General features: G+C 34.8%; 2 protein-coding genes across 11 annotated transcripts; one reads left to right on the top strand and one right to left on the bottom strand.

Moving 5' to 3' along the window:
* Positions 1–6,588: 6,588 nt before the first annotated feature.
* Positions 6,589–69,033, top strand: LOC136031688 (transcriptional repressor CTCF-like). 6 transcript variants are annotated; one of them, XM_065711371.1, is made up of 16 exons: positions 6,589–6,724; positions 17,373–17,528; positions 20,629–20,712; positions 23,485–23,543; positions 26,035–26,172; positions 28,031–28,149; positions 30,709–30,878; positions 32,999–33,135; positions 35,139–35,289; positions 37,700–37,800; positions 40,672–40,838; positions 47,143–47,323; positions 55,489–55,578; positions 57,522–57,723; positions 59,998–60,098; positions 68,846–69,033. In XM_065711371.1, exons 2-16 carry the CDS (start codon positions 17,405–17,407, stop codon positions 68,870–68,872), a joined length of 1,851 nt encoding a protein of 616 aa, XP_065567443.1. In that variant the 5' UTR covers positions 6,589–6,724; positions 17,373–17,404; the 3' UTR covers positions 68,873–69,033. The 6 variants fall into 6 exon arrangements, with proteins under 6 accessions (XP_065567443.1, XP_065567439.1, XP_065567442.1 ...); XM_065711367.1 differs by having other exon boundaries at positions 37,700–37,851; XM_065711370.1 differs by lacking the exon at positions 6,589–6,724 and adding an exon at positions 6,746–6,836 and having other exon boundaries at positions 37,700–37,851.
* Positions 55,269–195,282, bottom strand: LOC136031690 (uncharacterized). Of its 5 annotated transcripts, XM_065711374.1 has the most exons (6): positions 157,702–157,968; positions 84,888–84,975; positions 81,442–81,550; positions 65,588–65,788; positions 58,741–58,807; positions 55,269–56,114 (listed from the first exon to the last, which is right to left on the bottom strand). In XM_065711374.1, the coding sequence occupies exons 3-6, from the start codon at positions 81,473–81,475 to the stop codon at positions 56,054–56,056; spliced, it is 363 nt and encodes a 120-aa protein (XP_065567446.1). In that variant the 5' UTR covers positions 81,476–81,550; positions 84,888–84,975; positions 157,702–157,968; the 3' UTR covers positions 55,269–56,053. The 5 variants fall into 5 exon arrangements, 1 of the variants encoding a protein (XP_065567446.1); XR_010618560.1 differs by lacking the exons at positions 55,269–56,114; positions 58,741–58,807; positions 157,702–157,968 and adding an exon at positions 195,116–195,282 and having other exon boundaries at positions 64,808–65,788; XR_010618561.1 differs by lacking the exons at positions 55,269–56,114; positions 58,741–58,807; positions 81,442–81,550; positions 157,702–157,968 and adding an exon at positions 195,116–195,282 and having other exon boundaries at positions 64,808–65,788.
* Positions 195,283–249,329: the final 54,047 nt, after the last annotated feature.

The raw sequence follows: 249,329 nt of genomic DNA, 5'->3' as shown, positions 1-249,329 counted from the left end.
CTACTCCTAACACAAATACTACAATCACTAAAACTAGCACTTCTGTAGCGATTACTACCAAGGCTGAGGATATTAAAATAAACATCTCAGGAAACTTTTTGAGGAGAGTTGAACTAAATCAAAACACACTTTGTGCATATAGGTTGCTTATACGAGCGTATCAGCAATATTTTTGGAATGGCTTATCGCATCAAGAAAGGGGCCTTCAAGGGTATTATGGGTAGGATGTTTAGTTGACTAAAACGCAAACTATGCCTGTTACTACTGCTATTAACACTGCTGCTACTACTGTTACTAGTACACTATTGATACAAGTAATAATAGTGTTGCTAGTAATACTAGTACACTATTACTGCTATCATTGTTCCTACTGCTACTGCTATGATACTAGTACAATTAGGACTACGCGTATTTTATTTCATCCTGGTAAGGATCAAATAAAAAAATTTTTTAACTGAAAGTAAGTAGCAACATTAAAACTTAAAACGAATAAAAATTATTCTGTATATGAAAGGGACTGTTCCTTCCTCAGAGTTCTGCTCCTTACGCTAAAGTTTTTTATTTTTTTAAAAAGTAGAACTGTGACAGAGTCAAACTTTAGCGTAAAGAGCGGGGTGTTGAGGAGGGAACAGTCCCTTTCATATACAGAATAATTTTTGTTCGTTTTAAGTTTTAATGTCGTTCCTTACTTTCAGTTAAAAAAAACTGTTTTTATATAATTTTTGAACGTTTTTGAATTAATGCAGGTTTTGATTTTGTCTCACCGCAGATGAATAAATAAAACGAAAATTGCATATTGATTTTTTTTTGCTAAATGGCTTTTTCATAGTATTGATCGGACGATTTTGATAAAAAAAGGGGGGTGGGGGAGGAGGCCTAGTTGCCCTCCGATGTTTTGTTACTTAAAAATTCAGCTAGATTTTTTATTTTTTTGTATAAATGTTTTGTCAGTAATAAACATACGTATCTTACGAGTTAACTTACGTAACGAACTTCTTCGTTACGAAGTATATGAGGGGGCTCTCCCCCACGTCAATACCTCGCTCTTTAAGCTAAAGCTTGAATTGTATCCCAAATCTTTAAGAATGACCCCTGAATCGCAAAGGCCGTAGAATAAATAGTTGAAATTACTAAAAATACTTTTGCGTAAAGAGCAAGGTATTGTGGATGAGATGAACCCCCTTACATACGTAATAGCTTATGTTCGTTTTAAGTTTTAATACTGCTCATTACCTCCAGTTGAAAAAAATATTTATTTTCTGATTGTTTTTTTTAATAATACCAGAAAATCCCGAGTCCCCTTCATGGAAAAAATCCGTGATCTGTCTCGGCAAAAAATACTTATTCTACATTTTCGTAGATAGGAGCTTGTAACTTCAACGGTAAGGTTCTCTGATACGCTGAATCTTATGGTGTGATTTTCGTTAAGATGCTATGTCTGTTAGGGAGTGTTACCCCCTATTTCCTAAAATAAGTCCAATTTTCTCATGTTCGTCACTGTTTATGGGTAAGACTAAACTTGATGAAACTTGTATACTTAAAATCAGCATTAAAATGCGATTCTTTTGATGTGACTATTGGTATCTAAATTCCGATTTTTAAATTTCGGTTACTATTGAGCCGGGTCGCTTCTTACTACAGGTTGTTACCATGAACTGTTTGATTAGATTTACCACCAGAGATATTAGGAACCAGGTTTCGTATCCTACTAAGTTGTATCTTCGATATCACTCTTGCTCCAAATGTAATACACGAGTATAACATATCCCGCGCATTCTAATATAAGTTTTTTTCTACATTTATTACAGCCTCTGTATCTATTTCATACCCTCTCATATTACTGGGTGTGCTCCTTTTTGATTGCGTTATTTCTTTTTCGATCTCTTTTTCTCTCTCTGAACATCCCCTTTTTGAAAATAATTATTTTTATACCGGTTTTCTGTTTCTTCTCCCTATTCGTGTGCATTAATTGGAAATCTTGCCGTCTTTACGGAAGATGCAGGTCTTTGTTCAGAACTGGACATTTCACTCTCTGACAAATATTGGATTTCATTTAATACATTTCTTTTGATGTTCTTCAATTTTCAGAGAAATCGCTAAGAATTTCACACAAAAAAAAATTCTTAACAGACGTTTGTATTTTATTGGATATGTATTTATTTTATTGGATAATTTGGTTTGTATTACGTTTGTATTTTATTGGATAATTGGATATTTCGTCAGTTATTAGAAGGAAAAAAGGCCCTACATCAAATTTCGAAGGTAATTTGGCCCAAAAAAGAGCATAAAAGAGGAAATATTTGTAAAACAGTTCGTTGCAACTAACTGTTGTAAGGAGCGACCCGGCTCAATAGTAACCGAAAATTTAAAAACGGAGTTTCAATACCAATAGATTCATCAAAAGAATAAGATTTTAATGGTGACTTTGAATATGTAAGTTTCATCAAGTTTATACTTACCCATCAAAAGCTACGAGCCTGAGAAAATTTGCCTTATTTTCGAAAAAAAGGAAACATCCTCTAAAAGTCATATAATCTTAATGAAAGTCACACCATCAGATTCAGCGTATCATAGAACCCAACTGTGGAGGTTTCAAGCTCCTATGTGCAAAAAAGTGGAATTTTGTATATTTTGCCAGAAGAAAGATCACGGTTGTGTTTTTATTTGTTTTGTTGCTGTTTTTTCTTTCCCCAGGGGTGATCGTATCGACCCAGTGGTCCTAAAAAGTCTCGAGAGGGCTCATTCTAACGGAAATTAAAAGTTCTAGTGCCCCTTTTAAGTGACAAAAAAATTGAAGGGCAACTAGCCCCCTCCCACGCTCATATTTTCCCAAAGTCACCGGATCAAAATTTTGAGAGAGCCATTTTGTTCAGCATAGTCTAAAAATCTAATAGCCATGTCCTTGAGGACGCCTTAATCCCACACAGTCTCCAGGGGAAGGGCTTTATGAACTTTGCCCATTATTTACATATAAGTATTGGTTATTGAGAAATATGTCGACGTTTTCAGGGAGGATTTTTTCTGGTGGTGGGTGGGGCGGGAGCTACGTGGGAGGATCTTTCCATGGAGGAAGAGAATTTCTATGAAGGGAGCACTGGGTTTTCCATTATTATCTCAAAAAAACGATGAGAAATTAAAAATAAAGTTTTTCTAACTGCAAGTAAGGAGCGACATTAAAACATATAACGAATAAAAATTATTCCGTGTATGAAAGGGGTTGTCCCCTCGTCAACGCCTCGCTCTTTACACTAAAGTTTTTAATAGTTTTAAAAAGTGGAGTTGTGACAAAGAGTTATTTAAAGGATAACTAAATTTGCTTTGGGCGGGAATGTATTTTCTGGGGAGGGTATTTTCCGTTTGTGTTTATTTTCCGGGTGGTAAACACCTAGAACCGCAGTAACAAGGTTTTCTAATCTTTAGGTTTTCTAATGTTTACTGTATAATGTCTTATTATTCTAACATCTAAGGTTGATCTCCCAATAGATTCTAATATTTGTATCTCAATTGATCATCTTTATACTCTATCACTTCCTTGTTAAACTGAGTCGGATTGTACGTGGAAATGTTTTTATCTACCACAGTACTTTTATTCACCAGAAGAATTATTTGCCACACTATGAGTACTTGGGCCCTTATTATTTTTCAATTCTGTTAGTACTGTCACTAATTCTTCCTCGCAAAAAGAATCTTCCTTCACATGCAAAATGTCACAAACTTTTTCATTCTTTTCTATATCTTTCCTGAAGCTCTATCTTGACTTAGCGTATTCTCAAAATGTTCTAACTCTTTCCTTCTCATTAATTGTGGCCCTGTTCCTATCTTCAACTGGGACAGGTCCAGATTAACTATTCCGGTAAAATTATAGCAGTTCATATAACTGATTTACCAATAAAGTAAACATAACACTTGATGCCTTTTTTATGTTCTTTACGAATATAATAACTGCTTCTATCACAAATTCAAATTTAGACACTTTTTGAGCTCATAAAAATGACGAATTATCAATAAAAGTATGAGTTATCGCTCGTTTTTCTAAAAATAATACTAGTTTTCTCAGCGCCATCTTTTCCAGCGTTTTCGAAAAAATAATGCTATATCTTCAAAGTGCTAAAATTATTTATAATAAGGCTAGTTTAGGTTAGGCTAGGTTGAGTCAGGTTAAATTAGGTTAAAAAGTAATTAAATTTGAATTTACGGTAGAAGCGATTATTTTATTCGTAAAGAGCATAAAAAAAGGCATCGAGTGATATGTTCACTTTATTGGTAAGTCAGTTATATGAACTGCTATGAATTTTCCACTATTCCCTCTCAAATTATGAACATGTCATTGCAATATTTTACTTTTATCCCATCTGGCTGCATATTCTATATCTTCGGTAAATTCATCCACTAGATAGTAATCTTTCAGTGCTATTTGCGGCACGATTTTAATGACTCAGCTCCTCTGAGGTGACCAAAGACTATATGGAGTCTATGAATTTATTTCAGGTTTGGACTAAAACCAGAGAAAAATCGTTATTGCTTGTATGCATGTCATATGTGAATGAACCAGAATGGTTTGTATATTATTCAGCTTTCCTTTATTGGAGATTTAGCGTGACTAGAAGTCAAAATATGGTTATCTTCCTGTTCGTCTTAATAGATTTTCCAAGCTTGGTGATTGGAGCCAATGCTTCATATCTTAAGGATACTGACCCTCCCTACTGATACAAAAATTTAGGAGTTAGCTACTCCTAGGTCAAACATATCAATAAAATGCTAACATCTATGAGTGGTTGATGTCCTTCAGTGATTTTAATGTATTATTTATCTTGCAGAACAAGACAATTTACGAACGGAGAACTTGGTTTACAATGCCAATATCAGCAATAATTTGTCCTCATGTAATTCTACGAATACTCCCGCTTTATTTTATCAGATTGAAGTGTAGCCTATGGGTAAGGAAGCTACGGTTCCAAAACTTCATATTTTTTAATATTAAAAATCTGCCTGGGATTTTTCATCTGACTGTTTAATGGCAAATATCGTAGTTTATACAAGATATTGGCGCCGTAATAATTTGCAATTACGTTTTATAGATAAATCTGACCACATTTCACCTTGGAAAACAGTCACACATTTAATTTTCTTGAATATCCTGCCTGAAGAAATTCTTTACGGTTTGGTGGTTGTAACCCTTTGTTGTTCCTGTCATATCTAAGCTTTTCATTTCTAAAATCTAGATAAATAGGAGCTGAACCTGAATAATAGCAAGTATCTTTGCAAATCTAATAACCTCCATTGCCTTTGGCTTAACAAACAGCGTGGGTAGGTTTTACTTACGATTAGAAGTGCTTGCATTTGGTTGACAAGTAAATACCTAAGATGCCCACGATGCAAAAACAGAAAAAACTTGGGATTTTTGGCACAAAAATTTTTACTTGACTCCTTGGAAAAGTTTTTGGGAACGTCAAAAGAGTTCTTAGACACTTCAAAAAGTTTTCTTTTTTAAAAAAATTTGTAAAACCAAAGATAATATGCATCTATGAATTTTCTTATTACATAAATTCTTATTTCATCTCTCAGTCGAGAGGATAAATATAACATATTATAAAATTAAGTAGATAAGTAATACTAAAAAAAATATGGTGGTAACATTACAAACACCATAAAATAAAAATTTGCAAAACAACTTAGTTTTTAGTAAAACAAAAAGTAATATTTAAAACCAATATTGGATTTCTATGAAAGAAACCGTCATTTTCACTTAAAATTTGGAAAATCCCCCTCCACGAGTTTAGCAAGACTGGCTAAACTAGATAGTCTTTGGCTGGAAAGAATCTCTTCATAAAATAGAGACCCTTTTGACATTGGGAATGAATCAATTTTTGTTCAAAGGAGTAGAAGCAGAGAAAGTAAGTATAGTCAAAAAATTTCTATAAAATGACTTGTTAAATAGTCACTTCTTTGTTTGAATTGATAATGTAAAGCTCTTCTTTGTTGTAAGCTTTTAAGCTCTTCTTTGTTTTAAGCTTTATGCCTTTATGCTTCTATATTGCCTGATGGCCCATTTTTTATTGCCTGGTGATTTGGTGGATCATAATGCTAATATAATTTCATCTTTCAACGAAAATCTTTTTGTCCAGACCAAGAAATTCAGTAAAACTTAACAAAAGAAAGCGAGTCTTTTTATTAAAATTGCATCTCTTTCTTTATATTCTCTAAAATTAAACTTAGGTAAAAAAATGTTCCATAAAATTAATAAAAGAAAAAAAAAATCAAAGAAAAGCTTCTTGCAGGCCTCGTGTTAATTCCTGGGAAATTCTAATAAATTTGGGCCGTTGTTGACGGTACGCCATCTAAGAAAAAATCAAAATATCTACTTCGAAATCTAGATGTCAAAATAAAAATAACGCTAATACTTTTGTGTCAGGGGTGAAAAATTCCATCAATTAGAAGATAGAAAAACTATTTATTTTAAAACTTTCTGTATTTACAGAGATTTTGAAAATTTAATTTCAAGTTAGGAATTCATTATTAGGATCCATAATATAGAAGGATATTAAAAATGTGCAGTATCGTAAAGTAAAAAACTCTATCATCGCCAATGTTTAGGAAACTCGCTCAGACAATCGACGGCCATTTTAAAATCAATGATTTAAGACATTTTATTGTAATTAAGTTTAAGCTGAATATCCTGAAATTCTAGCCAATATTGAATAACTAAAGCTTAGGAACTGTACAGGTGAACAAACATTTATTTCTTGTGCAGATTAGGGCTTAATTCAGCCTCCTGGTGGGGTTTTATACCAGCGCCTCTGTGAATACATCATGCCCCCTGTGCACATTTTCTGAAAGTATGAAAGCTAGGAAATAATTTACCAATAGATGCCATTAGATCTATTAATTATTTTTTGAGAAATCATTAAATATAAAATGTAAATTTATTGCTTAGTCATATTATTTATTTATTTACAGAAGCAATTTCACTAGTTGGCTAGGCTAGCCTATAAATTCAGTCATGATTTTTCTCACATAAATTCAGTTAAGCCTACAACCTTTTATTTTCTTTTATACGAATTAGGCTAGTCCTGAGCTAAAATAGTTTGTCAGTTTATTTTTTGTGGGATTTGTTCAGCCTAGGCCTATATGCTATGTTGTAAAGCTGAGATAGCCCAGAAGGCCTAGATTAATGGTGCTATAAACTAAGTGTTGGGCCTAATATGAACTAGCCTGGATTAAGTAATCTTGGTAATATATTCCCTGTCTGAAGTATATGCTATAATCAGGAAAGAATTTATAGGCTAAAGATGAAAAAAGTGTGAATATATTCTTTTAATCTATAGGCTATATTTGATTGATAAGTAATTAAGAAGTCTAGTAAGTTAGTAAGTAAGAATGGTTTTAAGGATTTTTTTAACAGGTTAATAGCCTAAACAAGTAGCATAAGCAAAGTCCATAAATAACTGGTCAGTTGAAATAAATGTGGTGATTTACCTAGGCTATTCAACACTCTGGGCTAATCAAATATAATATGCAAGACTGACAATAAGATAAATATATACATATTAACATAATTTAGCTAGGAAGAACATGGATAAATCACTTAATACCATTTTTATGTTGTTTCCAAATTAAATTATCATGGAGCAACACAGATCCTTTGGACCTTATTGCTCCAAAGTGCAAAGTATGGTAAATTAAGGTAATTCCAGGGCAAATTCCTTTTTGAGCTCTTAGAAGGAAGCTTATTACATTGTCTGTAATTTTTAGACTCCAACTTTAAGTAAACAAAAATAGACAAAAACTAATAAGACATAAAAATTGGTTTTCAAACAAGGCCATCAACAACCTTTGATAGATCTAAGAGAATTTACTACTCTATAATGTTTCAGGCCCCATTAACAACAAAAAAAAAGAAAGGAAAAGGATGCATTTGTGTTACTTTACACAATTAAAATGTGTTTTTCCTTTTTGTTCACATAGGGACTGTAAGTTTCCTATTTAATGTTTTTTACAATTGCATTCTTTTTGTTTTGCTATTATATAATTTTTTAGGGGTTTCCAGCTTTTAAGGGTGCTGCCCCCCTTGATGTAGTGGTGTTTTTGTGGTTGGGTCCACTTGTTCTGGTTGGTGTTGGGAAGAAAGTTATTTTTTTGTAATTGATTTTTAATAGTTTGGTTTTTAATAAGTTTGTATTTATTAAGACTGTTTCTTTTTGCAAACAAGTTTGAAACAAGATTTTAGTTACTTTGTGTGGTCTTCTTTAGATTTTACTAATGATGCATACTGTCAAAAAATTTTTTGACTAAGTGTAGGTTTGTCAAGGAAATCTGTCAATTTTACCACAGAAGCCAACTAAGAGGCAAAAATCTTGATTTCATAATGACAAGGAGAGGAAATGTAAAATCCTAAGTTCTTCAGACTGTAAAAATGATATTTCTGGATTGTGCTGTCACAACAGGGCTGAAAAGCAAAATATGTACTTCTTTTTACTGTCAAAAATTTGTTTTCCAGGCTTGCTATGGCACTGAGGCAAAGAAATTGATATCATTGCTTTTTTTGGCTGTCTGTTTTGGATTTTTGGGTTCACTTTTTTTTTTAAAGTAGGGTGGTTTTTACAACATTTTAGGGGATCTATATAATTGAAAGTAAATGTATGCAAAGTGTAAAAATTATTAATTTTAGTTTTGGATTCTGGTGGACAAATGGTTCATCTGTTCATCCTACAAAATTAAAACAAAGGCTGTACTCTTTAAACTTTAATAAAGGTTTGTATAAGTATATACTTAAAGCTAAGTATATGAGGCAAAATACTCCCTCAAAAGTTGGAGTAATCATTTAAGAAGAATAGATTTTTGAAAAATTGTTTATAAAAGAAGGAAAATAATTATGTGGTTATTTATTTTATCTAGCTGATATAGATGGGTCTCAGAATTCTCAGTTTGAATCAGTGGAATGGCATTGATTTTTTTTCAAACATAAAAAAAATTGATAAAAGGGGGGAAATTCATACCACTTGTTAACTACAGAAACATAATGCAATTGCAATATTACTTCAGAATTTCTCACCTTCTCAATAGCAACCAAGCACAAAATGTAGTTAAGTTTTTGTATAGTGGTTGCATATATTTTTCCATAAAATTTCCTAACCTCTAACATATACACCACTGAGGATTTTTATACTTATCTTGATACATGCCATCCTATCATATTTCCATATATAGTTGCTTATAAATCAAAATTTTTACATGAAAATACTAAATCTGAGTCAAATTTCAAATTTTTATTTTTTAGCTCAATAGACATATTGAGATTTAAACATTTGAATTGAATATCTGAAATTTGCAAGATTAAAAAAAAAAAAAAATCAAAAATCTACCACTGCTTGAAACCCTGAGAATTTAAATCCCAATCTATACATGGATCTTTGTTAGAGTTCCTATTTTTCTGACAATTTTGGTCTATATTCAAATATTTTATGATGAATAGAAGAAGAAATACTAACAAACAGCTCTAAACTGACAGGACTGGCCATTATAAACATTCACTGAAAAATTGAGGTAGACATCAACTGTGTAACAAATAGATATGGAGGGAGTGGAAGTAGAGAAATAGACCTTTTCTTATAAGATTGTGAATTCTGTAATTTAAGAAATATATATTGAACTTTAAAAAGCAGAAAGATATGCTACATTGTTATGAAAAGTAAAATTTTGATTAGTACATTTTTGAGATTTTGTCAAAATTGACACTGTTTATTGTAACACTATTTTTAAAAAGAAACAGTGAATAGTTAATGCTTTATTGCCTATACTTAAAACCCTCATCTTAAATGTCTTTTATGCATTTCTATCTCTTTGTTCTGTTTTTCTTGTTACACCCCTAAAATAATTAGTATTTAATGTTCAATGTATCATTAATGAATATACAAGTTGTGTCTTTGTCCTCATTTCCCACCCTTCATTACTATCTTAGTTAATAAGCAATGCCACAAAGTTAGGTGACATGCTAAATGATTTACCTATACAAATTGTCACAAAGAGTGCATGACCCCAAGATGGTTCAAAACCATTTTTTTTTTTTTACAATAAGAAACTTAACTCACTTGCTATAGTGGTCAGAAGTGCAAAGGCAAAAAATTATGCAGAAAATATTAAATATCATATTCTTTTTATAGATGGTTAACAGCTTTTACTTTTTTTTATGGTGGGGTGGTTTTTATCACATATTTTTTTTTGTATCAATATTTTTTATACCATTTTAATTTCAACAGATTTATTAGAACTTCAACCCTCACTAGATTTTAGATTAAATATACAACCATTTCTACAACCTACCAACAATACATAATTGTTGAGGTTCCCTTTTTATTGTATGTATTTCTTTGTTTGTAAAGTTTATCTAAGCAACCTATTATGCACCCTTGATCCGCCCCTGGCTACTATGAGCAGTTCATACCCCTTTAAGGGCTCAAAATGGATTTGCCCCAGAAGCTATTACTACTACTAATAACTCACCGCAGCACCAAGCTGCCTGAGGCCAACACAGCTATGCATGCTTCTCCTCCAACCTAAATCTATTCAAGGCCTCCCTCTTTACACCCTCCCAGGAAGTTCCCATTTCCTTTAGATTTTTGTGTTTGTGACATCCTCCCACCCCAGACAAGGACAACCTGTTTTCCATGTAGCCCTATATGGTTGGCCAAAAAGGACAATCTTTGGCAATATGTCATCCTTCATCCACAGAAAGTGGCCTAGCCATCTCAACCTTTCTTTCATTATAGCCCTAGAAAGCAGGATTGAACCATAGTTTTCGTACAACCTACTGTGTGAAATACTGTCAGTCAGCTTTGAACCCTGAACAATCCATAGGCAATTTCTCTAGAAAACTTCTAGTAAATCTTCATCTTTTTGGAGTGCCCATCCTTCAGAGCCATATTTGACCTCTGTCATCACTATTGCTTCCAATATTCTAATCTTGGTTTGCAGACATATCTTCCTATTCTTCCAAACTTTTTTTTTAACTGTGAAAAAACACCCTGAGCATTAGCTATTCTACTTTTAACATCTTCACTGCTCCCACCATCTTTACTAATAATACTACCAAGGTAAGTGAAGCTGCCCACCTGATCAATCTTTTTGTTACCTAACGTCACCTTTTCATCTTCACTTATTCCTAGCCTTAGTGACTTAGTCTTCTTAACATTTATTTTGAAACCTATTCTAGCACTCTGAACTTGCAAAACCTCTAAAAATTTATTGATTTTGCTCACATTTTTATCTAATATGCTTAAATCATAAGCATAATCTAAGTCCAGGAGATTTTTTCCTCCCCATTTGATTATGTGGTCTCCAATTGCCTTTCCTGTGCTCCTTATGATGAAGCCCATCAAAATGATCCTTATAAAGGGGTATAGAACACAACCTTGCTTGACTCCTGATTTAATACAAAACCAGTTGCTAACCTCATTTCCTACCTTAACCACAGCAGTATTATTCTCGTACATAGCACAAATCACTTTAATGTATATGTCTGTTATACCATATAAGGATAAGACCTTTGCTAAAGCTCTTCTATCAACAGAATCAAACGCTTGCTTATAATCAATAAAACTGAGGAGCAAAGGTGTTTGACAACAAAGGGGCTTCTCAATTATTAACCTAATAGTGAAAACTTGATCAACACATCCTCTAACTTTTCTAAAACCAAACTGTTCTTCTCTTAAAATTTTGTCTACAGCATGTCTCAGTCTAAAAAGTATCATATTACTAAGTAATTTGCTACCTACAGAGACCAGACTAATGCCTCTATAATTACAACACTAACTCTTGTCACCTTTCTTTTACAGTGGTTTAATTAAGGTTTTCCTAAAATCATTAGGTACTTCACCTTTTTCAAAAATCATATTCATAACCTTCAGTAGCTTATTTCTAACCTCAGAGCAACCATATTTAAGAAACTCATTTATCACACTATTAGCACCTGGAGCCTTATTATTTTTTAATCCTTTTAGTACTGTCACTAATTCTTCCTTCACATCCAAGGCATCACAAACTTTTTTATTTTCATTTATATCTTTTCCTGCAACTGTATCTTGGTTTAGCATATTTTCAAAATGTTCCACCAATATCCCTTTTACTCTTTCCTTATCACTAATTGTGGTCCCATTGCTATCTTTAACTGCGACTAGTTCGGATTGACTACTCTCACTCAATTTACTAACATATCAGTATAATATTTTACTATTATGCCACCTAGCTGTATCTTGCAGATTTTTGGTGATTTTATGCATGACCTCTACTTCACATCTCCTTAGTTCATAATTTAATGCTTTCTTTACATTTCTTTTGTTTTCATATGATCTATCACTCAAATGATTCTTGTACAATCCTCTCCTCCTCTCTATTAAACAATACTTTTTCACAAATATTCCTAGCTGCAGCCCTAACTTTCTTTCCTAAGACACCATCAGCAATTTCACAAATTGTTTTTCTAAAATTATTCAAACTATCTTCCATATTGTCAGACTTTAAACCTTCAAGTTTAGTATTCATCTGTTCCTGGAAAGTTTCTCACAAATTCTCATCCTGGAACATACCAACATCATAACTTTCTGGGAGGTAGTTACCCTTCGGAAATTTCAACTTTAAATTAACCTTAGACACTACTAGATGATGATCGTTACTTTTAACATCAGTAACAGCACTTCTATATACCCTAGTATCTTGTATTGATCCTGCTGGTCTTTGGTTTACAATAACATAATCAATAAGATTTGCTGTCTTACCATCCCCAGAAGCAAATATTGAATTTTAAAAAAAGCATAAAAAGGCATCAAATGATTTATTTACTCCTGGCTAAATTGTGTGAAGATGTAAATATTTACTGTACCCTCTGTCCCCCAATATGCGTGGTTATACAATTAGCCTACTAACAATTTGCTACAGCACATAACTGCCTGAATTGAAGTTTGTTTTAGGGCAGAAATCAGGGGGTCAATATATACAAAATTCCACAAACACACTAGGATTCTCATTCCTTTTTTTTATGCTTTTCTCATATAGGGTGAAGGTATTGATGATTTGACAGTTTTTGTAAAAAAAAGGGTTTTAGTAAGTAGGGAAAAAATCTACGAATCTAACTGTTTGATTAGAAGTTTGGAGTTCTATAAGAATAGGGTACAAAACTTCGATTTTCTTAAATTGGAGCATTTTTACCTACAAATTTGACAGAACAAAAAGTTGCCTGTTTTTGATGTAAGTCATAACCCAATACAACATGTGTCAAAATACTTGTGGGCAGATCCTGGTGTATTTGAAATGCCTATTCTTTTTACTTTATTTCTTTATTTTTTCTTCAACTTTTTTAAATGTATAAAACACTATTTAGACAGTGGAAGCAAAAAACTGAAAAGTTGTTTTAAGTATAGGGACGAAATTGGATAATCATATGGAGTGTAATTGTGTGACCTAGGTCTCTATAATATAATATGTGATATAGGTCTCTCTAAAAACACTATCAACAATGGCCCATTTCCTCTCAGCTTTAGTGGTTCAGCAAAGATTTCTTTGTTGTTCACAGTGAAAGCATTGTCAACGTTTGGCCATTCAAACTTGATATGCAGTTAATAATCCACTTTAAAAAAAATTATTCTGACAAATCCTTTTTCTGTAAAGTCTAGAATTTTGAAATATGGATGTTCTACTTAGATTATTAGAAGTTGGTGACACCAAAGAGTTTATGTTTCATTTGCATTTTGGGTAGGATAGGATCTGAGAAAAGAGGAGTGAATTTTAAGAATTTCATTGTTATTATATTTGACTTAGTGGAATTTGCTTTCATATGTAAATTCTTAGCTTTGTCCAAAATATGAGTAGGATTTTGATGGGACCGTTTTTGATAGTTCTATGACATACTTAAAGTATCAGCAAGTCTTCTACATTTTAACTCTTTTGAGGGAATCTTACCAATTTCATTAATACATACTACATGCAAGAGTGGTTCTAACAAGGTTCCTTCAGGAATTCCACTCTAAGTAGGGAGGGTTTCAGGGAGAATATTTTGTATTTTAAAGCTTGGGATCTGCTTGAAAGAAAACATATACGATTCACTAAGAGATGCTCTACTTCAAATTTATTCAGTTGTAAATGGATTAGGGTGTAGTGATCAACCAAGTCAAGGCTTAAAAATGTGAACATGGTATGAGGCCAAGCAGCATTCCTCAGATGTGGAAAAAATCTACTATCAAATCAGTAAAGTGACAATTAAAAAAAAGCTTTTTAATGTTTTTTCATGTGAAATATTATTACAAATAACAGTCATCAAAATCTCTTGTTATTGAGAAGGTAAATTTGACCACTAAGTTTTTTTCAGAGGACCCTTAAATTTCGACACCAATTGTTTCTCATCTGTTTTACCTGTTCAATAAAGTTCTGACAGTCACTTGTGTTTTGACAGGGCCTATTGGTTTCTGCCAAAAACTTCCACAAGCTTACTACAAGATATTCTCAAAAGAAATGAATCTTATTATAGAAGCCAATATGTACATTTGAATTTGGCTGAAGGAACATTTTTAGTCGGTCTAGTATTCTACTACATCAGACAAGAATTTTTGACGCTTGAAACATAGTTTTATTAATATAATATTAGCTGCCCCTTTTAACTTAGTTTTGTCAAGAAAAAGCCAATGTGGCTACATTTTAGAGAAGATCAGGTGTATCTTGATTGATCCCAATCAAGGTACTGATCCCAACTTTGTTTTGCAACAAAAAAATAACCAAGTAATGACAGTTTGAACATAACTAAAAAGTAGTTGAAGCCCATTTGTGTTGAAAACAGAAAAACTGATTGAATTAAATATTCTTTTTTTTTATCTGGGTGTATTGACTATAGTGTCTATATTTTGCATTGTCAAAATATAACAAAGGCTTCAAAAAATGTTGTTCCAAGTCACAACTGAGTTGAGTTATCCTGTTTTGAAGGAAAATTTCGACAGTGGTTCCAAGATTGCACTGTCCAATCATTGGTGCCTTTACCCTATAATAATCAATTCACACACAAATAATATTGTGATGCATTGATATATTCCATGTTAGATAGATACATTGTGCATATTAGAAAGAAAAGGGGGTATCTGCAAGTAAATTGATTATTATATTTAGAAAGAGTGTAAAAAAAAATCAAGTTATGTGTTCATCTTGTCCCTGTGTCACTTATAGAATCTTGTTTAGATTAAATAAAAAAAAGATTTTTTTTCAACTGAGAGTAAGGAGCAACATTAAATTCCAAAATTAACAGAAAATTTTCTGTATATGAAAAAGTTGTCCCCTCCTCAATACCCTGCTCATCATGCTAAAGATTTTAGCACATTTGGAAAAGCTTCTTATTCTAATAAGACAGCCCTTGTGTTTTAGGAGTCATTCTTAAAAACTTGGGACAAACAGTCAAACTTTAAACTTCTTGGGGGAGGGATAGGAAACAAACATGTTGAAAGGAATTATTTACTGTTGAATAGAAAATTTGTCGGTATATCGTGTTTTTTTTCCTATGTGATTTTTGCCCTATAATAAACCTTAATTGACACCCATTTCAGACAGAGAAATGTTCTTAGTACACCTATGGTTAGCACTTCAGCACCTACTTCTCTTCCACCCAGTATACTCAAAGATCTAATCTTTAAACCCTCATATGCTTTTCTAGTTTTCTTTTATTTTTTTTCTCATGACCCCTTCCTATGCCATTTGGGACAGATGGGCCTTTTCATTTGACCGCAAGTAGATGGGCCAAAAGAATAATCTGTTATCATTCTTTTTATAAAACCCTCCATTCCTTCAAAACTTGTTATCCTTCATTGATAAAATGTTAGTATTTTTATGGGGGGGGGGGAGCTTGTTATATCTTGGAAAGTAGACTGTCTACCATTTTCACAACTTAAAAAAATGGCATGGGAATCTTAAAGCCTCGGATTGACCATGTTTTTGTTTGTGTGTATATGACCCAACAATATAAAATATTACTGTACTTACTATAATAATAAGACTATTACAAAAATATTTTTTGAGATATAAATTTTGGTAGCGGGCTCTTTAAAAAAAACAACTATGTTGTTTTATTTCTATTTTATTTTTTTATAGAAACATCATAAGCCGAGGAGGAACTTAAACTTGTAGATATATAATCTCTATGGCTGTATTTTATAGTATTATATACATAAGGATGGTGCTTCTTAACCTCTTTCCAAATCTGTCTAAGATTTTGGCTGCTATTCAGCTATAGATATACTGTAAAAAGCCTCATCTATTGGCTCTCAGCCAATATAAATGAATGCTTGGTGATTAAAAATGTGAATAGTTTGGGGCTGCTGTGCAGGAAACACGAAACATTCCAAAAAAAAAAACTTTCAGGATATCCTAAAAACCATACTCGCATCATTACTAAAAACATTTCTCTGTCCGAAATATTATGAGGTCAACAAGTCACTTATTTAGAAAAGTGACAAATGTCCTCTTATGTTTTTTTATAGCATCTTTCATAGTATGCCTACCAAGCTGCTAAGGACTTTAGGTCTGATGTTCCACTAATCCATAGTTTTCCTGGACTGACTCATGGAATTGTTTTCTGATAAACTTTTTTTTAAGGGAAACATGTGTTTTCAGGAATAAACTCCATTGGGATCATATAACATGAAAATTTATGACATGTGAATAATTCTACTTCCCTGGTGGAAGTCTCTTTTGAATCACATCCAGGGAGGAGACATTTTCCTCTCTGGAAAAATCTGTTGTTCACTCTGTACAAAAATTGTGAAATGGTTCCCAAATATATACAGCACTGTTTGGATCTTGAACCCCTGTCCTTTAGGGTTAGACATGTAACCTTCTTCGCATTGTTTTATAACTTTTTTAGTCTTGTAATCTCCCAAAATATGCCAAAAAAAGAAAATACAGTACATAACTACTGTCTTATAACGAGTTATTATTTGAATAATAGACATGTTGTTACCAATGAGCTTAAGCATCTCAATTATTATTTATTGGTATATCTTTGCCTATGTTTTTGGTCGTATTTTGTACGCACATGAATTTACACATAAATTTGGTTAAATCGGTTATTCAATAATTAATTGGTTATTTCTTGTATAAATATTAGTTTTTTCTTCTAATTAACCCTTGTCTAATGTCTATGATCTTGCAACCTTCCTGGGAACTGTGACTTCCCAAAAGAGAAACGATGCTTTTGACAATAGAATCATTCATAAAGGGAGAAAGGGGTATAAGGTACAAATAGTGCCTCTCTGATCCATATTTTAATAGGAAGGGCAATCCTTTGGACCAGTCTAATGCCTCTCTATTGTGAGCCCGTGGCTACGTTAATTAATTTTTGTTTTCAGGCTCTATTTAACTGCAAATCATATTATTCACCATGACAGATATAAAAGCAGAAATCCGAGAAGAGACGATACAAGACATTCAGAACTACTTAGAGAAATTTAATAAAGAAATGGTACAGCAAGAAAATGGCAATAATGAAAAAGTAGATCAAGAAGGTAACTTAATTATCCTTAAACTACTGTTTGGGAAAATTGCAGCAAGGCTTTTTCAAAATCCTACAGTAGTAACTACTCGGAAAGTTCAGAGAGAGAGAAAAAAAAAACAACAACTGCTCAGAACTCACTTCCAAATCTTTAACAATTTCAACAAATTTAGTATGTTCTGTTTATACCCCTAGACTTCGTAGTTATTCATTTACCCCCACCCCCTCTCCACAAACACACAGAGAAAAAATAGATCTTTACTATCTGAAAAAGTTTATAGTTACTAAAAAGCATTCGTTTAATTACACTCTTAAACAAAGAAATATCGCTAGTAAAACTATGTTTTCTTTTGTGTATTTTTAAGCTACGACCTAGTACAAATCTTTCATATTTTGATAGTTTAATAAATGTTGACACATTTACTGTGTCAACAGTACATGTGTCTGTGAAAGTACACATGTATTTTCAAAGAGTACTTGCATATCGACTTTCATTAATATGCAACTCAGTAAAACAAGAAATATCCATGCCCATAGGTGCATGCTGTTGTTACCCTTAGGGGTTGAAGTATGACCGATGAATTGATTTTAAACCATTATTTCTCAAGTTTGTTGGATATGTAGGAACAAAAAAGAGGAATAATGATAGGCCTAATTATTTTTTTTTTTGGGGGGGGGAGGTAATTCTAGGGTATTCAAGCTTAATGAGAATCTCTGGAGATGGGCATCACTGAGGTTCAGCAAAAATTCAGCAAAGTGTTACGGTGAGCAGCAAAAAACTGCTTTATATTTATGTACAACAGTATATACATGTCAATTGACTTATATGCAATTCAGCAAACATTCAATACACATAACCGTAGATGCATGCAGTTGTGATCCTAAAGGGTCAGCAAATGAATTTATTTTAATATAATTTAAATTATATTTAATATAATTTAATATAATATAATTTGACTTAAAATGAAATTTATTTCATTTTTGTTTCTTAATTTTCTGTTTTGCGTGTAGGAAAAAAGGAAAGAAACTGGCCTAATTTTAAAATATTGACACCCACACCCTAGAGCAATCAAACACCTCTATTTTAGCAGTAAAAGCTAAAAGTATTTGTAGCAGGGAAAAAACCATACCCTCATAGGCAAAAGACCTATGGTGATATCTGAACCAAAAAATGTAACAAACTGGACAAAAAGAGGTATAAATATATATTTATAGTTTAGAAAGTAAACTATTGCTGAGTTCGATTTCTGTAATCTTATGGGTAGCATTTTGCTACCCAACAGAATATTTAAAGTACAAAGGACAGTGAAAACAAAATGTGATTTTTTGAATTGGTTAAGTGGAAATACACACTACCATATGTTAGAAATGTGTAACTCTTAACACTAGGGCTAAGCATATTAACTAAGCTAAAGATTTAATAAGATATGATTAAAATCTTGAAAATTGTAAGAAACTATTGAGCCAAGTCTCAATTGATATAATACTGATCATAAGAACCCTACACCTTTGGAAGTTTATACACAAGTTAGAGATTGGAGTGCTCCATGTCTTAATCCATGTATGAGCCTATTTTTCTGGTTCTATGAACTATGGTTTTCTGGTTCTATGGTCCCCTTTTAACTATTTCTTAAGGGATATATTTAATAGACTATAATGTTTGTCATAGGCCACTATGTTAGTCAATAGAGGCTCTAGAATTTGGATCTTAAATTCCAAAGTTGCATGGGAGTGGTGAAAGTGGAAAACAAGAGCCAATGAAAATTAAATGTAATAATAATAAAATGTAATAATAATGCAATTATGTATATAATAATGTAATTATATAATCTGTATGTAATATATAATAATTATATATTAATATATATAATTATATAATTCATATATAATTATATAATAATTATATATAATATATATATATATATATATAAATAATAATTATATAATGTATATATAATATGTAATATTATATGTATATAATAATGTATGTAATGTAATAATAAGATTGCTGCCAGTCGCATTTACCACTTTGGATTTTTCCTAAATATTCAAATGTTTCAGTTGGGAAGTTGTTAGCAAACAGTAGCTTTACCTTACTTCTTCAGAGGGGGGAGGGTGTAGGGCGGAAGACCACGGGCATTGTTAAACCTATACCTTAAGACGTAAAATTGGTGGTTAGCCTTAAATACATTAATCCTTTTCAGTATAATATATTTTTTTTTTTGGGGGGGGGGTAGTTTATCCTAAATGCATGATTTTCGGCAGGTGGACTAAGATTTTGGGATTTAAGATCTATGAATAACTCTTCTTGAAAAGGATATTAGTTATGAATGCTATTGATACACTCATAAGAGTTTTAACTGATGCTAGTGTCCAAAAGAAATATTTTTAGCATAATCTCGAAATAGTGATTTTGTTCCTTTTTTAACCACCCTAAATTACCGTTTCAGGTAGAGCACTTTAAAATATTGGGGGAGGATAAAGAAAGCATAATTGTGTCACCAGGAGTGTCATTAGGGGGAGGGGCGCTAGCCCCCCAAGATTTGTTTTGCCTTTCCTCTTGAAAAAAAAAGAAATCCGGTATTTTTATTGAAACATGCCATTTTTAGATATTTTCGTTGAAAAATTGGAAGGAAAAGGTAAATTACCTCTCCCTCGGGATTTCGAAAACTACATTTACCCCCTTCTACATTTTGGGGATTGACTTCACCGTCTGTCACCAGTCAGCTTAACATCTTAAAATTCACTAGCCTAATTAACTGGTCTAAACTTTCTGAAGCTAGGCTACTTAGTGCAGGATTTGAGGAAAATTTCTGTTCTAATCCTGTAGTTTTGCAAGATTATTTATATAATTTATTCAAATTTTTCACATTTGTTGTGAAGTTGCAAGACGCTACACTGTCTGTGGTGGTAGTTATTTTTGATAGTTATCTTCCTATGTATCATTGCTGTAGATCTAGTCCTTGTGAGTTTCTCATTCTCTTTGGTGACAACAGATTGGTGATTGGCTAGATCCAATTTTGAGCTAGATTGCATGTTCACTGTTCACTTTAGTCGTTCACAAATTACGTTTCATTTGGTTTCATTTCTTTTAATTATTCACCGATCTCTAGATGAAGAAGAGGAAGAAGAAGTCAGTCAACTTTTTCGTACTGAAGGAGATGAAGAGAGGATTTTCTTTACTGATGAAAATGACGGTAAGCCCTTGTATGTTTGCTAGAAATTAGGATAATTTCAGGATTTTAGGAAGTGGTTTTCTTCGGGTCCAGGACACACAAGACAATTGTTTTGCACCTGTCCTGAATGATATAGTGAAGAAATCAACATGCAATATCAATTCATGTTAGCGTGTATGGCGGGGAACCATAACGTGCTCCTTGTACCAATTTTAGTTTGACTGGAACGACCGATTTCTATCGACTTGCTTTGTTCCGCTTAATTAAAAGAAAACCTTGATAGCTTTGATTTTGTTTAATTTAATAGTTTTTATTTTTATTTAATTTTATTACGAAACACATTTTGATGCAAGTTTTTTATTGATTATAACGCAGTTGATGCTTTTATATTTTAACCTAAAATTCTGGTTATTCGGTTATTCCCGGTTAAAAATCCGGGTTATTTGGGCGAAATTCGGTTGTAATGAAGTCTTCCAATCTCTGTTGGCCTTGCTTCATTCAACTCAATTTTGAAGAAAAAAAATAATCTCGATTGATGCGGTTTTTTTAACATAATACGAACAATTTTATTTAGCTTATATATTTTGCTGCACAATTTAATGTAAAAATCATTGTCGATTCTAAAGTATTTGAAATTTATTTTTGGTTGTACTGAATTCATCCAATGTGTGTAATATGTTGTTTTTTGAATATGATATATTATTTATTTGCTTATTTGAAAATCCGTCTACAACAAAGAAACATGGGAGGGGGTGTGAAGTAAAAAAAAAATATTTATACTAGCAAGACTATGAAAACAACATGTCAGTAAAGCCTAATGCGAGAAAAAATAATCGATTATAATCCAAACGAGAATGCTAGACCATGGATGAACTCTTGTTTTATTTTTGTTTTTCAACAAGTTCTGATAATAGTAATAATACAATAATAGTTTAATGTTAATTTTTATTATTTATTTATTTATGATACATATAATAATGCTAACCATAATGATTTATAATATAAAAACAATACAATAATTTTTTATATAGAGTTTACAATAAATAAATATATTATCATATGACGTTTACTGATAAGAATGATAATGATTTATTTATAACCTGCTAAAAAAAGTGGAGTAACAAAAAGAGGAATCAAACAAGGAAAATCAACGACGGAGAAGAAAATACAACGAATTGTTAAAGAGACCATGGGCCATCAGATACATTTTGGTACTGTATTGGGTAGTTTTCTACCAAGCTCCGTAGTTGTTAAATCGATGTCAGAAAGTTCGTGAACAGATATGAGGCTTTGATATCTGAACCATGGAGTAAGATATATGAGTAAAACGGAATGTTCTATGAGTGTCAGAAGTTTGGCACGATTCCTTTGTCTCGAACTAGGTTTTTATAGGATTATAAATAATTTCTGAGACCACACTGGCTAATCGTGACAAAACACAAAATCGCAAAGAAAAGAAGAACGAGGGCAATAAACAGCCAGTGAAAAATTGAAAATTATGCAAATATTTTGGTCAAGACCTCCGCTTGACCGCCCTCAGTGCAGAATAAATTGATAAAATATATAAAAAAACAAACCTTAAAACAAATACAAAACTAAAATATGATGACCTTTTCTCAGTAACTGTGTTACCCTTTCACCGTTACTGAGAAAGGGTCATCATATTTTAGTTTTGTGTTTTGTTTTAAGTTTTTTTTTTTTAATTTTATCAGTTTATTCTGCACTGAGGACGGTCAAGCGGAGGTCTTGTTCGAAATATTTGCATAATTTTAATTTTTTTTTCAATGGCTGTTTATTGTCATCGTTCTTCTTTTCTTTGCGATTTCGTGTTTTATAGGATTATAGTAGGATTTTTGTAATTTTTGTCTAATTGTTGTTTGTTTTACATTTGACCTTGGCCTTTGGGCTTTAAGCGTAAATGAAGTCTATTCTATATTAAGAAAAGGGAAAAACAGAAAGAAGCTGATCAGATTTCTGTGCCACGAAGAATAAAGTAAGCTCCTAAACCTGTAGAAACTGAATACAATTTAGCCTGAAATTTTCTATTGTTTCTGGATTTGTGATTCTATATTCATTAATTAGTCTTGGGTTTCGTGTCAGTGGTGGTATGTAGAGCAAATGCTTGGTGAAAGAAAAAGCTCTAACGGGTTTTTTACATGTTCATTTTTAGTGAATATCTTCCAGAAACGTATAGCTATAGAATATGAGGTAGCGTGACAGCATTTTGAAAACTGATGGAGTAAGCGCTTGTAAGAAAGCTCCTTACAAACAATTGAAGCATAGGAGGGAAATGTTTGGTGACAAATTTTGGTGGCCGCTAGATTTTCTCTTGATTATGAAAAATGTCTTGGAGTGGAGTATTTTAATTAAAAATGCCTTTTTTGGTGTTTCCGTTGAAAAATTTGCCCCCCCCCCTCTGCCTAAATTATGTGAATTTGTGAAATGGTTGGAACAAAGTTTCTCGTAAGCAAATGAAGCGTAGGAAGCAGATATTCAGCGGGAAATGTGAGGGATAAAGAGTGCGTTTGCGGTGGATAGGGTCTAAAAGAGCCCTGAGGAAGAGGCACAGTCGACCGTCGTAATAGCAGAGGTGCCAGGGGTATAGCATGTCATGGATAATGTGCATGCAAATTAAAACGATAACTTCTCATATTCCTGTATCAATTTTGAGGTCGAAACTGCGTCATTTCCCTGAAATAGACCGGAAAAGAATATGAAATATTAAATTTATATTTAAAATTCATATTGAATTTTTTTACTCTGTACTTTAACGCTTTGATTTTTTTCCTCTAGAAGCAGATGCTACTGGTGAAGCTCAAGAAGGAACAGAAATAAACCTGGGATCCAACAATGTAAGTTCATCTTGCTATTATATATTTTTTATTGCCCTCTTTTCTGCACATTAAATAAAAAAGAAAGTTGTTTTAACTCAAAATAAGTAGCAACATTAAAACGAGCAGAAATTATTACCTGTAAGAGGGGGGATTGCTCCTCATCAACATCTTGCTCTTCTCGCTTAAGTTTTTTGGCACTTTTAAAAAAGTTTCTTAATGTTCTAATTAAACGATGCTTGTGTTTCAGGAGTCGTTATTAAAGAACTGGGACAACATTCAAACTTTAGCGTAAAAAGCGAGGTGTTGAAGATGCCCCCCCCCCTAATACACCCAGTAATTTCGGTTCGTTTCAGGTTTTAATATTGCTCCTTATTTTGAATTGAAAAACCTGTTGTTTTTTTAATAACTGATCCCGTTTTAAACAATTACGGAAAATCTGGCTCCGCCTCTACGAACCCCTTCCCCCGTGGACAAATCGTCTAGACAATTCAAACCTTGGGAAAATTTACACCGGACAAATATCCTTAACATCTCCACACGTAAAATTGAGTCGGCAAAGAGGAAATAAGAAAAATAAAAAAAAATTCATATAGGAATTCTGAGAAGTTCCCCCAGTATAAAATTCCCGAGTTTTCCTGTATATGAATTCCTAAAATAAAGCGATAACAGCTACTTGTTTTAATTGTTTCACAATAACTATGATTCAAATGGTTTATCTAATAGAAAATGGAAGAATTCGAGTGTATCTTTAGTGTTAAGGTTAAGCAAAATATTTGAAATATAAGTATGTATTGGATGAAACACGCTTGTATAGCAACACAATGTGTTGCTACAACTGGGGCTCGATCTCTTGAGTCAACCTCTGGGCTCGATTTGAGATTAAACTATGAGACTTTGCTCGATCTTAGAATGAGAAAACCGAGCTGAGATTAAACCCACCTCGCCCCTACGGTACTTTTGAGACACTGATTATCTCTTTTTGCGTTTTTAAATTGATTGCAAAAATATAAAGTTTACCTATTGTCCGAGAAGAGAGTTTACACTTTCTTGTATTTGTTAGAAGACAATGTTGATGTCGACCTGGTATCTAGAAAGATAAATCGAACGGTTTATTGTCGACCTGAATCTAAATCGAACGAATAAATTTTCGATTTTGTATGACTGATGTCATGAATCAGACGAAGCCTAACTTTCCAATTACTGTTTAGAGTTGGTTTTCAGCTTTTCATTTTCCCTTTAACTACACTATTTTGTTTCAGTAAGCGTTGTGGCTTCAATTTGGATTTCGTTTTTGCTTTTCAGCATCTATTTATACTGTGTATGTGAAAAACAGATTCATATTTTATTTGAACCCAATTGCTCATTATAGCTATATAACCATACAACGTCTCTTTAAATTAAAGCTTTAATTAAAGATATTGTCGAGTGGAATTTAATTAAAGATGTTATAAAGTCTATTCTTTTTTTTGTCGAGCGAAATTATACGACTAAAAGAGAGAAACTTACGAACATTGATAAATTATTAAAAGATTTGGGATCTTCTCTGTCTCCTGTTAGAATTTTTGTCACCGATAATGATTTGTTGGTTTACATTGTTATCTTCTCTAGATTCTTTAGCTTCAAGACTGTATGTCTAGCAGGTTTCGGTGGCTTTATTTGCGGGGAGGATAGTGAGGCCTGGACTCCCTCTAGATTTCTAACCCCCTCCCCTAGATTTGATTTTTTTGGGGGAGGGGTTATTTTCATTGAAAAATATTTGTTTTATTGGAAAATCGAAAGAAGCGAAAAGCTGACCCCCTCCCCCCTAGATGTTGAAAATACATTCTTTTCCCCAGCTTTCGTGACCCGACGTTGCTTGCAGGTTTTGTTTACTCATCATTGGATGTCCTATGTGGTTTTCATCTCCAACTTTAACTAATCAAATAATTTAATAATTTAAGGATCTTTCCATAAATTCTAAGCTAATATCCAAGTGTCCCATTTGTATTGAGCTTGCCAATAATATGAATTGGAGTACATTCCAGGTTTGACTAAAAGTTGCTAAAAACTAATTTTTTTGTTTCAACTGACGTTGTCGTAGTAGATGGAACTAAAAAAAAAAAAAAAACTTTGGATTTACTTTTGTAGCAACCTTTATTAAAGATAGTTAACGGGCATCTTTAGTGAAGTAAATCAGCATCATTATAATAATCAGCATTACAGTCAGATTGAAACATGTTGAAAATATTATTTGAGTGAAAGAGAGGTGGACACAATTGAAACTTCTGATTTTTGACTCACTCTTAAACTTTACAGCTCAAATTTTGGTTACTACGGAACTGTTCCCGGTACGTGTCAACTTTAAGAAATTTTCGTAGTTAATATGAAGTTACTAGAGTTTACAACCTGGAACGCACCCTTGGCAAATGTAATGCTGGACTGATATAATTTATCAAATTTCATTTCCCCATCATTGAGACTATTTTTCTCACTGCTCATGTGTTATCAGTTTGAAATATATAATTTTTAGGTTGCTGAGACAGGTGAGATGAGCTATGTTCTAATAGTTCAGCCAAATGAGGGTGAAGATGGACAGGTAGTTCAGGAAGGGGAAATTGGTGTTTATGAATTTGAAGATCACGACGGAGAAGGAAACAAAGCTACAAACGTGAGTATTATCATCGTCTCTCATATTCTATAATTATTTCTATAAAAACTAATATTTTACAATAGTTGAAAAAATGTATTTTTTATTGTGAACAAGCTACTACTGCTAACACGATTGTATAACAGCCTTTTTTGCTTTTCGTTGAGCCCAAACCCATTGGGAGTGTTTCACTTTGTAGGCTATGTATTTTTATTATTAGAGTAAGTTTAAACTATTGAATGGGTTAGAAGAAGAATACTCTGCAACAATTAAAAATAATATTCATGCATTTCAAATCTTCAAATTATGTTCATCAACAATAATTTCTGTTTGAAATTGTAATGGCGCGTAAGCCATCACTCCCCCCTTCTCGTCCGAACAAAATCCTGGATACGGCCGTGGGAATATGTTACTATTTTATAATTTACATTATTTTATTTACATTATTATTTTAATTTACATTATTATTTTATAATTAATTACAAAGTACAACGGTGTAATATCACCTTCATTAGTACAACAATATTTGCATTTATTTGTATAATTTAAACTGTTGAATAGATCATTGGATAAAGAATATTGAACATCAATCCATGCCGAAAATTTTCTCGGATGATCCCGAAGGAAGTTTGGTTTGGGAGGGGAGTTACCAATATCTTTAAGATCCTACGAGTCCTAGAAACAACTGAAAGGAGGGGAATGATTAGTAGCCTTTTTTGCCTTTCGTTGTTGTAGAAGTCGTAGGGCATATCTTACAATGTTACTATTTTTTAGAAGAATGAAATTAAGGTTATGAAGCTTTTTCTGGACAGTTTTTTACTATTCAAATAAATAAATAAAAATCGGCGTAATGACAGTATCTAACTGAAATATGGCTCAATTATGGTGTATAATGAATAAATTATATCTGATAATCTTTTAGATAGAAATAATGTATCTTTTTATATCCTGATTTCTTCCTAATGTGAACGTAATTTCTTGTAATTTTATGTATTCTTTTTTAGAACTAAGTACGCTTCTGCATGCTATTTGAAGTCCCAAGTGCTAAAGAATATGTTTTTCTTTTTGCTTTTATCAGATGTAATAATCCAGGATACGGTAATTTTCTCGGATGATCCCGAAAGAAGTTTTTTTTTTTTTTGGGGGGGGGTACCAATATCTTTAAGATTAACCTACGAGTCCTAGAAACATCTGAATGGAGAGGAATGAGTAGTACCCTTTTTTGCCTTTCGTTGTAGTAGAAGCCGTAGGGCGTATCTTACAATGTTACTATTTTTTAGGAGAACGAAATTAATTCGGACGGTTAATTTGGAAAAATTGGAAAAAATGAGGTATTTTTAACATACGAACGGGTGGTCGGATCTTAAGGAAATTTGATATTTAGAAGGATATCGTGTCTTAGAGCCCTTATTTTAAATCCCAACCGGATCCGATGACATTGGGGGGAGTTTTGGGGGAAACCTAAAATCTTGGAAAACGCTTCGACGCAACGTAAAGCATGCTTCTGATCCCCTAATCCCGACTGCTTTGCTGAAAAGAGGAGTCAAACACCTTGTAATTTTATGTATTTTTTTTAGAACTAAGTACGCTTCTGCATGCTATTTGAAGTCCCAAGTGCTAAAGAATATGTGAAGAAAATTGAATAAGAAATAAACAATTAAATACCTTTTTTTTCTCCCCAGTATTTCGCTTGTGGAAAACTTTCGTATTTAAATTTTCCTTCGTGGCTTTTTTCCATCTATTATGTCTGACTGGCGTAGGCTTAGAGCTTATTTGCGTAATTTTTGTGAGTCAAATAAGTGAATCGAAGTCATTAATATTATTCGCTGTGAATTATCTAACGTGTAAGAAAAAATAAATCAGGCATAACTTTTTTCAGCAAGTGCAAGAAGTAGAAGAGGAGGGAAAAAAGTTTTTAGTTTCCCGAGTCCCTCCGAGAAGATCAAGTGGCTTAGACCTGCACACCTGCACTTATTGCTCGTATGCAACCCCTAAAAAGTAAGTAGCTCCTTATTTATTCTGTATAATTCTGAATGGCAGATAATATTGTCATGAATCTAATTTTTTTCCAATTCTGCAGTTACTGGGACTCAAACCCGCAACCTGTATATTTTTTGCAAATATATTACGCATACATAGGTGTTATATTGAAGAATATTATCAATATTTTAGTTTCCATTTGGTTGTTCAAAAATAGAAAAACGTGGAAGTATTGTCTCATCCTGTTGAATTTTTAAACTAAAATATTTTCTTATTTTATTTCACTTTATTATCATAGATTGACTTTCATATTCTTATGAGTGTATTAAACTATAACAAATAAGACAATGAGGCTCTATGAATAAAAAACGGATAATTAGGTTCAAAGTACTGTAAAATATAAAGGGTTCGTGGGATAACTATCTTCGTTTTTATCCTTTTTACCCATTTGAGAGAGGGGGGGGGGTCACGAAAAGCATGAGAAATTATGCTTAAAAGGTATGTTTATACCATAGGCTCTCATTAATTAGACGATAAGGAGAGAGAGAGGGGAGGGGAATAAAATATTATCCTCAAGAGGTATCATCAAAAGGCGTATACTATTAACCAAATTTTCATGTGAAGGTAATACAATAACGAACAGCTGCAATAAGATAAAAATTTTGGCAAACCTTTTGGCATAATTTGGCAAAATTTTAGCATACAATTGGCAAAGAACATCAGCATGTGGTAGAGGCGGCAAGGAGGAAGGGATAAGAGAAACATTGAGGAGCAAGACACTTTTTTACTGAGTACTTTTGTTATAAAGGGATGAAACTTCTCGGTTAACTTAATCAAGGTGCGAACTAGAGAATATGTTGGAACTTTAGAAATATCTTTAGAAACTGAGAAGGTGGATTTTACTGTCATTGTAAGGATCGGGGAAATTGACTTTATACAGTGATCAGTCAAGGTGGTTTTGAAAAGTACTGTGTCTTATATCATTCAGGGTTTGTACTATGGACGTATTGGAGTAGTGAATGGGCTTTTCGCTTCCGTCTAACCCCTGTTCAAGTGGTTTTTCGTTCTCTTTAGATTTATGCTAAATTGTTCATTTCATTGCCAGTTTGAGATTAGTTCTAATCAGTAAAATTCACTTTAGCTATTTCAGTTTCACAATGTTTTCAGTTACTTTCATATTGATTTTAACTAGTTCCATATCAATTTCAGTTAGTTTGACTTTGATTTCAGTGGGTTTCTTATCATTATCAATGGGTTTCAAGTTTATCGATTGATTTCAATTTCTCATCAGAATTAATTTCACGCCAAGGGTGATTCTGTTCCCTAAAAATTCACGTTCAATTTTCCATTTTTACGAATTTTGCTTCGATTCAGCATTGTGTTCCAACTTAACGCCCTTCCCAGGGGGTTTTTCATCCTGTTGGAAATTTTTCTAATCATTTTTATTATTACCAATGTGGTTGCTTCTATAACGGAAAAATTTATTGTAACAAAATCGGTCTCACATCAATTTCAGTTTCCTATCGATGATTACTTTTGAGTTTTCGTCACGATTAATTTAATACCAACATCGATTAATTTCAAATCACTTTCTTTGCATTGTCCACTAAATAATAACGTTAATAACGTTCAATAAATGACAACGTTCAGCATGTTTGCTGATTGTTCGGTTGGTCTCTTTTTTACTAGTACTGTGTTGCAAGATAACTCTGAAGAACTGCTGATCCTTTCTAAGGTATGTTAACATGAGGAGGGAGAGTTAATTACCGTTGGAACAAGGACATTTTCAGCCCAAAATTTTTAAAAAGAAACCCAAGTCTAAAGAAAGGCGTAATTGATAATTCAAAGGAAAGGAAATTGCCAAAATAGATTATTTAAATATAATGTATAGAAAAGATGGATAAGCAAATCAGTAAGTATAGATAATTTATTTGTCTATTCATAATCAATGCATTGTATTTTTTCTTCTTAATTTTAGCACTGTACTTGGTTCTTTGCCATCACTAGTGACAACACCTACTTAATTTTAAAATATTCCAGCCTAATCGTGAAACAGTTTGCATTTTGTTTATACCCTAATGAGAGTTGGGCAGACTAAATCAGGGGTTGTTGTGAGCTAAGTATGGGAGACAACCCTGCTTTTAGCTGCTGCAAGAGCCCTCAGCATTAGGTGTTTATGAATATTATATCCGAATAGACTGTCAGGAAAAAATTAACTCATCTATTATTTATTAAAAAAAAAAAATATTATAGCTTATTAAACTCTATCTGTATTATCTATATTGTTATTTTAGGTTTTACTGCTCATCTATAATTTATTATAGATAATTAATATTATAGTTTATTAAAATCTATCTGTATTAGCTGTATTGTTATTGTAGATTTTACAGCTCGTCTATAATTTATTTTAGATAATTTAATATTATAGCTTACTAAAATCTATCTGTATTGTCTATATTGTTATTCTAGATTATATAGCTTTTCTATAATTTATTATTGTTCCTGGGGGCTCTCGTACATTTCCTACGATTTTATCGCAGTTCGAATCTTCATTTTTAATGCATTTCATTTTTGCAGGTATCTACTCACAAGACATATTAAAAGTCATTCAGACGAGAGACCTCACAAATGCTCTGTATGCGAGAGGGGCTTTAAAACTCAGGCATCCCTTCAGAATCATGTCAACACTCATACAGGTACAAAACCTCATCGATGCAAGTACTGTGAGGCTGCTTTCACCACTTCAGGTAAAGATTTCTTTTCTTTACTTAAAGCTTTCTTTAAATCTTTCTTTTGGTAAAGCTTCTCTCATTTATCCAAATTATCTATCTATCTACTTAATTATCTTTTCTGATCATATTATCATATATACAATAATGGCAGCGTCTTGACTAAGCACTGTAGTAAGGGTACCATCTCAAATATGGAAATGTAACTTTTTCATTTTTTTGGTTGATTTTTTTGTTGTTGAAACTTTACAGATGTGGAGCATATGTTTCCAAATTTATTTTTCACTGCCACGATTAAAAATCTCCCCATTTCTATTTTCTCCATTTCTTGCAAAAATTCCGTTTTCCTATTTCTTATCCTGTTTCCTTTACATTCCTATTTTCTCTTTTTACTTAACAATGAGACAGATCCCGGTTCAGCTTGGTTACTACACAGCTGTTCCCGGTAGATGTCAACCTTAAAAAATTTTATTTCTTATCCTTGCCGTTTTCAATTCCGTTTTCCTATTTCGGTTTCCTTTACATTCCTATTTTCTCTTACCAATTCCTATTACTTAACAAGTCCTATTTACTTAACAATGAGGCAGATCTAAAACAGCTATGTAAGCAAAGCATGGATTCTATTACTTATCATTTAGTCAGGTTTTTAAGCAGAGAATTTTTAGCAGGTCTTAATCTCTCTGCCTCGGGAAGGGGGCGAGGGATACTTTAGGAGTTGCTTGGTTATATGTCAGTATTTTAGAACCAAGTAGGTGATTATAGTGTCGTGAGCAGCAGAACCGTCAACCATATACAGTCTTAATTTCTAGTTAATTCGCCATAATTCATGATTGCATTTTAAAAGATCCAGCCACATAATAAACAATACTATGTATGTTTTGTTTTTAGTTTATTGTTTTAAATCAGCTTAAAAATAAGCCTTAAAATTGCATAATAAAATGAGAAAATAGAACTGTATATAAAATGGAACAAGAAGTAGAAACAGGAAATTTTATAAGAAGTAGAAATGTTAGAAAATGTAAATGGGATAATCTTTTAACCGTGACAGTGAAAGATCAACTAAAAATCTGAATGTTTCGGCTTTGTGTCCAGAAACCTTTGCCAACAGAAAAAAGGAAGAGAAAGATTTGATCAATCGGCCAGAAACCTTAAGAAAGATACACAAACGATGAAACGCTATACTATAGAGAAAAATTTGCTTGGGCTGATTACCCTGGATTTTAAGAGTTGTACTTTGATTTACCTTGAACTATTCTCTTTCGCTATGCAGTCTAAAGGAAAGGAAATATTTTGGAAGTGTAATAACCTACGAGCTCACAGACTCTGTTTCGAGGAAAGGGTAGAAGTTCTGAGGTTACATTTCTCTATTCCAGAACCAAGTAAGGGAGTGCACTGCCATGGACAGTAGAAGTGTTAACCATATCTAGTCATTTTTTACTCTATTATTACTATTTTTCTACCGTTGAAACTGGTTATCGTAGTGAGTCTTGTAATGTCCGAATTTCTTATGCTTTAATTTGTTGCTAAAAGTGGAGGAGTAAATATTTTTTCATGAAGAGGAGTATAAATAGGAAAACTGTTTTTCAAGTTGTATTGGGGAGGAGGGGTATGGTCTTTCGACAAATATGGGGCAGAAGGGTTCTCGAATTATCAAGTTGCTCTGAGGGGGATGCACTCTTATACAAAAGGCGTGGCAAAGTGCGTTTAAAGTTGCAATATGCATTATCTTTAGTAACTTTAGTAATTTATTCATTTAGTAATTATTCTATTTGTTATTTTAATTTACTGTAATTTAATTTATTTTTCGTTTATGATTATAATTTAATTTTTAGTCATAATAAATTATTTCAATTTATCGATTTCAGTTATAATTGTTTTCAATTTATATGAGCTGGTAAGGCATATAAGATATCGTCATACATTGGAAAAGCCTCACCACTGTACAAAATGTGATTATTCATTGGTGGGATTGAGTAAGCTCAAGCGTCATATGCGATGTCTTACTAGAGATCATTCTATTTTTTATATTATATTTGTTATTTTAATTTACTGCAATTTAATTTATTTTTTATTTATAACTAAATTTTTAGTCATAATTAATTATTTTAATAGGTTATAATTGTTTTCAATTTATGTAGGTGAGCTGGTAAGGCATATAAGATATCGTCATACATTGGAAAAGCCTCACCACTGTACAGAATGTGATTATTCATCTGTGGAATTGAGTAAGCTGAAGCGTCATATGCGATGTCATACTGGAGAAAGACCGTATCAGGTATATTTTCTTTGAGTTTGTTCTATGTTAAACTTCCTTGCTTTCCTAGATTATTATTTCCTTCATTCATTGCTTTTCGTTTTGATGTGTTATGGGGAAATAGCAGAAGACTAGAAACTAATAATATTTTTCGGACGTTGGCACATCAGTTTTTTTCAAAATGGAAAAATTCAATTTTAGAAAGGGTTTCTCAATAATTTGTTTGGAGAAAAAAAAATTTTCATTTTGTCCTACCTTTGAAGAAAGAAAAAAAAAATCTGGAATCTGGATCGTTTGTTAAAATTTTTAGCAATGGCGCCATGTGATTTTTTTTTTTTGGGGGGGGGATTGGTTATTGTATATTCATTCTATCTGCCTTTTGTTTAAGCTCTTGCGTCATGTTACTTCGTTGATATATTTCAACGTAGTAATTAAAAAAAGGCATCCGTGAATATGTATATTTCAACTCGAGACATGCATCAGTAAAAAAAAAAGAAAAAAAAAAGATTTCCAGGTAAACCATGTTTCCAGTTTTTGTCGTTTCCCGTAACAGGCAGAATAATTTAGAATAATTTGAACAGTTCTACGTTTTTGCTATATTCTTCGTGAGTAAGCTGTTTTGCGCTAGAAAAAAATTCAATAAAAGCTCTTAAAAATTGTATCCAGTTTAATGTTTTGAAAATTACTGTTTCGTTTTGGGTGCTCAAATCCCAAGATTCTTATTCTTTACTTGAATAATTTCAATACTGGACAATTGGAACAGCGCTCATTGTTCATACTAGATGTTTAGGGTGAGACCAGAAGATATTCGGCTTGATAAGGCCTGCTTCGGCAGGCCTTATCAACCTAATTCTAATTCGAATTAGCTAACCTAATTCGCTAGGGGGCCCTATGTCCGTATCGCCTTAAGATAAAAGAGAAAGAACGAAGACTCGACCAACTTCTCTGGTTTGGAGAAACTTAAGTTTGAAGCTTGAAAGATAAACTTATAATAAAGGTCCACTAAAGCACGGTCAGTTGAAAAAGAAGAGGTCATGTTATATCCTTTTCATTTATTGTTTAAAAACGATTTCAACTATAAAACTGATCTATTAGTTGCTGAGACTATGTATCACCAAACCAAAATAGTGGAGCTGAAAATTATTAAGTCTGCACATTTATAATCCTTACTTGTAGGTGATATACGCGTATGCAAGATTTTGCAAGAACAGATCTCAAATATTTTCTTTCGAAGTTTTTAGAGGGACTTGCATTAGGCCAATCTTAATCGAAGCTATCCTTTTTTTCTTTTCTTTTTAACCTAAATAGAGTTTTATTTGCCTAGTTTTCTATTTTGTATTGCGACTTGGTTGTTTTCGTTAGGTTAGTTTTCATTCTCTCTTGTTTCTTGATTTCCTCCTATTCTTTTCCGGCTTCTCAGGGCAGTTTCTTTTCTCTCTTTCTTTCCTTTCTTTGTCACGTTTTTTAAAATTTGATGGTTTCTATATTTCTTCCTCCCATTACCTCATAAAATGATTAATAGTGTTTTAAAAGGCTGTAAACAAGGCCATATCCGGGATTTTTGTTTGGGGGAGGTTAAAAAAAACTTTACCCCCCACCCTCTGGATACGGTCTTGTCTGTAAAATATGTAAGCAGTAAAAGGAAAAAAAAAGGGGGCCAAATTGTGACTAAATATGAAGAATAAATCCAAAATTCGGGTATGTATATTTTCTGAATAATAAGGAAAATTTTCTTTTTCTCTAATATGGAGACCGAAAAATAAACACAATTTAATAGTAACCTATGTTTTAAAAGTAAAACTGAATATAAATTTCACTCGAAGCGACAAAATATTAATCTTAATTAGAGGGAGAGGTAACACACCCCTTGGCCTTACACAAAATGTAGATAAAATAAATTGTTACTGTGACTTACTTAATTTGGCAAAGAATCGTATTTGAATCGGGGCCATGAATCAGTATGGGGATTTTTTTTTTCGACATCGTCTAATTAGTTGTTGTAGATACGATTTGGTTTATTTCAGTGCCCTCATTGTACCTACGCTAGTCCTGATACATTCAAGTTGAAGAGGCATCTACGGATTCATACTGGAGAGAAGCCTTATGAGTGTGACATTTGTTTGGCTAGATTTACTCAGTCTAATAGTTTGAAATCGCATAAAAATATTCATTCTGGTAAGTGAACCATTTGTTTTTACATTTTTTCCTTAAAAATATAAAAATACTTAAAAATCATTTTCCTTAAAAAAAATGCTTAAAAGCTTAAAAATATTTGGAGGAGGGAGGCACAAGTTTCCTATTTCCTATGTTATACTTGTTGCTTTCATCTAGTTGGTTTAACTTACTTCCTTATTTATGCTTGCTTTCCATAGGGATTATTTCGGAGTGCAAAAATGATATCTTTCAAATTCTTGATAGACATCTTGACAAATATCAAAATCTTGTAATCTTTTATTTTCCCCATTACCCATATTTTTCATATGAATTGCTTCTTTTGTATTTTCTCCATTTACAGTATATTTTATAAAATAGAATATAAAAATAAAAATTATAATAAATAATAGTAAATAAATAATAACGAATAGTAATATATACAATTAATAATGAATAAATAAAATAACAAAATATTAAATAAAATAATATTGAATACCTTCGCTTATCATGCTTTTTTCAGGGTGTTTGAATTTAAAATCCTACTCAACCCGTCTCGTCGTAGTATATTTGACGTCATTATCGCACATTCATTCAAAAATATCTATCCGAAGACAAACTAAAAACGTTTATAATGGACCATATAGGGCAATCCTTTAAGGTGTTGAATCTTCTTACCATGACCGGAACTACTTTAATAAAAACAAGGCGGCATATCTAGTTGGCAACTTTAACACTAAATAGGCTTAAAACCAAATTAGATATAAGAGTAGAGGAAAAGTTAAGTGAAATTATTGGTAGATAATGCTGTTTTACGAATTTAATTTTTTTTCAAATGAGAAATTAACGTATGCAAATACCCTTGACGTAATTTACAATCCAAGCATGTATCCCGTGTCACTGGTGCCGGATGGGGCATCCAATATCGGGTATCGAGTACGCCTAAGTATAAATTAAAAACTTTTATGGAAATAAATTCAGTCACTGAACTCTCCAATTCCAATTCGTGCGTTTGTATCAATTATTGGACTTGACGTTTGCATATTTCTCATAGTGAAATCGTAATAAATAGCGAAATAACTTTGTATGATAATAAAGTTTTTAAAGTTCCCATTAGATCGTTAGTGGTCCCTCCTCTAAAATTGATACATAGAGTGAGTTGGGGAACTTACTTACCCGATTGTTATCTGTAGAAGATAAGAAGCTATCTGGCCACGTGCTAGTTGAAAGGCTTATGGACAACTAAGTGACTAACAACAATAATCACGTGTGTTTTAATTCAAACATAGCATATTTACGAATCCCTGAAGGTTTGACACATGTTTTTTCTTTCGTTTTTGAATGATTTAATCGTTTATTTACGTTTATCCTTCTGAAGTTAGTAGGTGTAACTTATCCGACACCGATACACTACATGGTTTGCACATTACACTAATGTTATTGGCACAATAAATGGGTGTGTTGCTATTAATTGAGTAGTAATTTAGAGCTTTTCATCTCTTTAGTGTTTCTACCACTGCTAGGCTACTAGGCCACTCTTTAGTGTTTTTACTGTTTCTAGGCTAATGCAGCTGCACATGCTTTTATCTTACCCTTGCTCAGCTTCACTTTTTACTCACCAGTTGCCAAACAGCTCTAAGTAGCAAATCCTCCTAACATTTGACGTCATTTTCGTCTTATAAAACGTTAAGGATATGTAATCAGGCTCGTTGAATATATAAAAAACACGCTAAAATCCACGTATGTCTTTTATTTTATATAGTTCCTGTGGGTAAGATGTCTTTAATGCCGCAAATAGGACTTGTTAGGATCTTCTAAGGACCATAGAATGATGGAATTTTCAATTGTTTACCACAAGTGCATTCAATTAAACTCTATTCGGTATCTAAATATCAGTGGTATATACGTAGCACTTCAAATATAAGGATACAAAAAAAAGACTAGGATGGGCCAATTTTACAAGAACCTACCTGCTTATGTTTGAGGCGAGGTACAGGCTATTCATCCTAACTCGGTGCCGATAATTGTCGACGTATAATTTGCTGAATCTTTTTAACAGGGACAGGTAACAAACATGGGGCCCAACCTGATAGAAGTTGGGTTCGAACCCGGGTTCTGCAATTCCAAGTAGAGATCTACCCACCTCACTACCGCAAGGTTTACGCAAGAAACGGGAAATAATTAGTAATACTTGATATTGTTATTACGAATAATAAAGAAGATGACTTGATAAAAACTGCAAAAAATGGTACAAAGTATTCCCTCGTGAAGACACACCTTCGTGAAGACACACCTTAAATGCATTTTTCGAGTTAATTTTAAATTTGAAGCATTCTAGCCAAAATGAAAAAGGAACGTCTATAGAAATATTGAATAAAGCCATTTGATATTTTGTTTTGTCCCGTTTATTGACAAATCTGTTTGTTTTGTTTAGGGAATAAGCCAGTTTACCAATGTCAACTTTGCCCAGCTACTTGTGGTAGGAAAACGGACCTTAGGATTCATATTCAGAAGCTTCACACTGCAGAAAAACCAGTTAAGTGTTCTCGTTGCTCCCGGACTTTCCCTGACCGCTATAGCTATAAGGTAAGATGCCTTTCTCTTGTTGTCTGAAGGTACCTTACCTAAATTATAGCTGTGATTTTTCTCACCTTTGCCCCTTTGAAATTTAAAGGCATGTCTGTAAATTTCTAAATCTGGTCGGGGAAAGTTTTTAATATATAATTTTTTTTTGTTAGTTTGTTACATCAGTCTTGCCACTTCTATTCCTGCTTTTCCTGCTTCTTTCCTTTTTTTTGTAGGGTTTTTAGTTAAGACTAAAAAATGTCTGGGACAGCCACAACTCCGCGTTCTTCTGTTCTCGGTTCTGTTTTTCGAAAACAAAAACAATGAAAGCACTTGCGAGATGAATTTGGATAATCCTTTCCTATTCTGTTTCGGAGAAAGAAAAAAAAAAAAAAAATAGACAACCAACTTAGCTCTCCTTACTTTTGCGTGGAAAAACATCTGCTAATACTTAACATCCTTAAACTGAGAGAGGTAGGGATGGGGGCTTGTGAATCCCCAAAATTGTGGCAGAATGGGCTTCTAGAGCTCCTGCAGCAAACTGTAAGGGAGAACAATATGGTTGATTGAGAGCAAAATGTGAAAGGGCTGTCTACAGCTGAATAATATGGTATAGTAAATACTGAACAATATAGCTTTAATGTGATAGGAAACTTATATTGGGTAGTTTTAGCTACCTATTTTGCACTTGTGTCAAAGATCCAGTGCAGTAGACGTTTATATACCACTAGGTTCGGAGTAACTTGTAAAAAATACTTTGTGCTGCGTAATAACGTGGTTTCAGTTTGGGTAAATGGAAAACAGTGCGGTTTCATATTGGTATATGGAACATAAAATTAACTGGGATTGTCTGTAGTTCATAATTTTTGGTTCTATTCTGGTCTCCTGTGCACAGATCTCAAGCCAACAGATTTAGAGACTACAGTTTTGAAGGTTTTTCTTTTTCTCGATTGATTATGGGGTATTTTTACTTCTTTTTCTCATCCACAGATATTTATATATATATATATATATATATATATATATATACATATATATATATATATATATATATATATATATATATATATATATATATATATATATATATATATATATATATACATATATATATATATATATATATATATATATATATATATATACATATATATATATATATATATATATATATATATATATATATATATATATACATATATATATATATATATATATATATATATATATATATATATATATATATATATATATATATATATATATATATATATATATATATATATATATATGTATATATATATATATATATATATAAGTAAATCTCTAGAATCATGGACTGCATTCAAGCCAAGCTGGGAGACGGGGGCTGTAATGACTCCCCTTGCCCTCATTCCTCGTTCATGTTTTTCTTTTTCCTCTATTGATTCTGGGGTATTTTTACTTCCTTTTCTCATTCACAAATATATATATATATATATATATATATATATATATATATATATATATATATATATATATATATATATATATATATATATATATATATATATATATATATATATATATATATATATATATATATATATATATATATATATATATATATATATATAATCTGTAGAATTATGGACTGCACCCAAGCCGGGAGACAGGGGTTGTAATGACTCCCCTTGTCCTCATTCACTAGATCTGTTTTATTGTTGTATTAATTACTCGAAAATTATGGCTGGTCTTCAGTGGAGGAGACATAAAACTGTCATTTGATTTACTGATTTCTCAAAATTTCCAATTCGGAAAAGAATGAAGCTAAACGCACGAGAAATAGAGATACGTCTTTTACGTCAAGCATGACAGGCCTAAATTCCAATAATAATTGGAAGACTTTCTTGGGCTTGCCACTTTCTCTGGTTGAAATAAGCTTTGTGCTATTTTAAAGCAACTATTTAACTATAGAAGAGGGTTTTCTGGCTAAGGGGATCTGAATTCTTAGTATATTACGTGGAGAATTTGTTTTGAAGTGTATGGAACTGTGACTAACTTCTAGTCTATGTATTTCAGAAGTGCTGCGGCGGCCTTCAAAGCGTTAAATTTAAAGGTTTTAAAAGAATGGTCTCGTAAAATAACTTCACAACAGCCTATTCAACAACTTCCCAATTTGAGGCTGCTTGTGCCAAAGTTTTTTTAGTTGAATATTATAATGTCGCATGTAAAATTCTGGGAAACTAAAAAAAATCAAAGAAAAAAGCCTGTTGAATTATTTCTATTTTCTAAAATTATTCTCTTCGTAGACTGTCAATTTACTTTCTCTTCAAATAATTTGTAATTATTTAAATTTAATTAAAACTAACATTATTAACTTCCCTTCGATTTTAACTTGAAATTAGAATTTCTGGAAATTATGTATTAACGCCTTCTAAACCCAAATTGTCCTTATACGGTTGTAATGAAGCGCTGAAAAATTTTCTTTCCGAAGAAAAAAAACAACAATATTACAGAAAATAGAAATCCTTCAAAATTGTAAAGAAGAAACGAAGCGTTTTTATTGACAACACAAAAAATATGCTTCGATTAGGGCTTATTGACTTTATTTTTTACTTTTCGGTATTAATGCTTATTTTAAAAAAATATCCTTGTAGATATCAAGAGGTTTGAGACTGAAATTTCCAAAAATTTGAAAAGCTGATTTGGTCAGAATGGCATGTGAAAGATTCAACTGCTTAAATAGCAATTTAGCCATTTCGTTAGGATTTCGTTTCGCGGTGTTTTATGCTGGTTTGACTTTCATTTGTTGAGGTTAGTTTTTTGTCGTATTTCTAATGTCGTTATATAATGTTTTAGTTGCATTCAAAGACACATGAAGGCGAAAAGTGCCACCGATGTGAGTTATGTCCATATGCTAGCTACTCTGCCCGCCATCTAGAAAATCACATGTTGACTCACAGTGACGAAAAACCTTTCCGCTGTGATCTGTGCAACCAATCGTTTAGACAGAAACAGCTCCTTAAGTAAGTGTTTGCACATTTTTTTTTGTCTTGAATCAAATAGGGCTATATTGAATTGGATTAAATTTATTTATAACCCGTTATAATACACACGAAAAACGGAGTATAATGTGAATAAAAGAAAAGAGAAAAAAGAAAATAACCTAACAAACTAAACAACACTTCACCTTACTTAAGAACAATTAAAACATACAAAAACAAAACATTCATTGAATCAAAATAGCGCTCCATGGATGCCGACCAATTCTACTATTATAAGCTTCTATGCTTTTCCTGATAGAAGCATTCGAGTCTATGATGCCGTACCTTTTAATGACCCAGGAATTGCTTGACCATGGTGGAAGGGTAAGCAGGTATTTGGCATACCGGAAATAGATTCGCCAAAGTTTCTTCGTCTCGGTTATCGTAAACGTACGCCAAAAACGCCAAAAAGGTGCAAGGTATAGGAAATTTGGGAGTGCAGAAGCATTGTAAAGTTTCGCCAGCAGTTTGCGGTTGAGTCGAAGTTTGTTTGCTACCAAGCATCCGTATGCAGTTGCTGTTTGACGTTGGAAATGAAGGATCAACAGCCTATTAGTTGCTTTAAGAGTGTCAGCGATAGGAAGCCCTAAATATTTCATTTGTGATTTTGGGGAAATCGGTGCGCCGTCGAGAATAATAGTAAATCCTGCTCGAGTTTCACCCCAGTTGAAGAGAACCACGTCCGATTTTTCTCCATTGAATGTAAGGTTAATTTTAGCATATTCCTTATTAAAACAGCAAAATTTCTTTCGAACGACTGAATCACTCATCTGCGACGACTGCAGATGAATATCATCTGCATAAGCGATAAGTGACACATCAATCCCTTTTAAAATACTCGAAGGAACTGCACTGGATTGGGCATTCAGGATACAGTTATTCAAGGCAACTGGAGAGGTAAGGGATCCCTGTCTGACGCCTTGACGGACTGGAATAACGAAACTTGTTACGGTCTCATCAGGTAGCCTGATTACAACAGCAAGATGGTTATACGTATCATACAAAGTACGAATGGCAGACGTGTCAACTCCACGTTTATATAGCTCAAGAAGAATTTGTGCGTGAATCAAGGAGTCGAAAGCATGGCTTACGTCATGACTCCCTAGGACGAGCGAATCACTAGACTTATCAAGTATTGATAAGTATTTCAGACTTATAAGTATTGACGATAGTGCAGTAAGCGCGTGGGTACACGCTAGGCCTTTTTGGAAGCCAAACTGATATGGCGGCATGTAGCATTTGTCTGTAAGTTCTGGCATTACGAGTGTTTCAAAATCTTGCAGAAAGTGGTAGCAACTGTAATAGGTCGATACGAAGAACACTAATTCAGCGATTTATTCTTTTTTGGAACAGGAGTAAGACGACCAGAAGAGAATGAGGCCGGAACTATTCTAGTTGTGAATACCATTTATATTAGATATGAGCTACGTCAAATACTTGCTTTTGCTTGTTTATGCGCTTCTATGTATGTCTTCTATTTATGTAATTTTATGTAAAATATAAAAAATTCTTTAAGTCAAAAAATAGTAAAAAAAAACGAAGTAGAAAGAGTATATTCAGGACTTTAGTGGAGGTGGGGTATATTTTTAGGGGGACGGTACAAAAACAAACTTTACAAAACGCATCAAAATTGTTTATATGTTTGTGGCTAATTTTTTACGAGTCGGCAAGAATCCGGGGGAGGGGGTCAAAAACAGCCCCCCCACCTGGATACAGACTTGTTAAATAGTATAATCTGATACACAATCTTGATTTGATAAGCATGTCAGTATTTTATGTAGAAAATGGTTTCACGAAATTTAAATTTCTTTTTGGGTCACAAGGGCTCTTTAACCACAGACTGTTCATTGTTTTTTACCTTAATTTTTAGCCCGTTTTAATAGGGTAATTTTTCCTTTTTATTATTAAATTTTAGTTGTAACTTTCTTGATTTAATCTAGTTGAAACAGTTATAGGTATGGGCATAGTATGATTACTTTTTCTTTTATTACTTTTTCTATGTATAATACTGCGTTCATAATTGTGAGAGAAGTTGATCTCTTTGTTTCAGATTCATAGATTGTTCATAATTCAATAAAATTTATCGTCAATAACAGCTGATGCTCGCCTTCAATGTGTCAAAACTTAAAGAAATGTTTACACTTGTTTGATTCTGAAGGCTCAACGCCTTTATTATTTTATTTAAAGAATTTTGAACGGCAGAAAGAATATCCAGAAAACTTGGCAAGCGATTAATTCTGCCCTCAAACCTTTGCCTTCGCCTTCTGGCATCCCTCCAAGTTTGACAGTTGACGGCTCAGTTGTTCAGAGCGAATTTAATGTTCAAGAAGTGTTTAACTCTTGTTTTGCTAAAGTTGGAAAAAGCCGCTTTTTCAGTAAGCTTCCTATTTCTGAACCTGATTTCTAATCGAATTTTGGCCCAATTAGCTGTAATTCGATAGCCATGGAGCCAGTTTCTGAGATTGAGATAAGTAGACTTGTTAATGGGAAAAACGTCCATTTTGTTGGGCTCCTTATTCACTTGCACTTGTTACGAGACCTAAGGTGAACGCCTTACCGGGCATCCAGGAGATTTCTTATGATTGACTGCCATATATCGTGATTTCGTGCCAGCTCTTCAGCGAACCGGAGCCAGAAGCTATTCCATCTTCTGCCAAACTTCTGAAATCCGCCAATAGGCTCGAGGTTGTTTTGGCAATGGCCGAAGAATTCTTCTATTAAAGGGCAGATCGCAGCTTGATGGTCTGGTCATTGAGTATCAACACAAGTAATGATACTGTATCGGTACAATGAATGAAGTCCGTTTGTATGCTAAACGTTATTTTACATGTGTCTATATAAAAATTGTGTGAACACAATTGATCAAAATAGTGAATTAGTCCGTTATAATCACATGTTCGGCAACATGCCCACTGGAGCTGCTCCAAGATCTAAAGAATTTTATTGACTTTTTGACTGGTGTTGTACTAGGAGCAAGTCTGGTGATGCAGGATCTGGGTTCTCTGAGAGCCTGGTAATCTTGTAGTATCAATTGTTGTGTGGTCTGTTATATATATATATAGTGTTTGATAATTTAAAAACTGTTATAAAGAAATCTTTCCTCTTATCTAGTAAAAGATTCTTAAAAATAGACAGTTATAATAAAAAAGCCATATGGACAAACTGCTTTAATACTACAGTTAACTTGAGATGTTACAGCTTGGATATGATTTTTGAGTTATTGGAATTTGTTTTATACAATACTTATATAAGATTTGGGGGTGATTTGTACAAGCAAATTATGGGAATTCCGATGGGGGGGGGGGGAATGCCAGCCCATTTATAGCTGACTTGTTTTTAAGTCAACTAGAATATAAATATATGATGGATAAGAATAATCCAATTAATTTAAAACATGCTTTGTCAAATAATAAAAGATATTTAGATGATATTTTGGTCTTAAATTGTAAGGATTTCATTGATATTTCTAAAAATATATATCCATCAGAGCTTATTCTTGAGCTTAGTCATGGCGCTGGTCATGAAGATCATTTCTTAGATTTAAATATTAATATTTGTGATAATAATAAATTAAGTTTTAAAATGTACAATAAAACGGATGATTTTGATTTTGAAGTGATTAGTTTCCCATTCCCTGAAAGTAATATACACTCAAATATCACATGTTCAGCGTTTTTCTCACAGTTACTTCGTTATGCAAGGATTTGTAGTAATTATATTGATTTTAAAAATAGATGTAAAATTTTAAGCCAAAAATTGATATCAAGAGGTTTTTCTGCAAATAAATTAACTTGGCAATTTAAAAAATTTAGTTTTCATTATAACGAACTTTTAAATAAATATCAAAAGAATTATCTAGAAATACTTAAAGAAATTTTTAACTAATTTCGGAGGTTCGAGAAATGTTGTCACAGCGCCATTAATTTTTATTTTGAATTGTTATTCTAATTGAGCGGATTTTTTAAAAAATTAGCCACATGGTAAAGATGAATTCTATAATTGTTTAGTTCATTCAGGTTTTTTGCAATGTGTTAATATTTGTGATTTGATAAAATTTATAATATTTAGTTTACCTATTGTTGCTAAAGGGAGGGATATATTAACAAGATAAGGTTGTTTTGGTTTTACTTGGTTGTTTTACATTTGCTGTTTTTTTTCATAGGCATGTATTTTGGGGGTGATACCTGACGCGGGGATGCCATGGATATTCTGTGGTAGCCACAACACTGGGCTGGGTAGAGAATTTAGAGTGGCGAAACCCTATATAGGCCAGTGTATTCTCCTGATGAGCCCTTATGTTGGGTGTTGCCTCTGAATTATTTGTCTATATTATTTTTTCTATTGTTCGGTAAATGACGACTTATACTTATTGACGACATGACTGCCTGTCCATGGATTATTCTTTATGGTTGATTGTGTGTGGCTATGCTGTTTGACCTATGTGATTGTATGGATGAGTAGGGTTAAGGCCTCATTCAAGTGCTGGTCTATATTAATCACTAATTTAGGAAAACAGTCTTCCTTTTCTCCTTCTGTCTTTTTTTTTTTTTTTTTTTTTTTTTTTTTTTTTTTTTTTTTTTTTTTTTTTTTTTTTTTTTTTTTTTTTTGTGTTTGTGCTGTAGCATTGGTGATTTCTCTTTTCATGATATATATATATATATATATATATATATATATATATATATATATATATATATATATATATATATATATAAAACAGGATCATAAGACTTATAAAAATAATTTTGGTCCGAATTGTATTTGCACTCTGAGATCTGGATACACACATGTTAACATATTCGGGCCCTATTTAATTATATATATTTAATTATATATATATATAGGCGCTATACCACCATACTTGTATGGCATAAGCGACAGCTGCAATATGCCACCAATGCAAAATATTAGTAACATAACCTCAATTTTAATTTTCCCTTGCACATTTTCCCTGGTTTTCTCAAAATTTGTTTGTACCTTTCTTAGTTCCGCACTAGGGTTTGCATCTACTTTATTGGTGCCATATTAGTTTATACCGTAAACCTAATTTTACGGCATGAATGTCAGCTGAAACATGACGTCAGTCTTAAATATTAGCTGTATGCTCGTCTTCTTCATTTTCAGGTAGTCTTGATATATATTTCTTGTTTTCCAAAACTGTATTGTTTCCTTTTCTAGCCCAGCACTAGTGTTTAGATTTATTTTAGGTGGTTTATAACCATAATTGTATGCGCAAGTGGAAGTTCTAATATGTCACCAGTGCAAAATATAATCTGTATAACCTCAATTTTTTTTCTTGGTAAATTTTTAGTTTGCACAAAATTTGTACATTTTTTAGTTTAATACTAAGATTTACAATTATCTATAGGTGCCACAATAATAATAATACTAATAATAATAATGATAATTTATTCCTCACGCCTCTTAATACAAAAATTTCACATAACTAACACCTTATTAAAAGAAAAATGTTATGGCAGGACGAAGAGCGGATCGACTACGGCAAGATTGCCATTTAAAGTCGTCCTATGTTGAAAGTCTCGAGATATGGTATGTTTATGTTTAGGCTATTGGAGAAGGCTTCCAGTGATTTCATCTTTTCGACTGGGAATGGCAATTTGTTCCAGGTCCTGATGACCCGGGGTATGAACGAATGATGGTAAGAATTAGATCTTGTAATCTTCATCTTCACAGGCTCCAATTGCAGACTGTGCGATCTTGTGTTGCTTTGGGTAGTTTTTTGAATAAGCTTGTCTTTTACGTTCCCAAAGTTCTCGTGAACTAACTGGAAGAGGGTTTCTAAGTCTAAGATCGTTCTTTTTGTCTCAAGTTTATGGAGTCATTCGGAAGGTGTCCGAATCTTTGAAGTCCTTTACAAAACGTTTCTGGACTCGTTCTATTCTGTCAATATCCTTTTTAAGATATGGAGACCACATGACAGTGAATATCAAGGTATCGTAGGGAGTGAGTGAGTAGCCAGTGAGTATTTGATGCTTTACGCACAACCAGGCCTATATGCTTTTCTGGTTTGAGATCCAAGCTCAGAATTACGTCGCAGGTAGTTAACATCAGGTCGATACCTTGTCAGGGCGTCCTAGTCGCTTTGGATTTGTGATGATGCACTAAAGTGTTTATGTTATGAACCTAATTCTACTCCATGAATGTCAGCTGAAATACGATACTAAATGTTAGTTTCATACTGTGTTTCTTCATAACTGTTTCTTAGTTTGCTCAAAATGAATTTTTGCCTTTTCTGGCCTAAGATTAGTGTTTACATCTTTTTTAGACGGCATATCAATTTGTACCATGATCCTAATTATACACCACCAGTGCCAGCCGCGAAAGACCACCAATGCCCAGTTTGCATGAAGTCATTCCGCCACAGAGGAAATCTATTGCGGCACATAGAGGGCCATCAGGGACAAAACGATACCCTATCCATTCAAGGTCAACCAAAGACTTTTAAGGTTTGTGCTGATTTATCTCCTCTTTATTACTATGTATGTCAATTATGGTTTGGTTCCAAATTTTTGGGGCCTAGAGTGCAGAAATCCATCCCGAAGAGCATTCGTCCGGCTCGGCACCTAGGGCTATTCAAAATTAAGCTCAAAAGTATTTGTTAGGTTGAGGCTCATAATTAGTTTATTATTATTCATTTTTTCTCATTATAATTATTATTATAAGGTGCTGAGAGACTGGACATCTTTTTCATATCTTTTTGTTTTGTTTTTGAGTTAATTAATAGTTAGAAAGTTTGTTGTGCATACTCGCCCAGCCTCGAGTACTCTTTGCACCCTTCTTGGGGCGTCTATTGGTAGTTTAGTCTAGTGTCTTTTCTGGTTGTAAATAAGAGTAAACTGAACTGAACCAAATATAATTTTTTGGTTTAGGATAATTTTAGATATAGAAAATGGAAAATCCTCAACTAACGAGACGGTGATTGTCTACAATATGAAAGGACAATTTTCCTTTTATAATATAGGGGGTAAACTCGCTGAGCTAAAAATCTCTATTGCAGATACAGTCCTTGATTTGTGTTTTTCGCCAAAGGCGCTTGTACGAGTAAATTTATTAACTACATGATGTTAAGTAAATCATAATGGAATATACCAAAATATGATGAAAATACAATACTCCACTGAGAAAATTATGAAAATTAAAAAGAAATTATGGTGGCGGGCGAATGGTTAATCGTAAACATCAAATCTGTACCTTTATTAACTTTAGAAACTAAAATCTATATTGTAAAGTGAATCAAATGTATTTTTTCTTTACATAACATTAATGTTCTAATTTTAAAAAGTAATATAGTAAAAGTGAAGTAGTATGCTTCAAAGAAACCATCCCCCCCAGGAAACCTCTAAAAACTGTTCTTGCTAAATAAAAGTCGTTAACTAAATTTCGGCATTTTGCCAAAATTGCACGGTATTGAACAGACCTCTTCCTGCCTTTCAAATATTTTCCGATTCTACTCTAGTGCAATGAATTTTTGTTGTAATTTTTAGTACTTTAAAAAAATGATTTTTAGTACTTAAAAAAAACCTCTTATTATTCTAATCAAACGAACTTAGTATTTCAGGAGTCGTTCTTAAAAGGTTGGGACAGAATTTAAACTTAATAGTAAAGAGTGAGGTGTTGAGGAGGAGTAACCCTCTCATATACGTAATAATTTCTGTTCGTAAGTTTTAGTGTTGCTCCTTACTTTCAGTTAAAACATTTTTCTTTTTTCTTTAAATTTAATTTCTGATCGTTTTTTAAATAGTGCCAGGAAATCTGGTTACTCCTCCATGGAAAAATTCCTCTTCCCCAAGGATTTGTTCTTTAAGCAATTCAATCCTGCTGAAAATACCCCGGACAATTACCCTTAATATCTCCACGCGTAAAATTGAGACGGAAAAGAGAAAGCAAGACATAAGAAGAATTTCGTATAGTAATTCTGACAAATTCCTCCTGTGCAAAATTTCCCCTGAAAAATTCACCCCCTGAAAACTTCCCACCCTATGGAATATCTTCCGAGAAGAACCCCACCCGTAGAACATCCCTCCCAGCCCCAAAAATATATGCATACTTCCTAATTGCAAATTCTAGACGTAAACAATAGGCAAATTTTGTAACTTAAAGATCTATCCCCAGGGGCTGTGGGAGGGTCATGATATCCCCAAAGGCATAGTTTTTCAGCCTTTCAACTATGCTGAACAAAATTGCTATCTCACAATTTTGATCGGACGATTTTGAAGAAAAGGGGCGTGGGAGGAGGCCTAGTAGCCCTCCTATTTCGTTGGTCGCTTGAAAAGGGCACTAGAATTTTTAATTTCTGTTCGATTGAGCGTTCTCGCGATATTCTAGGCTCATTGGGTCGATACAACCACCCCTGGGAAGAACAAACAAACAAACCCGCATCCGTAATCTTTCTTCTGGCAGAAAATGCAAAATTTCACATTTTTTCAGATATACGTTTGAACTTCTACAGTAGGGTTATCTGATGCCTGAATCTGGTGGTATGATTTTCGTTAATTCTATGACTTTTAGGATTTTCAAAAATCTGGCGAATTTTCTCAGGCTCTTAACCTTTGATGAGTAAGATTGAAACTTATTGAAACTTATATATTGGAAACCTGCATAAAGCCCTGGTTCTTTGTATATATCTATTTGTAGCAAAATTCCGTTTTTTAGAGTTTTGGTAACTATTGAGCCAGGTCACTCCTTACTTACTGTTCGTTACCATGAACTGCTTGATAATTTATCATTTAAAAGAAAATAGGCTTACAGGTCCTATGCTGCATTTTAATCATATTAAAAGTGTCAAGTCTCTGTGTTGTCACGTTGACATTCGTTTTTGGAGTTACATCCAAAGGACAAAAAAATTGTGGATGTCAAATTCCTATCTTATATCAAAACTCACTTTCAGCATTGTACGTCCTCGTGGTGCCATCACGTTGAATTTTCTTTCAGTGTTTTGTCAAGAGGGACATTAAATTGTTTGTGTTCAAATTCTAACCTGTACTAAGAGCTGCGGGTTCAGGTTGTACCATGTTAGACTTTCTTTAAATATTGTTTCATGAGGCACACACAGGAATTTGCATTAGAAACCTTTTATTCATTTTTTGTCGTTCTGAACCAAATATCCTTGCGGATCCTACACTAAATTGACGTTTTCCATCATAATTAAGTAATAAATCTCTGTGTTCCCATTTTGTACCTTCTGTCAGTATTGTGTCCAGATGGGGATAAAATAGTTTGAATTCCATTTTTTAGAAGTTTTTTTTTTTTTTTTTTGCACTCAAAGTTGTAAGTCTCCGTGTTACCACGTTGACTAACTTTCAACGTTGTCTCAAGAGAGACATGCAAGATTTTGAATACCAAGCTTTCTATTCTGGTTCTTTTCATTCAGAAGCAAATATCCTTGTGGATCCTAAACTACGTTGACGTTTTCCATCATAATTAAGTATTAAATCCCCGTGTAGCCATTTTGTACCTTCTTTCTACTTTGTGTCTAAAAGAGGATAAAATAGTTTGAATTTCGTTTTCTTGTCTATTTTTTTTTTTCATACTCAAAATTATGAGTCCCCGTGTTACCCCGTTGAACTAACTTTCAACGTTGTGTCAAGAGGGACATACAAGAATTTGGATACCAAGCTTCCTATTCTGGTTCTTGTCATTCAGAAGCAGATATCCTTTTGGATCCTACATTGACGTTTTCCATCATAATTAAGTAATAAATCTCTGTGTTGCCATTTCGTACCTTCTGTCAGTATTGTGTCCAGATGGGGATAAAATAGTTTGAATTCCATTTTTTTTTTCAAGTTTTTTTTACACTCAAAGTTGCAAGTCCCCGTGTTACCACGTTGAAATAACTTTCAACGTTTTGTCAAGAGGGATATACAAGAATTTGGATACCAAGCTTTGTTTTCTGGTAATTTTCATTCAGAAGCAGATGTCCTTGTGGATCCTACACTAAATTGACGATTTCCATCATAGTAATAAATCTCTGTTTTACCATTTTGTACCTTCTGTCAGTATTGTGTCTAGATGGGGATGAAATAGTTTGAATTCCATTTTTTAGCAAGTTTTTTTTTTGCACTCAAAGTTTTAAGTCTCCGTGTTACCACGTTGACTAACTTTCAACGTTGTCTCAAGAGGGACATACAAGATTTTGAATACCAAGCTTTCTATTCTGGTTCTTTTCATTCAGAAGCAAATATCCTTGTGGATCCTAAACTACGTTGACGTTTTCCATCATAATTAAGTGTTAAATCCCCGTGTTGCCATTTTGTAACTTCTTTCTACTTTGTGTCTAAAAGAGGATAAAATAGTTTGAATTTCATTTTCTTATCTATTTTTTTTTTTTCATACTCAAAATTAGGAGTCCCCGTGTTACCATGTTGAACTAACTTTCAACGTTGTGTCAAGAGGGACATACAAGAATTTGGATACCAAGCTTCCTATTCTGGTTCTTGTCATTCAGAAGCAGATATCCTTTTGAATCCTACATTGACGTTTTCCATCATAATTAAGTAATAAATCTCTGTGTTGCCATTTCGTACCTTCTGTCAGTATTGTGTCCAGATTGGGATAAAATAGTTTGAATTCCATTTTTTTTATCAAGTTTTTTTTTACGCTCAAAGTTGTAAGTCCCCGTGTTACCACGTTGAAATAACTTTCAACGTTGTGTCAAGAGGGATATACAAGAATTTGGATATCAAGCTTTGTATTCTGGTTCTTTTCATTCAGAAGCAGATATCCTTGTGGATCCTACACTAAATTGAAGATTTCCATCATAATTAAGTAATAAATCTCTGTTTTACCATTTTTTACCTTCTGTCAGTATTGTGTCCAGATGGGGATAAAATAGTTTGAATTCCATTTTTTAGCAATTTTTTTTTTTTTTTGCACTCAAAGTTGTAAGTCTCCGTGTTACCACGTTGACTAACTTTCAACGTTGTCTCAAGAGGGACATACAAGATTTTGAATACCAAGCTTTCTATTCTGGTTCTTTTCATTCAGAAGCAAATATCCTTGTGGATCCTAAACTACGTTGACGTTTTCCATCACAATTAAGTGTTAAATCCCCGTGTTGCCATTTTGTACCTTCTTTCTACTTTGTGTCTAAAAGAGGATAAAATAGTTTGAATTTCATTTTCTTATCTATTTTTTTTTTCATACTCAAAATTAGGAGTCCCCGTGTTACCACGTTGAACTAATTTTCAACGTTTTGTCAAGAGGGACATACAAGAATTTGGATACCAAGCTTCCTATTCTGGTTCTTGTCATTCAGAAGTAGATATCCTTTTGAGTCCTACATTGACGTTTTCCATCATAATTAAGTAATAAATCTCTGTGTTGCCATTTCGTACCTTCTGTCAGTATTGTGTCCAGATGGGGATAAAATAGTTTGAATTCCATTTTTTTATCAAGTTTTTTTTTACACTCAAAGTTGTAAGTCCCCGTGTTACCACGTTGAAATTACTTTCAACGTTGTGTCAAGAGGGATATACAAGAATTTGGATACCAAGCTTTGTATTCTGGTTCTTTTCATTCAGAAGCAGATATCCTTGTGGATCCCACATTAAATTGACGATTTCCATCATAATTAAGTAATAAATCTCTGTTTTACCATTTTTTACCTTCTGTCAGTATTGTGTCCAGATGGGGATAAAATAGTTTGAATTCCATTTTGTTATCAATTTTTTTTTGCACTCAAAGTTGTAAGTCCCTGTGTTACCACGTTGAACTAACTTTCAGCGTTGTGTCAAGAGGGACATACAAAAATTTGGATACCAAGCTTTGTATTCTGGTTCTTTTCATTCAGAAGCAGATATCCTTGTGGATCCTACACTAAATTGACGATTTCCGTCATAATTAAGTAATAAGTCCCTGTGTTGTCATTTGTACCTTCTGTCAGTATTGTGTTCAGATGGGGATAAATTAGTTTGCGTTCTATTTTTTTTTATCTATGTTTTTTTTTGCACTCAAAGTTGTAAGTCCCCGTGTTACCACGTTGAACTAACTTTCAACGTTGTGTCAAGAGGGACATACAAGAATTTGGATACCAAGCTTCCTATTCTGGGTCTTGTCAGTCAAAAGAAGATATCCTTTTGGACCCTACCCTACTTTGACGTTTTCCAACATAATTTAGTATTAAACACTCGTGTTGCCTTTTTTTTTATCTTCTGTCTGTATAGTGTACAGATGGGGATAATATAGTTTGAATTCTGTTTTATAGTAGATAAACTTTCAACGTCGTGTCAGAGGGACTTGCGGTTATTTGGACACCAGCATTCCTATTCTGCTTTTTTATCACTCAGAAGCAGATATTCTTGTAGTTTCCACACTACATTAACACTCTACATTATAATTAATTAATAAGTCCCTGTGTCACCACGTTGTCAAGAGGGGCGTACAAGAATTCGTACACTAAGTATCCAATTCTGCCTTTTATCATTCAGAAGCAAATACCCTTAAAACGGTATATGCTTCTGATCCTTCACCACATTAACACTTTCCATTATAAATAAGTATTAAGTCCCCGTGTTAACATGAATTTGGATATCAAGCTTCCTATAAGTCCCCTTTATACCACATTGGACATGCTTTCAATGTTGTGTGAAGAGGGACAAAACAGTTTGAATTCCATTTTCTGTTTACGTTCAAAAGCAGATGTGCTTGTAGGACCTATCCTATACTAAGATTAAACAAAGAAAAAGTTGTTCAAATTTAGGTAAGGAGCTACATTGAAATTTAAAATGAGCAGAAATTATTCCCTTTATGAGGGGGGACTAATTGAGGAAGGGGTAGCCCACCTCATATGAACTGATTTGTTGTTGTTTTTTATTTAATTTCTTACTGACTTTCAAATCAATTCCATGCCAACTCAAGATATGATGTGAGCTATAGGCAAATCCATGTTTATAGCTTACTGTTAAATTGTATCTATCAATAATTTAAAACTGATTGGTAATCCTCTGTTTTTTAAGTTATTCTGCTTGAGAATTAAGATGTTGGAATAATTAAAAGTTTTGGACAGAATTCGAGTAAATACTCGAATTTACTCGAAATTAGTCAAAATTTCCGATAAACAGTAGTTTTGTTGAATAAGTTATTAATAATATTGCCTCTATAGAATTTGGGGGGGGGGGGGAACAGAAAGGGATATTATTGTTCACATGGATGGAAATTCCGTATGACTTTTGATCTTCTACTCTGCTGAAGCCGTCATTACCTCTATAATGGGTCCTTTGATATTTAAATACCTTGTATACACGTTTTTAAGTACATTGAAACATTTTATATAAATAGGAAAAGAGAAATATTACTATTTCAAATCGCTAAAAACAAAGCTCCTGGTAGCACTTGCTCCCCCCCCCCAAGGAGTGAGGCATATATTTCCTTTTATTTTATTGTATAAAGCTTTATTTTATTTATTCATTACTAGCTGTTGGGGTGGCGCTTCGCGCCACCCCAACACCTAGTTGGTGGGGCGCTTCGCCCCCCCCCCCCAAGCCCCCCCGCGCGCGTAAGTCGTTACGCGCCATTGTAGTTGTGTCCCTGTGTCCCACCTGTGAATAGAGATAGATATAAATATATGTTTTCAACTACGTATACATGCGAATATACAACATTCTTCGCTATCCCATTGTCTGTGCATATAAATAGATTGTCAGGTTTACTGACTCTTGAACATGCAACATATAATTGTCCATGGGAAAAACAATCCGTATTCAGATCTATACCTCATTATTCTAATGATGTGTCCCTGTGTCCCGGTCATCATTTATATTCCCTGTGTCTCGGTCGTCATTTGTGTCCCGGTGTCCCAGTTTGTAATTTCTCTTTGAGTGTCCCGGTCGTCATTTATATTCCCTGTGTCCCGGTGCCCCGGTCGTCATTTGTGTCCCGGTGTCCCGGTCTGTAATTTCTATTCGAACAATCCCTGTGTCCCGGTCTTCATTTATATATCCCGCCTGTGCCCCCGGCGTCCCCGTTGTAGTTGTGTCCCGGTCGTCATTTATATTCCCTGTGTCCCGGTCGTGATTTGTGTCCGGGTGTCCCAGTCTGTAATTTCTCTTTGAGGTTCCCGGTCGTCACTTATATTCCCTCTGTCTCGGTCGTCATTTGTGTCCCGGTCTGTAATTTCTCTGCCATTGTAGATTCTTCAGTCATTTTACAATTAAACATTTTTCCGTGAACGCATGTCTTAAATACCATTAATGACGTCACCGTCATAGCAAAAATGACGACAACTAACTTCATGACGTCAGTCGACACAGAAACATGACGTCACCTGATCCACAGACAGACAGACAGACAACTTATTTTTATATATATAGATTAAAAAGCAGACGCTATTATTGTTTTGACACCTTGTTAAAAATTGGTGTCATATATACCAGTTTGAGGTTCCATAGTAGTTGGTATAGATAGATAGAATATATTCATTGACAAAACATCGACAAACAACAGACAACATCAAAAACACCGGGCATAGCTCGTTGGGCTTGGGATAAACACCTGAATCAAATCAGTAATACCGTTATTAAGGAAAAAAGAGTAGAAATAAAGAAAATATTATATGAATAAACAAACAAGAGAAATAACTAATAAATAAAAAGTAAACTCACACTATATTTTATAGGTAGAAGTACCTGAAGAGGTTGATCAATTAATGGCAGTCGAAGGTCAGGATGGGCAACAATATGTTGTTCTAGAAGTTATTGAACTCCAAGTAAGTTTTATTCTATCTTCTGCATTTTTCTATTCCATTATTTTGTCATTCTTCATTCTAATTGTTTGATATGTTTTATTTAATATTTATTTGCACTTTAATATTTCATTTGTGTATCAGCTTTAATTTTTTTTAAATTAGGTCTTAAGAGTCCTTGCTTTTTCTCAAGCTCTAGTTTTTTCAGTTTTCTTCCTTATCTTGATTTTTTTTTAAGTGGCTACATGTGATAGAAGGACATTGTTTACCGAATGATATGGATTGTCCATATTTTAGGCTCGATTTGCTTAGATATCACATTTTGTTTAGAAATAAGACACATCACAGCCCGCAGAAAGGGAAGTTTCCCTTTGCGGCACAGAAATAGCTTCAGTTACTACTTGGGATCACAGTATAAAAATTTGTCATTGCGCACGCGCGAAGACGGAGTCATAATGATATGTGCGATACTCGAAAGAGTCTTATTCTTTTCTTCACACTAAATATTCAGAGTTTTGTCCACATGTATGGATTCATCGACGACATTAGTTGACCTTGACCTAAAAAAAAGTTCATGAATACTTGATTTAATTCTTCCTTTTCCCTAGCCAGTTACAAGAGATTGTTTAACAGAAAGAGAAAATAATTTGAAGGATTATAACTATTTTCAATGTGAGCAACACATACAATGACCTTTATAAAGGAAAGTTCATTTTAACCCCTCCTTCCCGTTAGGACATGGTCATTGCATTATAATCCGTCCTTGTATAGTTGTATAATATGTGGCGATTACCACATGGTTCAATTCTTAGTCTTAGCCAATTTCAAGTTTCAGATTAGTGTTTTTTATAGCACTGTCCGGTCGGCCAAGTGCCATATAGCGATCGCAATTTCTGTCCGTCCGTCGGTCTGTCGGTCCCCATTTTACTAGTTCGGGTACTTCCAGATAAGCTAGGACGATGAAAGTTGGCAGGCGTATCAGGAACCCGACCAGATTAAATGAGAAATAGTCGCTTCCCTGATTCGACCATCTGGGGGGAGGGGAATTGTTGAGGAACGGTTAATTCGGAAAAATAAAAAGAGGTATTTGTAACTTACGAACGGGTGTTCGGGTCTTAATGAAATTTGATATTTAGAAGGACCTCGTGTCTCAGAGCTCTTGTTTTAAATCCCGACCTGATCTGATGACATTGGGGGAAGTTGGAGGGGGAAACCGGAAATCTTGGAAAACTCTTAGAGTGGAGAGATTGGGATGAAACTTGGTGAGAAGAATAAGCACATGTCCTAGGTACGTGATTAACTTAACCGGACTGAATCCGCTCTCTTTTGGGGAGATGGCGGATTTCCAGTGCTTTGGAAAGTTCGGTGCTTCTGGACGTGCTAGGACGATGAAAATTGGTAGGCGTGTCAGAGACCCGCACAAATTGACTTGATAATAGCTGTTTCCCGATTTGACCATCTGGGAGGAGGGAGCTGGAGGGAGGAGAAATCGTGAAAATTGAGGTATGTTTATCTAACGAATGGGTGTTCGGATCTTAATGAAACTTGATATATAGAAATATCTCATGTCTCAGATGCTCTATTTTCAGTTTGGATTGGATCCGGGGACATTGGGGATGGAGGGAGGAAACGGAAATCTTGTTTTTAATTGTTTGAAGTGCATTTGGATGTAAGTGTAAATAATATTCGGTGTCTACAGTTTTTTCGTAATTATTTTCTGATAACTCTTTCTCTTATTTGTGTAGAATTACAAAATTCGTTATAAATTTGGAATTAAGAAAAAAAAGACAAAACTGATAGCATTCTTGACTTCAGCGTAAATATTTCCCGATCCAATTAACAAAGTTAATTCGTCGCAATTAGGCACTATGTGGCAATAGAGACACTGCCTATATATAATCAGAAAATTAGACTCGTTGAATTCCGTTAAAATATTTGTAAGTTTAAAGTTTGTAAATTTATAATAGGAAGGTGAAGAAGAAGAGGACGAAGAAGAAGAAGAACTAGTAGAAGATTATGGAACTGAAAAAGACTGCAGTTTTGCTATTAAACGAGAAAGTTTTATGTCGAGTTCAGCTATTGATTCCCAATCTGAAGTAACTGGCTTGGAAGAGACCTTAGAAGAGACAGAGGTTAACCCAGAAGACACCACATTGTCTGGAATTACTGGTATGATTATTTTTTTTTCATAGTTAAATTACTAACGATATACTTCACTGGAGATAAAACGACATAAAGATTGCCTGATAATTAAGTTTTTCTTTGCGGGTGTAATTATATGGTAACCGTGGGTTTAATCCCTTTTTTACTCCTAAATTGAAGATTAAGGCAAGATAAATCTATGTATACTTTGGGCCTCTGAGTAGGTTTTAGAAATGTTTTCCCTATTAATTTAGATCAGTTGTAACTGAGAATTGGGTGTATAAAGGCAAATTTTTGGGTACCTGAAGCTGCTGAAAAGAAAATGATTGGTTGATGAAAATTAAGCTAAGATCTCGCCTTGTTTTTAGATTTTAAATAATAATGTAAGGTAGTCATTTATTACCCACTTGCAAATAAAGCAACGAAACAGTGAAGTATGATACAGAAGAAGAAGACGAAATTAGCTTAATTAGGAGCACGACAATGGTAACACAAATATTTAAAGCAGACAAAACCAAAAGAAAATTAACACTTAATCACTTAAGGGGTAACTAAGGGCCAAAAAATGAAGGACAAGGGGTTACTAGACTTTAGGCTTTTTTAAATCGACTTCTCAGAGTGACTTGGTAAAGTAAGTGGTGCTTAAGAATAGAACTATTGATTCGATATCGATCATAAGTTCATATCGAAACGGATACAAAATTAGCGTATTTGGAATAAATAACCCTTAATCCATGTCTGTCTTTTTTTCCGAAAGAAACGAGAAAACTCATTAGTATAAAATACCAAAGGAGCACAAAAATTAGTTTAGAGGCGCCCTAATGCCTTACTGTTGAATCGAGTTGGATCAGGTGGGATCTGGCTGTTCGAAACATGAATTCTTAATCACTAATTCTTCATTCTCTAAAATCACTAATTTTTAGTCATTAGTAATTAAAGAGTAGGTACTGGAAGGGGGGGGGATAAGAATGATCAAAACACAGAGGAGAGGGTGACCCGAGCATGTTGATTTATATTCCATTATTGAAATGTTTTCCTTTTTACCTTTGACTATAACATAGTGGCCACTTATAGCTATATTCTGTAGTATTCGGATTGTCCCCCCTGGTTCCTGAAAGAGTTAAAACATCAGTTAGTTTTCTTAATCAAACTCATTTCTTCTTAACCCTAAGAAGTAAAGATTGTTGCTAAAATATCACCAAATTCTTCACTGTTTGCCTACCTTATTGGTGGACGGGTAGTCTACCGTAATTTGGTTTGTTAACGGTTGATAGAAACATTAAGCCTTTTTCTGATGATAACTGAAGTCTGAATGCAATATAATGAAAAATGAGAGTTTTTTTTAGCTTCATAGAGAAGATAAGGTGGTGGTGTCTGGGCTGCCTAGCACAGAAGTTTCTGAATTATAGCCTGCGTGTCACAAACTATGCAATTAGGATTCAAAATCGATTCTATGGTACGAGGCAGCGCTATGATTTTTTTATGCATTAGTTTACATATGGTGAGAGGATGCGATATGATTTTTCACATTGATCAGTTTACATATGGAAGGAGGAAGCATTACGATTTTTCTGATCCGTCAATTTACATATGGTACGAGGAAGCGATGACTTTTTAGATTCGCCTTGGCTGGGGCATTGCCCACTTTGATTCAGTCTTTTTTGCTTAATTTTGAGTTGTAAGGGGGGCGCTTTAGTTACTTTTGTCCCGGGCACCACCAACCCTAGAAACGGCTCTGTGTAGGTGTACCGAAACTGTACTAGGAAGATGAAGTTCTAGAGATTGAAAGGAGAGTGAAAATCAATGGATAATATGGATGAATTTTATTAGCAGTTTGTTTCCTTTTTTGTTCCCTACTGTCGTTTTGATATTAAGTAAAAATAATATTTAGCAAAAAAATTGTTCATGGGATTGTAAAGCAACGTTCTTAATCTGATAATAAGGTTAAGATGAACATACGGGTAAGTTTGTTGAACGAAACCTCTTTCTGGGAGATACGTTTTGCTATAATGCTATTAATTGTAAATCTGTTGCTAATAGAGGGTCGGGAGAAGACCATCCATTAAAGATTCTTTGAAGTTATTTATTTATAATTTTTTAACTAGAAAGTGCTGCATTTTAATAGCTGGTATTAGGGATTAGGTCCCCCTCCTATTTCCAAGGTTGTTTTGAACTGTATCCCTCTTCCTAATATCCTAGATTTGTAGGTTTATCTATGTTTTAATCCTTGTGTGCAACAATTATCACATTTTGCTCACCATTTTAGCAAGTGACTCACACCTTTTTTGCTTTTTCTTTTAGAATTTGATTCCATGCTAGAGGGTACGTCTCGAGCTGAACGAATTCCGATGTCATTAGCCGTGGACTTGGCCAAGGAAAGGGATAATTGTTTTGGTTTTGATGTAAGTTTACTTTTTAATTTATCTAATTAAATTATTTAATTTAATTAATACTTATTTAATTTATTACAATAACCGCAGGTTCATAAGAAGTTCCACAGAAGCAATTTCCACTTATCAAGGAAATTTTTTATCTTGACGGCAATTTAATTGCTTTCTCAAGCAATTAATGTAGTTAGAAAAACTTTCAATACTTATTGGGCAATTCGACAGTTTTTCTAACAAAGCCACATCTATGGAAGATAAGAGTTGTTGTCTAATTGAAATTATCATTATTTAAGTAATTATTTATACTTGTATTTTTTTATGTTGATACTAAATATTATTTTACATCATACATTATATAGCATAAATATAGATAGATAAGTGTATTTCAAAAGCCTAAGGGCCATATACACACAACAATATAAATAAATAACACACAAGCAAGAACATTAAACAACAGTACAAATTACAAGCACGCACAGAAACAGAATACAGCGCGAAAATATCTAAACTAACGACAAAATAAGTTAATCATAAAAACGTTTCTTCTTACTAAGGATTAACGGACTTTTCCCCTTTATTAATAGTAATTTCACTCTTAACAACCTATTCTAAAAATATTGCCAAGGACCCCCACGCTTAATTGGTCGTCCCATAAATCTTCCGCTTTCCCGATTGAAAGAGAGAGAAAAAAAAGAAGAGAAAAAGAAATTCTTGTGTTTTATATCATATAACGGGAAAGAGAGAGCACTTCCAATCTTGATGGGAAAAAGTTGACTCTCAACTAGGATTCAACGGAGGAAATTTAGTGCAATTCTATTCCGGGAACGTGGAGAGAAGAAAGGATTTACTTAGGAAATTCTCCAGATCTAGGCCTCAAATTATTAAGACTCGCTGTCTTTGTGACTTATAATAATAATTCATATTGTGTCTTATAATAATAATTAATAATAAATTATTCCAGAAAAAAAAGCCCGTGGGCCATAGGAAAATTACATAATACACAAACAACAAATTCACTACATTAAATTAAAACTATTTAAAGAAAACGCTCCCGATGCACCGCTGCAATCCTGACAAACCTTGCTATCCTTTTGATACTCAGGAAATTTGTATCATTCATTCTATCTACCATCCATATCTCATTCAATTTTTCTTTACCATACATCTCACGCCTCCAATCATTCAATTCGACACATTCACACACAAAATGTATTAAACTTTCATCCTGAGATCCGCACATAGGACAAGCAATAGATAAATAAATAAATAAATAAATATATTGGAAAAACCCGTCACAATTGAACAAAAGACGGATAAAAAACAAAAGAGAAGAAAACGCACATACAAAACACAACGAAACTTCTTGAAATGAAAATAATCACGAAGGAACTATAATACAACTATGTAAGAATGGCGGTCCACTGGTGGTTACTCGCTTCTACTCTATCACGGTACTTTTCAAGACACGCTTCCACCGCAGTAAATGGGTCAGGTACTGAATACCGCCTCGTTAGGTAAGAATTACTTGTTCTTAATGGCATCTCAAGTAGGAACTTGAGGTACCTGAAGAATATTCTTCTTATAGTTACTTTATTCGAATTTGTAAGTAACTTCCAGAACGGCGAAACGTAAAGAACATGGGGTAAGGCAACAGCAACAAATATTTGTGCACGCAGCGACCTATTTAGATTACGCTTGGAGGAAACCGAAGCTCCATAAGCTGACCTGATCTTCTTCTCGATGTGCTTTACAAGCAGTGCTCGTGTATGCTGAAGAGTTTCACCGATCGGCAGACCCAGGTATACAATTGACTTAGAGGGCATGACCACCTGTGACCCTAGTTGGATTTCGGGTTGAGAGGCATTCCAGTTAAATAACAGTACTTCACATTTTGTCACATTAAAACTCAACCCAATTTCATCATACTCCATCTCCAAAATTTTAAAGTTAGATTCCAAAGAAGACAAAATTCTTGAAAAGTTTAGAAGGTCATCTGCAAACCCAACTAGGGACACGTCAATGCCTTTAAAAATACAGCAAGGGGCCACTTTTGACTGGGCCGTCGATATGCTGTTGTTGAACAGATCAGGTGATGATACGGCTCCCTGTTTTATACCTTTCTTCACCACAGCAAACCTACGACTTAATTTACCTGACAGTTTAATACGGACCTTGAGCCTACTATACATGTCGTTCAAGGGTTTGACAATAGCACGGTCAACTCCGGACTTTCTCAGCTCAACCATATTCTGAGAATGGATACCCGAATCAAAAGCCCGCTGTACATCATATTCACCTATAGCTAGGCTTTCTTTCGAAATGTGGGCATCCAGTAGAACATTTGCAGCTACATGCAAGGCATGGGCACATCCTAAGCCAGCTTGGAATCCAAACTGGTGGGGAGGCACTTTACAACTAGCTTTAATGTCCGAAATTATGAGCTTTTCAAATAGCTTGCAAAACACAGATGATACAGTAATGGGTCTGTATGACGATGGTTCATGAGCAGGTTTACCCTTTTTCAAAACTGGAGTGATCACACCTAAACAGAAAATGTCCGGTACAATACCATGTGTTAGTATAATTTGGTAAGCTATTGCTAAATGCTCCGATAGAACTGGACCACCATTCAGTAGGTGTAGAGCACAGATTTGGTCGGCACCGGCGGATAATTTCTTCTTTAATTTTTGACAAAGGTGGGTTATTTTCGCACTAGAAATCACGAGGTAATTATGCTCTTTCGTCATAAGCTGATCGAGCTCTTCGCTAAACTTTTTATTTTTCACTTCATCTGGTGGGGAGAATTCAGCAGCAAAATAATCTACCCATATTTCCTCATCTATATCACTAGCATTTTGTCCCGTACTTTCTACAGGCCTGGCACGGAGCTTCCAGACCAAATTAGGGTTTTCAATGATTTTTGAAACTGTTTCCCGTTTGAGGCTACTACGATGTTTTCGTAGCTCTTTCGCGAACCGCCGTTTTGTATAAACCCGCAATTCATTGACTACCCCGCTTTTTGGCCGGTCGCACTCGTGCCAAACCCCCAGCCAGAACTTGGCAGCTGCTCTTGCCTTCACAAGCTCACTGTTAGAGGCCCATCCTTTCACTCGCGACCCACGTCGGACGCTACGTAATGGGACAGCAACCCTTTCAGCTACTCTCAAGGAGTGGCAAATTTCGTAGAAATACATGTTCAGTTGCAGGCGTATCTCGCTTTCCGTTAGGTCACAATCCCACTGTAGGAGGTGGAAAGGCACTTTAATTTTCTTCAAAATTTGTTCACAATTGAGCTGGAACTGCTCACGGACTACTTTTTTCCAATCACGTGCTGGCTCAGGCTTGGTTTTTGGAGCACACTGGGGACTGACGGCTGGTATTGCAAAAGAGAGAGGTAAATGATCCGAATAGGCACCGTCAGATCCAACCGAGACTGACTCTAGGTCCAGTTTGTAAGTTACTACATGATCAAGATTTGAGACGGTTTTTGCGGTACTGATATAGGAATAGCACTTATCCTTCTTAGCAACTTTAAATCCGCTTGGTAAGGCGTTCAGCAATAGTACAGCCCGAGGGCAGGAATGATCGTCGAGATTGCAGTTAAAGTCACCAAGAATTATAACAGGGCATGATTTCTGGACTAAACTGAGGAGGCACTTTCCGAGCTTCTGGCATGCTTTTGCAAACTTCTTTTCTGAAGCGATGTCATTGTAATTGGTTGGTAAATAAACATTTACGAAAAACACGCCATGCATTTTGGCAGCTTGGAACCATTCATTCTGCTCGACACACACGGGGGGCCCCGAGTTAGAGCGCGTGATTATGGCTAGGCCACCAGAGGGACGACCCCGAGTCCCAGATCTTCGCGCAGGTTGAACGAGGTAATGCATATCCGAGGAAAACTTTAGAAGGTTTACACTATCATCGGTCAGAAAGTGTTCCTGTATGCAAATACAGTTATATTCTTTAGAAAGGTCAGTTAGAAGGGGGATTCTGTCCAACACTTTACCGTTCATATTCCAGCAGAATATTCGATTTTCCATTTACGTGCTAGTGTTAGGCTGGGCTTTGTTAAAGGGACAAGCAGCATGGTAGCAAGAGTGTCTACTAGAGCCGCAGTTTAGGCATTTTTGCGGATTACTACATGGGTTGTCCTTACTAGAGCTGTGACCATCGCCACCGCAGCGCGAACACCTTTCTGGTTGCGAACAGTCAGCTGCTAAATGACCAACAGCATGGCACTTGAAACACCTCCTCGGTAGAAAGCGGAACTCTTCAATCCTGAACAGTTCTAAACAAATCTTCAGCGGGTTCGCGATAGCGTTTTCAAGTGTTTGTCGACTTGCATAGAATAACTTGAACGCTCTCGTAGATCCGCATTGCGCCACTTTGTCGCAACCAGCAATTTGACAGAGTTCACTCTCGCTAACTGATGAGGGTACTCTTTTCATGATACCGACAAACTGGGGAACTTTGACTTTAGTGGTTATGTTCTTCCTTTTCATTGCTTCTGCAAGTTGGGTAGCGGCATCTCGAGACTGGACAAGAATCTTCCATTCATCGTTGCTACGTTTCAGAGTAAGAGAATCGGAGCTTACGTCGCTAGGGCAAACCTTTGCAAAGAAGTCTTTCCGGGATTGTGGGGACGTTAACTCAGGCGGCATATCGTTTGCTTTCACAACCACCGAGTAAAGTGGCTTTGATGTGGCTTTGAGATACTACCTTCTCCCCTTTTCTCCCTTGATACTTTCTTTTCTCCCCAATCAAAAATCCATTTCCCCTCCAATCCAAATACGCCTTCAAATCCTCTCTACTTAACCCAACCTTCCAAAATACCTCCTCCCCCCAACTCCTCTTTATCTGTTTATAAAATTTTAACGACCCTGAACGATCCAGGCTTGCCCACTATATCTGTATTTCTTGATTCTTCAATCTCTCTTGTACCTCCCTTATTACTATTTCCTCCATACCCATAATCCCCTTTCCTTCATTCCACCATTCTCCTAATCCACACTTGTCTAAGATGTCCTTAATCTCCGCCGGCCACCCTGTTTTACTATTCTGTCTCAACGCCTCTAAGTATGCTGCCTTTGCTACCGTAAATCTCTGCATACCCAGTATCCTAACCCAATATCTCACCATGGTCACTAGCCTCATAGATCGCAGCGATACTAGCCCTAAATCCCCCTGGATTACCAAATTACTAAACGAATCCCATAGTCCTAACATCCTCTTATAATATCTCATCATAACCACCTCAAGTTTTGGACCTTTCCGATAGCCCCAGATCTCTGCTCCATAATGCATCGCCGGTACTATCTTACTTGTCCAAATCCTCTTATGTACTCTAATATCTCTCACCCGTCTAAGACTACTCCTCGCTATTTCACCGCTAATATACCTCCCCCTTGCATTCGCTAGATCCAGATGCCCACTGAATTTCCCATTACTAGTAAACTTTACCCCAAGATAAACAAATTCATTATTCACTGGTATAGTTTCACCTTTAAAGGAAAAATTCACATCTTCACTTTCCATGGCTTTACGACCAAATACCATCACCACTGACTTCGATGTGTTCAGGATTAACTTCTTCTCTTCCAAATAAACCTCCGTAATCTCTAATAATTGTTGCAGTTTCTCCTTTGTTTCAGCCAGTAATACGATGTCGTCAGCAAATAGTAGTAAGCACAGTTTAAGCAAATCTATCGATAACATTGGTGCATTATTCTTAGCGAAAAATTCATTGGCATCATTTAAATAGAGGCTAAACAATTTTGGTGACAGCACACATCCCTGCTTTAGTCCCAATAAGCATAAATACTATTTTATTTTATTACTGTATATATGTTATTTTTATTATTTGTTATTTACATACTTGTCGTATAAATTTTACGACTTTAATTCGTATTTTAACTCTTCTTTAATTAAATAATTCATATAATAATTTATAACAGAATTACAAAAACTAATAATAATTTAGGTCTAACAATACCAACATAAGAAGACAATGTAAGAAAGAAATCTTAAAGACAGTGGATTGTGGAAGAAAACCTATTGAATATATCGGTTATATATCTAATAGCCGTCCTCAGTAAAACAAAGGATTGAAGTAAAGAAAAATTTCAGCTCACAATAAAAACGAGGACACTAAAATAAAACCAACAATGAAAGATGCCTAACATCGTTACTTTAGGCTAGTTCAACAACACTGCAAACTGTTGACTAAGAAGTGCAAAAATGTAAAGTTTATGCTGGAAATCAAACTTCTAAAAAGGGGTGTCCGACCAACTCAGAAAAACTAAGCGAACTAATTAAAAAATAAGAAAAACCGAGCGAACCGTAATGAAATAGATGGCGCGTGCATCACACAAGCACGGATTATTTTTAATAAGCGAAATATGATTGTGAAATTACGAAAAACGATTGTTCAGAGTTGCCAGACATCTGAATCAATCATCTCACATTAATCCTTGGGATTGATAAAACGGGTAGCAATAGGACATTTGAAGCGATCTGTTCAGCTGCTGAATTCTTTATTCATTATTAAATAATACTGAACAAATTTTTACCTTTGACTGCGATATATATATATATATATATATATATATATATATATATATATATATATATATATATATATATATATCCGTAGAAAATTTATTGTAGGTAACGAAAAAAAATCTTTGATGAAACTGGAAAAATACCTACTGCGAGCACTTGGGTTACTAATAATTTTTCGTTAAATTTAAGAGATACGAGCTCTCACATCGTGTTGCAAATATTCTTTGCTCGCAATAGTCACGTACTTGGGTTTTTTAGGGGGAGGGGAGACAACAACAACAAAAATTAATTTTATTTGACAATTTGAATAAGATATGTCAATGAATTATAAATAATAGAATCTAGTTGGGGGGGGGCTGGGACCTGAGGTTTCCCCTTGGCCTTCGGCTCAAGAGTATTAGAAATGAGTTAAGGTTGTAAAAAAGGCCTTTAATGGTTCTTACAAGTGTCCTTGCCAAGTGTGATTCAATCGACTATTTTAAAGGCAAACATGATATTAGCTAAAGAGTTATATGTATGTAATTATATACAGTGCAGAAACTTCTACTTGATTTCATAACAAGGTGGAGTGTAGGTCTTAAAAGTACAAATATACAGGGAATTGTTTTGAAAATATAGAATTACTGATTAAATCGTAAAAATGTTACTTTTGGGGAAGGTGGAAGTACATGAGCCTGTTACAGTTTATATAGCTGTAGTTCTTATAACATGTAGCTTTCGATTAACTGTCGAAAAAATTCTCTTAAATATTAGGATGGCTCTTGACGTCAAGATTATGGTTAACACAAACTGAAGATTACTGCAGTCAAATAAAACAATTAAAATGAGATTTTTTTTCTTTATATATATATTATATATTTTTTTTTCTTTATATATATATATATATATATATATATATATATATATATATATATATATATATATATATATATATATATATATATATATATACACATATATATATATATATATATAACATGACAGTGGTCTTTAACTGAAGTAGGTGTAAAAGCTGAAAAATTTTGATCTCTTATAAGGTGCACGTAGGATTGAATCTAAAGTAGCTAGTCATGATTTTGTCCCTGGTGAAGAGGTTTACCACAGTTCTAACAAAATAGAAAATTCTGTAAGCCTAAAAGCCTGACTCAAACTGACTACTTACTCGAAAAGTAAACTTTATTCAATGAATACAAAGTTCGCTTAAACGGAAGAGAATAAACTCATATGTTTTGAGTTATCGTAAAACAACGCAAAAGCAATACAGTTTTAATACAGGACTTCCAAATCAGTAACAATCCGCTTTTGAAACCAATGGCTGTTCGTAGCGAAATAGAAGAAATACCAAACAAAGTCTATAAACATAACTCACAATCTAAAACTCCTAAATATAATTTAAATTGGGATTTAAAAGCTTATAGGGATCACTTGACCAGAAATAGTATCTACTGCATTAATATAGGTTAATATATGACCGATAGGCAGTGTGATCTTTGTATAAAGATGCACTTGTAGTCAGGCCAGGAGTCAATTTCTCTTGGAATCGATTCCTTATTTTCATGTATTATGTTCTTATAGTGTGGGGTGTACTTAAAAGGGGCTTATGGACTGAAGATCCCTCCCCCAGAGATCTGTAAAAAATATCGTAAATGGTACGGAAAGCTATCTCACAAGTTTAATTGTAAATTACGCTGGTCAAAAGAGAAGCTCAAAATTGCAAATTTGCTTTTTTAAAACTTATTTTTGTGACTATTTTAATTCAATTTTTTTTAATTCGGATAATACTTCACTACAGTAAATACATGAGCACTCCTCTACTACCATGAACCACCGGTTTTTTCCTCACTCCTTCCCTACCGAAATTGTGGGTGCTAATTTAGAAAATGTACAAATTTGGAAAGAGTAGAATTTGTGAAAAATATAGGTACAAAAAGTATCTTGTTAAAAGATTGTTATTTTCATGCTGTTATTGATTTTGGGCTTTTGATTTTTGCTATTCGCCAGCCTTGTATATTTACAGTTTTCTCGGAAAACTTGCCAGTAGGTTATCGGCAGTTGTAAAGCGTTAAAAGTAAAACATCTTCCAAGCTGTGGTCAGTGTATCTCACCTGCCAACAGTGACGAAAGGTTATACAAAACATTTGTGTAAAATTTTGAAAAAAAAATTAGTAATCCATGTTGATTTATTGATTATTTTTCAGGATGATGAAGAACAGATGGAAGACTAGGTTTATTTAGGTGATCCTGCTTAATCAAATTTAACGCTTGATTTTATGGTGTCAATTATTACAATTGCTGCTTCAATCGTAGCTTTTCTTCGTTTTTGTGTTTAAAAGTATGTGATTTTTTCGAATTTTTTTTTGTCTCTATTAAAAAAGGTTAAACTGTATGTCTCTTCAGTTCTTTGTCGTCCTTGTGCAGGGTCCCAAAGTTTACGGAAGACTTGATTTATTGGATATTAAGACTTCATATTAGACATTTACTTTAGTTGTTAGGAAGGGTTGTGACCAGGTGCCCGCGCAAATGCAGAATTGTTTTCTCTTTATTTTCTTTCCTTCTCTTTTTAATTTTTATTCCTCTGTTTAAGGGGTTATCTCAAGTAAGGGAAAGCTTAAGGAGGGTTAAGTGTTTTACTGTATAATTTTTTTTTTTCAAACAGTTTGTGGTAACGAACTGTAGTAAGGAGCGACCCGGCTCAATAGTAAACGAAACTCTAAAAACGGAATTTTGATGCTAAAAGATACATCAAAAGAATCGGATTTTCATGGTGATTTTAGATATATAAGTTTCATCAAATTTAGTCTTTGTCATCATAAGTTACGAGCCTGAGAAAATTTGCCTTATTTTGGGAAATAGGGAGAAACACCCCCTAAAAGTCATAGAATCTTAACGAAAATCACACCATCGCATTCAGCGTATCAGTGAACCCTAGAGCAAAAATTTCAAGCTCCTATCTACAAAAATGCGGAATTTAATATTTTTTGCCAGAAGACCGATCATGGGTGTGTGTTTATTTTTTTTTTATTTTTTTTTCTTTCCCAAGGGGTCATCGTATCGACCAAGTGGTCCTAGAATGTCACAAGAGGGCTCATTCTAACAGAATTGAAAATTTCCAATGCCCTTTTTAAGTGACCAAAAAAATTGGAGGGCACCTAGTTCCCCTCCCACGCTCATTTTTTCCCAAAGCCAGCGGATCAAAATTTCGAGATAGCCATTTCGTTCCGCATAGTCGAAAACCATAATAACTATGTCCTTGGGGATGACTTACTTCCCTACAGTCCCCGGGGAGGGGCTGCAAGTTGCAAACTTTGACCAGTGTTTACATACAGTAATGGTTATTGGGAAGTGTACAGACGTTTTCAGGGGGATTTTTTTCGGGTTTGGGGGGGGAGGGGGCTATGTGGGAGGATCTTTCCTTGGAGGAATATATCACGGGGGAAGAGAAATTCAATGAAAAGGGTGCAGAATTTTCTAGCATTGCTATAAAAAAAAACAATGAAAAAATAAACATGAAAAAGTTTTTTCAATTGAAAGTAAGGAGTAGCATTAAAATTTAAAACGAACAGAGATTATTACGCATATTAGGGGTTCTTCTCCTCCTAAATATCTCGCTCTTTATGCTGAAGTATTTTTAGTAATTTCAACTAATTTTTTCTATGGCCTTTCTGATTCAGGGGTCATTCTTAAAGAATTGGGACAAAATTAAAGATTTAGTGTAAAGAGCGAGTTACTAACGAGGGGGCAAACCCCCTCATATACATAATAAAAAATATACGAATATAGAAGTTCGTTAAGTAAGTTAATTTGTAAGTTACGTATATTTTTTACTAATAAAACATTCCTGAAAAAATTAAAAATTCTAGTCACCTTTTCAAGTAACCTAAAAATTGGAGGGCAACTAGGCTTCCTCCACCGTTCCTTTTTTCTCAAAATCGTTCGATCAAAACTATGAGAAAGCCATTTAGCCAAAAAGTAAATAAACTTGCAAATTTCGTTTTAATTATTCCTCTGCGGAGAGCCAAAATCAAAACATGCATTGATTCAATAACGTTCAGACATTAAATAAAAAAAAGTTTTTTTTTAACTGAAAGTAAGGAGCGACATTAAAACTTAAAACGAACAGAAATTACTTCGTATATGAAAGGGGCTTTTCCTACTCAACGCCCCACTCTTTACGCTAAAGTTTTTTACTGTTTTAAAAAGAAGAGTTGAGAGAAAGAATCAAACTTTAGCGTAAAGAGCGGGGCGTTGAGAAGGGAACAGCCCCTTTCATATACAGAGTAATTTATGTTTCTTTTAAGTTTTAATGTGTCTCCTTACTTTCAGTTAAAAAAAACAATTTTTTTTTATTTAATATTTAGTAGAAAAAGAAAGAAAAATAAGGAAACCCTTTCACTGTACATTGTGAGCTTGCGTCAGCCATAGTGGATCTACGGTGAACTTCAAGTCTTTAGCTTCCATATTCATAGCTACTTTGGTCATGTCATCCTTGACCTCAAATTAAGTTTTTCTTATTCCTGCCACTGAGGGTTCTCACCTAAGAATGTCGGGAATTTTGATTAAGAATTGTAGGATTTTCACGAAGATGGTTATTTGAAGAGGGTTTCATTTGTACTGTTATGACAATTTTGGAATTGGCTCAAAAATTATATGGCAAAAAATGGCAGATAGTGATGGTAAATCTTGGATATTTTTATTTTCAAAAAAGTTGTCATACTGATAAAGAAGCGAACTTTCCATGTTTGGGCCTTGCCAAAATTACGGTTGATTTCCAATATGTGTTTGAATCCTTTTTTAGGGTCCATGTATACTCATGGACTACCATGGTAGTCCATATTGTGTTCCGCAAATCATTATTTAAAATATTAATTAATATTTTTTGGGGTACAAAAAACGTATAGAAAATTTGTTTATATGCATTTTTGTTACGTTTTTATGAGTCAGACAAAAATTTCGGTGGGGAGGAAGTTAAACCCCCTCCCCCCTGGATACGGTCTTGCTGAGTAATTTTGTTAAGGTCATAGATTAATACTCGTATCTTCGAAATTATACGATTTTTTTATGCTCAAACCCTTTTTATTATTTCCTTTCTTGGAGATATGGGTTTTATTTTGAACTGCCACGCAATGGGCTTGATCTTTTAATTGCTCTGTACTCTAATGCTTTGAAACTTCCCGTTGGTATAGCTTGTCAGGATACTGTTGGTTTTGTTTAGTGTGGTACGGTGACATAATCTCTCATATTCCACTAATGGAAGTATGTTGGCATTTGCTCCTGTATCAATCTTGCAGCTGATGTACTTTTTTTGCGTACTGAAGTACATATCAATGTGATGGTCTTTGGTTGGATTCATTGAATGAATTGAATCAATATACAGCTCACTTTTAGAGCTAGGGGAGAAGTCTAATGCATGCATAGCCTGAGAACCAGAGCTTGTTCCTGCAATTTCCAGCAGATGAACTGTTTTGCTCTTGCAAACTCTAGCATAGTTGTTGAGCTTACCACACTTGGAGCATGTTTTTCCCTTTGCGGGGCACTTGTGTCCACGGGAATACTGTCCGCCACACATATAACATTCAGGATATTTGCGCACCGCATCGACTTCTTGTTTGATAGCTGTCTGGTGCTCAGTTTCATTCATAGTTAGTAGTTGTGCTTGGGTTTCTTCCATTGGTCGGATTGTGTTAATGGCAGTAGTGAGAGTAAGTGTTGATCCCTGTGTAAGCAACTTTTCTCTGATTCTGTCATTTCTTATACCAAAAACTAGCCTGTCCCTGACCATTTCATCTTCTAAATTCCCAAATGAGCAGTCTTTTTCTAAGGTCTTGAGACTTGTTACATATTGTTCAACTGTCTCTACATCATCCTGGTTCCTTTTGTGAAATTTGTATCTGGCAAAAATGGGGTTTGCCATTGGTTCCACATAAGTATTAAATTTTGCCAGGTATGAAGATACATTCCGTTCTGAGTCAACAATAGTGAAGGTGTTGAATATATCCCTGCCTTTTTTGCCAACCCTATGAGGAAGTATGAGCATTTCACAGTTTCTGCTTTACCACTAAGGGGGCCACTGAACATTAATTTCGTATCCTGCTAAAATCTATTCCACGCATTTCTCAAGTTTTGGGAATTCCAGTCGATCGTTGGTGTTGAGCAATGAACTGAATCCATCGCTACTTCTGACACCATGTAGAAGTTTGATTGTTTATTATAACCCAAGCACCTATACAAGAAAAAGCAATATGTACAAGCAAGGAAGCAATCAATAAAGGCACACTATAAATAAGACACTAATGCAAGCAAAGCAAGGTGAGTATTCTACAGGCCACAAGAAAGGAAGAACGTATCTGTGTGTCACTTATAGCTGTACCTCCACAGTGCAAAGAGGATGTCTCTACCCAGATGCCGAGAGATACCAGATATACCACTCGTTCAGGTCGGTTAATCAAACCTGTCATTCCCTTGGATTTTTTAAGTAGTAGCTTATAAAGCAGAGGAGCTGTAGGATACTCACCTTGCTTTGCTTGCATTAGTGTCTTATTTATGGTGTGACTTTATTGATTGTTTCCCTGCTTGATTGATTGCCTGTTTGCTTGTACATATTGATTTTTCTTTTCTGTTTAGTCTCTGTTTTCTGTAGCGGCCAATGTTTGAGTAATGAGTCCAATGATTATTTAAATAAAATCTTGTCTTTTTTCCTGTAGCGGCCAATGTTTGGGCAATGAGTCCAATGATTTTTGAACTAATATCTAGTCTCTTTTTTCTGTAGCAGTCAATGTTTGGGCAATAAGTTTAATGATTTTTGAATTAAAATCTAGTATCTATTTCCTGTAGCGGCAAATGTTTGAACAATGAGTCCAATGATTTTTGAACTAATATCTAGTCTATTTTTCCTGTAGCGGTCAATGTTTGGGACAATGTTTTTTGAATTAAAATATAGTCTCTTTTTCCTGTAGCGGCCAGTGTTTGGGCAGTGCGTTTAATGATTTTTGAATTAATATATATTCTCTTTTTCCTGTAGTAGCAAATGTTTTGGTAATGACTCTAATGATTTTTGTATTAAAATATCTAGTCTCTTTTTTCTGTAGCAGTCAATGTTTGGGCAATGAGTTTAATGATTTTTGAATTAAAATCTAGTCTCTGTTTTCTGTAGAGGCCAATGTTTGGGCAATGAGTCCAATGAATATTTAATTAAAATCTAGTCTTTTTTCCTGTAGCGGGCAGTGTTTGGGGAATGTGTCCAATGATTTTTGAATTAAAATCTAGTCTCTTTTTCCTGAAGCAGCCAATGTTTGGTTACGAATCCAATGATTTTTGAATTATAATCTAGTCTCTTTTTCCTTTAGTGGCCAATGTTTGGGCAATGAGCCAATGATTTTCGAATCAAAACAAAGTTGCCATCAAGTTATGACTAATTGGTAAAAAAGCCAAGACAGATAGTCTGTGTGAGAGGCAAAGCGTGCATAAGACTTTTTCAGAATTGTAGACAATTGATGTCAATTCACTTTTTGATAGATATCTATCATCCATCCGTCCTAGGGCAGAAGTAGGGTAGATAGACATGCAATAAGGGTTATTCAAATAGTCTATGAATTTCTATGAGCCATATGAAGCCAATAGGAAAGCCCAAATAAAAGTTTTTCAAAGATTTATCACTGACCCTGTCCACAGGACTTTGAAGACAATTGGGTAACTTAGATTCTTCTCATTATATGATCGTGGCCCATTGAGAAAGCCTATAAGAATTAAAATGAGGATGATCAAAGTTTTTGGGTTGACTCTTGACGGACATATGTCTACATATGGACAAAATTTGTACCCAAATACTAAGTTAAAAGCAGAAAAGGGTAAAATAGTGACGGTTCAGCTTAAGGGTTTCTTAGTCAAATCCATAATTAATATATCATTAGTCTTTTATGATTTTAACATTGAAAAATTTGTAGAGTAGTGACAGTTCTCGAATTTGCTGCGATTACATTTTTTAATATCAATACAGTTCCGTCAGACTGATAGGCACTAAAGTTCCATTAATATTTATTCATTTCCAAAATACTTCTTTAGAATGAATAAAAGAACCGAATAGATTCGTTATTGCAAAACTTCACTGCAAAGAATAAAATGCATTTCTTTAAAAAATTAAATTATTCATATTCTAAAGGTAGTTTAATTAAGGGTAACTGAAGCTGATTAAAGGCAAAAATTTAATTAAAAGTAAAGGTAATTAAAAAAATAAAGGCACCACCCCTCTATTTCCTTAAAAAAAATAAAACTAAAAGAAGAATATTGACAGAAGACTATTTTTTTTTTACTTATTTTTTTTTTGATGTGGTCTTGATTGCTATTGGAATTCTATACAACAATCGCGCAATGATTGGAGTGCAAGGGGGAATTTCCACAGTTCATATATTTAGTAATTTCTATTCGTTTTGAGATTGATTAGAATATCAATTTTATTTTTGGCATATTCGAAGTTCATTATTGTTTTTTTTTAATTAGTCCAATATACATTTCTTTTAACTGTTTTATCTCTTATAATAACTGTTTAAAAAACTATAATCGGGGTACAAGACATATAACTTCCTTGTTCAATTATTTTGTAATTTCTGTTCGTTTTGAGTTTGTGAATAATATTAGTTTTATTTTTGTAACTTATAAGCTCATTCATTTATTTTTTGGCTTTATTGTCTTCTTACTTTCCTTAAGTTTACTGCTCTTTCCTTAAGTCCAGATTGATGTTAATCTGCTTGATCTTAATTTAATGAAGTGTCTTTTTCTTTTTTTGAATGATTTCCTTACATAAATTGATGAACAGGCACACTTAGCAAAGTTGAAGTTACACTAGATGTAAACAGGTTTGAAAATCAGGATGTCCTGTATTGAGTTTTACTCTGGGAAAATTTGCAGGTTTATTCGCCTTTGCGTGCTTAGAGCATCTGGCATGTTTTAACATGATGAATGTTGAGCAAACAAAGACAGAATGGGTTTTTGGTCCCCTTAAGAATGAAATTCAGAAAAAAATCTATTATCTTCCTTAGAGTACAATTTAGACAAAAATCAGTGTTACTCACAGAAGATATATCAACTACCATAGAATTCGCTTGTTTTATTTGGGGAGGGGGGGGGGAGATAAAAACTCAGCTCTGTCATCAGTATTTTTGTCCCTTCGACCCTGTAATTCGTTTAATTTTCAACTTTCTGGGGGAGGGGATATTTACTTCTAAAACCACCCAAGGAAGTTATCAGTATGAATTTAGTATCTGAACTAAAAGGAACTAGCTTATGAACCTAATCGGATTACTTTTTGTACTGTATTGTGATTGCGCAATTAACTTGCGGACTTAATTGTGAGGGATTGCTCACTTCATACACAGTGAGTTATTATTAGTGTATAATTGAATATATTGGTGTTATCGCTGATTAAAAACTGTGATTAAGTTTGTGAATCTGCAGTATCTCGTCGGAATAAATGACGGGGAAAAAGCCCCTAAGGCTACCACCCGAGAAGGATACTCCCACTGAAACCCTTAGCCGGTCGCCATTCCAGCCTACCTATAAAACTCTTCCTAGAACCCCCCCCCCCAACTACGCGATCCAAAACTGTTAGCCACTTGTCAGGAATTCAGGCCTTAGCCGAAACTAACTCTAATGAAAGAGGTGAGACGCCTGGCAAAAAGAGGAAAAAGGATGAAACTCGTTCACCAACGATAGTGCAACCCCTCTCTTCAAGTGTCCCAGAAACAAGTGCTAACGATCACCCCAATTATTATACTGTCTCAATCAAGAAAACCAATGGCCAACCCTTTTCAAAAGATCGAATAATGCAAATTAGGAAAGCTGTCTTTCTGATCACCAAGGTGAATTTTGAACTTGTTTTCAAGCAGGACGAGTCTATTGATATTTACTTTACGTCTTCTCAGGCGGCAGACCATGTCCTGTCAAAATCCAAAGAAATAATTCTTGATGGCTCAAAAATTTTAGCCACAAAAAAAGATGTGGAAAAGTTACACAAGTATGTGCTGTATGGTGTTGATACCAGTGTAAAAGTGGAGGAAATACAAACTGAACTAATAGATTCTTCAGGTCTTCTCATCAATCCTTCAACTGCTATAAGGCTAAGTTTAAACAAAGAAGGTTTTCTTCACCCTAGCCGTTCAATCCTCATTTGCTGCAAAGTTGAGCTAAGCGGAGAAATATTCTTGTACGGTATGTCTCTTTTTTACAAGATTTATAAGCCTAAGCCCCTACAATGCTCCACTTGTCTAGCCCACGGCCACAGCAAAAAACACTGCAAACAGTCCCATCCGTCTTGCCTTAAGTGTGGGAAAACAGGCCACGCAATTAGTGAATGCCCTGAGTCAGAACCTTTCTGCAGAAATTGTAACCGGAAGGGACACACAGCCCTCCAAAAACAATCTTGCCCAGCTCACCAAAAGCGAGTTGTAATCCTTAGAACATCTGATAAAATGAACCTACCCTACTCAGTTGTAGCTGCAAGAATCCCTTGGCAACCCACACCCCATCGGCCCAGTAGAAGCCAAGCAACAGTTGCTGTAGCAGATGCAAAGACAGTATCATTTCCAAAAGAGGCAAATAATGTTCATACTCAAGGTTCTAGTCATTCCCCCCATCCCTTACCTAAGTTTACTTCAACATCCTGCCCTCCAAAAGATTCATCTAAAAATAGCCAAGAATGGCAAAGGCTTGCAACTTATCTCACAGTCAGTCACTTAATTGAGGTTAGTAATGAAGCTGAGGAAACCAAAAATACTCTCAAGAAGAAAGCTATCACTAAACTCCTAGGTGATGACATATTAGAAACAGCTATGGCTCAATTATCCTCCATGAAAAAGGACATAGATTCCACATCAAAGCTAGTTAAGTCTGTAGACTCAACTGCAAATCAAATCAATGCAGGCTCTGAAATTGCCACAACCCCCAAGACGGTAATCGATGCCACTGCCCTAGTCAAAGGCAAGAAATCTAAGAAAAAAACGGCAAACTTTCCATCCCAGTCCAAAATTACCACCAATGATATTTCGTCGGCTGAAGAAGATTTCCAATATTCTAATCAAGGAGATGATGAAACTCAGACCACAATGGATGTTTAAATGTGCACCGTACAAGATTTTACGTTTCTCACGAATTTATCACTGTGTAATAATGTTGTTTTTAACTATTACGATGACCAAAATAATTTGCCCACCAGCCCCTTAGCTAGCCCCGATAGCCCTTTAAACCAAATTAACTGTGAATATCTCGACACTTTTGATTTTGTAAAAAATGTGAAACCTAAGCTAATGTAAGAGACCAAACTTAATGTAATTTGCTTTAACATCAGAAGTATACGGGATAAGTGGGCTAATTTTAAAGACTTAGTTTTAATTAATGGTTACTGCCCTTTCGACGTAATTGGAATAACGGAAACATGGTTTTCAGAAATTGATGATAAGAGTGAATTTTCCCTCCCTGGTTTTCAAGCTATTCATATTGAAAGAAAATTAACCAAGTCCTCTGGCGGCATTTCTCTTTACATCCGGTCAAGTCTGAAATTCACCAGGCTATTAGACTGTGAATCCTTATTCTCGCAACCTATAAATAATAGATGCATTTATTCAATAATCGTAGACATAAGTGTTGACGAGAATTCTCTTATTTTTTCATTATTTTATAAGCCCCCCTCATTTCCGACCCCTTTCTTTTGTAACCTATTTGATGATTTTTCTAGTTTTATTAATTTACCACAAAAGAAGGCAATAGTTTTTGGGGACTTCAATTGTAATTTACTAAATGTTAGCAATAATAATGATTGTGATACCTTTTTTGAAACATTCACCTCAAGTGGTCTTCTTCCCACAATCCTTTTTCCTACTAGAGTTGATCCTGTGAGGTCTACAGCTACTGTAATTGACAACATTTTTGTATCCACTTCCCTGGGAAACCACCTGTCCTCCAAAATAATATTTTCTGACCTGTCAGATCACTTTCCAATCTATCTCTCGCTACCCTCCCTACCAACTACTCAGCCCTCTAGAACTAAAACCCCTACGTATAATAGAATATATAATACTGTGAATATGAACAGGTTCACGGATCGTTTGAAATCCTTTGACTGGTCCAAGGTTTTGGATTGTCAGGATGTTAATTCAGCCACAAATGGTTTTACACAAGGACTGAGTGATCTTATCAGTTCAACCTTTCCAGTTCGTAAATCAAACCGAAAAACTAGCCATATACGCCCCTGGATGTCAAATAGCCTGATAATATCTTCATATCGAAAAAATGACCTATATAAGTTAGCTTGCAAAACCAGTAACGTTATTGACCTGACTAATTATAAAAAATACAAAAATTTATATACCAAACTTGTCCGGGAAGCAAAAAAAAAATTATTATTATTCGAAAATCTCTCATTGCAAAGGGAACTTGCAAAAAATTTGGTCAACAATAAATTAAATTCTTTCAAAAAAAAGAAGTTCAAGATCTTTACCTCTTAACCTTAAGGACATCAGTGGCAGATTAATTGACCCAAGTTCAGTACCGGATGCTTTTAATAATTATTTCACTAATATTCCAAATGCTAACTCCTGTTCCTTCTCCCAGTCAGTTCAACCTAGCAAGAATCCTGGATCTATGTTTTTCTCTCCAACTGATCGTAAAGAGGTGCTTCAAGTTATCAATTGTCTCTCTAATAGTAGTACACCTGACTTCTTTGGCATAAGTAATAAGCTTCTTAGGACCGTATCTTCCTATGTTTGTGAACCCATTGTGCACATAGCAAACCTGTCTATGACCAATGGAGTCTTCCCAGAAATATTTAAATCAGCAATTGTTATCCCGATTCATAAAAAAGGCGATCCGTCTGAGATAAGTAATTATCGTCCAATCTCACTTCTCCCAGTTATATCTAAAGTGCTCGAGAGAATTATATTCCGACGTCTTTCTCCCTTTTTATTTGGGATTCATTCTTCAGATTCGTTGATTTCTCCTCATCAATATGGCTTCCGTTCCAAATTTTCAACTGCTCATGCACTAATAGACGCCACACAGTTTATACGTTCCCAACTTGACCTTAAAAATACTGTATTGGGCTTATTTCTGGACTTTTCTAAGGCCTTTGATATGGTTGATCACAGTGTTCTATTAAGTAAACTCAACAACTTAGGGATTCGTGGAGTTCCTTTCTCATGGTTTGGCTCTTATCTCTCTGGTAGAGTACAGAGTGTGAGTCTGGGCGGGTTGACTTCACATCCCCTACCTGTCCGAAGGGGCGTCCCACAAGGCTCTGTTCTTGGTCCAATACTTTTTCTCCTTTATATTAATGATTTGGTTACGGACCTGGGTCCATCAGTGCACCCAGTACTTTTCGCTGACGATAGCAACTTTTTCATCACCGGTCCTAATTTACCATCCGTTGTCGCCTCTACTCAAACCCTTCTGAATAGAGTAGAGGAGTGGTGTCTAGTTAACTGCATGACCATTAACATCAAGAAAAGTCAGGTTGTATTATTTCGAACCCCTTACAAAAAAAATGAACCTCAGCAAGCACTTGGCCTAAAATATTCTACCAATCTCCTCCCACAGGTCGAAGTTGCCAAGTTTCTTGGTGTTCACATAGACTCCTCCCTATCATTTGCAACACACGTGTCCTACATCAGAGCCATAATTTTGCGACAGGTAAGTATGATTAATCGTGCGAATTATTTTCTTCCTCCCGATATCCTTGTCACCCTTTATTACTCTTTTATTTACCCATATATCTCATACTGTGGATCTGTTTGGGGCAACACTTTTCCTTCAGTTACCAATAAATTAAAATCTGCCCAAAACCGTGCCATCAAAGCAGTTTTTTGGCTGCCCCGACTATATCCCACCCAGGACTTGTACTCCGATTTTGGTATTATCCCTTTTGAACAAATCATCAAAAAATTAAATCTATACCTTGCATACTCCGCTTACCATAAAAATCTTCCTCCTCAATTATTATCTTATTTTAATATTAATAATTCTGAAGGCCTCTGTCTCCGTTCATCCAACCGTTCCTTCATTGTCCCCAAGTTTGTCTCTAGTTCCGCCCAGCGATCCCCCATTTATAAATCTATACTTCAATGGAATATAATACCCTCCAGTGTCGAGCTATCCACAAGTTTTCGCACGCTGTATAGCAATGTACTAAAATTTTGATATTATAACTCTCTAAATTCTTATTCAATTTGCTTTAGTTACTCATGTTTTCTCTTTTCTTTTTTTTTTCTCTCTTCTTCATTTTCAATTTTTTGTGGTTATGGTCCTCAACAAGTTCGCTTCCAGGATCTTTATTATTATTGGTGTCATATTGTAGTTTTATTTGAATAAATTGAATTGAATTGAATTGATTCATCCCTGAGTCAGATCCAAACTAGTGCTAGTAACTATGTGTCATTTTTGGAATGAGTTTTCGCTGCTACTTTTAAATTATTACTTTCTTGAATACCTATATAAAAAGAATGATGAAGGATCAGCTTATATCAGCAGATCTATATTAAGCTTTTAATAAATTTAAAAAACAATTTTGACAGCCAGAAGAAAATCCATTTTGATCCAAAGCAGTAGTGAACAGAATATTCGCTCAAATAGAATAATTTTTTTTTCATTGTCCTGCTTTGAAATCCGGGTGTCAAGGCAAAATTTGACTTTACCTTCAGACCATAATTTAACACTCTCATAGTAAATAGCAGTGCTTATGGCATTTAAAACATCCTCGGCTAATCGCTGCTAGACGTATCTTATCGGAAAATAAAAGAAAAACCAAACAACAAACCGAATACTTTCCCGAACAAAGAAATCTCTTTCATTGTGCGATGTCAAACCCGGCTGTCAAGGCAGAATTCGACTTTGTATCCAAATCATAATTCATAATTCTTGAATACCTATATAAAAAGAATGATGAATGGTCTGATTACATCAGCGGATCTATATTGAGCTTTTACTAAATTTAAAAAACAATTTTGCCAGCCAAAAAAAAACCATAGGCAATAGTGAACCAAATATTCATTCAAATATTTCCTTTTGTCCTTCTATAAAATCAGTCTGTCTAGGCGAAGTTTGACTCTACCTTCAGACCATAATCTAACCCTGACATAGCATATAGCGTTGCTTATAGGATTTAAAATATCAACGGCTAATCTGTTTCATTTTGCGATGTCAAATCCAGTTGTCAAGGCGGAATCCGACTTTGCATCCAAATCATAATTCAAAATTCTTGAATACCTATATAAAAAGAATGATGAATGGTCTGATTACATCAGTGGATCTATATTGAACTCTTACTAAATTTAAAAAACAATTTTTTCCAGCCGAATATTCATTCAAATAATTTTTTTTCTTTGTACTTTTTTAAAATCCGGCTGTGAAGGCAAAGTTTGACTCTACCTTCAGACTATAATTTAACCCTGAAATGGCATATAGCGGTGCTTATGGGATTTAAAATATCAACAGCTAACCGCTGCTGCCACAAATGGCAGCAGCGGTTCATTGTGGGATGTCAAATCCGGTTGTCAAGGCGGAATCCGACTTTGCATCCATGTCATAATTTAACACTGTCATAGCGTATTGCGTTCCAAACATTTTTCAATCGTTTCAATGACCCTCTTGCTGTCAAATCAAAGATTAGCTATATTTGTATGTTCATCAATTCATGATCTTGTATCAAGCTGAATAATTTAAATCGTATTATGTTTAAGCTCTGATCTCATTGTAAAGATATTTTCTTCGGAATTAGATTAGGTACAAACATGTGTGAAATGTATTTATGCTTTGTCAAAAGAACAAAACTGGGCAAAAATGTGTAAATATTTGTACGAAAAAGCACCCATTCATCAATTGGATTTTTTTTTTGAGTTTTTGATGAAGTTCCAGTGTCTGTCAAACGTGCCATAGCTTCAAAAATAAATTATTGTTTTGTCACCTTTCTTTAGTGTTTGTATTTGCTTTTGTTTAACCGGGAGTAAATTTAAGAAAATAATAAACATATAATATTATCATAGGGTGGATTCATGGGCTGATAATGCTGGTAAACTTCCTCAATGTTAAAAGTTGCATTGATTACAGGGGTGGAGGGGTGAAAATAGCAACAAGAAAGGCCTGACTTTGTCGGTACACCCCTCCAACCCAGCAACAAAAAACAAGCAAGAACACAAGCAAAAGTCTTTCAGAGCCAAGGCTAATGCTTAAATTCATAACATTGTAAAGTTCCACAACGAACAACCCTTGAATCAAAACTGAATACACAAATAATAAAAAAAAAAAAAAACATTATGTGCCATACCCATACCACCGACCTTTACGCCTCCAATATCTTGATAAGCCATTCCTTCTTTTTTCACCACAACATAAATATTTTCTTCCTCAATCTTTTTAATTCCTTATAAAAGCAAAAAAAAAACAACAAAATCATCTGTCCTATCTCATTAGGCAAAAATAAGGACCCTCTTTCAGTCGCACCCTTCACAAATATTTTCTTTTGTCAACAATTAGTAAAAAATTTCAGTTACCAATGTCCACTCATGGTAAGTTTTTAAAAAGACAATTACTAATTTGAACCAAAGAATCTGCTGAACACTCGTCCAGTTTCAAAACACGGACGGGGGAGAAGAAAAAATAGAAGATTAAAGACAAACACGACTTAGGCTATACAAGGACTTAAATTGCCAAATACAAGGATTTAAATTTTCAAATGCAAGGACTTAAATTGCCATATACGAGGACTTAAAGCGTCATAATACATTAAAATGAAAAAATTCTTTTTGCACCTTGCTCCCAATTCTTTCTTGAAATACGAGATTTTCTATGATTTTTCTTTTCGTTATTATAATAATATTTAGGTAAAACCTTTTCGTACGGTTTTTGTGGACAGTGTTGCCATGCTAAACCATGACACGAAACAAATTTAGACGGAAGCTAATTCTGTAAATTTGACAATGCTTTTTACTTTTCATAATTCAGTTATGACAAAATTTTGGTCCCTAGTATGTTAATCACATGTTATTTTCTATTTCTACAATTAGAGTAAGCTGGGGGGAATACCCTCAAGGTAAGCTCTTATCTTTTGATAGGTGCTTTTAGGACATTCTTGGAAGTTGTACTATTTATCTAACTTAATGTTTGTGCTTCTTAATAAGATTAAGTAATATAAATTGCGCTGGCAGAATCAGTAGAAAATACTGCTTCTAGTAATATGTAAATAAAGTTTGAAACACTGAATTGATAACTATAACAAAATGGAATCGACCTTTCTAAGATGTTCTTGTAGGTAAGTCAACTAACTAATAATCTGAAGCGTTCAAACTTGAATAATCCTAACAGTAGCCCATATTAATGCATCCACTCTAAATCCTCCCTGTTAAGCATTGCTTTACAGTAAAGTTCTCCCCCCCCCCTGATTTCTCAATACTGGTAAAGAGAGGGAGAAAAAGAAAGAAAGAAAGAAAGAGAGAGAGAGAGAGAGAGAGAGAGAGAGAGAGAGAGAGAGAGAGAGAGAGAGAGAGAGAGAGAGAGAGAGAGAGAGAGAGAGAGAGAGAGAGAGAGAGAGAGAGATGTGCCAACTTCTTCACTGTGTAACAACAGTGACATATTTCGTCACTTCTGGATCTCCTGATTCTCCAAATAACCTTTACATGTTTGGATACAAATTTCTTTTCTACCCTAATCCTTTCCCATTATTCAACAACCTAGCTGCTCCACACCTTTCTATAATATATTTATTATATATACGAGTAGATATATGATAAAAACATATAACAAAATCCTAGATTCTAATGCAAAGAAAAATTGCAGAAAATCCAATGACCAAAAGAGTACTGGTACCACAAGTAAATCTTCAGAAGAATTAAACATCACACTTGGAGGAATAAACAATTTATATCCTACGCAATTCTTAAATTGAACCAAGGGCATTAATATTGTCAATCGGGGATATTTACTATTTTCACCTCTAATTCTATACCCTGTTTTAACCTTATTCCTTCTGTCTTATCCGTCCAATGAACAAATTTCATCTATTATGTACTTTGTTTTTGGATAGCGAATGGTGGAATAAAGCAAATGGCTATTAAAGAAAGAGACACAATCTCTTAAGCCCTTATGCAGGGTTGTCTAGAGAGGCCACAATTATCCAAAAATACTCTGGATGTAGCCCAGGAGACGCTTATAAACTAGCAAAAATAAAAGAAAAGTGTCCTCCTGGACCCATCTTCGATCTGGACATACCTGAAAACAATGATTTTCTATAGTTGTTTGTTGTTGTTTCGAAATTAAGAACTTCTTAGGGCTACAGCGCATTTCCGTCAGTGTTGCTCTGTGAAAATAAATAATGAAATAAAATGATATAATAAAAATACATGAGCAAAACTAATTAGTTAAATCCGGCCACGCTCTTTTTTCTTATTAAATAAAAAAACAAGGTTTTTTAAATGAAAGTAAGGAGCGACATTAAAACTTAAAAAGAACAGAAATTACTCCGTATATGAAGGGGGCTTTTCCTCCTCAACGTCCCGCTCTTTCCGCTAAAGTTCGACTATCTCTTAACTCTACTTTTTAAAACAGTAAAAAACTTTAGCGTAAAGAGCGGGACGTTGAGGAGGAAAAGCTCCTTTCATATAGGCTACGGAGTAATTTCTGATCGTTTTAAGTTTTAATGTAGCTCCTTACTTTCATTTAAAAAAACTTGTTTTTTTATTTAATTTCTGGACGTTTTTTAATTAATGCATGTTTTGATCTTGGCTCTCCGCACATAAATAATCAAAACGAAATTTGCATATTAATGTTTTTTTGGGTAAATGGCTTTCTCATAGTTTTAATTGGACGATTTTGAGAAAAAAGAAGAGAGGGAGGAAGCCTAGTTGGCCTCCAATTTTTTGATTACTTAATAAGGCAACTTGAACTTTTAATTTTCATACGAACACTTTATTAGTAAAAAATATATGTAATTTACGAATTAACTTACGTAATGAACTTCTATATTAGTATGTTTTTATTGCGTATATGAAGGAGTTCACCCCTCGTCGATATCTCGTTCTTTACACTAAAGCTTAAATTCTGTCCCAATTCCTAAAGAATGACCCTTGAATCACAAAGGCCGTAGAATAAATAGTTGAAATTACTAAAAATACTTTAGCGTAAAGAGTGAGGTATTACGAGGAGGTAAACCCCTCATATGGGCAATCATTTCTTTTCGTTTTAAGTTTTAATGCTGCTCCTCACTCTCAGTAGAAAAAAAAACTTTTCATATTTATTGTTTCATTGTTTTTTTTAATAATGCTAAAAAATCCTGCACCCCTTCATTGAAAGTCACTTCCTCCATGAGAAGTTTTTCCATGGAAAGATTCCCCACGTAGCCCTCCCCCCTTCAACTCTCCCTCCCAAATCAAAAAAATACCCCTTAAAACGTCCCTAGACTTCCCAGTAACCACTACTATATGTAAACATAGGTCACAGTTTGTAACTTGCAACCCCTCCCACGGGGACTGCGAGGGAGTAAGTCGTCCCTAGAGACACAGTTATTAGGTTTTTCGACTATGGTAAATAAAATGGCTATCTCAGAATTTTGATCTGGTGACTTAGGGGAAAAATGAGCATGGGAGGGGGCCTAGCTGCCCTCCAATTTTTTGATCACTTAAAAAGGCCACTAGAACTTTTTAATTTCCGTTAGAATGAGCCCTCTCACGATATTCTAGGACCACTGGGTCGATACGATCGACCCAGTGATTTGCCTTCTGGCAAAAAATGCGAAACTCCACATTTTTGTAGATAGGAGCTTGAAAGTTCTACAATAAGGTTCTCTGATACGCTGAATCTGATGGTGTGATTTTAGTTAACATTGTATGACTTTTAAGGGGTGTTTTCCCCTATTTTCTAAAATTAGGCAAATTTTTTCAGGCTCGTAAATTTTGATAGGAATAACTAATCTTGATGAAAGTTATATATTTAAAATCAGCATTAAAATGCAACTTTTTTAATGTAATTATTGGTATCCAAATTCCATTTTTTAGAGGTTCGATTACTGTTGAGCTGGGCTCCTTAGTACAGTTCGTTACCACGAGCTTTTTGAAAAATTCAAACACTAACAAATTGTTGATTCTTGATAATAAATACACCTTCAAAGGTGGTATCCAGGGGGGTAAGGGGTTTGAATTCTCCCGAAACGTTTCTCCGACCGGTAAAAACGTAACAAAGTCCCCCCAAAGTTTTTTTTGTAAAATCCCCCCCAAAAAAACATTTTTAGCCCTCCCCCCAAAGAAAGGTGGATAAGACCCTGACACCTTTAAAAGAAAGCCACACCTTCTTAAGCTGTTTGGTGACAAATGTTTTTAGCTTTTTCTGATTTTTCACCCATGTTTCTTTTTTTTTTTAATTTTACAACCACTATAACAAAACTGCAATTTTGAATCTTTTTCATGAAAAACTTAATTATCAACTGTTCCTAGTTTTTTCAAACACATATAGATGTGAAAGTTTCCACTCAACCTTGGAAGCCGATTCGACAGTCTTTATTCAACATTTTCATCGTCCTTATCAGCCTTAACAGCCAAATTTGGCTAATTACACGATTTGACTATTAGGCTAAACAGCCCAAGACCTTATTTTTTTAGTTTTAATTGCACGTTACAAAATTTGAATATACTTTTAACATTTAAAAGTCTCTGTTCAAACAGTTCGTGGTAGCGAACTGTAGTAAAGAGCGACCCGGCTCAATAGTAACCAAAACTCTAAAAAATTGAATTTTGATATCAATAGCTACCTCAAAAGAATCGCATTTTAATGCTGATTTTAAATATATAAGTTTCATCAAGTTTAGTTTTACCCATCAAAAGTTACGAGCCTGAGAAAATTTGCCTTATTTAGGAAAATAGGGGGAAACACCCGCTAAAAGTCGTAGGATCTTAACGAAAATGACACCATCAGATTCAGCGTATCAGAGAACCCTACTGTAGAAGTTTCAAGCTCCTATCTACAAAAATGTGGAATTTTGTATTTTTTGCCAGAAGACAAATCACGGGTGCGTGTTTATTTATTTATTTTTTTTTTCTTTTCCCCAGGGGTAATCGTATCGACCAAGTGGTCCTAGAATGTTGCGAGAGGGCTCATTCTAAAGTAAATGAAAAGTTCTAGTGCCCTTTTTAAGTGACCAAAAAAATTGGAGGGCATCTAGGCCCCCTCCCACGCTCATTTTTTTCCCAAAGTCAACGGATAAAAATTTTGAGATAGCCATTTTGTTCAACATAGTCGAAAACCATAATAACTATGTATTTGGGGATGATGTACTCCCCCACAATCCCTGGGGGAGGGGCTGCAAGTTACAAACTTTGACCAGTGTTTACATATAGTAATGGTTATTGGAAAGTGTACAGACGTTTTCAGGAGGATTTTATTTTGTTTGGGGGGGGGGGTGGGTTTGAGGGGAGGAGGTTATGTTGGAGGATCTTTCCTTGGAGGAATCTGTCATGGGGGAAAAAAATTCAAGGAAAAGGGCGCATGATTTTCTAGCATTACTATAAGAAAACAATGAAAAATAAACATGAAAACGTTTTTTTCAAATGAAAGGAAGGAGTAGCATTGAAACTTAAAACGAACAGAGATTATTACGCATATGATGGGTTCTAAAAATACTTTAGCATAAAGAGCGAGGTATTTAGGAGGAGATAAATACCTCGCTCTTTATGCTAAAGTATGTTTAGTAATTTCAACTATTTATTCTACGGCCTTTCTGATTCAGGAGTCATTCTTAAAGAATTGGGAAAAAACTTAAGATTTAGTGTAAAGAGCGAGGTATTAACGAGGATACAAACCCCCTTGTATACATAATAAAAATATAAGATAATGAAAGTTTGTTACGTAAGTTGCTAATTTATATGTTACGTATATCTTTTACTAATAAAAACGTTCGTTAAAAATTAAAAGTTCTAGTTGCCTTTTTAAGCAACCGAAAAATTGGTGAGCAACTAGGTCTCCTTCTCCACCCCTTATTTCTCAAAATCCTCTGATCAAAACTAAGAGAAAGCCATTTAGCCAAAAAAAGAATTAATATACAAATTTCATTTTAATAATTTATGTGCGGAGCCAAAACCAAACATGCATTAATTCAAAAACGTTCAGAAATTAAATAAAAAAAAAAAATAATTTTTTTTAGCTGAAAGTAAAGAGCGACATTAAAACTTAAAACGAACAGAAATTACTCCGTATATAAAATGGGTTGTCCCCTCCGCAATCCCTCGCTCTTTACGCTAAAGTTTGACTCTTTGCCACAATTCTACTTTTTAAAACAATTAAAAGCTTTAGCGTAAAGAGTGAGGGATTGCGGAGGGGACAACCCATTTTATATACGGAGTAATTTCTGTTCGTTTTAAGTTTTAATGTCGCTCCTTACTTTCGGCTAAAAAAATTATTTTTTTTTTATTTAATTTTCAAAAAAGTCGAGAGGTCAAAGACCCCCAACACCAGTTACTGCAAGGGCTTTAAGCTATGACAGTTATCCATTTTTTCATATAGAGCTTGTTGTTGGGAAAGGGGAGCGTGTTTGATCCGTGGTGTACAAAAAGATTTAGAGCATAAACGTGAAACTTTCAGGAAATGATGAGTGGGATCTTAAAAAAAAAATTCAAAATTTACACTGTGCGTGCCGCTTATCTGAAGTGCATATCAGTAATGCCGGAGTAAGTGCTGCGACTACTAAGTTGAAACTTTTAGGGAATGTTAAACTGACCAAAAGACACTTAGTGCCTAGTACTACTACTTCTACTTATGACTGCTGTTACTATTTGCTAGCTACTTCTATTATTTGCGACACTTCTACTACCTGCGGCTATCACTGCTACTTGTGACTACTTCTACTAATTGGAATACGGCTACCACTTGTGACCACTATTACTACTTGCGAGTTGCGACTACAACTGCTACTTTTAAATGCTACTACTGCCTGTTACTGCTACTACTACTTCAGTTGAAATTGTCAGGGAATCATTGGGGAGGGGGGTGTTGAACTAGATGAAAAACATTATGTGTATCAAGGTTGCTATATGGCTTATCTGTAGTATCTTGGGAAGGTAAGGGTCTTGGGTCACCCCCGACAACCCTTTAGCGCAAGGGCTATAAGACATGACCCCCAACACCCCTTAGCACAAGGGCTTTAAGCTATGAAACTTGTCCATTTTTTCATACAGGGTTTGTTATTGGGAAAGGGGGTATGTTTGATCCCGGGTGTCCAAACAGCTTCAGAGTATTAACGTGAAACTTTCAGGAAATGATGAGCGGGACCTTGAAAAAAAAATCAAAATGGCACACTGTGCGTGCAGCTTATCTAAAAATACCGTCTTTAGATACAGTTTATCTAAAGACGCTTGAAAAAAATAAATAAAATAGCTTCAAATTAGGCTCTCAGTTTTTATGGCAATTGGTATTAACCAAGTGACACATAGCAATCGCAAATTCTGTCGGTCTGTCTGTCGGTCCCAGTTTTGCTACTTTAGGTACTTACAGGTAAGCTAGGACGATGAAATTTGACAGGCGTATCAGGGACCGGGCCAGATTAAATTAGAAATAGTTGTTTTCCCGATTTGATCATCTGGGGGGGGGAGTAGGGGGCCCGTTAATTCGGAAAAATAGAAAAATAGAAGTATTTTTAACTTACGAACGGTTGATCAGATCTTGATGAAATTTGATGTTTGGAAGGATATCGTATCTCAGAGCTGTTGTTTTAAATCCCGACTGGATCTAGTAACATCGGGGGGGGGGAAGGAATTGGGGAAAACCTAAAATCTTGGAAAACACTTAGAGTGGAGGGATCGGAATGAAACTCTTGGGAAAAATAAGCACAAGTCCTAGATACATGATTGACATAACTGGAACGGTCCGCTCTCTTTGAGGTGGTTGGAGGAGGGGGTGGTGGTGGTGGTGGTTAATTCTGAAAAATTAGAAAAAATGAGGTATTTTTAACTTACGAACGGGTGATTGGATCTCAATGAATTTGATATTTAGAAGGATATCGCGTCTCAGAGCTATTATTTTAAATCTCGACCTGATCTGGCGGGGGGGGGGGGGGACCAAAAATCTTGGAAAACACTTAGAGTGGAGGGATCGGGATGAAACTTGGTGGGAAAAATAAGCACAAGTCTTAGATACATGATTGACATAACCAGAACGGATCCGCTCTCTTTGGGGTAGTTGGGAGCGGGGGGTTAATTCTGAAAAATTAGAAAAAATGAGGTATTTTAAACTTACGAACGGGTGATTGGATCTCAATGAAATTTGATATTTAGAAGGATATCGTGTCTCAAAGCTCTTATTTTAAATCCCGACCAGATCTGGTGACATTGGGGGGAGTTTCGGGTGGAGGAACCTAAAATCATGGAAAACGCTTAGATCGGAGGGATCGGGATGATACTTGGTTTGAAAAATAAGCAGAAGTCTTAGATACGTGATTGACATAATTGGAACGGATCTGATCTATTGGGGGGGGGGCTGATTCTGAAAAATTAGAAAAAATGACGTATTTTTAACTTACGAAGGAGTGATCGGATCTTCATGAAACTTCATATTTAGAAGGACCTCGTAACTCAGATCTCTTATTTTAAATCTCAACCGGATCCAGCGTCATTGGGGGGGGGGGCAGTTGGGGGGGCGGAAATCTTATAAAATACTTAAAGCGGAGAGATCAGGATGAAACTGGATGGGAAGAATAAGAACCTGTCTAAGATACGTAACTGACATAACCGGACCGGATCTGCTCTCTTTGGTGGAGTTGGGGAAGGGGGTAATTTTGAAAATTGAGGTATTTGTAACTTATGAAAGGGTGACCAGATCTTAATGAAATTGGATATTTAGAAGGATCTTGTGCTTTAAAGCTCCAATTTTAAATTCCAACCAGATCCTGTGACATTGGAGGGAGTTGGAGGGAGAAAACAGGAATTCTTGGAAAACGTGAAAACTGGGGTATTTTTATCTTACGAATAGGTGATCGGATCTTAATGAACTTTGATATTGTAGAAAGTGAGTTCTGTCTTGAACTTGAAGTTTGAAGCCAATGAAGTTCTTTTAAGTGAGTACGATTGAAAAATCTCTTATCGTCCTTGCCCTGCTTCCTGTGAGCTGAATGAGAGAAGCTGTAGTTAGATGGCGGAATCCATGGGTTCTGAAGCAATTGGTATCCCTACGATCATCCAGTTTTTCAATTCTATCGATATAGTTTCCGATATCATTTTCGCAGAGCTAAGTGCTCGATATTTTTCGATGGTATTGAAGCTTCTTGACACTTCCAAATGGAGTAAAAACAAATAAAGGAATTTTTTGGGGAATCTAAATGTGGCCAAACATTTCAGTTTGGCCACATTTTGGGACTGTACTGCCTCCCTTGAAATCTAAACATTTTAGAAGAATGACTCCATAACTATCGAAAATATTAAGATAATTTATCTTTTTTATCCTTTTTATGAACAGAGAAGAGCCTCTTATTTGTAAAAGGAAAATCATACGTGCTGTACACGTATTGATTGGCTGTTAAAGGCTCCCCTTTAACAGCCAAAAGTGACAGAGCACAGCTAGAAGCTTCAGTTTCTACAACTAAAATGATTTTTCAGTAATTATTATTATTGGCTATTCTGTAATTATTTTGGATGTTAGCAAATTTTAGCTGTCTCTTATTATGAGTGCTGAAAGGACCATAATCATACTTTTTTAATAAAGCAGCCTTGCGGTATATGTGAAAAGAATCTTAAACTTTATTTATTACAACTTTTAAGGGGTGTTTTCCCCCTATTTTCTAAAATAAGGCAAATTTTCTCAGGCTCGTAACTTTTGATGGGTAAGTCTAAACTTAATGAAACTTATATATTTAAAATCAGCATTAGAATTCTTTTGATGTAACTATTGTTATAAAAATTGACCTTATACAGACTGATATATACCTTATACTGACCTTATACCTTATACGGGACTTGACCTTATACAGACTGGATAACTGCTGAAACGTTTGACAGCGATTTGAAGCTGCCTCAAGTATATGCAGCTTCAATAAATGACCAAGACACAAAGAAAATCACCTGGACGAAAGGACACAAATTTTGGCTATATCCATTATTCCTCTTGCTGTCGCCAGTTCAATTTTAATCACAACCCTGAATGATGGGATTCTGGAAACTGATGTTGCAAAGCTAATAAAATGAGGGAGATGAAGAGGCCCGAGATGTGTTGGAAGTTTTAGAAGAGGGCTACTGGGTAACATGGTCATTTTTTATGCTAGATATTACTATGATTTATTTTTCGCTTTTTATAGTTGACCCTATTTCGGTTCATTATGGATTTTCAGACCAACAAGATAAACAAATTTTGCTCGTCGTCGCTCAGTATGTATGTATAAAATTTGTGCCAGATAGGTTTATTTCAAAATACGAAATAAAAGCCGCCAAGAGATTTTTTTGGTTGTCCAGGTTCGTGATGTATATAGCACAGCCCTTCTCAGTTCCATTGGGATGGTGCTGTACATGCATTTTTGAAGAATTGCAGAAAAGTGACCAAATGCTGATTGCTGAGTAAGGTCTGGAAACACATTCAAGCAGGAGCGGAAACAGTTGAGAGCTTTATTTTTTTGGGAGCATTTAGCGAAAAATTTTTTATGTCAATATTTTTGTTTACCTTCTCGTAAGAATATGGAACTTCTACTCTTTATATGTGTTTTTAGGTTCAGAGGCCAAAATAGCAATGCAGGATACCTTGAACAGAAAAATTAATATTTCATCGTTGTCTATTCTAAAGAATCTTCCAAGTTCAGATTTTTCACTGGTTTAAGAAAAAAACTTATCGGACGAATGGTCGAAAGATCCCTTGACTATTGAAAAAAAAATCGCTTAAAACGTCAAACCACAGGCTAGTTAAAACGGCTAGGCACAGAAAAATCATTGAGAGCTGTATAACGGCTCATATGAGAGAAAGTTGCTACATCTAGTGCTTTTTATAATTAGAAATCAAATAATTTTTAAAAGAGAATCAATTTTGACAAAACAAAATAGATTTTCACGCACAATCTTGATAAATGCTAATATAATCATATAGGTTATAATCATATATGATGTCATAAGTGAATGATCCTGTATTTTCAAAGAAAAAAAAAATTTATTTTTTAATTTTAGTTTCTAGTTCAGAAATGCTGAAGTTAATATGCAAACAGCAAAATATTAATTGTGTTTAACCAATAATAATAATTTTTACATTCAATCTAGAACAATACCTGAAAATTCTAAAATACGTATAAAATACGATTGTTTTTTAGACTCATAATTGTAGATACAGAACAACTTTTTAGAAATAATTAACAAAATGAATATGCATAACGAAATCAATATTCTGTATTGGACGAAAGGCCAAGAATTTTGGCTATATCCAATATTCTTCTTGGTGGTTTACATCGTTCTACTGGTCATAACAGTCCTGAAAGAAGGGCTTCTAAATCTTGATGTGGAAATGTTAAGAAAATTAGAAGGCGAGGGAAATGTCATGGCAGCAGATATATTAGTCGTTTTAGAAGAGAAGAGGTGGATCAAAATGTCTTTTGACCTACTAGATATTGCTATGGAACCCTTGCGACACGTGGGATTGAACCTACGAACCCTAACTTAGAAAGGTAAGGTCTTGTCCAGTACGCCATCACAAGGTAACTACAATATTTATGTTATATCTATTATGTTATTAACATGGACAAGTAGCAAGCTTGTCACCCAACCTTGCTCCTCCGCGGAATTGAACCTGGATACCTTCAATTAAGAACCACAGATATTTCCACTATGTTAACTCTAGCCCATGGCGACTGAAATATTTAAATGAATCGTCATTAGCATACATCATCATACTGTAGCCTTAGGACTACTGTTGCAGTAATAGCCACAACATCGTAAATAATTAGAGAATGATATTATGTTTAATTGACGAAAAGCAATAGGTAACTAGTATGTGTATCGTATTCACTGCAACTACTAAAGAATGAATTCTAGCCAACAGTAACCTAAAATTCAAAGCAAGTTTTAAAAAAAAAATAAAAAAGATCAAGTTGGGGAAAGTCGCTATTGAGGCTGATTGAAAAATGGAAGCCATCTTTCGATTAATCTAAAGTTTAAATATTTTCTACTATCAGGAATAATATCAAAAAAAGAAATCACTTGGTTGAATTATAATTTTAAACATGATAGTGCATTGTTAATTGACAACTACTACCGTAAAGAGGCTTCATGAGAGTCTTCTCTGGGGGAAGGTCAAATTGAAATCACTCTGTAATAGTGATGATACTTATCTATAAATCTCAGATAAAGTTCTTTAAATTCCGGTATAATGGAAAGTTTTTTTTAATGGGGTGGGTAATAGAAATAGAGCGGTATATCAGAAATAGGCGTTTGATCGACTTGAAACATTCAGGCATCTTTTTTTGGTTCAAAACCTTGGTTCAAATATATATTCTTAAAGGAAGAGAATAATCCCTACTATCATTTTAACATCAGTCCCTTAAAAAAATGTCATTAGTGACAAACGATTATGACATCATTCATCGCATTGTATACGAAGATGTAGTTTTGTCAAAAAGTTTATTTTATATGTTGTATTTTGGAAATTATATGAGGCAATATATGAAGCAATTTCTTTTATACAAAGTAGCTGCGTAAAACTTGCGAATATACAACATTCTTCGCTGTCCAATTGTCGCTGCATATAAATAGATTGTCAGGTTTACCTACCCTCGAACATGCAACATACAATTGTCCATGAGAAAAACAATCATCGAGGAATAAGAACAGCCTCACCCTCAAAAGGTCATGTCAAGATTGTTGCCTCTATTATGTTTTCCATTGTTTTTTTACGACAAGTCGCGTGCCCTTGTGAAGCTTTGGAGGGTTTATGTTACGTAACAATATTATTGGTCCGCCTATTTTTAGTTGTAGCACGTGTGGTGGAAACCCTGGAATATCCAGGGAATTTAAAAATTTAGATGGATAATTAACCGCCTCATTTGGTTCCAAAACTGTGTCGACTGACTTGTAAAGGACTGCCTGGTCTCGAATCTTGGTCAAAACAATATTGTTGATTTCGTGGACGTCTATATTTTTGGGTGCAAGAATCGCTTTTTCACTTAGCCATTTATTATTTTTATAATTGTTTAGAATATTCGGAAATACTTTTTCAATCAATTCATTTTTGGACGTCACTAAATTACAGAATTCAGCAGGTAGTTGTATACGTCCTGAAATTGAGTCTACTGGGAACTTTCCGTTTCCAATTGCCAGCAATTGATCTGAAAATGTTTGACCAGAGTCATCGTTTTGCAATCGGACACGCATATTTTTTAGTTAATTTTAATGTCTTTACGTGTGCCTATAAATTAGAATTTTTCAGGCAAGCATTTATTTCGTCTGCAGGGGTTGATCTAGGTATTATAGGTAATGTTTGCCTGAAATCTCCCGCAAGCAATATTAATGTGCTGCCAAAGGGTTTCAAATTCCCTCGCAAATCTTTCAAACATTAATCCAGAGCCTTGAGCGATTTTTTTTGAACGTTGCGGCTATTCCGGACGAAGCAATTGACAACGCTATATGATATTTTGATCGAATTGATGCCAGAATCAGTTTTATCACAAACGTTTTACCAGTACCTCCAGGCGCATCCAAAAAGAAAATTTCTCCAACGTTGTTATCGACACAATGCATTATCGTATTATAAATGTCTTTTTGTTCCGACGTTAACTTGGAAATGTTATTTTGTACATACGACAATAGATCACTCGTGCTGTAACTTTGTGCACGATCCAATTCTACACATGTCGAAACAGAAGCGGTACGATTAGGTAAAGGCATTCCCAAATCCTGAAGAGGTTTGTTTACCATATTTACGCACAAATCTTCTATAATAACTAAAGTGTAGTTCTAAATTTCTGATGTAAAATCAAAAGTCATATCTGAAGTCTCTAACCTTTTTCGATGGAGTATATCTTCGGACATTTTCGATTTATATTTTTCCCATAACTCTGTAGGAGCTAAAGGAGAGCAAGTTGTTAGTATGATTCCAAACAATGCACGAATTTGACTTGGAGTTGACGTTTCGCACGCGTCATTGATGCAGTTATCCCAGTGTTGGTCATTCTCCAATAAATTCAGAGCTTGGCATGCACTACGGTAAGTGTCATGTATAGTACCGTTTACAGTTCTCAAACACTCAAAGGACGTCGGACCGGGTACATTCACCAAAAGCAGGCGTAGAAAGAAGCATTCATGTTGATTGGGGTGAACGGTGTAGAGTCTTCTTATCATGGTATCTTTGAATATGGTAGGTTGGCCGTCGACTGACTTACCTTGTTTTCAACGTTCAAATACTTTATTTTTAGTATTCCATGTGTAATACGAAGGCACTTCAGTATACAGCAGTTTTTTTGCAAAAGAATCATTTTTGCGTAGCGAAAAGAAAGCAGTTAACGTTGTATCCGGTGGATTCAGGGCTCTATGTTGCACGTTGGATTTCGAAAATAAACACGTTGACAATTCTGTAAATGTACCGCTAAGTGAACAACAGCTGGACTACGTTCATGTATCGGAAATGAAAGAATTCGCCAAACAGCTTCATTACTGCTTATGTATCTTCCAGCCTGATATTATACGATTTCGTCGATATCACTGATTTCGGACTGAGAGCCAAAAACTGCCATGTCACTGCCTTTGTTGACATATATATGTATTTGATTGCCTTTACGAGTTACAGTATTCAACGTTTATGTGTGCATTAAATGTTTTTGATAATAAAGGGGAATATGGAACAACCCACTGGTTATCTACGTCGATGGTGGTACCGTTACGCTTCTTTATTATTGCTGTTTTACCGCCATCTTCAGTAATTTCTTATTCATTTCTTTGTTAGTGGCTGGATTTATCAATTTAATATTAAAGTGATAGCCGTCGGCTCCATCCCAAAAAATGATAGGATATTGTAGGGCATCGTAGCATCGATGAGTTTCAGCAATTCAAACCAACTGAGCGTTTCACTTATGAAGAATAATATCTCGAGGTAAAAACTGATCACCGACCATAACGATTGCCACTTCGTCGATAGTTGGAGCATTGTATCTACGCACATGTTGGCCAGGAGGCGTTTTGTCAGCGGAAATAACAATTTTATGTGTATCAGTAGGCATCAAATCGATGGCTGTTTTGAACAGACGCACTAAATTATTATTTTCGTGGAAAAGGTGTTGCAATTGAGAAACGATTGTCCTTTCAACGTCGGGAGAAATTTTGCAGCGTGCAATTTCTATCACTGATGAAGTACATTTGTAAAAAATTATGATTCTCGCCTGAGAATGGTAGAAGGGACCCTGCTCTATGATAAATTTGCCCTTTTACTTTGAAAGTAGGCATAAATTGATCTGGATTTTCGATTTGGGCACCAAACGACGTCATTTGGAAACATGAGTTATATTTTCTGATCTGTGATAAAAAAAACTCTTAGATTCTGACGTAGTTCCAGTAAGCAAAGTCTTCAATGGCTCTGGTGATGCAGCCAGTAGAGGAAGTTTAACTTTTCTTGAGGCGCAACACATTCCCATTGTTTCACCATTGAATTTCAAGGCCTTGCAATAGGGACAAATTTTAGACATAGACCTGCTTTGAACACATCTACTCAAGCTATGATCATCGACTGGGCTGTACCTGAATGCCAGGCTATAATTTTTTAGGTTGCTCTTGTGATTCCTCGGCACGCTTTCTTTTCTTACTTTCTCTATCAGCCACAAGCCTGTTTTCTTGCTGTTCTTGTGATTCCTCAGCACCCTTTCTTTTCTTACTTTCTCTATCAGCCGCAAGCCTGTTTTCTTGCTGTTCTTGTGATTCCTCGGCACGCTTTCTTTTCTTACTTTCTCTATCAGCCGCAAGCCTGTTTTCTTGCTGTTCTTGTGATTCCTCGGCACGCTTTCTTTTCTTACTTTCTCTATCAGCCGCAAATTTTTTGGCATAGACTCTTTGAGCAGCTTCCTCGGCTGTTGCCATTGTAGGTTCTTCAGTCATTTTACAATTAAAAATTTTTCTTCACGATCTTCTTACAATTAGAAATTTGTCTTTGAACGATTTTCTTAAATACTTATAATGACGTCATATACTAAACATCATCAAAAGAAACATGACGACAACTAACTTCATGACGAGATACAGCTCAATCCTTATAAAGACGTCACTCGACATCTTACAATTAAAAATTTGTCTTTGAACGATTTTCTGAAATACTTATAATGACGTCATATAATAAACATTGTCATAACAAACATGACGACAAATAACTTCATGACGATATACAGCTCAATCCTTATAATGACGTCACTCGACAGACAGACAGACAGACAGACAACTTATTTTTATATATATAGAAGATATAATCTGGCGTAACAGACATAGTGTAACAGACATAAAACACATACAACTTATTTTTATATATATAGATGTATTGAACAAATGGCAGAACTTTTTTTATTTCATTTTCAATTTTGTCTTCCCAATCATAGAAATCTCTAGTCTTCATACTTTTAATAAAGCATCCCGTGTGGTATGACCCATCCTTATCAATGACTTTATTTGTCGTTTCTTCGTCACCAAGATATCCAGAAATATGTTTTTTCCACTTAATACAAGCTCACCTGTTTTCAGAATAGAAGCCTTTTTTTATGGCAATTGAACAGCCAACCTTCTTCGGCATTGAACTCAGCCCACAAATGGGTCCCGCAAGTCTCACTACATCCAAATACTTCTTGTATGAGAAGACCCAATTCCACTAAGCTATCAAAAACATGGTCAGAAATAATGCCCCCAATGCAAAACAACCGTAAGCATTTATCCATACCAACTAATTTTCTTAGGCGATATTGTCTTACGGAAGAAAAAATCTCAAAGAATAATCTAGTCGATGTTTTTGTACCTCGCAATCCGAGCGTCAGAAAATTTTGGCAGTAAAACATAAAATTTTTTTAACTAGTGTTTTGTCTTCTATGAATTGTCATTACATAACAATACTAACTGACTACTGTAAGAAAAAACTTTTTCCATTCCCTTAAAAAAATGATTGATGTTTTGTCTTACGTTAATTTTCGTTTAAAAAAACGTAACATGAATTTGTGAAGAAAAAAACCTTTTAAATTTTCTCAGGAAATGATTGATGATTCGTCTTTCATGAAAATTAATATGTTTTGTCTTACATGAATTTTCATTGAGAAAACGGTAAAACCAAATTTATTTAAAAAAACCCATTCCATTGCACTGAAAAAAGTGACTAATGTTTCAACTTACGTCAATTTTCATTGCAAAAACATTACGTAAATACTGTTAAGGTGGAAACAAACCTTTAATTTACCTTGGAAAAGAAAAATTACTTTTTTTAAGCAAGGTTAGGCTTACTGCTTTTAAGTGGGTAAGTTTAGATTAAGTCGGTGCAGCATGCCAACTATGTGCAATAATGCGTAGACACGTTAGTATTCATTGAGTGCAATGAAAACTCGGAGTTCATTGATTTCCAAAGAATAACTTGGGCCCTATAGACATACAAAAAGTAGAAAAATTTCCAAGTTAAAAAAAAAAATTGTCCAGAAAAAAATGTCACTGCAAAAGTTGTTTTGCTAAAAAGAAAAATACGACCAGTATACGTAATCCTTTTTCATTTCATATTCCAAACAAATATCGTAGCAAAATATTTTTTTATAAGCATATACGGGGTTATTCAAATACATGAAAAAAAAGTTGAAAATATTTATGAGTTAAAAAAGGCCACTGCAAAATTTGTTTTTCTAAAAGAAAAAATCACGACCAGGATAAGCTTGTCATCTTCAGCTTTGTTTATGCACTTCTTACATTTATGTTTAAATATTACTTTATACTTTCCTCTAAAGGTTCGAATTCAAACTAATTCATGAATTGAATTCAAAATTGATTTGCCGTCATCCCCCGGAAGTTTCATCTCGATAGTTGAAATCATTGCTCCAATATTAATTATTGATTATGCCAAAGTCTATAGCTATTTTGATCCTAGGGGATAAAAATATCCATTGTTTGCTTTTTTTAAGGATTCTACTTACACTGCAAATAGAGAGATAGAGAGAGAAAGAAAAAGAGAGAGAGAGAGAGAGAGAGAGAGAGAGAGAGAGAGAGAGAGAGAGAGAGAGAGAGAGTTGGGGAGAAACAACAAAATATGTTGTATGATAGTCAAAACACTATTATAGATGTCACTGTAAAGCGGTAATGAATGTATTAGGGGCATATTGTACAAATGGGTGATAAAAGGAAGCCTCACGACATGTTGTATTAGAAAGCTTCCGTCATTGCAAATCAAAGAGACCAAAACAATCCTGGGGTTGCTAGAGAAGGCGGTGAAATTGGTGAGGAATTCGATGAGGGAACTTTGGTCGAAAGTGCAGGACAGGCCGATATGAAGATTGTTGTAAAGTCAGTATCGGCTCTATTGTTGTCCTTTTATCACGGGTGTCACTCATAAGAAACAGTTCAACACGTGCTACAATCATGCCCGTTCGTCCAAGGTATGCGGATCAAGCGTATAAAGTGGTTAATTCTTTGGCTGAGTATCTGCAGCGTGATAACTTTAAATTTCTCCGGGAATTCTATTTGACAAATGGAACTCAACGGCTCAAGCCAGATTTAGTAATTTATAAAGAAGGGGTTGCCTACATGGTGGATTTGACTGTGGCCTATAACCACCCTGAAGTCTTTAAACGAGCTGCTGAAGAAAAAGTACGAAAGTAGAGCGTTCTTACTCCAAGAGACATTCCTGGGTTAGGAGAAATCAAAGCTGTGGATGTAATCCCGATTGTCCTTGGGGCACGAGGTGGCTGGAAAAGGGCTAATTCAAAACTCGACAAGGTACTCAAATTACCTCGTAGTTTCACATTGATTAACATTATTCGCACGATTAAGGAATCGATCATTATGTTGAGGCTGTATAGTAGTCCTAAGAGACAAAACTCCCGATACGGCAACATCAACAACGCTATTTCTAAGTCTAGCATAGCACTTGTGATCTGATAGTATTGTCTGTGTTTGACTGAATCTTGATAAATTCCCACTTCATATTCCTCTAACTCTAAAGAGTTCAATTCATTTCTCTAAGACTTTGCTAAAAACCTAATTCATCTATTTCAGACTCTAGTATACCACTTGCAATTTGAGAGTAGTATTTGTGTTTGCCTCAATGTTGATAAATTCCTGCTTCATATGTCTCTAGCTCTAAGAAGAATCCGATTCATCTCTCTCAGACTATGGTAAAAACCTAATTCACCTATTTCAGACTTAGTCCAGGACTTTTAGGGTTTGACCCGGACAAAATTGCAATATAAACGAAAATGGTACCAAAATGATCAGAAAAAAATTCTGTACAACATACTAAAAGTCCCCATAAATCCGAGTGGGGCGAGTACCCGAAAAACAGGGGAAAAGGGGGAAATGCGGGGGAAAATGGGAAAAATGCCGAACATGCCCAGAAAATAGTTTAAAGTGAGTTTTCTGGGGTTTTCACATACGCTGATTACGAAATTGACATCTAAAATTCAGTATAGAAAAAGAGTACTACGGAAAACGGGGGAACAGGGGAAAGAGGGGAGAAAAGAGAAGAATACAGGGTAGGGGTAGAAAGCGGTTTGAAAGATATTTTCTGGGGTATTCCTATCTGGTGATTACGAAATTGAGAAATAAAATGATATAAAAAAATCGATTAACATAAAACGCGGAAATGGGGGGGGGGAGGGGAAAAGGGAAATATACAGGGTAGGGGTAGAAAGCATGTGGAAATGTGTTTTCTGGGGTTTTTCTATCTGCTGATCACGAAACTGACCCCTAAAATGAAGGAAAGAAAACGAGAACCATGAAAACCGAACAAAACTGGAGGAAACAACGGAAAAGGGGAAGGGAGGCCTGACTCCTGAGCCAGCTGCTAATGGCTAATAAGTAGGCCTATGAACAAAATAACTCGCTTAAGTATCAAACTTGTACTTTCTTGAATCACAGACATTTCTTACAACCATTTGAATTACTAAACATAAAGAAAACAACCGCTTGGCAGTTATATATAAAATGGCTATTATATGTAAAATTTGCACTTTCGAAGGCAGTATAGTTGACTTGAAAAACACAGCATTGATATCACTAGTCGAGCTCCTCGTCTTCGACAATCTCGTTGTCCCTGTTCAAACAGTTGATACCCTGACATTCTCCGCACGCGAACGTACACGCTAATCCATTTTTCTTGCAGCTGCATCGCGAGTTCTCGCAGCCTGCCTTACAGTTGCATCTCACGACACTCAAAAGAGTCTGAGGTGCGGGCAACAAATGGGTCATCACAGGTGAGTATTTATGGTCTCTGAGGACCCAACCCCAGTCAGCCGGGTCGAGGTCAGCTGGTTCCCCTTTCCAACGGGATACCTGGAGGCGCACTCGCTGGGAGCGGAATGAAGCTGCAGCTTCGGTTGGCGGAAGCCTTTCAGGCTTAACAAACGCCGTAGTATTAGACGAAGAAACTATTTCCAAGAAAATTCGATGTCGCAGCTTAGTGAGATCTTCGTTTGGTCGTGCTTTATACAAGCTGAGGAGAAGATATTCACCCGCTTTCACAATTTCATCTTTGGACGATGATTCATCCAGAAACACTTTGCATTTTTTTCTGAACACTTCGCTCTTCTTCAAAAGAGGTAGCACAGCTTGCTTTCCAAGTCCGAAAACTCGTGAGGTCGTGTCACATCCCAAGAGTGCGTGCCCTACCAGAAGCAGCCTGGATACTTCTCCCATTTTTTTTTGCACTTCGTTGAGGCACCAGAACCGTGTTATCGCTTCTTTTGCGTTCGTTGACAATTCGAAGTAAAGTGTTTTTGCATTAGGCGGGAGGTGATACAAGAGTAGAATCAGAAGGTCAGTGTCGTTGCCAAGAACTATTGTTTCAGAGTTTTCTGCTTTCGTTACGGCAGTCTTCACGATTAGATAGTCAGCATCGTCCTTCGTATGGACGACTTCAAATCCTTTGGCTCTGAGTTTTTCCCCGATGTAGCTTATAATTCGCTGTTTGTTCTGAGAGTTGCTAAAAAACTCTTCCTTCTTTTTCTGGAGCTTCATCCCTTAACTGAAATCGATCACTTGATGCTGGCTTCCCTTACATCGTCGGTTGTGCGTAGCATCTTTCGTGGTTGGACCAGCGCTTTCTTATCGACTTCTTGAACCCCACTTCATAGTTGCAAAAAATGCAACAGACCTGCACGTTAAAGAAATCTTGAGATCTCAGTTTTCTCGGAGTCTCGTTAGGGATAGGTTCTTCACTTGTCCGTTTCAAGGAATAAATGGTACTTTGGCGGCAATAATCTTTTCGGCATGCTTTATGAACAATCTGACCTGGTTCTGCAGCAATCTGGTCGCCTCTGTCTTTGCTTGCTGTGCTCACCGATAGTGCTCCTTTCGCAGTCAGAACAACGGATGTGTCATCATCGCTTGATATGTCCTGCTGACAAAGAATGCAGAGTCTGTTGGAGCCACTCATCTTGCACTGAAAGAGAAGAGCAGCTTAGTTTCGGTAAAAATAGGACAGATACCTTGAATCTCACCTCTCCATGACATGAAAATTTTCCACTTCTGATACAGCAGCAGGGTTTCCAAAGAGCTTTATCTTTCATCAGCACCATTCGCACGGCGAACGTAACTCTCTAAATGAATTCTGAACCTTCCAAATGGCGCGTCATCTCGAAAGACCGTCTCTGAAAACAAGCTGAAAAACTAGATGTCGCTCTTGCTTAATCTTGACAAAACGCAACTAATAACCATTAATTCGGGCACCCAGGGAAAATAATGAATTAAACTTGGCTTAGTACTGAAAGAAGAGTTGCCGATACGCAAAATTATGCTTGACTTAAAAAAAAATCTCGTCGTACCTTGATTTATCCTGCTACCATGTCACATGTGTAAGCATCCACGCAGACTGGGGACTATTGGATCCGCTAGATGTCATTCCGTCAGGATAGGTTTTGTCGTCGGCACTGGAACTCCGCGGTGACTAGTCTACCTTGCTTCTCTTACTGGATGTCGAATTAGAACAGAATTATGTTGACGAACCCACGCGCTTGTCGATAACGGCAAGGAATACGGAATAATGTAATTCAGTATTTTTCCGTATTTCTTTCTCGAATTTTTTTTTGCCTTTTCCGAACCTATGGGGTAGCCGAACCTCTATAGATCTCCTGTATTTGTTCTCGAACTTTGTTTTAGATGTCAATTTTATAATCAGCAGATAGAAAAACCCTAGAAAACACATTTCCACATGCTTTCTACCCCTACCCTGTATATTTTCCTTTTTCCCCTCCCTACCCCCCCCCCCCATTTCCCCGTTTTATGTTAATCGATTTTTGTATATCATTTTATATCTCAATTTCATAATCACAAGATAGGAATACCCCAGAAAATATCTTTCAAACCGCTTTCTACCCCTACCCTGTATTCTTCTCTTTTCTCCCCTCTTTCCCCTGTTCCCCCGTTTTCCGTAGTACTCTTTTTCTATACTGAATTTTAGATGTCAATTTCGTAATCAGCGTATGTGAAAACCCCAGAAAACTCACTTTAAACTATTTTCTGGGCATGTTCGGCATTTTTCCCATTTTCCCCCGCATTTCCCCCTTTTCCCCTGTTTTTCGGGTACTCGCCCCACTCGGATTTACGGGGACTTTTAATATGTTGTACAGAATTTTTTTCTGATCATTTTGGTACCATTTTCGTTTATATTGCAATTTTGTCCGGGTTCGACCCTTTTTTGAGCTAAAAGTCCTGGACTAACTCTAGTATAACACTTGTGAGCTGGTAGTAGTGTCTGTATATGACTGAATCTTAATAAATTCCCACTTCATATGTCTCTGCTCTAAAAAGAATCCGATTCATCAATAGCACTTCATAGTATAAAACTTGTGATTTGCTGGTAGTATCTATGCATAATATTACCTCTCTCAGACTAATCTCTCAGACTCTGTCAGACTAATACTAATCTCTCTCAGACTTTGGCAAAAAACCTAGTTCGACTATTTCGGACTCTAGCATACCAATCGTGAGCTGATCATAGTGTCTGTGCTTCACTGAATCTTGATAAATTCCCGCTTTGTATGTCTCTAACCCTGAAAACAATGCGATTGATCTTTCTCAGACGATGGTAAAAAACTAATTCATTTATTTCAGACTCTAGTATGCTACTTAAGATCTGATAGTAGTGTCTGTGTTTGACTGAATCTTGATAAACTCCAATTCATATGTCTGTAACTCGAAATAGAATCGGATTCATCTCTCTCAGATTTTGGTAAAACCCTAATTCATCTATTTCAGACTGTAGTATATCACTTGTGAGCTGATAGAAGTGTCTGTGTTTCACAAAATCTTGATAAGTGTCCACTTTATATGTCTCTAACTCTAATAACAATGCAATTTTAACACTCAGACTTTCATAAAAACTTGATTCCCCTTATTCAGACTCTAGTATACCAATTGTGAGCTGATAATAGTGTCTGTGTTTGACTGAATCTTGCTAAATTCCCACTTCACATGTCTCTAACTCTAAAAAGAATCCAAAATCATCTTTAACAGATTTTGCTAAAAACCTAAATGATATATTTCAGACTCTAGTATACCACTTGTTAGTTGATAGTAATGTCTGAGTTTGACTGAATGTTGATAACTTCCCACTTCATATGTGTCTAATTCTAATAAGAATTCGATTTCATCTCTCTTAGACTTTGGTAAAAACCTAATTCACCTATTTCAGACTCTATTATATTACTTGTGAGTTGATAGTAGTGTCTGTATTTGACTGAATCTTGACAAAATCCCAGTTCATATGTCTCTAACTCTAAAAACAATGTAATTTCAACGCTCTTATTCTTTCGTAAAAACTTAATTCAGACTCTAGTATATCACTTGGGAGCTGATAATAGTGTCTGTGTTTGACTGAATCTTGCTGAATTCCCACTTCATATGTCTCTAACTGTAAAAAGAATCCAATTCATTTCTAACAGACTTTGCTAAAAACCTAATAGATCTATTTCAGACTCTAGTATACCACTTGTTAGTTGTTAGTGTTGTCTCTCTTTTTTAACTGAATCTTGATAACTTCCCACTTCATATGCGTCTAATTCTCATAAGAACTCGATTTCATCTCTCTTAGACTTTGGTAAAAACCTAATTCACCTGTTTCAGACTCTAGTATACCACTTGTCAGTTGATAGTAGTGTCTCTGTTTGACTGAATCTTGCTAAATTACCACTTCACGTATCTCTTACTCTAAGAAGAATCTCATTCATGTCTCTAAGACTTTGGTCTAAACCATATTCGTCTATTTCAGACTCTAGTATACCGCTTGTAAGTTGATAGTAGCGTTTGTGTTTGACTGAATCTTGATAAATTCCCAATTCATGTGTCCCCAACTCTAGAAGGAATCCGAATCATTCCTCTCAGACTCTGGTAACACCTAATTCATGTTTGACTCTGTGCTTTTGTGTGTGGATTTATCGTATTTCTCTCTCACAGTGCCTGTGTGTTTGGCTGTGTGTTTGCATATCTCTGTGTCTATCATCGTAGGTTACGTGTATGACTCTGTATTTTCTGTCTCCCTCTCTCCCGTGATTGTTTGTTTAACTGTGTGTTTGCCTGTCTCTGTGTCTATCTTTGTGCGTTTGCGTTTCTGCCTCTGTGTGTTTGTGTGTGTTTTTTGGTTCGTAAGCTTCCCTGTGAGTTTGACTGTCTGTGTGTCTATGTTGGAGTGTTTGTGTGTTTGACTCAGTGTGTTTTTGTTTCTGTTTTGTCTCTCTCTGTCTGTGCCTGTGTGTGTGAGTGTGCGTGTCTGTCTCTGCGTCTGTTCTTGTGTGTTTTTGACTCTGTATTTGTGTGTGTTTTTTGTCACTCCCTCACCGTCCCTGTGTGTTTGCCTGTCTCTCTGTCTATCTTTGTGTGTTTATGCGTGTTTTTTTTCTCTCTCTCTCACCTTGCCTGTGTGTTTGCCTGTCTGTCTATCTTTGTGTGTCTGACACTGTGTTTGTGTTTGTTTTTATCGCTCTCTCTTTCTCCGTGACTGTGAGTTTGCACGTCTCTGTGTCTATCTTTGTGTGTTTGTGTGTCTGACTCCGTCTATTTGGTGTTTTGTCTCTCCCTCACCCTGCCTCTGTGTTTGAGTCTGTATTTTTCTGTCTCTGTGTCCGGTTTTGTGCGTTTGTGTGTCTGAATCTGGGTGTATTTTGTAGTGAAAAACAACAATTCTAGCCAAAAGAAGGCTATACGCTATTGTATGAACATTCTGAGATAGTTAATTGATTTAGAATTTTCGAAACCTATACACATATTGGGCTTTGAGCTTCATAAACATTACTGTCGCACGGTAGCGCATTCGTTTTTAAAGGTGTGTGTGGTCCTAAAAGATAGTGGTTAACGTATACATTTATTTTAGCCAAAAGACTGTTCCACAGCAATGCGGATTGTTTAGATTTTTGGGAACCCCAAAGAATCCATAGTATTTAAAAGCCTTAATTTCTTTGATTTTATATGAATTTTTCCCATGTCGTACTTCTTAACCTAGACTATTCGGGTTTGTGTACATACCAATTTCTTACTACAATACTATTCAGAGGTTTCATTTTAATACTTTAATCCCTGCTTTTCCAGATTGCGTTCTTAAGCCTAAATTGTTCAGATTCTTGGAGACCCATGTATCAATTTCTCATCTCCATAGTATTCAAAAGCCTTATTTTTTTTTTATTTCAGACCATGTTGTACTCCTAAAACTAGATTATTTAGATTCGTATGAACCCACTTACCATTTTCTTACCACAACGCTATTCACAGGACTTCATTTTAACAATTTAACCCTATTTTTCAACATTGTGTTTATAGGCCTAGATTATTGAGATTTTTGGACACCCCAATATCAATTTCTTGCTTCTATAATATTGGAAAGCTTTCCTTTTTTTAATTTCAGACCAATTTTTCCATGTCTTTCTCCTAGACCTAGGTTATTCACGTTTTATGAACCCATATACCAATTCTTTACCAAAGAAGACTCAAAGGAGAGAGGCTAGTTTCCATCGGATTACTTTTGACTCTTATAAGATATTAAATAAAAAAACTGGTTTTTTTAACTGAAAGTAAGGAGCGACATTAAAACTTAAAACGAACAGAAATTACCCCGTATACGAAAGGGGCTGTTCCCTCCTCAATGACTTGCTCTTTGCGCTAAAGTTTGACTCTTTCTCTCAGCTCTACTTTTTAAAAGAGTAAAAACTTTAGCGTAAAGAGCGGGGCGTTAAGGAGGGAACAACCCCTTTCATATACTGGGTAATTTCAGTTCGTTTTAAGTTTTAATGTCGCTCCTCACTTTCAGTTAAAAAAAACTTGTTTTTTAACTTAATCTAAAAAAAAGGAACCATGTTTATCACTACGAGTTAAACTGTCTAGAACAGTTGTTTCCAACCAATTTTGGGCTATGCCCCACCTAGGCATTTAGAAAATACTGATGCCCATCTTTTGATATTTAAATTTTATTACTCAAATTTTGCACTTATCCTCCTTAAGGAACCTCAAAAGGCGATTAACTTTGAATTTAATTTAGTCCTTCACTAAACATAATTTATTCTAAAAAAAATTATTGTCTATATATAACAGCTTTTAAACCATGCTTGACATCAATGCAAAACTATCATGTATCTTAGTGCTCTTTAAATGCATATGAGTATGACGTTATTCACATAGAATATGTTTAATTTTCAAAATTAGGGCTATAGTCAGCAAAAAGATGCACATTCTACAAATGACCCACCAAAATATTGCCATGCTCCACTGATGAAGTCTATGCCCCATGTTAGGAATCACGGGTCTAGACGCACAAGGAAAACTTTAACTGGCAATCCCAGCCAAATCAAACAGTTCGTGGTAACGAACTGTAGTAAGGAGAGACCCGGCGCAATAGTAACCCAAAATTAAAAAAAAATGGAATTTTGATACCAATAGCTACATCAAAAGAATTGCATTTTAATGCTGATTTTAAATATATAAGTTTCATCAAGTTTAGTCTTACCCATCAAAAGTAACGAGCCTGAGAAAATTAATTTTTACGGATCTTTTTATTAGTAAAAGATATACATAACTTACAAATTAGCTTACGTAACGAACTTCTGTATTCTCATGTTTTTATTACGTATATGAAGGGGTTCACCCCCTCGTCAGCACCTCGCTCTTTACGCTAAGCTTCAATTTTGTCCCAATTTCTTCAGAATGACCCCTTAATTACAAAACCCGTAGAATAAATAGTTGAAATTACTAAAAATGCTTTAGTGTAAAGAGCGAGGTATTAGGAGGTGAGCCCATCATATGCGTAATAATTTCTGTTAGTTTTAAGTTTTAATGCTTCTCGTTACTTTCAGTTGAAAAAAACTTTTTTCATATTTATTTTTTCATTGTTTTTTTTAATAACGCTAGAGAATCCTGCGCTCCCTTCATAAAACTTTTCTTCCCCCAAGGAAAGTTCCCCCAACATATCCCCCTCTTCTCAACCCCCCCACTCCAACCCAAAAATCCCCCCGAAAACGTTTGTACACTTCCAAATAACCATTACTATATGTAAGCACTGGTCAAAGTTTGTAACTTGTGGCCCACCCACGGGGACTGTGGGGGAGTAAGTCGTCCTCAAAGACATAGTTATAAGGTTTTTCGACTACGCTGAATAAAATGGCAATTTCAGAATTTTGATCCATTGACTTTGGAAAAAAATTAGCGTGGGAGGGGGCCTAGGTGCCCTCCAATTTTTTCGTCACTTAAAAAGGGCACTAGAAATTCTCATTTCCGTTAGAATGAGCCCTCTCGCAAGATTCTAGGGCCACTGGGTCGATAAGATCACCTTGGGAAAGAAAAAAAAAAAAAAACAAATAAACGCGCATCCGTGATCTGCCTTCTGGCAAAAAATACATAATTTCACATTTTTGTAGATAGGAGCTTGAAACTTCTACAATAGGGTTCTCTGATACGCCGAATCTGATGGTGTGATTTTCGTTAAGATTCTATGACTTTTAGGGTTTTATATACAAAAAATATTAGGGGTTTTATATACAAAAAAATAAATATGCAAATTTCGTTTTAATTATTCATCTGCGGAGAGCCAAAATCAAAACATGCATTGATTCAAAAACGTTCAGAAATTAAATAAGAAAAAAAATAGTTTTTTTTAACGGAAAGTAAGGAGCGACATTAAAACTTAAAACGAACAAAAATTGCTTCGTATATGAAAGGGGTTGCTTCTTCATCAACGTCCCGCTCTTTACGCTGAAGTTTTTTACTGTTTTAAAAAGTAGAGTTAAAAGAAAGAGTCAAACTTTAGCGTAAAGAGCGGGGCGTTGATGAGGAAGCAGCCCCTTTCATATACGAAGTAATTTTCGTTCGTTTTAAGTTTTAATGTCGCTCCTTAATTTCCGTTAAACAAACTTGTTTTTTTTATTTAATAGCATAGGACACAATAGTCCCTTTTTATAGATGAAAATGCAAAGAAATTTAGCCTTACTCCTGAAGAGATCAGATACAAAAACCCCAAAGAAACCAGGAACCATAACCATTCTTTTAACTAGGATTTGTTGAATGAATCCCACAAATTGGCCAAGTAATTAGGCTGATTCATGAGATTTTGAAAACCTCTACCCCTCTCACTCTCCCATGGAGGCCAGGTCATTAAAAAATGAAACTATTGGGCCTAGGTCTTAATTCCTAGTATGTTTGGCTGGAATCCAAAATATAGTCCTAGTAGATATTCTTAAGGCCGGACGCTCCTTCAGAATTTATACTGCCTGTTCAGTTCTTTTTCAATCGCGGTAAATCACACAAATACTCAAGGTTATCAGATTTCACTGCCGTCATTAAACTCAAGGGGTTTCTCACTGAAAATTACGATTAATGTATATTCATTCTTCGTAATTCGACAAGTAAATAGGAATATTTATTTGGAAAAGAACTATTATTCGAGGAGAAAATTAGGGAAATTGTTATTCGAGATTTTTTTTTGGAGGAGGGGGGTTCAACTCTTACGAAAGAAATACCAGGAAAACACAGGAAAATTAAACATTTCGCTGAGAAAATTAAGCATTATACAAATTTAAGGTGGGTGAATCCCTTGCCTGCGTGTGTGCCTGTGGTCTGGTCATCATTATTTGCCAGGACACGCGGTATAAAATTGTGGAAATTACAAATAAAAAGTACATATTTTCGGGTTTTTACTTCATGCAGACCTATTTAGAAAAATATAATTTAAATAATTGCTCGCAGCGAAGTGACAAATTTATTTCATGTTATCAAAAAGTTCGTGGTAACGAACTGTACTAAGGAGCGACCCGGCTCAATAGTAACCAAAACTCTAAAAAATGGATTTTTGATACCAATAGCTACATGAACAAAATCGCATTTTAATGCTGACTTTAAATATATGAGATACCTATCTAAAATTACGAGTCTAAGAAAAATTGCCTTATTTTAGAAAATAGAGGGAAACACCCGATAAAAGTAATAAAACCAAAATTACACCCATCCGAATCAGCCTATCAGGGAACCCTACCTCTGTTATCAGCGTTTTTTTCTTGGTATCGACAAATGACTGAAGTTACTTTCGAAAGATTTCTGATAACAGAAAAACTGCAAAAGCAATAGTGGTGCTTCGCAACACAATTCTAGAAGGAATATTTGGCAGATTGAAGAGGAGAGCGAAAACATACCAAATATTCAACGTAGTAGACTAGAAAAAAAAATTTTCCTGGGAAACGACAGACGATTCCGTCAACTCCAAAAAGTCTTTTATTCTCGTTTAACAACCGTCATGACAGAAATACTTTCAAATTTCAAACTCTTATCGATACAAAGCAACAAATACAGATAACAGAAAAAAAAAACACGAAATCATAGCGATGCTTCGCAACACAATTCTAAAAGGTGGTATTTGGAAGATTTTAGAGGAGAGGGGAAATATGCCAAATAGACTAATTATTAGGCTAAAAACAACATTAAAAAACAAACAAAATACACTACTTATTAGGCTAAGAAAAAAAAAAAATTTTTCCTGGACTGATAATTTTGCTAAAACATTTTTTCCTGGACTGATAATTTTGCTAGCTACAGAGGGGCTTTTTATTTTGTTTGACCTCCCCCATGGCGTAAAAAAGTTCCAAATTTCTAGCACTTACAAATGCCAAGTTTACAGGTCGTTTGTTACTGAAAAAATACAAATAGTAGTGTTGCTTTGCAGCTCAATTCTAAAGGCGGCAAGTGGTAAACTTTACAGGACAGTGGACAGACTTTTGACTAGTAATTAAATTAAAAAAAACAAATTTTTCTAACTAAAAGTAACGAGCGACATTAAAACTTAAAACGAGCAGAAATTACCACGTATATGAAAGGGGCTGTTCCCTGTTCAACGCCCTGTTCTTTACGCTAAAGTTTTTATTGTTTTAAAAAGAAGACTTGAGAGAAAGAGTCAAACTTTAGCGTAAAGAGCAGGGCGTTAAAGAGGGAACAGCCTCTTTCATATACGTGGTAATTTCTGCTCGTTTTAAGTTTTAATGTCGCTCGTTGCTTTCAGTTAGAAAAACTTGTGTTTTTTATTTAATTTTTGAACGTTTTTTAGTTAATCCGTGTTTTGATTTCTGCTCTCCGCAGATGAATGATTAAAGTGAAAATTGCATATTTATTTATTTGGCTAAATGGCTTTCCCATAGTTTTGATCGAATGATTTTGAGAAAAAAGAGGGGGAGGAGGCTAAGTTGTCCTCCAATTTTTCTGGTACTTAACAAGGCAACTAAAACTTTTAATTTTTACGAACTTTTCAATAGTAAAAGATATATGTAACTTACGAATTAGCTTACGTAACAAACTTCTTTATTCGTATGTTTTTATTACGTATATGAGAGGGTTCGCCCACTCGACAATACCTCGCTCTTTACACTAAAACTTTAAATTTTTCCCCTGAATCACAAAGGCCGTAGAATAAATAGTTGAAACTACTAAAAAAACTTTAGTGTAAAGAGTGAGGTATTAAAAAGAGGTGAACCCCTTATATGCGTAATATTTTCTGTTCTTTTTTAGTTTTAATGCTACTCCTTACTTTCAGTTGAAAAAAGTTTTGCATATTTATTTTTTCATTGTTTTTTTAAATAATGCTAGAAAATGCTGCGCCCCCTTCATGGAAATCTTCTTTCCCCATAACAAATTCCTCCATGGAAAGTTTCCCCCACCTAAGCCCCTCTTCCCAGCTTCTCGTCCCAACCAAAAAATCCCCCTGAAAACGTCTGTACACTTCCCAGTAACCATTACTATACGCAAACACTGGTCAAAGTTTGTAACATGCAGCCTCTCCCACGGATACTGTGGGGGAGGAAGTCGTCCCCAAAGAAATGATTATAGGGTTTTTCGACTATGCTGAATAAAATGGCTATCTCATAATTTCGATCCGACGACTTTGGGAAAAAATGAGCGTGGGAGGGGGCCTAGGTACCCTCCAATTTTTTGGTCACTTAAAAAGGGCATTAGAACTTTTCATTTCCGTTTGAATGAGCCCTCTTGCAAAATTCTTGGATCACTGCGTCGATACGATCACCCTGGGAAAAAGAAGAAGGAGAAAAAAAAAAAAAAAAACACGCATCTGTGATTTGTCTTCTGGTGAAAAATAAAAAATTCCACGTTTTTGTAGATAGGAGCTTGGAACTTGTACAGTAGAATTCTCTAATACGCTGAATCTGATGGTGTGATTTTCGTTAAGATTCTATGACTTTTAGGGGGTGTTTTCCCCTATTTTCTATAACGGCAAATTTTCTCACGCTCTTAACTTTTGATGGGTAAGACTAAACTTGATGAAACTTATATATTTAAAATCAGCATTAAAATGCGATTCTTTTGATGTAGCTATTGGTACCAAAATTCCAAGATTGATTTAAAACGGAAAATAAGAGGCTTAATGCCGGTCAGGATTTAATATAAGAGCTCGGAGTCACGATATCCTTCTAAATATCAAAATTCATTAAGATCCAGTCACCCACTCGTAAGTTATAAATACCTAATTTTTTCTAATTTTTCCTCTCCCTTTAGCTCCCTGGATGTTCGAATCTGGGAAAATGACTTTATCAAGTCAAATTGTGCAGCTCCTTGACACGCCTACTACTTTTCATCGTCCTAGCACGTCCAGAAGCACCAAACTTGCCAAATCACTGAACCCCTCCCCCCAACTCCTCCAAAGAGAGCGAATCCAGTACGATTCTGTCAATCACGTATCAAGGACATTTGTTTATTCTATCCACCAAGCTTAATCAAGATTCCTCCACTTCAAGTGTTTTTCCAAGATTTCCCCCTCCAACTCCCCCCAATGTCAAAAGATCTGGTCAGGATTTGAAATAAGGGCTAAGAGACATGAATTCCTTCTAGAAATCAAATTTCATTAAGATCCGATCATCTATTCGTAAGATAAAAATACCCCAATTTTCACGTCTTCCAAGAATTTCGGTTTCCCCCTCCGACTCCCCCCAACGTCACGGGATCTGGTCGGAATTTGAAATTAGAACTTTAAAGCACAAGATCCTTTTAAATATCAAATTTCATTAAGATCTGGTCACCCTTTCGTAAGTTACAAATACCTCAATTTTCAAAATTACCCCCCCCCCCAATTCCACCAAAGAGAGCAGATCCGGTCCGGTTATAACAGTCACGTATCTTAAACAGTTTTCTATTCTTCCCATCCAGTTTAATCCTGATCTCACCGCTTTAAGTATTTTCTAAGATTTCCGGTCCCCCTAACTGCCCCCTCCTCCCAATTACGCTTGATCCAGTTGAGATTTCAAATAAGAGATCTCAGTTACGAGGTCCTTCTAAATATGAAGTTTCATGAAGATCCGATCACTCCTTCGTCAGTTAAAAATACGTAATTTTTTCTTATTTTTCAGAATTACCCCCCCCCCTCAATAGAGCGGATCCGTTCCAATTAAGTAAATCACGTATGTAAGACTTCTTCTTATTTTTCCCACCAGGTTTCATCCTGATCCCTCGAATCTAAGCGTTTTCCATGATTTTAGGCTCCCCCACCCCAAACTTCCCCCAATGTCACCAGATCCGGTCAGGATTTAAAATAAGAGCTTTGAGACACGATATCCTTCTAAATATCAAATTTCATTGAGATCCGATCACCCGTTCGTAAGTTAAAAATACCTCATTTTTTCTAATTTTTCTGAATTAGCCCCTCTCCCAACTACCCCAAAGAGAGCGGATCCGTTCCAGTTATGTCAATCATGTATCTAGGACTTGTACTTATTTTCCCCACCAAGTTTTATCCCGATCCCTCCACTCTAAGTGTTTTCCAAGTTTTAGGTTTTCCCCCTCCCAACTCCATCCCAATGTCACCAGATCCGGTCGGGATTTAAAATAAGAGCTCTGAAACACGATATCCTTCTAAATTTCAAATTTCATTGAGATCTGATCACCTGCTCGTAAGTTAAAAATACCTCATTTTTTCTAATTTTTCAGAAATACCCCCCCCCAACTACCCCAAAGAGAGCGGATCCGTTCCGTTTATGTCAATCATGTATCTAAGACTTGTGTTTATTTTTCCCACCAAGTTTCATCCCGATCCCTCCACTCTAAGTATTTTCCAAGTTTTAGGTTTCCACCTCCCAAATCCCCCCCAATGTCACCAGATCCGGTCGGGATTTAAAATGAGAGCTCTAAGACACGATATCCTTCTAAACATCAAATTTCATTGAGACCCGTACACCTGTTCGTAAGTTAAAAAAACCTCATTTTTTCTAATTTTTCAGAATTACCCCCCCCCCCCCTCCAACTACCCCAAAGAGAGTGGATCCGTTCCGTTTATATCAATCATGTATCTGGGACTTGTGCTCATTTTTCCCATCAAGTTTCATCCCGATCCCTCCACTCTAAGTGTTTTCTAAGATTTTAGGTTTCCCCCTCCAACTCCCCCCAATGTCATCAGATCCGGTCGAGATTTAAAATAAGAGCTCTAAAACATAATATCATTCCAAAAATCAAATTTCATTAAGATCCCGTCACCCGCTCATAAGTTAAAAATACTTCATTTTTTCTATTTTTCCGAATTAACCCCCCCCCCCAGATGGTCAAATCGGGAAAAAGACTATTTCTAATTTAATCTTGTCCGGTCCCTGATACGCTTGCCAAATTTCATCGTCCTAGCTTACCTGGAAGTGCCTAAAGTAGCAAAACCGGGACCGACAGACAGACCGACAGAATTTGCGATTGCTATATGTCACTTGGTTAATACTAAGTGCCATAAAAACGCTTCTTATTGTTCTAACTAAACGACCCTTTTTTGTCAGGAGTCTTTCTTAAAGAAGAGGGACAAAATTCAAACTTTAGCGTAAAGAAAAAGGTGTTGAGGAGGGGACAACCCCCTTCATACACGTAATGATTTTTGTTCGTTTTAATTTCTAACGTTACACCTTACTTTCAGTTGAAAAAAAAGCTCTTTTTTTAATTAAATTTCTGATAATTTTTTAGACATTGCCAGGATATCCGGTCCCACTTCCAAGGAGAAATCCCCCTTCCCACGGAAATATCATTTAAAAAACTTAATACCAGTGAATGCTAACCCCTGACCAATCCGAGCAGCTAAGGTTAAGGGTGTTGAAAAAAATCTAAAGTAATGATAAACCAAAATAAAGAACAAAGAAACATACAGTCAGAATAATTGCGTTAGCAAAAATAGCAACCAGTCAAAAAGAAAAGTGAAAAACAAAGAAATATCCGATTCGAAGATAATCGGCAGCAACAATTCATTTAAGTCAAAACAAGTGAAGATCAGAGAAATATGAGGTTACAATACATGCGATAACAAGGAGTAGAACAAATTAGAAATAAAGGTGAAGAACAAAGAATTATGCGGCTAAGCGAGAACAAAGAAATATGCGGTTAGCAGATAAGCGGCAGCAAAAATTACAAGCGGCATCGAGAAAGCTGTATGACTGGCCACAAAAACGACCAAAATAGGTCAGGACTTTAAAGGAGAATTCGTAAGGAGAACAGCGAGAACAAAGAGATATGCGGTTAGCAGATAAGCGGCAGCAAGAATTACAAGCGGCATCGAGAAAGCTGTATGACTGGCCACAAAAACGACCAAAATAGGTCAGGACTTTAAAGGAGAATTCGTATCTTTCCCAGGGTGGGTGTAACGAACCTGTGGTGACTGCAAAACGTCAAGAAGAGGCTCACGTCAGCGTTTAGAAAACAATCAACAATGAAAATCCATATAGAAGCCTGGGGACGAAGTCGCCGGGCAACTTCGACCGTTAATATATATATATATATATATATATATATATATATATATATATATATATATATATATATATATATATATATATATATATATATATATATAAAAGGGAATAGTACAACTGCTATAAGAGGGCTTTAAAAGGGCAACTGCCATAACAGGGCATAAAGCATCTGCTATGATATACCTGATTGATTTAAAACTTTTAAAAACTCTTGTATAGGTGTGATGGCTGAGATAACTGATTGAATGAAAGCTATCAAAAGCCCGTGAAAAGGTTTCTATTCACATGCTTACCTACATAGAAGGAGGGGTAGCACCCTAAGACATCAATATTGCTCCGGTGAACCCCGCCCCCTTGAGAACTGGAAAAATATTGATTTATTTTTTTCTTTGTCGTTTCAATCCCCCTACCATTTCGGATTTTCCTTTCATGCTTTGTGTCATCAAATCAGTTTTCGCAGAAAATGAGGAAAGGTAATTCAAATTGTATTTCGTTTTTTCCCAGAGCCCGTTTTAATTAGAGAAAAATTTCAAGCCTCAATAACCAGTCAGTTTTTTTCAGAAATCCTTAAAGTCTCTGAAAGTTTCATTCATCTTGCTCTACTGCTTATCCTTAATATTACAGAAAATTTGTCCAAAAAACAATTGTCAACCTTACATTGAAAAGTATCTGAATTGTTTTTGCAGTTATAGCTGATATTTAAAACGTATTTTTATGCCATACAAAATCATACTTCACCCAACTATTTAAAAAAAAAACAATAATTAAAAATATTCAAAAATTCCGATTGTTTTACACAGAAATACCTTGCCTAAATTTATTAATGCTGTATGTCACTATCCGCCAATCAGTATCAGCAAAAGTAAAGTGGAAGCCTTCAGCTCTTTGGTTGGGCCTCTCTATGGTACAGAAAATACTAATAAAAATGCCGAAAATTCTTGATAGTTTTTGTTTTGTAAAATGGAAATATCTTGCGTAAATTTTTGGGGCCTGGTCAGTCTATATTTATCAAAGTTGGATAGGAGCCATCTAGGTTGTTGATCAGGCGCTCTTTATGTCAAAAATAGTAAATATAATACCCAAAAGGATTTTATCTAGGTTGTTGATCAGGCGCTCTTTATGTCAAAAATAGTAAATATAATACCCAAAAGGATTTTTTTTTTAAGAAGAAACCCCTTGCATGTATTTTAATACCGTTTTTTTAGGGGGGGGGGCTGATTAGTCAGTATCCAACAAAGCTATGTTGGAGTTTTGTTGACTTTTGTTGTTGACTAATCTCTTGACTTTTGTTGTAATCTCTGTCTCTGTTTTTCTGTTTAATTTGTATGATTTTGGCAGTTATTCAAAATCGAGTTCTGCCTGAAATGTTTCTATGATTATTGTTTTCATAATATGGCATCTTAGTAAATATGATTGCGTCTACTATTTTACAATATTTATATTATCATTACGCACTATGAAAGTAAAAGAACAAGTCAATAATCAACCCATTAGCGTTGAGTGGCATCAATTCATAAAAATTTAGAAGGGGGGAGGGTCATAAAATATGATTTGCCATTTCTAGAGGGGTGAATTTATCCTGTTTTCTATTTTTTCAATGAAAATAAAAAATAAGTATTTTTCAATCGAAAACACACCAAGACAAGTATTTTCAAAATCTTGGGGGTAAGAGCCAAAAATTCAGGCAGAGGCCCCCTCCCCTACCCTAATTGTCGCTACTAATTGAATTGATAAAATCATTTTGTAGCTCATTCCTATGGAAAAGCCTGTTTAAGAAGCTTGAGAGGGATTTTAGGAGGGTTCTAGAGGGCTTATTTGATTTTAAGATGATCGTTCGAGTACCCTCTTACAAGGTAAAATATAATTTACAAACAAGTGGCACCTTCCTGTGCCCTTTTTCTAAACATACCCTCAAAACGCGATCAAAACTTTTAAGTGTCGGTTAAAAACTTCCAGATAAGTTCTCTCTTGGGTAATTAATTTATTCGCATTAATTGATCTTTATGGTTAAAATTATGTATTTTCTCAACATAAATGCTTAAGCTCCATGATTTTAAGTAGGTTTTTCAGTGTATTTCGGAAGATAGAAAATTAAGACTCCCCAATCCCCCAACCAAGATTTTTTCCCCATCTAGACTTTGAAAAATACCTTTTTTGGTATTTTCATGAAAAAAAGTGAAAAAAATTACCCCCTTAGATTATGAGAAATGTATTTTTCCCCAGCCCTAATTTCGTTAAATTCAATAAACTGTGTTCTGCATGTTCAATACGTTCCATCTTTCAGGGGGCCTTTCAAGTTAGGAGGTTCTTAATAAAATAAAATAATACGATGAACATAATATGATTTAATTGAAATAACCATCAATAATACAATGAAACTGTAGCATTTCCTCTGATAAGCCAGAACTCCATGGCTAAAATTTATTCCAATAGACTATTAAGCTAGAAAATAATTAGTTTTTATAAAAAACAATTTTCTGGCAAAAGTAAAGGGCGGAGTTGAAAATTGAAACGAACAAAAATTACTCCTTTGGAGTTTATGCAACATACATCTGAAAAACTGTTTTGAACAGACTCGTAATATTTTCCTGTAATTTTTAGAATTCAGGAAACTAGAACATTATTGAAACTATACTGGCGTGAGTTTTTTAGAGACTTTTTTCATTTCATGGTCGGTAAAATACGATCGAGAGCCTTATGAATAAGTATTTTACTTTCTGTAGGCCACATAAAGATTTTAATCCTCCTATTTCTGTTTTGTTGCGCTTCACGTTGTCAAAATAGCGGTATTTATCAGTATAAATATAAAAAATGCATTAATATATAAAGTATTAATATAAATTAATAAAAATGTAATTAATATAATAATATACAATATATAAAATATAAAATGCAATATTAATAAAATATAATAAAAAATAAAATTCTGTATATAAAAATAAAAGTCTATATAATAAAAAGTAAAATACAATAAAAATATAAAAATAATAAAACATAATTAATATAAAGAAATATAAAGAAACTAATGTAAAGAAATGCTACAAATCAGTGTAGTTGAAACAGTTTTTCAAATATATTTTGCACAGAACGCCAAGCCATAATTGTAAATTGATCGGTAGCGTTCTGCTTTTTTAGTTTTTCTGTCCTTAGAATCAAATTGAAGGATTTTACTTAGAAATTTTGACAAAATTTGAATATTCAATTTTCGATGAACAGTTGGTCTGTTGAATAAGTCCTTAACAATAGAGTCACAACAGAATTTTGGGTGGATGGAAAGGGGTATTATCATGGTTGCAGTGATTAAGGACGTACCGCGGCCAAAAAATTAAAAAAACGTTTTAGAAGTTTTAAAAGAAAGTGGCTTGTAAAACAAAATTGCCATCTGTAGCTGATCCTGGAATAGTAATTATTATCTCGACTAGTCTTCATTGAAAAAGTTTGTTGTGAAGGCAAATTTGCAGGAATATCTAAAAATAGACTAAAACCTCTCAAACGCGTCTTCGGATCGAAATCAAAAATGTATCTTTAGAATTGCCACCGACGAGAACCTCATACAGGAAACTTACAGTCCCCTTGCTAGGACAACAAGGAAAAATACTTTTTTTTATACTCCCCGATTCTGCATGGAACTGCCAAACGTTTGATATTCTCAAAAAGTACATAAGAGAATTACTCGTAAATATTTAAGGTTTTTTACCGGTTTTTCACATTACTTATAATCTAATTAGTGTCACTTGTCAAAAGAAAATTGTTAATAATTATAAAAAGATACACAGTCAAGGTTGCCACCACGGACGGCTACAAGAGTGCTACAAGTGCCAAATTTGCGTGCTACGCAGCAATTTTTGGTGCTACAGTCAAAAGATGCACAAAATTAGCATGAGGTTCCTATAAGGAACCTCATGCAAATCCCACAGGTTCCTGTAATTTTAAGACAAGGCACTTACTGATGACTATAATTCTAGCTGACGCACTTGACAATAGAGTTACCCTCTTTCAGGACTTCTAAGCTTCCCATAATTGAAATGGAGTAAAAAAAAAAAAATGTGTTATGTTTCAGAGTTTAAAGTGATATCATTATTTTCAGATAAAAGTATTCTAAATTTAAAACTCTTCTCACTTCTAAATTTAATTTATTCTAAACTCAAAACTCTTTTCATCGTTTTTTAATAAAAGTATTCTAAATTCAAAACTCTTTTTTTACGGTTTTGGTTACCATTGGTAAGTGTTACTCCTTTTTTACAGCCAAATACTACTAACCGCTGGATTCTTGCTATTTTAATTAGCTTTCGACTCAAGCCTTTTTCAATAATTAAATTAGAAATCGTGTATTTGCTCAACTGTCAAACTAAAGCAAGTGGCAAGTAGATTTAAAATACTTCTCTATTGAGTGATTTTTAGCAGTCATATTCAGGTATTTGCCAATTATTTGTTAATTTAAATAATAACTATTTTATCTGGCTCATATATAAAGATGGCGAAACTGATAGTTGTATATTGAATAAATTGACACATGTTAGTTACAATGTAATTAACGCTAATTGACAGGGAGAAGGTAACCAGTGCTTCCACTTTTCGATTTCAATTTTCCCTATTTTCATACCAATTTTCCCTAGAAGTCCTCGTGTTTAGGTCCGATTTCTCCCTATTTTTCTCCCTAGAAAAAAGGATATTTTGCCCTAGATTTCCACTGAGATCTTTTTACTTCAGATAATGATAACATATAACATCTTTTACACTAACGAGAATACATACAAAATTTCAAACTGAGATCTTTTTACTTCAGATAATAATAACATCTTTACACTAACGAGAATACATAAAAAAGTTCAAACAAGTGTCATCTTCAGCACTTTATCGCACGTAGCGTTTGCCTTCGTCTTGAAGCCAGCGACAGCTTTCGGTATACTGACAGTTGATAAAGTTTTAACTTCGTTTTATTAACCAGTAATTGACTCGGATCAGTGAGACTAGGGTGATATTTTCGAGACTATTTCTCATGTCTGTTTTGATCAATTTCAGGAGGCTGAACAAATGTTCAGCTGCAACGTTGCTAAAAGGTAACGAGAGTATCAGCGAAATGCAGTTCCGGGTACTTGATTTCGCCACTGCGAGTCATCAGACCAAGTATTTTCTTCCAGTATTGTTCAACTGACAGGTCTTCAACTTGGGCATCTCCCAAATGAAGCTCAGTGACATCAGTCATTGCCTGTGACCTCCATTCTACGTTCATTTTCTGGAGGGAACACTTTTCTGTAAGAACAGGAAATCTCACAAATAGTGGCCTTAGAGATCTTGGGTTCAAATTTCTTGCATTCCTTGGTTCAACTAAAGCCAAAATGTCATAAATTTCGTCTTCAAACTTGAACTGGTCTTTGATCTGCTTGATCAGGACTATATAGTAGTTTCGACACGACTGGTAAAAGAGATCAATGTTATCACTTGGCTCTTGAGCATCTTCGAGTTCTTGCATGGAATCGGTTGCAGCTATTCCCACATATGTCTAGTTTAAAGGCAGGTACTCACTTGAAAGGTAAGGATCCAGGTCAGTAAACGAACCAACACTGCGAATATAGTCCTTTTTCATGAAGTTAGACGCAACATCATTCACAAGTTTGCTGACACTAAGCTTCAGGGAGTGAAGAAGTGGGAGTTCGGATTGAAAAACTGTATTGAATTCGTTGGAGAGGCCAAGAGAGTAGTCCATGAATTCAAGGTATGGCTTTGTCAACTTGCTTTGTAATGTCGACAAGATAAGGTCATTTGTTGCAGTTGGGTCTTCAAACGTGGTTTCTACGAAATGCTGAATAAGAGCAACCCGTTGCTCAATAAGCCTCTTCACACAGGATTGAAGGGATAACCAACGGGTCTGTCCCGGAGCAAGAATTCGGTGTGCTTTGCATCGGAAGAACTCCTGAAATTCGGCGAACGTCTCTCGCCTGGAAGCGCTTCTGGAAGAGTGGGCATAGATATTTTGTGCCAAGTCTTCGAGTGTCTTGGGAAGTGACAAGCAGGCATATGACGAGCATAAGTGAATAAGATGGCATGAGCATTTCACATTCAAGATGTGTGGCACCATGGCTTTCATAAGGGTTGAAGCAGATCTGTTGGCTCCAAAACATGACATTAGTTGTATCTGCACAAAATCCAAAAATAATTTGCCAGGGAATCGAGTTTTCTTCAATGACTTGCTTGATGCGGTTAGTCAGGCCCTCAGCCAATCCATCACTACTCATAACCATATCCAATACTTCGACATGAAGTTTTAGATCTTTCTCGCTAGGAAATACAACCATGATAGCTAGCTGTTTATCAATAGTACGATCAGTGGTTTCGTCAATTATCACAGAGAAAAAAGTGGTTTTGAGCAACTCGACTAACTGGTTCTGTAGCACCAACGAAAAATTATGTCGCAAAATATTTGAAGCTTTCTGTTTACCCAATGTGACCCCTGCCAGGGCCTGGTCTTTGGGAAGTAATTTTCTGAAAAGAGGAGTCAAGCTGTCTGCAAGACGTAAGGGCAGATTATGTTCTGCCAAAAATATGCAGATGCGCTGTTCAATTTCTTTGGAATGACTGCCTACAGTCAGAAGTTTTTCAATGCTGCCAGACTTCTTCTCGATTTCACTGCTTGCTTTTATATGCTGCTTGGTCAGGGCATGCTTTGTCAACTCTGATTTCTCATAATACACATACTTCAAACAGAACTTACAGTAGGGTACATAAGTCTTTTTCTTTGACTTGTTTGACACTCTTTTCTCTATCCAATTTTTACACATTGGTAACTGAAGCCACTTGTCAACAAACTTTTGCTCGTATGTTTTCTTTTGGGAATTCTGCCCTGAACCCTGCTTTTTTTTGAATGAGTCACCAGAAGGTGAACTTCAGGAACATCATCATCTTCGTCATCCAGTCGTCTTTCAGGACTAGATACAATTTGAAGATTATCTTCCTCTGAGTCAGTACCCTGCCTTTCAGACTGACTTTGCATGTCAATGATCTCTAGAAAAACTGTTTTATTGGTGATCAAAACTAGTCTATTTCTATAATTACTTGTACAAGGGTACACAATAACTAGATCATGCTAAACTATGCTCTTGGGCATTAAGGTGTATATCCTCAATAAACTTAAATTACCTCATGTATAAGTTAAGTTTGCAGTATGGAGTACGGATGGACCGAAAATTTGCAATGGTTGCATTGCACTAGTTTGCAAAAATCAAAACGAAGTATGCCTAGCTTGATAAATGATAATTAATTATTTATTATGTTGTTTGTTTGTTGGTTTAGAAAATGGTTAACCTTTACTACTGCACGCCAGCAAAAACGTAGGTTTTTCCATCCGTGCAGTAGATGTAAATAGTAAAGAGTTAAATTGTCTTTATTAATAAAGTAAGTATCAAAGTAAAGTATCTTCAGATTTGGAACACCACTTCAAATGGAAAAAGAAATTTGTGACCCACTTCTTCACCAGAAGAGCTTTGCTTTGATGTCTTCTAACCTAGGAGGGACCAACCCAAGCAAAAACAACACAAAAGAAGTTTCTCTGTAAACCTAGCTTAACAAAATACTTTAATTTGCTACTTTCACATTGCTGCAGTCCAAGGCAAAACAGTAGATTTTACATGATTCCAAATGGCAAGTGGCAGGCAAGTGGACATGAACAAAAGACTAGACTAAATAATATTGTGTGAATCATCAGATTAAAAATAAGGGTACTCACAGCTAGTTTTAACAGAATGCAGGGTCCTTTATAGACAGTATGGATTGCAAATTTTCTGCAAAAAAGCCACAGTTCACACCAACACCAGCATCTGTCCCTAAATTTTGACACAGAAGCCACAGTCTGCACATGTTGTATAGGAGGGTGACCTTAGGTCAGTGTCTTTCAGGACTGTACTTGGTAGAAATAAGTCTTTCAACTTCCGTAAATGTCTTGTATACTTTCTTCGATGATCAGATTGTAGCTGGAGCCTTGTTTTTTTTAGCTAAGCAATGGAGAGTACCATTTTGTGTCAGGATGAAACATCAACGCCTACCAATTATCAAGTCAAAAACTGTTCTTTCATGGTTTAAATCATATTTTCTTACTTCATAATTAAATTTAAGCCCTTCTGACCTGTTTAAAATTGATGTAGTCACAAAATCAATTAAAATATTCATTTTTTAAGTAGCAGAATTGCTTTTTCTTTTTTACTCCTAAAGAGGTCAGATGTGCTTTAACTGGACTGTACAATCATAGAAGGGAATGTATAAAACTGAAAGAAAATTTTAAAGTTTAAAAATTATAGTTTCTGACCTTTCACCCATCGACCTAAGGTCACCTCAATGGGCAGCTGGTGATGCCCAGGCTCCCGGCTAAGGCAGCTGGTGCTTTATTTAGATAGTCCCCTGTGGATTTGCAGATAGATGACCACGGGAAAAAGAGGTCACCAGCAGATTGAAAGAATCCCTAATGCTAAGCGCATAGGTTGCATGCTCCTATTCTACAATTGCTGCCTAACCAACACTCTTTATATTGGGCAGTTTACACCCAATCAAAAGCATTGCTTAAAAATAAACTAAATACTAGGCTACCTAAACTAAATTACTAAATACCTAATGAATGAAAATCCAAGGGATTAAAGTCGTCCCTTCCTAATGAATGTCATTCCACGCTTTAGCTTTTTTTTTAACTTCGCGCTGATCTTTGCAATATGAGCCAGTGTTGCGACATAAGTATTTTCAAGAAGACTGAGCCTAATCTGCAATCTAGAAGAATTTGTCAGCCTTTGTTTGAAGAATTCGAATTTTCCCTGAAGATCCCTAAAAACCCTTACTTTACCCCAGATTTCCCTGAATCCCTAGATTCAAAATAAGTGTCCCTAAAAGAAGTGATTTCCCCCTAAAATAGGGTAACCTCCCTAGAAGTGGAAGCCCTGAAGGTAACAAATTAGTTACGACTGGATCCGTGTACATAGTCAGAATCGTTATAGCTTCCAGTTGTTTAGATAATAAAGAAATTACTAACTATGGCATTTTAGCTGACTCCTGACATCAGAGTTACCATCTACCAGGCTTGTCAGCTTTACAAAAATTATATACTTAATAATATCTTGGAAAAGTTGTATATAATGGAATTATTGCAAGAATTATATTACAATTTTTGTACAAAAGTCTTCTAAATTTAAAACAATGTACGAACAAAGTAATAACTTAAAAATATATTTTAAATAGTCTATGGAATACCCTTATTGTTCATAAAATGTTTATCATATTATAATATGTAACAATCCAGCCTCAAAAAGATTTTAAACATATGAATACATGTAATAGGCATTTTAAAATAAAAATTGAAGAGTCTCAACATGCACACAGCCGCTACCTGACCATCTCAATTACTATACAGAAACCGGTTCTCTTTGTATTACTCATTCTTTTTAAGCATAATCCTCTGTACAAGATATTTTGATGAAACTGAATTAAAAGCATAAAATTAATATTACCCTTCTTCATCGTGTTTAGTTTGATTTTCCAGTCATTTTTTAAATATATTCTCCTCTACAAGTGAAGGAAAAACTCCATTAAACAAGAAGTGAATAAAAAAATAATGTCGAATATTGTTGCCCCAGCCAAAATTTAAGTAAATTTGGATTAGGAATTCCTCCATAATCCCGCACATGTAATTTCAAACAACCTGGAAACACAGTAGAAATGTTACATTCAGGTGTTGGCGAAATGTTGTTTTTTCTAGGGGATGGCAACCCCTCCTAAGGTGCCGCGAAATATTAAAATTCTATGTTTTAACGTTGAACATCTAATAGTTTAAAACAGTTCCATAGGATAATCTTCGATTGGTCGTAAGTAAAACACACAAAATCGGATACAACATGTAATTATTTGTGAACTGCGGGTTGGACGATTCTTAATGGGTGTGGAAAAAAGGTCTTACTTTTGCCTCTCCATAATACTAATTCACCATTCTTGACTGTTTTCCTTTCAGCAAAATTAGACTTCTATACTTTTGTGTTATGTGTATCTATAAAGCTTCTGTTTTATACGGGTAGTCTGCATGGTTTTGGGCCCTATCCTTTTGCATAGCGTCAATTACTAATCAAACAGTGCCTAAAGGTACATCTGCAGGACATTTTGACTCTTTATTAAATTAACTTTTATTTGAGCTGAAATTAAGAATTTAAATTAAAACTTAAAACGAACACAAGCTATTCTATACATGAGGGGGGCTTCCACTCCCTCAAACCCTTTACTCGTCACACTAAAGTTTTACAGTGCTTCAAAAAAAGCTTCTTGTTCCAGTTGAACGGCCTCTGTTTTTAATTTTTCGTTCTTAAATAATTGGGACAAAAATTCAAACATCAAATCAAAATTTTGAGACAGCCATTTTGATCAACGGTGTTGATAGTTCCGGAAATTATGTCTTTGGGTATGGCAGCCCCCCTCCCCCATCCATCAGGACAAGGGTTTTAAGTTATGCTTTAGATGCATATAAGATTTTCTATAGAAAATTTTGTCGTAGAAACTTCATAAAGGGCTAATTCAATTGGAAATTAAGAGGACTAGTGCCTTTGTTATCAGTCGAAGGTGATCGGAGGACAAATGCCTCCCTTCCCACCATGCCTATCATTTCCTAAAACACTTCTAATCAGGATTTTGAGATAGTCATTTTGTTCAATGTAGTTGAAAGTTCCAGAAACTATGTATTTGAGCATGACAAATTCCCCCATTCCTCGGGACAAGGATTGTAAGCTATGCCCTAGAAGAATATAAGGTTTTTGTAGAAAGCGTGGTCATATAAAGTTCGGAGGGGGCTCATTGGTAATCTTAAGCTCTAGTGCCCTTTTTAAGATTCAAAGTGATTGGAGGACAGCTATACCCCCCCCGCCACATACACACGTCGTATTGTTCCAAAATGCATCTAATAGTAGCCCTCCAGCCCCCAGGGCAAGGGTTGCAAGTTATGCTCTGAAGGAGTATATGGTTTTTATAGAAAGCATGGCCATAGTTCGGAGGGTCCTCATTGGTAATCAAAAGCTCTAGTGCTCATTTTAAGAGTCAAAGTGAACGGACGGCAGCTCCCCCCCCCCTCACACACACGTCGTATTATCGCGAAATGCATCTAATATAAAATTTAAAATAGCCATTTTCTTAAAACTGTCTAAATATCATATAACAAGGCTCTTGAGGGTTTAAAAAAAACCAAAGCCTTGGGAGCAAGGGTTTTAAGCTATGCCCCGGGGGAATTTAAGGTTTTTATGTAAGGGATGGTTGTATTAACTTTAAAGGAGGCTCAATTGGTTGAAAATTGGAAGTTCCAGTTCCCTTTTAAGAGTCAAAATTGATGGAGGGCAGCAAGCCCCCCTCCAAATACCCCCCAACAAGTGCCGCCATTATAGGGATGTCCCCCCTAATTTAAGTATTTTTGAGGTCTGTTAGGGGCGAATTTTTTACTTAGGGATATGGGGATTTTTAGGGATTTATACAATTCTTCTGGAGTTTTTAAGGAATTTCTACGTTTTTTTCTAAATCTAGTGATTTTCAACGATATAGCACATAGATTTAATATTTAATCGAATGAATCATAAGAAAGCTCACTAAAAATTAAAAAAAGTGAAAATAGCTGTCCATTACACCTCCCAATACGTGCCAAATTAACATTTATGCAAATATACCGCCTTTGAAACTTCTGATTTCTCACTATATCAGATATAGATCTCAGAGCGTTATAATTAAGAGGATAAGCGAACCTAGTGAATTTGCAAATATGTTCTATGCTTCTTATTTCACAACTTCTTATTTGCTCAGGTCAATTTTTTTCTTCATATTTAAGGTTTTTTACTCTCTATAATCGGTCAGTTCCAAATTATATTTTCATCTGTTAAAACCTTTGAAAGTAGACTGGATATGAATACATCCTCTACATCTGCAAGCAGATCAGAAATAGAGCTATTAAAAAAAATGCAGTTATAAATTAAATACAATTTTCCGAACGAAAAAAAGAAATTATTGAAAAAGAAAATACGACTTAGTGCTTTTCACAATAGCATTCGTAATATAACTAGACAGGTTAAACGGATTATTGTTTGATGACTGAACTCGGTCGGGAGTAAGGGGGCGGGGTATCTCTTCTGGGAATCTCTTAGTGGTTTTAGTTTATTTTAATATCTAATCAATACTCCAATAATTCTCCAAATTCTCTTGTTTGTAATTGAAATGCGTAATAAGCGCGAATAACTTCTTATTCTATAGAGGTTTCAAGCTCTTATACGCACAAAATGTTGCATATGCATTTTTTTTTTTTTGTGCCAGAAGAAAGATCATGGATGTGTGTTTCTTTCCAGAGATGATCGCATCGAGCCAATCAAACAGTTCGTGGTAACGAACTGTAGTAAGGAGCGACCCGGCTCAATAGTAAATGAAACTCTAAAAAACGGAATTTTGATGCTAAGAGATACATCAAAGAATCAAATTTTCACGCTGAATCTAAATATATAGGTTTCAATTAATTTAGTCTTTGTCATCAAAAGTTACGAGCCTGAAAATATTTGCCTTATTTTGGAAAATAGGGGAAAACATCCCATAAAAGTCATAGAATCTTAACGAAAATCACACCATCGTATTCGGCGTATCAGAGAACCCTATAGCAAAAATTTCAAGCTCCTATCTAAAAAAATCTGGAATTTCGTATTTTTGCCAGAAGACAAATCACGGGTGCGTGTTTATTTGTTTGTTGTTTTTTTTTTCCCCAGGGGTCATCGTATCGACCAAGTGGTCCTTGAGTGTCGCAAGAGGGCTCATTCTTACGGAAATGAAAAGTTCTATTGCCCTTTTTATGTGATCAAAAAATTGGAGGGCACCTAGGCCCCCTCCCACGCTCATTTTTTTCCAAAAGTCAACGGATTAAAATTTTGAGGAAGCCATTTTGTTTCGCATAGTCGAAAACTATAATAACTATGTCTTTGGGAATGACTTACTCCCCCAAAATCCCTGGGGGAGGGGCTGCAAGTTACAAACTTTAACCAGTGTCAAACAGTTCGTGGTAACGAACTGTAGTAAGGAGCGACCCGGCTCAATAGTAAACGAAACTCTAAAAAACGGAATTTTGATACTAAAATATACATCAAAAGAATCGGATTTTCATGCTGATTTTAAATATTTTAATTTAAATAGTTTTAAATTCATGCTTAATTTAATAATTATTAAATAATTTTAAATCTAATTTTAAAATTATAATAACTATGTCTTTGGGAATGACTTACTCCCCGACAATCCCTGGGGGAGGGGCTGCAAGTTACAAACTTTGACCAGTGTTTACATATAATAATCGTTATTAGGAAGTGTAGAGACGTTTTCAGGGGGATTTTTTTGGTTTTGGGGGTGGGGCTTAGGGGAGGGGGCTATGTGGGTAAATCTTTCCTTGGAGAAATATTTCATGGGGGAAGAGAAATTCAATGAAAGGGCGCAGGATTTTCTAAAACTACTATAAAAAAAAACAATGAAAAAATGAACATGACAAAGTTTTTTCAATTAAGGAGGAAGTAAGGAGTAGCATTGAAGCTTAAAACGGACAGAGATTATTACGCATGTGAGGGGCTCTAAATATAATTTAGCATAAATAGCGAGGTATTTAGGAGGAGATAAATACCTCGCTTTTTATGCTAAAGTAATTTTGGTAATTTCAACTATTTACTCTACGGCCTTTCTGATCCAAGGGTCATTCTTAAAGAATTGAGACAAAACTTACGAATTAGTGTAAAGAGCGAGGCATTAACGAGGGTACAAACCCCCTTATATACATAATAAAAAATATAAGAATATAAAAGTTTGTTACGTAAGTTAATTCTTAAGTTACGTATATTTTTTACTAATAGAAACGTTAGTTAAAAATTAAGAGTTATAGTTGTCTTTTCATGTAACCGAAAAATTGGAGAGCAACTAGGCCTTCTTCCCCACCCCTTATTTCTCAAGATCGTCTGATCAAAAAAAGAGAAAGCCATTTAGCCAAAAAAGAATTAATATACAAATTTCATTTTAATAATCTGTTAATCTGATTCAATACAAAAAATTCAATAAGATTGGACAAGTCCTATGGTGGAGAGGCAAAATCAAACATGCATTAATTGAAAAACGTTCAGAAATTAAATGAAAAAAACTAGTTTTTTTAACTGTAAGTAAGGAGCGACATTAAAACTTAAAACGAACAGAAATTACTCCTTATATGAAATGGGTTGTTCCCTCCACGATCCCTCGCTCTTTTCGCTAAAGTTTGACTCTTTGCCACAATTCTACTTTTTAAAACAAGTAAAAGCTTTAGCGTAAAGAGCGAGGCGTTGAGGAGGGGACAACCCATTTTATATACGGAGTAATTTCTGTTCGTTTTAAGTTTTAATGTCACTCCTTACTTTCAGTTAAAAAAAACTAGTTTTTTTTAATTTAATACTCCTAGAACACCGGGCGAGGGCTCATTTGAATGCAAATTGAAATTTCTAGTTCTCTTTTTTGTGTGACTAAAAGAAATGGAGGGCAATTAGCCCCCCTCACATGTCCCTTTTTTCCACAAAATCTTTCTTAATAAGCATTTCTAGGAGACCATACTTTGAATTGCAAGAAAAATTTCAGAAACAAAATGACATTCAGTGTACTCCACCCCCTCCGAAAATACATACCCCGAACACCCTGATTCATAGTAGAAAAACTTTTGTGTAATTTTTCCAGGTTTCCAACTAAAAAAAGGAAAAACGACCCTCAAGTACAGTGTAATTACTGGAACTACAGCAACAATTTTGAAAATGATCTTTAGCGTCAAATAATCTAAAAAGCGTAAAATCACCATCAATAAATAAATATAACCCAAAAAAAAAAACAGAAATTACAATAAACAACGTAATCAAACTCATAGGGGCTCACAACCCTTATGCCTACTCAAGGCCAAAACATAATTTGCACTTTACGGAAAACAAATTAAGTGTTTTTACTGTAGTCACTTTAATAAATAAAAAATTATTAAGATTTCAAAGAATGAATATGAGCATATGTATATTAAACTGACAATGCACGTTCATTTTTTTTTCAGTAGATTGCAAATTATGTTCTGGCCTTGAGAATTCATAGGGGTTGTCAGCCCTATTCATGTTAATTTCTTCTCATTTTGGTTTCAAATAAGTTGTTTGTTGTAGATTCTGTCCGTTTTGGGTATGGTTTATTTATTGATTCTGATTTATGGTAGTTTTACGCTTGTAGATTTTTTAATTTTGGCTCATTTTAGGTTTAATGGAGCTCTTCACTTTCCTTGAAAAACATATACTGTTAAAAAAAATTTTAAATTAATTTTCAGTAATAAAACTGAAATATATTGGGAGAAAAACATATTCTTTTGATCTTTTTTTTTATTTAAGAAACAATATGACCGATGCTTATTTAAGAAAATAGTACAAATAGTACTATTTAAGCAAATAGTACAAATAGTACAGCAAATCTTAGTAGACGAATTTTCAAAAAAAAAGAAAAAGAAAAAAATATGGTGCCGTCTTCAAGAAAAAAGTTATGCATGCACACATATACACGGTTGCTCGTTTAAAGACATATGTGCGTAAGTGTGTGTCTATGTGTTTTAATGAGGTGGTTTTTTCCTTGGGGCTAGAAAGAGGAAGGTATTTGGTTATTATTTTTTTTTTTTGGGGGGGGGGGGGTAATTGAGAGGTAAGATTTTGTCTGAGAGTAGAAGCACTGATCATGTTGCCTGTATCCCCAAAATGTAAACACTGTGGTTCTCGGTGTGGCGTCCAGGAACAGACATTCAAATATTTGAAATATATGTTTTTATTCGTTGATAAACCCACTGAACTGGAAACTTAAAAACTTGAACTAATGATACATCGCCCTAACTGTCTGAAAGTGGAAATTTCTGTTTCTGATTAAATTGAACGGTGTTTGCCTGGTAAAGCCTTCGAAAGGGCGGTCTCTCAAGATGTTCTGTCTACCTGCTAGGAAATTGCAGAAACAAAACTCGGGGAATAATTATCAACTGAGCAATTTGGTCCCTTTGGGAGTTATCTGTGTACGCATTCACTATGATTAAAAAGTTCGCCGACCAAGTAAAAATTGGAGTGTCTTTATCAGTGATGGTTTTTAGGAAGTCATATTCTATTGGAATTTTACAATTTTTACTATAATCTCTGTCTCTGTTTTTCTGTTTAATTTGTCTGATTTTGGCAGTTATTCAAAATTGAGTTCTGCCTGAAATGTTTCTATGATTATTGTTTTCAAAATATGGCATCTTAGTAAATATCATTGCGTCTACTATTTTACAATATTTATATTATCATTACGCACTATGAAAGTATAAGAACAAGTCAATAATCAACCCATTAGCGTTGTCTTGAGTGGCATCAATTCATAAAAATTTAGAGGGGGGAGGGTCATAAAATATAATTCGCAATTTCTAGAGGGGTAAAGTTATCGTTTTTTTTTTATTTTTTCAAAGAAAATACAAAAAAAGTATTTTTCAATGGAAACACACCAAGTATTTTCAAAATCTAGGGGGTAAGAGCGAAAAATTCAGGCCCCCTACTTTAATTGTCGCTTTCAATTGAATTGATAAAAATCATTTCGTAGCTCATTCCTATGGAAAAGCTTGTTTAAGAAGCTTGAGAGAGATTTTAGGAGGGTTATAGAGGGCTTATTTGATTTTAAGATGATCGTTCGAGTACCCTCTTACAAGGTAAAATATAATTTACAAACAAGTGGCACCTTCCTGTGCCCTTTTTCTTAACATACCCTCAAAACCCGATCAAAACTTTTAAGTGTCGGTTAAAAACTTCTAGATGAGTTCTCTCTTGGGTAATTAATTTATTCGCATTAATTGATCTTTATGGTTAAAATTACGTATTTTCTCAACATAAATGCTTAAGCTCCATGATTTTAAGTTTGTTTTTCAGTGTATTTCGGAAGATAGAAAATTAAGACTCCCCGATCCCCCAACAAAGATTTTTCCCCATTTAGACTTTGAAAAATACATTTTTTGGTATTCTCATGAAGAAAAGTGGAAAAAATTACCCCCTTAGATTATGAGAAATGTATTTTTCCCCAGCCCTAATTTCGGTGAATTCAATGAACTGTGTTCTGCATGTTCAATACGTTCCATCTTTCAGGGGGCCTTTCAAGTTAGGAGGTTCTTAATAAAATAAAATAATGCGATGAATATAATATGAATTAATTGAAATAACCATCAATAATACAATGAAACTGTAGCATTTCCTCTGATAAGCCAGAACTCCATGGCTAAAATTTATTCCAATAGACTATTAAGCTAGAGAATAAGTAATTTTTATAAAAAACAATTTTCTGGCAAAAGTAAAGGGCGAAGTTGAAATTTGAAACGAATGAAAATTACTCCTTCGGAGTTTATGCACCATATATCTGAAAATTTTTTTTGAACAAAATCGTAATATTTTCCTGTATTTTTTAGAATTCTGGAAACTAGAACATTACTGAAACTATCCTGGCTTGAGTTTATTAGAAAAAATTTTCATTTCGTGGTCGGTAAAATACGATCGAGAGCCTTATGAATAAGTATTTTACTTTCTGTAGGCCACATAAAGATTTTCATCCTCCTATTTCTGTTTTGTTGCGATTCACGTTGTCAGAACAGCAGTAGTTATCAGTATAAATATAAAGAATGCATTAATATATAAAGTATAAATATAAATTAATATAAATATAATTAATGTAATAATGTACAATATATAAAATATAAAATGCAATATTAATAAAATATAATAAAAAATAAAAAATGTATATAAAAATAAAAGTCTATATAATAAATAGTAAAATATAATATGAATATAAAAATAATAAAATATAATTAATATAAAAAAATATAAAGAAATTAATGTAAAGAAATGCTACAAATCAGTGTAGTTGAAACAGTTTTGTAAATATATTTTGCACAAAACGCCAAGCCATAATTGTAAATTGATCAGTAGCGTTCTGCTTTTTTAGTTTTTCTGCCTTAGAATAAATTGAACGAATTTACTTAGAAATTTTGACAAAATTTGAATATTCAATTTTCAATGAACAATTGGTCTGTTGAATAAGTCCTTAACAATAGAGTCACGGCAGAATTTTGGGTGGATGGAAAGGGGTATTATCATGGTTGCAGTGATTAAGAACGTACCGCAGCCAAAAAAAAAAAAAAAACATTTTAGAAGTTTGAAAACAAAGTGGCTTGGAAAACAAAATTGCCATCTGTAGCTGATCCTGGAATAGTAACTATTATCTCGACTAGTTTTCATAGAAAAAGTTTGTTGTGAAAACAAATTTGCGGGAATATCTAAAAAATAGACTGAAACCTCTCAAACGCATTTTCGGATCGACATCAAAAATGTATCTTTGGAATTGCCACCGACGAAAATCTCATACAGGAAACTTAGAGTCCCCTGGCTAGGACAACAAGGAAAAATACTTTTTTTTACCTGGCAAGCACGAATGTTTACTCTTTTTTTCTTACCTTCATCACTGCTGATGAAGGACAACGTAGAGGGCTATTTAAGGGTTTGATTGAAAGTATAGTACTGTAAATGCACTTTTTGACAAAAACTGCATCGGAACACTCTCCCAGAGTCTGCATGGAACTGCCAAAAGTTTGATATTCTCAAAAAGTACATAAGAGAATTACTCGTAAATATTTAAGGTTTTTACTGGTTTTTCACATTACTTATAATCTAATTAGTGTCACTTGTCAAAAGAAAATTGTTAATAATTATTAAAAGATACAGAGCCAGGGTTGCCAGGGCGGACGGTTACAAGAGTGTTACACGTTCCCAAATTTGCGTGCTACACAGCAATTTTTGGTGCTACAGTCAAAAGATGCACAAAATCAGCATGAGCTCCCACAGGTTCCTATAATATTAAGACAAGACTACTGATGACGATAATTTTAGCTGACGCACTTGACAATAGAGTTACCCACTTTCAGGACTTGTAAGCTTCCCATAATTGAAATGGAGTAAAAAAAGTTTATTATGTTTCAGAGTTTAAAGTGAGTTATATCATTATTTTCAGATAAAAGTATTCTAAATTTAAAACTCTTTTCTCACTTCTAAATTTAATTTATTCTAAACTCAAAACTCTTTTCATCGTTTTTTAATAAAAGTATTCTAAATTCAAAGCTCTTTTTTTACGGTTTTGGTTACCATTGGTAAGAGTTACTCCTTTTTTACTGCTCAATACTACTAACCGCTGGATTCTTGCTATTTTAATTAGCTTTCGACTCAAGTGTATTTCAATAATTAAATTAGAAATCGTGTATTTGCTCAACTGTCAAACTAAAGCAAGTGGCAAGTAGATTTAAAATACTTCTCTATTGAGTGATTTTTAACAGTCATATTCAGGTATTTGCCAATTATTTGTTAATTTAAATAATAACTATTTTATCTGGCTCGTATATAAAGTTGGCGAAACTGATAGTTGTTAAGTAGTATATTGAATAAATTGACACATATTAGTTACAATGTAATTAACGCTACTTGACAGGGAGAAGGAAAAATATTAATTACGACTGGTTCCGTATACGTAGTCATAATCGTTATAGCCTCCAGTTGTTTATAAGACAAAACACTTATTGATGATGGTGTTTTAGCTGCAGGGCTGCCAAATTTTTTTAAGGAGTGTGTCATATTTTTCCAAAAATGTGCTTTTTGTGTCATCTCAGATTCCATAATGTGTCACAAAATGTGTCATATTTTTTTGCCACAAGTGGTATAATATTTAATTGTCAAATCTGTATTTAGAGTTTTAAATATATAATATCTTCCAAATCAGTTCAAAAAGGAGTAAACTTAACCTTATCCTATTATCTTGGGATCATGACCTTTTTATGACGTCATGAAAGAAATAGAAACATTCGATCAAATTATTCTTACACACAATAAATTTGTGTCTGAGCGGCCAACGAGGCAAGTTTACATTTATAAAAGTTTTAATGACAATCAATTCCGACAGTAAATTGAAAATAGACTTTTCGTATTACTTCGTAATCGTAATCGGCTCTATACGCAATCGGCTTTATTGGCTAAGCTTTTAATTTACTCTATTGTAAGCCAGTCAACTAGCTTCAATGTAGTATTTTGTCATATTTGTTGGTGCTTTTTTAAGCCAGATGGATTATTCTGAAGGAAAGACATCTCTGGAAATTTGTAATCTTGTCCGAGGTGGGATACCTCTCCTGTACTCCTAAAAATGGGAGTTGCTGCTTATGCATACAGCTTTGGTAAACTGCATGCTGTTTACTTTTTACTATTAAGTACGTATCAGTTGGCTACATCAAATACTCAATCAAGAAGCCAATTAAGTTCAGATATTCAGCCTGCATTTCGATTTGAAATTTCCACATATGGCTGTTTTCTTCGCGTAGTTTAAATTTTAAATATGGTGATGGCATCTGTCCTGTATTCCGCACTGTTTGTGTACTACTGCCACCGTTGGGTAGAGCTATTCCCTTCCATTAATTTGTAGCTTTTCTGGAGGTAGAAAATTTAAAGTTTACTTTTCTTTTATTGCTATTTAAAAAACAAGACTTGGATGACAAAAATAAGTCATTTTTTTGAAAAATGTGTCATTTTTTGTCGATTGTGTCATTTTTTATTGAAAAATGTGTCATTTTCGTCGATTGTGTCATCATTTCGACTGAATGTGTCATTGTGTCACGCAACATCAAATTGTGTCATTTTGACACAAAATGTGTCAGTTTGACAGCCCAGTCCAGTGCAGCTGCAGAACGTCGTTTTTCAGTTCTATCAAATATAAAAACAAAACTCAGGAACAGTCTACTTCTCGACACGAAAGACTCACTGATGCATGCAAAGCAGCTGGTCTCTCGTACCTCAGGAACGGTGCGCGACTGGGATATTCCTCCCGATATGCGGAAGAATTTTATGGCCTGGTACAGGGAGAAAGAAGAAAAGACCAATGATCCCTAGATATAGCCAGGGTCGAATATACGTGAAGTTCTGGGGAGGGGGGTCTGTGCGTGGAAGGTTACCAAGTTGTTCGGTGCTTATATATCTGATATTCATCTTTAATTTTTAGTACAAATATGCGATTAATTTTGGCTTACATTTTTCCTCGGCCTCTAGGTCCATTAAAAGTACGATTTTAACCATTAAGATAGGAAGACGGCTTAGTATTATTGTTGGTTCAAGCTAAGCTTCAATGAGGGCACAATGAACCACAGACAAGTTGATAGACAGACAGTTGGAACTGTTTTTTCTGGAAACTAAGTTCCGATGGCCGAGTCAAAGTGACATACTGTACAAGAGAAGAATAGTAGGCATACAAGCATGTTAAAACAAAAGAAATTGTGTTCAGGTGTTATACTTCATTTTTACGAATTTCTTCTCGATTGAATCCAGGTCTCGGACAAGTTTTATGCTCGCAAACTAAAAACTCAAACGCCCCTTCTGTGGTCTTATATTTTTCCCCTTTCGAAGGTGTCAACTAAAGCTTAGCCGATTACGATATCGACGTCATGCGAAAAGTCTTTAATTTACTGTCGGATTTGATTGTCTCTAAAACTTTTATAAATGTAAGCTTGCCGCGTTAGCCACCCAGACACTAATTTACAATGTGTAGCATTAATTTAATCGAATGTTCCTATTACTTTCATGACGTCATAAAAATGTCTCGATCCCAAGATAATAGTTAAAGGTTAAGTTTACTCCTTTTTGAACTGATTTAGAAAAGATTATATATTCAAAACTCTAAATAAAAATTTGGTAATTAAATTTGATACCACCTGCAGCAAAAAATGACACATTTTGTGACACATTATGGAATCCGAGATGACACAAAAAGCACAATTTCGGAAAAAATATGACACACTCCTTAAGAAAAAATTTGGCAGCCCTGGCACTGGAATGCAGAAGAGTACACAGATTAAGCATGAAAAGGGACAGCTCTTCGAACTGTGGCTTGCCTTGAGCATCTTTTGCATTCAATAACGTCTTCCAAAAGATCGAAGGAGACATTTCAGTTCCCATGGTTCTGATAATCTCATCCCTGTGCTCACTCATCAAGATCCACTGAGTCTCTATTACATTCCTTGACATTTCCACTTCTCCTTCATGTTTCCCAAGTAAGCTGCGGAACGACCAGTCAGTCCCACTAGAGTGCCAACTTTTCCGTTCAAAGCAGTCCCTGGGTCTAAACAAGCCAGAGCCTTTAAAGTGGGATCAGAATAATCAATTCATTTCCTCATTTGTTTGAAAACTTCTACAAGGAAGCTCAGGCAGTTCAACCTAAACTGTTTGAGATCATTCGAGGGTATCACATCCTTATATTTCAGCACGTGTATTTCGGTATTTGGACCAAAAGGAATCTCGGAGATTTCCTTGAAACAACCTGAGATCATGGTTATGACTAAAGCATCATCATTCTCTAAGATGTCAGTTTTGACAAAATACTTCATCATAGACTTCATGGTTGTCCTTGAGCTGGAAAGGAGTTTGTGAATGCGAGTGTCACTTCTTTGGAACTCCAAATTCAAGCAACTGATCTTGTTGACATTTTTCATCATTTTTAAGTGAAACAAGGTAAGGTTAAAATAAAGTAATCTTGTTTGAAAATAGAAGGATGTTCTGTTAGAAATTTTGAAGCTTTGTTTATTTACTCAATATGTAAGCCATTCAACTAGCTTCAATCTAATATTTTTGTCATATTTGTTGGTGCTTTTTTAAGCCAGATGGATTATTATGAAGGAAAGACTTCTCTGGAAATTTGCAATCTTGTCCGAGGTGGGATACCCCTCCTGTACTCTTAAAAATGTGAGTTGCTGCTTATTCGTACAGATTTGGTAAACTGTTCGCTGTTTACTTTTTACTATTCAAGTATGTACCAGTTGGCTACATCACATACTCAATTAAGCAGCCAATTAAGATCAGATATTCAACGTGCATTTTGATTTGAAATTTCCACCTACGGCTGCTTTCTTCTCGTGGTTTAAATTTTAAATATGGTTATGGCATCTGTTCTTTATTCCACACTGTTTGTGTACTACTGCCACCGTTAGATAGTGCTATTCTCTTCCGTTAATTTGTAGCTTTCCTGGAGATAGAAAGCTTAAATTTTACTTTTCTTTTATTATCATTTAAAAAACATGACTTGGATGACAAAATTATGTCTTTTTTTTGAAAAATGTGTCATTTTCGTCGATTGTGTCATTTTTTATCGGAAAATGTGTCATTTGCGTCGATTGTGTCATCATTTCGACTGAATGTGTCATTTTGACACAAAATGTGTCAATTTGGCAGCCTAGGTGGCAAGTAGATTTAAAATACTTCTCTATTGAGTGATTTTTAACAGTCATATTCAGGTATTTGCCAATTATTTGTTAATTTAAATAATAACTCTTTTATCTGGCTCATATATAAAGATGGCGAATCTGACAGTTGCAAATTAGTATATTGAATAAATTGACACATGTTAGTTACAATGTAATTAACGCTACTTGACAGAGGGAACGTAAAAATTATTTACGACTGGATCCGTATACGTGGTCATAATCATTATAGCCTCCGATTGTTTATAAGACAAAACACTTACTGACGATAGCGTTTTAGCTGACTCAAGACATCAGAGTTACCATCTACCAGGCTTGTCAGCTTTTCAAAAATTATTTAAGTTTTTTAATTATGGCTGTATGACCATTCGTTACTGCAAGATTTATATTACAATTTTTGTACAAAAGTCTTCTAAATTTAAAACAATGTACGAACAAAGTAATAACTTAAAGATATATTTTTAAAAGTCTATGGAATACCCTTATTGTTCATAAAATGTTTATCACATTATAATATGTAACATTCTAGCCTCAAAGGGATTTTAAACATATAAATATATATAATAGACATTTTAAAATAAAAATTGAAGAGTCAACATGCACACAGCCGCTACCTGACCATCTCAATTACTATACAGAAACCGGTTCTCTTTGTATTACTCATTCTTTTTAAGTATAATCCTCTGTACCAGATATTTTGATGAAACTGGATTAAAAGCATAAAATTAATATTACCTTTCTTTGTCGTGTTTAGTTTGATTTTCCAGTCATTTTTTTTTAAATATATTCTCCTCTACTAGAGAAGGAAAAACTCCATTAAACAAGAAATGAATCAAAAAATAAATGTCGAACATTGTTGCCCCAGCCAAAATTTAAGTAAATTTGGATTAGGAATTCCCCCATAATCCCGCACATGTAATTTCAAACAACCTGGAAACACAGTAGAAATGCTAAATTCAGGTATTAGCGAAAGGTTTTTTTTTCTAGGGGATGGCAACCCCTCCTAAGGTGCCGCGAAATATTAAAATTCTATGTTTTAACGATGAACATCTAATAGTTTAAAACAGTTCCATAGGATAATCTTCGATTGGTCGTAAGTAAAACACACAAAATCGGATACAACATGTAATTATTTGTGAACTGCGGGTTGGACGATTCTTAATGGGTGTGGAAAAAAGGTCTTACTTTTGCCTCTCCATAATACTAATTCACCATTCTTGACTGTTTTCCTTTCAGCAAAATTAGACTTCTATACTTTTGTGTTATGTGTATCTATAAAGCTTCTGTTTTATATGGGTAGTCTGCATGGTTTCGGGCCCTCTCCTTTTGCACAGCGTCAATTATTAATCAAACAGTGCCTAAAGGTTCATCTGCAAGACATTTTGACTCTATATTAAATTAACTTTTATTTCAGCTGAAACTAAGAAGTAAAATTGAAACTTAAAACGAACACAAGCTATTCTATACATGAGGTGGGCTTCCACTCCATCAACCCCTTTACTCGTCACACTAAAGATTTATAGTGCTTCAAAAAAGTTTCTTGCTCCAGTTGAACGGCCTCTGTTTTTAATTTTTCGTTCTTAAATAATTGGGACGAAAAGTCCTTACTTTCTCCTTACTTTCAGTTGAAAAAGCTTGTTTTTTTTATTTAATTTCTGAACGTTTTTGAATCAATGCATGTTTTGATTTTGGCTCTCCGCAGAGGAATAATCAAAACGAAATTTGCATATTTTTTTTTGGCTCAATGGCTTTCTCATAACTTTGATCGAATGATTTTGAGAAAAAAAGAGCGGGGGACGAAGCCTAGTTGCCCCCCGATTTTTTGGTTAATTAAAAAGGCAACTAGAACTTTTAATTTTTTACGAATCTTTTTATTGGTAAAAGATTTACGTAACTTATAAATTAGCTTACGTAAAGAACTTTTGTATTCTCATGTTTTTATTACATATATGAGGGGATTCACCCCATCGTCAGTACCTCGCTCTTTACACTAAAGCTTAAATTTTATCCCAATTCATTAAGAATGACCCCCTGAATCACAAAAGCCGTAGAATAAGTAGTTGAAATTACCGAAAATACTTTAGCGTAAAGAGCGAGGTATTAGAAGGAGGTGAGCCCCTCATATGGGTAATAATTTCTGTTTGTTTTAAGTTTTATTGCTGTTCCTTACTTCCAGCTGAAAAAGCTTTTTCACTTTTATTTTTTAATTGTTTTTTTTTAAATAATGCTAGTAAATCCTGCTCTCCCTTCATGGAAATTTTCTTCTCCCATTACAAATTCTCGAAGGAAAGTTCCCCCAGCATATCCCCCTCTTCTCAACCCCTCCCCCAAACCAAAAAAATCCTCCTGAAAACGCCTGTATACTTCCCAATAACCATTACTATATGTAAGCACAGGTCAAAGTTTGTAACTTGTTGCCCCTCCCACGGGGACTGTGGGGAGTAAGTCGTCCCCAAAGACATAGTTATAAGGTTTTTCGACTACGCTGAATAAAATGGCTATCTCAGAATTTTGATCCGTTGACTTTGGGAAAATAATTAGCGTGGGAGGGGGCCTAGGTGCCCTCCAATTTTTTTGGTCACTTAAAAAGGGCACTAGAACTTTTCATTTCCGTTAGAATGAGCCCTCTTGCAACATTCTAGGACAACTGGGTCGATACGATCACCCCTGGGAAAAAAAAACAAAAAAAAACAAAAAAACAAAAAAACAAATAAACACGCATCCGTGATCTGCCTTCTGGCAAAAAATGCAAAATTCCACATTTTTGTAGATAGGAGCTCGAAACTTCTACAGTAGGGTTCTCTGATACGCTGAATCTGATGGTGTGATTTTCGTTAAGATTCTATGACTTTTAAGGGGCGTTTCCCCCTATTTGCTAAAATAACGCAAATTTTCTCAGGCTCGTAACTTTTGATGGGTAAGACTAAACTTGATGAAACTTGTATATTTAAAACCAGCATTAAAATGCGATTCTTTTGATGTAGCTATTGGCATCAAAATTCCATTTTTTAGAGTTTTGGTTACTATTGAGCCGGGTCGCTCCTTACTACAGTTCGTTACCACGAACTGTTTGATGATCGCATCGAGCCAATCAAACAGTTCGTGGTAACGAACTGTAGTAAGGAGCGACCCGGCTCAATAGTAAATGAAACTCTAAAAAACGGAATTTTGATGCTAAGAGATACATCAAAGAATCAAATTTTCACGCTGAATCTAAATATATAGGTTTCAATTAATTTAGTCTTTGTCATCAAAAGTTACGAGCCTGAAAATATTTGCCTTATTTTGGAAAATAGGGGAAAACATCCCATAAAAGTCATAGAATCTTAACGAAAATCACACCATCGTATTCGGCGTATCAGAGAACCCTATAGCAAAAATTTCAAGCTCCTATCTTAAAAAATCTGGAATTTCGTATTTTTGCCAGAAGACAAATCACGGGTGCGTGTTTATTTGTTTGTTGTTTTTTTTTCCCAGGGGTCATCGTATCGACCAAGTGGTCCTTGAGTGTTGCAAGAGGGCTCATTCTTACGGAAATGAAAAGTTCTATTGCCCTTTTTATGTGATCAAAAAATTGGAGGGCACCTAGGCCCCCTCCCACGCTCATTTTTTTCCAAAAGTCAACGGATTAAAATTTTGAGGAAGCCATTTTGTTTCGCATAGTCGAAAACTATAATAACTATGTCTTTGGGAATGACTTACTCCCCCAAAATCCCTGGGGGAGGGGCTGCAAGTTACAAACTTTAACCAGTGTCAAACAGTTCGTGGTAACGAACTGTAGTAAGGAGCGACCCGGCTCAATAGTAAACGAAACTCTAAAAAACGGAATTTTGATACTAAAATATACATCAAAAGAATCGGATTTTCATGCTGATTTTAAATATTTTAATTTAAATAGTTTTAAATTCATGCTTAATTTAATAATTATTAAATAATTTTAAATCTAATTTTAAAATTATAATAATTATGTCTTTGGGAATGACTTACTCCCCGACAGTCCCTGGGGGAGGGGCTGCAAGTTACAAACTTTGACCAGTGTTTACATATAATAATCGTTATTAGGAAGTGTAGAGACGTTTTCAGGGGGATTTTTTTGGTTTTGGGGGTGGGGCTGAGGGGAGGGGGCTATATGGGTAAATCTTTCCTTGGAGAAATATTTCATGGGGGAAGAGAAATTCAATGAAAGGGCGCAGGATTTTCTAAAACTACTATAAAAAAAAAACAATGAAAAAATGAACATGACAAAGTTTTTTCAATTAAGGAGGAAGTAAGGAGTAGCATTGAAGCTTAAAACGGACAGAGATTATTACGCATGTGAGGGGCTCTAAATATAATTTAGCATAAATAGCGAGGTATTTAGGAGGAGATAAATACCTCGCTTTTTATGCTAAAGTAATTTTGGTAATTTCAACTATTTACTCTACGGCCTTTCTGATTCAAGGGTCATTCTTAAAGAATTGAGACAAAACTTACGATTTAGTGTAAAGAGCGAGGCATTAACGAGGGTACAAACCCCCTTATATACATAATAAAAAATATAAGAATATAAAAGTTTGTTACGTAAGTTAATTCTTAAGTTACGTATATTTTTTACTAATAGAAACGTTAGTTAAAAATTAAGAGTTATAGTTGTCTTTTCATGTAACCGAAAAATTGGAGAGCAACTAGGCCTTCTTCCCCACCCCTTATTTCTCAAGATCGTCTGATCAAAAAAAGAGAAAGCCATTTAGCCAAAAAAGAATTAATATACAAATTTCATTTTAATAATCTGTTAATCTGATTCAATACAAAAAATTCAATAAGATTGGACAAGTCCTATGATGGAGAGGCAAAATCAAACATGCATTAATTGAAAAACGTTCAGAAATTAAATGAAAAAAACTAGTTTTTTTAACTGTAAGTAAGGAGCGACATTAAAACTTAAAACGAACAGAAATTACTCCTTATATGAAATGGGTTGTCCCCTCCGCGATCCCTCGCTCTTTTCGCTAAAGTTTGACTCTTTGCCACAATTCTACTTTTTAAAACAAGTAAAAGCTTTAGCGTAAAGAGCGAGGCGTTGAGGAGGGGACAACCCATTTTATATACGGAGTAATTTCTGTTCGTTTTAAGTTTTAATGTCACTCCTTACTTTCAGTTAAAAAAAACTAGTTTTTTTTTATTTTATACTCCTAGAACACCGGGCGAGGGCTCATTTGAATGCAAATTGAAATTTCTAGTTCTCTTTTTTGTGTGACTAAAAGAAATGGAGGGCAATTAGCCCCCCTCACATGTCCCTTTTTTCCACAAAATCTTTCTTAATAAGCATTTCTAGGAGACCATACTTTGAATTGCAAGAAAAATTTCAGAAACAAAATGACATTCAGTGTACTCCACCCCCTCCGAAAATACATACCCCGAACACCCTGATTCATAGTAGAAAAACTTTTGTGTAATTTTTCCAGGTTTCCAACTAAAAAAAGGAAAAACGACCCTCAAGTACAGTGTAATTACTGGAACTACAGCAACAATTTTGAAAATGATCTTTAGCGTCAAATAATCTAAAAAGCGTAAAATCACCATCAATAAATAAATATAACCCAAAAAAAAACAGAAATTACAATAAACAACGTAATCAAACTCATAGGGGCTCACAACCCTTATGCCTACTCAAGGCCAAAACATAATTTGCACTTTACGGAAAACAAATTAAGTGTTTTTACTGTAGTCACTTTAATAAATAAAAAATTATTAAGATTTCAAAGAATGAATATGAGCATATGTATATTAAACTGACAATGCACGTTCATTTTTTTTTCAGTAGATTGCAAATTATGTTCTGGCCTTGAGAATTCATAGGGGTTGTCAGCCCTATTCATGTTAATTTCTTCTCATTTTGGTTTCAAATAAGTTGTTTGTTGTAGATTCTGTCCGTTTTGGGTATGGTTTATTTATTGATTCTGATTTATGGTAGTTTTACGCTTGTAGATTTTTTAATTTTGGCTCATTTTAGGCTTAATGGAGCTCTTCAGTTTCCTTGAAAAACATATTTTGTTAAAAAAATTTTAAAATTAATTTTCAGTAATATAATTGAAATATATTGGGAGAAAAACATATTCTTTTGATCTTTTTGTTATTAAAGAAACAATATGACCGATGCTTATTTAAGCAAATAGTACAAATTGTAGTATTTTAGCAAATGGTTGTTGCCTGTGTTTTAATGAGGTGGTTTTTCCCTTGGGGCTAGAAAGAGGAAGGTATTTGGTTATTTTTTTTTTGGTGGGGGGGGTAATTGAGAGGTAAAAATTTGTCTGAGAGTAGAAGTACTGATCATGTTGCCTGTATGCCCAAAATGTAAACACTGTGGCTCTCGGTGTGGCGTCCAGGAATAGACACTCGAATATTTGAGATTTATGTTTTTATTCGTTGATAAACCCACTGAACTTGAAACTTAAAAAACTTAAACTAATGATACATCGCCGAAACTGTCTGAAAGTGGAAATTTCTGTTTCTGATTAAATTGAACGGTGTTTGCCTGGTAAAGCCTTCGAAAGGGCGGTCTCTCAAGATGTTCTGTCTACCTGCTAGGAAATTGCAGAAACAAAACTCGGGGAATAATTATCAACTGAGCAATTTGGTCCCTTTGGGAGTTATCTGTGTACGCATTCACTATGATTAAAAAGTTCGCCGACCAAGTAAAAATTGGAGTGTCTTTATCAGTGATGGTTTTTAGGAAGTCATATTCTATTGGAATTTTACAATCTTTACTATAATCTCTGTCTCTGTTTTTCTGTTTAATTTGTCTAATTTTGGCAGTTATTCAAAATCGAGTTCTGCCTGAAATGTTTCTATGATTATTGTTTTCATAATATGGCATCTTAGTAAATATCATTGCGTCTACTATTTTACAATATTTATATTATCATTACGCACTATGAAAGTAAAAGAACTAGCCAATAATCAACCCATTAGCGTTGACTTGAGTGGCATCAATTCATAAAAATTTAGAGGGGGGAGGGTCATAAAATATAATTTGCCATTTCTAGAGGGGTAAAGGTATCGTTTTTTTTTATTTTTTCAATGAAAACACACCAAGTATTTTCAAAATCTAGGGGGCAAGAGCGAAAAATTCAGCCCCCTACTTTAATTGTCGCTACTAATTGAATTAATAAAAATCATTTTGTAGCTCATTCCTAAGGAAAAACTTGGTGAAGAAGCTTGAGAGGGATTTTAGGAGGGTTATAGAGGGCTTATTTGGTTTTAAGATGATCGCTCGAGTACCCTCTTACAAGGTAAAATATAATTTACAAACAAGTGACACCTTCCTGTGCCCTTTTTCTTAACATACCCTCAAAACCCGATCAAAACTTTTAAGTGTCGGTTAAAAACTTCCAGATGAGTTCTCTCTCGGGTAATTAATTTATTCGCATTAATTGTTCTTTATGGTTAAGATTACGTATTTTCTCAATATAAATGCTTAAGCTCCATGATTTTAAGTATGTTTTTCAGTGTATTTCGGAAGATAGAAAATTAAGACTCCCCGATCCCCCAACCAAGATTTTTTCCCCATCTAGACATTGAAAAATACCTTTTTTTGGTATTTTCATGAAGAAAAGTGAAAAAAATTACCCCCTTAGATTATGAGAAATGTATTTTTCCCCAGCCCTAATTTCGGTGAATTCAATGAACTGTGTTCTGCATGTTCAATACGTTCCATCTTTCAGGGGGCCTTTCAAGTTAAGAGGTTCTTAATAAAAGAAAATAATGCGATGAATATAATTTGAATTAATTGAAATAACCATCAATAATACAATGAAAATGTAGCATTTCCTCTGATAAGCCAGAACTCCATGGCTAAAATTTATTCCAATAGACTATTAAGCTAGAGAATAATTAGTTTTTATAAAAAACAATTTTCTGGCAAAAGTAAAGGGGAGAAGTTGAAAATTGAAACGAATGAAAATTACTCCTTCGGAGTTTATGCAACATATATCTGAAAAACTTGTTTGAACAGACTCGTAATAGTTTCCTGTATTTCTTAGAATTATGGAAACTAGAACATTACTGAAACTATGCTGGCTTGAGTTTATTTGAAAAATTTTGTGGTCGGTAAAATACGATCGAGAGCCTTATGAATATGTATTTTACTTTCTGTAGGCCACATAAAGATTTTCATCCTCCTATTTCTGTTTTGTTGCACTTCACGTTGTCAGAACAGCGGTAGTTATCAGTATAAATATAAAAAAATGCATTAACATATAAAGAATTAATATAGATTAATATAAATATAATTAATGTAATAATATATAATATATAAAATATAAAATGCAATATAAATAAAATATAATAAAAAATAAAAATCTAAATATAAAAAATAAAAGTCTAAATAATAAAAAGTAATGTGATATGAATATGAAAATAATAAAATATAATTAATATAAATTATTAATATAAAGAAATATAAAGAAATTAATGTAAAGAAATGCTAGAAATCAGGGTAGTTGAAACAGTTTTTTAAATACATTTTGCACAAAACGCCAAGCCATAATTGTAAATTGATCGGTAGCGTTCTGCTTTTTTAGTTTTTCTGCCTTAGAATCAAATTGAAGGAATTTGCTTAGAAATTTTGACAAAATTTGAATATTAAATTTTCAATGAATGGTTGGTCTGTTGAATAAGTCCTTAACAATAGAGTCACAACAGAATTTTGGGTGGATGGAAAGGGGTATTATCATGTTGCAGTGATTAAGAACATACCGCAGCCAAAAAAAAAAAAAAAAAAAAAAAACATTTTAGAAGTTTGAAAACAAAGTGGCTTGGAAAACAAAATTGCCATCTGTAGCTGACCCTGGAATAGTAACTATTATCTTTACTAGTTTTCATAGAAAAAGTTTGTTGTGAAAACAAATTTGCGGGAATATCTAAAAAATAGACTGAAACCTCTCAAACGCATCTTCGGATTGACATCAAATATGTATCTTTGGAATTGCCACCGACAAAAATCTCATACAGGAAACTTACAGTCCCCTGGCTAGGACAACAAGGAAAAATACTTTTTTTTACCTGGCAAGCACGAATGTTTACTCTTTTTTTCTTACCTTCATCACTGCTGATGAAGGACAACGTAGAGGGCTGTTTAAGGGTTTGATTGAAAGTATAGTACTGTAAATGCACTTTTTGACAAAAACTGCATCGGAACACTCTTCCCGATTCTGCATGGAACTACCAAACGTTTGATATTCTCAAAAAGTATATAAGAGGATTACTCGTAAATATTTAAGGTTTTTTACCAGTTTTTCACATTACTTATAATCTAATTAGTGTCACTTGTCAAAAGAAAATGGTGAATAATTATACAAAGATACACAGTCAGGGTTGCCACCATGGACGGCTACAAGAGAGCTACAAGTGCCAAATTTGCGTGCTACACAGCAATTTTTGGTGCTACAGTCAAAAGATGCACAATATTAGCATGAGGTTCCTATAAGGAACCTCATACAAATCCCACAGGTTCCTATAATTTTAAGACAAGACACTTACTGATGACTATAATTTTAGCTGACGCATTTGACAATAGAGTTACCCTCTTTCATGACTTGTAAGCTTCCCATAATTGAAATGGAGTAAAAAAAAAAAAAAAAAATGTGTTATGTTTCAGAGTTTAAAGTGATATCATTATTTTCAGATAAAAGTATTCTAAATTTAAAACTCTTTTCTCACTTCTAAATTTAATTTATTCTAAACTCAAAACTCTTTTCATCATTTTTTAATAAAAGTATTCTAAATACAAAGCTCTTTTTTTACGGTTTTGGTTACCATTGGTAAGAGTTACTCCTTTTTTACAGCTCAATACTACTAACGCTGGATTCTTGCTATTTTAATTAGCTTTCGACTCTATTCTTTTTCAATAATTAAATTAGAAATCATGTATTTGCTCAACTGTCAAACTAAAGCAAGTGGCAAGTAGATTTAAAATACTTCTCTATTGAGTGATTTTTAACAGTCATATTCAGATATTTGCCAATTATTTGTTAATTTAAATAATAACTATTTTATCTGGCTCATATATAAAGATGGGGAAACTGATAGTTGTCAAGTAGTATATTGGATAAATTGACACATGTTAGATACAATGTAATTAACTATGCTTGACAAGCAGATGGTAAAAATTAATTACGACTGGATCCGTGTACGTAGTCATAATCGTAATAGCCTCTAGTTGTTTTTAAGAAAAGACACTAATTGACGATGACATTTTAGCTGACTCCTGACATCAGAGTTACCATCCACCAGGCTTGTCAGCTTTTCAAAAATTATATTATATTCTAATTTTACTTTATGAACTGTTTATTCATTATTGAGCTTTATATTATAATTTTTATACAAAAGTCTTCTAAATTTAAAACAATGTACGAACAAAGTAATAACTTAAAAATATATTGTAAAAAGTTTATGGAATACCCTTATTGTTCATAAAATGTTTATCATATTATAACATGTAACAATCCAGCCTCAAAGGGATTTTAAACATATAAATACATGTAATAGGCATTTTAAAATAAAAATTGAAGAGTCTCAACATGCACATAGCCGCTACCTGACCATCTCAATTACTATACAGAAACCGGTTCTCTTTGTATTACTCATTCTTTTTAAGTATAATCCTCTGTACCAGATATTTTGATGAAACTGAATTAAAAGCATAAAATTAATATTACCCTTCTTCGTCGTGTTTAGTTTGATTTTCCAGTCATTTCTTCTAAATATATTCTCCTCTACAAGTGAAGGAAAAACTCCATTAAACAAGAAATGAATCAAAAAATAATGTCGAACATTGTTGCCCCAGCCAAAATTTAAGTAAATTTGGATTAGGAATTCCTCCATAATCCCGCACATGTAATTTCAAACAACCTGGAAACACAGTAGAAATGTTACATTCAGGTATTGGCGAAATGTTGTTTTTTTTCTAGGGGATGGCAACCCCTCCTAAGGTGCCGCGAAATATTAAAATTCTATGTTTTAACGATGAACATCTAATAGTTTAAAACAGTTCCATAGGATAATATTCGATTGGTCGTAAGTAAGAACACACAAAATCGGATGCAACATGTAATTATTTGTGAACTGCGGGTTGGACGATTCTTAATGGGTGTGGAAAAAAGGTCTTACTTTTGCCTCTCCATAATACTAATTCACTATTCTCATTTTGTTTTCCTTTCAGCAAAATTAGACTTCTATACTTTTGTGTTATGTGTATCTATAAAGCTTCTGTTTTATATGGGTAGTCTGCATGGTTTTGGGCCCTCTCCTTTTGCACAGCGTCAATTACTAATCAAACAGTGCCTAAAGGTTCATCTGCAGGACATTTTGACTCTTTATTAAATTAACTTTTATTTCAGCTAAAATTAAGTAGTAAAATTGAAACTTAAAACGAACACAAGGTATTCTATACATGAGGGGGGCTTCCACTCCCTCAACCCCTTTACTCGTCACACTAAAGTTTTACAGTGCTTCAAAAAAAGCTTCTTGTTCCAGTTGAACGGCCTCTGTTTTTAATTTTTCGTTCTTTAATAATTTGGACGAAAAGTCAAACATCAAATCAAAATTCTGAGACAGCCATTTTGATCAACGGTGTTGATAGTTCCGGAAATTATGTCTTTGGGTATGACAACCCCCCTCCCCCATCCATCAGGACAAGGGTTTTAAGTTATGCTTTAGGGGCATATAAAATTTTCTATAGAAAATTTTGTCGTAGAAACTTCAAAAAGGGCTCATTCAATTGGAAATTGAGAGGACTAGTGCCTTTTTTATCAGTCGAAGGTGATCGGAGGACAAATGCCTCCCCCCCCCACATGCCTATCATTTCCTAAAACACTTCTAATCTGGATTTTGAGATAGCCATGTTGTTCAACGTAGATGAAAGTTCCGGAAACTATGTATTTGAGCATGACAAATCCCCCAAGCCCTCGGGGCAAGGGTTGTAAGCTATGCCCTAGGAGAATATAAGGTTTTTTGTAGAAAGCGTGGTCATATAAAGTTCGGAGGGGACTCATTGGTAATCTTAAGCTCTAGTGCCCTTTTTAAGATTCAAAGTGATTGGAGGACAGCTAACGCCCCCCCCCCACATACACATGTCGTATTGTTCCAAAATGCATCTAGTAGTAACCCTCCAGCCCCCAGGGCAAGGGTTGTAAGTTATGCTCTGAAAGAATGTATGGTTTTTATTGAAAGCATGGTCATATAAAGTTCGGAGGGTCCTCATTGGTAATCAAAAGCTCTAGTGCCCATTTTAAGAGTCAAAGTGAACGGAGGGCAGCTGCCACCCCTCACACACATGTTGCATTATTCCGAAATGCATTTAATATAAAATTTAAAATGGCCATTTTATTCAAAATGTCTAAATATCATATAACAAGGCTCTTGAGGGTTTAAAAAAAACAAAGCCTCGGGAGCAAGGGTTTTAAGGGGTATCTAAGGTTTTTATGTAAGGGATGGTTGTATTAACTTTAAAAGAGGCTCATTTGGTTGAAAATTGGAAGTTCTAGTTCCCTTTTAAGAGTCAAACGTGATGGAGGGCAGCAAGCCCCCCAACTACCCCCCAACAATTGTTGTCATTATAGGGATTTCCCCCCTATTTTAAGGATTTTTGAGGTCTTTTAAGGGCAAACTTTTTTATTTAGGGATTTGGGGATTTTTAGGGATCTATACAATTCTTCTGGAGTTATTAAAGAATTTCTACGTTTTTTTTCTAAATCCCGTGATTTTCAATGATATAGTGCATAGATTTAATATTCAATCGAATAAATCATAAGGAAGCTAACTAAAAAAAAAAAAAAAAAAGCGAAAATAGCGGTCCATTACACCTCCCAATACGTGCCAAATTAGTATTTATGCAAATATACCGCCTTTGAAACTTCTGATTTCTCACTGTATCAGATATAGATCTCAGAGCGTTATAATTAAGAGGATAAGCGAACCTAGTGAATCGAAATCTGCAGATATGTTCTATGCTTCTTATTTCACAACTTCTTATTTGCTCAGGTCAATTTTTTTCTTCATATTTTTCCCTGACGAGTCTCCCCTGAAAACATCCCTCCCCATGGAAAACTGCCCCGTGGAGATTCCCCAGCTGAAAATTCGTCACCGCCCACCCAAAAATGTATGCATACTTCCCAAAAACAAATACTATGCGTAAACAATGGGCAAATTTTATAACTGAAATACCTTTCCCCTGAGGGTAGGGGGGGGGGTCATTTTATATCCAAAAGCATAGTTATTGGGCTTTAAACTATGATAAACAAAATGGCTATTTAAATTTTTTTATCAGACGATTTTGGGAGGGGCCTAGTTGCCCTCCAATCTTTTTGGTCACTTTAAAAGAGCACCAGAACTTCTAATTTCCATTCAAATGAGCCCTTACACGACGTTCTATGACTAATTGGTTGATGATCACCCCTGACAAAATAAAAACAGATAGAAAAATCAAACAAATAAATACGCGTGATCTTTCTTCTGGCAAAAAAAAAAAAAATAAATAAATTCCACATTTTGCAGATATGAGCTTGAAACCATAACAGTAGAGTTTTCTGATACGCTTAATTTGATGATGTGATTTTGATTGAGATTACGTGAGTTCTAGGGGGCATTTCCATGTTTTTTCCAAAATCAGGCAAATTTTTTCAGGCTCGTAACCTTTGTTGGGTGAGACAAAACTTAATGAAATATATATATATTTATAATCGTAGAAAAACGTTCAAAACGCTTAATCACCATTTCCTCTTGATGAGTTTTGAGCGGAAGGGGAACTTCACTCTCATGCAGTTACACTCGCCTGAGGGGGTGGGCTGCAAATGCAAGTCTAACAAAAAACTCTTACATGACACCTTTTGAATTAGCCAATAATGCAGCAAGATAAAAACAGTGACAAAGAAGAAAGTGAATGAAATGGAAGGAGAAGAATAAAACCGGAATTTGGCTCTTTAGAATGCAGTCAACACATAAAAGTGAACTTTTTTCCTTCGCCAATTCTCAAGTAAACTAAAAAAAAAAAAAAAAAAAAAAATACAATCCAATCCAAATTCTCAAATTTGGAAAACAATATTTTCTGCGGCGGGGTGGGGGGAATTTTCGGTACTTCCTTCTTATATAGAACACACGTGAGAAATTTTTATCGTGAACATGATATAATTCCTGGTTTTCACGGACTTTATGCCAGACAACTAGCTTCGGCTCGGTAGGAAAATAAACCGTAGCTCTATTTTAATTCATTTACTATATGTATTTAATATATGCTATGCTTCATCCCCACCCCTACCCCTAATGTGCAAATATATAGCCCAAATTTGTTTCTAAACTATTATATTTTTATCATAATTAGACGTGTGTTCTAAATAAGCAGAAAGTACCTTATTTTCCAAGGGGGAATATTTTTATAGGGGGTAATATCCACGGTGGTCGTTTTCCAGAGTGTGGTGGTGGTGGGAGGAGGGGGGGGGGGTAAAAACTTAGACTCTAGAGCCAAGTCTTACCATTCAATGTTTAGCTAGAAGAAGGGTTGCACTCTTTTATTTTTGCTTGGGTTCGGTTATTTATTTAACTATCTGTTTACTTATACAAAAAAGTGACTGCAAACAATTATCGAAGATGACAATTTGGATGAGAACTGCAGGTAGGCTTAAAACGACATTTTAAAGAGTAAATATAGAAAAACAGTAATTGACTTTGATAACTCGATTGAATAAAATAGAAAACAGTTTAAAAGAAATCATAGAAACTTATTTTCTAATTCTCCTACACAATTCTCCGCAAATTCAAGTAACTAATTATCCACATTTCAAGTAATTGATTGACTTTGATAAAAAAATTTGATAACGATTGTAATAAGTAACTAATAATGGGGGGGGGTAAAGGTACCTATTTACAGTCATTAAGGTACCTACAAAAGGAGGTTGTTGGGTATCAATCAAACAAAACATAAACCATTACCAAATTTTCCATAATTACGGCCAAGTATGTACAAAAACATAAAATGATAAAGAAAAAAGGCACGCTGTCTGAAAACTATCACAGGAGACTATTTTCTGAAATGACGGGGGAAACTACCAATAAAAATGCATTCAAGTCTTTTCTTATTCAACCGAATAATATTCAGTTGAAATTATTCAATTGGTTCAGTTAAAGCTAAATGCTAATACAAACAATTTCTTAGGAGAGAAATCTTTCGTACTAAAAACAAGGAAGTTACTAGATGGGACGGAACTAATTTCCAAAGTGACGAGCTTAAAGAAAAGGGAGACGATTAGTCAGTTGAACATAGGGTTTTGACGAATAAGGAGAATGTCTTCACTGTGGATCCTGGGTCGTTTGAAAATGTTTCATAAACTGGGGCGCAAAGTGTTAAGAATATTTATACTTAGCCAATACTTTATAAAATCACTGAAAATATCGAGCCTAGTGGATGTAAGTGCCAAGCTAGTTGATAAATCCGCCCCCCCCAATCATTATTTAAGTAACACTTTTAAGAGCAGCAGTTTACATAGAAGGTGCGCCAAAACCTTTACAACTGGATTCTCTGGTACGATGAATTTGATTGTGTTATTTCCACAAGAATCACTCCATGTTTGAGGAGTAGGGGTGCTTTCCTCATAATAAAGAAATCAGGTAGCTTTTTTAGCAATTGGCGGGTAGCTTTAAACTTGTTAAATCTGCCTATTTAGACCCACCATAAAAAGCAGATTCTGTGAGTATATGTATTTTCGTCGTAACTCATTTTATAATGTTTCAATTCCAATTAAAACGAGGCATCTCTTGCTTATAGCCCGTTACCATGAACTGTTTGATTTTCCAGTATGTATAAACTGTTCAGGGTGTGTGTTCTTTTTTTTTTCCTTTTCTTGTTTCCTTTTCCGTTGATAAAGACTTCGAGATATGAAACCGAAATGTTCGGGCAATAATAAAAACACAGTTTTTTCTGTCTTAATTCAAAGCATTACCTGCTATTACATTTTTAATTTTATTTCAATTATAAATAGAAAGGTGTAAGAAATCTTTACGTAAACACTAGTTAAAATAATCTGACAGTGCTGTCAGAGTTCATGGTTAGTCAGAGTTCATGCTGTCAGAGTAAGTTCATAGGGACTAACATGTGAAAATGTGCATGGAATCCCTGATTCCTATGTTATTCATGTTCTGATTTCGTGCCAAATCAATTGAATGTCTCAAAGTTTGTACGTGTTCACACGTGCTATCTGTAGATAATTTATTAGCATAATTTACAGTATTCTAGATAAAGGTGCAGACCGGGAAAAAGAAAGAAAACGTTTGGGTTTTGAAAGGAACCCCCAAAAGAACTATGAAATTACTTTAAAACAATTATAAATACTTACTTGTCTCATTCCTAAAGCCGTAGTTTGTCACCTACTCCTATAATGGACAGTCCGCTTTATAAAATCCCATTATATTTTGGGTAGGCTACTCCCGTACAATCCAGAACACATTTGAGAAGTTTTCTGAATGTAGTATATAATAAAAGAATAAAAGATCTAAAGCTTCACTGGCCGACCATGACAAAAACAAAGAAATGAATTTAAAGACGACAAACGGGTCTATGAGCAGTAAATGAAAGCGAAGAGAAACAACAAAAATCCGGCGAATATTTAGTCCATATATAACAAAGCGTCTTCAGCGTAAAAACAAAACAAAAAAGAACAGAAAAAATAGAAACTAAAACTAAAAAATATAACTAAAAACATATGTAAAACTGACATAAAATATATAATAAACAATTATATACATTTATTCGTGGTTTGATAAAGATAGCTGCAAATTGTAAATACAAGTAATTGTTTATTATATATTTTATTTTAGTTTATTTTAGTTTTATGTATGTTTTGTTTTGCTAGATTTCTGTTGTTTCTCTTCACTTTCATTTACTGGCCATGGACCCGTTTGTCGTCTGTATATTCATCTCTTTGTTTTTAGCATCTAACAAAACCGGTCTCATAGCCACAAAATACAAATGATGCGAAACAGAATGCATTGGACTTGTGTAATTTGCACAATACCCCCCCCCCTAGTGTGCCAATATATAGCTCAAATTATATTATCTTATTAACTAAATTATTGTATAAACTAAAGTGTTTCATTATGATTAAGATAGCTTTACTTCTAGAGTGTGTTCTGGATTGTACAGGCGTACCATGTTTAAAATTGTGCTACTCACTTCTACAGCCCTTCAGCGGCACTCCCCGTTGTAAAATGTTCCATATTTTAAAATGCAACGAGAATATACAAAGTGGGTGACGTATGTATCAATCAGGGGGAGACGGGTAAAAGGATACATCAAAAGAATCGAATTTTCATGTTGATTCTAAATATATAAGTTTCATCAAATTCAATCTTTGTCATCAAAAGTTACGAGCCAGAGAAAATTTGCCTTATTTTGGAAAACAGGGAAAAAACCCCCTAAAAAACATAGAATCTTAACGGAAATCACACCATCGCATTCGGCGTATCAGAGTACCCTGTAGCAAAAATTTCAAGCTCCTATCTACAAAAATGTGGAATTTCGTATTTTTTGCCAGAGGACAAATCACGGGTGTGTGTTTATTTGTTGTTTTTTCTCCCGAACTGTCATCGTATCGACCAAGTGGTCCTAGAATGTCACAAGAAGGCTCATTCTAACAGAATTGAAAAGTTCTAGTGCCCTTTTTAAGTGACCAAAAAAATCTGAGGGCACCTAGGCCCCCTCCCACGCTCATTTTTTCCCGAAGTCAACGGATCAAAATTTTGAGATAGCCATTTTGTTTCGCATAGTCGAAAACTATAATAACTCTTTCTTTGGGAATGACTTACTCCCCCACAATCCCTGGGGGAGGGGCTGCAAGTAACAAACTTTGACCAGTGTTTACATATAGTAATGGTTATTGGGAAGTGTACAGACGTTTTCATGTTTTTTTTTTGGTTGGGGGTTTGATTTGTTTTTTTATTTTATTTTTCCCAGGGGTCATCGTATCGACCAAGTGGTCCTAGAATGTCGCAAGAGGGCTCATTCCAATGGAAATGAAAAGTTGTAGTGCCCTAATTTAGTGACCATAAAATGTGGTTATGTGGGAGGATCTTTCCTTGGAGGAATATGTCATGGGGGACGAAAAAATCAGTGAAAAGGGCGCAGGATTTTGTAGCATTACTATAAGAAAACAATGAAAAAATAAACATGAAAACGTTTTTTCAATTGAAATTAAGGAGTAGCATTGAAACTTAAAACGAACAGTGATTGTTACGCATATGGGGGGTTCTAAAAATACTTTAGCATAAAGAGCGGGGTATCTATGAGGAGATAAATACTTCGCTCTTTATGTTAAAGTATTTTTAGTAATTTTAACTATTTATTCTACGGTCTTTCTGGTTCAGGGGTCATTCTTAAAGAATTGGGACAAAACTTACGATTAGTGTAAAGAGCGAGGTATTAACAAGGGTACAGACCTCTCGTATACATAATAAAAATATAAGAATATAAAATTTTGTTACGTAAGTTAATTCTTAAGTTACGTATATTTTTTACTAATAAAAACGTTTGTTAAAAATTAAAAGTTGTAGTTGCCTTTTTAAGTAACCGAAAAATTGGAGGGCAACTAGGCCTCCTTCCCCACCCCTTCATTTTTCTTCATATTTAAGGTTTTTTACTCTCTATAATCGGTCAGTTCCAAATTAGATTTTCTTCTGTTAAAACCTTTGAAAGTAGACTGGATATGAATACATCCTCTACATCTGCAAGCAGATAAGAAATAGAGCTATTAGAAAAAATGCAGGTATAAATTAAATACAATTTTCCGAACGAAAAAAAAGAAATTATTGAAAAAGAAAATACGACTTAGTGCTTTTTCATAATAGGATTCGTAATATTACTAGACAGGTTAAACTGATTATTGTTTGATGACTGAACTCGGTCGGGAGTAAGGGGGCGGGGTATCTCTTCGGGGAATTTCTTAGTGGTTTTAGTTTTTACTTTTAATATCTAATCAATACTCCAGTAATTCTCCAAATTCTCTTGTTTGTAATAGAAATGCGTAATAGGCGCGAATAACTTCTTATTCTATAGAGGTTTCAAGCTCTTATACGCACAAAATGTTGCATATGTATTTTTTTTTTGTGCCAGGAGAAAGATCATGGATGTGTGTTTCTTTCCAGGGATGATCGCATCGAGCCAATCAAACAGTTCGTGGTAACGAACTGTAGTAAGGAGCGACCCGGTTCAATAGTAAATATAACTCTAAAAAACGGAATTTTGATGCTAAAAGATACATCAAAAGAATTGGATTTTCATCCTAATTTTAAATAAATAAGTTTCATCAAATTTAATCTCTGCAGTCAAAAGTTACGAGCCTGAGAAAATTTACCTTATTTTGGAAAATAGGGAGAAACACCTCTTAAAAGTCATAGAATCTTAACGAAAATCACACCATTGCATTCAGCATATAAGAGAACCCTGTAGCAAAAACTTGAAGCTCCTATCTACAAAAATGTGGAATTTCGTATTTTTTGCCAGAAGACAGATCACGGATGTGTGTTTATTTGTTTGTTTGTTTTTTTCCAGGGGTGATCGTATCGACCAAGTGGTCATAGAATGTTGCAAGAGGGCTCATTCTAACGTAAATGAAAATTTCCAGTGCTTTTTTTAAGTGACCAAAAATTGGAGGGCACCTAGGCCCCCTCCCACGCTCATTTTTTTGTAAAATTATTTTTTATCAAAAGAATCATTTTTTATAAAATTAATTTAAAATCAAATCACGGGTGCGTGTTTATTTGTTTGTTGTTTGTTTTTCCCAGTGGTCATCGTATCGACCAAGTGGTCCTAGAGTGTCACAAGAGGGCTCATTCTTACGAAAATGAAAAGTTCTAGTCCCCTTTTTAAGTGATCAAAAAATTGGAGAGCACTTAGGCCCCCTCCCACTCTCATTTTTTTCCAAAAGTCAACGGATTAAAATTTTGAGATAGCCATTTTGTTTCGCATTGTCGAAAACTATAATAACTCTTCCTTTGGGAATGACTTAATCCCCCACAATCCCTGGGGGAGGGGCTGCAAGTAACAAACTTTGACCACTGTTTACATAGAGTAATGGTTATTGGGAAGTGTGCAGACGTTTTCATAATTTTTTTTTTTTGGTTTGGGGGGTGGGTTTGATGGGGGGGGGGCTATGTGGGAGGATCTTTCCTTGGAGGAATATTTCATGGGGGAAAAAAGTTCAATGAAAAGGGCGCATGATTTTCTAGCATTACTATAAAAAAACAATGAAAAAATAAACATGAAAAGTTTTTCCAATTGAAAGTAAGGAATAGCATTGAAATTTAAAACGAACAGAGATTATTACGCATATGAGGGGTTCTAAAAATACTTTAGCATAAAGAGCGAGATAATTAGGAGGAAATAAATACCTCGCTGTTTATGCTAAAGTATTTTTAGTAATTTCAACTATTTATTCTACGGCCTTTTTGATTCAGGGGTCATTCTTAAAGAATTGGGACAAAACTTACGATCTAGTGTAAAGAGTGAGGTATTAATGGGGGTAAAAAAAAACCCCTCGTACACATAATAAAAATATAAGAATATAAAAGTTTGTTACGTAAGTTAATTCTTAAGTTACGCATATTTTTTACTAATAAAAACGTTCGTTATAAATTAAAAGTTCTAGTAGCCATTTTAAGTAACCGAAAAACTAGAGGGTAGCTAGGCCTCCTTCCCCACCCCTTAATTCTCAAAATCGTCTGATGAAAACTAAGAGAAAGCCATTTAGCCAAAAAAAAATTAATATACAAATTTCATTTCAATAATTTATGTGCAGAGAGCCAAAATCAAACATGCATTAATTCAAAAACGTTCAGAAATTAAATAAAAAAACTAGTTTGTTTTAACTGAAAGTAAGGAGTGACATTAAAACTTAAAACGAACAGAAATTACTCTTTATATGAAATTGGTTGTCCCCTCCGCAACCCCTCGCTCTTTACGCTAAAGTTTGATTCTTTGCCACAATTCTACTTTTTAAAACAATTAAAAGCTTTAGCGTAAAGAGCGAGGCGTTGAGGAGGGGACAACCCATTTTATATACGGAGTAATTTCTGTTTCTTTTTAAGTTTTAATGTCGCTCCTTACTTTCAGTTAAAAAAAACTAGTTTTTTTTATTTAATACTCCTAGAACACCGGGCGAGGGCTCATTTGAATGCAAATTGAAATTTCTAGTTCTCTTTTTTTGTGTGACTAAAAGAAATGGAGGGCAATCAGCCCCCCTCACACGACCCTTTTTTTCCAAAAAATCTTTTTTAATAAGCATTACTAGGAGACCAAACTTTGAATTGCGAGACAAATTTCAGAAACAAAATGACATTCAGTGTACTCCACCCCCTCCGAAAATATATACCCCGAACCTCCTGATTCACAGTAGAAAAACTTTTGTGTAATTTTTCCAGGTTTCCAACTAAGAAAAGGAAAAACGACCCTCAAATACAGTGTAATTACTGGAACACCAGCAACAATTTTGAAAATGATCTTTAGCGTCAAATAATCTACAAAGCGTAAAATCACCATCAATAAATAAATATATCCCAAAACAAACAGAAATTACAATAAACAACGTAATCAAACTCATAGGGGCTCACAACCCTTATGCCTACTCAAGGCCAAAACATAATTTGCACTTTACGAAAAACAAATTAATTGTTTTCACTGTAGTCACTTTAATAAATAAAAAAATTATTAAGATTTCAAAGAATGAATATGAGCATATGTATATTAAACTGACAATGCCCATTCATTTTTTTTTCAGTAGATGGCAAATTATGTTCTGGCCTTGAGAATTCATAAGGGTTGTGAGCCCTATTCATGTTAATTTCTTCTCATTTTAGTTTCGAATAAGTTTTTTGTTGTAGATTCTGTCCGTTTTGGGTATGGTTTATTTATTGATTCTGATTTATGGTAGTTTTACGCTTGTAGATTTTTTTATTTTGGCTCATTTTAGGTTTAATGGAGCTCTTCAGTTCCCTTGAAAAACATATTTTGTTAAAAAAATTTTAAAATTAATTTTCAGTAATAAAACTGAAATATATTGGGAGAAAAACATATTCTTTTGATCTTTTTTTTTATTTAAGAAACAATATGACCGATGCTTATTTAAGCAAATAGTACAAATAGTACAGCAAATCTTAGTACACGAATTTTCAAAAAAAAGAAAAGGGAAAAAAAAATATGGTGCCGTCTTCAAGAAAAAAGTTATGCATGCACACATATACACGGTTGCTCGTTTAAAGACATATGTGCGTAAGTGTGTGTCTATGTGTTTTAATGAGGTGGTTTTTTCCTTGGGGCTAGAAAGAGGAAGGTATTTAATTATTATTTTTTTTGGTGGGGGGGTAATTGAGAGGTAAGATTTGGTCTGAGAGTAGAAGCACTGATCATGTTGCCTGTATGCCCAAAATGTAAACACTGTGGTTCTCGATGTGGCGTCCAGGAATAGACATTCGAATATTTGAGATAGATGTTTTTATTCGTTGATAAACCCACTGAACTGGAAACTTAAAAACTTAAACTAATGATACATCGCCCTAACTGTCTGAAAGTGGAAATTTCTGTTTCTGATTAAATTGAACGGTGTTTGCCTGGTAAAGCCTTCGAAAGGGCGGTCTCTCAAGATGTTCTGTCTACCTGCTAGGAAATTGCAGAAACAAAACTCGGGGAATAATTATCAACTGAGCAATTTGGTCCCTTTGGGAATTATCTGTGTACGCATTCACTATGATTAAAAAGTTCGCCGACCAAGTAAAAATTGGAGTGTCTTTATCAGTGATGGTTTTTAGGAAGCCATATTCTATTGGAATTTTACAATCTTTACTATAATCTCTGTCTCTGTTTTTCTGTTTAATTTGTCTAATTTTGGCAGTTATTCAAAATCGAGTTCTGCCTGAAATGTTTCTATGATTATTGTTTTCATAATATGGCATCTTAGTAAATATCATTGCGTCTACTATTTTACAATATTTATATTATCATTACGCACTATGAAAGTAAAAGAACTAGTCAATAATCAACCCATTAGCGTTGACTTGAGTGGCATCAATTCATAAAAATTTAGAGGGGGGAGGGTCATAAAATATAATTTGCCATTTCTAGAGGGGTAAAGGTATCGTTTTTCTTTATTTTTTCAATGAAAACACACCAAGTATTTTCAAAATCTAGGGGGCAAGAGCGAAAAATTCAGCCCCCTACTTTAATTGTCGCAACTAATTGAACTAATAAAAATCATTTTGTAGCTCATTCCTAAGGAAAAGCTTGGTGAAGAAGCTTGAGAGGGATTTTAGGAGGGTTATAGAGGGCTCATTTGGTTTTAAGATGATCGCTCGAGTACCCTCTTACAAGGTAAAATATAATTTACAAACAAGTGACACCTTCCTGTGCCCTTTTTCTTAACATACCCTCAAAACCCGATCAAAACTTTTAAGTGTCGGTTAAAAACTTCCAGATGAGTTCTCTCTCGGGTAATTAATTTATTCGCATTAATTGTTCTTTATGGTTAAAATTACGTATTTTCTCAATATAAATGCTTAAGCTCCATGATTTTAAGTATGTTTTTCAGTGTATTTCGGAAGATAGAAAATTAAGACTCCCCGATCCCCCAACCAAGATTTTTTCCCCATCTAGACATTGAAAAATACCTTTTTTGGTATTTTCATGAAGAAAAGTGAAAAAAATTACCCCCTTAGATTATGAGAAATGTATTTTTCCCCAGCCCTAATTTCGGTGAATTCAATGAACTGTGTTCTGCATGTTCAATACGTTCCATCTTTCAGGGGGCCTTTCAAGTTAAGAGGTTCTTAATAAAAGAAAATAATGCGATGAATATAATTTGAATTAATTGAAATAACCATCAATAATACAATGAAACTGTAGCATTTCCTCTGATAAGCCAGAACTCCATGGCTAAAATTTATTCCAATAGACTATTAAGCTAGAGAATAATTAGTTTTTATAAAAAACAATTTTCTGGCAAAAGTAAAGGGGAGAAGTTGAAAATTGAAACGAATGAAAATTACTCCTTCGGAGTTTATGCAACATATATCTGAAAAACTTGTTTGAACAGACTCGTAATAGTTTCCTGTATTTCTTAGAATTATGGAAACTAGAACATTACTGAAACTATGCTGGCTTGAGTTTATTTGAAAAATTTTGTGGTCGGTAAAATACGATCGAGAGCCTTATGAATATGTATTTTACTTTCTGTAGGCCACATAAAGATTTTCATCCTCCTATTTCTGTTTTGTTGCACTTCACGTTGTCAGAACAGCGGTAGTTATCAGTATAAATATAAAAAAATGCATTAACATATAAAGAATTAATATAGATTAATATAAATATAATTAATGTAATAATATATAATATATAAAATATAAAATGCAATATAAATAAAATATAATAAAAAATAAAAATCTAAATATAAAAAATAAAAGTCTAAATAATAAAAAGTAATGTGATATGAATATGAAAATAATAAAATATAATTAATATAAATTATTAATATAAAGAAACATAAAGAAATTAATGTAAAGAAATGCTACAAATCAGGGTAGTTGAAACAGTTTTTTAAATACATTTTGCACAAAACGCCAAGCCATAATTGTAAATTGATCGGTAGCGTTCTACTTTTTTAGTTTTTCTGCCTTAGAATCAAATTGAAGGAATTTACTTAGAAATTTTGACAAAATTTGAATATTAAATTTTCAATGAATGGTTGGTCTGTTGAAAAAGTCCTTAGCAATAGAGTCACAACAGAATTTTGGGTGGATGGAAAGGGGTATTATCATGTTGCAGTGATTAAGAACATACCGAAGCCAAAAAAAAAAAAAAAAAAAAAAAACATTTTAGAAGTTTGAAAACAAAGTGGCTTGGAAAAGAAAATTGCCATCTGTAGCTGACCCTGGAATAGTAACTATTATCTCTACTAGTTTTCATAGAAAAAGTTTGTTGTGAAAACAAATTTGCGGGAATATCTAAAAAATAGACTGAAACCTCTCAAACGCATCTTCGGATCGACATCAAAAATGTATCTTTGGAATTGCCACCGACAAAAATCTCATACAGGAAACTTACAGTCCCCTGGCTAGGACAACAAGGAAAAATACTTTTTTTTACCTGGCAAGCACGAATGTTTACTCTTTTTTTCTTACCTTCATCACTGCTGATGAAGGACAACGTAGAGGGCTGTTTAAGGGTTTGATTGAAAGTATAGTACTGTAAATGCACTTTTTGACAAAAACTGCATCGGAACACTCTTCCCGATTCTGCATGGAACTACCAAACGTTTGATATTCTCAAAAAGTATATAAGAGGATTACTCGTAAATATTTAAGGTTTTTTAAAAGTTTTTCACATTACTTATAATCTAATTAGTGTCACTTGTCAAAAGAAAATGGTGAATAATTATACAAAGATACACAGTCAGGGTTGCCACCATGGACGGCTACAAGAGAGCTACAAGTGCCAAATTTGCGTGCTACACAGCAATTTTTGGTGCTACAGTCAAAAGATGCACAATATTAGCATGAGGTTCCTATAAGGAACCTCATACAAATCCCACAGGTTCCTATAATTTTAAGACAAGACACTTACTGATGACTATAATTTTAGCTGACGCATTTGACAATAGAGTTACCCTCTTTCATGACTTGTAAGCTTCCCATAATTGAAATGGAGTAAAAAAAAAAAAAAATGTGTTATGTTTCAGAGTTTAAAGTGATATCATTATTTTCAGATAAAAGTATTCTAAATTTAAAACTCTTTTCTCACTTCTAAATTTAATTTATTCTAAACTCAAAACTCTTTTCATCATTTTTTAATAAAAGTATTCTAAATACAAAGCTCTTTTTTAGGGTTTTGGTTACCATTGGTAAGAGTTACTCCTTTTTTACAGCTCAATACTACTAACGCTGGATTCTTGCTATTTTAATTAGCTTTCGACTCTATTCTTTTTCAATAATTAAATTAGAAATCATGTATTTGCTCAACTGTCAAACTAAAGCAAGTGGCAAGTAGATTTAAAATACTTCTCTATTGAGTGATTTTTAACAGTCATATTCAGATATTTGCCAATTATTTGTTAATTTAAATAATAACTATTTTATCTGGCTCATATATAAAGATGGGGAAACTGATAGTTGTCAAGTAGTATATTGGATAAATTGACACATGTTAGATACAATGTAATTAACTATGCTTGACAAGCAGATGGTAAAAATTAATTACTACTGGATCCGTGTACGTAGTCATAATCGTAATAGCCTCTAGTTGTTTTAAGAAAAGACACTAATTGACGATGACATTTTAGCTGACTCCTGACATCAGAGCTACCATCCACCAGGCTTGTCAGCTTTTCAAAAATTATGTTATTTTCCAATTTAATTTATGAATTGTTTATTCATTATTGAGCTTTATATTACAATTTTTATACAAAAGTCTTCTAAATATAAAACAATGTACGAAAAAAGTAATAACTTAAAAATATATTGTAAAAAGTTTATGGAATACCCTTATTGTTCATAAAATGTTTATCACATTATAACATGTAACAATCCAGCCTCAAAGGGATTTTAAACATATAAATACATGTAATAGGCATTTTAAAATAAAAATTGAAGAGTCTCAACATGCACATAGCCGCTACCTGACCATCTCAATTACTATACAGAAACCGGTTCTCTTTGTATTACTCATTCTTTTTAAGTATAATCCTCTGTACCAGATATTTTGATGAAACTGAATTAAAAGCATAAAATTAATATTACCCTTCTTCGTCGTGTTTAGTTTGATTTTCCAGTCATTTCTTCTAAATATATTCTCCTCTACAAGTGAAGGAAAAACTCCATTAAACAAGAAATGAATCAAAAAATAATGTCGAACATTGTTGCCCCAGCCAAAATTTAAGTAAATTTGGATTAGGAATTCCTCCATAATCCCGCACATGTAATTTCAAACAACCTGGAAACACAGTAGAAATGTTACATTCAGGTATTGGCGAAATGTTGTTTTTTTTCTAGGGGATGGCAACCCCTCCTAAGGTGCCGCGAAATATTAAAATTCTATGTTTTAACGATGAACATCTAATAGTTTAAAACAGTTCCATAGGATAATATTCGATTGGTCGTAAGTAAGAACACACAAAATCGGATGCAACATGTAATTATTTGTGAACTGCGGGTTGGACGATTCTTAATGGGTGTGGAAAAAAGGTCTTACTTTTGCCTCTCCATAATACTAATTCACTATTCTCATTTTGTTTTCCTTTCAGCAAAATTAGACTTCTATACTTTTGTGTTATGTGTATCTATAAAGCTTCTGTTTTATATGGGTAGTCTGCATGGTTTTGGGCCCTCTCCTTTTGCACAGCGTCAATTACTAATCAAACAGTGCCTAAAGGTTCATCTGCAGGACATTTTGACTCTTTATTAAATTAACTTTTATTTCAGCTAAATTAAGTAGTAAAATTGAAACTTAAAACGAACACAAGGTATTCTATACATGAGGGGGGCTTCCACTCCCTCAACCCCTTTACTCGTCACACTAAAGTTTTACAGTGCTTCAAAAAAAGCTTCTTGTTCCAGTTGAACGGCCTCTGTTTTTAATTTTTCGTTCTTTAATAATTTGGACGAAAAGTCAAACATCAAATCAAAATTCTGAGACAGCCATTTTGATCAACGGTGTTGATAGTTCCGGAAATTATGTCTTTGGGTATGACAACCCCCCTCCCCCATCCATCAGGACAAGGGTTTTAAGTTATGCTTTAGGGGCATATAAAATTTTCTATAGAAAATTTTGTCGTAGAAACTTCAAAAAGGGCTCATTCAATTGGAAATTGAGAGGACTAGTGCCTTTTTTATCAGTCGAAGGTGATCGGAGGACAAATGCCTCCCCCCCCCACATGCCTATCATTTCCTAAAACACTTCTAATCTGGATTTTGAGATAGCCATGTTGTTCAACGTAGATGAAAGTTCCGGAAACTATGTATTTGAGCATGACAAATCCCCCAAGCCCTCGGGGCAAGGGTTGTAAGCTATGCCCTAGGAGAATATAAGGTTTTTTGTAGAAAGCGTGGTCATATAAAGTTCGGAGGGGACTCATTGGTAATCTTAAGCTCTAGTGCCCTTTTTAAGATTCAAAGTGATTGGAGGACAGCTAACGCCCCCCCCCCACATACACATGTCGTATTGTTCCAAAATGCATCTAGTAGTAACCCTCCAGCCCCCAGGGCAAGGGTTGTAAGTTATGCTCTGAAAGAATGTATGGTTTTTATTGAAAGCATGGTCATATAAAGTTCGGAGGGTCCTCATTGGTAATCAAAAGCTCTAGTGCCCATTTTAAGAGTCAAAGTGAACGGAGGGCAGCTGCCACTCCTCACACACATGTTGCATTATTCCGAAATGCATTTAATATAAAATTTAAAATGGCCATTTTATTCAAAATGTCTAAATATCATATAACAAGGCTCTTGAGGGTTTAAAAAAAACAAAGCCTCGGGAGCAAGGGTTTTAAGGGGTATCTAAGGTTTTTATGTAAGGGATGGTTGTATTAACTTTAAAAGAGGCTCATTTGGTTGAAAATTGGAAGTTCTAGTTCCCTTTTAAGAGTCAAACGTGATGGAGGGCAGCAAGCCCCCCAACTATCCCCCAACAATTGTTGTCATTATAGAGATTTCTCCCCTATTTTAAGGATTTTTGAGGTCTTTTAAGGGCAAACTTTTTTATTTAGGGGTTTGGGGATTTTTAGGGATCTATACAATTCTTCTGGAGTTTTTAAGGAATTTCTACGTTTTTTTTCTAAATCCCGTGATGTTCAATGATATAGTGCATAGATTTAATATTCAATCGAATAAATCAAAAGGAAGCTAACTAAAAAAAAAAAAAAAAAAGCGAAAATAGCGGTCCATTACACCTCCCAATACGTGCCAAATTAGTATTTATGCAAATATACCGCCTTTGAAACTTCTGATTTCTCACTGTATCAGATATAGATCTCAGAGCGTTATAATTAAGAGGATAAGCGAACCTAGTGAATCGAAATCTGCAGATATGTTCTATGCTTCTTATTTCACAACTTCTTATTTGCTCAGGTCAATTTTTTTCTTCATATTTTTCCCTGACGAGTCTCCCCTGAAAACATCCCTCCCCATGGAAAACTGCCCCGTGGAGATTCCCCAGCTGAAAATTCGTCACCGCCCACCCAAAAATGTATGCATACTTCCCAAAAACAAATACTATGCGTAAACAATGGGCAAATTTTATAACTGAAATACCTTTCCCCTGAGGGTAGGGGGGGGGGTCATTTTATATCCAAAAGCATAGTTATTGGGCTTTAAACTATGATAAACAAAATGGCTATTTAAATTTTTTTATCAGACGATTTTGGGAGGGGCCTAGTTGCCCTCCAATCTTTTTGGTCACTTTAAAAGAGCACCAGAACTTCTAATTTCCATTCAAATGAGCCCTTACACGACGTTCTATGACTAATTGGTTGATGATCACCCCTGACAAAATAAAAACAGATAGAAAAATCAAACAAATAAATACGCGTGATCTTTCTTCTGGCAAAAAAAAAAAAATAAATAAATTCCACATTTTGCAGATATGAGCTTGAAACCATAACAGTAGAGTTTTCTGATACGCTTAATTTGATGATGTGATTTTGATTGAGATTACTTGAGTTCTAGGGGGCATTTCCATGTTTTTTCCAAAATCAGGCAAATTTTTTCAGGCTCGTAACCTTTGTTGGGTGAGACAAAACTTAATGAAATATATATATATTTATAATCGTAGAAAAACGTTCAAAACGCTTAATCACCATTTCCTCTTGATGAGTTTTGAGCGGAAGGGGAACTTCACTCTCATGCAGTTACACTCGCCTGAGGGGGTGGGCTGCAAATGCAAGTCTAACAAAAAACTCTTACATGACACCTTTTGAATTAGCCAATAATGCAGCAAGATAAAAACAGTGACAAAGAAGAAAGTGAATGAAATGGAAGGAGAAGAATAAAACCGGAATTTGGCTCTTTAGAATGCAGTCAACACATAAAAGTGAACTTTTTTCCTTCGCCAATTCTCAAGTAAACTAAAAAAAAAAAAAAAAAAAAAAATACAATCCAATCCAAATTCTCAAATTTGGAAAACAATATTTTCTGCGGCGGGGTGGGGGGAATTTTCGGTACTTCCTTCTTATATAGAACACACGTGAGAAATTTTTATCGTGAACATGATATAATTCCTGGTTTTCACGGACTTTATGCCAGACAACTAGCTTCGGCTCGGTAGGAAAATAAACCGTAGCTCTATTTTAATTCATTTACTATATGTATTTAATATATGCTATGCTTCATCCCCACCCCTACCCCTAATGTGCAAATATATAGCCCAAATTTGTTTCTAAACTATTATATTTTTATCATAATTAGACGTGTGTTCTAAATAAGCAGAAAGTACCTTATTTTCCAAGGGGGAACATTTTTATAGGGGGTAATATCCACGGTGGTCGTTTTCCAGAGTGTGGTGGTGGTGGGAGGAGGGGGGGGTAAAAACTTAGACTCTAGAGTCAAGTCTTACCATTCAATGTTTAGCTAGAAGAAGGGTTGCACTCTTTTATTTTTGCTTGGGTTCGGTTATTTATTTAACTATCTGTTTACTTATACAAAAAAGTGACTGCAAACAATTATCGAAGATGACAATTTGGATGAGAACTGCAGGTAGGCTTAAAACGACATTTTAAAGAGTAAATATAGAAAAACAGTAATTGACTTTGATAATTCGATTGAATAAAATAGAAAACAGTTTAAAAGAAATCATAGAAACTTATTTTCTAATTCTCCTACACAATTCTCCGCAAATTCAAGTAACTAATTATCCACATTTCAAGTAATTGATTGACTTTGATAAAAAAATTTGATAACGATTGTAATAAGTAACTAATAATGGGGGGGGGTAAAGGTACCTATTTACAGTCATTAAGGTACCTACAAAAGGAGGTTGTTGGGTATCAATCAAACAAAACATAAACCATTACCAAATTTTCCATAATTACGGCCAAGTATGTACAAAAACATAAAATGATAAAGAAAAAAGGCACGCTGTCTGAAAACTATCACAGGAGACTATTTTCTGAAATGACGGGGGAAACTACCAATAAAAATGCATTCAAGTCTTTTCTTATTCAACCGAATAATATTCAGTTGAAATTATTCAATTGGTTCAGTTAAAGCTAAATGCTAATACAAACAATTTCTTAGGAGAGAAATCTTTCGTACTAAAAACAAGGAAGTTACTAGATGGGACGGAACTAATTTCCAAAGTGACGAGCTTAAAGAAAAGGGAGACGATTAGTCAGTTGAACATAGGGTTTTGACGAATAAGGAGAATGTCTTCACTGTGGATCCTGGGTCGTTTGAAAATGTTTCATAAACTGGGGCGCAAAGTGTTAAGAATATTTATACTTAGCCAATACTTTATAAAATCACTGAAAATATCGAGCCTAGTGGATGTAAGTGCCAAGCTAGTTGATAAATCCGCCCCCCCCAATCATTATTTAAGTAACACTTTTAAGAGCAGCAGTTTACATAGAAGGTGCGCCAAAACCTTTACAACTGGATTCTCTGGTACGATGAATTTGATTGTGTTATTTCCACAAGAATCACTCCATGTTTGAGGAGTAGGGGTGCTTTCCTCATAATAAAGAAATCAGGTAGCTTTTTTAGCAATTGGCGGGTAGCTTTAAACTTGTTAAATCTGCCTATTTAGACCCACCATAAAAAGCAGATTCTGTGAGTATATGTATTTTCGTCGTAACTCATTTTATAATGTTTCAATTCCAATTAAAACGAGGCATCTCTTGCTTATAGCCCGTTACCATGAACTGTTTGATTTTCCAGTATGTATAAACTGTTCAGGGTGTGTGTTCTTTTTTTTTTTTCCTTTTCTTGTTTCCTTTTCCGTTGATAAAGACTTCGAGATATGAAACCGAAATGTTCGGGCAATAATAAAAACACAGTTTTTTCTGTCTTAATTCAAAGCATTACCTGCTATTACATTTTTAATTTTATTTCAATTATAAATAGAAAGGTGTAAGAAATCTTTACGTAAACACTAGTTAAAATAATCTGACAGTGCTGTCAGAGTTCATGGTTAGTCAGAGTTCATGCTGTCAGAGTAAGTTCATAGGGACTAACATGTGAAAATGTGCATGGAATCCCTGATTCCTATGTTATTCATGTTCTGATTTCGTGCCAAATCAATTGAATGTCTCAAAGTTTGTACGTGTTCACACGTGCTATCTGTAGATAATTTATTAGCATAATTTACAGTATTCTAGATAAAGGTGCAGACCGGGAAAAAGAAAGAAAACGTTTGGGTTTTGAAAGGAACCCCCAAAAGAACTATGAAATTACTTTAAAACAATTATAAATACTTACTTGTCTCATTCCTAAAGCCGTAGTTTGTCACCTACTCCTATAATGGACAGTCCGCTTTATAAAATCCCATTATATTTTGGGTAGGCTACTCCCGTACAATCCAGAACACATTTGAGAAGTTTTCTGAATGTAGTATATAATAAAAGAATAAAAGATCTAAAGCTTCACTGGCCGACCATGACAAAAACAAAGAAATGAATTTAAAGACGACAAACGGGTCTATGAGCAGTAAATGAAAGCGAAGAGAAACAACAAAAATCCGGCGAATATTTAGTCCATATATAACAAAGCGTCTTCAGCGTAAAAACAAAACAAAAAAGAACAGAAAAAATAGAAACTAAAACTAAAAAATATAACTAAAAACATATGTAAAACTGACATAAAATATATAATAAACAATTATATACATTTATTCGTGGTTTGATAAAGATAGCTGCAAATTGTAAATACAAGTAATTGTTTATTATATATTTTATTTTAGTTTATTTTAGTTTTATGTATGTTTTGTTTTGCTAGATTTCTGTTGTTTCTCTTCACTTTCATTTACTGGCCATGGACCCGTTTGTCGTCTGTATATTCATCTCTTTGTTTTTAGCATCTAACAAAACCGGTCTCATAGCCACAAAATACAAATGATGCGAAACAGAATGCATTGGACTTGTGTAATTTGCACAATACCCCCCCCCCTAGTGTGCCAATATATAGCTCAAATTATATTATCTTATTAACTAAATTATTGTATAAACTAAAGTGTTTCATTATGATTAAGATAGCTTTACTTCTAGAGTGTGTTCTGGATTGTACAGGCGTACCATGTTTAAAATTGTGCTACTCACTTCTACAGCCCTTCAGCGGCACTCCCCGTTGTAAAATGTTCCATATTTTAAAATGCAACGAGAATATACAAAGTGGGTGACGTATGTATCAATCAGGGGGAGACGGGTAAAAGGATACATCAAAAGAATCGAATTTTCATGTTGATTCTAAATATATAAGTTTCATCAAATTCAATCTTTGTCATCAAAAGTTACGAGCCAGAGAAAATTTGCCTTATTTTGGAAAACAGGGAAAAAACCCCCTAAAAAACATAGAATCTTAACGGAAATCACACCATCGCATTCGGCGTATCAGAGTACCCTGTAGCAAAAATTTCAAGCTCCTATCTACAAAAATGTGGAATTTCGTATTTTTTGCCAGAGGACAAATCACGGGTGTGTGTTTATTTGTTGTTTTTTCTCCCGAACTGTCATCGTATCGACCAAGTGGTCCTAGAATGTCACAAGAAGGCTCATTCTAACAGAATTGAAAAGTTCTAGTGTCCTTTTTAAGTGACCAAAAAAATTTGAGGGCACCTAGGCCCCCTCCCACGCTCATTTTTTCCCGAAGTCAACGGATCAAAATTTTGAGATAGCCATTTTGTTTCGCATAGTCGAAAACTATAATAACTCTTTCTTTGGGAATGACTTACTCCCCCACAATCCCTGGGGGAGGGGCTGCAAGTAACAAACTTTGACCAGTGTTTACATATAGTAATGGTTATTGGGAAGTGTACAGACGTTTTCATGTTTTTTTTTTGGTTGGGGGTTTGATTTGTTTTTTTATTTTATTTTTCCCAGGGGTCATCGTATCGACCAAGCGGTCCTAGAATGTCGCAAGAGGGCTCATTCTAATGGAAATGAAAAGTTGTAGTGCCCTTTTTTAGTGACCATAAAATGTGGTTATGTGGGAGGATCTTTCCTTGGAGGAATATGTCATGGGGGACGAAAAAATCAGTGAAAAGGGCGCAGGATTTTGTAGCATTACTATAAGAAAACAATGAAAAAATAAACATGAAAACGTTTTTTCAATTGAAATTAAGGAGTAGCATTGAAACTTAAAACGAACAGTGATTGTTACGCATATGGGGGGTTCTAAAAATACTTTAGCATAAAGAGTGGGGTATCTATGAGGAGATAAATACTTCGCTCTTTATGTTAAAGTATTTTTAGTAATTTTAACTATTTATTCTACGGTCTTTCTGGTTCAGGGGTCATTCTTAAAGAATTGGGACAAAACTTACGATTAGTGTAAAGAGCGAGGTATTAACAAGGGTACAGACCTCTCGTATACATAATAAAAATATAAGAATATAAAATTTTGTTACGTAAGTTAATTCTTAAGTTACGTATATTTTTTACTAATAAAAACGTTTGGTAAAAATTAAAAGTTGTAGTTGCCTTTTTAAGTAACCGAAAAATTGGAGGGCAACTAGGCCTCCTTCCCCACCCCTTCATTTTTCTTCATATTTAAGGTTTTTTACTGTCTATAATCGGTCAGTTCCAAATTAGATTTTCTTCTGTTAAAACCTTTGAAAGTAGACTGGATATGAATACATCCTCTACATCTGCAAGCAGATAAGAAATAGAGCTATTAGAAAAAATGCAGGTATAAATTAAATACAATTTTCCGGACGAAAAAAAAGAAATTATTGAAAAAGAAAATACGACTTAGTGCCTTTCATAATAGGATTCGTAATATAACTAGACAGGTTAAACTGATTATTGTTTGATGACTGAACTCGGTCGGGAGTAAGGGGGCGGGGTATCTCTTCGGGGAATTTCTTAGTGGTTTTAGTTTTTACTTTTAATATCTAATCAATACTCCAGTAATTCTCCAAATTCTCTTGTTTGTAATAGAAATGCGTAATAGGCGCGAATAACTTCCTATTCTATAGAGGTTTCAAGCTCTTATACGCACAAAATGTTGCATATACATGTTTTTGTTTTTTTTTGTGCCAGGAGAAAGATCATGGATGTGTGTTTCTTTCCAGGGATGATCGCATCGAGCCAATCAAACAGTTCGTGTCAACGAACTGTAGTAAGGAGCGACCCGGTTCAATAGTAAATATAACTCTAAAAAACGGAATTTTGATGCTAAAAGATACATCAAAAGAATCTAATTTTCACGCTAAATCTAAAAATATAGGTTTCAATTAATTTAGTCATTGACATCAAAAGTTACGAGCCTGAAAAAATTTGCCTTATTTTGGAAAATAGGGGGAAATATCCCATAAAAGTCATAGAATCTTAAAGAAAATCACACCATCGCATTCGGCATATCAGAGAACACTATATCAAATATTTTAAGCTCCTACCTAAAAAATGTGGAGTTTCGTATTTTTGCCAGAAGACAAATCACGGGTGCGTGTTTATTTGTTTGTTGTTTGTTTTTCCCAGTGGTCATCGTATCGACCAAGTGGTCCTAGAGTGTCACAAGAGGGCTCATTCTTACGAAAATGAAAAGTTCTAGTCCCCTTTTTAAGTGATCAAAAAATTGGAGAGCACTTAGGCCCCCTCCCACTCTCATTTTTTTCCAAAAGTCAACGGATTAAAATTTTGAGATAGCCATTTTGTTTCGCATTGTCGAAAACTATAATAACTCTTTCTTTGGGAATGACTTAATCCCCCACAATCCCTGGGGGAGGGGCTTCAAGTAACAAACTTTGACCACTGTTTACATATAGTAATGGTTATTGGGAAGTGTACAGACGTTTTCATAATTTTTTTTTTTGGTTTGGGGGGTGGGTTTGATGGGGGGGGGGCTATGTGGGAGGATCTTTCCTTGGAGGAATATTTCATGGGGGAAAAAAGTTCAATGAAAAGGGCGCATGATTTTCTAGCATTACTATAAAAAACAATGAAAAAATAAACATGAAAAGTTTTTTCAATTGAAAGTAAGGAATAGCATTGAAATTTAAAACGAACAGAGATTATTACGCATATGAGGGGTTCTAAAAATACTTTAGCATAAAGAGCGAGATAATTAGGAGGAAATAAATACCTCGCTGTTTATGCTAAAGTATTTTTAGTAATTTCAACTATTTATTCTACGGCCTTTTTGATTCAGGGGTCATTCTTAAAGAATTGGGACAAAACTTACGATCTAGTGTAAAGAGTGAGGTATTAATGGGGGTAAAAAAACCCCTCGTAGACATAATAAAAATATAAGAATATAAAAGTTTGTTACGTAGGTAAATTCTTAAGTTACGCATATTTTTTACTAATAAAAACGTTCGTTATAAATTAAAAGTTCTAGTAGCCATTTTAAGTAACCGAAAAACTAGAGGGTAGCTAGGCCTCCTTCCCCACCCCTTAATTCTCAAAATCGTCTGATGAAAACTAAGAGAAAGCCATTTAGCCAAAAAAAATTAATATACAAATTTCATTTCAATAATTTATGTGCAGAGAGCCAAAATCAAACATGCATTAATTCAAAAACGTTCAGAAATTAAATAAAAAAACTAGTTTGTTTTAACTGAAAGTAAGGAGTGACATTAAAACTTAAAACGAACAGAAATTACTCTTTATATGAAATTGGTTGTCCCCTCCGCAACCCCTCGCTCTTTACGCTAAAGTTTGATTCTTTGCCACAATTCTACTTTTTAAAACAATTAAAAGCTTTAGCGTAAAGAGTGAGGCGTTGAGGAGGGGACAACCCATTTTATATACGGAGTAATTTCTGTTCGTTTTAAGTTTTAATGTAGCTCCTTACTTTCAGTTAAAAAAAACTAGTTTTTTTATTTAATACTCCTAGAACACCGGGCGAGGGCTCATTTGAATGCAAATTGAAATTTCTAGTTCTCTTTTTTTGTGTGACTAAAAGAAATGGAGGGCAATCAGCCCCCCTCACACGACCCTTTTTTCCAAAAAATCTTTCTTAATAAGCATTACTAGGAGACCAAACTTTGAATTGCGAGACAAATTTCAGAAACAAAATGACATTCAGTGTACTCCACCCCCTCCGAAAATATATACCCGAACCTCCTGATTCACAGTAGAAAAACTTTTGTGTAATTTTTCCAGGTTTCCAACTAAGAAAAGGAAAAACGACCCTCAAATACAGTGTAATTACTGGAACACCAGCAACAATTTTGAAAATGATCTTTAGCGTCAAATAATCTACAAAGCGTAAAATCACCATCAATAAATAAATATATCCCAAAACAAACAGAAATTACAATAAACAACGTAATCAAACTCATAGGGGCTCACAACCCTTATGCCTACTCAAGGCCAAAACATAATTTGCACTTTACGAAAAACAAATTAATTGTTTTCACTGTAGTCACTTTAATAAATAAAAAAATTATGAAGATTTCAAAGAATGAATATGAGCATATGTATATTAAACTGACAATGCCCATTCATTTTTTTTTCAGTAGATGGCAAATTATGTTCTGGCCTTGAGAATCCATAAGGGTTGTGAGCCCTATTCATGTTAATTTCTTCTCATTTTAGTTTCGAATAAGTTTTTTGTTGTAGATTCTGTCCGTTTTGGGTATGGTTTATTTATTGATTCTGATTTATGGTAGTTTTACGCTTGTAGATTTTTTAATTTTGGCTCATTTTAGGTTTAATGGAGCTCTTCAGTTCCCTTGAAAAACATATTTTGTTAAAAAAATTTTAAAATTAATTTTCAGTCATAAAACTGAAATATATTGGGAGAAAAACATATTCTTTTGATCTTTTTTTTTATTTAAGAAACAATATGACCGATGCTTATTTAAGCAAATAGTACAAATAGTACTATTTAACCAAATAGTACAAATAGTACAGCAAATCTTAGTACACGAATTTTCAAAAAAAAGAAAAGGAAAAAAAAATATGGTGCCGTCTTCAAGAAAAAAGTTATGCATGCACACATATACACGGTTGCTCGTTTAAAGACATATGTGCGTAAGCGTGTGTCTATGTGTTTTAATGAGGTGGTTTATCCCTTGGGGCTAGAAAGAGGAAGGTATTTGGTTATTATTTTTTTTTTTTTGGGGGGGGGGGTAATTGAGGGGTAAGATTTTGTCTGAGAGTAGAAGCACTGATCATGTTGTCTGTATGCCCAAAATGTAAACACTGTGGTTCTCGGTGTGGCGTCCAGGAACAGACATTCAAATATTTGAGATATATGTTTTTATTCGTATAACATTATACCCATTGAACTGGAAACTTAAAAACTTAAACTAATGATACATCGCCCTAACTGTCTGAAAGTGGAAATTTCTGTTTCTGATTAAATTGAACGGTGTTTGCCTGGTAAAGCCTTCGAAAGGGCGGTCTCTCAAGATGTTCTGTCTACCTGCTAGGAAATTGCAGAAACAAAACTCGGGGAATAATTATCAACTGAGCAATTTGGTCCCTTTGGGAGTTATCTGTGTACGTATTCACTATGATTAAAAAGTTCGCCGACCAAGTAAAAATTGGAGTGTCTTTATCAGTGATGGTTTTTAGGAAGTCATATTCTATTGGAATTTTACAATCTTTATTATATTCTCTGTCTCTGTTTTTCTTTTTAATTTGTCTCATTGTGGCAGTTATTCAAAATCGAGTTCTGTCTGAAATGTTTCTATGATTATTGTTTTCATAATATGGCATCTTAGTGAATGTGATTGCGTCTACTATTTTACAATATTTATATTATCATTACGCACTATGAAAGTAAAAGAACAAGTCAATAATCAACCCATTAGCGTTGACTTGAGTGGCATCAATTCATAAAAATTTAGAAGGGGGGAGGATCATAAAATATAATTCGCCATTTCTAGAGGGGTGAATTTATCGTGTTTTCTATTTTTTTCAATGAAAATAAAAAATAAGTATTTTTCAATGAAAACACACCAAGACAAGTATTTTCAAAATCTAGGGGGTAAGAGCAAAAATTCAGGCAGAGGCCCCATCCCCTACCCTAATTGTCGCTACTAATTGAATTGATAAAAATCATTTTGTAGCTCATTCCTATGGAAAAGCTTGTTTAAGAAGCTTTAGAGGGATTTTAGGAGGGTTCTAGAGGGCTTTATTTGATTTTAAGATGATCGTTCGAGTACCCTCTTACAAGGTAAAATATAATTTACAAACAAGTGGCACCTTCCTGTGCCCTTTTTCTAAACATACCCTCAAAACCCGATCAAAACTTTTAAGTGTCGGTTAAAAACTTCCAGATGAGTTCTCTCTTGAGTAATTAATTTATTCACATTAATTGATCTTTATGGTTAAAATTACGTATTTTCTCAACATAAATGCTTAAGCTCCATGATTTTAAGTATGTTTTTCAGTGTATTTCGGAAGATAGAAAATTAAGACTCCCTGATCCCCCAACCAAGATTTTTACCCCATCTAGTCTTTGAAAAATACCTTTTTTGGTATTTTCATGACGAAAAGTGAAAAAAAAATACCCCCTTAGATTATGAGAAATGTATTTTTCCCCAGCCATAATTTCGGTGAATTCAATGAACTGGGTTCTACATGTTCAATACGTTCCATCTTTCATGGGGCCTTTCAAATTAGGAGGTTCTTAATAAAATAAAACAGTGTGATGAATATAATATGATTTAATTGAAATAACCATCAATGATACAATGAAACTGTAGCATTTCCCTCTGATTAGCCAGAACTCCATGGCTAAAATTTATTCCAATAGACTATTAAGCTAGAGAATAATTAGTTGTTATAAAAAACAATTTTCTGGCAAAGGTAAAGGGCGGAGTTGAAAATTGAGACGAACGAAAATTACTCCTTCGGAGTTTATGCAACATACATCTGAAAAACTGTTTTGAACAGACTCGTAATATTTTCCCGAAATTTTAGAATTCTGGAAACTAGAGCATTATTGAAACTATGCTGGAGTGAGTTTCTTAGAGAATTTTTTCATTTCATGGTCGGTAAAATGCGATCGAGAGCCTTATGAATAAGTATTTTACTTTCTGTAGGCCACATAAAGATTTTCATCCTCCTATTTCTGTTTTGTTGCGCTTCACGTTATCAGAACAGCGGTAGTTATCAGTATAAATATAAAGAATACATTAATATATAAAGTAAAAATATAAATTAATATAAATATAATTAATGTAATAATATACAATATACAAAATATAAAATGCAATATAAATAAAATATAATAAAAAATTAAAATCTATATATAAAAAATAAAAGTCTAAATAATAAAAAGTAAAATATGATATGAATATAAAAATAATAAAATATAATTAATATAAATTATTAATATAATGATATATGAAGAAATTAATGTAAAGAAATGCTACAAATCAGTGTAGTTGAAACAGTTTTTTAAATCCATTTTGCACAAAACGCCAAGCCATAATTGTAAATTGATCGGTAGCGTTCTGATTTTTTAGTTTTTCTGCCTTAGAATCAAATTGAAGGAATTTACTTAGAGATTTTGACAAAATTTGAATATTCAATTTTCAATGAACAGTTGGTCTGTTGAATAAGTCCTTAACAATAGAGTCACAGCAGAATTTTGGGTGGATGGAAAAAAGGGGTATTATCATGGTTGCAGTGACTAAGAACGTACCGCAGCCAAAAAACAAAAAACAAAAAAAAACACATTTTGAAAACAAAGTGGCTTGGAAAACAAAATTGCCATCTCCAGCTGATCCTAGAATAGTAACTATTATCTCGACTAGTTTTCATAGAAAAAGTTTGTTTTGAAAACAAATTTGCGGGAATATCTAAAAAATATACTGAAACGTCTCAAACGCATCTTCAGATCGACATCAAAAATGTATCTTTGGAATTGCCACTGACAAAAATCTCATACAGGAAACTTACAGTCCCCTGGCTAGGACAACAAGGAAAAATACTTTTTTTTACCTGGCAAGAACGAATGTTTACTCTTTTTTTTTACATTTCAGAAGTTTGAAAACAAAGTGGCTTGGAAAACAAAATTGCCATCTGTAGCTGATCTTGGAATAGTAACTATTATCTCGACTAATCTTCATAGAAAAGTTTGTTGTGAAGACAGATTTGCAGGAATATCTAAAAAATAGACTAAAACCTCTCAAACGCGTCTTCGGATCGAAATCAAAAATGTATCTTTGGAATTGCCACCAACGAAAACCTTATACAGGAAACTTACAGTCCCCTGGCTAGGACAACAAGGAAAAATACATTTTTTTTAACTGGCAAGCACGAATGTTTACTCTTTTTTTCTTACCTTCATCACTGCTGACGAAAGACAACATAGAGAGCTCTTTAAGGGATTGATTGAAAGTATAGTTGTGTAAATGCACATTTTGACAAAAACTGCATCGGAACTCTCTCCCCGATTCTGCATGGAACTGCCAAACGTTTGATATTCTCAAAAAGTATATAAGAGAATTACTCGTAAATATTTAAGGTTTTTTACCGGTTTTTCACATTACTTATAATCTAATTAGTGTCACTTGTCAAAACAAAATTGTTAATAATTATTAAAAGATACAGAGCCAGGGATGCCAGGGCGGACGGTTACAAGAGTGTTACACGTGCCCAAATTTGCGTGCTTCACAGCAATTTTTGGTGCTAGAGTCAAAAGATGCGCAAAATCAGCATGAGCTCCCACAGGTTCTTATAATTTTAAGACAAGACTACTGATGACGATAATTTTAGCTGACGCACTTGACAGAAGTTACCCACTTTCAGGACTTGTAAGCTTCCCATATTTGAAATGGAGTAAAAAAAAGGTTTGTTATGTTTCAGAGTTTAAAGTGAGTTATATCATTATTTTCACATAAAAGTATTCTAAATTTAAAACTCTTTTCTCACTTCTAAATTTAGTTTATTCTAAACTCAAAACTCTTTTCATCGTTTTTAAAAAAAAGTATTCTAAATTCAAAGCTCTTTTTTTGCGGTTTTGGTAACCATTGGTAAGAGTTACTCCTTTTTTACAGCCCAATACTACTAACCGCTGGATTCTTGCTATATTAATTAGCTTTCGACTCGTCTTTTTCAATAATTAAATTAGAAATCGTGTATTTACTCAACTGTAAAACTAAAGCAAGTGGCAAGTAGAATTAAAATACTTCTCTATTGAGTGATTTTTAACGCCCCGCTCTTTACGCTAAAGTTTGACTCTTTCTTTTAACTCTACATTTAAAAACAGTAAAAAAAACTTTAGCGTAAAGAGCGGGGCGTTGAGAAGGAAAAGCCCCTTTCATATACGGAGTAATTTCTGTTCGTTTTAAGTTTTAATGTCGCTCCTTACTTTCATTTAAAAAACTTGTTTTTTTATTTAATTTCTGAACGTTTTTGAATCAATGCATGTTTTGACTTTGGCTCTCCGCAGAGGAATAATTAAAACGAAATTTGTATGTTGTTTTTTTTGGCTAAATGGCTTTCTCATAATTTTGATCGAATGATTTTGAGAAAAAAAGAGCGGGGGAGGAAGCCTAGTTGCCCTCCGATTTTCGGTTAATTAAAAAGGCAACTAGAACTTTTAATTTTTTACGAATCTTTTTATAAGTAAAAGATTTACTTAACTTATAAATTAGCTTACATAAAGAACTTTTGTATTCTTATGTTTTTATTACATATATGAGGGGGTTCGCCCCTTCGTCTGTACCTCGCTTTTTACACTAAAGCTTAAATTTTGTCCCAGTTCATTAAGAATGACCCCTGAATCACAAAAGCCGCAGAATAAATAGTTGAAATTACTAAAAATACTTTAGCGTAAAGAGCGAGGTATAAGGAGGAGGTGAGCCCTTCAAATGGTTAGTAATTTCTGTTCGTTTCAAGTTTTAATACTGCTGCTTACTTCCAGCTGAAAAAAAACTTTTTCATTGTTTTTTTTAAGTAATGCTAGTAAATCCTGCGCTCCCTTCATGGACATTTTCTTCCCCATGACAAATTCCTCGATGGAAAATTCCCCCACATATCCCCCTCTTCTCAACCTCTGCCTCCAACGAAAAAATCTTCCTGAAAACGCATGTACACTTCCCAATAACCATTACTATATGTAAGCACTGGTCAAAGTTTGGGAAAATCCGCCGACTTTGGGAAAATAATTAGCGTGGGAGGGGGCCTAGGTGCCCTCCAACTTTTTTGGTCACTTAAAAAGGGCACTAGAACTTTCCATGTCCGTTAGAATGAGCCCTCTTGCAACATTCTAGGACAACTTGGTCGATACGATCACCCCTGGGGAAAAAAACAAATAAACATGTAATTAATGCTACTTGGCAGGGAGATGGTAAAAAATTAATTACGACTGGATCCGTGTACGTGATCGTAATCGTTATAGCCTCCAGTTGTTATTTATAAGACAAGACACTTATTGACGATGACATTTTAGCTGACTCCTGACATCAGTGTTACCATCCACCAGGCTTGTCAGCTTTTCAAAAATTATATCTAATTTCAATTGTTAGTTTCTGTATTGTGAATTCATTATTGCAAGATATATATTACAATTTTTGTACAAAAGTCTTCTAAATTTAAAACAATGTACGAACAAAGTAATAACTTAAAAATATATTTTAAAAAGTCTATGAGTTAGCCTTATTGTTCATAAAATGTTTATCACATTATAATATGTAACAATCCAGCCTCAAAGGGATTTTAAACATATAAATACATGTAATAGGCATTTTAAAATAAAAATTGAAGAGTCTCAACATGCACACAGCCGCTAGCTGACCATCTCAATTACTATACAGAAACCGGTTCTCTTTGTATTACTCATTCTTTTTAAGTATAATCCTCTCTACCAGATATTTTGATGAAACTGAATTAAAAGCATAAAATTAATATTACTCTTCTTCGTCGTGTTTAGTTTGATTTTCAGTCATTTTTTCTAAATATATTCTCCTCTACAAGTGAAGGAAAAACTCCAATAAACAAGAAATGAATCAAAAAATAATGTCGAACATTGTTGCCCCAGCCAAAATTTAAGTAAATTTGGATTAGGAATTCCTCCATAATCCCGCACATGTAATTTTAAACAACCTGGAAACAAAGTAGAAATGTTACATTCAGGTATTGGCGAAATGTTGTTTTTTTTCTAGGGGATGGCAACTCCTCTTAAGGTGCCGCGAAATATTAAAATTCTATGTTTTAACGATGAACATCTAATAGTTTAAAACAGTTCCATAGGATAATCTTCGATTGGTCGTATGTAAGAACACACAAAATCGGATACAACATGTAATTATTTGTGAACTGCGAGTCGGACGATTCTTAATAGGTGTGGAAAAAAGGTCTTACTTTTGCCTTTCCATAATACTAATTCACTATTCTCATTTTGTTTTCCTTTCAGCAAAATTAGACTTCTATACTTTTGCGTTATGTGTATCTATAAAGCTTCTGTTTTATATGGGTAGTCTGCATGGTTTCGGGCCCTCTCCTTTTGCACAGCGTCAATTACTAATCAAACAGTGCCTAAAGGTACATCTGCAGGACATTTTGACTCTTTTTAAAATAACTTTTATTTCAGCTGAAATTAAGAAGTAAAATTGAAACTTAAAACGAACACAAGGTATTCTATACATGAGGGGGGCTTCCACTCCCTCAAACCTTTTACTCTTCACACTAAAGTTTTATAGTGCTTCAAAAAAAGCTTCTTGTTCCAGTTGAACGGCCTCTGTTTTTTAATTTTTCGTTCTTAAATAATTGGGACGAAAAGTCAAACATCAAATCAAAATTCTGAGACAGCCATTTTGATCAACGGTGTTGATAATTCCGGAAATTATGTTTTTGGGTATGACAGCCCCCCTCCCCCATCCATCAGGACAAGAGTTTTAAGTTATGCTTTAGGGGCATATAAGATTCTCTATAGAAAATTTTGTCGTAGAAACTTCAAAAAGGGCTCATTCAATTAAAAATTGAGAGGACTAGTGCCTGTGTTATCAGTCGAAGGTGATCGGAGGACAAATGCCTCCCCCCCCCCACATGCCTATCATTTCCTAAAACACTTCTAATCAGGATTTTGAGATAGCCATGTTGTTCAACGTAGATGAAAGTTCCGGAAACTGTGTATTTGAGCATGTCAAATCCCCCAAGCCCTCGGGGCAAGGGTTGTAAGCTATGCCCTAGGAGAATATAAGGTTTTTGTAGAAAGCGTGGTCATATAAAGTTCGGAGGGGACTCATTGGTAATCTTAAGCTCTAGTGCCCTTTTTAAGATTCAAAGTGATTGGAGGACAGCTAACGCCCCCCCCCCACATACACTTGTCATATTGTTCCAAAATACATCTAATAGTAACCCTCCAGCCCCTAGGGCAAGGGCTGTAAGTCATGCTCTGAAAGAATATATGGTTTTTATAAAAAGAATGGTCATATAAAGTTCGGAGGGTCCTCATTGGTAATCAAAAGCCCTAGTGCCCATTTTAAGAGTCAAAGTGAACGGAGGGCAGCCGCCCCCCCCCCCTCACACACATATTGCATTATTCCGAAATGCATTTAATATAAAATTTAAAATGGCCATTTTATTCAAAATGTATAAATATCATATAACAAGGCTCTTGAGGGTTTTAAAAAAAAAACAAAGCCTCGGGAGCAAGGGTTTTAAGGGGAATCTAAGGTTTTTATGTGAGAGATGGTTAGATTAACTTTACGGAAGTTCCAGTTTCCCTTTAAGAGTCAAACGTGATGGAGGGCAGCAAGCCCCCCCCCCAACTACCCCCCAACAATTGTTGTCATTATAGGGATTTCCCCCCTATTTTAAGGATTTTTGAGGTCTGTTAAGGGCGAAATTTTTTATTTTGAGATTTGGGGATTTTTAGGGATCTATACAATTCTTCTGGAGTTTTTAAGGAATTTCTACGTTTTTTTCTAAAGCCCGTGATTCTCAACAATATAGTGCATAGATTTAATATTCAATCGAATAAATCATAAGGAAGCTAACTAAAAAAAAAAAAGCGAAAATAGCGGTCCATTACACCTCCCAATACGTGCCAAATTAGTATTTATGCAAATACTAGCTGTTGGGGTGGCGCTTCGCACCCCCCCAAGCCGTAAGTCGTTACGCGCCATATTAGTTACGCGCCATTGTAGTTGTATCCCTATGTCCCACCTGTGAATATAGATATATATATATATATATATATATTTATATATATATATATATATATATATATATATATATATATATATATATATATATATATATATATATATATATATATATATATATATATACATATATATATATGTGTTTTTAACTAATTAAAACTTGCGAATATACAACATTCTTTGCTGTCCCATTGTCTGTGCATATAAATAGATTGTCAGGTTTACCGACTCTTGAACATGTAACATATAATGGTCCATGGGAAAACAATCCGTATTCAGATCTATACCTCATGATTCTAATGATTGCCCTTGAGCTTTGTTGATGGTGATTGCTAATCGACCATTCCCTGTGTCGCCGTCATCATTTATATATCCCTCTGTGCCCCCGGCGTCTCCGTTGTAGTTGTGTCCCTGTGTCCCGGTCGTTCTTTATATTCCCTGTGTCCTGGTCGTCATTTGTGTCCCGGTGTCCCGGTCTGTGATTTCTCTTTGAGCATCCCGGGCGTCATTTATATTCCTTGTGTCCCGGTGTCCCGGTCGTCATTTCTGTCCCGGTGTCCTGGTCTGTATATACATTCGTTTTTAAATTGTTTTTTTTTTAGTTTTTAGTTTTTTACCTTTTTTTTAGTTTTTTTTTAGTTATACCTCATGATTCTAATGATTGCCCTTGAGCTTTGTTGATGGTGATTGCTAATCGAACATTCCCTGTGTCCCCGTCGTCATTTATATATCCCCCTGTGCCCCCCGGCGTCCCCGTTGTAGTTGTGCCCCTGTGTCCCGGTCGTCATTTATATTCCCTGTGTCCCGGTCGTCATTTGTATCCCGGTGTCCCGGTCTGTATATACATTCGTTTTTGAAATGGTATATGATGAAATAAATTTTTGTATTTTTCCCCTTTTTTTCTTTTCAGGTTTTTTTTGGTTTTTACTTTTTTTTATTTTTTTTTTATTTTTTTTTTATTTTTATTTTTTTTTAGTTTTGTTTTTCTCTTTTATTTTTCATTTTTTTCCCTTTTTTTCTTTTTTTTCTTTTTTATTTTTGTTTTAGTTTTTTAGCTTTTTTAGTTTTTTTATTAGTTTTTAGTTTTTTTTTCTTTTTAATTTTTTTGTAGTTTCTACCTTTTTTTAGTTTTTTTAGTTTTTTTTCACTTATGTCCTGGTCGTCATTTATACTCCCTGTGTCCCGGTCGTCATTTGTGTCCCGGTGCTTTGTTGATGGTGATTGCTAATCGAACATTCCTTGTGTCCCGGTCGCTTTCTCTTTGAGTGTCCCGGTCGTCATTTATATTCCCTATGTGGCGGTGTCCCGGTCGTCATTTGTGTCCCGATGTCCCGGTCTGTAATTTTGGCAGTCGAAAACATGACGTCAGTCGACACACAAACATGACGTCACTCGACAGACACACACACACGCACAGACAACTTATTTTTATATATATAGATACCGCCTTTGAAACTTCTGATTTCTCACTGTATCAGATATAGATCTCAGAGCGTTATAATTAAGAGGATAAGCGAACCTAGTGAATCGAAATCTGCAAATATGTTCTATGCTTCTTATTTCACAACATCTTATTTGCTCAGGTCAATTTTTTTCTTCATATTTAAGGTTTTTTACTCTCTATAATCGATCAGTTCCAAATTATATTTTCTTCTGTTAATAACCTTTGAAAGGAGATTGGATATGAATACATCCTTTACATCTGCAAGCAGATCTGAAATAGAGCTATTGAAAAAAAAGGAAGGTATAAATTAAATACAATTTTCCGAACGAAAAAATGAAATTATTGAAAAAGAAAATACGACTTAGTGCTTTTCACAATAGGATTCGTAATATAACAAGACAGGTTAAACGGATTATTGTTTGATGACTGAACTGGGTCGGGAGTAAGGGGTCGGGGTATCTCTTCTGGGAATTTCTTAGTGGTTTTAGTTTTTAGTTTTAATATCTAATCAATACTCCAATAATTCTCCAAATTCTCTTGTTTGTAATTGAAATGCGTAATAAGCGCGAATAACTTCCTATTCTATAGAGGTTTCAAGCTCTTATACGCACAAAACGTTGAATTTGCATTTTTTTTTTTTTTTTTTTTTGTGCCAGAAGAAAGATCATGGATTTGTGTTTTTTCCAAGGGAAGATTGCACCGAGCCAATACTCATAGAACACCGGACGAGGGCCCATTTGAATGCAAATTGAAATTTATAGTTCTCTGTTTTGTATGACTAAAAGAAATGGAGGGTAATCAGCCCCCCTCACGCGTCTCTTTTTTTCCCAAAAAAAAATCTATCTTAATAAGCATTACAAGGTGACCAAACTTTGAATTGCGAGACAAATTTCAGAAATAAAATGACATTCAGTGTACTCCACCCCCTCCAAAAATATGTACCCCGAAAACCCTGATTCACAGTAGAAAAACTTTTGTGTAATTTTTCCAGGTGTCCAACTAAAAAAAGGAAAAACAACCCTCAAGTACAGTGTAATTATTGGAACACCAGCAACAATTTTGAAAATGATCTTTAGCGTCAAATAATCTACAAAGCGTAAAACTACCACAGATCACCATCAATAAATAAATATAACCCAAAACAAACATAAATTACAATAAACAACCGAATGAAACTCATAGGGGCTCACAACCCTTAGAATTACCCTTGACGACTCCATGCGTAAAATTGAGACGGAAAAGAGAAAGCGAGACATATAAAGAGAATTTTGTATAGGAATTCTGGCAAATTCACCTAGTGCATAATTTTCCCTGACGAGTCTCCCCTGAAAACTTCCCTCCCCATGGAAAACTGCCCCGTGGAAAATCCCCAGCTGAAAATTCGTCACTGCCCATCCAAAAATATATGCATACTTCCCAAAAACAAATACTATGCGTAAACAATGGGCAAATTTTATAACTGAAATACCTTTCCCCCAAGGCTAGGGGGGGTCATTTTATATCTAAAAGCATAGATATTGGGCTTTAAACTATGATAAACAAAATGGCTATTTAAATTTTTTTATCAGACGATTTTGGGAGGGGGCCTAGTTGCCCTCCAATCTTTTTTGGTCACTTTAAAAGAGCACCAGAGCTTCTAATTTCCATTCGAATGAGCCCTTACACGACGTTCTATGACTAATTGGTTGATGATCACCCCTGACAAAATAAAAAAAGATAGATAAACGAACAAATAAATACGCGTGATCTTTCTTCTGGCAAAAAAAAAAAAATATATAAATTCCACATTTTGCAGATATGAGCTTGAAACCATAACAATAGGGTTTTCTGATACGCTGAATTTGATGATGTGATTTTCATTGAGATTACGTGAGTTCTAGGGGACATTTCTATCTTTTTTCCAAAATCAGGCAAATTTGTTCAGGCTCGTAACCTTTGTTGGGTGAGACAAAACTTAATGAAATATATATATATATATATATATATATATATATATATATATATATATATATATATATATATATATATATATATAAATATATATATATATATATATATATATATATATATATATATATATATATATATATATATATATATATACATATATATATATATATATATATATATATATATATATATATATACATATATATATATATATATATATATATATATATATATATATATATATATATATATATATATATATATATATATATATATATATATGTATATACTAGCTGTTGGGGTGGCGCTACGCGCCACCCCAACACCTAGTTGGTGGGGCGCTTCGCGCCACCCCAAGCCCCCCCGCGCGCGTAAGTCGTTACGCGCCATATTAGTTACGCGCCATTGTAGTTGCGTCCCTGTGTCCCACCTGTGAATATAGATAGATTTATATATGTGTTTCAAACTACGTAAAAATTGCGAATATACAACATTTTTGGCTTTCCCACTACTGGGAGCTTTCCGTTTCCAATTGCCAGCAATTGATCTGAAAATGTTTGACCAGAGTCATCGTTTTGCAATCGGACACGCATATTTGTAGTTAATATTAATATTTTTACGTGTGCCCATAAATTAGAATTTTTCAGGCAAGCATTCATTTCGTCTGCAGGAGATAAACTACGTAAAAATTGCGAATATACAACATTCTTGGCTTTCCCATTGTCTGTGCATATACAAAGCCGTATGCACTAATAATGACGTCATATGCAAACGCTCTTTTTACAAACAAACAAACATGCATACACACAACTCGTTTTTATATAGATAGATAGATAGATAGATACAATACAAATTAACTGCGTAAAACTTGCGAATATACAACATTCTTCGCTGTCCAATTGTCGCTGCATATAAATAGATTGTCAGGTTTACCGACCCTCGAACATGCAACGTACAATTGTCCATGGGAAAAACAATCAGTATTAAGAGCTATACCACATTTTTCTAATGATTGACCTTGAGCTTTGTTAATGGTGATTGCAAATGCTAATCGAATTGGGAATTGCAATCTTTTAAATTGAAAAGGCAGATCCGTTGGAATCATGGGAATGCTAGGAATAAGAACAGCCTCACCCTCAAAAGGCCCTGTCAAGATTGTGGCCTCTATTAGGTTTTCCATTGTTTTTTTTTACGGTAAGTCGCGTGCCATTACAAAGCTTTGGTGGGTTGATATTTCTTAAAAGTATTATTGGTACGCCTATTTTTAGTTGTAGCACGTGTGGTGGAAACCCTGAAAGATCTATGGAATTTAAAAATTCAGATGGATAATTAACCGCTTCATTTGGTTCCAAAACTGTGTCGACTGACTTGCAAAGGACTGCCTGGTCTCGAATCTTGGTCAAAACAATATTGTTGATTTCGTGGACGTCTATATTTTTGGGTGCGAGAATCGCTCTTTCACTTAGCCATTTATTATTTTTATAATTTTTTAGAATATTCGGAAATACTTTTTCAATCAATTCATTTTTGGACGTCACTAAATTACAGAAATCAGCAGGTAGTTGTATACGTCCTGAAATTGAGTCTATCGTATCATAAATGTCTTTTTGTTCCAACGTTAACTTGGAAATGTTATTTTGTACATACGACAATAGATCACTCGTACTGTAACACCATTTCCTCTTGATGAGTTTTGAGCGGAAGGGGAACTTCACTCTCATGCAGTTACACTCGCCTGAGGGGGTGGGCTGCAAATGCAAGTCTAACAAAAACTCTTACATGACACCTTTTGAAATAGCCAATAATGCAGCGAGATAAAAACAGTGACAAAAAAGAAAGTGAATGAAATGGAAGGGGAAGAATAAAACCGGAATTTTGGCTCTTTAGAATGCAGTCAACACATAAAAGAGAACTTTCTTTCGCCAATTCTCAAGTAAACTAAAAAAAAAAAGAAATACAACTCAATCCAAACTCTCAAATTTGGAAAATCATGATTTCTGCGGCGGGGTGGGGGGAATTTTCGGTACTTCCATTTTACATAGAACAAACGTGAGAAATTTTTATTGTGAACATGAGATAATTCCTGGTTTTCACAGATTTTACGCCAGACAATTAGCTTCGGCTCGGTAGGAAAATAAACCGTAGCTCTATTTTAATTAATTTACTATATGTATTTAATATATGCTATGCTTCATCCCCGCCCTTACCCCTAATGTGCAAATATATAGCCCAAATTTGTTTCTAAACTATTATATTTTTATCATAATTAGGCGTGTGTTCTAAATAAGCAGAAAGTACCTTATTTTCCAAGGGGGAATATTATTAGAGGGGTTAATATCCACGGTGGTCGTTTTCCAGAGTGTGATGGTGGTGGGAAGAGGTGGGGGGGGGTAAAAACTTAGACTCTAGAGCCAAGTCTTACCATTCAATGTTTAGCTAGAAGAAGGGTTGCACTCTTTTATTTTTACTGGGGTTCGGTTATTTATTTAACTATCTGTTTACTTATACAAAAAGGTGAATGCAAACAATTAATGAAGATGACAATTTGGAGGTGAACTGCAGGTAGGCTTAAAACGACATTTTAAAGAGTAAATATAGAAAAACAGTAATTGACTTTGATAACTCGATTGAATGAAATAGAAAACAGTTAAAAGAAATCATAGAAACTCATTTTCTAATTCTCCTACACAATTCTCCGCAAATTCAAGTAACTAATTCTCCACATTTCATGTAATTGATTGACTTTGATAAGCAATTTTGATAACGATATTAATAAGTAACTAATAATGGGGGGGGGGAGTAAAGTTACCTATCTAAAGTCATTAGGGTACCTACAAAAGACGGTTGTTGGGTATCAATCAAACAAAACATAAACCATTACCAAATTTTCCATAAGTACGGCCAAGTATGTACAAAAACATAAAATGATAAAGAAAAAAGGCACGCTGCTTAGTTGTGATAGTTGTGAAAACTATCACACGAGACTATTTTCTGAAATGACGGGGGAAACTACCAATAAAAATGCATTCAAGTCTTTTCTTATTCAACCGAATAATATTCAGTTGAAATTATTCAATTGGTTCAATTAAAGCTAAATCCTGACACAAACAATTTCTTAGGAGAGAAATCTTTCGTACTAAAATAAGGAAGCTACTAGATGGGACCGAACTAATTTCCAAAGTGACGAGCTTAAAGAAAAGGGAGACGATTAGTCAGTTGACAATAGGGTTTTGAGGAATAGGGAGAATGTCCCCACTGTGGATCCTGGGACGTTTGAAAATGTTTGATAAACTGGGGCGCAAAGTGTTAAGAATATTTATACTTAGCCAATACTTTATAAAATCACTGAAAATATCGAGCCTAATGGATGTAAGTGCCAAGCTAGTTGAAACCCCCCCCCCCACTCATTTTTAAGTAACACTTTTAAGAGCAGCAGTTTACATAGAAGGTGCGCCAAAACCTTTACAGTTGGATTCTCTGGTACGATGAATTTGATTGTGTTATTTCCATAAGAATCACTCATGTTTGAGGAGTAGGAGTGCTTTCCTCATAATAAAGAAATCAGGTAGCTTTTTTAGCAATTGGCGGGCAGCTTTAAACTTGTTAAATCTGCCTATTTAGAACCACCATAAAAAGCAGATTCTGTGAATATATGTATTTTCGTCGCAACTCATTTTATAATGTTTCAATTCGAATTAACATGAGGCATCTCTTGCTTGTAGCCCGTTACCATGAACTGTTTGATTTTCCAGTATGTATAAAATGTTCAGTGTGTTTGTTCTTTTTTTCCTTTTCTCGTTTCCTTTTCCGTTGATAAAGACTTCGAGATATGAAACCGAAATGGGCAATAATAAAAACACTGTTTTTTTGAAAATGTGCATGGAATCCCTTCTTCCTATGTTATTCATGTTCTAATTTCGTGCCAAATCAATTGAATGTCTCACGGTTTGTACGTTTTCACACATGCTATTTGTAGATAATTTATTAGCATAATTTACAGTATTCTGGATAAAGGTGCAGACCAGGAAAAAGAAAGAAAACGTTTGGGTTTTGAAAGGAACCCCCAAAAGAACTATGAAACCACTTTAAAACAATTATAAATACTTACTTGTCTCATTCCTAAGGCCATAGTTTGTCACCTACCCCTATAATGGACAGTCCGCTTTATAAAATACCATTATATTTTGGGTAAGCTACTCCCATACAATCCAGAAAACATTTGAGAAGTTTTCTGAATGTAGTATATAACAAAAGAATAAAAGATCTAAAGCTTCACTGGCCGACCATGACAAAAACAAAGAAATGAATTTAAAGACGATAAACGGGTCTATGACCAGTAAATGAAAGCGAAGAGAAACAACAAAAATCCGACGAATATTTAGTCCATATATAACAAAGCGTCTTCACCGTAAAAACAAAACAAAAAAGAACAGAAAAAAATAGAAACTAAAACTAAAAAATATAACTAAAAACATATGTAAAACTGACATAAAATATATAATAAACAATTACATACATTTATAATTTGTAGCTACCTTCATCAAACCACGAAATTAAATTCGTGGTTTGATAAAGATAGCTGCAAATTGTAAATGCAAGTAATTGTTTATTATATATTTTATGTTAGTTTATTTTAGTTGTATGTATGTTTTTTTGTTTCGTTGGATTTCTGTTGTTTCTCTTCGCTTTCATTTACTGGCCATGGACCCGTTTGTCGTCTGTATATTCATCTCTTTGTTTTTAGCATCTAACAAAACCGGTCTCATAGCCACAAAATACAAATGATGCGAAACAGAATGCATTGGACTTGTGTAATTTGCACAATACCCCCCCCCCCTAGTGTGTCAATATATAGCTCAAATTATATTATCTTATTAACTACATTATTGTATAAACTAAAGTGTTTCATTATGATTAAGATAACTTTACTTCTAGACTGTGTTCCGGATTGTACAGGCGTACCATGTTTAAAATTTGTGCTACTCACTTCTACAGCCCTTCAGCGGCACTCCCCGTTGTAAAATGTTCCATATTTTAAAATGCAATAAGAATATACCAAGTGGGTGACGTATGTATCAATCAGGGGGAGACGGGTAAAAGGATACAACAAAAGAATCGAATTTTCATGTTGATTCTAAATATATAAGTTTCATCAAATTTAATCTTTGTCATCAAAAGTTACGAGCCAGAGATCATTTGCCTTATTTTGGAAAACAGGGAAAAATACCCCCTAAAATACATATAATCTTAACGGAAATCACACCATCGCATTCGGCGTATCAGAGAACCCTGAAGCAAAAATTTCAAGCTCCTATCTACAAAAATGTGGAATTTCGTATTTTTTGCCAGAAGACAAATCACGGGTGCGTGTTTATTTGTTTTTTTGTTGTTTTTTTTCAAGGGGTCATCGTATCGACCAAGTGGTCCTAGAATGTCGCAAGAGGGCTCATTCTAACGGAAATGAAAAGTTGTAGTGCCCTTTTTAAGTGACCATAAAAATGTGGCTATGTGGGAGGATCTTTCCTTGGAGGAATATGTCATGGGGGACAAAACATTCAATGAAAAGGGCGCAGGATTTTGTAGCATTACTATAAAAAATAACAATGAAAAAATAAACATGAAAACATTTTCTCAATTGAAAGTAAGGAGTAGCATTGAAACTTAAAACGAACAGTGATTATTACGCACATGGGGGGTTCTAAAAATACTTTAGCATAAAGAGCGGGGTATTTATGAGGAGATAAATACTTCACTCTTTATGTTAAAGTATTTTTAGTAATTTTAGCTATTTATTCTACGGCCTTTCTGATTCAGGTGTCATTCTTAAAGAATTGGGACAAAACTTACGATTAGTGTAAAGAGCGAGGCAATAACGAGGGTATAAACCCTCTCGTATACATAATAAAAATATAAGAATATAAAAGTTTGTTACGTAAGTTAATTCTTAAGTAAAGTATATTTTTTACTAATAAAAACGCTCGTTAAAAATTAAAAGTTGCAGTTGCCTTTTTAAGTAACCGAAAAGTTGGAGGGCAACTAGGCCTCCTTCCCCACCCCTTTTTTCTCAAAATCGTCTGATCAAAACTAAGAGAAAGCCATTTAGCCAAAAAAAGGATTAATATACAAATTTCATTTTAATGATTTATGTGCGGAGAGCCAAAATCAAACATGCATTAATTCAAAAACGTTCAGAAATTAAATAAAAAAAAACTAGTTTTCTTAACTGAAAGTAAGGAGCTACGTTAAAACTTAAAACGAACAGAAATTACTCCGTATATGATTGGGTTGTGCCCTCCGCAATCCCTTGCTCTTTACGCTAAGGTTTGACTCTTTGCCACAATTCTACTTTTTAAGGCAATTAAAAGCTTTAGTGGAAAGAGTGAGGTATTGTGGAGGGGACAGCCCATTTCATATACGGAGTAATTTCTGTTCGTTTTAAGTTTTAATATAGTTCCTTAAATTCAGTTAAGAAAACTAGTTTTTTTATTTAATACAGGCTGTGCTTCTCTTTAAATAGTCCTCTGATACAGAATTACCTTATTTTGGTCAACTATATTTATGAGATCTAGCCTCATTTCCACTGTTTTTGAATTAGCTGCTACCTCCAACACAATAATAAAAGTGGGCTTAAAAAGCAACAATAGAAGAAAAAACACTTCTATGCATTTGGGCGTATAGAAGCCAAATAATACTTCAAAGGGAGGAAGAGCTCGTAAAGGAAAACAATGATTTGATTTTGCTCTTTGAAAATCAGTATAAAAGCAAAGGGGCCTTGATCAATATTTCCAGATTATGAACCAAATAAGGATGGAACTATTCACTTATTAAACTTTAAAGATACAAAACTGAAGGTTAAATAAAATAGCACGGCAAAGAGCTACAACGAATTTTGTTCCCAACTTCCGTATTTATATATATATATATATATATATATATATATATATATATATATATATATATATATATATATATATATATATATATATATATATATATATATATATATATATATATATATATGTATATATATATATATATATATATATATATATATATATATATATATATATATATATATATATATATATATATATATATATATATATAGAGAGAGAGAGAGAGAGAGAGAGAGAGAGAGAGAGTAAATTTAAGCTAAAGATATGGAATGCTTACTTCCTTATTTTTTAAGCATGAGAAGGGAAGGTAAGCAAGGCTTCAAAAATCCAAAATATATTAACTAAAAATAAATAAAACAAAAAAAGGATTAATAGTCGTACCGAACAGAGTAAGTGAAGGAAGGTGAAATGAAGCTATATTTGAAAGACCAAAGGGCCTTTTATTATACAAGGAGAGAAAACTTGAGCTCCTGAAACTAGCAAGGGGAGGAACATAGTGTTGGGCTGCGTTTGCGAAGGTCCGAGCCCATTAGTTGCAAGGGCTAGTTTTCAGGACATGCTCCGGAATGGCGAGCGGGTAGAGGTAGGCGAAAAAGCAAGATCATATATCATTCCGGTCACAACCTGACTTTACCAGCTTTTAGTTAGTTAAGAATCGGGCAAAAGTGGTTCTTGATTAAAAAGAATATTTATAATTAAAGCAAGCTTAGTCCAAAAGCCGTAAGAACTAACATCACCACACCCACTTTTTCCTTCACATTAACAACATTCAAAACAACAAGTTTTTTCAGAAACAATGTATAACCCTGCCAAAATGGAGCGGGGCGAAAAAAGTCTCACTTTAAAAATTTTGGTAACCGAAAAGTGTATATACCGCAGTGGAATGACAAAATTATTGATTTAACGAAATTCATAAGCATTATTGGTGGGTTGGTCGAATCTCCAGGGTTCTTGACCAAATTAATGGCACATACACACGATTTGCACCTGTGAATGTGAATATCAATAACCAAAGACTAAAACGGCTTGTCAGTCGTTTTTATTTGTTTCACAAAGGTTCACAACTCAGCAGTGGGATGATCAGTCCGGTAAACAGCCCACTCAAATAGCGTTACATAGGAATTGAATTTGTATGAAATTTGACGTGAATTTCTTGCCCTGTGCTAATCTGTGTCGTTACCATGAGGGAACTTTACCATGAACAACTAATAACTTAAGTCGCGCAACAAAACTTGAATTGGCGTGAAAATACTTCAGAATAATAGCTCCAAAGCTTTACTTTCAAAACCCCACCACTGTAGATGGAAACTCCTTTCTTATAAGCGGTTCATCTTCAGTCGTTATCTTTTTCTTATAAGAGAATATTCTCCCATTGTTAGCTAGATAACGCAAAGGCTCTATCAGTGGACTAATACTGTCACTAGGGTCAGGAACTAGGATGAAATTCTGTCATTACGTTGGGAAGGTTTTTATTGGACTAAATTGCACGAGAGCACGATTGTAATCAAAGAAAATCAAACAGAAGCATAGAGGAGAGAGAGAGAGAGACAGTCGGAGAGACTTGGGGAATAACTTAACCCTTATCATGATTAAATAATTTTTTTTTTAAATGAAAGTAAGGAGCGACATTAAAACTTAAAACGAACAGAAATTACTCCGTATATGAAAAGGGCTTTTCCTCCTCAACGCCCCGCTCTTTGCGCTAAAGTTTGACTCTTTCTTATAACTCTACTTTTTAAAACAGTAAAAAACTTTAGCGTAAAGAGCGGGGCGTTGAGGAGGAGAAGCCTTTTTCATATACGGAGTAATTTCTGTTCGTTTTAAGTTTTAATGTCACTCCTGTCTTTCATTTTAAAAAATTGCTTTTTTTAATTTAATTTCTGGACATTTTTTAATTCATGCATGTTTTTATTTTGGCTCTCCGCACATAAATAATTAAAACGAAATTTGCATACTAATTTTCTTTTTGGCTAAATGGCTTTCTCATAGTTGTAATCGGAAGATTTTGAGAAAAAAGGAGAGAGGGAGGAAGCCTAGTTGCCCTCCGATTTTTTGATTACATAAAAAGGCAACTAGAACTTTTAATTGTTTTACGAACATTTTCATTAGTAAAAAAATATACGTATTTTACGAATTATGTCCCAATTCCTTAAGAATCACCCTTGAATCACAAAGGCCGTAGAATAAATAGTTGAAATTACTAAAAATACTTTAGCGTAAAGAGCGAGGTATTACGAAGAGGTAAACCCCTCATATGCGCAATAATTTCTGCTCGTTTTAAGTTTTAATGCTGCTCTTGACTTTCAGTTGAAAAAAGCTTCTCATATTTATTTTTTCATTGTTTTTTTTTAAATAATACAAAAAATCCTGCGCCCCCTTCATTGAAAGTCTCTTCCCCCGTGAGAGGTTTTTCCATGGAAAGATCCACCCACGTAACCCCCCCCCCCCCCCTCACCTCAACTCTCCCTCCCAAACCAGAAAAATCCCCCTGAAAACGTCCGTACACTTCCCAGTAACCATTACTATATCAAACCGTTCGTGGTAACGAACTGTAGTAGGGAGCGACCCGGCTCAATAGTAACCAAAACTCTAAAAAATGGAATTCTTTCACACCATCAGATTCAGCGTATCAGAGAACCTTGATGTAGAAGTTTCAAGCTCCTGTCTACAAAAATGTGGAATTTCGCATTTTTTGCCAGAAGACAAATCACGGATGCGTGTTTATTTTTTTTTTCAGGGGTGATCGTATCGCCCCATTGGTCCTAGAATGTCACGGGAGGGCTCATTCTAACGGAAATTAAAAGTTCTAGTGCCCTTTTTAAGTGACCAAAAAATTGGAGGGCACCTAGGCTCCCTCCCACGCTCATTTTTTCCCGAAAGTCACCGGATCAAAATTCTGAGATAGCCATTTAATTCACCATATTCGAAAAACTTAATAACTATGTCTTTGGGGACGACTTACTGCCTCATAGTCCCCGTGGGAGGGGTCGCAAGTTACAAACTTTGACCTGTGTTTACATTAAATAAAAAAAAACAAGTTTTTTCAACTGAAAGTAAGGAGCGACATTAAAATTTAAAACGAACAGAAATTACTTCGTATATGAAAGGGGCTGCTTCCTAGGCAACGCACCGTTCTTTACACTAAACATTGACTCTTTCTCTCAACTCTTCTTTTTAAAACAGTAAAAAACTTTAGCGTAATGAGCGGGGCGTTGATGAGGAAGCAGCCCCTTTCATATACTAAGTAATTTTTGTTCGTTTTAAATTTTAATGTCGCTCCTTACTTTCAGTTGAAAAAACTTTTTTTTTTTATTTAATTTCTGAACGTTTTTGAATCAATGCATGTTTTGATTTTGGCTCTCCGCAGAGGAATAATTAAAACGAAATTTGCATATTTTTTTTTATTTTATTTTTGGCTAAATGGCTTACTCATAATTTTGATCGAATGATTCTGATAAAAAAAGAGCGGGGGAGGAACCCTAGTTGCCCTCCAAGTTTTTGGTTAATTATAAAGGTAACTAGAACTTTTAATTTTTTTACGAATCTTTTTATTAGTAAAAGATATAATTTTGTTCCAATTCATTAAGAATGACCCCTGAATCACAAAAGCCGTAGAATAAATAGTCGACATTACTAAAAATACTTTAGCGTAAAGAGCGAGGTATTAGGAGGAGGTGAGCCCCTCATATGGGTAATAATTTCTGTTCGTTTTAAGTTTTAATGCTGGTCCCTACTTCCAGCTGAAAAAACTTTTTCATATTTATTTTTTCATTGTTTTTTTTTTTAAAGTAATGCTAGTAAATCCTGCGCTCCCTTCATGGAAATTTTCTTCCCCCATGACAAATTCCTCGATGGAAAGCTCCCCCAGAATATATCCCTCTTCTCAACCCCTCCCCCAACCAAAAAATCCTCCTGAAAACGCCTGTACACTTCCCAATAACCATTACTATATGTAAGCACTGGCTACAAGTTTGTAACTTGTAGCCCCTCCCACGGGGATTCTGGGGGAGTAAGTCGTCTCCAAACACATATTTATAAGGTTTTTCGACTTTGCTGAATAAAATGGCTATCTCAGAATTTTGATCAGTTGACTTTTGGAAAATAATAAGCGTGGGAGGGGGCCTAAATGCCCTCCAATTTTTTTGGTCACTTAAAAAGGGCACTAGAACTTTGCATTTCCGTTAGAATGAGCCCTCTCGCAACATTCTAGGACAATTGGGTCGGTACGATCACCCCTGGGGGAAAAAAACAAAAAAAACAAATAAACACGCACCCGTGATCTGCCTTCTGGCAAAAAATACAAAATTCCACATTTTTGTAGATAGGAGCTTGAAACTTCTACGGTAGGGTTCTCTGATACGCTGAATATGATGGTGTAATTTTCGTTAAGATTCTATGTCAATTAGAGGGTGTTTCCCCCTATTTTCTAAAATAAGGCAAATTTTCTCAGGCTCGTAACTTTTGATGCGTAAAACTAATCTTGATGGAACTTATATATTTGCGATATAAAATGCAATTCTTTTGATGTAACTATTGGTATCAAAATTCCATTTTTTAGAGTTTCGGTTACTATTGAGCCGGGTCGCTCCTTACCACGTCGTTACCACGAACTGTTGGAAACGACTGTGAAGCTAAATGCTTGACAGAGAAATAACTTTTTCACACAAACGGTCAGATTTGGCAGGTGTTCGAGCCATAATGATACCCCCGCAGCCTCCAGGGCAAGGGCTATAAGTTTAAACAGTTGCTTATTTTTAACATATAAGATTTTTGTGGAAGGGCTGATCGTATGAACTTCAAAGGAGACTCATGGGATTGGAAATATTGCGTTCTAATGCCCATTTTAAGAGTTAGAACTGATCACACGGCAATAAGCCCCCCCCCAAACGTTTTTTCTCTATATGAATCCGAAAGAAATTTGAAGATGATCATTTTGTTAAAAAACAAGTCTAATGGTCATATAACAAGGCCTCGGGATGAAAAAACACCTCAGAACCCAGGGACAGGGATTGTCGATTATGCCCCGGGGGCATATAAGGTTTGTACTGGAGTGGAAGGTCATATAAACTTTAAAACAGGTGCATTTGATTATAAATTGGAAGTTCTGGTTCCCTTTTAGGAGAAAAATGTGATTGAGGGCAACTAACCCTCCCCCCCCCCGACACCCTATTTTCCTACAAAATATCTGAAAAAAATTGTGAGATAGCCATTTTGTTATAAAATAATCCAAAGAACATATGACAATGCCACAGGCCACCAGAGTCCTGGAGCAAGAGTTGTAAGATATATCCTGGGGGCATATACAGGTTCCATGACGTGGATGGTCATATCGGATGGGACCCATTTGATTAAAAAGTCAAAATTATATTGTCCTTTTTACATGTCAAAATTGGCTGGAGACCAGCCAGCCCCCCCCCCCCCCATACCCATCATTTCCCACAAGAAATATCCAATCAAGATTTAGAGACATCTATTTTTTTAGCATTGTTGAAAGGTCCAGTAATTATGTCTTTGGGATGTCAACCCCCAACCAGGGCTGCCAAATTTTTTTTAAGGAGTGTGTCATATTTTTTCCGAAAATGTGCTTTTTGTGTCATCTCAGACTCCATAATGTGTCACAAAATGTGTCATTTTTTTTTTGGTACATGTGGTATCAAATTTAATTTTAAAATCTTTATTTAGATTTTTGAATATATATTCTTTCCAAATCAGTTCAAAAAGGAGTAAACTTAACCTTAAACTATTATCTTGGGATCGAGCCGTTTTTATGACGTCATGAAAGTAATAAGAATATTGGATTAAATTAATGTTACACACTGTGAATGTGTGTCTGGGCGGCCAACGAGGAAAGTTTGATGTTGTCTGATTGTTTCTCTATCTTTCTAAAGTTTCTTTCTAAGTATCTAAAGTATCTTTCTAAACATTTATAAAAGTTTTAGGGACAATCAATTCCGACAGCAAATTGAAAATAGACTTTTCGTATGACGTCGTAATCGCAATCGGCTCTATACATAATCGGTTTTATTGGCTAAGCGTTTTATTAACTCAATATGTAAGCCATTCAACAAGCTTCAATCTAGTATTTTTGTCATATTTTTTGGTGCCTTTTTATGCCAGATGGATTATTCTGAAGGAAAGACATCTCTGGAAATTTGTAATCTTGTCCGAGGTTGGATACCCCTCCTGCACTCCTAAAAATGGGAGTTGCTGCTTATGCGCACAGCTTTGGTAAACTGCATGCTGTTTAATTTTTACCATTAAGTACGTACCAGTTGAGTACATCAAATACTCCATCAAGAAGTATTTTGATTTGAAATTTCCGCCTATGGCTGTTTTTTTCGCGTGGTTTAAATTTTAAATACGGTGATGGCATCTGCCCTGTATCCTGCACTGTTTGTGTACTACTGCCACCGTTAGGCAGCGCTATTCCCTTCCATTAATTTGTAGCTTTTCTGGAGGTAAAAAATTGAAATTTTACTTTTCTTTTATTACCACTTAAAAATCCAGACTAGGATGACAAAATATGTCATTTTTTTGAAAAATGTGTCATTATTTTGGGAAAATGTGTCATTTTTGTCGATTGTGTCTTTTTTTATTGAAGAATGTGTAATTTTCGTCGATTGTGTCATCATTTCGTCTGAATGTGTCATTGTGTCACGCAACATCAAATTGGGTCATTTTTACACAAAATCTGTCAATTTGGCAGCCATGCCCCCAACCCCCCACACACACAGCCCTCACGGAAAGGGCTGGAAGTTACGCAACTCGTTCATTGTTTACGTATACTACATATTATTGAGAAAGGTATGCATATTTAACTTTTACTTTTAAAAAGACAAAAGGCATGTGAGCCTTTCAAAGAATGTTGAGGGATTTTTGAACTAGATCAAAACACATTGTGTGTTTGCGGGATGTCAAGAGGTAAGAGCATGAAGGTGAAAACTTAAGAGACTATTGAGGGGATATTCGAACTAAATAACAACACACTATGTTTATGCTGATTGTCAAAAGGCGTATCTCGAGAATGGATTTGGATATTAAACTGTAACTTGTAGAGAATACTTGAAAGAAAAGATCAACTGACCAAAAGGTAGTATTTGCACACTGCTGCTACTATTATTATCATTGCTACTTTTACTACTACCTCTGCGACAACAATTGCTGCTCAAAATACTACTTCTATTGTAACTACTTGTAAGGCTAACATTGTTAAATTAAAAATTTCACAAAAAATATGAACCTAACGGTTATAAAAAGGGTTTGTCAGAAATGCAATAGCGACATGCAAGGAAGTCAAAAATTCAAACATGCTATAAAGTAAAAAAGTCAAAAATTCTAGGGCTTGATAAGAGGGATATTCAATTGACAAAGAACAATATGTTAATTTTTGTTGCTACTAATACTAGTACTGTTAATACTATTACTAGTACTAATACCACTACTGTGACTTCTGATACTACTATAACTAAGGTATGAAAGTGAAATTTTTACGGAATATTGAGGGGAGAAGAGACACTGAATCACCACACTTTTTTTGTTGGTCTCAAGTTTTCTTTGACGATTCAATTTTGCATGTGGCGTCCCAAGGAAATTTTCAGCATGGTTGGAACAGTCCGGGGAATTTTTTTGTCTGGGGGGATTTATCTGCGGGATAAATACTTTATGAGAGAATTGTGTTTTGCTTATGTCTAGCAACAAAGGCTCCTTCACTGAGAGAAAGAGAGAATCCTAGATCAGATATTAAATTGAAAATCAGATAATAATGATCAGATATTAAATCTAGGAGAATCTTCCAATGATGTGGATGTATTTAGCATGGGGAAAACTTTCCATAGAGGGAATTATTGTTGGGGTTATTTTCCATGAAGCAGAAGGTGGGTTTCTTTTATTACCAGAAATATGATAAGAAATTAAATAAATAAAAAATTTTAACTAAAAGCAAGAAGAAACATTAAAACTAAAAACTAACAAAACTCTTCCGTATATGTCAAAAGAATATTATAGAGCCTGGAGGCTTACCCCTCCTCAACACCTAGCTCTTTACGCTTAAGTTTAAATGTTTTGTCCCAGTTCTTTCAGAACGACTCCTGAAATACAAGAGCTATTTAATCAGGATAAAAAGCTTTTGAAAGCAAAAAAAGCATTTAGCCTACAGACCAAGGTATAGAGGAGAGGACAGCCACCCTCATGCGCAGAATAATTTCTGTTCGCGTTAAGTCTTAATAATGTTCTTTACTTTCAGTTAATAAAAGCTTCTTTTTTAATGTAATAGCCGAAATGATCAATGTGGCATATTTGAAGTGAATGAGTTTAGACTTATTAATAAAACAAATGACTTCAATAGTGGTGAAATTCTGATAACTAATTTCCGTGTTACTACTACCGCGAATACTAACAACTTAATCCAGCACCAAGTCACTTGAAGCCAATACAGCTACACAAACTCCACCTCAATTCAATTCTATTCAAAGTTGCCCTGTTTACATCTTCCCAAGAAGTTTCCATTTACTATAAACATTTCCTTACAATATCAATATCATTCAGGGACGACCAACTTTTCACTTGATCCCAGACTGTTGATCAACAAGGGCGATATTCAATTATTTATCATCCTCCATCCAAAGAGCGTGGACTAGTCATCTCAATGTCTAACACTCAAAATGCCCACGATCACAATGCCTACGAAAAATGCCAACAACTCAAAATGCCCACAACTCAAAATTGAATTAAAAGGGAATAGTTATGGGCATCAAGTCATGGCTAATTGTAGAAAAAGCCAAGACAGATAGTCCAATTGAGTGAGAAGAAATACCTGGCGTTAATTCCCCCCCCCCCTCCTTCATTGCCGACGTTACCATCTCCCACTCATAATACACATCTTATGTCAATCCACAATGCTGAACTAGATTCAATCTCTTGGAAATTCTCCCCGGCTCGGCACGCTGGGTTCTTCCCTCCCGGCACCCGGTATACACTCATTCCCGGCACCTCCCGTCACCTTCCACTTTTGTCAGTTTTTACCCTGTCTAGGATGAGATGGCATTCTCCCAGCATCCTACCAGCGCCTCCTGGCTCCCGTGCCCGGTGTACACGTGTTTGAGGAGTGAGCAACCCCTCGTCTCATTCCCAATAAAGGACTGAAACCTAAAATTTATACAATCGTGGGCATTGTGAGCGTGGGAAAAAAGATCGTGGTGATTTAGGGAACCACCCATCTCAACTTTTCTCTTACCCTAACCCTAGAAAGTGGGATAGAACCATGTGTTTTTTACAGCCCACTATTGTAGGTATAGTCAGCTAGTTGGGAACCCAAAACAATCCGTATACAATTTCTCTGGAAAATATCTAGCAAATCCTATACCATCTTTCTTAGCGCCCACGATTAAGAACCATACTGGACAACCAGCATCACTGCAGCTTCTAATTTTCTAGTATTTTTTTCAATCAAACAATCAATTTATTCAATGAATAAATTCATAACAAAAAACAGTGCTTACATATTATCCAGAACACACTCGAGAAGTTTTTTTAAGCATAATGAAATATTCTAAAATATGATGAAAATATAACAGTTCAGAAACAAAATTACGACAAAGAATTATGGAAAGCAGGCCTGTCAAAACGCATTATATTAAATACCTAACCGTAGCTTAATCGTAGTTTTCCTCACTCAGACTAAGCTAATTATTACCGATTGCAGACACGCAAACCGGTTTTTCTTAGATTCAACAGAGCAAATATCCTGAGTGTGTTCTGGATAACATGTAAGTACTCAAACATGCTTCAACATAGTCTCTCCTGTATGGACAGACGTTTGTACACTTATCTTTATTCTTGCAAACTTTTTCAGCTGTAAGAACACAACCTGGGCATTGGCTATTCCAGTGGTTCCCAACCGGTGGTACGCGTACCCCAGGGGGTACGCGAAACCCTCGCAGGGGGTACGCGAAGGTCCTAAAATTAATTTAGTCTACATCTTTAAAACTTGTTTCTGACTCAGTTCCAACATTTCCCTCAAAATCAGATAACATAACCCATTGTACGTAATTTCAGACTCATTTTCAAAACTTTCGCTTTCAGTAACCCGCTAATTTTTCTCCATAGCCGTAAGGTCTCGATTTAAACTCAGCGAGTTCAGTATCTTGTCATCTGTTGAAACACGAAGTTCGTGAATTGTGGTTGCAAACAAAGATGGATAGATTCCTGATCAGGAATAACAAGAAGCCGAATGATGGTACCCAAAACTCTGAACCTGCACCTAAGAAGAAGAAATATGACGAATCATCGGTCAAAGTGCGTCGATATTTGTAAGAATACCTAGGGCTCGGATTTAGTGCGACAAAGTCTGATCCAGTGAATGCACAGTGCGTTCTTTGTGGTCAAGTCTTGGCCAACAGTTCCATGAAACCTGCGCATATGAACCGGCATCTCAGTACTGTGCACCCTTCTCATGTCGGTAAGCTCATAGAGTTTTTCAAGCTTAAACAAGAAGCATTCGCTAGTAACTGTTTGGAAATTGCAAAAGTGGCATCAGTTTCTTCAAAGGCTCTCCGGGCTTCGTATGCTGTTTCATATTTAGTTGCGAAACAGAAAAAACCGCACACCATCGCCGAATGTCTGATATTACCAGCACTAGTGAAAGTCAGTGAAATAATGTTTGACACGAAAACTGCTACTGCCCTTCAGTCTATACCTGTGTCGAACAATACCATTTCAAGAAGGATAGAAGACATTGCAAGCGATATTGTCATGCAGGTTATTGAGCAAATAAAGTTGACGAAGATGTTTGCGTTACAGCTTGACGAAAGCACGGATGTGTCAGGTGAAGCCCAGGTGATCGTTTTTGTTCGATATCAAGATTGTTCTGACATAAGAGAAAATATTCTGTTTTGTCAAAACCTACAGTCAAGAACAACAGGAGAAGAACTATTCAAGGTGATTGACAAATTCTTCGCAGAAGGGGGCATCTTGTGGGACTGGTGTCTATCAGTTTGCAGTGATGGAGCTGCCGCCCTAACAGGGAAGAATAATGGGCTCATGGCCTGGATAAGGAAGAAAAATCCAAAGGTGAAGTGGTTGCACTGCATCATTCACAGGCAAGCTCTTGCATCGAAAAGGATGAACGCACATCTGCACGAGACCCTCAACGAGGCTGTAAAAGTGATCAGCTTCATCAAAGCCCGACCACTGAACTCAAGAATGTTCAAGTTGCTGTGCCAAGAGATGGGTTCAGAACATCAACATTTACTTCTGCACACAGAAGTTCGCTGGTTGTCTCGTGGGAAGATTTTAAACAGACTTTTCGAGCTTCGACAAGAAGTTCATATGTTTCTTCTGGAGCAAAAATCTGCATTCAGTTCAATTTTTGAAAACCAGGACTGGGTCTGCAGGCTGGCCTATCTTGTGGATATTTTCGACAAACTGAATGACTTGAATCTGTCAATGCAAGGTTTCCGGACGAACGAACTCTCCCTGAATTCGAAGATGTGTGCTTTCATCAAGAAATTGGAGTTCTGGCTTAAAAAGGTTCAAAGAAACAGCGTTAGTGTCTTCCCGACCCTTGACAAGTTTGCGGACGATAGTGAAATTGATAACCTCAACACAATCTGTGATTGTATTCGGGAGCATCTGACAAAGTTGCGAGATGAACTTGTGTCATATTTCCCATCGATTATGAACCAAGATAGAACGCAGGATTGGATCCAAAATCCATTTGTTGAAGACGTGACCTCAAGCTCCGGTCTTAGTGACAAGCTTACAGAGAATCTGATCGAACTTGCCAGTGATCGCGCCTTAGAACTGAAATTCCAAAATGTAACTGTTTCCCAGTTTTGGCTGGAGGTGAAAGGAGAATACAAGGAACTAAGTGAAATCGCCATGTCTGCTTTGTTACCATTCGGATCCACTTACCTTTGTGAAGTATCATTTTCGGCAATGTCATTGATCAAAACCAAACACAGAAACAGACTGAGTGTACAAAATGACCTTATAATTGCCGTTAGTGACATCGAGCCAAGATTTGATAATATTTTAGCAAAAAAGCAGCCTCAAGTTTCTCATTGATTTTGTACGTACATTTAAGCACCGTCATATTGGACAATAAATCTCGTGTTTTTGAAAATCTGATTTTAGTTAAGAAAAAAGTAAAACAACGATTCTCAAGAAAGGGGTACGCAAACTTTTTGGGCCTTGACTAGGGGTACGCGGACCGAAAAAGGTTGGGAACCACTGGGCTATTCTACTTCTAAGCGAAGATGATGATTTTTTTTTCCTTTCCTTCGGTATCACGAGACAGATAATAAAAACAGAAATAAATACAAATAGCTAGAAACAAGTACTGTTTTGAGGAAAGTGAAAATTATGTTCTGGTGAGTTTGAATCGTTTAGTTATTGTAATTTCCGTTCGTTTCGGATTATAATGATAAAAGAAATCACCAATGCAACAGAACAAACACAGAATTAAAACAAAAAAACAACAACATATAAACAAACAAGAAAGACAGAAGGAGAAAGGAAGAATGTTTTCCTACTTTAGTAATTAATATAGATCAGTATTTGAATGAGGCCTTAACCCTACTCATCCATTCAATGACATAGGTCAAACAGCATAGCCATACACAATCAACCACAAAGAATAATCCATGGACAGGCAGTCGTGTCGTAAGTAAGTATAAGTCGTCATTTACCAAATGTTAAAAACAGTAAAAAAGGCAAATAATTCAGAGGCGACAACCCAACACAAGGGCTCCTCAGGAGAATACGCACTTGCCTATAGGGTTTCGGCACTTTAAATTACCAAAAATTACCCAAGCAAGTGACGTGCCTACCATAAATTTCCAATGGTATCCTCGTGCTAGGTATCACCCCCAAAGTATATACCTATGAAAAAACAAATGTAAAATAAGGTTCTTATTTGTTGTGATTTATAAGGTTCTCGTCAAACATTTTGAACCAGAACCTGTGTTTTAAAATAATAATGGGAATTGTCAATGCGCTTAAGATTTATTATGCTCCCGATTTTGCCAGATGAGATTAAAAAGTCCCATAAGTTTTTACTTCTTTACAAAAAAACACATCATTAATAGGAAAATATACAAGATGGGTCCTTTGAAATTTTCATACATAATAAAATTACTTATAATTAGATTCATCAGAACCCAAAACAATGAGGTCAAAATTTGAATATAGGTTGTAATATGATAAGTTGTCTTTGATAAGTCAATCTTCATAGGAGTATTAAACTGAAAGTCTTAGTTTTTTGCTCCTTTTCTGAAAAATGAAGGTAAAAAATAGTTTAATTGGTATTTTCCCAGTCTATAAGCCGGGCCTTATCCAAGGAGACTGCAAGCCCCTCTCAAAATTTTTTGGCAACCTAATTTGTTTTTTCTCTCTTTTACCTTCTTTCTTATTTCTTAAATCACTAATAATTAGATTCATCAGAACCAAAACAATCAGGTCAAAATTTGAATCTAGGCTTTCAAAGAGTTCGTGCCAACGAACTGTAGTAAAGAGAGACCCGGCTCAATAGTAACCAAAACTCACGGAATTTTGATACCAATAGTGACTTACCTCATAAATTATTTTTGTACTGTTTTTTTAGAAACGGTAAAACTATTTACTTTCTGAATGAGCTTCCATAGTACAAAAATAAAGAACGCTATTTCATGATTTTTTACACACCGATATATATGGTTGTTCGAAGTAAATGGCTTGTCCAGATTAGCCCATTGTCCAAGGTAACCCCGGTCTCCCCTACAGAGTATGGGGTCGGAACAGTTGAGATGTTTGGAAGATAAATAGGATACATGTAATTTGGGCTGTGTATTTGCACATTAGGGGGGAAGGTTGGCGAGGGCCCCGGCAGTAATGGTGGTTGGGTCACAGGGAATTTATTTGAGCACCTAGATCTTCTCATCCTATACCACAAACTTCCTTCCCACACAGGCTATTCTGCTTCATCATCAATCCTCTGCTAGATAAAAGAAAAAACATCACGTGACTAGTTGTCAAGCTTGCCACTCTTTCGCAATTTTGCTTCTCAATTTTTTTTGTTTATGTAAGAATGTGACTGGCTTGCAAAAATACGTCATAAAATTAATCTAATTAATTAAAACATAATCTTTAAAACGGAACCATAGGTCCATAGCCTCTCTATTCCCTTCAGAACGCCAAAGCTACTGTCGAAAATCTATATATATAAAAACTAGCTGTTGGGGTGGTGCTTCGTGCCACCCCAACACCTAGTTGGTGGGGGCGCTTCGCGCCCCCCCAAGCCCCCCCCGCTCGCGTAAGTCGTTACGCGCCATATTAGTTACGTGCCATTGTAGTTGTGTCCCTGTGTCCCACCTGTGAATATAGAAAAAAGATTTCTCTTTTCGTTATAGATATATATATATGTTTTTAACTACGTAAAACTTGCGATTATACAACATTCTTCGATGTCCCATTGTCTGTGCATCTAAATAGATTGTCAGGTTTACCGACTCTTGAACATGCAACATAAAATTGTCCATGGGAAAAACAATCCGTATTCAGATCTATACCTCATTATTATAATGATTGCCCTTGAGCTTTGTTGATGGTGATTGCTAATCGAACATTCCCTGTGTCCCCGTCGTCATTTATATATCCCCCTGTGCCCCCGGCATCCCCGTTGTAGTTGTGTCATTTATATTCCCTGTGTCCCGGTCTGTAATTTATCTTTGAGTGTCCCGGTCGTCATTTATATCTCCCAGTCGTTATTTGTGTCCCAGTCTGTAATTTCTCTTTGAGTATCTCGGTCGTCATTTATATTCCCTGTGTCCCGGCTTTTAGTTTTCTTTTTCTCCTTTATTTTTCAGTTTTTTTCCTTTTTTTTAGTTTTTTTTTCTTTTTCAGTTTTTAGTTTTTTTATTAGTTTTTAGTTTTTTTTTCTTTTCAGTTTTTTTTTGTAGTTTTTAAATTTTTTTAGTTTTTTTTAGTGTTTTTTTATTTTTTAGTTTTTTTAGTTTTTTAGCTTTTTTAGTTTTTTTTGTATTTTCTTTTTAGTTTTTTTGTACTTTTTACCTTTTTAGTTTTTTTTTTTTTCTTCTTTTGTATTAATGCTAAAGCCAAGGTTCGAACCTGGAACCTTTCGGACCTAGAACCTGGAACATAACGCTTTACCAACTCATCTACTTCGGCTTGAATACATTCGTTTTGAGCAGCTTCCTCGGCTGTTGCCATTGTAGGTTCTTCAGTCATTTTACAATTAGAAATTTCTCTTTCAACGATCTTCTTACAATTAAAAATTTGTCTTTGAACGATTTTCTTAAATACCTGTGTCCTGGTCGTCATTTATATTCCCTGTGTCCCTGTCGTCATTTGTGTCCCGGTATCCCAGTCTGTAATTACTCTTTGAGCGTCCCGGTTGTCATTTATATTCCCTCTGTCCCGGTCGTCATTTGTCTCCCGGTCTGTAATTTCTCTTTGAGTGTTTTTTTTTAGTTTTTTACCTTTTTTCAGTTTTCTTTTTCTTCTTTATTTTTCAGCGTCAATATGAAATACATATCGCCGAACCTTTGCTTTTTAACTAAAATCTGGTAGGCATTGATAACCTTATCCAAGTCGAAATCCCAAACCCAGTCATCATCGCCATCATTTTCAGTTTTGATATGTTTCGACTCTCGCTGTCCAGGTGGATTTTCATCTAACTGCGCGGTTTTGCGTTCTTTAGCCGCAAGTCTGTTTTCTTGATGTTCTTGTGATTCCTCGGCACGCTTTCTTTTCTTACTTTCTCTATCAGCCACAAGCCTGTTTTCTTGCTGTTCTTGTGATTCCTCGGCACGCTTTCTTTTCTTACTTTCTCTTTCAGCCGTAAGTTTTTTGGCATAGACTCTTTGAGCAGCTTCCTCGGCTGTTGCCATTGTAGGTTCTTTAGTCATTTTACAATTAAACATTTTTCCGTCCAAGATCTTCTTACAATTAAAAATTTGTCTTTGAACGATTTTCTTAAATACTTTTAATGACGTCATCGTCATAACAAACATGAAGACAACTAACTTCATGACATGATGACATGACGTCACTCGACAGACATAACACACAGACAACTTATTTTTATATGTGTAGAAGACTAACTGTAGGGGTGGCGCTTCGTGCCACCCCAACACCTAGTTGTTGGGGGCGCTTCGCGCCCCCCCCCCCCAAGCCCCCCCGCGTGCGTAAGTCATTACGCACCATATTAGTTACGCGCCATTGTAGTTGTGTCCCTGTTTTCCACCTGTGAATATAGATAGATAGATGTATATATATATATATATATATATATATATATATATATATATATATATATATATATATATATATGTTTTTAACTACGTAAAACTTGCGAATATACACCATTCTTCGCTGTCCCATTGTCTGTACCTATAAATAGATTGTCAGGTTTCCCGACTCTACAACATGCAACATATAATTGTCCATGAGAAAAACAATCCGTATTCAGATCTATACCTCATTATTCTAATGATTGCCCTTGAGCTTTGTTGATGGTGATTGCTAATCAAACATTCCCTGTGTCCCCATCGTCATTTATATATCCCCCTGTGCCCCCGGGCACTGGGGGATGATGTGTCCCTGTGTCCCAGTCGTCATTTATAGTCGACAAACATGACGTCAGTCGACACACAAACATGACGTCAGTCGTCATTTGTGTCCCGGTGTCCCAGTCTGTAATTTATCTTTGAGTGTCCCGGTCGCAATTTATATTCCCTGTGTCCTGGTCTGTATATACATTCGTTTTTGAATTGGTATATGATAAAATAATTTTTTTTGTTTTTTTCCTTTTTTTCTTTTTAGTTTTTTTTTGGTTTTTACCTATTTTTTAGCTTTTTATTTTGTTTTCTTTTTACTTTTTAGTTTTTTTGTAGTTTTTACCTTTTTTAATTAAAAATTAAAAAAAGTTTAATTACCTTTTTTTAATTTTATTTTTTTTAATTTTCTTTTTCTCCTTTATTTTTCAGTTTTTTAGTTGTTTTTTCTTTTTCAGTTTTTAGTTGTTTTTTTTTCTTTTTAGTTTTTTGCTGTTTTTACCCTTTTTCTAGTTTTTTTAGTTTTTTTCTTTTTTAGTTTTTAGTTTTTTACCTTTTTTTAGTTTTTTTTAGTTTTTTTTTAGTTTTTAGTTTCAGTTTTTTACCTTTTTTTAGTTTTTAAGTTTTTAAGTTTTTTTTAGTATTTTCTTTTTAGTTTTTTTTTGTAGTTTGTATCTTTTTTAGTTTTTTTTTCTTCTTTTGTATTAATGCTAAAGCCAAGGTTCGAACCTCTCGGACGTAGAACCTGGAACATAACGCTTTACCAACTGAGCTACTGTATTTGTATTTGTATCGGATTAACGACGCTTCTTGACTACTAAGGTCCCTGCGTCGACCCTGTAGTGCATTCCTGCAGCATGGTTCGATCTCTGGGTCCTGTATTACCACGCTAAGGTCAAACCCACTGCGCCAACACAGGTAGTTATATAACTGAGCTACTTCGGCTTGAATACATTCGTTTTTGAATTGGTATGTGATGAAATAATTCAGACGTCATATGCGGACAGTGACGTCACTCGACACACTGACAACTTATTTTTATATATATAGATAGATAGATAGATAGATAAGTTGTCTATGTGTTATGTCTGTCGAGTGACGTCATGTCATCATGTCGTCATGTTTGTTATGATGATGACGTCATTAAAAGTATTTAAGAAAATCGTTCAAGGACAAATTTTTAATTGTAAGAAGATCATGGACTGAAGAACCTACAATGGCAACAGCCGAGGAAGCTGCTCAAAGAGTCTATGCCAAAAAACTTGCGGCTGATAGAGAAAGTTAGAAAAGAAAGCGTGCCGAGGAATCACAAGAACAGCAAGAAAGCAGGCTTGCGGCTGATAGAGAAAGTAAGAAAAGAAAGCGTGCCGAGGAATCACAAGAACAGCAAGAAAACAGGCTTGCGGCTAAAGAACGCAAAACCGCGCAGTTATATGAAAATCCACCTGGACAGCGAGAGTCAAAACATGTCAAAACTGAAAATGATAGCGATGATGATTGGGTTTGGGATTTTCACTTGGATAAGGTCATCAATGCCTACCAGATTTTAGTTTTTAAAAAAAAGTTCGGCGATATGTATTTCATAGTGACGCTGAAAAATAAAGAAGAAAAGAAAACTCAAAAACAAAAAAGGTAAAAAACTAAAAAGAAAAAACACTCAAAGAGAAATTACAGACCGGGACACAAATGACGACCGGGACAGAGGGAATATAAATGACGACCGGGACACTCAAAGAGAAATTACAGACTGGGATACCGGGACACAAATGACGACCGGAACACAGGGAATATAAATGACGACCACGACACAGGTATTTAATAAAATCATTCAAAGAAAATTTTTAATTGTAAGAAGATCGTTGAAAGAGAAATTTCTAATTGTAAAATGACTGAAGAACCTAGGAACTTAATTGGCTTCTTTATTGAGTATTTGATGTAGCCAACTGGTACGTACATAATAGTAAAAATTAAACAGCAGGCAGTTTACCAAAGCTGTGCACATAAGCAGCAACTCCCATTTTTAGGAGTACAGGAGGGGTATCCAACCTCGGACAAGATTACAAATTTCCAGAGATGTCTTTCCTTCAGAATAATCCATCTGGCCTAAAAAGGCACCAAAAAATATGACAAAAATACTAGATTGAAGCTGGTTGAATGGCTTACATATTGAGTTAATAAAAAGCTTAGCCAATAAAGCCGATTATGTATAGAGCCGATTACGATTACGACGTCATACGAAAAGTCTATTTTCAATTTGCTGTCGGAATTGATTGTCCCTAAGACTTTTATAAATGTAAAATTGCCTCGTTGGCCGCCAAGACACAAATTTATAGTGTGTAACATTAATTTAATCGATTGTTTCTATTTCTTTCATGACGTCACAAAAAGGTCATGATCCCAAGATAATAGGATAAGGTTAAGTTTACTCCTTTTTGAACTGATTTGGAAAAGATTACATATTCAAAACTCTAAATGAAGATTTGACAATTAAATATGATACCACTTGTAGCAAAAAATATGACACATTATGGAATCTGAGATGACACAAAAAGCAAATTTTCGGAAAAAATATGACACACTCCTTAAAAAAATTTGGCAGCCCTGATCAATAAACCAGTATAGGCTATAGCTCACTTGTAGAGTGGGTGATTTTAATTAGCAGGGTCAAATTTCATGTTTTAGAGTATGGTAGAAAAAAAAATCACAATCACATGCTGGAACTAGATTTTCCCAAGCTTTTTTATGTACTAACGATAACGACGCCACATTTTAAACCCATGTCGGACCAAACAAATTCAGTTTCTTCTGTTCTGTTCCTGGGTGAAAACGATTTTAACCCCGATTGGCCAGTTTAAACTAATAGGATTTCCGTTAATTCCACCAATTCATTTATTTACTGTTTTCATAAGATATAATCAAGCTAAAAATTTTGTATTCGCCTTCTAATGATATACAAGACACTAACATGAGTTACAAATTTCAATTTTGCGAAGAGTCAGTTTTCTTCAGATTGTGTTGCAAACAACCTGAAGGCCCAGTGTAATATTCAGAATTATATTGATGCGCATCATTCTCCAAAAGTAATCGGTAAGTTAATTACTTGACTACAGACTTTAATTGTTAAAAGGTTTACAAAGTTTATATAGCATTTACTAAACTATTTTGACAAACTTTAGCATTCTACTAGACATTAGGTTTTGTCGTCAAGCAAACATTATAGTATAGTGCACTGTATTTAATAGTTGTACAAACTTTTTCAGTTGATGGAATTTTCTGTTCAATAACACGAAAGTTTTTAAGCGTACATTTAAGAACAAGACTTTTAAAAATCTGGATAAAGTAATCCATTGCATGGTGAATCCAAGACGAGGATAAATTATATTTTGAAGTTCGAGATTTTTCAGCAATTGGATAGATTCCTGACCTAAATTTGTCAGTTAACTTCTTATGCTCGCATGTTACTTTATTTTTGGTTATTGTTGAGGTAGAGGTATGGCGGAGGAGAATAAAAAAAAACCTAAAGTATTAGAGTGAGATCAAAGGATTTACCTATTATGGGTAGGCCTACCTTAAATCAGAGGCGCCATTTGGGGGGGGGGGGGGGTCAGGGGTGGGCAAATGCCCACCTCAGATTTTCCAGGGGGGGGGCAAAGCTTCCATCACAAAGGGCCCTTTGCCAGCCATAATAATCCATTATGTCCAACATAATCCATTCTGTCCAATTGATTTGAAATTACTGCACGCCTATTAACCAAAGAGCGTAATTACTTGACGACCCTTGGGGTAATTACGCTATTTGCTATTATTTATTGTAAACTTTGAAAGAAGGTAAGATACATAATAAAATTCTCAAGTTCTGTCAAATGCCCATTTCCTAGATGATTACGCGACACGAAGTGAGTCGGGGGGGGGGCAAGATGGAGTTTATGCCCACCCCAAGATTTGGTCCAAATGACGCCTCTGCCTTAAATCTCAAAAATACATCTGCTACAAGCAAAATTGTTCTATTGCAGAAGTGGTGTTGTACAGTAATTTTTCGGTTGAAGCATCTCGGCCGTGCTAATTAAAAGGGTGACACACAATTTTTTTAACTTTTCAGGAGAGTCAAAAAACGTAAAGAAGTTTGTAGACTGAGGTCGCTCTGAAGGCTGAGGCTAATGGAGGTAAAGGGAACATATTCTGAACCAACTTTTTATTGTTTTTTAGGTACTTAAGTATTATACGAGAAACAATCGAGGCATTACCTAGTTTTCATCCCGGTTAGTTTGCAATGCATAGTGATAGAATATTGTGTCTGACCATCGATAGCTATATTTTAATTAAAACTTTAGCTAGTATTTTGGTTTGGTTAGGTTAGAATAGGTTTGTTTATGTTCCGTATTTAATATATGCTATACTTTACCCCCACACCCCTAATGTGTAAATATATAGCCAGATGTGTTTCCAAATTTGTCACGGTCAGACACTATGTTCTATTACTATACATTGCAAACTAATCGGCAGGGAAAACTGGGAAATGTCTCGAGTGTTTCTCGTATAATACTTAAGTGTCTGTTTTTTCTGTTGTATTTATTAAGTTCAAGTATTCCGAGCGAATTCAAAGTTATTCTATTTTATGGTGAATGGCTATCCTTTCCTTGACAAAAAAAGGAGATAAGCGTCAAGTCTTAATATCATAGCTCCATAAGCTAATCGTCTTCTGTCATTTTGAATTGTAACAAGACCTAATAAAAAAAAGGAGACATACCTCACTTAATGGAATGTCTTTTTTTATTTCCCTAACGGTACGAGATGGGGCAATTCCGACTGCATTATTTAATTCCTCGTGCTGGGTTTATCACCGACATATACATAACTCATTTTCGATCAAAATCGCATGTGTCACCCTTTTAAATATCACAGCTGATCTTATCCCCGTCATTAGGCACAAGCATTGTCACAAAATTTGTATCTTTGTTGACCCTCCCCCCTTCAAACATTAGCCAATGCGACTGTAGACCGTACCACTGACTAGAGGCAGGAGTGGAAAGGACCATGTCCCTACGACTTTTCTTGCTCCCTCATTTAATTTTTTCTCTTGTTTTACCTTTTTTTAAATTAAATTGTCAATTTATTCCATTATTGTCGCCCCTGTCACATTACCCTCCACCCCAAGATATTGTTCTAGATCCACCTTTAGTACTTGGCCGTGCTAACTAAAAGTGTGACATTACTTTACAGGAGAGCCAAATAACAAAAACAAAATGTCTGCTGCTGCCGCTTCGAAGGGTGAGGGAATTCAGAATTATTCCATTTTATAGTGTATGTCTCCTATTTCCTATAGATAAGATAATCCTCTTCTTTCAAAAGAATTCCGAGGGAATTCAAAATTAATCCATTTTTTGGTATATGTCTCCTTTTTCTTAGCAAAAAAGGGATAAATGTCAGGTCCCATGTTATAGCCCCATAAGATGACCTTCTTCTGTCAACACAGACGTATGTTTCTTTTTATTTTCGTAACAGTAAAAGATAGGTCAATTTTGACTCCACCGTTCGATTTCTCGTCCTGAGTTGACACATACATAACTCACTTTTGACTAAAATGGGATGTGTCCCACTTTTAATTGTCACTGTCGCACTGCCCGTAAAAATACAACAGAGATATTGGCCAAAATTGTGCTTCTTGGACGGTGGGGTGGGGTTTTAAAGGAACTAGTTCCTTGGGGCTTGAACTGGTGAAAAAGCGATAGAATACTCGTATATGACAAGAATCCAAAATCTATTTAATTTTGTGGGAATTGAGCATCTTGGAAGGAGACCTGGATGACTTCCTCAAGACTTCAATTACAGAGATGAACGGGGACTTTCCAACCGAAATTTTCCTATAATTTCTTTTTTTTATGTATATACTTCATTTAGTTAATGTTTTTGAAATTTCCTATCTCCGGGAAAATATTCCCAAATATGTGCTCGTGAAGATGTAACCATATATTCAGAAAAAGTTATAAAAAAGCAAATATATACACCAAATAATAATTTTAATTTAAAACAAAAATGAATGCTGCTATTCAGTGATATTGCACATTCAGGGAAATAAAAGCTCATTACTGTAATATCTAGAGTTGGACATCATAGGAAAATATTTTCAGTATAATTATTTTAGAAGTATTATAAAAATTATTTTCTTCACTTATATTTAGGAGAGAAAAAAAAAGGAGGTTGAAAATCAAAAATAAAAATAATTAGGTTCAGTTGAAGTTGTTACCGCATAATCTTTTATCCGCTATATACCAACACAGGCTACAAGATGCCTATCGGAACGTAATAATTGCCCTGAAGATGTATTTAACTCTGCATATATTAGTTGCTTCTAATGAAAGAAGCTTTATCAAATTAAAGGGCAATCAAGAACTATCTTTGAAACAATAGGGCTGAGCAGCAATTGGCAAGCCTTAGTATATTAAACATATAACATGAAATGGTTTCGAAGCTTTCCTAAGATTGTATTATTGATTATACGTAATTTAAATTGTACGTGTAAATTGTCTGTGTCACCAAAAAAGTGTTGTTACATGGAGTCTTAAAATTTTTTCTTGAACCAAGCTCTATATTTTAGGATGTACACAAATAAACTATATTAAGAATAAAAAATAATTGAATAAAAGCACAATCAAGAAATATATTTTTTACAGAAATAAAATACCCATATTTGAAAGCTATTGTGGATTTCGTGATATAGGGCCACCAAATATCATTTTCCCTAGGGAGCCGTCAGGTTTAGATCCGTCCCTGCGTGCCCCACGCCAGTTTTGATATCCCTATACCTTCATTGAAAAAAGAAGACAATTTTGACCTCTTAATTTTCAAAAATAGCTTTTGCTATGCCTCGCTACACCCGTCAATTGAATTGACGGGCATTATCGATGGCAACACAGTCTTTTTTCTTCCTTATTAAATAAAAAAAAACTAGTTTTTTTAACCAAAAGTAAGGAGCGACATTAAAACTTAAAACGAACAGAAATTACTCCGTATATGAAATGGGTTGTCCCCTCCGCAATCCCTCGCGCTTTACGCTAAAGTTTTTAATTTTTTTAAAAAGTAGAATTGTGGCAAAGAGTCAAACTTTAGCGTCAAGAGCGAGGGATTGTGGAGGGGACAACCCATTTCATATACGGTATACGGAGTAATTTCTATTCGTTTTAAGTTTTAATGTCGCTCCTTACTTTCAGTTAAAAAAACTAGTTTTTTTATTTAATTTCTGAATGTTTTTCAATTAAGGCAGGTTTGATTTTGGCTCTCCGTACATAAATTATTAAAATGAAATTTGAATAATTTTTCTTTTTTTGGCTAAATGTCTTTCTCTTAGTTTTGATCAGACGATTTTGTGAAATAAGGAGTGGGGGAGGAGGCCGAGTCGCCCTCCAATTTTTCGGTTACTTAAAAAGGCAACTAGAACTTTTAAATTTTAGCGAGCGCTTTATTAGTAAAAAATATACGTAACTTAAGAATTAACTTACGTAACAAACTTTTATATTCTTATATTTTTAATTATATATGAGGGGGTTTGTACTCTCGTTAATACCTCGCTCTTAACACTAAGTCCTAAGTTTTGTCCCAATTCTTTAAGAATGATTCCTGAATCAGACAGGCCGTAGAATACTTAGTTGAAATTACTAAAAATAGTTTAGCATAAAGAGCGAAGTATTTATCTCCTCCTACATACCTCGCTCTTTATGCTAAAGTGTTTTTAGAACCCCTCATATGTGTAATAATCTCTGTTCTTTTTAAGTTTTAAAGCTATTCCTTACTTTAAATTGAAAAAAACTTTTTCATGTTTATATTTTCATTGTTTTTTTAATAGTAATGCCTGAAAATCCTGTGCCCTTTTCATTGAATTTCTCTTCCCCCATGAAATATTCTTCCAAGGAAAGATCCTCCCACATAGCCCTCTCCCCTCAGCCCCACACCCACACCAAAAAAATCCCCCTGAAAACGTCGGTACACTTCCCAATAACCATTACTGTATGTAAACATTGGTCAACGTTTGTAACTTGCAGCCCCTCCCCCAGGGACTGTGGGGGAGTAAATCATCTCCAAAGACATAGTTATTATGGTTTTCGACTATGCGGAACAAAATGGCTATCTCAAGGTTTTGATCCGTTGACTTTGGGAAAAAATGAGCTTGGGAGGGGGCCTAGGTGCCCTCCAATTTTTTTGGTCACTTAAAAAGGGCACTAGAACTTTTTCATTTCCGTTAGAATGAGCCCTCTTGAAACACTCTAGGACCACTTGGTCGATACGATGACCCCTGGGAAAAAAAAAAACAAAAAAAAAACAAATAAATAAACTCGCACCCGTGACCATTCTGTCTTCTGGCAAAAGATACGAATTTCCATATTTTTGTAGATTGGACCTTAAAATTTTTTATGGGGTTTTCTGATACGCTGAATAGGATGGTGTGATTTTCGTTAAGATCCTATGGCTTTTAGGGAGTGTTTTCCCCTATTTTCCAAAGTAAGGTAAATTTCCTCAGGCTCGTAACTTTTGATGACAAAGACTAAATTTTATGAAACTTATATATTTAAAATCAGCATAAAAACTTGATTCTTTTGATGTATCTTTTAGCATCGAAATTCCGTCTTTTAGAGTTTCGTTCACTATTGAGCCGGGTCGCTCCTTACTACAGTTCGTTACCACGAACTGTTTGATATGTACAACGACGGAAGAATTTTAAGAAGAGTTAAGATCGTATTTGTTGATTGTAGCATGCGGAACTAGAAGAATTTTAGCAATGAAAAATTGCTCTAAGGTGCGTCTACCTTGTCAAAATTGAATTTCTTCCACTTGTTAGAAATGCCCGGGTACTTGTGTATTAAATGCTACTCATTCAAATTTACGTTGTTTAACACTCGAGAACAAACAGGCTTCATCGTTAGTTTCTTTCAGCTTAGCGAAGGAAAAAATGAAGACAAGTGACAGAATAGATGGAAAATATATAATTTGGGCTATATATTTGCACATTGGGGGAGGGGTATAGTATTTGGACGGTTTGAAGTTATAAAACAATTTTTACGTCATAACATGTAGAATGGTTGTAGCTAACGCACTTTGCATGCAGAGACGCTACACTTTACTAACACCCCCTCCCCTAATATGCAAATATATACCCTAAATTTGTTTTTAAAGGATTATATTCTCATCATATTTTGTGATATTTTATTAGAATCAAGCGTCAAAGAAACAGGTTCTAATTAAATGAAGCCCTTAAGTGAGTGACGTATAAAACATAGTACCTAAACCAGCTTCCATTCTGTGTATGAAGTCTTGCTACCAAACTGCTGACTTCTTCATTTTAGGGACTCATGACTCGTCACGGCCCGACTTATCGACGGCTAGTTCCTTGTTTTTACTTTAAAAATTTTGGTATTTGATCAATTAATTGAAAACAGGTATATGTCTCTAGGCCTTAGTTCCGTTTTTGATTATTGTATTGTCGGCTGTTTCTCGCAGAAGCTGTATAGAATTTTTCCTTAAATGTAATTTTTGTCCAGTAATTTTGAACATCGTAAGTAAAAGGCAATGCTTTCAGGACTTTAATTTCAATTGTGACTTTTTAATTTAATTGTATCGAGAAATCCATGCTAACCCTGCTGACTACACTTCAGATGCAGTAGCCAGTAACTGGTATACTTTGCTCGGAAACGATTCCCCTTTTAGAACCTTTCAAAATATGAATTCAAGCATGACATAATGGCATTTGTTGCTGTGCGAGGAAACTAGTTTCAAAATAGCTTCCGCATCTGATATTCTCCCTTGGCTTTCCGCCTAAATATTGAATTCATTTTGTCAACGCGCCTCACGTCAGGGAGACAAAACAAATCAAATAAATTCTCATCGTTAAACTGTTACGTCTTTATAATTACCTTTTTAGTAAAGGGAAAAAGACTTTTAATATGAAGCCAGACGTAGAAAGGTGAAGGAGGGAAGAGGGGGAATATTGGTCAATACTCTGTTCAAAAGTTGTCTAATCGTTAGTAAAGCAATAATTTCACACGACTGTATTTTCGTTCCTTAGAAAGCAGTGGCGGATCATTTACGGAGGTGGAACGAAATGACAGAAGAATGGGATATAACATATTAGGGTGTGCTGATTCATACTCCATCAAGGCACGTTTTATTCTATAATTAAGGATAAATAGTTTAAAACGGCTAATACTCAAAATACCCACGACTCAAAATGCCAACAACTAAAAACGCCCACGACTCTAAATGCCTACGGCTCATAATGCCCGTGACTCAAAATGCCCACAATTGGATAAATTTTAGGCTTTAGTCCTTAATTGGGGATGAGACGAGGGGTTACTCACTCCCAAAACCCGTGTACACCGAGTGCCGGTGCCGGAAGGCGCTGGGAGGGTGACATTTCATCTTAGACAGGGTAAAAACTGAAAAAACTGGAAGGTGCCGGGTGGGTGACGGGAGGTGCCGGGAATGAGCGTGTGAGTGTGTCACAGGATTTCTGGTTCTCCCCCCAAAGTCGCCGGATCCATTCTGGACTTGAAGTGTAACATCTGAGACACGAGGTATTTTTAAATATCAAGTTTCATTAAGATCCGATCACCCGTTCGAAAGTTTAGTTGCCTCAAGATTCCAGATTCCCCATCCCTTCACACCCCCACGATGGTCGGCACCATCATGGCACCCTCCCATTGACTTCTGACACCGGCACCCAGTGTACACGGGTTTGGGGAGTGATCAACCCCTCGGCTCATCCCCAATTAAGGACTGAAACCTAAAATTTGTCCAATCATGGGCATTTTAAGTCGTGGGCATTTTGAGCCGTGGGAATTTTGAGTTGTTGGCATTTTTCTTGGGCAAAAAGATCGTGGTGATTTTGGAAACCACCCTTTAAAACATAGATGCCTTCTCAATATGGGAAAAATATTTCAGAATTAGAGAAGCTTGTGGATTTTTTAACCGTATCTTGGATGCTTAAGGATTCAACCCTAGCCGAAATAACATGTCCTTAAAAACAGCTAAACTGGGTGAAACGCTATTCTCAGCTTCCGCCCTCCAGTAGAATTAATGCTGCGTAGCACAATAACCAAATCAGAAAAATATTTATCGTCACAAATAGGGGTATTTGAGTATATCGGAGAGATGATTAACATCCCTTAGGGAAGATTAGAAAAATTCCATAAACCATATCACAATACTTGATACCCAACAAACATAGGTTTGTTGGGTATCATTGCTTAAACCTTACAAATTATGTTTGGTATCATTTATAAAACAAAACTTTAGTTTATTCAGGGGGGGGGGGGGTAGGTTGTGTTACCATTCCTAATATACAGAATAATTCGTGGTAGTTTTAGATTTAGCGCTGTTATTTACTTTCATTAAAAAAACTTGCTTTTTTTCTATCTAATAAAAAAATAGAAATGCTTTATTCAATAGACCTTGAAAGGAAGGTCAATATTGATAGATAAACTGTGATGAAACCCATCAAAAGCTAGGAGCGAATCCTAGCCGTAACCAGGAAAGAAGTCCTGTGCGAATTTTGTTGAAGTAAGGATGCTAAGGCTATTTTAAAAAGTTAAAAAAGTTATATATATATATATATATATATATATATATATATATATATATATATATATATATATATATATATATATATATATATTGGTGTTGTACTTGTGCTGAAGACAGCCCTCAAACATAGGGCCGAAGCATTCTCTGAATTGAATTCCACTGTATTGAGAAATTTCCCTATTGTTTCTTAGTTATGTTTGTTTGATATTAAATAAAAAAAAATAATGTTTTTTTTTCTGGAAAGTAAGGAGCAATATTAAAACTTAAAATGAACAGAAATTATTCCGTATATTAAAGGCGCTGTCTCCTACTCAATACTCCGCTCTTTACGCAACTTGTTTTTTTTATATTTGATTTTTGGACATTTTTGAATTAATGCAGGCTTTGATTTTGGCTCACCGTACATAAATAACTAAAACGAAAATCGTATATTTATTTTACTTTTTTTTGGCTAAATGGGTTTCTCAAAGTTTTGATCGGACGATTTTGAGAAGAAAGCGGTGTGGGAGGAGGCCTAGTTGCCCTCGAAAGTTTTTGGTCACTTAAAAAGGGCAATAGAAGTTTTAATTTCCTTTAATGAGCCCTCTAGTGATATTCTAAGACGACCGGGCCGATACAATCACCCCTGCAAAAAAAAAACGAAAAACAAACAAATAAACACGCATCCGTGATCTTTCTTCTGGCAAAAAAAAACAAAATTCCGCATTTTTGCAGATAGAAGCTTGAAACCTCTACAGTATGATTTTGTGATACGCTGAATCTGATGGTGTGATTTTTATTAAGATTCTATGATTTTTAGTGGGTGTTTCCCCATTTTTTCGAAAATAAGGCACATTTTTTCAAGCTCTGAACTTTTGATGGGTAAAACTAAACCTGATGAAACTTATGTATTGTAAATCATAATCATATTTAAAATCATGAAAGTCTGATTCTTTTGATGTATATATTGATATAAAAGTTTCGATTTCAGAGTTTCGGTTACTATTGAGCCGGGTCGCTCCTTAATTCAGTTCGTTACCACGAACTGTTTGATGGAAAGGCAGTGCGGTCTTTGTCGCTATTAATTGTAAATGCTGTATCCTTCCAGCTACAAATTCGAGATTTGCTCTTAGAAAAAAACATGAAAAATATATTCAGCCTGAAAAAATCACCCCAGTACACCTTTCCATTAGTTCAGTAGAAATGAATGCACTCAACTGTTCCCTACGAGTAGAGTTACTTTACCTATTGACGTTGCCAAAGGAGAGGACCTTTCCCCATGAAACTTCACTCGTCCCGTCTTCTATCCCCACCACTCCACGAATGAAGCCACGCCAATTCTTCACTCCAAAACTTTGGCATGTACCCTGGCGGGATAATTGCGGTTCCAATTTAACTAAATGAAATCCAAAGGGGTTTTTCGACCCATTGCTCCTTACGAACTTGCGGTCAGGACATGCCAGCCCCCCAGGATCCACCCCTGAGTAATCATTACATGTTAACTTGCCCCTACTACATCAAAATTCTCTGAATGTTGTAACTGGATGTTCAAATATCGGTTATATAATAAATATTCGAAAAGTATGGTTAATACTAATGAAATGAAACAAAATATGATGGAAATATAATACTTTAGTAACAAAGTTATTAAAACTATCACCAGAGCACGGTATATTAAATATGTAGCCTAGCCTAGGTACCTTGTTTTGCCCATCTACCCCAAAAACTATTCAGAAATATTGTTCACGGAGTGAGAAACTCCTGTTTGCCTAGCGCACCAAAAGCATTGTATTGTTCAGGAAAATGCTTGACTAGTTTTTGTCTTATGAGCGCGTCACAAATTCTCGAGTGTTAATTAATGTAACCGATAAGTACAACTGGACATCCCAAGCCGCTCCAGGAGCGTTGAAGATATACGATTTTGATAAACCCGCAAAACATAGGGTCTTAGGAAAAACAAAGCTGCTTAATGTATATACATTATGAATCTTTGCTTAGGGCCATTTGCTTGTTTTCTTTTGTTTATTTATATTAATAAACCGATCTTTCTTAAAAAAAAAGAAAAAAAAAATCGTATAGAAGCTTGTAATACATTGAGATACACATCTTCAACTGTTTTTCGCTGACGCACGAATTTTGAAGCTATGACTGTAGCAAAGATAAACATTCCTATAAGAAAACAAGAAAAAGAATTTAAGGAAATGTACCTCTTTCTGCAATCAAAATTTTGACATTATTTTTTATACTTGTTTCATCGCTTCTACCATAACTATAGCATATTTAAGGCTTCGAAAAAGATTTCAGATATAAAAAAACAATATCAAAATTTATGAGTTTAAAATTTTAAATCATCAAACATTTCTTTTTGCATTTATTTGTGTTTATCAAACTTCTTTTGATAAGAAGGATCAACTTGATGTTGCAGTTCATCAAATATTTTAATTATTCTCAAATCATAACATTAATAATTTTTGTAGGGCTTCAGTCAAAAATCGTTGGACATCTCCGCTTGATCTCATGAACCTCGTAAAGTTTCTCAATAAGTTCTTTCATGCAGGCAAAAATGGAGAATGACAGTAGGGATCATTTTTCCGAACGTAATATACCTATTTAACCGCGCTCGTAGAGTAGGAGCTTATATGCTAGCTACCTGGTCAGTCAACTGTAAGTTAATAACTAGCATTTAATCAGTTTACAGGTGGAGTAGAGAAAATTGCAATTCCTATTAGTAGTTCTTCCCAAGTGGTCAAATGTTTCACGTCCGCGATGTGTAACATTATCACTTAATTTATTCTACTTGAGTTGAAGAACACCTGTATTGTGTACTTTTAATATTTTGGCAAGTGTTCTGTTTTTGGCTTTGAAAATCCAAAAACTCAAAAGGAGGTATCGATCTTTGCTGAACTATAAAACTATCGTCCTAATAGCTATTTTCGAACATTAAATAACATATTTATAAGCATCATTTTGATGGACTTTGTCTTAAGGAGCACAGCAAAGGCAATGGGAGAACATGGAATCAGTTTCATTGTAGGGCTATATTAAGAGAAAGGTTGAAATGGCAGGGACATTTCCTGGGGAGGAGAAATTGTAAAAGATCGTCCTTGTTATTATCATCCTTGTGCAAATACCGAAAGGCAGGTCAACCCTGAGTGAAACGGAGGAAACCGTAAGAAAAGGTTAAATGCTAATGGAACTGTTAGGGAGGGTGTAAAGTGGCAAACTATGAACATATTTGCATGGAGGAGGTGCTTGCTTAGAAATATTGGCTTCAGGCGACTTGGTTTTGCAGTGAACTGTAGTAGTAGTAGTAGTAGTAGCAGCATATAAAATTATTTCAGAAATGGCTGAAAGGAATAAGAATAACGTATTCAGTACATCTACTCACATATATTGCTACATGACATACATATCTGTAACCATGAGTTGGCATAACCTGCTCTCAAACTCAAACTGTGTTTGGTCAGGGTGGATTCTTAAATTTTGCTGAAGAACTCCGAAAGGTTTTGTTGGATGTTGTATAAATTATCCTACAGGTCTGTGAGCCTAAGTTTAGTAACACCAGTTACAATTTCCAAACATCCTGTACCCTGCTTGATCAAAATGTCTGTCTTCCCTGACGATGAACAAGGCCCTGCAGGCTGCTCAATCTGAATCAGTAGACACAACGTACCGTGACAGTCCCTGCGATTCGGCCACAATATAGTAGTAGCAGTATATAAAATTATTTCAGAAATGGCTGAAAGGAATAAGAATAACGTATTCAGTACATCTACTCACATATATTGCTACATGACATACATATCTGTAACCATGAGTTGGCATAACCTGCTCTCAAACTCAAACTGTGTTTGGTCAGGGTGGATTCTTAAATTTTGCTGAAGAACTCCGAAAGGTTTTGTTGGATGTTGTATAAATTATCCTACAAGTCTGTGAGCCTAAGTTTAGTAACACCAGTTACGATTTCCAAACATCCTGTACCCTGCTTGATCAAAATGTCTGTCTTCCCTGACGATGAACAAGGCCCTGCAGGCTGCTCAATCTGAATCAGTAGACACAACGTACCGTGACAGTCCCTGCGATTCGGCCACAATAAAATCAAGCCAGTTTGTGTTCTGACGACGAAGTTTAAATTGTCACCGCCAAGCACGCTTCTTCAGCAGCTAAAGCTATCACAGCGCCACAGATATTCATTAGGGACTCTACAGTCACAAGTCTCGCCTTAGTATCGTAATGTGGGGTGTCAGAAATATTTACGAGGTTGCCAAGAAATTAATGCATATACCCGTCACCAATATTTTTTCTGGGAGTGTCTTTCATGACTGGTCAGCTATTCAATGGAAAACAAAATTGAGTTTCGGAGAAAATATTGATATTTTAATTTTTAAAAAGTCACGTATAGCCAGTATTTTATCTCTGAGCCAAACTAATTTCTAATCTGAATATTCTTAATAATCATTTCTTTAATCAAATTATCTATTTATTGTTTCCTTTTATATTATTACAAATTCAAAAAAAGCTATGCAAAGTGCTCCTCAATTACAATTTTTTTCACTAAAATATGATGAAACCAAGAATTTATATGACCAAAAACCTGATCTAAAATTAGATTTTGATATATTCGTTTGGTCAAATTATCGCCCAACGCTACGGTTGAGAATGTTCCCTTCCACAGTAATTGCTGTTTTTCTTGCCATCTATATGTATTTTTCTCCAGAGTATTTGGCATGTCTATTCAAAAACCAAAGATGTGACCAAATGTGTCATTAAAACCCTAGTTAAACAGTGTAAACAGATATTTAATAGAAATCTTGAGAATTCAATGAAAATATGGTTTAAAAGATTTCTGTATACAAAATTTTGTTGTCCTAGGATAAGTCATTACTAAGTTATGAAGCTGAAAACAGTTTTGTTATACTTGAATTAAGCAGAAGATCTATTTTGCAAGGTTTCACTTTTATAACACACATATTTTTAAAGGTCATCAAAAGTCAGGGCCCTCTAGAGGGAGAAGGAGTAGAGGTAGTTGCTTCAAAATACCTTCCTGGGACATACTTTAGTCTGTAGATTCATCCCTGAAAGTTTCATTTTCCTAACCCAAACCCTTTCTGAGATGGCTTTCATATAAAGTGATGGCTTTCATATAAAGTGAATATACCACTTGATACCTTTTTTAATGCTGTTTATAAATATAATAATTGCTTCTACCATAAATTCAGATTTAAGCATTTTTTGACCTCTTAAAAATGACCTATATATGGGGTCATTACAAATCTAATAGTTTAGAAACAAATTTGGGCTATATATTTGCACATCAGGGGGATGGGGGTAAAGCATAGCATATATTAAATATGTAAACTAACCATTGCTGATTTTTTTTTTTTTTTTTATTTTTTTTTTTTTTTTTTTTTTTTATGTGTTTGTGCACATCAAATTTTAATGAGAAGAGAAATCACCAGTGCAACAGCACAAACACATAAAAAAAAAAAATAGCAATGGTTAGTTTACATATTTAATATATGCTAGGCTTTACCCCCACCCCCTGATGTGCAAATATATAGCCCAAATTTATTTCTAAACTATTACAAATTTGTAATGACTCCATATATAGGTCATTTTTAAGAGGTCAAAAAGTGCTTAAATCTGAATATGTGGTAAAAGCGATTATTATATTTGTAAACAGCATAAAAAAGGGCATCAAGTGGTATATTCACTTTAGATCAAAGCCAGTAATACTGTTTGCACCAACTTTACTGAATTTTACCCAATCTTTACCCCCCTTCCAATAAGCTAGTATATATGATAGCCAGTACCCTCCATGGAAATTACCCTCCTCCCCCTCACCAACAGAAAATACCCCCCAGAACAACCCTGGAAAATATACACCCCCAAGAAAAATACCCCATGATATAAAAGGCTTTCCAAATTCAAGAATTTTATTTGATTTTTTCTTTTTTAATTTCCATAGGGGGGAAGGAATTTTGGTACTTATGTATTATGAGCCACTCACTCAAGTTTGTGCTGTGTAAAACTTGAGAACAAACCAGATTTTCATTAGCTTCTTTGTTACTTTAGAAACAAATTTGGGCTATAGATTTGCACATAAGGGAGAGGGGGGGGGGGGTAAAGAATAGTGGGTCTGCATGTAAAATGTATTAGGCACAATTATTCTGCATATTAGATAATATAATCTTTGGCCAGCAATCGTCATAAAATCAAAAGTTGACTGGCAAAGGTGATGAAAAGCTAAAAAGCATTCAAATTTTTGGCTACTTAGAATAACTATCAGACTGAAACAATTGTTTAGAGAAATTTATAACAAAAAAAGTTAGTCCTGAGCACCATCAATGCTGAAACGTGAATATATAAAATATGGGGAATGAGTTTAAGTGCACATTTTCCCATTCAGCAGAAAATACAATTTTGTCCCTTTATATAAAAAGAATTGACCTGAAAAGTAATATAAATGAACTTAAACAAAGAATGCATATGTTATGGGAAAATTTTTGTTTTTTCACTGTAACTCCAAAAATTACTGTTTAGCATGCAAATTTAAGCTATTGAAGCACAGTCCAATTTCTTCTCTTGTGCATAGGTTTGTGATGGATAGGTTTGTGAAGATTCAACTGTCAGTGCTCCCTCCATCCAGTCCTTCAAAAACCAACTTGACAAATAGTGGGAGAAGAAGAAGCGGAGGCTCGACTGGCAGTCATCAACTCAAGAGCACTACAGGTCTGGAAGACCTTAAAGCTCTCAGATGGATTAAGGTGATTACGGTAAGGTAATACAGGACCCAAAACAGAACCTTGCAGAACACTACAATTTATAAAAATTTATTAGATATAACATCATCAAATCATACACATATTGACCTCCCTATCAAATAAGATTCAAACCACTTTAAAATACTAACTGTGACTCCAAGTGACCTTAGCCTATCAATTAAAATTTCAAAATCAACCATGTCAAATGCTTTTTTAAAAAACTAATAAAATCATTTACTATTTTCCATTAATGCATTCAGAAAATCAAAAAAATGCTGCATAGCATGAACAGTAGAGTGGCCTTTCCTGAGTCTTAACTGACAATCACTTAAAAAACCACGTTTTGTTTACTGTGAATAAAGCCTTTTATGCATAACTTTTTTGTACAATTTCAAGAAAACCAACAGAAGAGAAATTGGTCTCCAGTTAGTCAGATCAGTCTTTGAGCTACTTTTGTGTAGAGGAATCACTTGCGCCTCTCTAAGTGAATTCTTCTGATTTCAGTGATAAATTAATCAAGTAAACAAGGCATGGTAGAAGATAAACCATAATAAGCTTGAAGGTCTTAAGATTTATGCCTTCACTATCTGAAGAGTTTGACTTAATACTGTTTACAATTTCTTTCAACTCTTATATTCGTTTCTTTGGTGTCCATTATTAGTCTCCCAGACCTCTATCATCAATGAAAGCTTCCTCACTTGTTCCTTGACTCAGTGGATGGTCTTCCTTTTGAACCAAGTTCAAGTTCATTTATTTATTAATTTCATATACATGTGTATATATGACACAGGCCCATGGGGAGACAAGCTAAAAAAACTAGGCCTAGACAAAGATACAATAACAAATGACGCTACAATACAAAGATAAACATGACGGCAAAGATACGATAAAACCAACAATAATATGAAAGTAGCAGCTAGCCCGGAATCTTTCATTATTATTGAAAAAAATGAAAATTTCAATATTATTCAATATAAATTAATTCTAGAAGATAGCTGAAAGGCCCACATTCACCCAGAGCAACAAACCACACAAATAACTTTGCCTTATTAAAAAGATGCTTAGTTAAAAATAATCCTGAACTAAATGAAATTTAAGTTTCCTTTTTTTAAATGGATAGAAGAAAATTTATCAGTAAGATCCTTGTTAGCCTTTCAGCACTGGGCCATAGGCACCAAAGTGATTCACAATGCTCTGTTTGCCTTCGTAGACTTTTCCATCCACAATTAGTGAAGTTGGCATATTTTTCTGTTTGTCACTACCCACCACTTATCTCAAAACCTTCCATGTTCCTTTTGAGTCCCCTTTTGTTGCTTCAAATTTCAATTCATAATAGCTATTAACAAAAGATCTTTGCAATGTATTCAATTGATTTCTTACTTTTTTGAACTCTTTAAAAATATCAGCACTTTGGCAATCTAAAAACGACTGATACAGTAGATTACTCTTCTTAATCATCTCAATAAGTTCTGGTGCAACCCAAGGCTTTCTTGGTGAATCCCTTGTTTTCTTCAACAATTATAGTGGACATGTTTTATCGTATATGGGCTGGAGAATATTCATAAAAATATCAAATGCATGGGAAGCATCGTCTGTCTCGTCAAAAACTGGTTTCCATGAAACCTTGCTAAGTAAATGTAGTTCTTATTTTTTTTGTGAGTTCAAATATCATAGTTTCCCATTTTTCCTTTGAATTCGAGAAGAGGTTGAAAATTCAACTTTAACTCTTAAATTTTCAAGAAGAAGTACAAAAGGTATAGACATAAGCTTGGTTATATTTTACATCATTTTGTAAGTTGGATATTCCTCTACTTTTCAGGAGAGACAGATTTTTTTGGGTCAAAAAGAAATTATAGAATGTCGGAATGGCACCTTTCAAAAGTTTTCACTTGAATCATTACCAAAATGTACTTGTGTTTTTTTTCCAATAAATTCTAAGCCATAAAACAGCTAATGGGTAATTACTGGTAAAAATAAACTTCTTTTTTCACTTTTTAGTGGCATGGCTACTAAAGAGCTATAGGGCTTCCATGTTTTATTTTTGTTGCTGAGGGACTTCGTTTGGAAGGGGTGGTCGGATAAATTTCCAAGGGAGATCATTCAATTAGAAATCAGAAGTTTTAGTGCCCTTGTTAACAGTCAAATGTAATTGAAGGGTAACCCCCCCCTTCCACGACCATTTTCATCCAAATGCACTAGATCAAAATTTTGAGATATCTATACTTTCAGGGATGTATACCTCCCTAGCCTTGGGCCAAGGATTGTAAATTATACAATTTGCCCATGGTTTATATGAAGGATTTATCATTAGGAAACCATCATTGCTGATTATCAAAAGTACGTATCACCGATGTCTAAGGAGTAGCTGAGGGTATTAAGTTAAAATTTTAGGGGACGTTGGCAACTCCAACAGTTGGTTACTACTACTACTGCTGCTGCTATTGTGGCTGCAAAATACGACTTCTTGTAACTGTAACTCTGACTACTGACAAGTTGCAGCTGCGACTACATTTTTTTGTGACTACTTTCAGGGAATGTTGAGGGGGACCTTGAACTTCGAAATTTTAATTTAAAAAAACATCACTTTCCCTAAACATCACCCCTGGGGAAGTACCCCCCTCCTCACCCACGAATAATATCCCCCTCCCGCGGAAAATACACCCTGGAGAATACCCCCTCAAAAAACAACTCGCGGAAATACCCTCAGGAAAATACCCCTCCCCCCCTCCTTCGTGGAAAATAGGGTTTTCCAAAGTTTGAGAATTTCATTTGAGTTTTTTTTTTTAGTTTTGTCGAGAAATGCTAAGGAAAAGAAAAACGAGGAATTTGCACACAGTAAGTATCTTAAACACTTCGAAAAAACCCGCAAATCCATTTTTGTTGAAAAACTTCCATATGAACTTCTGTAATTTTTGACAGTAGCGAGCGCCAAATTAAAAAATAAGAAGAAGACAAAAAATATAGGCGAAAAATCATCAAAATTGAGCTAAAACATGCGGCACCAAAAGAAGACTTAGCTTACGTTTGAAAGTATAATTGGCTTTGGGAGCCTACAAATCCTTATTGTTTAAGCTTTTTATGGACGAAAGCGTTATCAGTCCGGACTAGTCCCAGTTAAAGATTAAATAAAAAAAACAAGTTTTTTTAAATGAAAGTAAGGAGCGACATTAAAACTTAAAACGAACAGAAATTACTCCGTATATGAAAGGGGCTTTTCCTCCTCGACACCCCGCTCTTTACGCTAAAGTTTTTTATTGTTTTAAAAAGTAGAGTTGCGAGAAAGAATCAAACTTTAGCGCAAGGAGCGGGGTGTCGAGGAGGAAAAGCCCCTTTCATATACGGAGTAATTTCTGTTCGTTTTAAGTTTTAATGTCGCTCCTTACTTTCATTTAAAAAAACTTGTTTTTTTTATTTAATTTCTGAAAGTTTTTCAATTAATGCATGACTGATTTTGGCTCTCCGTACATAAATTATTAAAATGAAATTTGCATATTAATTCTTTTTTTTTCTAAATGGCTTTCTCTTAGTTTTGTTCAGACAATTTTGAGAAATAAGGGGTGGGGAAGGAGGTCTTGTTGCCCTCCAATTTTTCGGTTACTTAAAAAGGCAGCTAGATCTTTTATTTTTAACGAACGTTTTCATTAGTAAAAAAAAAAATACGTAACTTAAGAATTAACTTACGTAACAAACTTTTATATTCTTATATTTTTGATTATATATATGAGGGGGTTGGTCCCCTCGTTAATACCTCGCTCTTCACACTAAATCTTGTTTTATCCCAATTCTTTAAGAATGACCCCTGAATCAGAAAGGCCGTAGAATAAATAGTTGAAATTATTTTAAAAAATTTTAGCATAAAGAGTGAAGTGTTTATCTCCTCCTAAATACCTCGCTCTTTATGCTAAAGTATTTTTAGAACCCCTCATATGCGTAATAATCTCTGTTCCTTTTTAAGTTTTAGTGCTTCTCCTTACTTTCAATTGAAAAAACTTTTTCATGTTTATATTTTAATTGTTTTTTTTTTATAGTAATGCTAGAAAGTCCTGCGCCTTTTTCATTGAATTTCTCTTCCCCCATGAAATATTCCTCCAAGGAATGATCCTCCCATATAGCCCCCTCCCCTGAACCCCACACCCAAACCAAAAAAATCCCCCTGATAACGTCGGTACACTTCCCAGTAACCATTACTGTATGTAAACATTGGTCAAAGTTTGTAACTTGCAGCCCCTCCTCCAGGGACTGTGGGGGGTAAGTCATCCCCAAAGACATAGTTATTATGGTTTTCGACTATGCGGAACAAAATGGCTATCTCAAAATTTTGATCCGTTGACTTTGGGAAAAAAATGAGCGTGGGAGGGGGCCTAGGTGCCCTCCAATTTTTTTGGTCACTTAAAAAGGGCACTAGAACTTTTCATTTCCGTTAGAATGAGCCCTCTTGCAACACTCTAGGACCACTTGGTCGATACGATGACCCCTGGGAAAAAAAAAAAAAAAAACAACAAAAAACAAATAAACACGCACCCGTGATTTGTCTTCTGGCAAAAAATACGAAATTCCACGTTTTTGTAAATTGGACCTTGAAATTTTTTCTATAGGGTTCTCTGATATGCTGAATGCGATGGTGTAATTTTTTTTTAAGATCCTATGACTTTTAGGGGGTGTTACCCCCTATTTTCCAAAATAAAGCAAATTTTCTCAGGCTCGTAACTTTTGATGACAATAACTAAACTTGATGAAACTTATATATTTGAAATTAGCATAAAAATCCAATTCTTTTGATATATCTTTTAGCATCGAAATTCCGTTTTTTAGAGTTTCGTTTACTATTGAGCCGGGTCGCTCCTTACTACAGTTCGTTACCACGAACTGTTTGATAGGAATGGGGCAAAAGTTAGTGATAAGGAAAGAGTTAAAGAGAGATGGGTGGAAAATTTTGAGAATCAGCGAAACCGAGATACTGTTGCAGGAAAAGATATAGATGAAAATGGAAAAGTTTGTGATACCATGGATGTGAAGGAAGATTTGTTTTGCGAGGAAGAATTAGTGACAGTACTAAAAGGATTAAAAAATAATAAGGCTCCCGGTGCTGATAGTGTGATAAATGAGTTTCTTAAATATGGTGGCTCTGAGTTTAGAAATAAACTACTAAAGATTATGGATATTATTTTTGAAAAGGGGGAAGTACCTAATGATTTTAGGAAAACCTTAATTAAACCATTGTATAAGAAAGGTGACAAGAGTGAGTGTCTTAATTATCGAGGCATTAGTTTTGTCTCCGTAGATAGCAAATTACTTAGTAATATGATACTTTTTAAACTGAGAGATTCTGTAGACAAAGTTTTAAGAGAAGAACAGTGTGGTTTTAGAAAAGGTAGAGGATGTGTTGACCAAATCATTAGTTTTGGGTTAATAATTGAGAAGTGTCTTTGTTGTCAAACACCTTTGGTCTTAAGCTCGATTCTGTTGATAGAAGAGCTTTAGCAAAGGTCTTATCCTTATACGGTATTACATAAAAAAACTAGTTTTTTTAACTGAAAGTAAGAAGCGACATTAAAACTTAAAACGAACAGAAATTACTCCGTATATGAAATGGGTTGTCCCCTCCGCAATCCCTCGGTCTTTACACTAAAGTTTGACTCTTTGCCACAGTTCTACTTTTTAAAACAATTAAAAACTTTAGCGTAAAGAGCGAGGGATTGCGGAGGGGACAATCCATTTCATATACGGAGTAATTTCTGTTCGTTTTATGTTTTAATGAACTAAGTGACCAGAGTAAATGAAACTAAAAGTGACCAGAAATCGCTATTCAAGAATAAATGAAACCCAAAACAAACAGAAAGTAAGTAATAATCATTGCCAACAAACCAAGGGTGGATCCAGGATTTTCTTTAGGGGTGGGGGCATGATAGGCTAATTCCATGAACTTGCGAACAAAAAAATACCTGCAGTTATAAAGGGAACCTCGACAATTATGTGTCGAGGGTAGATAGTGGAAATAGTCGCAAATTTAATCTAAAATCTGATGAGAGTTAAAGTTCTAATAAATCTGTTGAAATTGAAATGGTATAAAAATATTGATACAAAAATAGTAAGTTATAAAAACCGCCCCAGCATAAAAAAAAGAAGAAAAAGCTGTTCACCATCTGTAAAAAATTATATTTAATATTTTCTGCATAACTTTTTGCCTTTGCACTTCTGACCACTATAGCGAGAGAGTTAAGGTTTTTATTTTCAAAAAAAAGATTGATCTTGAACCATCCTTTGGGGTCATGCACTCTTTGTGACAATTTGTATAGGTCAAACCGTTTAGCATGTTGCTTAACTTCAAGGCATCGTTCGGTAACTATTATAGTAATGAAGAGGAGGAATTGAGGATGAATATATAACATGTATATTCGTAAAATATATATTAAACATCAAATACTAGTTCTTTTGGGGTTGTATCAAGAAAAACAGAAGGAAGAGACAGAAATGTATAGAAGAAAACGAGGGTTTTCTTCTACACATTTAAAACGAGGGTTTAAGTATAGGCAATAAAGCACTAACTAATCACTGTTTTTTTTAAATAGTATTTTAATAAACAGTGTCAACTTTGACGAAATCTCAAATATTTACGAATCAAAATTTTACTTTGTATAACATTGTAGCGTATCTTTACACTTTTTAGAGCTCTATATATTTCGCTAAAATTACAGAATTCACAATTTTGTAAGGAACAGTCGATCTCTCTGTTTCCACTCCCGCCATGTCTCCCGACACGGTCGATGTCTGCTTCAATATTTTGGTGAACGTTTATAATGGTTAGTCCTGTCAGGTTAGAGTTCTTCGTTAGTAGTTCTTCTTCTATTCATCCTAAATTATTCGAATAAAGACCAGAATCGTCAGAAAAATATTAGTTCTAATTAAGATGCATGTAGGTATGTGCTTCAAACTAAGTATATGAGTCGAAATACTCCCTTAAAAACAAATAATTATGTGTTTGTTATTTTTGTAGTTGGTAGGAATAGATTCGGGGATTTAAACTCTCAGGGTTTCAAGCTGTGGTAGATTTCTAGTTATTTTTTTTTTAATCTTGAGATTTTCATAAATTCAGTTCAAATTTTAAATCTCGGTATGTCTGTTGAGCACAAAAATAAAAATTTTAAATTTGACTCAGATTTAGCACCAAGTAAGAGAATTGTCCTGTCAAAATTTGGATTTAAAAATAAAATAAAAATAAAAAATAAAAATAATAAAAAATAAAGAATGGATTAATAAAAAATTTGGATTTATAAACAACTAATTGTGAAAGTATGATTTGACGGCGTGTATCAGAATAAGTATAAAAATCCTCAACGGTATATATAGCAGTTTTGACAATTTTATGGACAAATATATGCAATCTCTATACAAAACATAACTAGATTTTCTGACTGGTTGGTATTGAGAAGGTGACAAATTCTGAAGTAATACTGTAGCTGCATTCTGTTTCCTTGGTTAACTCAAGTTGTGTAAATTTCCACTTTTTATCAACATGTTTGAAGAAAAATCGATGCCATTTCACTGATTCAAACTGAGAATTCAGAGACCCATCTATACCAGCAAGATAAAAATAAAATAGACACACAATTATTTGCCTTCTTTTATAAACAATTTTTCGAAAATCTATTCTTCGTTAATGATCGCTCCGACATTTGAAGGAGTATTTCGACTCATATAATTAGTTTAAATTATATGCTTATACCAGCCTTTATTAATCTCTAGAGAGTTTGGCCTTTTTTTTAATGTTTTAGGATGAACAGAGGAAGTAATATGTCATATAATGCAGAGCTTTACTTAGATGAAAATAGGAACTAGAGTGGCCACCATTTGCTCACCAAAATCTAAAACTTAAATTAATAATTTTTGCACTTCTCATACATGTACTTTCTATTATACAAAGCCCCTAAAAAACAACAATGTTGTAATAACCTCCCTGCTTTGCAAAAAAATCACCCCCCCCAAAAAAAAAACAGGGAGCCAATAACAGTAATGATATCAATTTATTCGCCTCGGTGCCATAGCAAGACTCGAAAACAAATTTCTGACAGTAAAAAGAAGTGAATATTTTGCTTTTGTGACAGCACAATCCTGAAATATCATTTCGACAGTCTAAAGAAGTTAGGATTAGCCTGAACACCCTAAATAAGTTATAAACAATTTTTCGAAAATCTATTCTTCGTAAATGATTTCTCTGACCTTTGAAGGAGTATTTCTACTCATATAAGTAATAAGTAATATAAGTAAGTAAGTAATAATATAAGTAATAAGTCATATAAGTAAGCATATATAAGTAATATATACTTACTCGAACCTTTATTAAAGTTCTAAAGAGTTTGGCCTTTATTGTAATGTTTTAGGATGAACAGAGGAGGTGATATGTCATATAAGCCAGAGCTATAATTAGATGAAAATAGGAAGTAGAGTTGCCACCATCTGCTCACCAAAATCTAAAAACTTAAATTAATAGTTTTTGCACTTCTCACACATTTACTTACTATTACACAAATCCCCTAAAAAACAACTATGTTGTAAAAACCATCCTTCTTTGCAAAAAAAGACCCCCCCCCCCTAAAAAAAAAGAAGAAAACAGACAGCCAAAAAAAGTAATGCTATGAATTTTCTCGCCTCAGTGCCATAGCAAGACTCGAAAACAAATTTTTGACACTAAAAAGAAGTGAATATTTTGCTTTTTAACCCCGTTGTGAGAGCACAATCTTGAAATATTGTTTCGACAGCCTAAAGAAGTTAGGATTTTAATTTTCCCCTCCTTGTTATTATGAAAGAAGATTTTCGTCTCCCAGTTGGCTTTTGTGGCAATACAGACAGATTCTCTTGATTAACCTAAATTTAATTAAATACTTTTTGGTGGTATGCGTCATTAGTAAAATCTAACAGACCGCACACAGTAACTGAAACCTTGTTTCAAACTGGTTTTCAAAACGTAACATTCTTAATAATTAAAAACTTAACTGTTAAAACCAGTTTAAAAAAAAACAAAACACTTTCGTCTTAACCCAAACTAGGGCAAGCGGCTCCAACCACTAATTCACCACTACGTCAAGGGGGACGGGTGCCCCCGCCCCCACCCTGGATCCGCCACTGCAGCAAACATACATTAGGTACCAGAGTAAATGAAAAAAATAAATCTTTAAACGAGTAAAACTTAAAGTGAATATTCAAATCTAACTTAATATGGAAAAAAATCACTAAAGACAAGATCTTGGGTACTGCCCCTTTCTCTAACTGTAAAAGTCAAAAGCTTGCTGCGGTATTTGCTTTTTACTGAAAATGTATTATATTACAAATATTGACACGGTCCCGGTTTTGCTCGTTTAGGCACTTCCAGATAAGCTAAGACGATGGAATTTAGCAGCCGTATCAGGGACCAGACCAGATTAAATTAGAAATAGTCTTTTCCCCGATTTGACTATCTGGGGGCAGTGGGGGGACTTTTCCGAATAACTTTTCTGTTAATTCGGAAAAGTTAGAAAAAATGAGTATTTTCAACTTACGAATGGGTGATCGGATCCTAATGAAATTTGATATTTAGAAAGATGTCGTGTCTTAGAGCTCTTATTTCAAATTCTGACCGGATCTGATGATATTGGGGGGAATTGGAGGGGGCAACCTAAACTCTTGGAAAACGATTAGAGTGAAGGGATTGGGATGAAACTTGGTGGGAAAAATAAGGACGAGTCCTAGATACATGATTGACATAAATGGAACGGATCCGATATCTTTGGGGGAATTGGAGGGGGGAGGGTTAATTCTTAAAATTTAGAAAAAAAGAGGGATTTTTAATTTACGGAGGAGTGATCGGGTCTTAATGAAATTTCATATTTAGAAGGACCTAGTAACTCAGATCTCTTATTTTAAATCAGAACGGATCCAGTGTCATTGGGGGGGGGGGCGTGAACCGGAATCTTTGAAAACGCTGAAAGTGGGGAGATCAGGATGAAACTTGGTAGAAAGAATAAGCACAAGTCCAAGATACATGACTGTCATAAACGGACCGGATCCGCTCTCTTTGGTGGAGCTGGGGGGGAGGGTGTAATTCGGGAAAATTAGAAAAATGAGGCATTTGTAACTCACGAAATTGCGATCAGATCTTGATGAAATTTGATATTTAGAAGAATCTTGTGCTTCAAAGCTCTTATTTTAAATCCCGACCAGATCCGGTGACATTGGGGGGGGGGAGTCGGAGGTTGAAACCGGAAATCTTGGAAAACATGAAAATCGAGGAAATCTTGGAAAACGCTTAGAGTGGAGAGACCGGGATGAAACTTGATGGGAAGAATAAGCACAAGTTCTAAATACGTGATTGACATAATTGGAATACATCCGCTCTCTTTGGGGGAGTTGGGAGGGATTTTTCGTGCTTTGGCGAGTTAGGTGCTTCTGGACGTACTAGGACGATGAAAATCGGTAGGCGTGTCAGGTACCTTCACAAATTGACTTTTTAACAGTTGTTTCCCCGATTCGATCATCTGGGGTCTGGAGGGAGAGGAAAAATTAAAAAAATAGGTACTTTTTACTTACAAATGGTTGATCGGATCCTGATGAAATTTGATATTTATGAGGACATCGCGTCTCAGAGCTCTTATTTTAAATTCCGACCGTATACGGTGATATTGGGAGAGTCTTGGAAAAGCGCTTAGAGTGGAGAGATCGGGATTAAACTTGGTGGGAAGAATAAGCACAAGTCCTAGATACGTGATTGACATAACCGGACTGAATCTGCTCTCCCTGGGGGAGTTGGGGGGGGGTAGTGTTAATTTGAAAAAATTAGAAAAATTGAGGTATTTTTAACTTAAGAACGGGTGACCAGATCTTAATGCAATTTAATATTTAGAAGACATTCATGTCTCAGAGCTCTTTTTTTAAATTTCGACCAGAGCTAGCGATCTTAGTGGGAGTTGGATGGGAAACCGGAAATATTGGAAAATACTTAGAGTTGAAACTTGGGGGGTAGAATAAGTAAATGTCGTAGATATGTGATTGACGTAACTGGACTGGATCCGCTCTCTTTGGGGAAGTTAAGGGGGGGTCCAGTGCTTTGGCGAGTTTGGTGCTTCTGGACGTGCTAGGAAGATGAACATTGGTAGGCGTGCCAGGGGCCTGCACAAATTGACTTGATAAAACCATTTTCCCCGATTCGACCATCTGGGGGGCTGAAGGGAGAGGAGAGATTAGAAAAAATGAGGTGTTTTTAACTTACGATTGGGTGACCGGATCTTAATGAATTTTGATATTTAGAAGACGTCGTGACTCAGAGCTCTTAGTTTAAATCCCGACTGGCATTAAGCCTCCGATTTTCCTTTTTAATCAATCAATTGAATCTTGGAATTTTGCTAGAGCTCATGCCATATGAGCTCTTGGCTCTTGGCTTTTCTGACCCCGTCACAAGTGCCATTAACAAGTGTGTTGACTGTTTGTAACACGATACCCCTATATCAGCATTCTAATATATTCCTACTGACGCTGACAATCTGGTCAGACAAATATGAAAATTCTCAGTCCCAGCAAGAAATGCTAGTAGCTCTTAGAAAATTATTTAAAATTTTATAATATAGTTGTTAATTAATTTAATCAATTCAAAACACTAAATCGTAAAGAAAAGAAGAAGGAGGACAAAACAATAATTTTCCATTTTTAATTATCATAAATTTTGTTTATTGTTGTACCTTTTCATTAACAAGATTTACTTTAAAAGTAGAAAATGGAACGCTGAATATATTATATTTTGATATTTTAGATCTTGAAGTGTTTTTTAATTCTATATAAATTGTAAAACTGAATAAATAAATTTAATTTTCCCAAAAATAATATTTATTTACCAGTAAGTAAATAAACCAGCAAGTATATGACCATCGTTATAAAGAAAGTTTGATTTTGGTGAACACCACAGCCTGAAACGGGCTCCTTTTATCTTTGATGCTATCAAAATACCTCTAAATTTTATTAGAATTTTCGAAGGTTACATATAAGGAATGTTTTTTAAAAATTCTTTTCAGTTTGTCACTTAGTTTGGGAAAATAGGGTAAAACAGTAAAGACTTCCTTATCACCCACCAAAGGGATGATGTCTGTTTGTTGTTGTGGAGGTCATGCACCCTTTTCTGCCTTTTTTTGTGTCTTACTTGGGAAGCGATTAGCTTTTAAAAATGCCCTGTATAACTTAAAAAATTGAATTGCCATTCAGTATTGTATTTTGATTAGTTACCCTTCACCGTTACATTGAAAGGACGCTCACATTTTAGGTCTTGTGTTTGTTTTAAGGTTTGACTTTTTATATTATTCTTTTATTTTTATTAGTAATTTTTATTTTATCATCGTGCACTGAGGAATGTCAAGCGGAGGTCTTGACCGAAATATTTGCATTATAAGCTATGTTTTTCACTGGCTAGTATTATCCTGGTTTATCCCTTCTTTACCTTTTTTTTTCCTTTTGCCATGATTAGCCAGTCTGGTCTCAGAAATTATTTACGAAATCCTATAAGAAAACGAGACTTTAATGGAATCAAATTAATAAGAAAAGTAATGCATAGAAGTGTCGTGTTAAATCAGATAAAATGAAATCCGGAAAAGAATTAAGTCAATGGAATTCGGTGTTGCAGTTTCCACTCTATTCTAAAGTTTTGGGGCTTCTTTGTTTGTCATGGAGTTGTAATCTCTTCAAATGTCTTAATAGATGGTATTTTGGTATGTGGAAACTTAAATTGTTGTAAATTAAGGAACACTTATTGTGGCTAGTGAAATCGAAAATGTTTATTTAATTTTTTTTGAAATCCATGTTTAAATAAATAAACGCATAAAAACTCTGCAAAATAAAAAAAAGTCTGAGGAGACAATTAAAGCTGCAAAGCTAGTTTATCATTTCGAATTTTTAGATTTTTGTGTATTTTGTAAAAAATTAGAAACACATTCAAGTTACAGGAGGGAAAATGAAGTGCTATACAACAATCATAATGCTGAATTAGTCAACACTAGTTGTCGAACAAAACAACACTGGAATAATTTGTGGTCTATTCTCAAACGCAGTTAGTTCTAAAAAAGGCATAATTAGTGTAGAACCAATTTAATTATATTTGATATATTTGTTTGATTAGTGTCTAAGTTAATTTCTTGTTTAAGCACTTTTTGTAGTTAATTGGTTTTTTACTTTTTGAGCTAATGCTTCAAGAGCATTTTGAGAGTAGCTTTAGAGAGTATTAGAATCTTGTGCGCTGGATTTGTAGATTTAATGGTTTTTAATTGAATGAAAACCTTAAACTAAACTGAAAACCACTACAACCTGACTTGCTCTTACTTTGGGAGAAGGGCCATTGGACACCCTTCCCCTCTCCCTTGTGTCTGTCATTTATTATGTCCTTCACAATTACCAGCATTTTGCACATAGTTCACCTATTTTTCTATAAATGAAAATGAAATTCTTCTTACAGGTTTCAGCCTTAGTATGTAACTTTGTTGTAATATCTTTAGGCTCCTTAAATCATTTTGTTTCTTTTTCTTTGCCCCTCTACCTTTTTACCTATATATCTTTATCTTTCTTTCTCTCTCTTCCCTCTGTCAGTCCATTGCTATTGCTTATTTTTACTTTGAGTTATCATCGATACTGGGTCTTTATATGAAGTCGCCTATCCAAGTGGTGTGTCACACCTTCCTTGTTATTTTTTTTAATATCTAGAGAATACAGATCACAAATTGATACTTCTGTCTTACTAGTTCACGTAATTTGTTTTAAATCTTTTTTTATATTTGTTAATGCTCCAGAATCTTTAGCGCAACTTTTGAACTAATTGTCTCTGTTGATGCAATATTCAGCATAAAATGAAACGTTATCTGGCAAGAAATGTTGTGAAGTCTGAACCATATATTGTGTTTCAAGAATTGATTTTAAAGCATTGGGAAAAAAGTTCAAAGTTGAATGTAAAGGGCGGGGTTTTAAGGAGTGGGCAGCCTCCCTAGTCTATGGAGTAACTTTTGTTTGTTTTTTGTTTTAATTATGGTCGTTACCCCCATGGACTCCCCCACGAAGAATTCCTATCTAGAAAGCTTCTTTGACGTGAAATCCCCCCGGAGAAATATCCTCGGATAATCCCATCCTTGATGCGAATTCTCCTTAGAAAAATTAATGTGGATAAATCTGCCTGAAAAATACTTCTTCGCGGACCTTCATTTGACAAAAGACATGTTTTTTAATTTAATTTCTGATTTTTTTTTCAGGTCATGGTAGAATCCCCTCCTTGGATGAACAATTTTCCTCGAAAGTTCTGCTCCCCCCAGTGGTAAGTTTCTCCTGCAAAACATTTTTCCTTTGTAATTTCTCCGTTTAATGTTTTCCCCTAGAAAGGTCACACCCGGATACTTCCATCCCAATGAAAAAATTCCCAAGGTAGAAAATCTATTCTCAGAAAATCCCCCCCCCCCACTCTGAAACTAGTGTGTATAATTTCCAATAACAATTACTATATGTAAACAATGAGCAAATTTCATAACTTGCAACCCTTCCTCCAGAGGCTGTGGGGGGTCATATATACCCTAAGACATTTTGATTGGACCTTTCAACTAAACTGAACAAAATGGATGTGTCAAAATTTTAATTGGACGACTTCGGGGAAAAAGGAATGGGAGTGGGGCTAGTTGCCCTTAAATTTGTTTAATCACATAATAGGGCGATATAACTTTTAATTTATGTTTCAATGAGCCCACACCCAATCTTCTAGGACCATTGGTTCAACTGTATCACCCCTGGAAAGAACAAAGAAAAACAAGAGCTAAGAGCTCATATGGCACTTGTGACGAGGCGAGAAGAGCTAAGAGCCAAGAGATCATATGGTATGAGCTCTAACAAAATTCTATGAATCAATAGATTGATTTAAAAATGAAAATAAGAGGCTTAATGCCGGTCAAGATTTAAAATAAGAGCTCTGAGTCACAAAGTCCTTCTAAATATCAAAATTCATTAAGATCCGATCACCCACTCGTAAGTTATAAATACCTAATTTTTTCTAATTTTTCCTCTCCCTTTTGCCCCCCAGATGGTCGAATCTGGGAAAACGACTTTAACAAGTCAAATTGTGCAGCTCCCTGACACGCCCACCAATTTTCATCGCCCTAGCACGTCCAGAAGCACCGAACTCGCCAAATCACTGAACCCCTCCCCCCAACTCCCCCAAAGAGAGCGAATCCAGTACGATTCTGTCAATCACGTATCAAGGACATTTGTTTATTCTATCCACCAAGCTTCATCCCGATTCCTACACTCCAAGTGTTTTTCCAAGATTTCCCCCTCCAAATCCCCACAATGTCAAAAGATCTGGTCGGGATTTGAAATAAGAGCTCTGAGACATGAATTCCTTCTAAAAATCAAATTTCATTACGATCCGATCATCTATTCGTAAGATATAAATACTCCAATTTTCATGTTTTCCAAGAATTCCGGTTCCCCCCCTCCAACTCCCCCGAATGTCACAGGATCTGGTCGGAATTTGAAATTAGAACTTTAAAGCACAAGATCCTTCTAAATATCAAATTTCATTAAGATCTGGTCACCCTTTCGTAAGTTACAAATACCTCAATTTTCAAAATTACCCCCCCCCCCCCATTCCACCAAAGAGAGCAGATCCGGTCCAGTTATGTCAGTCACGTATCTTAGACAGGTTTCTATTCTTCCCATCCAGTTTCATCCTGATCTCACCGCTTTAAGTATTTTCTAAGATTTCCGGTCCCCCCAACTGCCCCCCCCAATTACGCTTGATCCGGTTGAGATTTAAAATAAGATATCGGAGTTACGAGGTCCTTCTAAATATGAAGTTTCATGAAGATCCGATCACTCCTTCGTAAGTTAAAAATACGTCATTTTTCTTATTTTTCAGAATTACCCCCCCCCCGCAATTGAGTGGATCCGTTCTAATTATGTAAATCACGTATGCAAGACTTCTGCTTATTTTTCCAACCAAGTTTCATCCCAATCCCTCCAATCTAAGCGTTTCCCATCATTTTAGGTCTCCCCACCCCAAACTTCCCCCAATGTCACCAGATCCGGTCAGGATTTAAAATAAGAGCTTTGAGACACGATATCCTTCTATGAATCAAATTTCATGGAGATCCAATCACCCGTTCGTAAGTTAAAAATACCTCATTTTTTCTAATTATTCAGAATTAACCCCCCCCCCCCCCAACTACCCCAAAGAGAGCGGATCCGTTCTGGTTATGTCAATCATGTATCTAGGACTCGTTTTTTTTCCCACCAAGTTTCATCCCGATCCCTCCACTCTAAGTGTTTTCCAATTTTTAGGTTTCTCCCTCCCAACTCCCCCCCCCAATGTCAACAGATCCGGTCGGGTTTAAAATAAGAGCTCTGAGCCACGATATCCTTCTAAATATCAAATTTAATTGAGATCCGATCACCCGTTCGTAAGTTAAAAATACCTCATTTTTTTTTTATTTTTTCTGAAATACCCCCCCCCCAACTACCCAAAAGAGAGCGGATCCGTTCCGTTTATGTCAATCATCTATCTAGGACTTGTGTTTATTTTT

The sequence above is a fragment of the Artemia franciscana genome, chromosome 10 (assembly GCF_032884065.1).
Source record: "Artemia franciscana chromosome 10, ASM3288406v1, whole genome shotgun sequence".
Classification (NCBI taxonomy): domain Eukaryota; kingdom Metazoa; phylum Arthropoda; class Branchiopoda; order Anostraca; family Artemiidae; genus Artemia; species Artemia franciscana.
This window is presented reverse-complemented; position numbering and strand designations above follow the sequence as displayed.

What these genes read in the sequence shown, in the direction of transcription:
- LOC136031688 (XM_065711367.1), top strand. Translation starts at nt 17,405, where the DNA reads ATGACAGATATAAAAGCAGAAATCCGAGAAGAGACGATACAAGACATT. An exon ending in GCATAAAAATATTCATTCTG is followed by an intron (nt 35,290 to 37,699) that starts GTAAGTGAACCA and finishes TGTTTTGTTTAG; the next exon opens with GGAATAAGCCAGTTTACCAA. An exon ending in CACATTGTCTGGAATTACTG is followed by an intron (nt 57,724 to 59,997) that starts GTATGATTATTT and finishes TTTTTCTTTTAG; the next exon opens with AATTTGATTCCATGCTAGAG.
- LOC136031690 (XM_065711374.1), bottom strand. Translation starts at nt 81,475, where the DNA reads ATGAAAGAGATTTCTTTGTTCGGGAAAGTATTCG. An exon ending in TTTGTTCGGGAAAGTATTCG is followed by an intron (nt 65,789 to 81,441) that starts GTTTGTTGTTTG and finishes TGTTATCGATAG; the next exon opens with ATTTGCTTAAACTGTGCTTA. An exon ending in CCACTATGTTATAGTCAAAG is followed by an intron (nt 56,115 to 58,740) that starts GTAAAAAGGAAA and finishes ACTTTTTTTTAG; the next exon opens with GTCAAGGTCAACTAATGTCG.